Source organism: Erinaceus europaeus, chromosome 19, assembly GCF_950295315.1.
Source record: "Erinaceus europaeus chromosome 19, mEriEur2.1, whole genome shotgun sequence".
Taxonomy (NCBI): Eukaryota; Metazoa; Chordata; class Mammalia; order Eulipotyphla; family Erinaceidae; genus Erinaceus; species Erinaceus europaeus.
The window spans coordinates 16,907,246-17,195,603 of NC_080180.1; the positions used below are offsets into that span (position 1 = coordinate 16,907,246).

At 39.5% G+C, this 288,358-nt stretch overlaps 1 protein-coding gene and 1 long non-coding RNA gene across 6 annotated transcripts; both read left to right on the top strand.

The window, feature by feature from the left end:
- Positions 1-2,626: 2,626 nt before the first annotated feature.
- Positions 2,627-157,771, top strand: NEK7 (NIMA related kinase 7). Of its 5 annotated transcripts, XR_009546307.1 has the most exons (11): positions 2,629-2,939; positions 63,889-63,973; positions 84,728-84,868; positions 96,332-96,394; positions 96,920-97,030; positions 114,905-115,013; positions 116,079-116,186; positions 134,392-134,486; positions 138,436-138,549; positions 154,717-155,681; positions 155,717-157,771. XR_009546307.1 is itself a non-coding variant. In XM_007539731.3 (10 exons), exons 1-10 carry the CDS (start codon positions 2,656-2,658, stop codon positions 154,825-154,827), a joined length of 1,221 nt encoding a protein of 406 aa, XP_007539793.2. In that variant the 5' UTR covers positions 2,629-2,655; the 3' UTR covers positions 154,828-157,771. The 5 variants fall into 5 exon arrangements, 4 of the variants coding, with proteins under 4 accessions (XP_060034484.1, XP_060034486.1, XP_060034487.1 ...); XM_007539731.3 differs by having other exon boundaries at positions 154,717-157,771; XM_060178501.1 differs by lacking the exon at positions 138,436-138,549 and having other exon boundaries at positions 2,627-2,939; positions 154,717-157,771.
- A 63,613-nt stretch (positions 157,772-221,384) lies between these two features.
- On the top strand, positions 221,385-228,897 carry LOC132534717 (uncharacterized). Its single transcript, XR_009546429.1, has 3 exons — positions 221,385-221,555; positions 222,916-223,004; positions 228,614-228,897. It is a non-coding gene; the product is annotated as an uncharacterized LOC132534717 (long non-coding RNA).
- The last annotated feature ends 59,461 nt before the right edge of the window (positions 228,898-288,358 follow it).

The window sequence follows — 288,358 nt, forward strand, 5'->3', positions numbered from 1 at the left end:
CACTATGCTTAATTTTTCTAAAAATCACTACTAATCCCGTATGCATTTACTGGCTTTTTGTTTTTTGCCTTTTCTACGTTTTTACTATTTATTAAGGACAGATATTATTTTTTACTATCAAGAGCCGTTTTTCTCTTTTCTAATGTATGCTTCATGAGAGGCGGGACTTCCTATCTTTTAAAAAAATTTTTTTTTTCCCTCCAGGGTTATTGCTGGGCTCGTGCCTGCACCATGAATTCACCGCTCCTGGAGGCCATTTTTCCCCCTTTTTGTTGCCCTAGTTGTTGCAGCCTCCTTGCGGTTATTATTGCCATTGTTGGCGTTGCTTTGTTGTTGGATAGGACAGAGAGAAATGGAGAGAGGAGGGGAAGACAGAGAGAGATGGGAGAGAAAGATAGACACCTGCAGACCTGCTTCACCGCCCGTGAAGCGACTCCTCTGCAGGTGGGGAGCCGGGGGCTCGAACCAGGATCTTTACGCCGGTCCCTGCGCTTTGCGCCACGTGCGCTTAACCCACTGCGCCACCGCCCGACTCCGGGGACTTCCTATCTTGGTGAACTGCTGCATCTTTACATCTTAAAATCTTTTAAAGTGTACCGCACCAAAGTAAAAGACTCTGGGATGGGTGGTGGGGGGAGAGTTCAGGTCCTGGAACAGGATGGCAGAGGACCTAGTGGGGGTTATATTGTGTGGAAAACTGAGAAATGTATGTGAAAACTACTGTATTCACTGTCAACTGTAAAACATTAATCCCCTAATAAAGAAATTTAAAAAACTTTGAAAATAGTTTTTATTAGTAACTTCATGATTTTCAGGATCAATGGTTATATGAAAATTCGGTGTCTCTCTATGCTCTACAGCCACTATTATTCTCTCAGGTTTGACAGAGTTTGGCTATTCCTTTTTTCTCCCCAAGTTTATGCACTTTTTATGCACATATTCCACATATGAGCAAAATCATCCAGTAGTTGTATTTCACCTCCTTATTCACTTCACTAAGCATAATCACCTTCACCCATTTTGTCCTCATGTGTCACCATTTCTTAGTCCCTGTACTTCTTGAGTCACTGGAATGAACATCTTGAGATCTCATCCTATTTTCTTTCTTAAAAAAACAAAACTTTTTATATCATATTTCCTTAGCTATATATAAGATCCTAAGTATCTGAGTTATAATTAAATATTTGTGGCTTGAATTCTTTTGCCTGGCAAATAAAATTAGCAAAGAAAAAACAGAAACAAAACTCACTAGGAATAGCAACTGTTTCACAGGAATTTATAAATGTTAGGATCCTGAGCTTAGGCACTTTTCTTTATCTTATTTAATTCCAACTACAGTCCTAGAGATAGATAAGTACCATCACTCCTTTCTATATACCGACAAGGGTACAGAAACCTGAGAGGGATAAATAACTTAGCTTCAGTTTATACTATAGTCACTGTCTGAGATTGAAAACAAGGTGTATCTGACTTCAAACAGCCTCCTTGCTGGCCCCTTCAGAAACACGTGTCCACTTATAGACACAGTGAAACCTCTGAATTCAAAGCCTTTTCCAGTTCCATACACTTGGCTCCTGCAGTGTCCTCCCCTTGCCACCCCGCCCTAGCCTTTCTTCCTTGATCTGTGTCTCTTAAAGATGTCTGGTACCAAACCAAGTAGTTCACCTTTTAGAAACGTCACAAAAGTCACTGCACTCTCTGTGACTCTTAACTTTAACGCAAGTTTGCATTAGCTCAAAGCACCCCTTAGAGAGGTCCATACTCCCATAGGGGAAGAAATGTTAATGGGACTCTAAATTCCAATTCCACCAAGGTATGGGAAGAGAAAGAAAGGGGGGGGAAGACTCTCAGAAGTAATAGGTGTGACTTAGGAAGAAGAAAAGGAGGAAAGACCATAGAGGATAAAAAGGCATATATATATGGATAATAGTCAAGGGGCCGGGTGGTGGTGCACCTGGTTGAGAGCATATGTTACAATGCGCAAGGACCTGGGTTCAATCCCTGGGTCCCCACCTGTAGGGGGAAGGCTTCACAAATGGTGAAGCAATGCTACACGTGTCTCGCTGCCTCTCTACCTCCTCCTTCCTCTCAATTTCTGACGGTCTCTATCCAATAAATAAATAAAGATGATAAAGAAAAAAAAATTTTTTTAAAGAAAAATCTTAAAAAAAAAAGTCAACCCAAATCTGTGACCTTGGAGGGGAAGGTACTGCAGTTCCCAATGGGTGGTGGGAAGAGTGTTTATACCCCTGTTATTATTTCATTATTTTGTAAATCAGTATTAAAACATTAATAACAACAACAACAATAATAACAACTCTGAGCTCAAATGCAAAGATCCAGAAGAAAGGAGGCGTCATCCTTTCCAACCGCCCGCCAAAGCCAAGAAAAAAAGTTGTGCTAAAGCAGCCGGGCCCCGGCCCAGAGGGAAGCCGGCCCGAAGGTGGGGAGCGGGCTTAAGCGGCTGAATGGCGCGGCCGGGAGGGCCCCCCGGGAGCCAGGAGGGGTCCGGCGGGCGGCGGGCGGCCAGTCTCACCGCGCCGCCCCGGCTCCGGGCCGGGCCAGCCGGCAGCTGTGCTGGCTGCGCGGGGCGCGGGGCGCGGGGCGCGGGGAGGGGCCTGCGGCCGCCCCGCCCCTGTCCTCGGGGATGCCGGGATGTTTACACTCCTGACAGCGGCGGCCGCGGAGGAGGAGCGGCGGGCGCGGGAGGATGGGCCGCCGCTGAGCTCGCAGTTCGGCCGCGCGTCGCCGAGCGCAGGGTGGGTGCCCACGCCTGCAGCGACCGCGGGGGCTGCGCGGCGGGAGGTGGCGATCGGCGGCTCCGGGCCTCGCAGCCTCAGCCCCCTTCTCTGCCCCCTTCTCAGCGGGCCTTTCGGCGGCGCCGCCCGCCTGCCCCAGCTCCCTCGCGGGCTGGAGCACCGACAGCTCCCGACTGCCGAGTGAGTAGCTCCCGGGTCTCGGGCGCCGGGGGGCCGCGCCGGGAGGCCTGCGGGAGCCGGGCGGCGGGAGGGACGTGGGCTCCGCGCGGGGCGGCCTCCGGGGAGGTGGGGCGGGGCGCACGGCGCTGGGGCCGCCGAGGCAGCAGTCCTGGCGGTGGGCAGCGGCCGGCGCTTCCCGCCTGGCTCCCGCGCTGGTGGCCGGGGGTAACTAAGAAACTCCGCGGCGGCGGCGGCGGCGGCAACAGGTCTTTGGTTTCAGGACCCGGGGAACTTGGGCGAAGTCCCGCCTCTCGCCTCCCGGAGGTCGCTCATTGGCGGCGTCGGCTATTTATCCCACGCGGATTGGTTCGGCCTGGCTGTCAGGTTTCGGCAGCGGCCGGACTTGGGAGAGTGAAGTTCAAGAGGAGAGAATGGGTGGTGGGAGCCGCCGGGCAGGCCGAGGGGAATGTAAGGAGCCTGGAGGAATTACAGGAGGGTGACCTCTTTGTGAGACAATGAGCTATAGGGGGGCGCGGGGGGCTTGTCTATGATTATTAGGCAAGGTTCGAGAGAGGGACCGCAAGGGCCGAAGCAATCACTAATAGTGATGGTGGCAATGGAAAAGAAGTGACATTCAGAACCCGGCCAAAACCAGACAGAGACGCAGCCTAAAGGAAAAAGGAGGAAAGTGAGGCTTTGTCTTTGGATTGTGCCAGGATGCTGCAGCTAGCTAGAAGGCTTGGGGAGATGGTATGTCAGCCAGAGAACTAGTCTTCTCGCATTCCTGTCGCTCTTGTTTGACAAATATCCCAAGCACACGCTTATTTCACTGTATATATATATGTGTGTGTGTGTGTGTGTGTGTGTCTGTGTGTGTGTGTATACATATGTAATATATATAAATACATATACATATATACATATATATCCCTTGATGCACTCTACTGACGAAACCGAAAATCCGAAACCGATTACAGCAGTTAAGTGATTTCCTCCTTGAAATTACTCAAGAAGGATGGACCTAGCTGAACACATTAAAACCCACAGCTGGTAGAGCAGTGTGAGCTCGGCACAATTGGAACCACTGTTTCTAACTCCCCCTCCAAGGAATTTGCAGTGTCTAGAAGCAATGCACACTTTCTGCAGGCATCACCAGTGTCTGGCCAGGCTTCGTGCCCGAAAAAGTAGCAGAATATGTGTGCGATGAGCTTGCACGATACAGGACCTGGAGCTGCTGCGGGTGTGCTGGAGAACGATGTAGTAATTTCACTCAGAGTTTCTCCCACTCTTGAGAGGAACACTCACTGTGGTGAATAGCAAACCGACAGAAAGTTAACCCCGCCGTGCATGCCCTGGCACAGCTCTGAGCGTGTATTTGGTGAAGTCCAGCGCACCTAAAATGGTCAATAAATAATAAGTAAGCAATAGTTTTATTACAGAGGAAGGAATCTTTTAGAACCCTCGGGATACCAGTCCCTCACTTGCTCACTCCTAAAAGCGTAATATGTCTGATTTGGTTCTGGACTGGGGGTCTCATTGGGTTGGCGGAGAGAGGTAGAGATCTGAAAAACTGGCTTTTTGTGTGGGGGGTGGGTTACTAGGTATGGAAACTGAGGGGGCAGAAAGAGGAGGGCCAGCACTTTCCGAAGTCGTTAGGAAGCCCCCGAGATGGATTCTGCAGAGTGGGTAAACCTGGGACCCTCTAGCAAGAGGCCCCGCCCCCTGCTGGATTGACGGGCTCCGCAGCCAGTTCGCGGGCAGTTCCGCGCGGGGTAGGGCGGGTACTTCCTACTCCGCTACCGAGCTCGGGAGGGAGTGAAAGTTTCTGCTCTCAAGGATCTTGGAGGGTGGAGGATTGGAGAGTTAGTGGGGGGGTGGCGGGTTGAAAGCTGTATTTACAAAGAAAAGAGAAGAAGCTTCCGGTTTTTCGGATCTTGGGCGAGAACCTTGTTTTGTAGCTCGCTGCTCCAATTAATTCATAATCCCACCATTTCGGACTCAGCATTTTGAAATCTTGTAATTAATTAAGCTCATCATTATTATTATTGTTATTGTTATTATTATTATCAGTAACTGTCTGAAGTGATGGGGCTTTACTCTGAAATTCCCTGAAGACGAACACTAAGGAATGTCAGAATCAGTATCACTAAGCGTGTTCACGTGTTACTCAGGAGAACCTTGCCAGGACTGACAGATCTCTTACCAGTTTGAAAAGTAGATCTGGTAATCCGAGTGTAGCTTGGGGCGAGATGAGGATGACCTGCTGAGGTAATTCCTGTGCAGCCCTCTCTATTTTTCCCACCCGTGCACATTTCCCTGGTCGGACAGTTTGAAGAGCTCCTTCCCAGCCCAGTCAGACAGGACTGACTGCAAGAATGAGGAAAGCATGTCTGCTATGACAGCCACGTACTTGTTGCTGGAGGAGGGGGCTCCCAGGCCAGTGTAATTAACAACGAAAGCAATAAAAATCAGCACTGACCTTTTAAATGGTCATAAGTGCAGTTCCTGTAAATGAAAATTTAACCTTCTCCTCCCTAGCCCTTCATTTACCTGGTGCTTGGAATGGAGACTTTTGATATACTGCAAACTTTCATTTATTTTCTTTATTATTGTACACTAACCGAAATGCAGAGTTAAGGTTTTTTAAAAATCATTTTTTTATTAATTTGTTTTTATCTAGGTAGAATTACTTGTACTTAAAATGTATGTTTTTAGTTGCTTGGGAGGTAGCTCAAGGTGTAGAGTGCAGGACTGGCCTGGGCTCTAGGTTCCATCTCATATCTGGCCTAGATTTGAGCAGTAATCTGGCTCCTCCCCACTCCCGTTTAATATTTTAACAAATTTTTCTACAGTGTCATTTGAGACCTTTATGGTGTTTCCTGAAGCCAAAGCTCTTTCTTTAAGAAATATCAGACCTCTTAAAATGTGTCTTTCTTTATAGGTGGGTGAAATAGCTCACTTGGATAGTATGCTGTGTCCCACATCCACTGCATTAGAGGGGGTTTTGGAGCTGAGGTCTCTTTCACTTTATTTGGAAGGGGAAAAAAAAGGTGGGGGGAAGTATCTTTAAAGTATTCAGCGTATCAGAACAGGAAGAATAGTGACTAGTTGAGGCAGTTTTGGAAAGAAAGTTGTTTAACTAAGTTCCAAAATTCATTCCAAGCTGTTTCCATTGGTTTTTCAAAATGTAGACTTCAGGTATGTGCACTGGATCTGTCTGCATGCAGCGGCACCACACAGCCCTTCTGCCTGCATTTGGAGTTTCATTCAAATATTTGTCCCTTCAAATATTTGCTTACGAGGAATTTGTGGAGTATGTCATATGTACAGACGTGATAACAAACAGTATAATACTTGAAGGTATCTTAGAAATGACATGCCTTATTGCTATATCAAAGATTTGCCAGCATTTCTGTTTTAAGTTATGCTGTAGCATACTTCTGCATATTTTAAATGTAATTCTTCCACTCATGTTTATAGGGAATATGGGTGACAATTGATTATATAATTATTTTCAGAGAAACTTATTTGCAGGATAAATGATTAAGAATTAAAAAAACAGTTGATAGACCAGAAAGTCTAACCCTTCACTCCTTGTATTATAAAACTTAAAAAAAAATTTATTTTTTATGGTAAATGCAATGCTTTTTATAGTGATGCTGATTTACAGTGATAGACACCAGGAAACTATACAGCATTGTAGTGTAATAATACTTTCAGAAAAGTTAAATGTAATAAAATTTCAAAAGTTCTGAATAATGTCATAATCATGTTTACTAATGGATGGAGACAGTAAAATCTCAAATGATTAAAAATTTGTTTCACAAAGGGGAAGGGTCACTTGTTTTCTTTCTTGAACCATGGAGTATTCTTGAGTACTGTCCTCATGTTAAGAGATCTTAGAGAGATAATTGTAAATTTATCCATACACCTGGCTAAATCATTAAAGAAAATATATTACCTTTTAGACATGTAGAGTTAACACTTACTTTCTTTCCTAAGTAAAATTACACTTATAGAAATATGACGTAATTATTATTTTGCTTTGTTGAGCATAAAGTTTACTAAGAACTGGTATAAGGAGAACTTACAGAGTAAAATACATACCTATAAGATTTTAATATTTTTCCAGTCCATGAATGACATCAGTAGGTCAGAGAAAGGATCTATATTCATTTCATGCCATAAATTATTCTTCCATTCTTTTTTGGAGTAAGCAATCAGTGGGAGAAGGTGAATTTCCCATTTTTAATAGCTGAGTAGTATTCCATTGTGTATATATACCACAACTTGCTCAACCACTCATCTGTTGTTGGACACCAGGGTTGCTTCCAGGTTTGGGCTGTTAGAAATTGTGTTGCTATGAACATAGGTATACACAAATCTTTTTGGGTGGGTGTGTTTGGCTCCTTAAGATATATCCCCAGGAGAGGAATTGCAGGATCATAGGCTAGGTCCATTTCTAGCCTTCTGAGAGTTCTCTAGACTTCTCTCCAATAGGGGTTGGACCAATTTACATTCCACCAGCAATGCAGGAGGAATCTTTTGTCCCCACAACCTCTTCAGCATTTGCTGCTGCTACCTTTTCTAATGTATGACATTCTCACAGGAGTAAAGTGGTATCTCATTGTTTTTATTTGCATTTCTCTGCATTTCAGTGACTTGGATCATTTTTTCATATGTCTATTGGCCTTTTGGATCTCTTCTATGGAGAATATTCTGTTTATATCCTCTCCCCATTTTTGGCTGGGGTCATTTATTTTCTTGTTGCTGAGTTTGCTGAACTTCTGATTCCATTACACCCTCTCCCCCCCCAGCCCCACCGCCCAGTGATTTAGAGCTTGATTGTGTGTTCTATGAAGAAAATGCATAAAAGAATGTGTTTTAATGGTTTTAGTGAACACTGGGGATAAGAAGGACAGATTGCCAGGAAACATTCTTTAACTTATTTAAATAGGATATTTTCATTGGTAACCTTTGTCAAAATAACAGTTTTTGTCAAACTGTAATAAGCCTCTTTTAGGTTCAAGATTGCCCACCATTCTTTGCTTCTGGGTGATACCACACCCACCCTGCCATCAGATGAATGTCTACCAGCACACGTAAAATGGTTAATAAAATTAAATGGGGCTGGGTGGTGGTGCACTGCTTGAGCACACATGTTCGAATGCACAAGGACCCAGGATTGAATCCTCAGTCCCTGCCTGCGGGGGAAAGCTTTGTGAGTGGTGAAGGAGTGCTGCAGGTCTTTCTCTGTCTCTCCCTGTCACTTCTTCTCCTTTTGATTTTTGGCTGTCTCTATCCAATAAATAAATAAAGATACTAAAAAATAAACAAGCAGTTATTTTACTGTAGAGGAAGAAATCTTCTAGAACCTTCGGGATACATGTCCCCTACTTGCTCACTCCTAAAACTACAATATCCTTGATTTGGTTTTGGTTTGGGAAGCTCACATTAGGGTGGAGGAGAGAGGTAGAGATCTGAAAAATGTAGGCTTTCTTTCTTTCTTTCTTTCTTTCTTTCTTTCTTTCTTTCTTTTCTTTTCTTTCTTTCTTTCTCTTTTTTCATGGAGTACTAGGGATAAAAGCTGTGAGGGAACTGAGAATCCTTATGAATCCAAGATGAAATTTGATGTCACAATGTTTATCTCTGGTCGACTGAAAACACTTAATATGAACATGTTTTGAGGTTGCTCTTTAGTAGTTTTCATTTCTAGTCCACTGATTCCAGTGGAGTGACCGTTGCTTGAGGGAACACAAAGGACTAAACATGAAACAGAGCTAGTTTAAGGTTGTTCTTGGCATGTTTATTGAGAAGCCATAGAATGCAGTGGCAAATGGAACAGCTCTGCCTTTGCACTGTAGAATCCCTCAGTCCTAGCTTCTGTGTGTGTCAGAACCTTGGCTCCTGTGGCTGGTTTAGTGGCTGCTGGGAGCATCCAGATATTCCAGCTGGTTGCCACCAGTTAAAAGCAGATCTTTGCTTTTACTTGCCCCTGCTGCACAAATCTTATCTTTTTTTTTTGTGCTTGTCTGGATGTGAAAAAGACAGGCACACAGTCTCCTACTTTTATGACCTTGGCTGAATTGCTTGATTTGTTTGGACCTTAGTTTGCTTAGATAAGATTGCTTGGAGCAGGAAATGAAAGCATCTTTGTAAGTCTGCTCAGGAAGAGCTCGTTGCATTTCACTGACTGCTCTATTCATAGGCTCTTCCCAAGATGGGAACACATCTGTTCTCAGTTTCCTCTGATGACAGGCCGAGTTGCCTACTCTGTCCCAGCTGTGCTGGGACAGACTCCAGCTCAGCTCTGCTGTCATTCCTACCAGAAAGAATGTTTGAATGTTTTCTCCTCTCTTTGCCCTGGCTTCTCCATCTTCATTTCATAGCTCCCCTTTGCTGCAGGTAGGGGTAGGGTCTTGAACCCGGGTCTTTGTACATGGTAATGTGTAAACTGAACCAGGTGTGCCACTGCCTGACCCCTTGTTGTGATATGTGATATATTTTTATACTGTCACAGACACACCCTCTCCCCCCCAGAACTGGACGGTAGTTCTACTAAATTACTATATACTAGGTTAAATTATTTTAGTTAAATAGCATGTCATTATTCTATATAAATAGGATAAAATATGTACTTCTATAGTAGAAGCATACTCCTATAGTAGTAAGTATTTTCTCTTCACGACAACCTACCAATTTACTTTCTGTGTTTTCTTTACAGCCTTTGGTGTTAACACACACAATTAGAATAATATGTTGGCAGGTTAGGTATTCAGTGAGAACTGGCATTTTTTTTTTAATTTAAAAAGGACACATTACCAAAACCATAGGATAAGAGGGGTACAACTCCACACATTTCCAACCACCAGATCTCCGTATCCCATCCCCTCTCCAGATAGCTTTCCTATTCTTTATCCCTCTGGGAGTATGGACCCAAGGTCATTGTGGGAGGCAGAAGGTGGAAGGTCTGGCTTCTGTAATTGCTCCCCTGCTGAACATAGCCACTGACTGGTCAATCCATACTCCTAGCCTGTCACTCTCTTTCCCTATTGGGGTGGGGCTCTGGGGAAAGGAAGCTGAGAACTGGCATTTCTTAACATTTTCAGTGTACATCTAGAAGGTTTGGGATGTGTGTTTGCTTGGTGTGCTGCCTAGATTCAAGCTTTGGCACCATGGGAAACTCCAGTGCTGTGGTATATCTTCTCTCTCTTTTTTTTAATTTGAATTAAAAGGAATGAAAAGGTGTGCCCAGGGGTGTTGAACTCATGCACATGAATGAGACCCAGGTGTGACAAATAAATAAATAAATAAATCAAGTGCACCTACATTCGATAAATATTTTTGTTGTTTCACATCATGTCTTTTAATTTCACTTTATTGCTTGATGACTTAACATTCAAAACGTCAGCTGTGGATAAAGCACGTATTTGATGACGTAGTTTTCTTATTACTCCTCTGTTCATACGAGGAATTTATGATTGTGTACTTGATAGTATTTGATAGTGTGGAGGGAGTTTGAACTTCCAGGAGAGTTTCTCCTTACTGTACCACTAAGTGATCAGAAAGCACGCTCAGGTGTTGGTGACCATTCTTGATCTTTCTTGGCTTGTGGACACATCACTCAAGTCTGTGCCTTGGTGGTATTGTTTTCTTTTCATTTGTTTTATCCCCCTCTCTTTGAAGAACGCTAGTCATGGTGCCTTCTGAATTCATCTTTATCTCTAATTGTTCACACTTAATATTTTACTAAGAGGAGCTGGACATGTCTTCCTTGGTAAAAGTGCATCTTACTCTGAGCAAAGCCCTGGGTTTGAGTCTTAGCACCATATGGGAGCATTGTGCATAGCACCAGGGTTGCTCCATGAATAGTAGAATTATGTCTATTTAGAGGGAAGTGTCTCTCCCTCTAAAAAGTAATTACTTTTGGGGCTGGGCCATGGCTCACCAGGTAGAGTGCACACATTACCATGGACAAGAATCAGGTTCAACCCCCCAGTCCCCACCAACAGGGGGATGCTTCATGAGTGGTGAAGCAGTGCTGCAGGTGCCTCTCTCTTTCTCTCCCTATCTCCCCCTTCTCAATTTCTGTCTGTTTCCATTCAAAAAGGAAAGAAAGAAACTAAAGGGGAGTGAGGTGGGGGAGGGGCAGAAATGGCCACTGGGAGTGGTGTACTTGTCCTGCAGGCACCAAGCCCCAGCAATAACTCTGGAGTAAATTAAACAGGAGGATATATGTATGTATATGTGTATGTGTATCTCAACGATGAAAGTTGAAACTTTTGTATAGGTTCCTTACCACAAAAGATTTTTGATTTCTTTTTTCTTTTTTTTTTTTTTTTTTATTTAAATTTTTAATTTAAGAAAGGATTAGTGAACAAAGGCATAAGGTAGGAGGGGTACAACTCCACACAATTCCCACCACCCAATCCCCATAACCCACCCTCTCCCATGATAGCCTTCCCATTCTCTAGCCCTCTGGGAGCATGGACCCAGGGTCGTTGAGGGTTGCAGAAGGTAGAAGGTCTGGCTTCTGTAATTGCTTCCCTGCTGAACATGGGTGTTGACTGGTCGGTCCATACTCCCAGTCTGCCTCTCTCTTTCCCTAGTCAGGTGTGTCTCTGGGGAAGCTGAGCTCCAGGACACATTGGTGGGGTCCTCAATCCAGGGAAACCTAGCCAGCATCCTGGTGGCATCTGGAACCTGGTGATTGAAAAGAGAGTTAACATACGAAGCCAATCAATTTGTTGAGCAAACATGGATCCCAAGATTGGAATAGTGGAGAGGAAGTGTTGGGGAGGTACTCACTGCAAACTCTAGTGTAATCCTGCTTTCAGGTATATATTTTGCAGTAGTTTATGGATACGTGTGCACATACGCTCTCTCTCACAGAAACTGGTGTATGTCTAGGTTATGGGACTTTGTTAGAAAGTGAACTACCTGAGATGAAATTAGAGTGTACTATAAAAGGAAAGGTCTCACCCGAGTAATGAAGCTGAAGGGTTGTCATTCCACACGTGAAGTCTCTGGACACAGTCTGAGGTGAAGCATGTTGAGATGGCAATCGTTGCTTTGGTTAGGTTGTGATCGGCGGATGCAATATTATTTGGTATGGATTGGGAGAAGCATACGGGAAAGTGAGCCCTATCCAAGGGTGCCAGGACTGGGGGAAGTAGGGGCTCTATAGTGAAGATGTGAGGTTCCTGCTGTCTTAGGGTTCAAAAAGACAATCAATAGTTAATATTACCCACACATTATTTGTTAATTGGGTTAACTTTGAAAAGTCCTTTTGTTATGGTTTGCTGTACAGTACCCAGTATCTAAGATTTTTGATTTCTGACATTTTTGTTTTAAATAGAATATTCTAAGATTGTTTAGCCGTAATGCTTAGGAAATAAAGCAACCCAAGTTAGTCCACACATGTGCTTTCTGCTCTTAGTATTCATTCTATTGCTGCTTCACAACAGCTATTCCAAAGTCAAGTTTTCCACTTCCCATTATCATCTCGTAGCTTTCCTCAGTAGGGCCTAAGTGCATGATTCACCAAGTCAGACACTTTCAGAACCAGAAGCAAATGTCTAAATTGTCCCGGCTGGTCTTTTCCTTTAGTGTGGCCATAGACTGAGAATTTACCAAGGTAAATTCACCAACGTGTCGTCTGCTGGATTCTGTCACAGTTACCCTTGTAGAAGCCTTTCTGGAGGCTCAGCTGTTCAGTGCTGTAGCATTAGCAGACTCTCTGTGTTGGTGGCACATGCTCAGTAAAGACTTGCTGATAGAGCGATGACATGGCACTTCCGATTGCTCATATCAGGACCTAGATTCAAAACCAGCAAATGAATTTCATGTTATACTGGAAAGTAGTCAACTGTCTCTGTCCCCACCTGTGTGGGGAAAGCTTCATGAGTGGTGAAGCAGTGCTGCAGGTGTCTCTCTCCTTCTCTCTCATTTTCCTCTCAGTTTCCCTAAGTCTCTAAAAAAGAAAGTCTGGGTTAAAAAGTTATGGTGGCTAGGGCTGTCTGGACAGCACTGCATAAACACGCATTTCATGGAGCACCTTGACTCACCCCAGCCAGTTCACTGTTGTTTGTTGTGCAAATAACTCATGCCCCACTGCTTCTTGTTTTTGTCATTGAAGTGCTTGGCAATCCTACCCAACAGTTCCACACTAGGATTTCTTCTTGCTGTGACCTAGATTCCTGACTGGAGCCTTTCTCTGTAGGCATGTGCCTCACTTAGAAGTCCATTCTTATTCATTTCTTTATGTGAACTTTCCTTGTGAGTGAAAATCTTGCCTTACAAAGCAGAGTGCTTAGGCATTAGTCAGGTCAGTTCTGAAGGGTTTACTTCATGAGCCCATGAAATAGACCCATTTGTACATTAAAAATGACATCTACGGGGCCAGGGAGATAGCTCAGCAGTAGAGTACAGGAATTGCATGCTGGGGGCCCAGGTTCCATCCTTAGCACAGTCCTATGCCAACTGAGCAGTGCTCTGGTCTGTCATAAAAGTAAATCAATAGATAAGTCTTAAAAAATTAAAGTTCAGGAATATATAGGGAACTATATATTCCTGTTCAGAGCTGTTCAGGAATATATAGGGAACTCCCCCCCATTACCATGGTAAGCAATATTTTAAAGATATCTGTACATTGCTGTGCTTCTCAGACTATGATCCTTAAAGATTATGATTTGATAAGTATGCCTATTAGCACTTAAAAACAACCACCCGAATAATTTTCACATCCAGGCATGGAAAATCTCCTGTTACGTGGTTCTAATGTGGGCTTTTCTTAGGGGTAAGGTGGTGGCATACCCAGTTGCGCACACATGCTACCATGTTTAAGGACCCAGGTTCAAGCCCTGGTCTCCACCTGCAGGGGTGAAGCTTCATGAGCAGTGAAGCAGTGCTCTCCTTCTCACCCTCTCCCTCCTCTCTGTTTCTTTCTGTCCTATCAAATAAAAAGAAAGGGGGAAAATGGTGGCCAGAAGCAATGAATTAATTTTGCAGGTACAGAACTCTATCCATAACCCCCGTGGCAAATAAACAAACAAGCCCAGAAATAAAAACCATATTGTTGAGGGAGAGAAGAACCACCCAGAAATGGGAATGGTTGCAGGTATAGGTGGAGCCTTTGGTTTTAAAGGGGCTGAACCTTTGGGGGCACTCTCTCTCTCCCAGGACCACCATGTGAGCAGCATGTAAGTCATCTCTCAATTTCCTTTCTTTCTTCCTTTCTCTCTCCCTCTCTCTCTCTCTCTCTCTGTCTCTCTCTCTTTCCCTAACATGTTTTTGTGTCCAATAAAGTTTACCTTACCCGAATAATCATCCGTATCAGTTCCTTGTTGAGACTGGCATGACAAACTTTGGGGATGGGGGGAAGCAAGCGTCGGCCTTCCTGTCCCTCCGAGTTCCCCTAGAACAATATGGCAGATGAAAAGAAGACCTTTTCAATAAAAAGTTCATTTAAGAGAGTTTCTCACAACTGTGAGCATTTTCTATCACTCTTTTGGGTAGTTTATACCTTCTAGCTTAGTTAAAAAGGGTATCAGCTCACATGACAGGTAGGTAGGTGGTATGGACATCACTACTAGAAATCAACTAAAATAAATTTAAGGAAATGTCCATCCATATGTTAGAAGTTCCACTTCAAGCCAGTGAGAGGAAAGAATACTCTGGTATGTTAGTTTTACCATATCCCATCCAAACACCGGCCCATGGTCATGCAGGGCGTATACTCTGCTATTCTCACTTTTTTTTTTTTTTTTTTTTTTGGCATTTTGACTGCATTTCTCTCAGCTGGGTGTGAACGCTTAGCACTTCCCTTACCCCTGAGATAGTTTGCATTTTTGCTGCAGGCCGAAAGGCCTTTGCCTGGGGCTCCCGGCTCTGCCTGTAGGTGCCTCAGTTCAACCCAAGGTTCTTTACCTGGTTCCTAGGCTTGGCTGCACCAAGCCCTTTAGTTTTGCAATGTTATCTGGCCTTGCTGGAAAGTGTTCAAGAACAGCACGATGAGTAACCTGTTCCTTTTTCCATGACTGCCTTGTTTCCACTGATAACGAGTGGCTGAGACTTGAGTATCTCCTAACTCTCCTCCTAACAGGCCTTTGCATGTCACTCACGTTCTTTATTCAAGAAGGCTTCTTTGGTCATTTTCAGACTACTTTCTATCAGTGATGCCTCTCTGTTATGTGTGTCCTCAGTTTGAAATATATCAGCTCATTCCAGACTCTATTTGGTTATGGTCATTCCTATCCCTCACCATTTTTTTTTTAATATAGGAAGAGACAACATTATCGTGATATGAATCCTGCGTTAACTCCAGGTGCATTTTTCTGTCTTTTTCAGCACAGTGGCTGATACTTTGTATGAGTTGATTGAATTAAGAGTTGAGGATCTAGTTTAGGAGAGATTATTGATAGTATGATCTGATTCTGAGAATAAAGAAGGAACCTGTGTGGTGATAATGTCCTGAGGATATGGAGTCGGGAGATGTGGGGACCTTTGACCCTGTGTGGTTCCACCCAGGGCAGGGCCACTATTCCAAGGCACTTTGAGTCCTGTGCTGGGTTGGCATCCTCTGAATGTCACAAGCCAACCTCCCAGTGCTCATTTTTCTTCCTCGTGAACTGTGTGTGGGAGTATTTGCATATTCATTTGGAGACAGTTCAAAAACAGATCCAGTTGGCTGCACAGCATTTGATGTGAGACTTAGTCTCAAATGGAGGTGAGCTTTCTCTCAGCTGGGGGCCAGGGCTGCCTGAAGGAGAAGGACAGACAGACCATTTGAGCTCTGGAGCTCTCCGGCAACTGGGAGGTGACTGATTCTTGTGGTATTACTCTCTGAATCATTCTTTCTCCGTTTCTCCCTTTATCATTCTCCTCACTCCCCTACTAGGTCCCACCAGTCTGTAGGTTGAAGAAAGAAAAAAAAAATTAGGTTTTATGGATAAGTAGCTGAAAGTGATTAGAAATGGTTACTGTGAAAGAAGGAGCAATAGGGAAAGAGAGATAGAGATAGAGAGAATGAGAAACCTTAATAGCAGACACAATTTCAGGAGGCCTGATGGGATGATCAGGGTAACGTGGGAGGAGGCAAAGAAAATATTTAAAATAAAAGAATACTATCTAACTTTAAATGATTTAAAATAATAAAATAATGTGCTTATCTGTTGATTTATGAGAGGGGAAGACAGAGTTCTGCAGCATTTCCCTGGTAGGTGTGGTGCTGGGGATCAAACTTGGGACCTCAGGTCTGCAAATTGGGTGTTCTACCAACTATATACTCCTGATCTGCTGGTTTGTTTTTGAAACCAGACATAAGGACCAGAGAGGATACATGCAGGAGACATGAGAAATTCAGAAAGGGACGACAATACCTGTCTGTAATGCTCACTCATCTGAACACACTTTTCTGAAATTTCTTTATATTACGAAATTGTCAGGAAGGATATAGGATGGCTCTTATGCCTATTGTATTGTTGAAGAATAAGGGGGAGGTGTGTACATCACCCAGTTTTATATTTTCCACTTTTAAATCTACATGGTTTCTAGTGTTTGGTTCTTTTCCAATTCTGGGTGTAGCTACTGCTGCACAAAACTTCATCCAGTGTGAGGAGGCATCCTGGAAAATAGATTTATTTATTTATTTATTTTTCTTTTCAATCAATAGCTCTTCTCATTTGTCTTAGAAATGCTAAGATTATTAATTTGCCAACTTTTCACAAATAAAAAGAATTTAGGATCACCATTCAGCTAGTTTGCATCTGTAGCATTGTATTTCTATCATAACAACTATTTAGCTTTATACTTTAAAAAGCACTTGAGTTTTTATCGGTCACAGAGCATGAAAGCACAGGAGTTAGCACATACTGAGACACACTGCCTGGCCCACTCATTTTTGATGACTCAACTTCGGAACCTTTGATTTCCACTTGCTCTTTGTCATCCTTTCTGGGTTTATTTCTTTATCCTCTCTTCTGTTTTAGTCAGATTTGATAAAGTACCAGTTTTGATAAAATTTGTTTTGTTTTTTTCTTCTGGCTTCTCTGTCTTTATGTATTTGTCTCACTGCTTTGAAAGCCTGTATTTTCTACTTCAGAAGTCATTCTCATTTTCCTGTAAGGAAGGCTCTGCTCAGTTACTAAATGACAAATATAAAGACATCTTTCTTCTGCTTCTTTAGACCTTTAGTTCTTATTGTCTCTCACCACTGTTGCACTTGTCTTTGTTTCCTTCCTGGAATAGAAGCTTCTGGAAGGTGTGAATCATGTCGTATACATACTTGGCTTTCCTTCAGGTATTGGGACCATTCTTGTCAGAACCAGCCAGTCAGGGAATGGCAGATGACTGCATCCCAGCAGCTCTGTGGGGCCTAAGGTCTGGACAGATCGTAGCTGTGAGACACTGTCCACAGCAGTTGAGCAATTGTTTCGGGGAAGCCAGGCAGGACACCACAAGGCCCTCAGGACAAGGGCTGAGTAAGACCTTATATGATACACACAGAGAGGTCTACTTTTTGCTCATGGCCTCACTTGTAAATTCATAGATCCAGAGAGACTAGGGTTGATGTTTATATTACAGAGTTCCAGATCTGAAAAATCTCAAGATTTGGACAACGTGGGAATCAGGATGTGGACAATTAGAGATGCTAGACATGAACTTGGTTGGCATGGGAGTCAAGACAGGGGCCAGTTTGGTAATTAAATCTCAGTGAAAAGGCTGGGAAACAGATTAGGAACTGGGTTCTTGGGACATGAAATGAAAAGAGGACCAGTAGTTAGAAGAAATTGTTTTGAGGCAGACACTTTCATCTGTCCACTAAGCGTCTTTGGATTTCTCGTCCTTAAGGGCTTGCCTATTCTTGGTTTGAGTCGAGTGGTAGTTTTCTGTGAAGGGATTGGAACCTGTTTCTGCCCATAAAAGGTAATACTGTACGCTTGCCAAGTTGATTCCATTTTGACGTTCAAACAACCACCTCTTGAAGAAAACGCTGACCTGAGTCAGATATGGAAATAACTAACTCATTACTTGAAGTTACTCCCTTAATAATAATTATTAATTTGAATTTATGAAAGATAGTCATTTGCTTTGTCCTCATCAAATGTTGACTTAATGAATAGTTGTTTTGTTACAAAATAGATACATTTTATATCTTTACAGTTTTTTTTCCCATTGCTAGAAACAGAAGAATACTTATAAATCAGTGAATGTTTTTAAGACATTTGAAGTATGTATAGATGTCCTATGTGAATTGAACTAAATAAAGATGCTTTATGCTTTCATGAACTATTGAAGAAGCACTTAGGAAATTAACCTGGAAAAGTGGAGGTAACCTTAGGAGAGACCTTTGATGCTGTGTGAGGTGATCTTTTCCCCCTGTGATGTATATAGAGTCACTTGTACCTTTATATATCGTCAATTTTTATTTCTATGTGAATTCAAGCTTGAGATATCTTCATTTGGTTCTTAGGTAATGGCATATCAGGAACTAGCATCACAATAGAATCAAGATTATTATAAAGGGGACTACATTGATATTTCTGAAAAAGTGTATTAGATAAATTTGGTTATTGAGACATGTAAAGAAATAAAATTTAGATTTAAAAATCCAGACTTAAGCAATACTCTGTTGCACTTTAACATTACCAACAAATTGGACTTACTCTTTCATTCTTTTTCTTTGTCTTTTCTCCTTCTCCCCCTCCCCCTCCTTCCCCTCTTTCTCCTTCTATGAACAGATGTTCCCTTAAGTAAAATGTGGGATTCTAAGTTTGTGCATTTTTAAAAAATTTATTTATGAAAAAGAAACACTGATAAAAACCATAGGCTAAGAGGGATACAACTCCACACAATTCCCACCACCAGAACTCCGTATTCCACCCCCCCACCCCCCCATTAGCTTTCCTCTTCTTTAACCCCCTGGGACTATGGACCCAGGGTCATTGTGGGATGCAGAAGGCTGAAGGTCTGGCTTCTGTAACTGCTTTCCTGCTGAACGTGGGCGTTGACAGGTCGATCCATACTCCCAGCCTGTCTCTCTAGTAGGGCAGGGCTCTGGGGAAGCGGGGCTCCAGGACACATTGGTGGGGTTGTCTGCCCAGGTAAGTCCGGTTGGCATCATGGTAGCATCTGGAACCTGGTGGCCTCTCCTGAGAATCCCAGGTTGAAAGCTGCTGCTTTTTGGAGCTCACACCAGGTGTTGTCTCCAAGCCGCCATCTTGGCTCCACCAGTTTGTGCATTTTTTAAAAAAGAAACACACAATGCCTTCTACTAGATTCTACATTGTATCTCTCTCCCTTCTTTCTTTCCCTCCCTCCATACCTCTCTTCTTCTCGCCTTTCTTTCTTCTTCCTTTCCATTCTCCTTCCCTTTCTCCTTTCCTCTCTTCATTTTTTTTTTTTTTTTGTATTTTCAGCATCTGTGGTAGATGCACTGGTTATGCTAAAATAAAGTGATGCCCTAAATGAGTTGGAGAAGAGAGAGGCCTCTAGGAAAGCCCACAGTTTTGGCTGTAAATCCTAGTAGACTGAAGTGGTATCTATCTCCACTCCAGCATCCTTAACCGCTCCCCCTCCAGTTCTGACTCTATGTTGAAACAGGATGGGATAAAGAAATTAGACTTAACATTCTTGCAGGTTCTTAGGAAATTTTATTTTAATTAATTAATTTTTTCATGAACTTTATTTTATTTGATAGAACAGAGAGAAATGATGGGGCCATAGGGAGAGACACCTGCAGCACAACTTTACCACTCATGAAGCTTTCCTCCTGTAGGTGGGGGCCAGGGTTATGAACCTGTGTCTTTGTGCATGGTAATACATGCACTTAACTGGGTGCACCACTGCCCGGCCCTTGACATTTATTATTTGTTTTTGTCCTGGCATTTGTTGCCTCATTGAGGAAGGGGTGCAGATGTCTTTCACTAAGCAAAGAGATGTGTGATTTCTGTTTCTATTGGAATACTTGCTAACGCCTTTGAAGTTCTGACTCTTTGTAGTCTTTCATAAGCAGTGGGAAGGAATGCAGTCATGAAAGTTAGGACAAGGGAGTCGGGCTGTAGTGCAGCGGGTTAAGCGCAGGTGGCGCAAAGCACAAGGACCGGCATAAGGATCCCGGTTTGAACCCCGGCTCCCCACCTGCAGGGGAGTCGCTTCACAGGTGGTGAAGCAGGTCTGCAGGTGTCTATCTTTCTCTCCTCCTCTCTGTCTTCCCCTCCTCTCTCCATTTCTCTCTGTCCTATCCAACAACGACAACAACAATAATAACAGCAACAATAAAACAACAAGGGCAACAAAAGGGAATAAATAAATAAAATAAATATTAAAAAAAAAAAAAAAAGAAAGGACAAACAGAAGCAGACACTATCTCCATAGGGATTTAGAAGTCTTCTTACATTTTTAATCCAAACATCATATTGGTGGTAAGGTAGTCAGTGATCACACATAGCATCTGCAAATCAAATGAAGAATAAAATGACATCAGTTCTTACTGTTGGCTAGGGGAGATGAGAGTTGAAATATTCTTAAGATAAAAGGGGAGGCCTGGGGAGACAGCTCAGCCTGTTAGAGCATGGATGGAACTTGTATGCCTGAGGTCCCAGAGGCCACAGGCCCCTGGCACCACCTTATGACAGAGCCAAACAGTGCTCCAGCCTCTCTTCTCTCTCATAAGTAAATACATACATACATACATACATACATACATACATACATACATACATACATGCTTCTCAAAAGATATGAGGGTACAAGATTTACTTTAGTTGTAGATAAAGTTGTCAGTGTTTAATGCAGAAGCACAAAGGAGAAATATTAGCCAGATCAGCTGGGAGTTGAGTCTCACTGTTTAAACAGAATAGAGAATAACTTCCTCATTCTCCTTCAGTACTCATCCAAACCACCCAAGTTAAGAACAAATAAAGGCTTCTTTGTTTGCTAGGGACGGATGCCTCTTTTTTGTTGAGTTGGTGATGCTTGTGGAATATGCAGGTGACCAGTGTCACAGGCAGTTGGTTATATATAGCTTGAGCTCAGCATAGAAATCTGGCTTGGGAAGAGCTCCAGTGTCATCAATAATAAGATGGATTATGTCTGTGGCAGCTGATGAGTCTGCTTAAGGAAAGTGTGCCGGGATCTAGTTCATTCTTGCTCACTTAAAAGGGAAGTCTCCTTAAAAGGTAAATAAGTACTGGCTGAATAGTGGGAGAGACGAAAAAAGTTTGACTTGTGTGTTGCCTCTTGACTTTAGCTCAACTATATTACATAAGATATTTTCTGGTGAGGACCCAAATAATGCCATGTCCACCCTTAGTACATCCAGGCTTCTAAAATCTCTCTCTACACACCATTCCCAACCCCCCTTGCCCTTGGATTTTGTTATGCTTTAGAAGACATTTTGCAAAAGGTTCCTGAGAACACTAAGATATTAAATTCAGGGTTGGGGAGATAGCATAATGGTTACGCATAAAGACTTTCATGTCTGAGGCTCCAAAGTCCCAGGGTGAATCCCCAGCACCACTATAAGCCAGAACTGAGCAGTGCTTTAGTCTCTCTCTATATCTTTCTCTCATTAAAATAAATAATAAAGATATCAATTACATAATTACACTTTGAGTACAAGTCTGTAGTCACTTCTAGCTAGATTTCGAGTTTTTTTTTTTGTGTGTGAGGGTTTTATAAAGTCTTATGCAACATTCTAGATTGCTTCATGAGTGTAATGTTACATTTGCTATTCTTTTAAAAAATATTTATTTATTATTTTTTGTTGCCCTTGTTTTTTATTGTTGTAGTTATTATTGTTGTTGTTATTGATGTCGTTGTTGTTGGATAGGACAGAGAGAAATGGAGAGAGGAGGGGAAGACAGAAAGGGGGTGAGAAGGACAGACACCTGCAGACCTGCTTCACCACCTGTGAAGCGACTCCCCTGCAGGTGAGGAGCTGGGGGCTTGAACTGGGATTCTTACACAGGTCCTTGTGCTTTGCGCTTTAACCCGCTGCACTACTGCCAGACTCCCTACATTTGCTTTTCTTACTGTCAACTTAAGTAATAGCTGTACTCTTTGAGTAGATCCTCCATACAAATCATAGTTTCATGTAATAAATGTGCCAAGGAAGGTCTATTTGTTTCACAGCTCTATTTGTATATCAGAAACATAGATACAGCCTGGCATGATTTTATAGACTTCTCTCAAAAGAGCAAGAGAGGGATTGCAAGATGGTGCAGGTCAAGATTGAAATAGTTTGGCAGAGTTTGGTGAGAAAGTTTGCTTAGTAGCTGCCTTGGTTAACTTTGCATAATCCATTCAAAGCATTTATTTCTGCGACATAAGGAAGACTATAATTGTGATTGAATTTCATCTCTCAGACAGTAAAACCTGAAAAGAAAATAACCACTGTTTTCCTTGTTAGTAGTAAGTACATTGAGAAAGTTTTTATTCAAAGCTAGAGTTTTTTTTTTTTTATAACTATGAGTTAGTGTCTTTCACATACTTCCTCAAAACTTTTCTTAATTAAAAAAAGAAAAGTACATATTTGCATTGGAAAGCTGTGTACAGGAAAAAAAAAGTGAAATAAACCCAAAGGCAATTTTTTTTTTTTTTTTTGAGAGTAAGTGTTGGGTTGGGAAAATACATACTTCTCATAGAAGTAAAGTAACAAACTAGATTTGTCTTATAAAGCATTGATTATGTCCTACTAACAGAATTATCTGCTAAGTAGAGGCATATTCACTTAGATCACAAGACTGCTGGCAGGGCTGGGTAAGGGAGAGTGAAAAGGTTGACGAGAGGAAGCCAGAGGATCTGAATTTGGAGTCAGTCATTGCTGTTTACCTGTTAGTTCTAGCCCCAGTTTCCTTGACTACGTTTTTAAGGAGGATTGAGAAAAGTAGTTGGTAGGGCATCTTTTGAAACTGCTTGATGGTTTACTACCAGCTGTAGTATTAAAGTAAAGAGGGTTTTGAAATTTCAGGAATGATGAATGCATAGCAGAGGGCCAGTAATAGGAGGTAGGCAGAACAGATGAACATGAAGAGGGAACAAGCTTTTTAAAATAAGGATAAAATGGAAACTCTTGGGTTAATTCAGATTTTTCCTCTCTGGGTAGGGGAGATAGCATGATGGATATGCAAAAAGACTCTCATGCCTGAGGCTTTGAGGTCCCAGGTTCAGCTCCTGGTACTACCCTTAGCAAGAGCTGAGTTTGTTTAGCAGCACTCTGGTAAAAAAAAATAATAAAAACAAAAACAAAAACAGTAATCATAGTTCTTAAGTGAGAATGGTCTTTAAGATTTTTTGTTTGTTTTTAAATAATTTCATTTTTTTTCATTTTTTTTCTCATTTTATTGCCCTTGTTGTTGTGCTTGTAGTAGTTATTATTGTTTTCATAGCTGTTATTGTTGTTGGATAGGACAGATAGAAATGGAGACAGGAGGGAAAGACAGAGGGGGCTGAGAAAGATAGACACCTGCAAACCTGCTTCACCGCTTTTGAAGTGACCTCCTGTAGGTGGGGAGCCAGGGGCTCGAATTTAAATAACTTCTTAGGAGTACTTGTTGTGGACTAGAGGCTGTTAAAAGATCTTATAATATATAATTCACACTCATAAACGTACTTATAGGTCTTCCTCAGTGGCATATCAACTTTGCTAGGATAGAATTTACTACTTTGAATTTAGAAGGTATTTAAAAGAATATTTCCTTTTTTCTTCTTCCTCTTCCTGTTCTTCCTCACTTCCTCTTCCTCCACCTTACTATTATTATTTTTTTACCCCTTTTATTGCCCTTGTTGTAGCCTTGATATGGTTATTATTATTGTTGTTGATGTCGTTTGTTGTTGGATAGGACAGAGAGAAATGGAGAGAGGAGGGGAAGACAGAGAGGGGGAGAGAAAGATAGACACCTGCAGACCTGCTTCGCTGGCTGTGAAGTGACTCCCCTGCAGGTGGGGAGACGGGGGGCTCAAACTGGAATCCGTAAGTCGGGTCCACGTGCCACGTGCACTTAGCCCGCTGAGCTACCACCTGATCCCCCACTTATTTATTTATTTATTTATTTTTGCCAGGATTTTGATAATCATTAGAGCTTTTTAAGATAGAGAATAAGAGACAGAAAGGGAGAAAGAAAAGAGACATTAAAACACTGCTCCACCACTCTTATGCCTTCCTTTTTTTTTTTTTCTTTAAATTTACTTTTTTTAAAAAAAAATTACATGATAAGACAGCGAAAGACCTCACATGCGGTTAAATGTGCTTTACCATGGATTTATATCTTGGCCTCTAGTAGAGTTTTTTACTTCTCATTTTTTTTTTTTTTTAATATTTAGGTTAGAAAGATGGGCTCAAGCTATTTAATTTTGTGCTTTATATATGCCAGTCTTTTGCTCTGGATGGTTCTACTTGCTTGCCTTGACTTTGCTACTGTTACAGCTGAGTGGTTGGCTTTAGTCACCAGGTGAATTGCCAGATTTGTTGCTTTGTGAGTAGCAGCAATGGCATGGCAGAAATAGAAGGGAATTGAAGGTTTCTGTAACAGTATTCTGTGTCCACAAAATCTGAACAAAGAGACAATCAGAAGCTTTTTTAGACACACTTCTTAGAAATGGCTCCTTTGTCTTTCACATCCCCGTCCTCCTTCTAAAGATAAGCAGAAGAAATAGTACTGTTTCACCCTGGTGTGCTACATAACACCTCTGAGGAGTATTCACACCTTATTTTTCCAGCTGTTGGTCTACAGTAGAAATTGCCCTGCAAACACAGCTCTGAAATAATAATTTGAGGCTTTGCTCTCTCATCCCATGCGATGGGCTCATTTTGAACTTTCCTTTAGAGAATTTAATTGAGACAGCCAGGATAACTTGACCTTGAATCATTCAAAAGTAGAGGCCCATACAAATTTGTATTAATTAGGCCCTGATTGCTGGAACTGGCTTCTTTATGACTTCTTGCTTCCTACGTTTTGTTATTCAACATGTATTTATTGGACCTTAACATTCACTATAAGTAAAAAAACAAACTAGTAATAATAAAAAATAAATTCTGCCTCTTAAGTAGTGATCGCTAGAGTACTTAATGGCTAGGACCTCAAATGAATAGATAAAAGCTGATTCTTAAAATACACTGAGGCAGATATTTAAAAGAGGCATTTTACTAAGGGCACTTGAGCAAGATTGGCCAGCCAGACTTGCTGGAGGGGTTTCAGTACTATGGCCCAACCAGGATGAGAGGCACATGGGCCCAGCACCTGGAGGAACTGTAAATGGCTCCTTGAGGCTGGAGCACAGGTTTATTAGAAGGTGCCGGTAACTGTGGAGTCAAACCAAGAAAAGTGTGTCTCAGTCACTAAAGGGTTTTAGGCAGATTATCATTTCAGGTAGATAGCTGTATGTGGATCGTACAGCAAGTCAAAAAGAGCTCATAGTAGGTATGTGATATGATACATGAGAGGCTGGGAGAAACAGAGAGATTTTGGAAGTGGCATTAATAGGATTTTGTTTGTATGTGGAGGTGAGGTGGTGGAAAGGGCTCAGTTTCATCTAGGAGTGGTATGGAACGTGGTAGCAGTGCTAGTCTTCAAGAGTAGACCTGATTTGGGGTGTTCAAAATTTTAGACGTACTCTGGGATATGAGACAGACGGCTCCTGCAGGGGTGGGAGTAAGATTCTGGAGCTCCTTGTTTGTAAGTGATCAGTATGTGGGAGGGAGGTAGGTTATGTGCCAGCTGAAAATGCATGCTAATTGATTTAAATTTACATAATCAACGGGGATATAACACTAAAAATAAACCTAAGTAAGGGAATCAACAAATTGCCTATTGATCCTAGAGCAAAAGATGCATTTTGTGTGGGGATTAAAAAAAAAAAAGTAATTTCTTCATCATAGTCTTTATAGCACTCATTTACACTGCTGGCTTGATTTCTGCTATGCTAGATTAAGTAGTAGAAATATATACATATAATTAATCTCAGTAATTAATAAAAGTAAGTTCCTGGAGCTAAGATCGTCCAAGAAACTGGAATGAATTAAATGCTCTTTTTGCTATTACAGATTATAGAAATAACAGGACAATTCCTTCAGAGGCCTACAGAGGAACAAAACAAAAGGTTATGGCAAAAAAAATAGTATATACCATTAAATTATTATTCCTGTGTGATGAAAGTAGAATGACAGCTTTAGATTTCCTGAAGGCTAGGAAAAGGGTATTGCATCTGTGCCATTTATAAACAATTACTTGAAGATGTGTTATAGGGAAAAAAAAAAGTCTGAGGTAAGAGTTTGAAAAAAGGAAATGTCTGTGCGAAAGCACTGTCCATTGAAACAAATACAGAGGGAAGATTAAGCAGTTGTAATGCAAGATTGAAAATAGTGCTGAGTGGTAGAAATAGCTTAGAACAGTAGACTAGGGCTATAAATCCTATGCTCTCCAATGCTGGGGTGGTGTATCAGGGGGAGGGAAAGAAAGGAAAGGTCAGTCCTTGGCTCATCTGGGTTACTTTGTGTCATAAAATGCATCTTAACTTTTTTTTTTTGGCTAAACTTGAAAGTTGCCATTAGTAGAACTTAAAAATGGGAGAGAGGATATATGTTTTCCTAAGTGGCTGGGCAACATTAAAGCAATCAAACATATCCAAATGGCAAGAGATGGAAAAAAAAAAACCCCAGCAAGGAAACAAATTATAATTGACAGTGCCAATAAGACACTTTATGTATAGTGTATTAAATTTCCCTTTTAAAAGACTGACTCAGCTTGAGAAATAGTCCTCTCTAGTGAGCTGCTTTCAAAAAGAACAAATAAAGCTTGTGATGTCAAAGTCACAAGGTGGGTCAGGATTTATAAGGAAAACACAAAAGACACAAAAGAATAATATGAATTCCAAGGTAAAATTTATTGCAGAAATGCACTTAATAACATTAAAAAAATGACGCATGGTGTAATGATTAATGAACCTGTACCAGTGGAGGAATTAGTTACCTAAGATGCTTTCTCAATAGACTTTTAGATTTGGCATAATTTTTCCATATAGAATATAGAATCTTGCAGTAGTGCATTTGTGTTAGTATGTTCTTCTTAAATATTTTTATTTATTTATTTTATTTGATAGGACAGAGAGAGAAATTGAGAAGGGGAGAAAGAGGGAGAAATAAAGAGAGACACCTGCAGCACTGCTTCACCGCTTGTGAAGCTTCTCCCTGGTAGGTGGGACTGGGGGTTTGAACCCAAGTCCTTGCTCATGGGAATGTGTGTGCTCAGCTAAGTGCACCAATGCTCAGCCCCATGTTAGTATAAAAATTAGACCAAAGGAGAATATTTAGATGAGATATTGACCAAACTGTGTTGAAGAGATTGCCAGAGGTCACCAAGGTATTAGAAGAATTTCAATGGGAGAATTTTGCATGTAAACAGGCGTGGAAAAATCTGTTTGTATAGGGTTTTAGAAAGGCGCAGTGTACTTTTAGCATATTAAGAATTTCCAAGAAGTCTTATAGAAAGAAATCTCGTTTGTTTAATGCTTTGTTAAATGTTTTGCATATTCAGCTAACCACTGGCCTTTGCCTCTCTCTCATACTCTGTCTTCCCTCTGTAATGGAATACCAGAAGAATTAACAATTAATTCTGGTGTTTTAAAGAGCAGAGTTTGGACAATACTTCTTGGTGCACAAGTCTATAATAAAACTAAGGCTATTGAAAATAGTCATTAATCATAAATCAGGTGGAGCTGGGTAGGCACAAAGACCCAGCGATAACTCTGGTGGGAAAAAAAAAGTCCTGTAAAAAAAGTCATTAATCATAACCAAAGAAAGTATATCTGACCATAAAAAGACTTAGTAGAAAAAAAACTTACATTGTATGCAACATTACCTCATTCATTTCAGCAAAAACTTGTATGATAAGCTTAGAGTAGAAAAGCAGTTAATACCAATTCTCCTTTTTTTAAAAAAAAAACAACATATTTTTAAAAACATTTTATTATCTTTATTCATTTGATAGAGTCAGCCAGAAATTGTGTGAAGGAAGGGAGTGATAGAGAGGGAGAAAGACAGAGAGACCTGCAGCCCTGCTTCACTACTCATGAAGCTTTCTCCCTGCAGGTGGGGACTGGGGGCTCGAACCTGGGTCCTTGCACATTGTAACATGGGCACTCAGTCAGGTGCGCCACAACCTGGCCCCTCCAATTCTACTTCTTCAAACAAACAAAGCCTTAGACAGTTGAGGATATAATTTTATTTTTTATGGACTATAATCAGTATAATTTGCTGTATTCTATAGAAGTTTGTTGTTGTTATTATTTTAACAAGAGCACTGCTTAGCTTTGGCTTATGGTGGTACCTGGGATTGAACTTGGGACCTCTGAGTTTCAGGCGTGAAAGTCAGTTGCATAAACCTTCAAGGCTATCTCCCAGGTTCTGTCTTTACTACTTCTTTTCCACTATGTATTTAGCTCTTTGAAGGTAAGAAATAGGTTTTACATTTTGTCACCTGTTCTGATAAAGAGCTTTGCACTTTAGGCCAATATAGCTTTTTACAATATAGCTTTTTATTTAATGAAATCATTTGGAGGTCTATTTTATGTCATTTTTAAATTAAAAAGATTTTAGAAAATTTTTTTTTCTTTGTGGAAAATGTTTTTAAATGTAGGAGCTACTTGATTTTTTTCAAAATTGAGGCACTTTTCAGAAAAGACCTTTATGCTTGCCTCATTCATTTTTCAAGGACACCTTGGGTTATTAAGATGAATTTTAATTTAGTTGTTAAGTAACAGGGAACTTATAGTAATTTTGAACAGTAGTGGGTCACAGTTAGTGCTGTTTAAAAAAAGGACCATCCTGGTCAGAAGGATTTGCTTGATGCATAAGGAGTACTTCACATGAAAGGAGGAAAATCAAGGGATTTGGGGGCCCAAAACTGGCCTAGAACTCTCGAGAATGTGGTTAAGTTTTGAGCTAAACATAATTTTCTATGGTTTGAGGGAGTATGAAACTCCAGCCTTGAACTGTGGCTTACCAGACCTTGGGAAATTTTTGTTCACGTGTATATTTTTGCTGTTTTTAATCTACAGGAAGGAGCTTGGCATGTATGTGTGGGCAAAAGCACACAAGACAGGCAGACAGTGCTGATTTACAGAGTTGGGAAATCTGAGTTCTCTTATTTTCTTCTTGTGTAATCTTGAATAAACTGTCCAAAATTTTGTAAATTTTCTCATCTGTCACTGGAAATTTCCCACCTCCTCCACTGAGTTCACTGAGTTGTTTGGGACGATATCTCTGGGAACATACTTTTTTTTTTTTTGCCTCCAGGGTTATTTTTGGGGCTCGGTGCCTGCACTAGGAATCCACTGCTCCTGGAGGCCATTTTTTTCCCTTATGTTGCCCTTGTTACTATTATTGTTGTCATTTTTGTTGGATAGACAGAAATCGAGAGAGGAGGGGAAGACAAAGAGAGGGAGAGAAAGATAGACACCTGCAGGCCTGTGAAGCCTGCAGGCAGGGAGCCCGGAGCTCACACCGGGGGATCCACTGCCAGTCCTTGTGCTTTGCTTGGCCACTGAGCTACTGCCTGGCCCCCGGGAACATACATTTTAAATAGAAAACTTAGTAAAATCTTAATCAAAATCTAAAAAATCATGACATTAGAGAAGTATGAAGGTTTGATGTTTTTTTTTGTTTGTTTGTTTCTTTTTTCTTTTGGTGGAGTTGGATCTTCTTATGTGCATGATTTTGCTGACTGAGGCTGACTTTTTTTATTCGGGTAGAGAGAGCGAGGGAGCAACACTGTTACACTGGAGTTTCCCCTGATGCCATGATATTTCACGTGGTGCTGCGGTGCAGTCCATGTACATGGCAAAGCACATATCCTAGTGGGTGAATTATCCATTGGCCCAAGGAATATCATTTCCTTCTCTTCCTGGTTTACTTATTTATTTTGTTAAAGTCAAGTGTGCAGTTTTAACTGTTTACAGACCTGTCTGTTAGAGGAAATGAATAAATAATTCAGTGGAGTCAGGACTCAGAATCTGTGCTCATCTGTCTAATATTCTGTCACCGATTCTCGAGTAATTTCTTCAGAGTGTACACTGAAACCTGTTGTTTTAACTATGTAACTGGAGGAAAATATGACAAGAGGTTTAAAGGAGGCTTCTTTGCTTTGTAACAGTTTGCTTGAGGGATGGGCAGACTATCCTCACTTGACAGATGGCATATAGGGAGGGCATCGAGAAGGCAAATGGGTTTCTTAAGCTTGCATTTACTGAGTGCTGATGGAGGCAGGGCTAGAATTCATCATTTGTGTTGTTATTTAACACATTTCCCCTCCCCCTTTGGATACAGCATTTTCATGCTGATAATTATGACCTTGTAGTATGTATATGTATATTTACATATATTCATATGTATTTATATTTATTTATAATTATCAGTCTTTTAGGAAGATAGTCAAAATGTTGTATTGCTGTTGCTTATGGAAGAAGCACAAGGAGAATTCACATAATGTATTTCTAAGAAGGCAGCATATAATGGTTCTCTCCCCCTTTGGGAACACAAATTCATGAACTTATTACATCATGTTCTTATAGTCATTTACTAAAAATAAGTGTGAATTAGTAATAGGCTTCTAACTCACACATGTCCAACTCTGATTTATAGTAGGAAACAATGTGTATAAGGTACTTCAATAAATGATGCCCTAGGTATACATTCATATAGTGATTGATTTCTTCTTTAATTTAAGAGAGATACTTATATGGGAAAAATTAAAAGGTGATGAGTTACGAAACTGAGAATGTTACCTGCTTTATAAAGCTTTCCCATTAGCCTTAAACATGTGCTAGTTCCTGTACTAATTTGGCAAGATTGATAGTTATAAATTGGAATCGTAGAGCATCTCGTCATCTTTAAATAGTTCAGAAAACAACAGTATACTCAAGAACCATTAATTTAGTTTATTTTTTTAGGTCAACCATATCAAAATTTTATCCTTCTTGGTATTTTAAATTTCAAGTTAATTGATAATTGACTTTCAAAGTGTTCTCTTCCTTGAAGACTTTCATTAAGGGATCATTTAGAATTGCTCACGAATTACTAACGAGACTGCTCTGGTGTGATAACTAATCTATTAAAAGTTACTTGCTTGGAATTAATTCCACTTGGATCAAAATGTAAGTAAACTCTGATTTTATAAACCATGGCTTATTTGTTTCAGAAGATAAGAGGATGAAGTAAATTTTCAAGATTGGAAGGGAGTTTGAAGATCATGTAATCTCATATTTTCATTTGCTGTTTGTAGCACATAAAGCAAGTGCGGGTTAGTCAGACATCACAAACAGAGCTCTTGGTAAAATACTGATAGAATAGTTAAGACATAAGCAACAATAAAAACGAAGTTCTAAGCTACAGGGTTTTATGACTTAGGTTATGTTTAGTGTCATAACAGAAGGAACTATCGGTTGAAAAGTTTTACTAGGATAGTGAACTAATCCACAAATTGAATTTGAAGTGCATTTGGTTAGTATTTAATAGGGCAGAACAAACCTGTTGTCTGTAAAAGTCACATAGTCAAGTGCTTTGATTGAAGTAGAGCCCTGACAATGAGATAATCACATGTTAAAGACATTGGGTTTACATTTTAATAGAAAAAAGTAGTAAAGCATGTAATTTGACATATTAACAAGCCATGGAAGATGTTCTTCAGGTTTACCTCTGGTGATGGAAATAGTGAGGTAATTTAAACATAGGTAGCAAGGAGAAGTGATTAGCAGGGTACCAAAATAATCTGTTTCTAAGGAGTTGCTGCGGTGAACATATTTGACAACCAAATTTTAAAACTACAGATGGATTAGGTATAGGTGCACTCAGCTTTCAGTTGTGAAGGTGTTCTTGGTTACATCATTCTTAATTCTTAATTTCCATTCTTAATTTCTCTCTTCTTTAAAATCATGTGTTAAATGCTAGGTTAATTAAGACAAAAACTGTCTTAGTTAGTGTTTACACTGGAAAAGAACATAGATGTAAGAGAGAGGGAGGTATTCCAGCTTTTAGGTTCATGACTAGTCAACAGTTTGTTTGGCTTTGTATGTTAACTCTCTTTTCAGCCACCAGGTTCCAGATGCTAGCATGATGCCAACCAGACTTCCCTGGACAGACAACCCCACCAGTGTGTCCTTTAACTCTGATTCCTCAGAACCCCGCCCCACTAGGGAAAGAGAGGCAGGCTGGGAGTATGGATCAATCTGTCAATGTCCCTGTTCGGGACATTGCGGGGAAGCAATTGCAGAAGCCAGACCTTCCACCTTCTGCATTTTATGATGACCTTGGGTCCACACTCTTGGAGGGTTAAAGAGTAGGGAAGCTATCAAGGGAGGGGATGGGATACAAAGTTCTGGTGGTGGAAATTGTGTGGAGTTGTACTCCTCTTATCCTATGGTTTTGTCAGTGTTTCCTTTTTATAAATAAAATAAAAAAAGAGAGACGGAGGGAGAGGGAGGAAGACTGTGTGGTGGGGAAAGAGAGAGAGATAGAAATTGGTTTATTGATTTTTGAATCCCTACTTTCCTGTGACAGTGTAAGACTTGGACTGTCAGAATTGGGGTTTGAAGTTGATCTTCTGGTGTTTTTGCAGTCAGGCCTGTGGCATTGCTACCTATATGTATCACAAGTGGTTGAGTAATCTGGAAAAAAAAAACATGATTTTTTAAGGGTTATTTCAAAATATTACTTCTGTTTTCCAGATTTTCGGAAACTCTTTGTTCTTTGCTTCATGTTAGTTATCTACTCAGAGGCCTGCAAACACTTCAGTGATTCAGTAAAATATAATCCAGCTGGTAGTCAGCCTTGTAACTTGGGATGGCTTAGGGAGGAAGAGCTGTGCTAGTGACAGTGGCTGATTCAGAAGCGTCCGCCACAGTGCTGCCCTTAGTATCACTGGCAATATAAGGAGGCTGGTAGTGGCATGAAAGCGTCACACCAGCAGAAGAAGGAAGGCTCTTTTGGGTTGAATGTCCCACATGTAGGTCCTCTGGAAAGATAAGGAATGTTTGTTTGGCTTTGAGGGGAAACTGTTTCGGTATGCGAAATGAGGATCTCCAAGACTCAGAAATGGACTGTTTTGGCACAAATAGTGGGACATGAGACTCTGATTCATTTTCTTTCTAGCTGCCAAAGTGGTAATTTTACAAAGTGAAAAACCAACTGTAACTGTCTATCTGAGAAGCAGTCCTCAGTAGCTGCATTTGGGTAGCTTGAAGTTGGAGACTTTTCTTGGTTTTCTTTTGGTTGTGTCTCTGACGGATGCTTCTGGATACTTCAAGAGGTTGTGAGCCCTTTGGCGGAAGAGCTCATTTGTTGTTTGTCTTTTTGTCCTTAATATCTGTCTGCTTCAAACCAAAAAAGAAATTGAGTGTATTTTTATTGACTAATTAGGAATGGTATGTTTAAGCTAAGAAGATATTCTAACTTTATTTTAAAGTTGGTGGGGAATAATTCAAAAATTTTAAACGTAATAATAATATGTTAAATGATAAAGTCAAAAATATTCTAGTAATTACAGTGAACTGATAATCATCCATGCTAGACTGAACATTCTCTTCTAAATATCTCTGACTTAAATATTTGTTTATTAATGATGTGTTAAACAAATATGTAGTCAGTACTGTTATAATTCCACCCTGTTAGTATTTGATGGTAAGTTTTTTATGTAGTTTTTTTCCTTTTTCTTTTTTGCCTCCAGGGTTATTGCTAGGGCTTGGTCCAGTACTACAAATTCACTGCTCCTGGTGGCCTCCCCCTTTTTCTTTTCCTATATTTTTGGATATAAGAGAGAAATTGAGAGGGGGAAGGGAAAATAGAGGGGGAGAGAAAGACACCTGCCTGTGAAGTAACTCCCCCCTGCAAGTGGGGAGCTGGGGGCTTGAACCGGATCCCTGTGTGGGTTCTTGTGCTTTATACTATGTGTGCCACCGCCAGCCTTAGTTTTTTTTAACCACTGTCTTTTAAGTTCACTCAAACAAGATAGGACTAATTGATTTTTTTTTTTTTTTGGTTGTTAAACAGATTTTATTGATTTGCCATACCATAACATATTGGAAACACAGTTTTACAGCTCTCTGTGTGTATAAAACTCAACTTCAGGGAGTTGGGCAGTAGCGCAGCGAGTTAAGTGCAGGTTACGCAAAGCGCACGGACCTGCGTAAGGATCCCAGTTTGAGCCCCGGCTCCCCACCTGTGGGGGAGTCGCTTAACAAGTGGTGAAGCAGGTCTGCAGGTGTCTATCTTTCCCTGTCTCTGTCTTCCCCTCCTCTCTCGATTTCTCTCTGTCCTATCCAACAACGACGACATCAATAACAACAACAATAACTACAACAATAAAAAAACAAGGGCAACAAAAAGGAATAAATAAATATTAAACCCCCCAAAAAACTCAAGTTCAAATGTCATCTTACAAAAGCCCTCTAGCTACTCCCCAGTTCATTTTGATAACCATCTAGTTTCCATCAACTCTGTTTTGCTGTCTTTTAAGCGTTATTTCTTGATTCAGCTAACACTTGAATACCCACCACGTGTCTACATGGTTCTAAGCATTGAGGACACAGCAGTAGCAAAACAAACAGCTTATTTCAGGATGAAAGAAGCATATATGTATTTTTGTTGTTGTTCATTGCTGGTGACAAATGCTTTACAGCATTTTAAAATGAAATTTCAAATGAAATTTAGGCCAGGCAAAATAGCTCAGGGATTTGCAGTGCATGCTACCCAGGTTAGAACCTGGCTGTTAGCTTGTTGAAGGAAGCTTTGGTGTCATTCATGCTCTTTCTCTTTGTGTCTCTGACAACACAGTTTATCTTTATCAGCACCACTAAAATGATTAGATGTTGTAAGCTGAAATGGAACATTCCAGGTGGTTCTGGGAAAGTCTGGTGACAAGAAACCTTTGAAAGGTACCAGGAAAATTGTATTAGTGCCTCATCTGTTAAGTGAGCTTGGCAGTCACCATAGATGTCCATTTTCCCTCTCTGAGGTCCTCTTTCTACTCCATGTGTGTTGTTCACATTCTGTATTTTTCTTTTCAGAGGAAAAAAAAAACAATTTTGCTTGATGATTCAGAAACTTGTACTTTGCTGTCATGAGTGGGAATTGCGTCCGTCAGTTGTTATAAGCCCTGGTTGATGGCAGATACTTGGCATGTTAAAACAAGTGTTATCAGCGATTGTGTGCCCACCCCCCACCCCCCTTGTGGACCAGACCTGTGACATGGCGTCTGAGGGCTGCAACCTCATTCTTCATGCATGGTAACATATGTGCTCCACCAGCTACACCACAACCTGGTCCCTTTCTCATTGGGGCTTATTCTGCTGTTTCTGTTTCTGGAAAACTTTAATCTCCTCCATCCTCTTTGGGGGTCTAAACACTTAGGGTACTGTTCACTGCTTTGTATAAAATCTGAACTGTAGGCCTAGCTTTGATTCTGTAGCTGTAATGGGAACATAGCTCAGCTTTTTCTGTTTTTAAAATCTTTTTCCCCTTTTTTCTTAATTACGCCTAAACTGATTTAAACATTAAACAAAATATTGTACTGCAGTTTTTGTTTTTTTCTCACACTAACCAAAGTATTGCTCAGCCTATAGAAGCACATTCACCCACGTGTATATTTTCTTCTTGTATTTGTAGAAATAGGGACCAACACATTCAGGCTAACTGTGAAGTTCACCCAAGAAAGCCCCCTTAGAGAGTTGTGAAGTGCTGAATTTGATAAGGGAACAGATGCCTCCTTCACATCATCGAAGCTGAAATTGTCTTTTTTTATGCTGTATGGTAAAGCTTAGGCATTCAGTACACATTGGTGAGGGGATAAGATGAAAGAGAGAATTCAAGAGTTTACATGCAGATTATGAATAAAACTGGGTTTTCTTAAAAGACAGGACTTGTTCACTTTAATTTGCCTCTGGTTGCCATTTATCATTCGGATACGTTTTTTCTCCCTTCTTCCCTCCCTCCCTCCCTCCCTCCCTTCCTTCCTTCCTTCCTTCCTTCCTTCCTTCCTTCCTTTCTTTCTTTCTTTCTCTCTTTTTTTTTTTCCCTTCCAGGGTTATCACTGGGGCTCAGTGCTTGCACTATGAATCCACTGTTCCTGGAGGCCATTTTCCCCATTTTGTTGCCATTGTTGTTGTTGTTGTTACTGTTATTGCTGCTGTTGTTGCTGGATAGGACAGAGAGAAATAGAGAAAGGAGGGGAAGACAGAGGGGGAGAGAAAGACAGACACCTGCAGACCTGCCTCACCTCCTGTGAAGTGACCCCTGATTCACCGCCTGTGAAGTGCAGGTGGGGAACCGGGGGCTCGAACCGAGATCCTTACGTCAGTCCTTGTACTTCGTGCCATGTGCACTTAGCCCACTGCACTATCACCCAGCCCCCAAGTTGTTATTTTTTTTTTTAAAGATTTCTTGAGGCTAGGTCATTTGGTACTTACTGGAATATTGAAAACAAAACTCTATAGATTTCTTTGTTAGAATGCATATAGAGTCATGACCCTTCAAGACTTCACTCTTGTTAACTAGAGGTTTGGTGTTTACAGATCGAATGCTCATTTACTTATTTAAACATGTGGAAAGCATGTTTAGAACAGTAAAATGATTAATGGGGGCTATTTTTACTTGTGAAGGATGTATTTGAAATGAGTTCCACACCTACCGAAACATCAAAATCTGCTTCACTTTTCTGCTTAGTAATGAATTCAGTTGATGCCCAGGTATCTGTTTCAATATTTGGTGACACAGAACATCCAATGCACCCATGTAGATATTCTTGCTTGTTGAACTTTTTCTTACCTCCACCATTTCCCAGTAAGGGTTTGGGGTGTCAAGACTCCATCCCTAGAGCAAGTTGTTATTTCTGTGAACTGTTACTCTCCAGCTCTCATGGGGGGCTGACAGGTAGTACTCAGTAGGTGGCAACACTAGCAAGCAGGCTGTTTGCCACAACTCTCTAGGTGCTGAAAACAGGCAGTGAGACTCAGTGATCAGAGCAAAACAGTTTATGTAGCTCAGTGACTAGCAGGAACATTAACACGGTAGCGCTAGTTCTCCTGCACAGGAGTCCCATAGTGATAGAGGACAAGCTTGGGTGGAGGTTGTGTTTGCTGTTTGTAGCAGAGAGCTAGCTCAACACCTTTCCAAGTAAGTAGTAAGGAAACCTGTCCTCCTCCCTCCAGCTCCAGTGGGAAGCAAGGACTTTCACAGCTGTCATTCTGTGGTTGCGGTGATTTAGACGAGGAATATAGAAATGGCTCAAAAACAGAGGATGCCTGATGGGTACTTGGTGAGGACGTGCAGAAAGACTTGTGGGACCCAGATGGACAGCCTTTTCTAATAGCTTCCTCTCTGCCCATATACTGCTTGAGCCGAATTACCTTTTCTCAGGTGAATGCCATCCAATCAGCTGCTCGGATTAGATGTGCTTGTCAAATGCTGAAACCCAGTCCATCCAGTTTATTTCGTACAATACTTGCAAGAGGTATTTTATCAGCAGGGTGAGGCCAGAAACTTGCGGTAGTCTCCCCAGCCTCTCCATCAGGATTCTGGACTGAGCCAAATGAGCAAACCCCAGAGAGTACAGGCAGGACTTACTTCAGACCCTCTGTTAGAGCTTTCCTTTCTGTGGTGTATGTGGATTGTCCCATTTGGACACTGGTGTCAACCCACAAGTATCCTGTTCAGCTAGGACATAGTTGAGGGATAGAATGTTATTTGTTCTGGCTTGTGCAAGGTTGCGTATTCTAGAGTTTTCTATTCTCTTTAACTATTCTAGCAAGAGTTAAGAGGGGAGGGAGAGCCTACCCATTTTCTGTAGGAATGATGACTACTGCCAAGAAACAGTGCTTGCACTGCTGTATGGAACTAGATCCGTATTGCCTTGGCTAGGACAGCCTAGATGAGCACAAGTCTCAAACGTCTAAATAGTCTAGCTGTGTTGGCTGGGCCTTTTCTTTGGTAGCTGGGGCCTGGAGGATGAATGATTTTTTTCCCCTTGGCTGTAGCCCACATTGATCCCAGGAATCTCTCTTGAATGCTGCCCCTGTTGGAATCAGCCCCCACATCCCCCTCAGTGTGGCCCGGAGTTGTTTCCACCTGTTCCTTGGTTGAGTCTGTCAGTCAGCATGATGTCATCACCGCAGTGACACACTTGGTCATTCCAGATGGGAGCAGGGCTCTTTCCCCCTGGCGTCGGCACAGGCAGCACGAGAACGCAAGCTCCAGTGCGGCTGCTCAGTAAGCCTGTCCTGGAGCCTGCAGCCAGGTGAAGGGAATCCCGTCTTGATCTTCAAGTACCAGGGAGTTGAGAAAGAGATATTCGTAGGGGCCAGGATGGCATTCCAGATGTCCTCAGTTTAAGGTTGATTCAGTCACGATCAGACTGTGTGACCTTCCAGAGCAATAGGGTAAGAATTGTCTAGGTCTCCAGCTCCTGCTACTCTTTCTCAAGGGTCACCCAAGTCCATGGTTTATGGAGCTTCTCTCAGTAGTCATGGTTATAATCTTGACCTGTAGTCGGAGACTGTGGTTTCCTTCTTTGTTTCTCTTTGTTCCTTCAGGATCTCTGTTCTCTACCTGTGTATAGGTGGTCAGGTATACACTTGTCCTGTATTCATCTACAAGCTGAGCTTTCCAGTTGAGAAAATAATTTATATATATATATATTTTTTCTTGTTGGAGGGACTTAACTGCTTCAAGCTAAAACTCCCCCCCCCCCCCAGATAGAAGGAGAGAAACAGAAGCAGAGAAAGTAACACAGCAGATACAGGTCCTAGAAAAGAGTGACAGAGGACCTAGTGGGGGTTGTATTGTTATGTGGAAAACTGAGAAATGTTATGCATGTACAAACGGTTGTATTTACTGGTAAGACATTAATCCCCCAATAAAGGGAAAAAAGTAAAAGAAAAAAAAAGATACCACAATGCTAAAACTTACCCATAGGTTGGTGGGAGCCAAGCTCAAACCTGGGTTATGTGCATGACAAAGCAGACACACTATCCATCCAGTTTGCTGGCTCTGGCTTGTGAATTTAGTAAGCGTTCACAGTACACACATGTCAAGTATCAAAATTAAGACTCTGGTCAGCAGTGGGAGTAGCACTAGCAGTGCACAACTGGGGTCCAAATAGCTCCATGTGCATAATAAAAAATAACGCAAGCTACTTCTATTCTTTTTACTCCATTTCACATGCAGCTTATTGGATGAGTTGCCTTTGCCCTTTAAGCTGATAAAGCATATGAGCATCAGTATATAAAGAAACCCCTTCAAGTGTGTGTCTCCACCTGGTCCTTTCTTTTGCAGCCCTTTCTGGGGCTGGAGAGACTGTGACCCCCTTACTCTATGCCCCCCCCCAAGTTTATAAAGTCTGATAAACCAGTGTGAAGGGCACAGTGTTGATAAAGGGACTGGATTAGTTTGTTTTATGGTCACCCCTGGACTTCATTCTTCTCCAGCTGCAGGGATTTGATTTCCATGAAGGAATCTAGCTGGTTTTTTTTTTTTTTTTTGATCTTTGTTGTTGTGTCACCAGAGCACTGTTCAGCTCTGGTGGTGCGGGGGATTGAACCTGGGACTTTGGAGCTTCAGGCATGAGAATCCACTTGCATAACCATTATGCTATCTACCCTCTGCCCGGAATCTAGCTTTTAAAGATCACTTTTAGTCTCAAACACCTGCATGCTTTAGGACTCCTGTAGCTCAAGTTTGAAACCACACTTTTTTAGTGGTGACTCCAACCCTCTCTTATTAAGGGCCTGCAGTTATGCCATTCTTATTCATACTATCTTCTTTAGAGTCTTTTCTGAAGGGGTTTCAAAAAGCTGTCATCTTGAGGTACTGCTTGCCGTGCCTGTACTTTTAGGGGAAAACCCGAAGCCCAGAAAATGTGGGGAGTGACAGGAGTCCAAGGGAGATGAGTAAGAAAGCAAGCAGGTTGGTTCCCCACAGCTGCAGAGGTGACAGGAGCAGACAGTGAGACTTTGAGCAGGACAGTCTGAGGAAGACCAAGAAGTGTGAGCATCAGCATGGTAGTGCTGGTTCTCCTGCCCACAATACCAAGGTGAGAAGGGACATACCTAGATGGTGCCTCTACTTGTAGACAGTTGGGTTACTGCGGAGGAACCCAGGGTAAGGAGTCAGCAGTCAGCATCTTTTGTAGCAAGTCGCATGCAGACCTTACTCGTAGATCTCACTCAGCGAGCAGTGACAGAAGTTGCACTGTGGTCACCTTGACCACTAGCTATGGAAAGGGTGAGATTATGCTCAGGCCTTGTAACTTGGCAGACTTGGTGAGACCATACAGAAACAGTGAGGACCCTTGGAAGAACAGTTCTTGACTATATTTATGATGAGTATGAGGAATCTGAAACATGGCGGGAATTGATATTAAACATTGGAATGCAATACTACACACACACATATATATTTAAACATTTTATTGTGTTTGAGAGAGTATTATAGGAGATGGGGTGGTGAGAGAAGCCCCTGGTGCATGCAGTGTTGGGGATCAAACCAAGAACTCGTGGTGCATAAGTTGAGCTCCATGCCCCCCACCCCCTCCCAGTACTATAGTAATATATATTACAGTTGGAACCTGCTTTGAGTTAAAGTACATTTATAATTGATGTCACTGAGTCGTCGTGCTGACTTTGAAGTAAGTCAGGAAAGTGTCATCATCTTCATTTTGCAAAATGAAAGCTGATGCTCAAGGAGGTTAAATTACATGTAACAAGGAAGTGGTAGAACCAGACCTTGGACCCATGTCTGCTGACTCTGGACTTTTTTAAAAACATTTTTTTTGCCTCCAGTGTTATCACGGGGGCTTGGTGCATGCACTGTGATCCCAGTGCTCCTGTCATCCAGTTTTCCTATTTTGTTGTTGCTGTAGTTGTTGGATAAGACAGAGAGAAATCGAGAGAGGAGAGGAAGACAGAGAGGGAGAAAGACAGACACTTGCAGACCTGCTTCACTGCTTGTGAAGCGACTGCAGGTGGGGAGCCGGGGACTGGAACTGGGATCCTTGCGCTGGTCCTTGCACTTCACTCATGTGCGCTTAACCCTGTGTGCTACCGTCCGTTCCTGGCTCTAGACTTTTTATGATCTTGAACCCAGTGTGCTTGAAGAAGGAGAACACAGCGATGTGTAGGTGATCCACAGCTTGTATGCTCGTTGACATTTCAATGACATACTGCTCTCTTGAGGCTTTTATCAAAATCCCAGGTTAAAAATCTGCTTAGGAAATACATGAGTATTAAAAGTTAGCCCACTCCTTTTGTGGCTCATCCATATTTGAAATATGTCTGCATCAATATTTCATAGGTTATATGTCATCAAGAAAAAAATGGAGGAAGGATGCCATTTGAAGTAGAGACTTAAATTTTTGTTTTTGATAAAATCCTTGGTTGTATAAATCAACAAAATTGAAGTATAAATCCTTTTAAGTACAACTAAGAGAAAGTCTAGACCTTTACATCCTTTTAAGTTGAAAGAGGTAAGGATTCATTCTAACTCTGCACAGAATGAATAGTCATCGGATACTACTTACTAGAACATCATAGCAGCCAAGCTTTGTTACGTCAAACTTTCCATTATTAATCCTTCTTTTGGTATTTATAACTTTTGGTTGAAAATTCTTTCCAGGGAACAATTTGTATACAGATTTTCGGCCTGGGAACAAATATCTCACGACCTACTTACAGGCCTTTTTAAACATTCAGATTAATGTTAAGGATTTAAAGATGAAAGCAAATTTTATGTTTCCAAATATTTGTTCTTTTGGGATCAGTGACTTAAAATTATTTTATTCATTCCTTGTGGAGAAAATTTGTTTTGAGTGTAGAGTAGCTACTAGTTCAGGTAAGGTTGTAAAAGTTTGACCGAGGTGGACGAGATTAAGAAGTTTGTTAGATCTGAGTGAGGAATTTGTATATGAAATGATCTAAAAATTTAACTGATCATTAGGTTTCAATGATTAAAAAGGAAAAAAGGGCTCATTATTTTCTGGTTAATCAGTTTGTATTGCTATGTGAATATGTTAATTTAAGAGTGCTATATTTTTATTACATCAACAGTTCTCACAGAAACAGATCCCGTAAGACACATACAGAATACTCTTACTCAGAAACTTCCCCATGTGAGTTAATGGTAATGGACTTCTTACCCTCCAGTTGTTCTGAGAAGCAACATGTTAACTATTTTATCATAACTATCATGTTCTACTTTTTTTCTGGTGAGGAAAGCATGTATCAGTGTTACCATTAAAAATTCACCGTGAAATCTTTAGTTCGGTTTATTTCAGGGCTCTTGTTTGGGAACATTTACTGATTTTCTGTGAGAATACAAGAGATCATTCTCTTCCCCTGATTCTTAACATCCTTCCATCATCCTGTATCCATGCCCTGATATTTTCTTAGAAAATAAATAAAACTGCTACAACTAGTAGAGTGGCACAGTAATCATACCATTGGTTTTCTTGAATTCTTTTCGATGACTTTAGCTTTCAAACAATGAACATTTATTAAAAGTATGCTCTTGGGGTTGGGTGGTGGCACCCCTGGCTGAGCCTACATGCTACAGTGTGAGAGGACCTGACTTCAGGCCCTTGGTTCCCACCTGCACGAAGAAACTTCATGCGTGGTGAAGCAGTGCTACACATGCCCCTTTCTCTGTATCTTCCCCTCCCCTCTCAATTTCTCTCTGTCTCTATCCTAAATAAAAGTCAAATATAAAAATATTCAAAATGTGGGAGTCGGGTAGTGGCACAGTGGGTTAAGTGCACATGGAGCCAAGCGCAACGACGGGCAGAAGGATCCTGGTTTGAGCCCTGGCTCCCCACCTGCAGGGGAGTCACTTCACAGCTAAGCAGGTCTGCAGGTGTCTGTCTTTCTTCTCTCTGTCTTCTCCTCCTCTCTGCATTTCTCTCTGTCCTATCCAACAATAACAACAATAATAACTACAACAATAAAACAAGGGCAACAAAAGGAAATAAAAATTTTTAAAAACTTAAAAAAAATTCAAAATGTGCTATTTTATGGAGTACTACAATAAACAAGCTTAAAAATAATTACTATTTACATTATAGATATAGAGGTTTAGTATTTTGTTTCCCAAGAAATATGCGAGTTCTTTACCTACACCCTCTATTGGACTGATAATATGAGAAGGGTTGTAATTTCTGTCTTGTTCTATTTCCAGCAAAGGGAATTTGTTAGAATCTCGGCTTTTCTAAATCAGTAGAAGGATTTTGCTGATTTTCCTGTTAAACAGTAAAGGGTTGGCCCTAGGTTGTATATATCACTTTATTTGGTGCCTTCGATGTATTTCCTTTGAGTATATCTCATATTATCTGTCTTATGGTTTCAAAGTGTTCTAAAACAAGTGTAAAAGGGATCACTTTTATTTTTGACTCAGTGGATTAGGGTCCCAGGAACTGGGAAGCAAGCAAATGCAGCAATCCAAAGACACTACTGCCCCAAGGGGCCTGGCAGACATGAAATGCTCTTTCCACCATGTTGCTATTTTAAGCCATGCTGCTCTGCACATCCTTGTATATGTCACTCGCCACAGTATATTCCCAGCCACAGTATATAAATATCTGGGTTCTCTATCTGTTGGCTTAATTTTATCAGAATTTAAAGTCTTTTGCTTTATGAAGTGGTATCCTATTACATTTATTTTTTACTTCACTGACTTGTGCTAAGTTTATTTCTTTCAAGCGTTCTCCTAAAAATGACCTGTTCATGTCTATAGCTAGTTTTAAGAACTGCGTTCTCTTTTGCTCAATGAGATTTGTTTTTTGTTATTGTTGTTGTTTACAAATTGGCACTGATTCTGAGTTGTATGCACTATGCATTTTCTTAGTGTATGATTTCTCTTTTGTAATTTTTCCCATTGTCTTTCTTCGGGACTAGACTTATTTGAATAGTGGGAATCTTTTCTGCCCTCAGATTTGACACTACCATTACATTTTTCATTTAATTTAAAAAAAAAAAAGCAAAAAACACCTCAATCATTCCAGAGTACTGTGCATGTATTTGTAACAGTGGACATGCCAACATCTTTTAGCACTAGACTGAAAGACCAGGGAATTTTCCTACAATGGTCAAACATATGACACATATTTGTGGAATCAACCCTATTTTTTCTGTGAACATTCTTTCTTGGATGTTCTTTCTAGAGAAGTTTAGAAAAGCATCTACTTTAACCACTAAAACTAATACCCTAGTTGCCTTGAACTGCCCTTTTTAAGTGCAAAGCAAGGATAATGGTTAACCGTCTAAAATCAGATTTTCTTTTGATTCTGAAACTTAGCCTCATGCATTCATATTTTTTCATTTGGAGAATACATTTTTTTAAAATAATTTATTTCTTTATTGGGGAATTAATGCTTTACATTCAACAGTAAATACAATAGTTTGTACATGCATAACATTCCCCAGATTCCCATTTAACAATACAACCCCCCACTATGTCATTCATCATCTTTCATGGACCTGTATTCTCCCCACCCACCCACCCACCCCAGAGTCTTTTACTTTGGTGTAATACTCCAATTCCATTTCAGGTTCGACTTGTTGGAGAATACATTTATTAATCTATTACACTTAAGAGATAAAATTAAATTATCTTTAATTATCTGAGATATTTAAAAAAATATTTATTTATTCCCTTTTGTTGTTGTAGGAGATATTTCTTTTAATGAGAGGGTATGTATAATGACATCTTTTGTTACCTTCCTGCTTCCAGACAGCATTTATCTTCTCTGATTTATGCCTTAATATGGTGATTGAAAGCTTATAACTTGACAATTAAAATGACTCATATTCATATATTCCTATATTTTAGAGAAATTGGAAAGTTTAACCTTGTTCAAAACTTTAATGCATCTGATCATCTCAAAGGGCATTATTGTTCACTGAATAGTTTGTAAGAAGCTGTATTTAAAGGCCAGGAAAGAGCCACCACTAGGCTTAGCTGGTGCAGTAATCAAGTAAAAATGACACGAGAACAAAATTCTTGGATCATTTACCTTCTTGACTTTACTACAGATTAGAATAGTCTGGTTTCCGTGTAAGCTTTTGTATGTGGAAAATGCATGCATTCATACATTTTTGGAGTAAATTCTGATACAAAAGTGAGTTTGATGGTTTGAAGATCATGTTTCAGTTCACTGGCTTCTTAGTGGGAATACATTACAGTTATACTTAACACCAAAGAGATTTCTTTGTCCTACACAGTGAGAAATCTGGAAGTTGATAGCTGTTAACTTCATTGTAGTGCTCAGCCATGTCAGGGCTGGTATCATATAATTCTTTGGTCTTTTTCTCATGAAGAAACATGATTGCTTCTGCACAAGACATCACATCCATGTTTGTGGTGGGTGGGACAGAGGCAGCTTCAGAGACAGTAGTTTATGTCTTATGAGCCAGGCTAACTCACATAATCAGACTAACGTGAGTGGCAGGGATAATAAGTGATTTGCTCTTCAGTATCTTTGTTAAGAGGTAGGCAAGGGGAAGATCGGTAATGGGTTTGGGGTTGGTTGGTTGGTATGCTGAGCTAACCTGAATGAGCCTCAGTTTCCTTTGGGGGTGGGTATAAGAGATAAAACTACTACTCTAATCTGATCATTTGTGTTTCCAGTGGGAGCATATACTTACTTTTAATACCATCACCGATGTGTCTGGATTTAAGTCATCTTTCCGATTCTAAACTTTTAGCTATTCTTTGCCTTGATTTCGCTCCTGGTCTCGCTTTCGTAGTTATTCTAGTTGCTGTTGTTGTCGGTCCACCCCTGCTCTCTCAGTCTCGCTCCATATTCTCTCATAGCCCTTTGGGTGCAACTTTGAGCTCTTGAAGTCAACGTCAAGTTAAGACTTTCATCTGTCACAGGTAGCACCTATTACATTTTTCTGGTGAAGATCCTTCTTCCAGCTAAGCTATGGAGCAGATTGATCATCATTATTTTAAAATTTGTCTTTGATGGTTGTAAAATCTGCCTCGCCAGTGCAACTCTTTGTCTGCGTGACCACACACACCCGCTCTTAGGTCCCCTGCCTGGTGCCTTGGCCTGCTGGCGATTTTTTTTTCTTTTTCTGCTGCACACAGTGACTGTGTGGAGGCTCTGCTAGTTACAGAGGTGCCATTCCTTTATAGAGCACTTCCTTCCTTTCATCCTTCTCTCTTTCTTCTGGGCATACCGAATTTCATCTTGATTGAGTGGAGGATTGACTGTAAGACTTTTATTTTATATTTATTTATTTATTTATTTTAAAAAGGAGACATTGACAAAACCATAGGATAGGAGGGGTACAACTCCACACAATTCCCACCACCAGATCTCCGTATCCCATCCCCTCCCCTGATAGCTTTCCCATTCTCTATCCCTCTGGGAGCATGGACCCACAGTCATTGTGGGACGCAGAAGGTAGAAGGTAGAAGGTCTGGCTTCTGTAATTGCTTCCCCGCTGAACATGGGCGTTGACTGGTCGGTCCATACTCCCAGTCTGTCTCTCTCTTTCCCTAGTAGGGTGGGTCTCTGGGGAAGCTGAGCTCCAGGACACATTGGTGGGGTTGTCTGTCCATTTTGTTCGGCTTCGTATGTTAACTCTCTTTTCAGCCACCAGGTTCCAGATGCCAGCAGGATGCTGTCCATAAGACTTTTGCCCACATGCTGAGAGCATTTACCTAGACATCTGGCCCCTGGCCCTGTATGTGCTCAGTTTTGTCTCCCCAGCACCATGAATCTGGCAGGATCTCTGCTTGATTTCTGTCCTATCAGCAACAGCTTTCTCTTTGGCTTCTTGATACATCTATGATACCAGTTATATCAGATGCCTTCTATTTTGTACTACCATTCCATTTTGTACTACTCGTTCATAGAATTTTATTGATTCACTTCATGTTTTCTATTGTATATAATTTTCATTAATTGGTGAGCTGTCTAGCAGGACAGGCATGTGCTTGTGTCATGGTGTAATAGAAAGACGTAGAAGTATTCGTGAGTTCCACCGGAATTCATTCCAAAGATCATATCTAAGTTTATAATGTAGCTAGGAGGGGCTCAAAGCAGTCTGGTCTAATTTTAATATAAATTGAGCAGGTCTGTGGTCTGTTTTATCCAGCTGACTCATTCTATTCCATTTGAAAAGCCAGGAGTATGTAGTGGAAACGAGCAAGCCTGGAATTTAGTGGAGAGGGTTTCAGATAACAAGGACCAATCAGGTACTTCTCAGGTGCCAGATTTTCACTGGCTGAACTGTGACAAATGTTACATAGATCAAAGACTGGCAAACTATGGCCAGGGAGGCAAATGTGAGCTCACTCCTTGAGTGTGTAAATAAGGTTGGTAATCTAGTCTCCCCTCTTTCTTTACATATTGTCTGTGGCTGCTTGGCCACTAGAGTGGAGAGCATACAGTCTGTGAACATTAAAATGTTTAGAGCATGGTCCTTACAGAATATGAAAGTTTGCTGATCCTACTTTTGGCCAGCAAATTTAAGTGACTTGGTTCTTTTACTGGAATCCATATTAATATTCCAAGAAATTAATTACAGCTAAAAGCATGTTCTCTCTTTTAACTTGTTGTCCTTCATTGATCTTAAAATTGCTTTTCTGCTGCTACATTTTGTCTCTCTCTGGGACCTTCTCTTTCTTCTCACCCAACTGCTAGTCTGCTGGGAGAATGCAGGTGACATTGAATGCCATCCAGGATTTTGACACCAGAGATGTGGAAGGAAATTGTGAGGAGAGTAAGGTATGTCTTCCTACCTAGTCACCCTCAGTAAGAATCACTATGAGGTCATATTCAAGCTTTATTTTAAAATATAGCAATATAGAGAAGATGGGTTTGACACACAAACTCTGGCTCAATGCATCAGCACTGGGGAACCTTTTGCTCAGTACAGGCTTTTAATAAACCATGTAAAGCCACTCACAAAGAACACTATAGTTTAGATTTAGCACCAAGCTAACATTTCACATCAGAGGACAGCTTATTACAGTCATTCATCTCAGGGCATCCAGTCTGCTGACTCTTTTTGGCTGTACCTAAAAAGTCAGAGGTACTTCGGCCACGTCTGTTTCCAAACCCGAAATAACTTAGACGTGGCCTCAGCAGCATTAGAGTTCCACATTCGTTCCACTGGCTTAGGGTTTAAATGCACACAGGCATCAATCATCATATAAAAGGTGTAGTGTTGTTGTAGGTGTTGTCAGGAATATGAGAAAAATGTGTCCTGGTCTTCGTTCACTGGAGAGGGCTGGTTCGGTGCTCTCATCACTTTCTAGTCCCCTGTCAATCGTTGAATAACCTGCTGAAATCCACAGTGTGGAAACTCATTACTTTGGAAGGTGTTATTTTTGGGTTGGACGCAGAGGCCCGTCACACCTCTGTAATGCTGTGTATACACAGCCTCCCAGGCTCCCAAGTCTTCCTTCTTTTTCCATTGCAGAGTCTGACCAGAAGTCACTGCAGTGGCTGTGTTGGTTTCTGGTCTCCCCAAATCTCACCTTGTCCAGTATGACATGGGTCAGGGATGGGAAGGTTTAAGGAAAGAAAAAGGGGGAGAAAACAAACAAACAAATTTTACTGAGAAAAGACCTTCAGATTTTTGTTTAAAAAAAAATTAGGATTGATATACTTGAAGTACAAATGCCTTTCAAACAAAACCAAATATTTAATTTGAAGTTTTGTTCCTTCTCATAACCACTCCTCTATAACTTCTGCAGTCTGTTAATCCATGTGATCTGACTTATTATATTAGATGGGAAGAGGTTTGGAGAGTTGATCTGTTACAGCATTTTAGATTCTGAAATACTGAAGTTCACACTAAAGTCAGATTATTATAGTCCGTGTTCATATAGACCTTTCGAGTCTCCTGGAATATCAGTTCTACTTGAAGATTTTTAAAAATCTTTTAAGAGAGTGGGAGGAAGAGAGAAAACCGGAGCACGTGCCATATGCAGTGCTTAGGTAGAACCCAGTCCTGTGCCTTACTTGCTTAACTGCCTTCCAGTCCACCTTTTGAAGATTTTGTATAATGAAGTGGATAGTAAAGACTCCATATTTATTTAATTAGAGCTGGAGTCTTTGCGACCTCAGCTCTTCATTCATAGAGTGAGGGAGACATCCCACAACACTGGAGCTTGCGGCTGGTCCACATGCATGACATGTCACATAGCCTATCCGTTGAGCTCGCTCTTTGCCTCCAAACTCAAACCCTTTAGAAGAAAGTGTTGACTTTGAATGAATTTTTTACTTTGGTGAAGTCACTTCTAGTTTCAGCCCAAGGTTTCTGGCTCTCTTTTCTATCTCCTGGGGGGAAAAGTCTAGGAAGTAGACAAATACTTAGCTGTCGGGTTCAGGCAAAAATTAGTAAAGCCATGGGCCCCTTGAAATATACGTAAAGTAGACTTCCCAGCTTCTTCCAGTATGAAGACCCCAAATCTCATCTGCTGTACTCTTACTTTTAGGCTCTTGATTATTAAATAAGTTGCTCTGCTTTATTGTAATGCTTCTCAGACACCAAGTTGCACATGGTACCATGATGCCAACCTGACTTTCTTGGGCAGACGACCTCACCAATGTGTCCTGGAGCCCCAGCTCTCCAGACCCCTGCCCCACTAGGGAAAGATAGAAGCAGGCTGGGGGTATGGCTCAACCTGATAACACCCATTTCCAGTGGAGAAGTGGTCACAGAAGCCAGACATTCTACTTTCTACACCCCATAAAGATCTTTGGTCCATACTCCCAGACAGAGGGATAAAGAATAGGGAAGCTTCCAGTGGAGGGGAGGGGATATGGAACTCTGGTGGTGGGAATTGTACCCCTCTTTTATCCCACAATCTTGTCAATCATTATTAAATTACTAATAAAATAAAGAATAAAAATAAAAAGAATTCTGCTACTGTAGTGTCTAGGAAAAGCAAGAATTTCTGTCTGTGGAAACATCAATATTTCTGTCAAAGATGGGATGAGGAGTCTTGTTGATTCAGTCAATCTTACTGACTTGGGGAGGGTAGAACCCCTTTTCAAAGAATGGACATTGTGAAGACCAAGTGATATGTATATGAAAACATTGATCGTGAACCTGTCAGGAGAAGTAGTTTAGTTGCAAACATAACAGAAGAATGAACTTTCCCTGATTCCTGAACAAGTTCTGCAAACGATGAGAATTCAGAAAAAGAGGCATCTGCTAGACCTGTAACCTAGAGTGTGACAGAGGTTGAATTCATTGGGCTTTCTTTCTTTTCTTCTCTCCCTTAATATCTACTTTAAAACACCCCCCCCCCCCATAGGTCTTTTCCAGGAAGGCAGTAGTCACCTATTTCCTAACTTGGCAATATTAGGTAACTGCTTTTTTTTTTTTTTTTTTTTTAATGTTCAGTTGCTTAGATCTACATCTTTCTTATTTTAAAAACAAATGCAGATCTTTCATTTATAAATATTGTGTGAAATTACTGTTCCAAAATTTTCTGTTTAAGGAGTAAATCAGATGACATATGAGTCTGAAAGTAGTGACGACTCTGGATCTGTTACAGCAGAGGGGATGGGGAGATATTCAGAAGTGATTTGCATATGCCTGAGACATACTTGAGTTCCTTCCCAATTTAGTCTTTTGAAAATGTGAGAACTATAATAGTAACAATACAAGTCACCGAGGAGAATCCAGAGCTCCTCCTGCTAACCCTTCCTGCCTGCCTTCTCCCTTTCCATTAAGTTCCCAGTCAGGTCCTGGAATACAGACAACATTGCTTATTTCAGTTTGCAGTCAGTCAAGGCTCAGAAAGGAGTTGAGCATAAACTGCAGCTTTCATGTTCTTTGCTTGAGTCTAAAACAGCTTGTTTTGTAGGGGCCCAGCAAAAGTGGCTCTTTTCCCAGTCATTGCCAACATGCTCATCTTGTTCAGCTGCAGTAACACTCCAGGATGCAAAGAAAACAGAATGGACCCAACCCACTGCCTGTTTAACTCAAAGACTGTGTTGTTCTCAGACCTACTTGTGCATCATAATCCCCTGTGTACTTCTTTGTTGTTTTTTTTTTTAATAGGGACATTTAGGTCTCATGCCAGAACTGTCTATGCAGGCATCAAAGGGGCGGGAAATGTAGGTGGCTTAAGCAGCTATACTGAACAGACAAACAAACAAATGCCACAAGTGATCCCCATGGCCAGCCAGTACTGAGAACTACCGGCTCATTGTACACACTTTGATTAAACCCAGGACCACATACATACATACTCCACGTACATACTTACCTCCTTTGCCCTCTGGCTATGCTTCAAGAGGTTTTCCCCCTGAAGTTTCTATTTCTCTGTGTCTTATGGTTGTACCCTAGCTTTTCATTTCTTTCATGAGACATTTTAAAAGTATACTGTTTTATGTTATTGATAGGAAATACTAGAAGAATAAAGTGCTTCTTGTCTCTTAGTTTGTCATGAATTAAGGAGAAGGGATAAAAGTAATATTTTGAGGAATTAAAATGGGCCATGTACTGTTATCTTTTTCTAAAATGTATTTTATTTGTTTTATTTTAATGAAAGAGAGAGAATGACTGTAACAGACAGAAACAGAGACCAGGACACTGTTCAGCTCTGGAATATGGTGGCGTGGAGTATTGAACTAAGACTTTGGAGTCTCAAGCATGAAAGTCATTTTGCATAAGCATTATGCTATCTCCTCTGCTCACAGTTCACTTATAAGTATAGAATTTTGCTTTTGATAAATTACTTTGTGTGTGTGTGTTTTTTTTTTTTTTTTAAAGACCTCACACTTTTGGAGAGGGCATTTTTGAGTTCCAGTAGCATGACTCGTTGGCTTTTATATTTTAAGCTATAATGTAAATTTAGTCTCAGGATTAAGTTTCAGAAATAATAAGACAGAGTCAAAAATAATTAGGTCACAGAGAATTTGTATTAAGAAAATTGATTGGGAAATAAGTTACAGTAGAACTACAGCAGTGAATGCAGTAAATCAGCGAGCGTGGAAAGCGATGAGCTGGCTCAAGTTAGCCCATTTAATTTTGGAGTCTGTGGTCCCTTGATTCATAACAGGATTCTGTTTCATGCACTATAAATCTTTATATCTGAGACTCTTAAGGTATCATTGTATATTTAAAGAAAGAAGGAAGATAAAATTGAACCAGTAGGTGTCAGCACGAACCGTAATAAAGACATTAGTCCTTATTATCTCAACCTTTATTTTGTTTCTTTATGGTGATGCTGCATTGTAAAAACACCTTAATAGTACTGTTTCATTGGATACTTGTTTGCATTCTAACGTCAAATCCCCTTTCTGTATGTTTCCCTAGTGGGAAACGGTGAGATGTTTCAGAGAACATATCTGAAGCATAGCAACCATTCTAAAAAGATTCAGTTCAATGAAAACGATGCTTGCCAGATGCTAGGAACTTTTCATTGTCTTGAATAAAAAAAAAATTCCACACAAATCACACCATATCAAAATAGCTTATGCTTAACAGCTTTAATAGTTTTCTGACTATCTTATACACACACCCCCCCCCCAGTATTCTAGTCCTACTGACTTGTTAACCTTATGTGTTTTATGAGGTGAGGAATTCCCAAACAGTGGTCCTCATAATGTGCTTAATTTCCCCTTGAAAATACGGCGTTAACATGATTTCAGCATGCACTTCACTATTTTATTTTCAAATTATTCCAACTGAATGAATAATTAGGAAGATAATGTTAACTTTTATGGAACACCAAAAGGTCTATAGTATTTTCTCAATTTGCTATAACTTTATTGACAATCCTATTTGTTTCCTTCTCATTTGCTGATTTGATAAAAATATAAGACCAATAAGCATAAGATTTCTACTTTTTTGTGATAATTGTATTAGAATAGTAAGTAATTAAGGAATCAGTACACGGAGAGCATCAGGGAGCACAGGGATGGCATGTGGGATGCAGCAGGAGGATCTGAAGGAACTTCCATTTCTTTTGCCATGTCCCATCAGACCTATTTTCCACGGCCCTTTAATGCTTTAGAACCTACCGCTACCCATCACCTCCATTCTCAGATAGTTTCTCAACTGAAATGAAAACCTAGGTATGAAAATGCCTGCAGATGTTATGGTGGCCTCATTTGCAGTTGTCCCAAATTAAAAACATTGCAGATATACCTCAGTTGGAGGGGGAAAAAGTGGTTTGTCCATATAGCGAGGAACTACTCAGCAATAAGAATGAAGTGACTGCTTTTAGCATTAAGAAACTCATACGTGAGTCTCAGATGCATCATGCAGAATGAAGAGGCCCTATTTAAAAGGCTGTATTCCCCTGATTACTTTTCTATGAAGTCCAAGAGAAGTTAGCATCATGGGGGAAAGGATACAGGTTGCCAGCAGTTGGGTGAGAACTTGACATGAAAGTAATATGAAGGATTGTATGGGCTGGTGGAGAATTATTTTATATTTTGAATTTAATGGTATTTATATAACTACATTTAAAATAATTATAGAGGTTTTTATATGAAGTGTCAATTTTATTGTTATGTATGGCTTGATAAAGTATTGCTGGAGTACAAATTTAAAAGGACACATGGGCTAGAAAACCACTAAAATCCTTGTTAGTTTTTGTTTGTTTCTTTTCTCAGATATTCTACTATGAACCTTAGATTTATTTATTTTTATTTAACTAGAGCACTGTTCCGCTCTGTCTTATGGTGGTGTGGGGGATTGAACCTGAGACTTGGGAGCCTCAGGTATGAGAGTCTGTTTGCATAACCATTATGCTGTCTACCCTCTGACCCCTTTTTCTTTTTAATATTTAATTTATTATTGGATAGAGACAGAAATTGAGAGGGAGGGGGAAGGCAGAGAGAGAGATAGAGAGAGAGATAGCTGAGTACAGCTTCACCATTCGTGAAATTTTCCTCCTGCAGGGGGGACTCGGGGCTTGAAGCTAAGTCCTTGCTCATTATAACATATGCACTCTACCAGGTTCGCCACCACCTGGCCCTCTATCATCAGCGTTTTCTCTGGGGACTTATGCCTGCATAATTGCATCATTCCCAGTGGACTCTTTAGTTAAAAGGCAAGAGATAGATTGAAAGAGAAGTGTCTCAGCACTGCTTCACTGCTTGTGCAGCTAGCTCCCTTTTGCACAATGCTTCCACATGGTGACTAGACTGAAACGCTGGTTCTTGTGCCTGGTGGAGTGTGCACTGTACTAGATGAGCTACAACTCTCCTTACCTGGAACCTGGAGACTCCTGAACTTCATTGACCCCCTTTCTGTCTGTATTGATTTCCACGCATTCCAACTGCAGGTTTCTTTTCTTAACTCTGCAGTCACTCTTGCCTGTTATTTCATGCAGGATCGTATTGACTTAGAGTTTCCCTGTTGCTGTGCCCTTGGTGATTCATTCCTGTATCTTTAGCCTTATATCTGAGATCGTTTTCTTTCTGACTGTTCTCACCGCTGATCTTTATTCATGCTGTCTCACTTGCTTGAGTGCTGCTTTTTATTATGGGCTGGACATTACATGTGTAGAACTGTTTGCAGAAATAATTTGAAACCTGAGATATTTCTTTCTCTTGACGGCACTTTTATTTGTTTTTGCTACTTGCCTGTGGCAGTAGCTATCAGGAAATGTCTCGGTCCACTTTCAGACGATTTAACGCTGAGGTTTGTTTGTCTACTTGGGTTGAAACCTCCCAGGACTAAGGTTCAAGATAACTTGTAGGATGTTCACCACAGTCCATGTCTCTTTCTTGAGTCCCAAGTGACTGGAGAAGTACTGAACCACTTCTTTTTTTTTTTTTATATTTATTTTATTTATTTATTCCCTTTTGTTGCCCTTGTTGTTTTATTGTTGTTGTTGTTGGATAGGACAGAGAGAAGTGGAGAGAGGAGGGGAAGACAGAGAGGAGGAGAGAAAGATAGACACCTGCAGACCTGCTTCACCACCTGTGAAGCGACTCCCCTGCAGGTGGGGAGCCGGGGTTCAAACCGGGATCCTTATGCCGGTCCTTGTGCTTTGTGCCACCTGCACTTAACCTGCTGCGCTACAGCCCAACTCCCTGAACCACTTCTTAATACCATAACTGCCTTCCACAGTCATCACAAAACTTTTGGGGATATAAGTGATCAAATATTGAACTCAATTCTGTGTTTCCTCCTTCCTGAGATCCTGGCCTTTTATCCTTTACTACTTTGTTAATAACTCTGTATTGCATTAAAAACAGATTCGAATGTATTTGATGCAACTAATAAATAGCCCTTGAGAAGAGAGGGTTGGTCTGAATTATCACTTTCCCATTCTATGAGTCGAGGTTGTCTATACACTTTTTCATGACCACATTTATAAATGTGTTTCTTTTTTTTTTTTTTTTTCCTCCTCCAGGGTTATTGCTGGGCTCGGTGCCTGCACCATGAATCCACCGCTCCTGGAGGCCACTTTTCCCCCCCCCTTTTGTTGCCCTTGTTGTAGCTTCGCTGCGGTTATTATTATTGCCCTTGTTGACGTAATTCGTTGTTGGATAGGACAGAGAGAAATGGAGAGAGGAGGGGAAGACAGAGAAGGGGAGAGAAAGATAGACACCTGCAGACCTGCTTCACCACCTGTGAAGCGACTCCCCTGCAGGTGGGGAGCCGGGGGCTCGAACCGGGATCCTAACGCCAGTCCCTGCGCTCATGCGCTTAATCCACTGCGCCACCGCCCGACCCCCATAAATGTGTTTCTTAACGACTCTGTTAACATTATTTTACATGTTTTATTTTGCATCTTACTGATTTTATTTAATAGATGGCATATTAATTTCTTTATCCAAATTTTTATTTGCTCTATCTGGCACTGTGGGCGGCGGTGATGTATAAGATAATTTCCTACTATTGTAATATGTAAAATGAAATATTTGAGGTTCAATTGTAGGTATGATTTGTGACTTCTTAGTACTAGGACATACTATTACAAAACAATAGAACAAGTTAGAAAATTAGGAAGTTGACACTACTATAGGGTTGTTACCAGCACACAGTTCGTATTCAAATTGCATTACTCATTCAGATTATTCTTATAATTCCCTTTGTAGAGAAAAGAAACCACTCAATTGTGTCTTGCTTTTGCTCATATCTCCTTTGGCCTTAGTCCAGAACAATTTTTCAGTGTTTCTTTGTGTTTTAAGACAGTAATGATTTTGAAAAGTGTGGAGATCTTTCTAGCTTAGTAAACGTTTAGCTGGTATTTCCTCTTATTTAAATTCAGGGTTTGCATTATTGTCAGGAGTAGCACAGAAGTGTTGTTTTCTTCTTCGTGCCTCATAGTTGGAGTCAGATGGTATGCCTCCCATTACTGCCTAGACTCACTTTGATCATTGTTTCAGGTCACACCTGCTAATTTCTAGTGTAATGAAGGTACTCTTTTTCCCCTTTTGAATGGTGCGTTTCTGTGTGGTGGGATCGACTTCCAAGCACTCTGAGTAATGGGTTCCACTAGTTTACCATTCTTTGACGAGTCCTTCTTGAGTCAGTTATTTCCCTGATAATTAGCAAACGATAGTTGCTTTTAAAAAGGGTTCCTCATACATGGAGGACCTGTGCTATATCCCCAGCAAGTGGTAATTTTTAAAAATCCGTTTTATTAGGGAATTAGTGATTCATAAGCCAGTCGCCAGATGAATGTGTCTTCTCATCATATGATAGGCATCTGCATTCCGCTCCTACCCCAACCCAGGTCTCCCCCCACCACTGCGCCTTGGGCCCCATGCCTTCTCAGATGGCCCTCCCCCTCCCCATGGCCTTGACCTTGTTACAGTACAGGTAGTACCTTTTACTTTTCTTTTCCTTTGTTCCTTTTTAAATCTTTTATTTATTCGTTTATTTGTTGGCTAGAGACAGGGAAAAATTAAGAGAGGAGTAGAGGGAGAAAGATAGCCTACAGCCCTGCCTCACTGTCCTCAAAACTTCTTCTCCTCCCTGCAAGTGGGGACTGGGGCTTTGAGGCTGGGTCTTTGCACATGGTGACATGTGTGCTCAACCCAATGTGCCACCACCTGGCCCCTCCTCCTTGTTTCTTAAGTTCCACCTGTAAGGGAGAAAAATATAATGATTTTTTTTTTTTAAATTCCATTGCTCTTTCTCTACTAAGTACTGTCTCCTGAGGAGGAACAGCTTCTCCATTCCCCCCTACTTTTAGTTTATATCTTTACAGACTCATGAATTTTATATTGCATTTAATGGATTTAATGAGATACTATCTGGTAATCTTAAATTATTTCAATTGAAGTGGGTGGGAGTCTATGCAAACTGGCTTCTACATCCTTTTGACAAGCCTGGACTATTCTTTGAGCACTAGCAACATTTTCTGGCACAAAAAGGTGTTTCAAACTCAGTTTGTACTTTTCCAGCCTCAGCCTGGAAACAAACCATTTCTTCAGAGAACCCACATAGATTAAAGTTTAGTAAGCAATGGCGTATAGCAACCAAGGCTGGGCAGGGCTCTGTTAGTTTGATACCTTTAACTATTAATGTGGAGGTCGCAATATCTAGAAATGCATTCTTTGTTCTCTTTAAAGGTCTGATAGTTATCTCTGTAGCTCTTAAAAATTTACCTATAAGCACACAGAAATATAGGATTCAAATTTTGATGAGAAACTTCCACTTAATTTTCATGTGTTTTCTGATTGGGAAATGCCACTTTCTTGGCTATGGGAAGTACTAGATGACTCAAGTCATTTAAATGGATACCAGAGGGTGAGATCAGATGTATTCTGGATGAATGGTGACAGCAGGTCCAACAAAAAAATATTTACTTCTGGATTTGAGAGCTTAAACAAGGCCATGTATTAGATGCCCTAAAATTTCTGTGGTTCCTTTCATCTTTAGGTGCTACATATAGAAATAATTAAGTCGGGGACTTTCTTTTGGACAAGAGTAGTATTGTTATTTTAAAATGGTTGATCCTCTTATTATCCATAATTCATAGCTAAATGGGAATTATATTAACATCTTAATAGATTATTTAAGTGTCACACTTAAATAGAAGGAAATTTGGAGATCTTATGAACTATTTTGATGTTTCAAGAGAAGCTTTATTTCTGGAGCATACAGCTATTAATTAAATTTGAGCTAGAATGTTTCAATTCTTTATAATCCTTTAAAAATTCAAGAAAATGAAAACTTCTAAAGCGGCTTGTCCGAATTCGTTGCAGATTGGTATACACATGGTTTAATGTCTAATTTTCCTATGGTGTCAAGGTATATTGAAATGATCAAAATACAGGTTTAGAGTATTTTTCTTTTTTGTAAATAGACTCTAAACCTACTATTTATTAGACAAATTAGACTTATTTTAAGCTTTAAATAAACTTAGAAATTGAATTTGAATGAGTATGAGAAACAGGGAGAGCTAGACAGAGAAAAAGAGAGACACCACAACACTGCAGCAGCACTTAGGAAGCTTCCCCTTTGCATGGCGCCCCCTTGTGGTGGGTGGGGGCTCAGACCTGGGCTCTTGCACATTGTAAAAATGTGTGTTCAACTGGGTGAGCTATCTCCAGGGCTCTTTATAACAATGCTAAGATATCATTTGTAAAATTGATAATGCCTTAGTTTATTATTCCCTTTTAAAAGTTATTTATTCAACTATATGAGAGACAGAGATAGAAAGTGAACCCAAATATTACTCTGTTTTATGCACTGCCAAGGGTCAAACTCTGGACCTCATGCTTGAGGGTCCATCTCTTTATTCACTGACCTACCTCCTGCACCACACTTATGCCTTAGTTCAAATAGTGCTTGTTTTGTTTTACAAGTATACTAAAAGTTTTAAATTTTATTTAAAAACATTCTTTTATTCTTAGGAGAGAATGAGAAAGAGAGAGACCAGAGCATTACCCAACTGGAGTTGAACATGGGGCCTGTTGAGTCCCAGACGTGCTGTTCAAAATGTTCTTGATGAAGGAGAAAATTTTATATTACTTTGATTGAATCTCTGCCTTTGAATCAGCTTAGGTGATGAAATGGGGAATAGCCTTAAACTACCACCGTGGCTGGTCAGAGTTGTTGTGCCTGCTTGCTGAGCAATTTTGGGTAGCCTTGCTTTCATGGCTCATCATACTAACTTGAAAGACAGGACACAGTATGGTTGTTCAGGCTTGGATATTTTGCAGAACTTTCTTCCCTTCTTTCTTTCTTTTTTAGACGGATGGCAACTGAATCCCCTTTTCAAGGTGAGATGAAAGGTGGACAGTCACACAGTGCTGTCTGTGGCTCAGAACTCAGAGCTGATACCTGTGCTAGAGAGAGAGAGACTTGAGTTTTATCATTGACAAATGGCATTCAGAGCTGTGGGATGGGATGGAATGGCTTGAGAGTAACTGTAGGTTTTATTTTTATTTTTTTAAACTGTAGGTTTTTAAAAGATGAAAAAGATTCAGAAACACACACACATAAATTAGAAAAGGGAACTAAACAGTAAGTGTAATGCAGTAGAAATGCAAGAATGTATTTTCAGGATATTTCATGAAAATTTGGTAGTTTTCTTGAAAGCTGTTTGAAGTCAGGTAAGACACAGCGAAGAGCCCTTACCATCTCCTTGAGATTGTTGCAGGAGCATCCTAACTAACTGGTTCTTTATCTCATGGTTAGAATGACTGAGTTTCTAAAATGGTGAACTTCTACCTGCTAGAAGCCCACCATTAACTTTCTGATACCAGCTCTACAAAGCAGCTAGCATAAATTTTGGGGAGGAGCGGTTGTGAACTGTCTTTATCTTCAGCTTAACCTGCTGCTAAATGGCTCAACAGCTATCTGCCACCTTGTTATAATTTGAAACTGCTTACAAGTTGTTATGCTCTGCTTTGGACATTCATTCCTTTCTCTGAATTACTCTTTTTTTTAAAAAAAAATTTATTTATTTATTTATTTATTTATTTATTGCCTCCAGGGTTATTGCTGGGGCTTGGTGCCTGCACCGTGAATCCACTGCTCCTGGAGACCATTTTTCTTTTGTTGCCCTTGCTGTTGTAGCCTTGTTGTAGTTATTGTTGTTATTGTTGATGATGTCGTCGTTGCTGAATAGGACAGAGAGAAATCGAGAGAGGAGAGGAAGACAGAGAGGGGGAGAGAAAGATAGATACCTGCAGACCTTCACTCTGTAGGTGGGGAGTCAGGGGCTCGAACTGGGATCCTTCCGCCAGTCCTTGTGGTTTGTGCCACACGTGCTTAACCCGCTGCGCTACCTCCCGACCCCCTCTTTGAGTTACTCTTTTCCTTGCCTCAGCTAGGTTTTGCTGATTTCTCCTGGTACTATTTTAAAACTCAGTTTAGGCAGTCATCTGTGGGCAGCCCTTTGGGATTGAAGATTGTTTGCCAAATCTGTTGATTTTGATGTTCTCTCTTTTGTCACTATTGACAATAGACTTTCTAAAGGACAGCAATAAATATTTGATGTTTTACGACAGATATGCACACTTTCTTTCATTCATTAAATAATTATTTTGTGCCCCTGACTTAAGCACAGGGACATAGCCAACAGTATGTGTGTAGCTTTTTTTTTTTTTTTTTTTGCCAGCAGGGTTCTTGCTGGGGCTCAGTACCTTCACGATGACCTGCTCCCAGCAGCATTTTTCCCCCCTCTTCTTATTTTTGTTTTGCTTCTTCTTCCTCTCTTCTTTTTTACCTTTAGAGGGGGGTGGTGATAAAGACAATAGAGAGGGAGAAAGAAAGACACCTGCAGTATTGTTCTGCCTCTTCTGTAGTGTCCCCCTTGCAGCTGAGAGCTGGGAACTTGAATCCAGGTCTTTGTACATGGCGACACATATGCTTTAAGTGGCTATTGCCACTGCCGAACCCTGAGATAGGTTTTATGTACTTTTATTTTATTTATGAGATCAGTGGGGCAGGTAGCATAATGTTTATGCAAACAGACTGTCAAGCCTGAAGCTCTAAAGTCCCAGGTTCAATCCCGTGCACCACCATAAACCAGAGCTGATCAGTGCTCTGGTAAAAAAAAAAACAAAGAAAAGATCAGTGGATATAAAATATATGTTCAGCTTTTGGAAATATGATACATAATGATGTCAAATCAGTATATTAAATTGGCATATTCTATTTTGTTACAGCATTAAGAAATGCATTATTGAATTAGGTAAATGAATTATGTTAGCTATGTAGAGACACTTCTGTTGTATTTTATTTTATTTATTATATATGTTCAGCTTACCTGTAATATGAATATTTTATACTGACTTTCCAAGCAGTTCTTTGACCTCTGTCTAATATTCTTGAACGTTCTCTTTTTTTATTTATTATTGGATAGAGATAGAGAGAAACCAAGAAGGGGAAGATAGAGAGAGAGACAGCGACACCTGTAGCTCTCTTCACCACTCATGAAGCTTTCTCCCTGCTGGTGGGGACCAGGGGCTTGAACCTGGGTCTTTGCATATTGTTTTTTATTTTTTTATTGGGGGGACTAATGGTTTATAGTCGACAGTAAAATACAATGGTTTGTACATGTAAGAATGTTTGCATATTGTAATATGTGTGCTTAACCAGATACACCACCACCTGACCCTTCTGTCTGATATTCTGTAGAGAGGGTTTCCTTGTTATGCAGAATGCTAGGTTAATCACTCACAGAATTTCCTTGACTTTTTTTTTAAATGCTTTACTCCGATATCTTTCCTCTTAATTTTATAATTAAAATATGTCGCATAAGTGACATATTAAGTGTGAGTGAAATTTTTTAATCTGCAGAATTGCTTCTAGTATATTTATTTTGACTCTCCAAGAGAGATTTATATAGCATGTATCTCACAGTTTTGATGCAAAACCACCCCTCCCCCCTTTCCCCGCTTTCATTGTCTTGGGAAGCTGTTGGTTAGACACTAGATGTGCAAAGCTGTTTTTTATTATTTGAATTTCACATTGAATGACATTCTTTTCTTTCTCTATCCTTCTTTTTTGAATCTAACACTATATAATATTAAATCCAAAATATCTAAGTATCTTCATTATCATGATCAAATATCATTCATCCCATAAATAAATAGTGACTTAAATAATTAATAATGACTTAACATTAAAAAATAAGAATCATTGTACTTAGGGGGGCAGGTGGTGGCTTGCCTGTGTACTCATTACTATGTTTGAGGATCCAGGTTCAAGTTCCTGGTCCCCACCTACAGGGACGGGCTTCACGAATAATGGAGCAGTGCTGCATCTCTCTCTCTTTCTCCCTCCTCCTTGCTATTTCTCCCTGTCTTCATCAGGATTAAAATACAACAAAAAACAAAAACAAGGTCATCAAAACCAGTGGAGTTGTCCTGTTGGGACTGAGCCCCAGCAATAACCTTGGTGGCAAAAACAAATCAAAACAAACTGAAAAATGACCATACTTGAACATGATAGCAAACTAAAAAGCTATATAGTCATATTAGACACAATACAGCTTTTGACCAAAATCTAACATCTGTTTTTTATAAAATCTTTCAGCAAAATAAGAATGGAAAGGCGCCCTTTCAGCCTGATAAATTCTTTCATAGAAAGCGTATTTAACATTGTAATCAATGGTAAAAGCTCTATGCTTTCCTCATAAAAGGAACAAGAAAAAGAAAGTCTTTCTTTTTATAAAATTTTTAATAAGTTATCTTCATTTATTTATTACAGACAGCCAGAAATGAAGAGGGAAGTGGGGGAGAGAGAGAGAAAGAGAGAGAGAGAGGGAGGCAAGACACCTACAATTTCTTCGCCACTTGCAAAGCTTTGCCCCTGCAGGTGGGGGCTGGGAGCTTGAACCTGGGTCCTTATGCATTGTAACACATGCACTAAACCAGATGCACCACTGCCCTGCTCTGGGTGTCTACTTTCTACTTCTACTTTCTACTTGGAGTGGTGGTTCTAACCATTGCTAGAAGGTGAGACTCTACAAAGAAGTGCCTTGAGCTAATAAAAGAGTTGACCAGGTAGATAGTCTAGAGAGTTGGAATATAGAAATAAGATGTATTTCTGTGCATTAATAACAGTCGTCAGAAAGTAAAAGTGCGGGCCGGGTGGTGGCGCACCTGGTTAAGCGTACATAGTATGAAGTGCGGGGGCTGGCGCAAGGATCCGATTGGAGCCCCCGCTTCCCACCTGAAGGGATGTTAAGTGGGTAAGAATAAATACCATAAAAATAAGAAAATTTCAGCTTGTGACAATATATATGAACAGATTCAAAAAGAGGATGAGATAATGAAATAAGCTGGTGACATGCTTTCAATAGAATAATCAGGCAGTTGATCTGATGGGAGAGATGGTAGACACTGAAAAGAACTCACGCTTCTTCCCTGTCATTGTCAACTTACCCTTCTGTGACACTATCCACAGCTCTCTTCTCTCCATAGTTATTTCCTAACCTGCATACTTAGAGTTCCTTTTCTTGAAATCTTTCTATATTAAGTGGCAGTAGTAGATATCTTAGGTTATTTATTCTTGCCCTTGAGCAATAGGTAACTTCACTTTAAAGAACAACTTAAGTAAATGTTCTTGTGTGTGGAAAAAAAAAAAAGAAAAAAGGAAAGCATTGAGCATAATTATAGAAAACCTGTAGCATAATTATATTTTTATATTGGGGAGGGCCAGTGGGAAGACTCCCTGTTCTACAAGCCATAATGAAGAAGAGCTAGTAGGATTTTAAAGAATGTGTCGCTACTTTGACCGCTGACCTTCCAATGTCCTCAGCCACATGCCTATTTTTCCTCACTCTCACTGCCTGCTTTGGGGAATGGGAATGACTGACACTAGTGTGTGTGTGTTAGCTAGCAGAGCAACTGAAATTCAGCAAATTGCACATGTGAGAGTATGGGATATCTTAAGGGACACTTTATGGAGCATGGGGGTGAATTTCTAATATTTGAATGTAAGCGTCTGGCAGATGAGCAAGATGACTTGAGGTGACTGCACTATTTAAATCTCAATTTTTATTTTTCCTTTTTTTTGTTGTTGTTTTTTGTAGAGTCCTACATTTCCTGTTGCTTCAGACAATGGATGAACAATCACAAGGAATGCAAGGGCCACCTGTCCCTCAATTCCAGCCACAGGTAACTTGTTCTGGTAAACGCTGGCATCAGTACACGACCATCTCTGGGAATAGCATATCCAGAGTGATAATCACAATTTTCTAAGTTTGACTCAAAATGGTTTTTATTTCAAAATTATATTTAAAATACTAGTTCTGGTGTACAAATCTAGGGAGAAAAGTGAGAAGCTTTTCTTTTCTTTTCTTTTCTTTCCATTTCTTTTCTTTTCTCTTCTCTTCTTTTCTCTTCTTTTCTTTTAAGGTGGTGCTGGGGTAAAACCTAGGGCCTCATTCATATATTACATTATGGAACCACCTCTCCAACCTAATTTTTTTTTTTTTGGCTAAACGTTGGCTGTTCCCCCCCCCCTTTTTTCTTTCTCTCTGTCTCTGTCCTTCTCTATTTCTTTTACCCTTTATGTTAGTAATAGCAAAACATTTTAAGGTTGCAGGGTATTTAGTTTTATACCACAACCCCAAACCCAAATGTTCTACGTCCATATCTTCTCAAAGATAACCACGGAAGTTCTCACAAAGTCTGTTTGCTGCTATTTTTTCCCGTATGTATAAGTGAGACCTTCACGTAGGTAGGTGTCTTTCATCTTTTTACTTATTTCTGTAAGCATAATCACCTCCAGTTTCATCCATTTTGTCCCAAAGGGCACAATATTGCCTTGTATTTTGACTGCAGAGTAGTACTCCATGGAGTATATAGTTCATAACTTCTTTATCTAGTCACCTGCTGATGGGCATGTAGGCTGCTTCTACTCTTTGATCATTGTGAACAATGTCTAGCAATGTAAATATAGGGTGTATATGTCCCTTTTAATTAGTGTTTGTATGTCTTTTTATTTAAAATTCATTTATTATTTATTCCCTTTTGTTGCCCTTGTTTGTTGTTTTGCCAGGCTGGCTTCACGGGCGGGTAACAGACGACCAGGGACTCATGGTTGAACTGTAGGCAGTATCTCTTTATTCATGCAGGACGCAGCACAATCTAAGCCGAGCTAAGCTAAACTAAAAACTACAAACAATCTTGTCCTTATAAATATACTAGCCCAGTAGGGTGGGAACAGGATGCGACGCAGAGAGGGTGGAGAGAAAAGTGACTGGTGAAAATCAGGGTATGACAAGGAGACGGGGTGGAGCAGGCAAGAATTCTACCACTGAACCACCAATGCCCTGGAGGGAGGGTGGTGCTTGTTAACAGTGGTTATGTAAATAGAATGAAGTGGTTATGTAAATAGAATAGTGTTAAGCAGGGGGGATTAAACTAATGAAACAGAAGGGGTTTTTAGAGGCATACCAACACTTGTTGTTTTATTGTTGTGGTTATGATTAATGTCATTGTCGTTGGTTAGGACAGAGAGAAATGGAGAGAGGAGGGGAAGACAGAGGGGGAGAGATAGATACCTGCAGACCTGCTTCACCCCTTGTGAAGCGACTCCCCTGCAGGTGGGGAGCCAGGGGCTCGAACTGGGATCCTTATGCTGGTCCTTGAGCTTTGCGCCACCTGCGCTTAACTCGCTGTGCTACCGCCCGACTCCCCAGGGTTTGTATGTCTTTTGGGTGGTATTTATGGATCATAAAGTAATTCTTTTTTTATTTTTTGAAGGACTCTTCGTATAGTCTCCCAAAGGGACCAGTTTGCATTCCTGCCAGCAGTTTAGCAGAATTCCGTTTTTTTTTTTTTTTTTCTTTTTAACAGCACTGATCGATTCTGGTTTATGGTGGTGCAGGGGATTGAACCTGGGACTTCAGAGCCTCAGGCATGGCAGTCTGTTTGCATAACCATTATGCGATCACTATATTCTCCATGACAACACCAGCGCTCGTCATTTTATGTGGTGCCAGGATTGAACCCAGGACCTCATGTGCAGACAGCATGTGCTGTACTTGCTGTGCCACTTCCCTGATCTCCTCAACTTTGTACTTGAATTGGTTGTCCAGTAGGTTTTGAGTGTTAATATTGGGCAGAGGGAGGGAAACAGTATGTGTGACTGTAGCCGGGCTTGGAAGTGTCTGGTTATTTTATGTATCTTTGCTTTGGCCGCTGACCCTCAGCTGCCCTCCATTATGCTTACTTTTCTCACCCTCTCTTGACTTGTGTGTTAGTCCTGTTGGGCAGTTGCTCAAACTTTGTTGCAAAAATAAAACAATTGTTTTGGGTGGCTGGGCAGGTAGAATGTGGGTCACGCCTGGGTTTGAGTCCCTGCACTGCACACGCCATAAAGGTACTCTGATTCTCTGATCTCCTTCTCTCTCAGAAAAGAAATGTGTCTCTTAAAAATACAATCTTAAATGGTTTGGTAAAATAGGCATATATTATTAAAATTTTTTATTTAGTCCGCCCATAATTTTATTATATATACTTATACAAATTAATATATAATGATGCTCTTGAAAAGACTAACCCCCTCCCACTTTATTTTGTGGTTATGTATTGTGACTGGTAATTAGTTGGGTTTATCGTGGTGATGGCTTCCCAAGCATATACAAATATGGAATGATTGTGTTTTTCACGTGAAACTAGTATACTATTATATATCAGTTATGCTTCAATGAAATTATAACAGACACTCTTACACAGGGTCAGTATTCACTTTTGTTATTCACAAAGACCATACTTCTCATTTTGGCGGTGAAGGCAGTTCTATAACCTTAATTTTTTTCTGCTAGCCTTGTGTCAGTTTTGTTTCAATAGTAATCCTTAAATTGCTTAGGAAATGGATAGTTGTTCTTTCAGAAGAGTTCCGTAATCAGATGTGTTTGGGAGACTTGGGTTAAATAGCTACTTTGTGGTAGTCCTTCCTCAGAGCCTTCACTAGAATAACACCCAGTGTGAACGGCCAGGAAGAGACTGTAGGTCATGTATCCCTAAGCTTATACGACTGTGTGAACCTCCCCCTCCTCGTATCTTTTGTTGTTACAACAATTCACTCTTCCCAGAATCTGTGTCTTTCATAGACAGTTCAGAAAATGTGACTGTAAATCAATTTTCCCTGCCTCTGTGCCTGTTCGTTTTGTATCCTATTTTCTCCTCTTAATTTTTGAACTCCTGCCCACCCACCAAGGACCACCGAGAATGCTATCTATACCAGAAAGTTTCTTCAGGTTTTTTGAATGTGTTATCTCTTCCTGGAAACAGGAGGATACACTCTTTTATATGCCTCATGTTTCTCATGCCTCTGCATCATTTTATGTAGACATTTTCCCTCTCTCTTTTATTTGGCTAACCTCTCTGGAAGAACAGGACTGTATCTGACTTACCTGGAAGCCCCAAGAGACCACAGTACTTACTTGTAGCAAGGGCTGATTTGGAGTATGTAGTTAAGCACCTGAGAAAATAGCTCAGCAGGAAGAGCATTAGACTTGCATGTCTGAGGCTCCTGGTTCAGTCCCTGTGGGTCGTCCTGGACTTCACATACAGTGGACCCTTCCCCACAGGTCCCTAGCACCCAGTGTTATCAGAGTGCTGCTCTGGCTTCTCTCTGTCACATTTGAAACCCCGTCTTTCATATGTAATCATTGAAATCTTTTTTAAAAAGAAGAATATGTAATTAAAACCAACCAGAAATTCCTTCAAATAAGTGCTTAAATTCACTCTCTACCAAATTGAATTTTACATGGATTTTCTTTCTCATATAGGTCTGAATTCTGTCCCAGGAGACCCGTTGTCTTGGGGCAAGGCCAGTGTTTTATTTTCAAGATGATGCACCTTTTAAATCTGTCGTCTATGTTTTCTGTATGGTCAGAAACTGTGCTAACTATAAGAAACAGCTCCTCGTAGCCATAGACAGCACTTTGTGGCAGTTTTGTACACATAGGCAGGTGTTTCTGCTTTATATTGTTGCTAGCAAAGACAACAGAAGCAGCATCTCTAAAAATTAGGTAGCTTGCACTAGGATTTTGAGACTCACACAGTTTTAAACAGCTCTAAGTTTCAAAGGGGGAAACAAATGTACTTCCTTTTTGCCTCCTACTGACTCACCTGCTGGGAAAGGTCTGAGCAATGGCAGGAGGCAAAAAGGAAAGCCATTGTTTTCTTCAGAGAGATGAGGCTGCCACACAGCATACACGGCCGGATTATATACATGGTTCTGATCTCTCTCCTCACTGTTCCTTTCCTTTCTGCCACCCACTGCTGCACCTCTGTGGGTGGACCTCTTGCCCTGTTGCGGATGGGCAAATGCTTTCCCAGGTCCTAGCTGCCCCTCTGGCAGGTGGGGAGAAGGGAGAGAATGCTTTTCCTTCCCGGCATTCAGTGAGACAGTGAAAGAAAGATTGCCCCGACAAGAGCTTGTAGGCGTTATTGCTTATTAAGTCTTTGAAAAATGTTACTGCTTGCAGCGGCATTCTTTTAAAAGGCTGGGAACGGACAGTCTCTGCTCAGGTTGACAACCTTCTTTTGTTTTGTTCCACACCACTGGCCTGAATAACGGGATGATGTGGCAACATATGGTTAGCCCAGTGACTTCTCCCACTTTTGTAACGCTAGTACAAGTGTGGACATAAAAGAAAGCTAAAGGAGTCAGCTTACCGAGTGTCAAGCACCAATTCCCTGTTATAATGATGAGGGATGTATTTTCTTGGCATATCTTTCTTTTTCGTGTTCAGAGATGAATACTGTAAACCCATAATGTAGAATATCTGGACTCACTTTTAGTACAGTACGAATCCCTCCCTTCCAGTTTTAGAATGTCAAGTGTGTGTACGCATTACTGCCATTCCCCTGAACTTAGGGAACTTTTGTTCTTATCAGTTTCCTACTCTCCCTTCTACATCCCTCTTTTTCCCCTTCCTCTCTTTTCCTTCCTTTCTTTGATTCCTTCCTTTCCTGCTTTGAATACTTAGAAGGTATTTAGAGAATATTTTAACTTACTCTTCAAATTATATATGCATGTGTGTTTCTTGTATTTATTCTCATTGGTTTTAGACCCTAGCTCATGAAATAATGAATTAAAAGGTATAGAGATTGTATATAGGTTAATAGTGATAGAGAAGTAGTAAAATGAGTACTTTCTTTAATCCCAAACTAATTTTAGACAGTGAAAGTTTACAATTAACTTTGAGTATTTTGATTTATGGCCCTTGAATGAACAGGGTCATGGAGCATTTTTTTTAAAGTGAAGTTAAATCTGCAATAACTGTGTAATCAAAGCATAATTCTAAGAATTTCTGGAAGCATTTAGAGAAGACTATAATAACCATTAAGGCTATTGCTATTTTTTAAAAATAAATTTATTGATAGTGTTTTCTACCGACTACCTGCGAAAGAGAAAAGACATCCCAGTTTTGCAGCTAGAATAATATATAGTTCTTATTTTTACAACGTGGAACATATGAGAATCTGATCTGAAGAATCTCCCAGCTTAACTAGTAAGGTAAACTGACCATCTCCAGCAGCCCAAACTACAGTCTCTTGTGCTTGCCTATCTCTGTGAACTTGGAGAGATAAGATGGACTTTTCCTTGTAGTGTGTTCAGGGCAGTAAACAGGGCGCATTACATGTACCAGAGTGAAGTAGCCCCACTCAGCCTGGGTATATATATATATATGTATTTTTTTTTTGGCGGGGGGGAGTCGGGCATTAGGGCAGTGGGTTAAGTGCACGTGGTATGAAGTGCAAGGACTGGAGGAAGGATCTCAGTTTGAGCCCCAGGCTCCCCACATGAAGGGGAGTCGCGTTACAAGTGGTGAAGCAGTCTGCAGGTGTCTGTCTTCTCCTCCTCTCTCCATTTCTCTCTGTCCTATCCAACAACAACAATATCAATAACAATAATATTAATAACTACAACAACAATAAAACAACAAGGGCAACAAAAGGGAAAAACAAAACAACAACAAAATTTTTTTTTTATTAGATCAGACAGAAAAATTGAGAAAGGAGAAAGACAGAGAGAGAGAGAGAGAAAGCAGACTGCTTGTGATGCCTTCCCCCTGCAGGTGGGAACCAGGGGCTCGAACCTGGGTTCTTACACATGGTAATGTGTGTTCAACTGGGTGTACTACTACTTGCTACCTTACGCTGGTTATTCTTTAGCATTTATTTATTTACTTAATAAATTTATTTCCTATTTGATAGAGACAGAGAAATTGAGAGGGGAGGAGGAGATAGAGAGGGAGAAAAACAGAGAGACACCTGCAGCCCTGCTTCGCCACTTGTGAAGCTTTCCACCTGCAGGTGGGGACCAGGGCCTTGAACCTGGGTCCTTGTGCACTGTAGTGTGTGTGCTTAACCAGGTGCACCACCACCTGGCCCCCCTTCTTTAGCTTTTATAGAGAAAGGCCCTTGTGCACTTCCTAACCAGTCTGATCTCTGTTTCCCTGACTCTCGACATTTTTTTAAAAAGTACTTTTAAGAATTTAGTCTTTAAGTTGAAATTCTCATTCTACTTGATATTGTCCTTTCACTTGTGATTGCTACCACTAGCTGTCCAGTTACAAACAAGGGAATCTTGTTTATGTTAGAAGGTCTTGCGTTATATACTCTCCTTTTACTTCTCCCAATACGTTTTGTGTCTTTCTTTTCTGAACTGAAATTCAGCCATATTTTGGTTCTGCCATGTACTCTTCTTTCTGCAGATCTAAGATGGGGAGGTAGTGATTTCTAGTCCTATAATCTAAATCTCAGGGAGAATTAGTCACTAATTTGGAGCGTAATAAGAATAAAGATTCATTACAGTGTATATAATAACTGCATTTCATCAGAGACCCAAAGGAAAATGTGATGAGGGAGGGAATAGTATATTTTAGAAGACAGCAGATCAATTATCTATAGAAAAAAGATTATTAAAATTAACATAATTTTATAAAATGATAGAAATTGTTATTTCTATATTCCACAGACTGCTGTGCTTCCAGTTACTGAAAGTGTTCTATGTGAATAGTACAGTATCACTTTTGCTGGTCATGTTTTATATTGATGAGAAGCAATTAATGAATACTCAACAAATGCTTGCTGGGTCACTAAATTAAATTTTAAATGAAAGTGTATCTGTAGTTCTAATTTTTCAACAGCTAAATATTCATCAGTCTGTTATCTTAGAATTATGTAGAGTTTGGTTAAAGTTTTTTTGAGGAGAGACTGAATGTGAAATTCTAAAAGTTCTTATATATTTATGTTCATATATTTATGGTTTTGTCAGTTCTGGACTTTAGGTTATTTATACTTACATGTCTAGGGTATTGGTTTTTAAATTGTAAGGGAAATACCTGAAGACATATAGATTCAGAATGAGAATACAATAAGAACTTTCATGTCTGCTCTCTTGGAAATTTGTTTTAAGAAGATTTATTTATTAGCAGAAAGGAGAGAGTGAGAGTGAGAGGAAGAAAGTGCCTGAAGCTCAGCCTGACACTGTGATGCTGGGGATTAAACTCAAGACCTCATGCTCCCGTGTCCAGTGCTTTATTGTCTGTGACACCTCTGGCCCACTCTAGGAAAGTTTTATTTGAACAGTGTGTTCCATGTGATGTGGGCAGTGTTGAAACTAATATTGACCAACACAATTTTCCAACTGAGCTGTGTTCTGAGTCTGAAATATAATTGTAATCATAACAATGATGGAAATAGTTCTAATCTCTGAGGGTGAACTGGGTACCAAAATCCACTAGAGTCAGATATTGGTGAATTCAGTTAACAGTCTCGGTTGCATTCTTTTCACCAAAATGAGCTGTTTTCTCATGTAGACCAGTGATTTTCATGCTATCTGAGCCATAAATATGAAAAAATAGAATCCTGCTATAATTTTAGAGGGAGCATTTCAGACATATTTTAAGTATTGGTAGACTTCCTGGAGTAAGCTTATAGTAGCTGATTTGAAGAGCAACACTGAATTCATGACTTCTCATATGTTATTGAGAAATTGGTCAAGTTACTTTACACTTAGGATCTCCTTCTCTTTATATGAATCTCACAGCTTTTTACATGACATAGTTATATTTGGTAGAACTTTCTGGATAGTCATAAAACATTTATCCCGGGGCCAAGTGGTGACATAGTATGAAGTGCAAGGACCCGGGTTCAAGCCCCTGCACCCCACCTGCAGGGCGGATGCTTTACAACAGGGAAGCAGATTTACAGGTATCTGTCTTTCTCTCTCGCTCTCTATCTCCCCTTCCACTCTCAATTTCTCTGTCTCTATCAGATAAATAAATAAGACGTAAAAGAAAAAAAAAAACATTTATCCCGACTTTAGATCAATGTTTCTACTCTAGCCACATTTACATGGAGTAAGTTTAATTATGCTTCTTTTCTTATTCTTTTTTTTTTTTTCTTTTCCTTGGCTGCATCTCATGTAGTGTAGGGAAGCAAAGAGACAGGGGAAGCATTTCTGGAAGACTTATTATCCTGTGTCTGATGGATGCTGAGGAAACTGACTTCCTGGAGTCAGTTTAATTTAGCAGTGATTTATAGAAACAGTGCATGGGGGAGATTGAAGGATGGATTAGATTGCTCACAGTGACTGAACAAGTGGGAAGAGGAGATTGAGGATCAAACTCAAGTAATTTGTAGAGAAGGTGGGAGGGAACAGAAAGACTAGTTGTCTAGGATGGTGTTTAGCACTGTGTTCTGGGACGTCTGATTGCCTGGGGTGAATGCCTGAATCACTGCTTCCAGCCATGCCATGTGATGCAAAGCAAGTTATTTACATCTAAAAGCCTCCTTATGTTTCTTAATAATAAAGAGAGCAACAGTACTAGCTCTTAGTATGGTGCTTGGCACTTAGTACTCATTAGTTGTCATGATGATCATGACTAAGTAACAGTAACAGTGAGCACTCTTTCAATAACTGTCTTCCTTGGCTCACAGAATTTCCCCCCCCCCCCAGTATCCCCTTTATTCTCCATACTCCAGCCGCAGAATCCTTTTATGGGTCCTTGAGCACACAAAGCCCATTCCTTCCTCAAGACATCATCTCCAATTGTTCTTTCTGCCATGACTACTCTTTCTTTTCCTTCTGATGTTTTAATTTCAGAAAAATGTTGCCTCCTCAGCAAGGTCAACCTTAAATAACCCAATCAAAAGTAACCATCTGCTCATTTTCTATGGAATCACTCTATTGTATTTCTTTGCAGAGTATTTAAATTTAAAAAATTTTTAAAAATATTTTTAATTGTTGTAGTTATTGTTACTGTTATTGATGTTGCCGTTGTTCATGTTGCTGTTAGGACAGAGAAGAATGGAGAGAGGAGGGAAAGATGGGGGGGAGAGAAAGATAGACACCTGCAGACCTGCTTCACCACCTGTGAAGTAACTTCCCTGAAGGTGGACAGCCGGGGGCTTGAACCGGGATCCTTATGCCAGTCCTTGCGCTTTGTGCCACATGTGCTTAACCCACTGCGCTACCACCTGACTCCTGAGTATTTAAATTTTAAAGAATAAAATGCCCTATATACATTTATATTTATGTATTTATGTATTTATAAATAAATACATCTTCTGTATTTATTTAGTCTTCATTGTTATTACCACTATCAGCATTATGAACTTGTCACTGAGGTTTTGTGGTTCCTGGTCAACTTCGAGATAGTAGGGAGAGGAAGACAACATAGCATCAAAGCTCCCCCCCCTGCCATGTGGTCAGGGATTAAAACCTGGGTCAAGTGCATGTTAAAACAGGTATACACTGTACATGTGAGTACCAGAGCACCTGTGTCTCCCCTTACAGTTTTTTTGGTCAGTGTTTGTGCATACTACATATTTCTTTGTTTAACCTTTCTACTCCATTAATATTTGTGGAATAAATTTTTACCTCTTCCCTCATTCTGTCTGTCTCTTCTAGTAAGAGACTTTGTTTTCCACATAGGTTGGGGTTTGAGGAACGTCATGACATAATTTTCTATGTAAAAATGTCTCATGACTTTTCTGACAACTCAATAATTATGCCAGGTGTAGCCAGTGTTGATCATAGGGGGTGTAAGAAGATGCAAGAGTCCTTGCCACTAATGATAAACTGGTACCATACTCAGTATTTTTCATTATATAATTTGGATATAGTAATCATTATGCTGGGCAACATATCTAAAGATAAAATGCTGCAATACCTTGGGTCTTATGAACACTCAAGTCAGGTAATTGATAGCATTTGACAACTCATTTTTCTAATTTTTTTAATTTGCTTCCCCCCTCTTTTTGTTGCCCTTGTTCTTTTTTTAATTGTTGTTGTTATTGTTATTGATGTCGTCGTTGTTGGATAGGAGAGAGAGAAATCGAGAGAGGAGGGGAAGACAGATAGGAGGAGAGAAAGATAGACACCTATAGACCTGCTTCACCACCTGTGAAGCGACTCTCCTGCAGGTCTCAAACCCAGATGTTTACGGCCTGGTCCTTGCACTTCGCGCCACATGTACTTAACCTGCTGTGCTACTGCCTGAGCCCCGATAACTCATTTTCCTTATGCTATGGTGAATCTCTTCCTTTGTTTGATAAGAAGTCATACATGTGCTTACAGATGCATATCTGTATGAAGCTGTTCACACACATTTGTATCCGTGTATCCATGCATGTATGCATGCATGTACATCTCTGACACTTCAAGAAATTTTAGGGAAGTATTATTTTTTTCAAACGATGTGAAGTACAGATAATTAGATTTTCTTGACACATGGTATTTTTTGTTTGATTTCTTGATTCCCAGTGAGATTTGTTGACAATAATACATGACAGAGTTGTATTAGATGTTGTCGTAAAGGGCATTCTGGCTAGTATAGTTTGCAGATGATTAGCATGCTTTTCAAGACCATAGCTTGAGCCTTATTGCTAAATTAAATTGAAGGATACTCTGAAGTTTTATTTTAGCATTTTGGAGTAATTCAACAATATTAATATAAATTACAAGGAAGTGGGTTGACTTATGGAATTAATAACGCAGAAATCACTAGTATGAGCTAAATTTATAGTAGCAACAAAAACCTTATTAGTGATGGTAAATATTGTAATTAATGCTAACTTGTATATTAGATCATTTGATATCAATACCTGTAGGAATTTTTAGGACATAATTTTTTCTCTGGGGAGTATTTCGAGTCCATGCTTTGACTCTTCTAATTTCCCTAGAGAGAATTATCATCATAATACTATCCAGAATTATCTTATTGCTTATTAACTATCCCCACTTTCAAATTTTAAGCAAATTAAATACATTAATTTAGTTCTAGGAAACTATTAATTGTTTAAAGAGTCTATTCCTGTGAGAATAAGATGCAGTGGCACCTTTCGATGAATTTTATTTGAAAATGAAATTTATTTATGTGAAGGAAGCAGAAAACACAGATTAAGTTGTAGAAATCAATCCCAGTTAGCAAGATCTGTTGCATGTGATTAGAGTCGATTCTGATCAGTAAGTGATTAATTTATAAGAACTCAGAACATTAAAAGTTTTGTTTGCATAAAGCCTCATTCATAGTAGGGTTTGATTTGTTGGTTGGCTTATATAATTTTGAGTTTCTGCTTTATCTTTCTGAAACTTCACATTTGTGTTAAGTAGTAACCTGTTAGTATATTGATTCAGACAACTCTAACAATTAGGCATGATCATGTGCAACACAGTGAGCACACCCACAGATTTCCAAGATCTCTCAATTTATTCTGTTACATGTACACTCTCAGAAACATATGTAATACTTTTCAATAAAATTTATGCTTTAAAAATAATGGACAACAGAAATGTAGTATTTCCAAGGTCAGCTTTAACTATGTCCTTCCAGTAAGGGATTGGGCATGTCCTATAGTTAGTAATTTTGGAAGATTTCTGAGTTAGTCATGTTCTCTTGGTCATGGAGAGCATATGCAGCTTCAAACTCAGAATTTATGGGCCTTGAGTCAGTTGTTCTCCTCTTCAGTTTGACACAAATTTTAACTTATTTTTTTTATTCAAGTGGCATTAGATTACAATATTTTGTAAGTTTCAAGTGTAGTTAGTTATATTTTAATATTTATTTAGATTACTTTATAATCACCACCAAAATTTCAGTTTTAATCTTCACCATAATGCAGTTTTTAAAAAATATTTATTTATTTATCTATTTCTTTTTTGTTGCCCTTGTTTTTATAGTTGTTGTAGTTAGTATTGTTGTTGATGTCATCGTTGTTGATAGGACAGAGAGAAATAGAGAGAGGAGGGGAAGACAGGGGGAGAGAAAGATAGACACCTGCAGACCTGCTTCACCGCCTGTGAAGTGACTCCCCTACAGGTGGGGATCTGGGGGCTCGAACCGGGAGCCTTACTCTGGTCCTTTCACTTTGCGCCATGTGCACTTAACCCGTTGCGCTACCACCTGACTCCCCATAATGCAGTTTTTAACTTTATGTGTGTTCAGTCAGACAACTTTATTTTCACTAAACATACGTTTATGTTTAAATACCCTGCATTCAAATAATTGTACTTTGGTCAGAATAAAACCAGCTATATATGCTGTGTGCCACCTATGTTGCCTACTCCCCCCCCATTAATGGTCTTTTTTAAAATTAATTTTATTATATTTTTTAATTTATTTCCCCTTTTGTTGCCCTTGTTGTTTTTTTTTATTGTTGTAGTTATTATTGTTGTTGTTGTTAGATAGGACAGAGAGAAATGGAGAGAGGAGGGGAAGACAGAGAGAAAGACAGACACCTGCAGATCTGCTTCACCGCCTGTGAAGCGACTCCCCTGCAGGTGGGGAGCCGGGGGCTCGAACCGAGATCCTCACACCGGTCCTTGTGCTTTGCGCCACGTGTGCTTAACCCGCTGCACTACCGCCCGACTCCCATTAATGGTCATTTTTACCCAGGAAGACAGTCACCATGATATATTTACTGAGGGAAGTGTAATAGGAAGTAGGTGAAGAGGGTATCTAAGTCTAAGTAGACACTATTTCATTAGGAAGTTTATGGTGTCTTTTTAGGTTTCTCTACTTGCTGCAATAGTCACTCAGAAGACACGGGGACAAGCAAATGCTTTGCATAGGGCTGTCAAAGGTCACAGTGCATCCATGAAACAAATGGTCTGGCAGGTAGATGTGGCCCATGGCTAGATATGAATGTTGACTTTAAGAGGTGAGGCACCATTATTTGGGAGAAGCAGAATGGGTATTTACTTTCATGAAAGTTGAAGGGACTCACCTCCAGCTTATGCCCAGAAGTAATTTGGGGCAACTGAGAAAAATATCCCTGCTTATTAAGTGTCTGTAGGAGACTGAGATTGAGGTCATGGATCAAATTGAGAATAGGAACCTTAACTGGAAGTGATGTTAATTTGGATTATATCTCACACTAATTTTATTGTCATTACCTTGCTTATTTTTTTTTTCCTATTCTAGTGTGACTGAAATGCTAAACTAAAAAATATGAGGAATTGGACATTATTGGGGCAGCTGGGGTATGGGTGTGTGTGTGGTAGATATCAATAACTTTTCCTAAAAAGAGTTCTTTATCTGAGCAGCTACTGAGACACTCCTTTGGCTCGCTCCTTCCTTCCTTCCTTCCTTCCTTCCTTCCTTCCTTCCTCTCTCTTCTTTGTTCTTTCTTTTATTAAAGCACCTTGTACAGTGCTAACTACAATGAGATGAAGTTCATCAAAATGAAGCATGGCTCTGTGTAGGGTATAATAGAATCTTTACTGAGGTCTGTCTGTATATTACCTGTTCAGTGATCTCTTTCAGGAGACCTGTTCCTATACAAACTTGTTTTTATACAAATTGCAGTATGGCAGAGAGACCCAAGGGGAGCTGGAGATGTGCAGTTATGTTCCTTCTCATGTCAGCTCTCCAGGTCTACACTGGGTGACAGGACATGGGAGCAGATGAGACAAGCTGTCACTCAACCACACTGCCCTTTGAAGAAAGGCCATGGGGGGAAAAAGGTGCCGCAAATGGGCTGTGAAGTTTACATACACTGCCCACTGTTAAGCAGATTACGTCTAATGAAGTGTCTAATGCTCAGGCCATATCAACCTAATCCTAGGTGGCAGTTCATCCCTCAACTGCCAAAAAACACCGCCCTCTGGCCTTCTCTCGCCACTCTGTCCGCCAAACACAGGGAGGTGCCCAGTCTTAATAAACCAAGACAGTGTGTGATCTGACATGCAAATGTAGGTCATTGCATATGTAAATGTGTGATTACAAACCTGCATGCCAAAACACATTAGTGAGACTTTGCTCTCAGCATGCGGTTGTCACACTGCCTTAGCGGTTCACGCTAATGTTTGTCAGTTATTGTGCAGACAGAAGATGGACTTCCCAGTCAAACTGAGAAGGTTTGGATTGTATGATAGTGCTTATCATGATGAAGCTGTATTTTACTGTTGAGATTGACAAGTTTTTGTCAACAAAAAGAATACTTGTAGATAGGTGGGGAAGAAGAGTTTTCTTATATGTCATGTACTCTTGGAATCTAACTATTAAAAAAAATGGAGTAAATAAATCATAGGCAATAAAAAATATCTCGGGTCATCCTCAGAACAGTGCATGAGAAGGAGAGGCCTGCATAGCAAACACAGGACGAAATGGAAACAAGACCTGAAGATGTCAGAACACACTGTGCTGGGAAGTGTGTGTGGCCAGGCTTCCTAGGTTGTCACAGTGTCTTTAAAATTATTCACTGTATGGTGTATTGCACCAACACAAAGAATTCTGGGGAGAGAGGATAGGAAGAGAACTCTGGGGACCTATTGTATAATGAAATTATATGTATATGTCAGTGATTGCACTGTAAAACACTAACCCCCTCAATAAAAAATAAATAGAAAAAATACATATGTATGTAAAACAGATCCCTGCTGCTAGTCCCCATTGAATTTACCCAAGACATGGCATGTTATAAGTTTCTGTTTTGTCACAGTGACATCTAATTGTATTTTAATCTCAGTGACTACAAAGAGAAATTCCATTATAGCATAGCAAATTGTCTCCCTTTATTTGATAATTTCATTTTTCTATTTATGTACCCTTCCTTCCCTCCTTCCTTCCTTCCTTCCTTCCTTCCTTCCTTCCTTCCTTCCTTCCTTCCTTCCTTCCTTTCTCTCTTTCGTTCTTTCCAGAAAGTGTTTTCTATCTCTATTCTTTTTCAGAATTTGAATTTGGACATATTTGTGGGTCAACATGGGGTCTCATAGCATTGGGCCATATTGTAGTTGACTTTGTAAAGTGCCCACAGCATAGTGGGTACTTGAGCTTCAGCTAGCCTTGGGGTTGGCTTGATCACATCTTCAGTATAGAATTGTCATAAGATTGAATTATGTCAAACATAAAACCAGTGATACTAGCAAAATTTTACCTTTTTTTTTTTTTGCTAGCTTGATGGCTGTGTTGAAATTAAGACTGAAATATATTTAAGGTTGATGTAAAATATCACTTTCTATCAAGTAGCCTTTTGTATCAGTCATCAGCCTTTACAAAGGCTTATTTGAAGACCTATAATTTCAAGTCGAATATAGTGTATTTATTTTGTGTTTTCTTTTAGTTTTTTATCAGAGCACTGCTTAGCTCTGGCTCATGGTGGTACAGGGAACTGAACCTGGGATTTTGGAACCTCAGAAATGAATCTCTTTGAATAACCATTAAGCTTTCCTCCCCTGCCCTTAGGTTGAATGTAGTGTGTTTAGTAAGTAGCCAGTTGGTTGAATTCATAGGATTTAATGTTCAGTCTTCCTTCTTTCTTTCTTTCTTTCTTTCTTTCTTTCTTTCTTTCTTTCTTTCTTTCTTTCTTTCTTTCCTTCTTTCTTTCTTTCTTTCTTTCTTTCCTTCTTTCTTTCTTTCTTTCTTTCTTTTAAATGTTTATTTATTTATTAGATAGTAATAGCCAGAAATAGATAAGGTAGGGGGGATACAGAGGTAGAGAGACACCTGCACCTCTGTTTCACTACTTGCAAAGCTTCCCCACAATAACCTGGCAGGCATTATTTTTATTAGTGATTTAATAATGATTGACGAGATTGTGAGATAAGAGGGGTACAATTCCATACATTTCCTACCACCAGAGTTCTGTATCCCATCCCCTCCCTTGGAAGCTTCGTTTTCTTTATCCCTCTGAGTATACGGACCAAAGATCCTTTTTTTTCTTTTCTTTTTTTATTTAAGAAAGGATTAATGAACAAAACCATAGGGTAAGAGGGGTATAATTCCACACAATTCCCACCACCCAATCTCCATATCCCACCCCCTCCCCTGATAGCTTTCCCATTCTCTATCCCTCTGGGATCATGGACCCAGGGTCCTTGTGGGTTGCAGAAGGTAGAAGGTCTGGCTTCTGTAATTACTTCCCCGCTGAACATGGGCGTTGACTGGTCGGTCCATACTTCCAGTCTGCCTCTCTCTTTCCCTACTAGGGTGGGTCTCTGGGGAAGCAGAGCTCCAGGACACATTGGTGGGGTCTTCAGTCCAGGGAAGCCTGGCCGGCATCCTGATGACATCTGGAACCTGGTGACTGAAAAGAGAGTTAACATACAAAGCCAAACAAATTGTTGAGCAATCATGGACCCAAAGCTTGGAATAGTGGAGAGGAAGTGTTAGGGGGGTACTCACTGCAAACTCTAGTGTACTTCTGCTTTCAGGTATATATTTTGCAGTAGTTTATGGATACGTGTGAACATATGCACTCTCTCACCGAAACTGGTGTATATCTAGGTTTGGGGACTTTGTTAGAAAGTGAACCACCTGAGATGGAATTAGAGTCTACTATGAAAGGAAAGGTCTCACCCGAGTAATGAAGCTGAAGGGTTGTCATTCCACACGTGAAGTCTTTGGACACAGTCTGAAGTGAAGCATGTTGAGGTGGCAATCGTTGCGTTGATTAGGTTGCGATCGGCAGATGCAATATTATTTGATATAGATTGGGAGAGGCATACGGGAAAGTGGGCCCTATCCAAGGGTTCCAGGACTGGGGGAAGTAGAGGCTCTATAGTGGAGATGTGAGGTTCCTGCTGTCTTAGGGTTCCAAAAGACAATCGATAGTTAATGTTATCATCCCATTAATTGGTAATTGGGTTAACTTTGAAAAGTCCTTTTGTTAGGGTTTGCTGTACAGTACCCAGTATCTTGTATATAGCTGTGCTATTGGTTGCTTCTGATCTACTTGGTCTAGGCTTTTGAGAGAGTCTGCATATCAGTTACACAGCCTATATATTAAAAAGATTCAGTTTGTGTTTTGAAAAACTTCGAGACATACAATTAATTTTCCCCCTCTCATATTAATTAACTAGTGATTTATATGACTACATTTTACTAGGAGTGTACATAAACACCATTCCCACCACCAAAAGACTGTGACCCATCGCTCCCACCCACTCCCACCCCCCACTGTCCCAGGAAGCTACATGTCTACCCCTCACCACAGGGTTTTTACTTTGGTGCCCTTCTTACAATTTGGTCAGGTCCTGCTTTTAGTTTCCCTTTCAGATCTTCTTCCTCAACTTCTGTTGATGAGTGGGATCATCTCATACTCATCTTTATCTTTCTGACTTAGCTCACTTAACATAATTCCTTCTAGCTCTGTCCAAGATGGATCAGAGAAGGTGGGTTCATTGTTCTTGATAGCTGCATAGTATTCCATTGTGTATATATACCACACCTTTCTCAGCCACTCATCTGTTGTTGGGCACCTGGGTTGCTTCCAGGTTTTAGCTATTATGAATTGTGCTGCTATGAACATAGGAGTACACACCTCTTTTTGGTTGGGTGTTATGGAGTCCTTGGGGTATAACCCCAGGAGAGGAATTACTGGATCATATGGAAGGTCCATGTCTAGCCTTCTGAGAGTTTTCCAGACTGCTCTCCACAGAGGCTGTACCAATTTACATTCGTTTAGTCTTCTTAAAGACGACACCAATTAAGACCCCATAAGTGTTTAATGTTCACTCCAAGTTGACTCCAAATGTAATGAAGATGTTGAAGTCAGTGCTAGGGGGGAGAAGGGTTGAAAGTGTGTGGGTATTAGTAATCCGGTGAATAGACTCATTCGTGTTTAACTGAGAAAGGGAAGATTTAAGGTATTTTGATAGCTAAAATTGATTACTTTGCTATGTTGTATATAGGTAGGGATGCTAAAAATGCTAAAAACAGATCAGTGTCAGGAGAGACCCAAAAGGCAGTTTTCTTAGAATTTCTATTGGGCCTCACCAATATAGAAAGTGTGTATGGATCTTTAATCAGGGTTAACCCTGTGTTAGACAGACAGACAGCAACAACCAGCAGAAATAAGACAATAGGTAACACTTATAGGAGCTGGATTTTGTGTGAAGATGGAGTTGCCCACTGTGGCTTCTGATTTCTTCTTCTTTTTTCTTATCTACTTATTTGTTTTTTAAATCTTATTATTGACTTACTAATGATTTACAAAATTATAAGTTAACATGAGTATGATTTCACGTTGCTCCCACCCCCAGAATTCTGTATCTGCTGTATCTGTTTTTCTTTTTGTTTTGACTCCAGGGCTATCTCTGGGGCTCGGTGTCGGCACTACAAATCCACTGCTCTTGGTGGCCATCCCCCCCCCCCTTCCCATTTTTATTGGATAGGACAGAGAGAAATTGAGAAAAGGAAGAAGGTAGAGAGGGAGAAAGATAGACACCTGCAGACCTGCTTCACTTCTCATGAAATGCTCCCCCATAGGTGGGGAGCCATTGTATCTGTTTCCCATAGTTACGTTTTTTTTGCAGCATAGTGAAGGGCCTCTTCCATGAAACTAACTAAGCTCTTTGAGAGTAGAAAGTATTTTTAGATTCATCTTTATTTTTCTAGTAGCTAGCACAGAACCTGGCATACAATAAGTACTTTCAAATGTTAGCTAAAAAAAGTGGGGGCTCCTCCTCCCCGACAGTGAACATAGATTGTTAAAAACGAGAGATTATGTTCTCAGTGAAAAGACACCAATCTGAAAAGACTACATACCGTATGATTCCAACTCTATTACATTCTGGAAAAGGCCAAACTCTGGGGGCAGAAGAAAGAACAGTAACTTCCAGGGATGAGGAAGTAATGAACTGAAGGAACACGGAGGATTTTGAGGGCGGGGGGAAATGGCATTCATGTTGATTATACTTTTGTCAGACTCATACAACACCAAGTGAGAACCCAGTGTAAGCTGGAGACTTCGTCTGATAATAATGTGTCTGTGGATTCAGGAATCTTAGTGGATATGCCGGTGTGGTAGAGAATGTGCTGCTTGAGGGGTGGGGGGACGGGGCAGAGAGGATGCAGGAGGACTTTCTGTGGTAAACCTGAAACATCCCTGGAAAAGGATTCAAAGGAACAGACTGTGTTGAGCTAGTGGTAAACTCTCTGTCACTAGAGGTATTCATTGTGACAATAAAATAATCCTAAATTTCAGAAAAGTTTTTTGGAATATTTTTTTATCATCTTTATTGGATAGAGGCAGCCAGAAATTGAGAGGAAGGGGAAGACGGGGGTGGGGTGGAGAGACACCTGCAGACCCGCTTTGCCACTTGTGAAGTTTTCTGCTTGCAGGTGGGGACTGGAGGCTTGAACCCCTGTTCCTTGCACATTGTAGCATGTGCACTCAGCCACCACCTGGCCCCAATTTCAGAAAAATGTAAGGATTTATTTATTATGAGGGAATGGAAGGGGGCTGGGGAGAGAACCAGAGCACTTCTCAGCTCTGTGTTAAGGTGATGCCTGCCCTAGAACCTGGGACCTCCTTCTGGGGCTTCAGGCATACAAGTTAGTGCTCTGATAGGCTGAGCTATTTTCCTAGGTGCTTTTTAATTTTTTTTAATTTTATTTTTTAATGTGTTTCTGGGGAATGAACCTAAGGCTTTGTGCATGTATGATACTGTTGGTCTACCCTGGATCAATCTTTCTTTTCTTTTTTTCCTTCTTTTTTTTTTTACGCTCCTAGTTAGTTTTTCTTTAATTTAATTTTTATTATTGTATAGAGATAGAGAGGCATTGAGAGGGGAGAGGGAGATAGAGAGGGAGAGAGTGGGGACAAACCTGCAGTCTTGCTTCACCACTTGCAAAGCTTTCCTCCTGCAGGCAGCAACCAGGCTTGAACCTAGGTCCTAGCACCCTGTAATGTGAGCACTTAACCAGATGTGCCACTGCCTACCCCCCTGTAGATCAATTTATTTATACATTTTTATCAAAGAGAAGGTAGGGAAAACACAGAGAGAACCACAGCACTGCCTCCCCATCTGTGGAGTTCTACCTGTCTCCATTCTTGAGACTCCCACATGGTGTCTGGGATTGAAAATGGGAACCCGTGTTTTACCTGCTAAGTGAGCCACCTCCCAGTCCTGTGGATCTGTGTGTGTGTGTGTGTGTGTGTGTGTGTGTGTGTGTGTGTGCATTCGTTGGCTAGTTGGATTAAGTTAATGTCTCTCCTGTCTCTACAGACAGACATATTTCATCTCTGAAAAAGAGATATATCAAGAATGTAGTAGATTGAGTGGGACAAGTAGATCTGTGTGAACTGAGGACAGCTTGTAGAGTGTTCCAATCTAAAAGTTCAAAATCCTTATTCTACATTCCTTCTCTCCCTGATGGATTGAGCCTCACCCTGCATACTTTATTTTCTCATGTTATACATGTTATATTAGCGTGTTAATTTTCTTCTTTGCTAGAATGTAAGTTCTCTGGGTACAGGAATTATTTTCTGTCTAGCTGATTCCCATGTACCCAAAAGTAGAACAGCACTTGGCTTGACAAGGAGGAAGTGGATAAATACTTGTTGACTATCAGCAAGGTTATCACTAAGTATTATCTCCTGATGTGAAAACAGTCAAAAACTGTACATATATTGTGTAATTGAAACCCTTCTCTGACTTTTTTTGATTTGCAGAAGGCCTTACGACCGGATATGGGCTATAATACATTGGCCAACTTTCGAATAGAAAAGAAAATTGGTCGTGGGCAATTCAGCGAAGTATATAGAGCAGCCTGTCTCTTGAATGGAGTATCAGTCGCTTTAAAAAAAGTGCAGGTAAGCTGGTTTTAATTCTCTTAAGTCAATGTGAAATTATATTTTGTAAATAATAGTTCAAGAAGTATGTCCTGAATGGTTCTCATTTGTGTGTGTGTGTGTGTTTGTGTGTGTGTGTGTGTGTAACTTTCTTTAAACATTTGCTCTCATTACAAATGGAGAAGTCTGGGGAAACTGCCTTTCTCCTATCTATAGAATATATCATCAATGTTCAGGAAAGCACTTTCATTTGAAAAAGAGAATCATTAAAAAGACAAAACCTGACGTTAATAGGGAGTAGTCCAACTCGAAGAGGTAGTACAATCCTCAGATATTAAAGGCATCAAAGTCAGTCAATTGCCTTACCCTCTGGATTTAAAAACTCAATTTCTTCACTTAAGAGAAAAAAAGTCAAAGAGTCCTATAGTTTGACAGGTGGAGACATGGCGTTTCTGTCCCCAAATGGCGCTCCTCCGTGGGCTTGCAGACTTCCTCCTTTAGACGATGCTGATGACCCCACCCCCCAGCTTCTGACCCTTCATGCTCAAACATGCTTCTCACCACAGTTTTGCTTTCCTATGTCTACATGAATCCAAAGTCTCCATGAACAACACAGAATACTGGCAGGATGCCGGTGCTCACTGAATGTGCTGGTTCATATGTGCATGAACTGGAAATGAGTGTGCCCTCTAACAGTCGCCATCTTAGCATCACAGGCAAAAACTATGTAATGGAACTTAGGAAGAATGGTTGTTAGAGGACAGTTATGCCTAGATGTAGCTCAGTTACGTTGAGTTGACTATAGAGATTAACAGCATTGGTCTGACAGTGACTTGGAGCCAGTGCTCAGAATTGAGCATGCTGATGTGTGTGTGTGTGTGCGCGCGCACACACACACACTCACATGCACACATACACACACACACACACACATGCACACCCCATGAGAAGCCCTCCTCAAATGTCAGAGATCTGCTTTGTTTCCTCTTTCCATCCAAGAAATCTCAGGAAACAGGAAGTTGAATGTCACCCTTGAGTTGATAATGACAGGATAATAAAATTGTGCTTTAGAAGCTTGAATTATAGTAGTACATATAACAATTAATACATAGTGTTAATACTGTTTCCAGACTTTAAACTTTTAGCTGGGGTTGTTTGTTTAAATTTGGCAGTGACTAGAATGATACTAGAAAACCTTCCTTAACTCCAGACTTTTTCACAGATTATTTTTGTTCATGCCAAGGTTTTACTGCTCCAGAGATGCTCCCCACCCACTATCTTCCCAGGGATTCTAAATTTGGAGAAAAAGAGGCAGGGCTTAATTCCACCTCAGCTGATTAGTCTCTATATCACAGAACCATGACAATTAAAAATTCTTAGGGAGAGAGAAAGAACAGAAGCTGTGTCTTCTAGTATCATTTAATTGTTTCTTCTTGCTTTTGTTGTTCTTCCTTTTGACGGAGAATTTGAATGAAGACTTAATTTGCACAGTGGTATTTCCATTAAGTCTATTTCCCTGCTCTTCCTCCTCCTGCCCTCTTTCTACTCTGAGAGACAGCTGTCTGGTGTTTTGTGGAGTTAAAAGTGTGTCTTCTGAGTTTATGCCTTAATCTCACTCTGGTCTGTTAAGTGTAATGTTTTAACATCTTCTGGTTGAAATATAACTTCTTTGTGGAAGAGAGAAATGTTGTGAAGATAGTCTCAGCTAATTTAATGAGGAGAAAACAGTGTCTTTTATCTTTACAAGGAGAAATGTATTTGCATTTCAGACATGTTATCAATTTTTGTGATGTATTATACTTGTGCTGAACTGTTACCCCCATTGTTCTCCTTTTTGAAAAACTATCTTTGTGGGTTAAAGTAAAATGTTTTAAAATATTACGAACTAGAATTTTACCCTTTGTGAAGAATCCTAGATGTTCTTCAAAAATTTTGAAGAATCAAATACTAGATTTCTTCATGCAATTTACTTGGTAAAAATGACATCGTTTATCTCAAAAGATACTACTTTTCCCAGCTCTCCCGGTTTCTTGCCTCATCACTGTGGTTGAATTAAAGTGCAGAAGTTTTGCATTTACAATGCCTTTCTCTGCTTTCAAGTCTTTCATGAGACATGTTAGAACCACCATCCAGGTCCTTCAACTTGGTTTTCTACGCACTTTGTCCACTACAATCAGCTTCATATTATCAGGGCCTTTAAGTACTAAATGCTGGTAGGTTTGCATGTTGCCTGTATGTAGGAAGTCAAGTGTGTATGGAACACATGCTACTGTGAAATCATAAAGGAATCTGAGAGGCTGCAGTTTAAAGCAACATTCGCCAGCCTTTTTGTTTATTTAACTAAGAAACTTTACTTACATTTCATCATGATTCATTTTCCAAGACTGAGGTGTTGCCTTAACTCATAGAACATTTTGAAATTCTGCATTCCCACGTTGCTTGCCTTTCTCCTTGGTTCCTCTCTTCTTTGCTACTCCCCGCTATTCATTCAGTTTATCCTGGCAGTGTTATCGATTACCTGGTGTTCAGTGGGTCAGTGGGTAAGCTTTAGGGCTACTGAGAAAAAATAACGGGGCTCCTGGGATTCCAGCAGAAATGCAACAAAGATTCTTCCACAGTCTTGATAGGTACGGTAGAGCGAGAAGCCCAGGGATGGGCGAGAGGAACGTGAGAGGGGGTCTCAAGTTCAGCTTTTATTTTGGAAGGTTATCAAAGAATCGATTGGGCCTGGTACTATAATCCCATTATATTTAATCAATTAATTAGAGCTATGTAATTGGAATTGACTCACTTAATCAAGCTAATGACATGACATTATAGTAGAGTGAATTTGGGGTCTCTTAGTTCTTTGGCCTTTGTCACAGTAATACTCTGTTAATAGTACCTGAGGGATTTTGATCCTGAGTTCATTAATGCTTAATTACTCTCTGCTTGTCTGAAGTTGTATGTACAAATAAATAACACCCTTTTACTGTGGGACAGTTACTGTCAGGAAGTGACATTTATTGCATGCTTAAAAGCCAAAATCAAGTCAAATTACATTTTGTTTAGGCTCACTTTTCTGACTGAAATGTTCTCAATAAATCCAGATGTTAGGTGAAATTTGTCATTTCCTCACATCCATATTCAGCTCATACAGTGGACGTCAATGAGATATTTAGTCCTTTCTTCTTTTTTTTTTAAATATTTATTTTATTTATTTATTCCCCTTTGTTGCCCTTGTTGTTTTATTGTTGTAGTTATTATTATTATTATTATTGTTGTTGTTGTTGTTGGATAGGACAGAGAGAAATGGAGAGAGGAGGGGAAGACAGAGAGGAGGAGAGAAAGATAGACACCTGCAGACCTGCTTCACCGCCTCTGAAGCGACGCCTCTGCAGGTGGGGAGCCGGGATTCAAACCGGGATCCTTATGCCCGTCCTTGTGCTTTGCACCACCTGCGCTTAACCCGCTGCGCTACAGCCCGACTCCCTAGTCCTTTCTTCTTTCTTGGATGTTTCAGTTTTTTTATTATCCTTTATAATAATGTCCAATTGCACATTATTATAATGTAAGCTATGATTATATGAGTTTATCTTAAAATTTTAAATTATGAATTTTTTCAGGGGCCAGACTTAATGAATAAGTATAGCTAAGGCTACTACTTATACTACTGAAAAATTAATGTTTGTTTAATATTTACTGAAGACCTGCTGTGTGACAGACACTGCACTTGACATTAGGCATGTAGTAACTGAGTTTCAGATATTTGACAATAAATCAATCATAGCCCGGAAAGAAAAGGCCCTCGCTGGGGGAATGGAGATCTTCTAGATGAAGTGTTTAGCAGATGTAAAAGTGAATCCTAGGCAGAGAGGGTGAGGAGCCAGTTATCTGAACAAGGAAGAAGAGGCTTCCAGGTAAAGGGTACAGCAAATGCAATCTTCCCAAAGCAAGGAAAGGAGAGACTTAAGCTGTACCAAAACCAGATAATTGTTTCAGTGTAAAAGAAAAGAGAGGGAGAAATAGACTAAGGTACAGAGCCAGGAAGCATCCAGACATGGAAAGTTTTGCTTGTAAACTAAGGAGGAAGAGAATATGGTTTTCGTGTTTATATAATTATGAGTGACCAGTAGCCATTGAAGGAAGTCAAGCAGGTAAATGATAAAATCTGGTGTATATATATTTAAAGATTAGAGAGATGGTGTAGAAAATGGATTTACTGTCTTCACTACAAAGTAATAGTAAACATTTCAGAATGTGCTCAGCTATTATGTAAATCATATTGGCATTATGGAAGATAATGACAAAGTGGGATTTTGTATGGTGAGATTATACATTTGTTGACCCTTAGAGTCAAAAGAATGTAGTGAAACAAATAAAGTGACTTCATATTTTTCTTGCAAGAGGTAGTGCCTCTCCACTTTTCCCTATCAATTACTGTCTCTACCCAAAAATAATTGAATAAAATAAGTAACATTAAAATATTTAGAAAATGGGAAAATAGAATCCTACATCAACAGATATATGATTAGAAAATTACTTTCAGTGGACTTTAAAAACTACTGCTCCTAGCTTCAGCCATAGCTGTTATAGATGAACACTCAGCAGGAAGAGCCATTTATTTTATGCTAAGGTCAGTCTTTGCTATTGGGTGGGTGGATTAAGCACTACACAACTGTCCCAACTCATCTTCTGTTGACTTATGTCTTGAATGAAATCCTTTTCTTGTACCTCCTGTGGGCCTTTTCACTAGCTGCCCCATTTCTCCCACATCAGCATCCTCCTTTTGCCCATGGACATCACCAGTTCCCCTTCTTGCTGACAGCTCTCTAAGCTGTTGTATCCACACCGGCAGCTTCCTAAAATTTGCTTCCCCTTTTGTCTGTGGAAATACAGTCTGCTTCTGCTTTCTTATGCAAACCTCCTTTCTGCTCTCTCCTCTCTCTCTTCCCTTCCCTTCTCTTCTTCTCCTTCTCTCCCTCCCTTTCTTCCTTCCTTTCTAATTTTAGTTATTTAATATAAGGGGGGGGGGAGAGAAAGTGAGAAGAGAGAGAGAGAGAGACAGAGAGACAGAGAGAAGCTAAAACCCCACTTTGGTACATTTGGTGTCAGAGATCAAACCAGAAGTTACAGATGTGCAATTCTAGTTTTCTACCAGCTGTGCTATCTCCCCAGCTATCAAGGAGCCTCTCTCTCCTCTTCTGTTTGATGGCTTCTCTTTACCCCACATCTTTGGAGGACATTTTCCATAGCTGTGATCCTGGGATTCTTGTTTCCCTTATTATTCATGTTCTCACTCTTGGCTTCCAATCTGGTAGGGTGACTTCATATTCGAAGCACTGACAGCCTTGCTGAGCTTCAGGACCTCTTAACACCTCAACAATAGATTGATCTATGACAACATTTCAGAGAAACTATTAATATTAAGAAAACCTACTAGTTAGTATAGTACTTTGGGACTGTACTGTCCTATCCTGTTTAGTTGAAAGAGAGTCCCTTGGAAACAAAGACCTTTCAACAATGATGAGATGATTAATGATACAAACAAGTATCTAGTTCCATACCACACATTTGCCAGAATGTTACGGGAATCCAGGAGACGGAAATTGAGGCCTACCTTTTAATTTGCAGTTTGGACATGCTGATACATTTGGTTGAGAGGAAACTTGAACAGTAGCTCGATTATAGGCCTGGTTGTTAGAAGGAGCAAGGCAAGGCTGCTTCCATCCCCACCCTGCCCCACCCCTCTGAAGCTTCTCCACCCTTTAGAATTCTTGTATATTTAGTTAGGAAAAGATCATATATTTGGAGATTCTCTTGTTCACTATTGATAATTTTTATCTCAGTAGTTATTAATATTTATGTATCTTTGAATGGTGGTGCTGGGGTGGGACCCAGGGCCACAGAGGTGCAAAGCATGCACTCTACCTGCTGAACCATCTCCTTGACTGCTCACTGATCATAACTTTGGTCTAAAGAGGTGACAGTGAAACCTTCTGCTGTGGTTTTTCTAAGTCCCTCACCCATCTTCTTTCTCTTCAAATGAGAGAGAGAGGCTCTGTAAGGGAAAGTCTTAGCTTACTAGCCAGCAAGAGAAAACCAGAAACAAGTAAGCTGATAGGGAACATTTTCCTTGTGGTAGAGGAAAGTTAGGCTCCCTTTCTCTACCCCCAACAACAGGGTGTGTGTGTGTGTGTCTGTGTGTGTGTGTGTGTCTGTGTCTGTGTGTGTGTGTGTGTGTGTGTATGTATGTGTTTTCCTTGCCTGCTAGCCTCAGGTACTTGGCTAGAAGATTGGGGTATCTTTATGGCACCAGGGTTAAAAGGGGCTAGTGAGATCCTAAAAGGAAGAATTGCTACCCTGCCTCATGGCTATTCATTTCAGATCGAACTACACAGTTCATTTAATTAGGCTCTATAAAGCTGGAGATCTAGCAGAGATTCGGTTAAGCTTTCCATATATGTAAGATTTATTTAAGGTGAGAAATATCTCTTTTGTCAAACTCTCTTGGTATATGTTTTTAAATACTCTCTTTACTGCAACTTTAGTGTATTTATTTATTTATTTTTCCTAACAACTTGATGTTCATGGGGGCCAGGCAGTGGCACACATGGTACGAAGTTTAAGGACCCCAGTTTGAGTCCCCAGATCCCCATATGTAGAAACAGGTCTGCTGGTGGATATCTTTCTGTCTCCCTCTCTATCTTCCCCATCTCTCTTGATTTCTCTCTGTCCTATCCAAAAAAAAAAAAAAAAAAAAAAAAAGGCCTCCAGGAGCAGTAGATTCCTAGTGCAAGCCGTAGCGATAACCTTAGAGGCAAAATAAAAGAAGAAAACAACAACTCGATGTTTATCTTTTTATCATTTTATTGGGGGAAATGTTAATGGTTTACAGTATAGTAATTGACACATGGGGAAGGACATACCATCTTTCTAAGGACATTTCTGTCAAGTTACTTAATGGAGTCCCACCTCTTAAATTAAGATACCTAGTATGAACATTTTCAGTTTCATTAGTTATGAATGATTTTTGGCAAAATTTGAAGACGACAAAAGAAAAGTTTTTCAATGATTCAGAGCCTACTAAGATTTATCAGCTAGCACTTGCCTAAGCACTGCTAACAACTTTGCTCTTACCAAGTATAGACTAAATATAAAACCCCCAACCAACTCTGATAGAATCAAAAAGATATCTTCCAAAGATCAGCTTATAAATATTTTATAAAAATATTTTTGATGAAATTTGAATGTTTCCCTACACATGTTGCCTTTTCTTGCTCATGAAATCACACAGCTTTGAATTTTTGTCAGAAATGATTTAATCTAAAGATTAAGTATTTCTTTTTTGTCTTGATCTGCTGGCTAAGTGAAAAAAGTAGTTTTTTAATTGAATGTATTTGGCTAGGAAATTAGTTTCATGTTAAATGTGCCAGTTGTATTTCCTTCATGTTTGAGGAGTTGCATATAATATTATTTAAAATTGATTAGAAAATAAAAGTTATTTTGTAATTAAAAAATAGATTCATTATAAATTGAATTAAAGACTCACAATTTCTTTGTAGCATCCCTGCTTCCATATTGCATGCATAGGCAGGGTTTTTTAAAATCTTCATGTCTACTTTATTCTCATCTCACTTTTTATAAATAATTTTATTGAATAAAATGGAAATATTGACAAGACCATAGGATAAGAAGGGTACAATTCCACACAGCTTCCACCACCAGAACTCTGTATCCCATCCCCTCCCTTGAAAGCTTTCCTATTCTGTATCCCTCTAGGAGTAGGGACCCAGGGTCATTATGAGGAGCAAAAAGTGGAAGGTCTGGCTTCTATAACTGCTTCCCCACTGATCATGGGCATTGACAGGTGGATCCATACTCCCAGCCTGTCTCTCTCTTTCCCTAGTGGGGCAGGGCTCTGGGGGAAGCGGGCCTCCAGAACACATTGGTGGGGTGGTCTGCCTAGGGAAGTCTGGCTGACAGCATGGTACAGGAACCTGATGGCTAAAAAAAGAGTTAAGATATAAAGCAGAACAGGTTGTTGACTGATCATGAACCTAAAGGCAAGAATATTGCAGATGAAGATTTGGGCTCTTCATTTTGGAAAAAGCTAGTAGGTTTATTTTAGGTATATTCCAAGGGGCCCGTGACATTACTAGTTTGTGCCTGAGCCTGCCGTTTCACTTTTTATTTTTTGGGCATTATCTCTATTTATTTATTAGACAGAGACAGCCAGAAATCAAGAGGGAAGTGGGTGATAAGGGAGAGACAGAGAGATACCTGTAACACTGCTTCGCCGCTCATGAAGCTTCCCCCTGCAGGTGGGGGCTGGGGGTTCGAACCCACGTCCTTATGCACTGTAACATGTGCTCAACCAGGTACACCACCACCCACACTTCTCATCTCTCTTAAAAACAAAAACAAACAACTTTTCCCATCTACAGAGACATAGATTTTGGGGAGATTACATTTGTACATATCTCTTAGTTTATAGTTATCTTCATTTTAATGACATGTGCCAGAATCATCTTTTCTCTAGCTTCTTCAGTTTTTTTTCTTCAGAAATTTCATTCAAGCCTTTGAAAATGTTGCCCTTCCCAGCATCTTTTCAATGGGTTACCTCCAGACATTTGTGATGAGCAGTTCCTGAGAGCAGTGCCTGCATTTGTCATCTGGCAGGAGTCGATGTCTTCTGTTGCCATTTGGTCCTCCAGTATAAGCACTCTCTCTGAATATTTCATACCCATAACTGCATCAAGGCAAGACTTTTATTTAACTTGTTTATATTGGATAGAGACAGAGAGAAATTGAGAGGGGAAATGGACAGGAAGAGGGACACCCGTAGCCCTGCTTCACTGCTTGTGAAGCCTTTCCCCCTGCAGGCAGGGACCAGGGGTTTGAACCTGGGTCTTTGAACACTTTAAGTGAGCACTTAACCAGATATACCACCACCTGGCCCCCACACTTTTCTGTTTACATTAATATTTGATCTTATGGCTTACTACTAGGTTAACCACCTTCTTAAATGGCATTTTGAGGGATGATAGACTTTTCTATATTTAAATTGCTGAATGTAAAGCTTACCCCAGTCACCAATGAATTAACTTATTTTTATAGAATTATTTCTAACGTGTGTCTCCTTTTCCTGGATAAGTAGCAGAACCCTGCCAGCCATGTACAAATCTCCTTGAAGTATGCATTTATTTACATGCCCCGTATCATTTATTACAGTGTATGTTCATTTTCTGTGCTATGGTCTAGATTTTGCGTCCTCTAGGGTGTGCTTTGCTTTTGAAAGGGCTGCAAGCTTGTATCTTCATTTAATTTGTACCTTTAATAGAATCTAGTAGTACATTCAAGCCAGCACTGATTTTTCCGAGAGGTAGAAAGCATTAACATAAACACTTGAAGCTTGCCTGCTCACTGCTACATGGTTATTCATTTCAGATTGAACTACACAGCTCATTTATTTAGGCTCTGGAAGGCTGAAGACCTAGCGGAGATTTGGCCAAGCTTTCCAGGATCCGTTATTTACATTACTCATCTGTATGGCGTGAAGCTGTGATGTTCACGAAGACTGGGATAGCAGGGATTTTCTTTCCTTCAGACTCCTTTAAGTTTTTGGTACTACACGTTACCTAGAAGACATTGACTCTGGAGCTGAAATAATGATTGGAAGTCCTGATTCTGTCATTTACCTCACTCTTCCTTTCTACAATGCAACTATTCCCATTTTACCCTATAGGATTATGGTGAGGATTCAACAACCTATATAAAGAGTCCACACCCTTTGAAAAGCACTCTATAGTCTTCCCATATTAAAAAAAAAAAAAATGGATCTTGCCCTCCATTTAAGTTTCACACCTACTTTTCCTGGAACTGATTTACAGTCTTGAGTCAGGAAGACTTGATCAAGGTCATGATTAGAAATGTCACTGGACTGTTTTGTTTTGGGAAGAGGGCTTTAATCAACTTACAGTATCACCATATTCAGGTTTCCCTTGGAAGTTGACATTGCTTTTTAATGTATTGTTTTCTACAGATGAATCTTGAGAGGCGTTTTATTTTCAGAGACAGGGAAAATAACCCTTTGATTGTATTCATTTGTTGTTTTTTACCTTAGGCCAATATTTCTCAGCCCTTCTTATCTCTCTCCTCCCCTCCCACATCACTGAGGAAACTTTTCTTTTCTTTTTTCTTTTTAACATTTATCCTAACTACTCTTTGTCCCATGGCATTTTAATCTTAAGTGAAGTTCTGACTCATTTGTTAGTTAGCTTTGTGGATTTAAAAAAATATTTATTTATTTATTTATTTATTTATTCCCTTTTGTTGCCCTTGTTATTTTATTGTTGTAGTTATTATTGTTGTCATTGTTGTTGGATAGGACAGAGAGAAATGGAGGGAGGAGGGAAGACAGAGGAGGAGAGAAAGATAGACACCTGCAGACCTGCTTCACTGCTTGTGAAGCGACTCCTCTGCAGGTGGGTTTGAACGGGGTTAGGCCTGTCCTTGTGCTTTGCGCCACTTACACTTAACCTGCTGCGCTACAACCCGACTCTGTGGATTTTTTTTTTTTTTGTCAGTGTCTCCTTCCCTCGTTCCTTCATTCCTTCCTTCCCCCCTCTTTCTTTTTACCTTCCTTCCTCCCTCCCTCTTTCTCTCTTTCTTTTTTCTTTCTTTCTCTCTTTCTCTTCCTCCCTCCCTCCCTCTGTCTCTTGTCTCTTACTCCTTCCTTCCTTCCTTTCTTCCTTCCTTCCTTCCTTCCTTCCTTCCTTCCTTCCTTCCTTCCTCCCTCCCTCCCTCCCTCCCTCCCTCCTCTTTCTTTCTTTCTTTCTTTCTTTCTTTCTTTCTTTCTTTCTTTCTTTCTTTCTGTCTGTCTGTCTGTCTGTCTGTCTGTCTGTCTGTCTGTCTGTCTGCCTGCCTGCCTGCCTGCCTGCCTGCCTGCCTGCCTGCCTTTCTCTCTTTCACCAGAGTACTATTCAGCTCTGACATATGCTAGTGTGGAAGTCTGAGTCTGGTGAGCTCTGAGCTTCATATCTGAGAGTCTGTTGCATAAAGTACTGTGCTGTCACTCTGGTCTTTACCTTAAACTTATTTAAGTCTCTTTTCCTTGTCTGTAAAATGGTAATACTAGTATTATTTTTCCTATTAAAGTAAATGCAATAGCTCATATACTGAGTTCAACTAGCATATGTCAATTTTTCAATATACACTATTGTTTTATAATCTTAATCAAAATTTTATTGTGTTTTATTTGAACTTAAAACCTGAAATAATTAGCAGTTTTCTTTTTGCCATTTTTTAATACTGCCTGAGGAAGAGAAAATATAAGCTGTAGTGGCAAAATGAGACAAAACACTCAGAGATCTCCACAGTTACTTAAATAGCAAAGAAGAAAATTCATATATGTGTAGTTATATGCAAAACTTTGTATCTTTTACATGGTAGCATGGACCACAGATTATTATTTTACAACTTCATTCTGCGCTTCGTTTTTAGATATTTGATTTAATGGATGCCAAGGCACGTGCTGATTGCATCAAGGAAATAGATCTTCTGAAGGTAAGTAACAAATGGACCTACTGGTTATTTTGAACACACATGAATATGCTGATAAAAGTAATTTCCTAAAATGACATGCTCATAAGCAAAAAAGACTCTTAAAGCCCAACCTAGGCTAAACTGGTAAGTTTGCATCATAGTATATTAAAGAATATAGTTTCCTTTGAGTCACTGTAAAATAATTGAATTGCAAGACTTGGTAGGATTGAATTTCCCCTCTCCTCCTTCAAAGTAGGGAATAGGAAGCCACCAAAATAGCTCATCTGGGAAAGTCTCTGCTTTGCCATGTGTATGACCCAGGTGTTTTTTTCTATTTATAATAAAATAGAATTGATAACTAGTTTTACTTACATTATGATGCTTGATTCAAAATTCACTAAATCATGGCAAATACAGTCATTATAAGACTTCTGTACTTTGAAAATGAATCACAGTTGTCTAAGTTTATTGTTACATTATGAAATTATAAGTGACCCTTGGGAATCTACAATAAAAAACTTTTGATGCCTTATTTTTTTTTCTCAGCAACTCAATCATCCAAATGTAATTAAATATTATGCATCATTCATTGAAGACAATGAACTAAATATAGTTTTGGAATTAGCTGATGCTGGTGACCTATCTAGAATGATAAAGGTAAGCTTTTTTTTTTTTTTTTTTTTAAAGATGAAATAGAACATACAGTGAAATAAACATAGACATATAAGATAATTTTAAGGAAACAAACATATGGGTATAACAGATAATTTAAAGATCTCAGAAAAATGCTTAACAGTCCTGGTCCTGGTCTGATTGGTTCTCAGTGGAAGCTGTCAGTTGTTAATCAAGCCTTGCTAATTTGGAGCTAACTGTTGTATGTGGTTTAGCCTAATCACTGGAGTTAGTAACCTAGCTTTTTCTACACATCTGTCTTAGTGCACAGTGACCTCCTGGGTGTTTTTTTTCACAGATAAACAGCTAGGTTCCTGGTCAAATTGCTACTGCCCATATGTTTAGGTCATCTCAGCAGATACCTGGGCACAATTTGAAATCTCATCTATGTGGAGTGACTGTAAAACACTATGATGTAAGACATTAGCTTCAAAAACAATACTAGGAGTGTTGTATATATTATATTTTCTCTTCACAAGAATTCCGAGAGATAATTGATACCTAGAGAAGATAAGTATCATTACTGGCAAATAGAAAGACTGGCATTTGAAATTAGGTTGTTTTTTTTTTTTATTTAAGAAAGGATAAATTAACAACTCCATAGGGTAGGAGAGGTACAACTCCACACAATTCAACCCAGGTGCCCAACAACAGATGAGTGACTGAGAAAGCTGTGGTATATATACATAATGGAATACTATGCAGCTATCAAGAACAATGAACCCACCTTCTCTGACCCATCTTGGACAGAGCTAGAAGGAATTATGTTAAGTGAGCTAAGTCAGAAAGATAAAGATGAGTATGGGATGATCCCACTCATCAACAGAAGTTGAGGAAGAAGATCTGAAAGGGAAACTAAAAGCAGGACCTGACTAAATTGTAAGTAGGGCACCAAAGTAAAAACCCTGTGGTGAGGGGTAGACATGCAGCTTCCTGGGCCAGTGGGGGGTAGGAGTGGGTGGGAGGGATGGGTCACAGTCTTTTGGTGGTGGGAATGGTGTTTATGTACACTCCTAGTAAAATGTAGTCATATAAATCAGTAGTTAACTAATATGAGAGGGGGAAACTTAATTGTATGTCTTGGAAGTTTTTAAAACACAGAGTGAGTCTTTTTAATATATAGGCTGTGTATTTGATATGCGGACTCTCTCAAAAGCCTAGACCAAGTAGATCAGAAGCAACCAATAGCACAACTATATACAAGATACTGGGTATTGTACAGCAAACCCTAACAAAAGGACTTTTCAAAGTTAACCCAATTACCAAATAATGTGATGATAACATTAACTATCCATTGTCTTTTTGAACCCTAAGACAGCAGGAACCTCACATCTCCACTATAGAGCCTCTACTTGAAATTAGTTTTATCTGATCCAGAAGCCAACATGCTTTTTAATATCAAAATTTTGATATTAAAAACCTTTGAAGGATCTGATTGGAAAGCCTTGTTCTTCTCCCCAGGAAAAATGCTGATGTATACACAATTTGATTCCATTTTAGAACAGGCATAGATTTTCTGATCAAGGTGTTTACAAATTTTTTTTTTAATTTTTATTTATTGTTGGATAGAGACAGACATTGAGTACAGGGGGTGAGATAGAGAGGGAAAGAGGCAGAGAGACACCTGCAGCCCTGCTTCACCCCTTGTGAAGCTTTCCCCCTACCGGTGGGGATGAGGGGCTTAAACCCGGGTCCTTGTGCAGCGTAATGTGTGCGCTTAACCAGGTGCACCACTGCCTGGACCCTACAAAGTCCTCAGCAGCAGATAGTTAGGACCCTGCTATCAAGTATGGTTTCCTTAAAATCTACTAAAGCCCACATGTCACGTAACTTTCCTTAGACTTATCTTTCTCATCTGGAAGATGGAGACAGTTTAGGAGAATGCCTTGCTAGAAAAAGAAAATGGAAAAAAAAAAAAAAAAAACCAAAAAGACAAAAACAAAAAACCTACTTAAAAGGAATGTAATATCATATTATCACAGAATGCTATCAAGCTGACTGTTTTAGTCCCATGGGCAAAGTGACTCACGATAGGTTATTTGATTTTTTTAATTAGGGACTTTCCACCAATCACACATGTAGCTAACAAACAAAACATGGCTTGGAGCAGTAAAGTCTTAATTTCAGAAAAATACAAATACACACGTGCAAAATTCTATAACTAACTGTCAAAATGAGACATTACTTAAACCTTTAGGTCCTTATTATGGGGAGGAAAGAGCAGCACCTTCTTGGACAAACTCCTGCTAGAGGCAGGTGAAAGAAACATCTTGCCCCTGATTGAGAGATTGGTCATTTGGAGTTTTGATTGTGTTCTAGAGTTTGTTTTTTTTTTTTTGGTTTGGGTCAGTATAGTTTTCTTTCTTTTTTTTTTAATTTTTTTAAAAAATTATACTCTTTATTGGATAGAGACAGCCAGAAATCGAGAGGGTAGGAGAAGGGAGGGAGAAGGAAACAGAAACACCTGCACCGCTGCTTCGCCACTCACAGAGCTTTCCCCCTGCAGTTGGGGACTGGGGGGCTCAAACCCCAATGTTTGTGCACAGTAACGTGTGTGCTCAACCAGGTCCCCACCACCCGGCCTCATCCCATGTAGTTTTCTTCCTTTGCTGCTTCTGACAATTTGCAAAAACGTGCCCGGGCATATTGTTTTATTCACACACATGCACATATATACCCAGTATGTAACATATGCACTTTTTATTAGTATCTTCTACTTGATAAAACTATCTCAAGACCTGAGGGCCTTCTAGAAGCCCTGTGAGCTCTGCCAGTGAAGAAGGAAACATTTATCAGTGTGATCTTACGTTTACTATAGTGATGAACTCAGTTCCCACATTTAAATAGATCCTGCCATCAGCTGATGTTATCAAAGAACTTTTTTTTTTTTTTCAAATCAGATTACCCAGTGGATATAGTAAGATAAATCCAGAAGAACAAATTCTATGTGTGGTCATTAAAATTAACTTTCTGTTACAGTACTGTAACAGTACTGTAACAATCTCTTGAAATACCTTTGGGGACTTCTGACTAAAATTTGAAGATATCTCTCATGGGAAGGAGTATTTAGGAAACTTGTTAAGTAAAAGATATCAACTGGTTTACCCACCCCTCCTTTTTTTTTTACATTTCTCTCTCTCTGCCCCTCCCCCTCCCTCCTTACCCCTCCCCCAAACCAGAGTTATCTCTGTGCCATGAATCTGAATTATCTGTATACCATGAATCTACTTCAAGTGACCATTTCTTTCCTCCCTCCCTCCCTTCCTTTCTCTCTACCTTTCTCTTCCTTTCCCTTCCCCTTCCCCTCCCCTTCCCTCCCAGTCTGTCTCTTCCCCTCCCCTCCCCTCCTCTTCCTCCTTTTTTTCCTTAATAGACATATAAATTGAGATCAAGTGGGAGATATGGAAAGAGACACCTGCAGCGCTGCTTCACTGTTTGTGAAGCTTCTCCCCTGCTGGTGGGGCCTTAAGCCTTGGTCCTTGCTCACCGTAATGTATGTGCCTTACTGGGTATGCCACTGCCTGGCTCCCCAACTGATTTCTGTTTGTTTTTTTATATTGATTTATTTATTCCCTTTTGTTGCCCTTGTTGTTGCTATTGTTGTAGTTATTATTGATGCCATTGTTGTTGGATAGGACAGAGAGAAATGGAGAGAGGAGGGGAAGACAGAGAGGGGAAGAGAAAGACAGACACCTGCAGACCTGCTTCACCACCTGTGAAGCGACTCCCCTGCAGGTGAGGAGCTCCTTGCACTTTGTGCCACCTGAGCTTAACCCGCTGCACTACCACCCAACTCCCCTCAACTGATTTCTAAGAAGCAATAGGCCTTCATATCAACTTGATGAACTTTGATGGAAGACTGAAGTGGTTCTTCCTTAAACGACCAGTGTTGCCCATTCTCTCTGCTTTCTAGCAGATACTTTGTGCTAAAACTCCCTGGGTCAGTTTTCTCACATTTTCTTGGAACTTTTGAAAGTGATATTGCCAAATCTGTGTAACTTCTACCCATCTTGGAATAATGGACGTCACAGAAGTTTGACCAAACAGAACCAGGTCATCCATAGTTACATATCTGTTTTACAGTGTGATATTTTAGATGTGTCCCCAAACCTATGAAAGAATAATTTAATAACTTGGGGAGATCTGATCTGTGAAATCGTATCTCTGTCTTTTCATCAAGTACAGTTCATCTCATTATGAGTCTATGCATTTTGTGGGCAGTTTAAAATTTTTCTTAATACACAATCAGAAAGCAGGGAGCTCTCCTAAATCTGACAGATTTCCTTTACATCATTTTGCTAGTAACATGCATTTTATTACTTGTTTACTTAGTGAAACCAACACCTCATATATATGATTTCATGGCTCCAGGGCTGACTTTTTTCATTCAGATAGAATGATAAGGGGGGTGGGATGGGGAGAGACCCACAGCACTGGAGCTTTCCAAGCTGTGCGGCATTCCCAAATGGTGCTGGGGCTTAATCTGCCCTCTGCACTTGCCCTGCCCCGTAAGTTTCTCTACTCCAGCAGTGCGTTTGGAATCATGCTACACACTGCCAAATCAGTCCAATGAGTAGCCTTAACTCTATAGTTGTTTTTTTTAAATAAAGACTACTTATTTATTTTTAGATAGAGACAGGCAGAGAGAGAGAGAGAGAGATTACAGCACTGAATATTCCTTAAGTGCCATGAGGCCAAGCTTGAATTTGGGTTTCACACCTGGGAAAAACAGGGCATTATCCAAGCAAGCTACTTGACTGATCCAACTCTAGAGTTCTTTAACATATTCATTTCTGTGTGCTAAAGTCATGTTTGCTTTTTCCTTCTGCTATGGAACTCATTTTTTTGTGGGAAAGATAAGACTTTTAATACTCATGGAAATCCATTTAACTGAAGTTGTAATAAATTTTATAAAGAAACAGTGTAAGGGGGCCAGGTGGTGGCACACCTGGTTGAGTGCACATGTCACAGTGCACAAGGATCTGGGTTCGAGTTCCTGGTCGCCACCTGCAGGGGGAAAACTTTGCTAGTGGTGAAGCAGGTCTGCAGGTGTCTCTCTGTCTCTCTCCCTTTCTATCTCCCCTCCTCCTCTCAATTTCTGGCTGTCTCTATACAGTAAATACATATATATATAAAGAAACAGTGTAAGGGGCCCAGGAGGTGGCGCACCTGGTTAAGCGCACAAATTACAGTATGCCAGAACCCAGGTTCAAGTCCCTGGGTCCCACCTGCAGGGGGCAAACTCTACAGGTGGTGAAGCAGGGCTGCAAGTGTCTCTCTGTCTCTTTGCCTCTCTAACTCCTCCTTGCCTTTCAAATTCTTTCTGTCTCTATCCAATAATATGCAAATAAATAAAATATAATTAAAATTAAAAAAGAAAGTGTAGGTAATTATAGAAGTTTGTAATAGCACAGCCAATTTTTGACTAGGAGCTAATAATAATAATATCATTATTATTATTATTATTATTATTATGGAGTTGCTCTGTGACCTTGATCCTAGTGACTTAATCTTCATGAACTACAGTTTCCTCCTCTATGAAACTGATAATTAATATCTTGTTACAATGTTATTATGGTGCTAATTAATACAAATGCATGTATGTCTGGGATGTTTTATGTGTGAGAGAGGTAACTTTTATTAAGATAGTTCTTTAAGCCATAGTAAAACTTTTGAATGTAAAACCATAATGGTTACCAGAGGAAAAGGGAGTGATCAGTGGATGGGATGGGGAAACATATAATGGCAGGATGAAAAGAACATTTACTTTCCATAGTGAACATCTGAAGCTTATGTAATGTTATAATGTAATGTATTCCAAAAATAATAATAAACAAAAAAGATAAACTTCTGATATTTGGATATGTTGTTTGGAGTTCATTGCTGTAAGCAAAAATTGATACCAAATTTACCAGAGAAGAACCACCTACACTACACTACAAAGAAAGAAATCCCTAAAGAGACAATCCTTAGTTTTTAGAGATGATATCATACCTCAGTTTCACAGAGTAAATAGAATTCATCAGACAGGAATGCTCTTCCCGTTCCATGACCAAACTTGCTCGACCAACTTATATCTCTTACTCTCCTTCTTCCTTCCCCTTACTGTGATGAAGACAGGACAGATATGTGTCCCTCCACATGGCTTCTCTCTCATTTTCCTACCCAGAGTCTCAGAAATCTGAAGGCTATCATTATCTCTTCTCTGTTCTGTATCCACAGCCATTAGACTTCCCTTTTCATGCTTGAGCACCCCGGCCTCTCAGATCTAGCCTTCTTCTTCAGCAGGACGTCCGTGCTCACACTTCCATCTGTTCTTCTCCCCCATTCTTGGCTGTGCTTATGTCTATTTATCTCTCAGTTTTCTACTTAACCTCACTTTCTCAAGGACACTTCCTTTGTATGCATAAACTGTGTTATGAAATTAATACCTTCAGAATACTCTTTCATGACACAGAGTAATCTGACCATGTGGTTATTTGATTGATGTCTCTGTTTCTCGCTTAGGGTCTGTTGTCTGCTTTGCATACCAGGCTACCTTCAGTTTCTAGGAAGGTTCTTGACTCTATATGTGTCAAGATGGGTTCTTTGGCTTCTGTTACACTTCTCTGCCCTACGAGCCAGTAGGTGGCATGGTGGTTGTATAAAAACCACACAGTTATCTCATATTTCATACTCTGGTCTCCTGGAGAATTGCTAAGAGAATGAGTTATACTGATATATGATGGCATGGGAGAAGGCATTGTAATACAGGAAGGGGTTTTATTTTATCTTATTTTTGGCCAAAGAAATCCTAAAACTATTTGTTATAACCTTTTCTTTCTGGTATAGTCAGTTCTTTATGAGAGAGACTACTTTAAGAAAGAAATCATAGAAACTTCTTTTCTGAAGGGACATTGCAGTGACTTAGTGCTTTGCTTTATGAAGGACAGCAGTAGATACTTGAATTGTAAAAGGAACTGGTTAATTTCTTTACAGTGAGGAATACTGTAAATCATTCTGATCCTCACAATGCATTTCACTCTCTCAAGTCTTCAGCTTAATTGGCATAGAAGAGGAAATATAGCTTCTGGTCTGTGTTCCAGAAATGAACCTCTGGATAGCATTGCATCAAAGATTTTTTACATGTAAATAATTAATTGGTGTAGAGCAGGCTGACAAATATAATTAAGCAATTTATAGTTGAAATATTCAGTATTTCTCTAATTAGTGACAAAGGAATACCTGCGGCTGTGGTCAGATAAAATACTTCCCAGATGAGTTTTAGGATAAAAGGAAATTAAAAAAAATATATTCATCATGTATTGCTTTATTATTAGTGTTCAAAACTTTAGAGGAAAATACTCTTACGAAGCAGATAGATTTCCCTTTATTAAGTTGTGATACATATGCCATACACTTTCTTTGTCACACTCTAAACTGGACCATGCATGCTTCATTTTTTTTGTAGTATACCTTATTATTAATACTCTTTTACTCTTCCAATGTTAAGAAACATATTTGCTGATGGAAACAGTGTAGAGGAGATAAGAGACAAATTTCAACAATGCACACAAGGACTATGCTTATTTCAATTTGTCAGTAGAAATACTGCCAAATGGGAGTCGGGTGGTAGTGCAGCAGGTTAAGAGCACAAGGTCAAAGTGTAAGGATCCCGGTTCGAGCCCCCGATCCCCACCTGCAGGGGAGTTGCTTCATAAGCGCTGAAGCAGGTCTGCAGGTGTCTTTCTTTCCCCCTCTCTGTCTTCCCCTCCTCTCTCTATTTCTCTCTGTCCTATCCAACAACGACGACATCAATAACAACAACAATAATAACAACAAAAATAATAAAAAATAAGGGCAACAAAAGGGAAAATAAATAAATATAAAAAAATTAAAAAGAAATATTGCCAAAGTAAATTTAAATTTGATACCTTATTTTACCCAAATCCCCAAAAACAGTTTATTCATTGCATTATTCATAGGTTCCTATGTTAATAGTCACCTATTAGGAAATCACTTAGAGACAGAAGTGTGTGCGTGTGTGTGTGTGTGTGTGTGTGTGTGGTGTGTGTGTGTGTGTATGCATGTCTAGTGTTACATTGTTTAAAGCCTCATTTTGCTAAATATGATTAAAATATAACCCAGTGTAAGAACTTTTCTTGAGGGAAAAATCTCTGGAGCTTGTTATTGACAAATAAAGTTTCTACCACACCACTGTGACTAAAAAGCAAGTGAATATTCTTACAGTTCTTTTGGAGATTATGCAGTGTAAATAATTTAGTGATATCTATTTTGTCCCAAGAATTTGACCGTAATTTCAAATAGTTAAGGCTATTTCCCCTTATTCATAATACATTTAGATATAGACTCTTTATAGTCTCTGTATTGTTATCACTTCAATGCCATTCATTTTAAATTCAGTAGGAGCCTTAAGACTTTATAACAGACATAACATTAATTTTATGTATTGGTGTTTGCTGTGTTTAGAAATACATTTTGTGGGGGGTCCGTGGTAGTGCAGCGGGATAAGTGTACGTGGCGCAAAGCACAAGGACCTGCGTAAGGATCCAGGTTCGGCTCCCCATCTGCTGGGGAGTCACTTCACAGGTGGTGAAGCAGGTCTGCAGGTGTCTTGTCTTTCTCTCCCCCTCTCTGTCTTCCCCTCCTCTCTCCATTTCTCTCTGTCCTATCCAACAACGAAGGGCATCATCAACAACAATAATAATAACCACAACAAGGCTACAACAACCAGGGCAACAAAAGGGGGAAAGAATGGCCTTCAGGAGCGGTGGATTCATGGTGCAGGTACTGAATCCCAGCAATAACCCCGGAGGCAAAAAAAACAAACCAACATTTTGTGTTAGCTTTTTAGTATTGCTTAGCAGATCACCAAAGACAGAAGTAAACACAGCTTGGAACAATAAAAATGTATCATTTCACAATTGTTAGGGCTTGGTTCCCTACCCAGACTCTTAGAAGAGTGAACTCAGTATATCAGCCAATAGTATGACCACATCTGAGCTTCAGGGTCTTCTTCCTGACACCTTGTTTTTTGGGAGAATTTGGGTGTTTGACTAGAAACCCAGCTATCTTTCTCATTGTCATCTGGTATCCATCTTGAGGCCCCAGAAGCCACCTGCTATTTCCTACCTCTCCTGATAGTTTGTTCCCATAAAGCCAACTGGGAATTTCTCTCTGACTTTGAATCTGCCATCTTGAAGGACTTACAATCTGCCATCTTGAAGGACTTACGTGGCTATGCTGGGTGGGCCAGGGTTAATTTAAAAGCAGTTGATTTGGAGTCTTAATTACACCTGCAAGATCTTTTTTGCCTTAAGGTAACATAGTATGGGAATGATATCATAGTCATTCCCAGTTAATATTTACAAGGAAAGAATAGGACAGGAACAAAGACATGGGTATTTGTGGGGATGTGATGTATCTTAGAATTCATCATAGACTTCGATAAATTAACTAGAATATTAGCAGTATCTTAAAGACAATTATTATCTTCAAACATTGTAACTTGCAAATCTCACCATCTTGGTATGATTGTTTCTTACTTTGCAGATTCATTTTTATATATCTACATTTCGAGGTTATACTAGAAATAAAATCACTTTGAAATTTCTTTTATGCTCTTGACCTTTGGCTGTTTAAAGCAATAAAAACTTGCCAGCTGTATCACCTATCTTCAACAACTTTGATGTATGACTTTCCAGGATACCTACACTTTTTATTCTAGCACCTGGCATAAAGCATTTAATCCAAACCAGATTTCTAGTGATTCCAACGTGTAATCTATATCCTGTCGAGCCTTTTACATAAGATTGTTTATCACCTTAGAATTATGTGGAAGTCTCAAGGTTATACATCAGTGGCAGTTCCCGGAAATAATGATAGAGAGGTAGATATTATATATGAAAATATGTAGACATAGGTACCTACCCATAAGGCTTGTGTGTATCTGTATAGGTTTGTATTTATATGTGGCACCTATCTGTATGTAGTAAAGAATTGTGTCTATACAAATAGTATCATTGACGAGATGTAAGTTGAGTTTTCCTTGTCACTTAATTGGTTTGATAGTGAAGCCCAGCATAGAACTTGGGGGCTTTAGTGAACTGAAAATTGTAAACTATAATACCATTATGAAAGTCTGCGCACTTAACTAAAAGGCGACATGCAGGTTTTGAATTATGTTTATTGAGGACAAATCAGACAGTCATTCTCAAGCAACTTGTGCTTTTACTGTTTGGAAGTAATGCTGATTTAAAACTCCGTTTAAAACCATGTAGTTCCGTTGCAGACAATTAAGAGAAGAGATGCACATTCCTGCCCCATTTCTTTCATTTAGATTTCTACAGAGAGACATTTACTGTCTCATTATTGTTTTGTTGGGGTTTCTATCATCATTAGAAATATTGAAATATCTTTTCAACAATCTTATTACTGTCAAGTGTACCATAACCCAGAAGAATTCATTAAAGAGGCAAATGTTTCCCTTTATATTTGTGGTCTTCTGTGTCTTCTTAAGATTGACTTTCTACCTTTTTGTCTCAGTCTTTGTATCCAAAGCACTCTGCTACAATACAGAAAACATCTTGGCTGCAATGCAAGTTATTCCTATTTTAATCCTAATGCATATGTAAGGTTCACATACTGCCCTTTAATTTTTTTTTCTTTTTTTTGGATTTTTTTTCTTTTTTCTTTCTTTATTTCCTTTTGTTGCCCTTGTTTTATTATTGTAGTTATTATTGATGTTGTTATTGTTGGATAGGACAGAGAGAAATGGAGAGAGGAAGGGAAGACAAGGGGAAAGAAAGACAGACACCTGCTTCACCGCTTGTGAAGTGACTCCCCTGCAGTTGGGGAGCCGGGGGCTTGAACTGGGATCTTTATGCTGGTCCTTGCGCTTAGCGCCGTCTGTGCTTAACCCACTGCGCTACTGCCTGACTCCCACATACTGCCCTTTAATATCTTAAGTTTCCCAGGTGTTGTGGCACTGCCTAGAGAGCGGTTGCACCTCCCTCCCTCCCTCCCTCCCTCCCTCCCTCCCTCCCTCCTCTCTCTCTCTCTCTGCCTGCCTGCCTGCCTTCCTTCCTTCCTTCCTTCCTTCCTTCCTTCCTTCCTTCCTTTCTTTCTTTCTTTCTTTCTTTCTTTCTTTCTTTCTTTCTTTCTTTCTTTCTTTCTTTCTTTCGCACTTACCAGCTCTGCTTTATGTTGGTGTGGGGGATTGAACCTGGGACTTCAGAGCCTCAGGCATGAGACTCTATTTGCATAACCATTATGCTATCTACCCCCACACAGAACTTTTCTTTATTTGTTAAATAATTTGAAATTTTTTTACATCTAGTTTTTCAGAAAAAACTCTACTTGCTTTCCTTTTTCTACCATAACATAAAATATATTTTTACTTTGCATTAAGAACTTAGGCGGTTTTGACTTTGGGAATAAACAGATCTTATTGAAAGTCTCCTAAAAGTACAAATTAGAAACTGCTGAATGATCTTAATGAGTTTTCCAGCATTATAGGAAAAAAAAACAAAGATAGCACTTAGAAGGGAAATGTTTTTTAATCACAATAGATGAAATAAGATGCCATTCATTCTATTTTGTTCTTTTTAAAGCAACTTAAGATATCTGAATTTCTTCAGAATGCCAAGAGTATAGTATCTGCATACTGGAAATTAGTATTAATTTTTTTGGGGGGTGGGGTGGGGAGTTTGGTGGTTACCAGAGCTTCACCACTCCAAGCTGACTTTTCCAAGCAGAATGAAGGAGGGAGAGGGAGAGGGAGAGGGAGAGGGAGAGGGAGAGGGAGAGGGAGAGGGAGAGGGAGAGGGAGAAGGAGAGGGAGAAGGAGAGGGAGAAGGAGAGGGAGAAGGAGAGGGAGAAGGAGAGGGAGAAGGAGAGAGAGAGAGAGACAGAGAAAGAGAAGATATCCTTGCACTGTGGCTTCCTCCAGTGTAGTGGGGACCTAGCTGGGACCTTGGTCACACACATGATGAGGCAGGCACATTGCTCAGGTGAGCTTTGCTGCCTACCCTACCTACCAAAATTTTAATTGAGATTATACTATTTTATAGATTCACCTATTTCCTAGAATTGTATATATCAAGTGTTCGTGCAATTTTCTAGAAGACAACTATTTCCATAATTTGTAACAGAAGTCACACTTAGGACTCTTACACTTTCAGAAGTACTCTCTCCTTTAGATCACCCAGCCTCTGCACTTGGGGGTTTTAATTCTACATTGTGCCACGTGGTCTTAAAAAACCAAGAGTATCTGGGATCTAGCATCTCTTCTGATTGTAAATATTTGATTTAACTCTAACTTTATAGCAATGAACTCTTAACTATTTTCCATCTTAAATATCAACCATTTACAATGTTAATTAGACCTGTGGGAATTGAACCTATTAACTGGGTATTTTAAAGGCAGGACATGCTAGTAAGGTCCAGCACTATTTGATGTGAGAATGTGCCGAATGAGCATTTATTGTTTTATTTTATAACTGAAATTGTAGAATCATAAATTATATTTTTGTTGTGGTGGGGACCACATAAGGTCATCCCCAAACTGTTCTAGTAGTGAGGAAGCTGGAGCATCCAGTAAGGCTAAGCGACTTGTCCAAGTCACACAACTGGGTATTGTCAAGCCTCATAATGAGGCCTATTCTTTTTATTCATTAACTAAGTTATTTTTATTATTTATTGACTAGAAATAGAAATCTAGAGGACAGGGAGAGATAGCGAGGGGGGAGAGAAAGGGAGACACATCACTTGCACCCCTGCTTTTCTGCTCATGAAGATTTCCCCCTTTAGGAAAGGGGACAAGGGGCTTGAACCCACGTCCTTATACATTGTAACATGTACACTCAATTGGGTGCCACTGCCAGCCCCCCCCCCAGATGTCTAGTCTTAAAAGGTGATATGTATTTTGTTAGTGGCGCATTAAATTCATGGCAACACTCTGAAATAAATATTTTCCTTATGTCTAACATAAATTGCTCATATCCTCTTGTTAGATAATTAGAAGAGATAAGCAGCAGCTGGTGCCTGCAATTCTTCTTCTTCTTCTTCTTCTTCTTCTTCTTCCTCCTCCTCCTCCTCCTCCTCCTCCTCTTCCTCCTCCTCTTCCTCCTCCTCTTCCTCCTCCTCCCCTTCCTCCTCCTCCTCCTCTTCCTCCTCCTCCTCTTCCTCCTCCTCCTCCCCTTCCTCCTCCTCCTCTTCCTCCTCCTCCTCTTTCTCCTCCTCCTCATCCTCCTCCTCCTCTTCCTCCTCTTCCTCCTCTTCCTCCTCCTCTTCCTCCTCCTCCTCTTCCTCTACTTCCTCCTCCTCCTCTTCCTCCTCCTCCTCCTCTTCCTCCTCCTCTTGCTCCTCCTCTTCCTCTTTCTCCTCCTCTTCATCTTCCACCTCTTCCTCCTCCTCATCTTTCTCCTCTTCCTCCTCTTCCTCTTCCTCCTCCTCTTCCTCCTCCTCTTCCTCCTCTTCTTCCTCTTCTTCCTCTTCCTCCTCCTCTTCCTCCTCCTTTTTCTTTTTTCTTTTTCCTCCAGGGTTATTGCTGGGGCTCAGTTCCTGCACTAGGAATCTACTGCTCCTTGAAGCTATTTTTTCCTTTTTGTTGCCCTTGTTGTTTATCATTGTTATTGTTGTTGTTGTTGGATAGGACAGAGACAAATTGAGAGAGGAGTGGAGGCAGAGAGGAGGAGAGAAAGACAGATACTTGCAGACCTGCTTCACCGCTTGTGAAGCAACCCCTATGCAGGTGGGGAGCCAGGATCCTTGTGCTTTGTGCCATGTGTACTTAACCCACTGTGCTACCACCCACCCCCCGTGCCATTCTATTTCTATTATAATTTCATTCATTCTTTTTTTAATATTTATTTTATTGATTTATTCCCTTTTGTTGCCCTTGTTGTTTTATTGTTGTAGCTATTAATGTCGTTGTTGGATAGGACAGAGAGAAATGGAGAGAGGAGAGGAAGACAGAGGGGGAGAGAAAGATAGACACCTGCAGACCTGCTTCACTACCTGTGAAGTGACTCCCCTGCAGGTGGGGAGCCGGGGGCTCGTACCGGGATCCTTACTCTAGTCTTTGTGCTTTGCACCACGTGCGTGTAACCCGCCGCCCTACCGCCTGACTCCCTCATTATTTCTCATTATTTAATTACAACCCCTACTCCTCAAGAATACTTAGATTACTCAATCACACTTGTTGTGGTTGTTTTGTTTTAATTAGAGCAGTATATATCCAAAGGATGCTTGGTATATGGTTCTATTACCAGGTACATAATTGTAGGTTTTTTGTGTTTGTATGTGTAAACAATTAAGAATTTTAAGATGGTAACCAACTAAACTAAATGCAGCCCCTTGTTCTGATGGTTCTGGATGTATCCTTCTTTTAAAAGTGACTATCAGATAAGATTGGGCCTATGCATGGTGGTCTGGCCATAGACTAAAAATGAACATAACAAAATGTGCACTTCAATATTTTGACATGCCAGATTACCTTTTTGCTAATAAACAGGAAGATAATTTTCTGTTTTTTTCTCTCCCGATGCCTGTAATAGCATTAAAGCTTTCCCTAAGATTTCTTGCCAAGGAAAACTGTTATTGCAAAAAACACAGTAATTAGCCATTTATATTGTATTATCTAGAATTCAGGAACCAAGTGATCTAGTTAAGCTCAAAAAATGGTATTATATATTCAGTGTCCATTACACAATTGGATTTGCTCTTGGCATTGAATTTTAGAATGATAATCATTGATACATTTTTTTCTTTAAGAAAGTTGTGACTATTTTTCAAAAATCACTGAATGGAAACAGCGTATATTAACCACCTTCTTTTATATTAACACACAACACTGAAGTGGCAGTATAATGTGATTTAATGTATGCTCATTTCACCCAAGTGATATTTTTTTCACATTTAAATGAGACTATAATATCTGGTGTTTGTATTTATGCTTTATATATGCATTGAAGTATATATACATAGTAGACATATACATGCTTTACATACATTAGTGACACACAAAATTACTATGTACAGTAATTAATATTGCTTTGAATAATGTTCAGTATTTATTTGACCATTTTTGGTGAAGGTATAATATAAACAGTATTTGAAGTTGTTCATAAAGGAAATACCAGCCTTATTGAAATATAGAAAAAGTTGAAAATTGCTTATAACTCATTTGGTATAAGTGAGTGCTAACTTTTGCCTCTGCATGCATTTTTTAGACATTTTTAGGCATAAAAAGTACAATTATAATCTACAAAATATTGTAAAAGTGTCATATTACACAACTCTCTTTTTCACCTACACATTTTCACTGCTATTATGCTAGAATATTTTTGGTTGCATTAAACTCAAAAACTTAACACATAAATACATGTATATTTAAGATTCCTACATGTCAACATTAGATTTATTTTTTTCCTAACCCTAGCCCTGAATATTTGTCTAAGGCTGGTTTTGTTTTCTGGAGAAAAATGGAATTTCTGAACAACAATGTTGTTTGACAGAGAACTTTTACAATATGTATATGTTTAAAAATTAGCTTCAAGAAAAGACTGCTTTTTTCCCTAATATTTTGGCTTTATGGTAGTTGTTGCTTTGTAGTACTAAGATCAGTTTTACTGATAGCAAAAAAGAATTCTAATTTTATTGCCTTTTTTTGTTGTTGTTCATCTTCTTTGTAAGATATAGCCAACAGTGCCACCATCAGAACAAACAGGCATTTTTTTTATCATAAGTATTAGTTTTCTTAGAAAAAAACTACACTTAGGAATCATTGGGAAGCTGTATATGCTTAAGCAGACACATAAAAATCATTGAGAACTATCAGTGACAGAATAAAGAATAAAGCTACTTTCAACTTACTTTATGATCAAATTAGATTTTACAATTATTCTTAAAAACTGCTACTTATTTAGACACTAACATTCTCATTCTGTATAGGTAGCAGTATATTGATGTCAGCTTATTGTCATCATCTTTACTTTGTTTTTGAAAGAGACAGTCCTAATAAAAGAAGATAAAAATATAACAATAATCAGACCTTCTAAAATATGCATTTTGAAGGTGTTTTGTGTGTGTGTGTGTGTGTGTGTGTGTGTGTGTGTATGTGTATGTGTGTACATTTCCCTTAATATATAGATTGCTTTTTAAGAATGGGACTTTTAAAATCAACTGCCAAATTAATTATAATTATGATGAGTGCAGAATCTATATTAAAGCATAACATTTTTCTTTCATGGTCTGATACTTACATGACATGGTATATTTATTTTTGAATGAAAAGAAACGTGGTCCCCATCTTCCTGTTGACATCAAACAGCCTTCTGATATGCTAATTCTGCATCAGGGAGAGCACATAGACAGGCTTTATTTGGACTCATTCCAAGTCTAAAAGAAAATGTATGTGTATGGAACGGATTCTGCGGTCTTGCCCCCTTAGAATGGAAGCTGATGTTGACGGAGTTTGCAGTTAGAAAGACTTAATATTGAAACATGATATGGGAGGTTGTCAACATTTTAGTTATGCCCTGATTTACTTTTTTAATTGCCTGGTCATCTAATTGTTACTTATTGTTTGTTACTGATGTAATAGCCATTGAAAAAGCTAATTTCAAAGCCAATGAAATGGCTATGTTCATTTTCTTCATACATGTTATTATATTGATTAACCCCATGTAATTAGCCTTTCCTCAAAGATTTATCCTTTGGTGTGTTGAGAGTTTATGGACAGTTACTACACTTTTGTGCTCAATAATAAGTAAGGATATGAATAGAACTCTCTCCTGTAGTGTTTTTACTTTCAGCCTGCCCTCAACTGGTCATAGGGACAAAAACTGACACAGATAGTTTTTGAGGAATTCACTGAAGTGCAATTTCTCTTTATTCAATAATAAGAAACCAGATTGGTTGAACTTTTGGCAACATCATCTTTCCAGATATACGGCATGAAAGTACATATTTAATTATTGTGTGTTAATAAAAATGCCTTCTTCCTAAGTGAAAATTATCACAAACATGCATGACAGTTTGTTTCAATGTAGTACTTCATACTGGTCATTTGTAAATATTGTTAATTAGGAAACCAATTGCATTTTACTGCCATAGCTAATGTAACAACTCTTTACATGAAGTTAAGTTTTTAGATGAACATGTTATGAGCATATTCTAACTAAATTCATATTGAAAAATGGGCATTCATTTATATATATGCCTCCTGATTTTTGAATTACGGCAGTCCTTACCCCTCCCCAGTGTGATGCTTGCTCGCTCCTAACATTGTTATTGGTTGGTGCTCAGGTTTTGGGTAGGTCTCCTTTCGTTTCTTTTTTCTTGTGGAGTTTACTTTCATGTATTCGAAACAAAGTGCAAGTTTGACTTGTTACACATGATAGAAATACTGAAGGAAAACTTTTGCTGACTTAATTTTTTGCAAATCAAATAATATTTTGAATAACCATAGTGGTTTAATGTTTAAAATGAATTCTGTAGTGAGACCAGTCAGGGAAATGACCTTTTAATGAGCATAGTCACCTTCAGGTTTCTTTTATTCTCCTGAAAAGTAAATTTGACAACTTCCTAAATTGTTATATATGTGTTAATTTGGGGAAATGGTTGAATAACACAAAGATAGAGCTTTCTATGTCCTTTTTGATCAGATGGGGAGAAAATTAAGCCATTATATCAGGTGGAATTCATGGAATCCTGTCACTATGGAAAGTCATTTGGTTTTGAGTTGGTGATTGGTACATCAGTGGAGGTGTTCTTCTGACTGAGACTCTTTGCATGTCAGAATCTAGTCTGAAAATATTTTAGTTCTTATAATTTGTGTTCTTTTACTTCTTAAAGCATTTTAAGAAACAGAAGAGGCTAATTCCTGAAAGAACTGTTTGGAAGTACTTTGTCCAACTTTGCAGTGCATTGGACCATATGCATTCTCGACGAGTCATGCATCGAGGTAAGATAAAATCACGAATAATATTAAATGCTTTAAATGATGCAAGTTACTTGACAATTTAAGAATAAATGCCCTCCAGTCATAGGACGGGAGATTTTTTTTTCTAGGTGACTTATTAAGATTAAATAAGACTCTACTTGATTATAAATAACTCAGTATCTGTGTGCCTAACTCTTCTGAGCATCTTACTGATTTCTTGGTAATACTGACAGAACAGATGCAAACAAGCAGCTGAATCTGCACAAGGAAGCGGTGAATTTTTGCTATAAGTGGAGAATGTTCACGTGCCCATTTAAATACTTGGTTTTACATACAAGCTCTTCATTTATTTTTGATCATCAGTCCAGTGATTGAGCAGAGTTTGTGAGAACTTTATTACTGAGGAATTGACTCGCTGATTTAGAATGTGAAAACTTTCAGTGCTATTTATTTCAGTTCTCCTAAATAATTAAATATAGATATAGTAACATCATTTTGTATTTTATGTAACTATTGATATAGTAGGATATTTTTATAAGTAAGTAATATTTTATTTGGAATCGATGTGAAGAGGGCACTTACATTTCATGCCTTGAATCTCACAAAAAGTAATGTGGAAAGTAAAACTCATTTGAGATGAAATTCAGTGGTGATCTTCATCATGCTTGCTGATATTGTAAAATATCAAGCCCAGAAATAATAGGATATTATTATTTAAAGTGACAGGTGCAAGATTCAAACTGCTTCTCATTTAAAAAATATTTAACATGTACCATGAATGGCCAGATGGTGGCGCACCTGGTTGAGCGCACATATCACAATGTGCAAGGACCCAGGTTTGAGCCCCCCAACCCCCACCTTCAGGGGGAGAGCTTTGCGAGTGGTAAATCAAGGCTGCAGGTGTCTCTCTGTCTCTCTCCCTACCACCCCCAACCCCCCTCAACCTCTGGTTGTCTCTACTCAATAAATACAGATAATAAGAAAAAAGTTATTCTGAAAAAAGTTTGTAGCATCCAAGCAGTTATTGGTACTCTGGCAATACCTAAGCTGAATCACCTTGCACCTGTGCCCTTTCTTTATTCATAGATATAAAACCAGCAAATGTGTTCATCACCGCCACTGGTGTGGTGAAACTTGGAGATCTTGGGCTTGGTCGGTTTTTCAGTTCCAAAACCACTGCTGCACATTCTTTAGGTAAGAGGCACAATATAGTGTCAGTGTGTGTGTGTGTGTGTGCGTGTGCGTGTGCGTGTGTGTGTGTGCGCATGCGCGCGCGCATATGGTTGAAAACACAAGGGATGTTCCAATTACATATTGACACTTGGGTTCTGCTATTTAAAAACTCATCAAATCATGAACAGATACATTCACCACTCTGCTAGGTATATTATGTTCATTCCCAGGGGCAGTTACTTTGTTATTTTGACTTTAAGCAGGCAGTTGGTAAGAGGAATGCTAGAGAATAAGCATGTTTATTCCACATTTAATACTCTTAAATGAATACATTGGAAGAATTATGACAGTTTTAAAATCTTTAGTAGTAATTTTGTGACTGTTTATTAAAATAAGATATGTAGGGAGTCTGGCGGTAGTAAGCGCATGTGGCGCAAAGTGCAAGGACCGGCTATAAGGTTTGAGCCCCAGGCTCCCCACCTGCAGGGGAGTCACTTCACAGGTGGTGAAGCAGGGCTGCAGATCTCTCTTTCTCTCCCCCTTTCTGTCTTCCCCTCCTCTCTCCATTTCTCTCTGTCCTATCCAACAACGACAACATCAATAACAACAGCAGTAAAAATAAATAAATAAATAAATAAGATATGTAGCTGTGATTACTGCAGAGATGAAAGCCTAAAGAAATCTGTGGTTGGGGGCTGGGTGGTAGCGCAGCAGGTTAAGTGCACATGGCACAAAGCGCAAGGACCATGGTTCAAGCCCCCGGCTCCCCACCTGCAGGAGGTTGCTTCACAGGCAGTGAAGCAGGTCTACAGGTGTCTATCTTTCTTTCCCCCTCTCTGTCTTCCCCATCTCTCTCGATTTCTCTGTCCTATCCAACAACAATGATAATAGTAATAATAGCAACAACAATGATAAACAACAAGGGCAACAGAATGGGAAATATGGTCTCCAGGAGCAGTGGATTCATAGTGCGGGCACCGAGCCCCAGCAATAAGCCTTGAGGCAATACATATATATATATATATATATATATATATATATATATATATATATATATATATATCAGTGCGTAATGAAGAGCAAGTCTTCCCCAGCAGATGCAGTCTGTTCACTCTCTCTAAACTGGTAGTCTACAGCAGCAGCATTGTTTAGACTTGAACTAAATGTAGCTATTGCAACATTGCATTACCAAGGGGAAGGGTTATTGCTTAGAAACAAGAGAAATTAATAGGAAGAAACACTCCTTTCAATTGAAGGGAATGACAGCTTGTGTCACAATCCTTGAAATGCTATTTTGTTTGCTGTTAGATTTAGCCAAAATGATGACAACCAAATCAAAATAAGAATTCAGTGAAAAGTAAGTTGACATTAGTTCAATAGTTTCCTATTATTAGCTCTCTCATCATTGAGAACAATCTTTTAAATAACGTTTTTTTTAAAAAATATGGAAAACAAAGAAGCACTTAAGGAAAAAAAAAGGTGCATTTACTTTTATGAGAAAGACAGGAGATCTGATGGCCAGAGCACTGCTTCCTCTGGCGTGTGGTATTGTCAGGAATTGAATGTAGGATCTGTGGGGCCTCAGACATTCAAATTCTATGCTGTTGACACACTGAGGCTCAAAAAAGAATCTCAGTGGTGAGAAATAAGTGAATTAATTGACAAGACAGTCTATCATTGTTACTAAGGTTCAGGTAGCCTTGAATCTGTTATCTTTTTTTTTTTTTAATATCTAGAATACTGTGGCGCACATGACTAGCTGAATTCACTGACTAGCATACATTGAATCCCATTTAAAGAGAAACGAAAAGATAATACTTTACCCTTTTCAGAATTTCAATTTTTAAGTATTACAACAAAACAGAATTTCATTTGTGGCTGAGAAATAGTGTAGTTTTGCTTTTAAATTTAGTTTTGCAGAGCATTAATTTTTTTTTTTTCTTGAGAGGAAATTTGATTCTATAAAAATTTCTAGGGGCCAGTTGAGTTCACACACTCCCATGCTCAAGGATCTGGGTTCCTCATATCCAGCTTGCAGGGGGGAAGCTTCATGAGTGGTGAAGCAGGTCTGCAGCTGTCTGTCCCTTTTCCTCTTTACCTCCCCATTCCCTTTCAGATTCTCTCTGTTCCTATCAAATAAACAGAAAAAGAGAAAGGTGGGAGAGGAGGAAAACATAGCCACTGGGAGCAGTGGATTTGTACTTCTAACACTGAGCCCCAGCTATAACCCCGGTGGCAATATAAAAAACAATAAAATAAAGTAAAAAAAAAATCCTATAGTTACATAGCATATATATATAAAGTATCATTTGGTAGTTACAATCCCACAATGCACATAATGAGAAGTCTTGTGAAAAAAAAGCAAACCAAAAAAATTTTAGACTGTCTGAAGTCAGTACCATTTGTCACTAGAAAAAATAGCATGTTTATACTTGTTACTCACTGAAATGTAATGTCTTTGTAGCATCCTGCCGTAATTTACCTAGAAATGCCAAGTACTGTTGCATGTGCGCGCGCACACACACACACGCACACACACTGTGCACAGCCATGTTTTACTGTACAGTTGTGTATTGTGTACATGCTGCTTTCTTTGCAGGATGTCATTCTGAGCATGGAGTAGTCACCTGACTATAACGTCAGTATTTACTTAGAACAATTTACAAAGTGAATTTCATCTTAATTTCCCTACCATTTCCTTTAAGAAAATGTTGTTCACAGGGTTTACAAACATATAGGCACCTCCAACTTAGAAGATACATTAGTCCAATTTATGTGAGACAGGAATTGCATAGACTATGTAGATTTAATCATTCATTAATAACTTTTTTATTGAACTAATAATGATCGACAAGACCATAGGATAAGAGGGGTATAATTCCACACAATTCCCACCATTAGAATTCCGCATCCCATCCCCTCCATGGGAAGCTTTCCTGTTCTTTATCCCCCCGGGAGCATAGACCCAGGATCACTATGAGGTGCAGAAGGTGGAAGGTCTGGCTTCTGTACTGGATGGAGATGGGCTCTGGAGAGTTGGGGGTCCAGGACACATTGGTGAGGTCTTCTGCCTAGCAAGTCAGGTTGGCGTGTTTATAATATCAACTTGTGGCTAAACCAGTTCCCTTAGGGCATGCACATAATTAGGAAACATTCTAAGACACAATAAAAGTACACCCAGTGAGAGCATAGCAATGAGACAGTTTCTTTGTTAAGGGAATTAATAGAAAAATTCATTTCTTAGGGGAGTCCAGCGGTAGCGCAGCGGGTTAAGTGCATGTGTCACAAAGCACAAGGACCAGCTTAAGGATCTCGGTTCGAGCCCGCCGCTCCCCATCTGCAGGGGAGTCGCTTCACAGGTGGTGAAGCAGGTCTGTAGGTGTCTCTTTCTCTCCCCCTCTCTGTCTCCTCATCTCTCTCCATTTCTCTCTGTACTATCCAACAATGATGACATCAATAACTACAACAATAAATCAACAAGGGCAACAAAAGAGAATAAACAAATAAATATTAAAAAATGATTTCTTATACAACAAGTTCTTTCTGTTGCATATTATTTTGATTAAAATATTCTATCGAGGGAGGGGATGGGATACAGAGATCTGGTGGTGGGAATTGTGTGGAGTTGTACCCCTCTTATCCTGTGGTTTTTGTCAGTGTTTATTTTTTTATAAATAATAAATAAATAATTCTAAGAACAAGATTTTATTTCTTGCCAAGTAAGAATGTGATGATGTGGAACTAATGTTCATTAAGCAAAGTGGATCACAAATCAAGAATTCAAGTTTAAACTCAAACCTTCTTAGGCTATTTGGACCAATAAAATTTTTATTTAGAAAAAAAGCATTTAGAAGGATTTGACAAAATTTCTCAGCCAACAAGTAATACCTTTTTTTTTCTATATGTGGAAGCAGAAATTTGGAGAAAATTCCTGGCCTAAGTTTATATTTACTGACCTGTTGACCTTAGTTTTTACTTAAAAAAATTTTTTTCTTTACTGGGGGATTAATGGTTTACAGTAAAATACAGTAATTTGTACATGTGTAACATTTCCACAAAACAATGCAACCCCCACTAGGTCCTCCTCTGCCATCCTGTTCCGGGACCTGAGCCCTCTCTCCAACCCAACAGTCTTTTACTTTGGTGCAGTACTAGTTATTACTTTTAAAAACTGAGAACTGTATACCAGAGTTCAGCTCACCTGGGAGGTGGTTGCCTCCTTGCCATCTGTGTCACCTTGGTTCAAGCTCTGACACTGCGTGGGAGGTCCCCTGGCACTGGAGAAAGCCCTGGTGCTGTGGTCTTTCTCTTGAGTGAAAAAGTTGACCTTTAGCACAAAGTGCAAGGACTGGCATCAGGATCCCGGTTTGAGCTCCCGGCTCCCCACCTGCAGGGGTTCGCTTCACAGGCGGTGAATCAAGTCTGCAGGTGTCTTTCTCTCCTCTTCTCTGTCTTTCCCTCCTCTCTCAGATTCTCTCTGTCCTACCCAATGATGACGATAAATAGCAAGGGCAACAAAAGGGGAAAAAAAAAGCTGACTTTTGAGCAGTGACATCATGAAGCACAAAAAAGTCTCAAAATATACTAAATGAGTCAAAAATGCATTGTCATGTATTCATGTTTTTATTTATATTTTTATTGCTTCCAGAAGCACAGGATGTAGCGTAGTAGAGAAAGTGCTGGACTTGCAGGCAAGATGTGCTGAGTTAGATTCCCTAATACCACACATGCCAGAGTGATACTCTGGTGTTCTCGTTCATTCCCCCCCCCCTGCAAATAACTAAATAAATTTTGGGGGATAGGGTGGGGTGGTGATACACCTGTTTGAGCACACACATTACCATGCTCCAGGGACCGAGTTGGAACTTCTGCTCCCCACCTATGGGGGGGGGAGCCTCATAAGCATTGAAGTGCATCTGTAGGTGTCTGTCTTTCTCCCTCCTTCTCTATCTCTTCTTCTGCTTTAAAATTCTCTCTATCCTTTCAGGTAAAATAGAAAGGGCTGGGGGGAGGGGGAAACAATGGCCACCAAGAGTGGCTGATTCATAGTGCTGGCACTAAGCCCCAGTAATAATCCTGGTAGCATTAAAAAATGAAAAACAACTATAATTTTTACTGTATCTTGATTTGCTTTCTGGGTGAGGGAGATAGCATAATAGTTATGCAAAGAGACTCTCGTGCCTGAGGCTTTAAAGTCCCAGGTTCAATCCCCTGCACTACCATAACCCAGAGCTGATCAGTGCTCTGATTTAAAAAAAAAAAAAAAAAAAGGTTTGAGTTCTGAGTTTACCTAGGATAAAACCTTAGGGAAAGAAAATCTAAATTTTAGTGAAATTACAAGTAAAACAAACAATACACACACAACAAACAAAAAACAGTGAGCATATTCTGAATTAAATCTGTCCTGGAGAAAGACATCGCTTATCTTTATAAACAATGTTTTCAGGAATTGGCTGAAAAAAGCAAGAAAAAGGATTTTCTGAAACGCGACTGCGTCTTAAATATTGCAGTAGGCAAAATGAATGTTAAGTTGCTTATGTTAGCATGGCAACCTCAGTGGCAAAAATGCAGAAAAAGAAGCGGGAAAGAGAAAAAAGAATTAATGTTTTTTTTTTTTCTGTTGAAATACCTGAATTGATCAGTTCCTTTAAGAAAATCATTTTAGGAGTCGATGGTAGCGCAGTAGGTTAAAGCGCAGGGACCGGCATAAGGATCCTGGTTCAAGTCCCTGGCTCCCCACCTGCAGGGGAGTCGCTTCACAAGTGGTGAAGCCGGTCTGCAGGTGTTTATCTTTCTCTCCCCCTCTCTGTCTTCCCCTCCTCTCTCCATTTCTCTTTGCCGTATCCAACAACAATGATGTCAATAGCTGCAACAATAGAAACAACAAGGGCAACAAAAGGGAATAAATAAATAAGTAAATATTTTTTAAAAAGGACAATCATTTTAACACCTGCTTCATGTTTGTGTTTTTTCAGGGACTGGGAATGCTGTCTGAACAAGACAGGTTCTTGTTATCATGGATTTTGCCTTGCGGGAGATAATAGATAATGAAAAGAGAAAACCAAAGAAATAAATGATTTGTTAGTCATGATGAGTAAGGAATGTGTTTTCAGCTTCTATGAGGAGATGATACTTGGGCTAAGATGAGAAGGATACAAAAGGGCCAGCAGTGAAAGGAACAGAAAGGGAAAACAAAGTGAAACTTGGGACTGAGTGAGGTATATTGCACTAAAGCAAAGGCCTCTGGGAAGGGGGGAGGGAGAGGCTAGAGAGGGCATTGTAGTCCTGGTGCATGGATGTAAATTGGGGTGAGTGTTCTGCAGACACCTTTCACGGGGAGATGAGAAATTGTAGCCACGTGAAAACAACTGTACTATGAGCTAGAAACTCCCAATAAAATGACAAGAAATGGTGGGGGTGGGGTGTGCAGTGTGAAAGGGTTCTGGAGAAGAACTCCTTGTCTGACTGAAGAGCAGTCACACCGAGGGGTAGATGCAGAATGAAAGAAGAATGTTGGCCAGGGCTTGGGAAGAGTAGCACAGTGGACTACTGTGTATAGTTTTAATGCTTGAAGCTCTGAGGTCCCCGTTTCAGTCCCAGCACAAGCACCAGCACCAGCACAAGCCAGTGAAACAAACAAAATGAATCTTGGGTAGATATGGGTAGAGTTCACATCTGACTCCAAGTGCAGTGTCATGTTTTTGCAAGGTTCTAATGAGAAGAGTGGCATGGTTGAATTTGGAGACAGCCGCTTTGAACCTCCTCCATTCTCAGGCTAATCACTCTCACAGTTGTGTGCTGTGTTCTCACATTCTATGTCCAGATAACTCTCTTCTTTTGCTTTTGGAGTGCCTCTTACTCAGTGCTGCCCAGGGCTGAGCAAAGGCACTACCTTTGAGTTCATCAGTCCCCAGAACCGAAAGGTTAGGACAGCCTGCCATCTTGTTAGCCAATAAATACCTCAATGGTTTTTTTGTCCCCTTCTTCCTTTTGTTTTGTACCTGAAGTTATCTTAAGTCGGATCTTCGGGGCTTTTGTATTAATTTGGACTGGAGTGTGGCTAGAGAAAAGACATTGAGGCTTCAACATAACCCAATGAATTTTGCTTTTTTTATCTCCTAATTGTCAGCCATGTAAATATATTAGAAAATGTGGGCATGACTCCATCTTTAAAACATTTCAGGAGAACATATCTCTCTCTAGAATAACAAATTTTGATTGTCTAGTGAAGTGACTTCCACATGTCAAGGCAATGCCCCCATCAGTGCTGTCTTCCTCAAGAGAAAATAGCCGGGCATAGCAGGAGCCAACGTTTCCTATAGCATCCCGTGGCAGTTTTTGCCCTTTCAGCTGCTGTGCATTCTGATACCACCTATTCTACTTTATTTTCCTGGAAAAGAATATCAGGCTCAACCCACTATATTTATTTCACAGCTCTTTAATGGGTGATGACCTGCCCTCTGAAAAACACTGGTTTATGTTTACAGTGCTTTTATGCTGTTCCATTTACTTATAGGCAGATTCCCATCCTACCCCCATCCCTGCTTTTTAAACACTCTCCTTCCTAACTTGCTCTCTGATCAGTTGGTCAAATGTAAACTAGTCATGTTACAGTGCTGTTGGTTCTTGTGGAGGTGGGTGATGTTATGCATGGTCGTTCTGCAGCTTGCAAATCATTCAACTCCCTCAGTTTCTCATGAACTTTCCATTCTAGAGTGGAGGAAGTTGGAAGCACAGACAAGACATGGGCTATGCAGCTAGAAGTCGTGGCCTGACCTGGGTGTGTCTTCCTCTTCCTCCTCCTTCTCTCCTCTTCTTCCCCCCCCCCACACTTTTCACTTTGTCAGTACCTGTAGTATTTCTCTTACCCTTTTCCTCTTTTATGATATGTTATTCGCTTCCGTTTAGATATGTTGTTCTGCACTTCTTGGCGCCTACATAAGTAATCATGATTTACTTTCTCTCCTGACTGCTTTTGCTGCTTGAAATGTCAGAAATAAACCAGAAGGAGGCTTTTAGGATAGTGAAGACTTCCTTTACAACCATACTAGCAACTTTGATACTCCCAACTGAAAACATTGCCAGAACCTATGAAATTGGAGCATGACAATCAAGGTTTAACTTTTGACCTGTCAGCAGAGGCAGAATATAATTTTGGTGCGAGTCTGTCTTATAACTTAGTCTAAAATACCCTTTCAGAAAATGTAAATAGCCTAGCCCTGAGGCAGTTTATCTAAGGGATAAAGTCTCTTTGCTTTTGTGTGTCAAATATATACTGATCTATTTGAATTACATTTGACTGTGAAATTATAGTCAAACTCACAGAAGAATGTTTGTGTGGTTCAGGTATATGATTTTTAACCAAATCATAAAACTACTCTTTTTTTTCTATAATAATGACCCAGAGGTCATTATTATTTGGGGGTGAGAGTGTGTTGCATACAACTTACTTGGAGAAATTGTACCCAGGTGCCAACACCTATATTTTAAATCATTAACCTCACAATAAAAAAATAAAGGAAAAGGCTTCCTGACAGATAGACCAAAGTCCCTGACATTTCAGCATCTGATGGAAAACTACATAAGCACATTATTGATATTATACTAGGGAAAGAGAGAGATAGGCTGAGAGTATGGATCGATCTGTCAGTGCCCATGTTCAGCGGGGAAGCAGTTACAGAAGCCAGACCTTCCACCTTCTGCATCCCACAATGACCCTGGGTCCATACTCCCAGAGGGATAAAGAATAGGGAAGCTATCAAGACAGGGGATGGGATACGGAGTTCTGGTGGTAGAGAGGGAGGCAGAAATACTGATTGTGAGCTTTGTTTATGACCTTGTGATAAAGGGGTAAAAAGACATTGCACTTGTTTTTATCCTGTCTCTACTTGTTTACTTTGTAGATATTGCAGTTAAAGAGTAATTAACTCTTCTTACGGGACCATGTGGTCTAGTGAGTGAAGAGAGCATCCATTGTACCTGAGGGAACCTCACTCTAAAGTAGGAAATTCTGAACTGAGAGATTATTTTTGTTCTTTTTCTTCCCTGTAGGCTATGGGAGCCTGAGGGCTTTTAAACTCTAATTAGGCTTCTTAGCTTAGTCACTGACTCCTGACCAAGAGATAAGGCAGGGTGGGGCAGAGATAATCCAGTGTTTATGCAAAGAGCCTCTCACAGCCCCACCACTAGGCCACCGAGGTATAGATCTTCTCCTGAGTTTCCTCCTTAGTTCCCTGCCCCCTGGTGTCAGCACAGGGTCTCCCTGTCACTGCCCCAGATTCTGAGGGCAGTAGCAGTGGAGACTCACAGTTGCATTTGGTGAGTCTCAGGGGAGTCCTCTCCTCCCTTCAGCTGTCCCCTTGTTAGTGAAACAGACTGGAGGTGGTGTCTCAACTGCTAAACCACCGGACTGGACTGTTACCAGCCACTTAATGTCTGCCTAGGCTCCTCTCTGTCCACAAGCCACACGTGTGTTGCACTCACCAGTGATCTGGTGGGTTCCTGAAGTCGTTCTAGCCCTGTCTTGTTGCGGTCCCAGGTGGTCTCCTTTGGTATTCTCTGAACTGAGAGATTGTTTTTAAACCAAGAATCACTCATGAAATTCAGTGGAGTACTGATATCTCGTGGATTTTTCTCTTGATGTATGACTCTGTAGTTATCTCTGTTGGATATGCTTGTGATAGGGATCTTGTTTTATTGAATTTAAAACACTGATTAAAGAAATTACTGGGGACTGGGTGGTGGCTCATCTGGGAGAGCATACATATTACAGTGCACAAGGACCCCAGTTCAAACTCCCAGTCCCCACCTACAGGAGGACAACTTCACGAGTGGTGAAGCAGTGCTGCAGTTGTCTCTCTTTCTCTCTCCCTCTCTATGTCCCCCTTCTGTCTCAATTTTCCTCTGTCTATGCAAAATAAAATTTAAAAATAAATTTAAAATTACTTATCATGCCAGAGAGAATGCTCACCTAGTAGGTTGCCTGCCCTGCCTTCAGTGTTTACTGACCAGGCCTACTCCCTGGCAAGAACAATAGGAAAATTATTTTAAGTACAACTAAATTATTTTTTAAATAAGAAGATAAAGTCTAGGAGACACTGGTTTCTTCATGAAATGCTTCTGGAGCCTCCCCTGTCCTTTACCCAGTGGCTTCCTCTATTCTTCCTTATGGTTGATTTCTCAGCCTTGTTTGGCTCTGCTTTTCATACCCTTCTTTTGTATTTTTTATGATAATAATTATCTATTGCCTTTTTATTTATTTATTTTATTTTTTATTTATAAAAAGGAAACATTGACTAAACCATAGGATAAGGGCTACAACTCCACAAAATTCCTACCACCAGAACTCCGTATCCCATCCCCTCCCCTGATAGCTTTCCTATTCTTTGACCCTCTGGGAGCATGGACCCAAGGTTATTGTGGGATGCAGAAGGTGGAAGGCCTGGCTTCTGTAATTGCTTTCCCACTGAACATGGGTGTTGACAGGTCGATCCATACTCCCAGCCTGTCTCTCTTTCCTTAGTGGGGAAGGGCTCTGGGGAAGCGGAGCTCCAGGACACATTGTTGGGGTTGTCTGTCCATGGAAGTCTGGTTGGCATCATGCTAGCATCTGGAACCTGGTGGTTGACAAGAGAGTTAACATATAAAGCCAAACAAATTATTGACTAATCATGGACCTAAAGGCTAGAATACTGCAGATGAAGAGTTGGGGGGTGGGGCTCTCCGTTTTGTAGACAGCTAGTAGGCATATTTTAGTCATACCCTTCTTAAAGTACTCTCCATGACCTAGGCCCACATTACCTTGGTTTTTCTGCTTCCCTTTCTGGAGCCATAGGAATCAGTATACTAGTCAGTGCTCACTGTAGTCATTGTTTTATCGTCAACATCATCATTACCCCTCCCCTGCTCTTCTTCCTCCTTTTCCCCCTTTTATATTGTATTTATTTATTTATTTGCATAGGGACAAACAAGATGGAACGAGAAGAGAGAGAAGGGGGAGGTAGGATGAGAGCGACAGAGACAAACCTGCAGCCCTGTTTCACCACTCATGAACTTAACCTCTGTAGGTGGGGACTGGGGCTTGAACCCAGGTCCTCAACCAGATACACCACCACCATGTCCCTATTCAATTCTCCTTAAAGCAAAAGTATTGACTTTTTTTCATTCTCCTTCTCTCCCCACCCCAAAGGAAAAAGAAACATACTTCATCTCAAGGCAAAACAAAAACATAGTCTTATTTCTCTGTAACCCCTTCGCTACCTATTAAAGTTCTTGGTATGTAGTTAACTCTCAGCCTATTGACTTGAATGTTTTCCTGTGCCATGCAGTGCATGAATTGTTAACACATTTGTATTGTTTGCTACTGCTACTCTAACAAATCATCACAAGTTCAGTGACTTCAAGCAGAACTATATTATTCTCCAGTTCAGCAGGGCAGAATCTGAAAACTAAGGTGTCTCCAGAGTGACTTTCCTTCCTGGAACCTCCGGGGGATAATCCCTTCCTGCTTATCCAGATATTGGCAGAATCTGACTCTTAGGTATTACAGTGATTGGGGTATTACAGTGATTGCTTTCACCTGAGGTTCTCTGTTCACCTGCCAGAGGCTGCCCTCACACCTGGCTCTATCTTCAAAGCCAGCAAAGGCAGAACCACTCCCTTTCACTCTTTACATGTGTTCTGTCTCTTCTATTGAATCTCTCGATAATGATCTAGGGTGATCTCCCTGTTTTCAGGGCTATAATATTCTTTCTGCAAAACTCCCCCCCCCCTTTTTTTCCCTGCCCACCACTGTGTATTAGTAGACTTGACAGAAAGAGTCAGCATCCTTTAAATCTGGATAAAGTGGAATTGTTTAAAAGTCAGAAGTTTGAATGGAAATTTACATTATTGAAATTAAGTACATTCTTTTTTTTTTTGGACAGATGTTTTGACGTTTAGTTTAAATTTCACATTTTTACAATAGACCTTTTAGGTGTTTGATTGCTTTGCAGTTTACATTTACTTTTCAGGGGAGAAAATGCCACACTTGGCATTTCACAAGCAAGGTTTTTTTTTTTTTTTTTTTACCCCTCATCTTTCTTGTTGGTTTATTGTCAGTTTTATTTTAAAACTTATTTGCCGGTTTGTTTATCCTCAAGAGGCTTCTCTCCTTAGAACCAGTTCTACTTTTGTGTGACTTCCTCTATCGAACTGGATAAAGGAGGAAGCGAAAAGTGGTTTAACAAGGGGGGGAATCAGAAAAAAATTATCCTGCTGGAATGTAAATAATCTAACCGCTCTGTGTACATCACAGATGCATATAATTAACAGGAGGGTGTTTATTTACTACTTAAGTAAATCTATTTGCCCCAGAATTGCTTTTCACTCTCTACAGTGAGATGTTGTTTTCTGTCTGACTGGTTACTCTTGAGGAAGGAATAAAATAAAATCAGTTGGATTAATGGCAAACGCTAGAAGAAGAAGTTGGATTAATAATGTTTCAGTATGACTTGTAACTTGTTGTTGTAAAGTCCTCCAGAAGCAGTGCATGCTGCACACGAGTGGATTTGTCTATTTGTTATACATCCTGCAAATGGAATTGACATTTTTTAAGCTAAGTAGGACTTTGATACCAGTCCTTGTGCTAGACAAATATTTGAAACCCCTTGGGGGTGGGGAGGGGAGGATATTATGTTTTGTTGTGGTGGTGGTTGTTAGAGGACTGTTTGAACTCCTCCTTACCTTCCACAGTGAGGCAAATGGCTCTCTGCTTTTGTGAGATTGCCAGCAGAGTAGAAGCATGGTCATCACTCACACTAGATATCAGAATTTTCGCACTGGAGTCTCTTGAGTGTACGATTCATGTCCCCCACACTATTTCCAAGTGTGATATATCCTCTTATTTCAACTCAGAAAATTAGCGTTCTTGAAGCAGGCATTCAAACAGTTTCACGTTTAGTGCCAAGTGCCACCTGTGGTCACATATTTGTTTTTCCCACACCTTTCCCTAGCACCTCTCTGTGGATTTTTCTTTGCCTTATACCCCTTCCTCCGTCAGTGGGGCTTGAAGTCAGAAGGCTAGCATATGTTCAGTCAGTGTGATGGGCTACTTTCACTGTTTTATTCCTAACTTCTGGTTCTTTCTTGACTTACATAAATGCTCTAGGAAGAAGCCTTTATCTCATTTTAAACTGTGCCATTTAACCTGCTAACCACCACACGAGGCTTTTAAATTTTTTTTTAATTTTATTTATTCATTCATTCATTTATTTATTTATTTATTTTAAGAAATTTTAAGAAAAACAATCATAAGAGCTGGGGAGCAACAGGGTTTTCTCATGTGGCCCCTTGAGCCCAAATCTTTATTCCTGGTTTTTCGGATGTCTGTGCCAGGACTTGTAGATTCCCTGCTTCTTAGTTTAGAAAGAGAGTTTCTTTTGTTGTGGTTGCTTTTTGTTTTACAGTTGCATTTCACAGTGGTCCATTTTAATGAAATAACTGCTTAAATATAAGGAAGGGAACTGCCTGGTTTGAGGCCCAGTTCCACACCTCACTCACCTGCTTAAGTTTTGTAATCTTCAGCAATCACCGGAACTTCCTCTGCTTAATTGCTCAGGCCCATTGATAGAAGTAACATCTCATGGAGCTGCCTGCCTCATGGTCACCCATGGGTCCTGTGAGGTCACATACTCTCCTGTTTACTTCTGTCTGCTTTCACCTAGAACATTATGTGCCATAAACATTTGTCCAAAGTTTGTCAAGATAACACATGTTATGCATTTAACACAGGATCTGTAGCAGAGAAGTGATAATTTTTTCCTCCTGGGCTTTTCCCTTAGTTTTTATGAGTGTTCTTAAATACTGTCGCCTACCTATTAAAGATGTCAAATTTCATTTCATAATTGCCTTTTGCAGAAGAAGTATTGATCTGTCACTCAGCCATTCTGACTGACCTCAGATAATACTTCTCTTATGATTAAGTACAAGTCTGTCAACATACTTTGTGGACTGACTGAAGAGTATGAAGCAAAGAATGAAAATTAATTCCCAGCGGCTAAAGTTGTATGTGTCTCTGTTTTTGTCTTTTTTTTTTTTTTAATAGAACCGAGGTATAAGATGACTTCTTTCTCTCTCATTTTCTCAACATAAAATGCTCACAACTTTCTTTTCCACAGTTAGCTGTAATTAAGAGGAAAAAGTGACATTTCTAAACTGAATTTACTTATTGGACTCTGACTTTATTCAATTATACTTGGCAAAAAATTTTAAAGGATTCTATGTCTCCATTTCACTTTCCATATGAGGGCTGTAGAAACCTCTAAAATGTATCTTATCTCATCCTCCTCATTGCTATGTCCTCCAAATGAGAAAAGTGAGTTAAACTAGAAGGGGCTCTGGCTAATAGGTGTGGCATCAGTCAGATATCAGACAGACTTCTTGGCCTTTAACTGACTTGAAACTGCTTCCCTTGTTTCAAAAACAGAAAAGTAGCAACCCTAATTCTAATTCTTTAAAAAGATGTTTCAGTGGCTGTGTTTTTATCCCCTTTCAAGTTTTGCAGAATTTGTAGTATTGAACTTTTAGCTGAACTGTTGGGAAAAATGCCTATGTAATCTGTCCTGAGAAAACACAATGTTTTGTTGAATTTAGTCATACCTCCCATCATCACAGCATGTTAGAATTTTTTTTTTTCCTCTAGGGTTATTGCTGGGCTCGGTGCCTGCACCATGAGTCCACCGCTCCTGGAGGCCATTTCCCCCCCCCCCTTTTTGTTGCCCTTGTTGTTGTAGCCTTGTTGTGGTTATTATTATTGCCATTGTTGATGTTGTTCATTATTGGATAGGACAGAGAGAAAATGGAGAGAGGAGGGGAAGACAGAGAAGGGGAGAGAAAGACACCTGCAGACCTGCTTCACCACCTGTGAAGCTACTCCCTTGCAGGTGGGGAGCCAGGGGCTCGAACCGGGATCCTTATGCCGGTCCCTGTGCTTTGCGCCACATGTGCTTAACCCTTACGCCGGTCCCTGTGCTTTGCGCCACATGCGCTTAACCCACTAGCGCCACTGCCCGACCCCCACGTTAGAATTTTAAACACGTTTTGTGACTTCTGAAAAGTCTGCCTTCGTTTTTCTTAGGGTAAGTTGTAGAATGTATTGTTAATGACATGGATGTGAGCAAAACTTTCCTCACTATAGTTAGCATGAGTCAGTTTCTGTAATGACAGTGTTCTTATGTTTGAATGACTACCATAGCTCATGTCAATGTAATATTCATGTAGATTGAAGAAAGGTGAGATAGCACTTTTTGGTGTTAACTGTTTTCACTTGATAACAGCCTTTCTTTGTATTTCTTTCCTTAATAATGTCATCACTCATTTCTTTGTTTCATGCCAAGAGGTTAAAAATGACATAAATATCTACTATTGTAAAATGTATTCCCATATTACCTACAACCACAAATTCTCTACAGACTGGTAAAATTGGACATCGTGCAGTCTTCAAGCCCCCTCCACATGTAGTGATTTGCATGAGCACGTTAGCGTCTATTATCACTACACAACTCTTTCTCATGCAGAGTTATTAAGAGGAATCATAGCATTCTTAAAGGCAACAGCAAGAATAGACACAGTTGTCAGTGGAGTTTTTAAAGGCAGGATTTTAGGAACTAATTCCAGCTCACTAAGCCTGAAATGTGAAAAACATCAGGCTCAGCTGAAAGGTACCTAAGATTTTCCCGAGCAGTTAAGACTCTTCAGCCTCTGCTAAGACACAAGGTGAGGATGAGTCAGTTCATGTGATGGTGCTCAACCTCTCTGCTTTCCCGGTCAGCAGCAGAGTCCCTGTCCAGATTGGAGGCATATGAGAGACCCTGAGAGACTGAGAGAAGAACCCCCTTTTATGTCTGGGTTCAATAGTTCAGTAGTACAGAATACAAACTTTTGCTTCCACTTGTGTGATGACTCTCTTGGAAATGCCAATCAAAGAGGTGAGTAGCATACTTAGACTTCATTTGACTACATGTTCAGAGATGTGTGGTTTAAATGCTAAACTAAAACATGCATTTTTTTAGTTGCAAGGATGTTTGTACTTATCATATGTAAAGAGTCAGTGTCTTAAGTTTAAGAAATCAGTGTAAATTCAGGGTGTAAGTTTTTATAATTACTTCCAGTAGCTTCATGGGAGCTCAAGGCTTTATGGGAGAAAAAAAATTACCTTCTAAGTTTAGGAGAATGGCTAATTATTCTTTTTCTCTAGTTTCTTTACTTGCAGGATCGTCAGTAAGTTAAGTTTGTGTTTCAGTTAAGGTATGATGCTGGGACTAATCTCTGTAAAATGCTGGCATTTGTTCTTCTTTTTCCCTATCATCAATCTTTCACACTCCTATCAAACCCCTAATGTATCAGCAGGTTTCCCAGAGCTGCTAGTTAAAATTACCTTTTCTTTGGGTAAACTCTGAACCTTGAAGCCTGAGTGTTTTCAGCTGCCCCCTGTGGATTCCGTGAAGCCTTTCTGCACATTCCTCATTGCCAGTCACTTGCTTTATGTCCTGAAACCAGGAGCCTGTGCATAGCCTGTTTATTATTCCAACTCTACCTGCCACCCTCCCTTGAATGGAGAAAGAGTGTAAATATTTCCAATCACCATCGCCGTTTATGCAAACTGTAGGTGAAAGTGTTTGGAACTCCCAAGGCTGGATAGCATATGTTTCTTTTACCCAGTAATAATATAAATTCTGCAAAAAGCTATTTCCAAAAGTTTCTGAGCTTTTCCACAGCTGAGCCAAATGGACAAATTCACTTGTCTTCAGAGTGAATGCTGCAGTTCTACTACTGTTCATTTAAGTTGTCCTCACGGATTTTTCTATCAGAGTAGGTCCTATTTACTAAATATTTTTGTCCTTCTGTTCACAAGCTGTTTTTTTGGTTTTCTTTTTCACTTCCATCTGTGATGACGGGGAGTATTAGAGGTAAAGATGAACTCAATTATGGGTGGGATTTCTTCTTAACATGTGGTTCTGGAATGTTGTTCTCATCTTCCACACACAGCTGTGAAGTTCTAACTTTATTCTTTCAGAGTGCTGACTCCTTGCCTGAAAGCATTATGTCTTGATTGTTGTTGAAACTCCTCTTAGTCCCCGTGATTAAACACCCCGTTTCAGATGTGAATTATGGTTTCACTAATGTGTATAGTAAATAACCCGGGGAGTTTTAATATATCAATAGAAAACAGAGGGCATCCTTTATCAGTACCAGCATAGTTGTGAGTTTTGTTTTCCTCAGTCAAGTAAAATCCTCAATGCTGTTCTCAGTATTTGATTTTCCATTTTGAAAAGAGAGAGAAGTCTTTGATTGGCAATGGTGAAATAATAATCATCTAAATTTGAAATTTAATTTAAGGCACTCAGTTTCAGAGGCACTTAAATGTTCTTCTACTTTAGAATACATGTCTTTATTTTCATTTTTTTCTGTGTATGTCTATATACATTTATCATATTTGTATTTTTTGCAATGGTCATAAAAGAGAAAGAAAAAGTATCGACACATAAAAATGACCAAAACCAGAACTTATAGAGTATCTGATATTACTCATATTTCCCATGAGATGCCGTTGACCCTCAGAAATGTTGTTATATGACACTGAGGTGTAGAAAAGTTAATTCTGCTCTCTCTAGAGAAGGAGTGAGTAAGGCACTGGAAATCAATAGTTACATCATTTGTAATTTTAATAATCATAACAACCTTGTAGGAAATGCGCTGTATGGTTTACTTATATATACTGCTAAATTGTTCTGTATTACTATTTACACACACATACACACACACACACACACATCTATATATATTTCACATTTTAGTATTTGGGGTATGCAGTTCGTATTTGAAAAATTTAAAAAAATGGAAGCATATGTGAATCATTTAAGTAGTTTTTCTTGTTAGGATTCTCTTCCTTCCCCCCCCCCCCCCACACACACACTCTGCGTCTTTTACTTAAGGTTCCTAGAATCTCCCGAACTAATGAAAAGTACAGAAGGTCTACCCACCACACTGTCTGACTTGGGGTAGGTGTTAGTGTGCTACGCAAGGTCAAGAGTGCAGGGGAAATGTAACTTGAGTTTTCTCAAAAACAGTTTTCTGCTCCTGGTGAATTATTTTGGTTACATTTTCTAATCTAGAGTTTTGTGTAATTTCTTACCACAGTTATATCTTCATTTTTAGACTCCTTGCTTCGTTTTGTTTGTTTTTGCAGTGGGTACACCTTATTACATGTCTCCAGAGAGAATACATGAAAATGGATACAACTTCAAATCTGACATCTGGTCTCTCGGCTGTCTACTGTATGAAGTGGGTAATGTTGATAAATTCTCAATATTGATGTATTTTTACTTATTGTAATGTTTCTTCTCTCCTTATTATATATAGTTATCTCCTGGCTGACATTTAATAATTATTTCCATTATAAAAAGTTAAATCATTGGCTTACTAAAGTTGTTTTCTTTTTATGAGAATTTAGCATTTGAAAATAAATTCATGCTTTTTTTTTTTTTTAGCATGTCTTATAAAACATACATTTCGACATCATGGGGGGGGGGAATCTTGCTTATTCATGCAATGCAGGTGAGATACAATACAGTACAATGGGTTTAAAATATGAAAGGATAGAACATACTTTTATCACTTTAAAATAGTTTTACAAAGAGTAATTTGTCTTTAAGGACAATATGCAGACAGATACTTGCTTTAGGTTATCACTTAATTCACTTTCCATGAGTTGGAATTTGTACTGATAAAGCTGACTGAGAGACTATCTTCTCATCTACTGGTGATAGTTTACCAAAGGAAGATGGAATCATGTAAGAAGGTCATTTTAGAAATGTAGTGGAATCATTTGGATAAATAGAATAATATAGACAAATGGGATTTCTCAAATCACTGACTCCATGGTTTTTCTTAATTTAATGGTAACTTTCTTTGAAATAAAGACACTTGATTCAGAACTTAAAAATTCTCAACATCTAAGCAAATTCTTTTCATAAAGCAAATTGAAGAAAAATAATTTGTGCAATACTTTTCATAAGTTTGATGCATACAGAAGAAATGTAGAGTGAATAAAGAAGTGTTTCTAGTCCTCTTGAATTAAGATGATGAGGTTAACTATTTCAGTTGCTCACCCAGCCATACTTAGAAGTTGATCATCAGAAGAGTTTTTTTGTCACAATCTTCAGTTGTTAGGTACTGATTACAGGCTCAAATTACCTTAGTTTAAGGAACCTGGAATTAATTATTTTCTCTTTCCTACCAAAGTAATTAATGATAGTTTTATAAGAAAGGATTTTTTTGTTTTATTAGATAATTTTCCCTGGATAATTTTTGTTAGGAAAATGCATATATTGGTGGTATAATATTTACATTTATGCACTTGAGAACAAAAGATATTTATACTCACTATATTTTTACACTCAATAATTTGATGCAACATTAAGAACTGATTCAACTCTAAGTTACTATAATGCTGAGAAGTCACTTGTACATTTAAAAATATCTTATACCTGTTAGATACCTTTATATTTCTTGAGGGGATCAGCTAACATTATCCAGGTATTGCTTTTCTCTGAAACATCTAAAAGTAAACAACAAGCTGGTTTCTGCTAATGGAATTAAATTTAGCAATGAAAATGAGAAAGTTCAGATGAGGGAATAAGTATTTTGGGGGGAAGGTTGCATAATTCTTTTGGGACCAGCAAGCTCTTATGCCAAAATTGAAATAATTCTTCACATTCTGAATTTGCCTTTGAGAGGAAGTGCCCTTTTTATGTATACTTAAGAAGACTGTGAAAATAAAGTTTACTTTTCTGGACACCCTTAAACTCATGAGTTTTGTATGTTTGGGGTGATTGGAAGTTAAAAGTATCTCACATGTTAATTTGTTTTTCATTTCACTACATTTTTGCAATTCTTCTGTGCTAAATTGTTTTAAAATTTAACTTACCTTTATAATATATCTTCCTCCAGTTATGTTTCAATATAATGTCAATAAAAATATCCAGTTATTTAGAGTTTAAACAATTGGGCCATCTCAGCGATATTTTATATTGTATCCCTCTAAGAATTTATTACTAACAATGAAGGAGTAGGAAGCCTTTTCTTTCTTTCTTTCCTTCTTTTTTTTTTTTATGAAAACATATTTTAAAAGCAGCAAATTAGACTTTCAAATATTCCTTGAAAGCTCAAAAAAAAAAAAAAAAAACTAGCCATACAGTTTTAATTGATATGCAACAAAGTAGACTTTACTAATTAAAATCAAGATGCTGAGCTTTTGCTACACGGACCTTTACATGGAAAAGTAGGTTTTACACATTTCCTTTATTGTTCAGTGCAGCAATCGCATCCTTACAGGGTTGTAGGTTGGTGGCTTACAGTTCAAAAAAAGAGAGAGCTGCCACCAGCCCCGAAGACAGACAGTGGGCTTTCGTCCCTCCAACACCCCCAGAATACTAATCAGGAAAGTCAGACCCTGGAGGTCAGGGAGCAAGTCAATCATTCTAGCGATCGTCTCAGTGTGGAGGATCAAATTAGCCTGAAAAATTCAGCTGCTGGGAGGAGAGGGCGAGCAGCTGTCAGGGGCAGCATCGAGATGCACTAATGAACCAGATGAATAGTGCAAAAGCTTGAAAATAAAAACAGGACAGTTGACATTTTTCATCTGTCAAAGCAGGAGATGCATGAAAATATACTATTCCTGTTTAACTCCTTAGGGGACGTTCAGTGGTGTTTTTTTTTTTTTTTTTTTAACACTGCCGTATTGAGACAAAAGTATTGTAATGAACTCCTAGCATATGATAATGAATATATGTACATTTACTTAGGGCTGTTTTCAACATTGAAGAGACTATAGTTGATTTACACAGTGTGTTTTTTAAGTGTGCTATTTTATCACAAAGTGCCCTTGCATTTTAAGCAGGAATGTGATGATTACTGTAGTCCCCCTTTCGGAAATTTCTCTCTAATGGAATTGTTTTAGAGGTTTAGGGGGGCATTTGAATTGTCATTTTACTTTTCTGTCTCTTCTTCTAGAAAAACTACTGCTGAGATTGTTTTGTATAGGCTTGTGCAGATTTTCTCTCTAAATTGCGGACTAAGTGAAAAATAGGTCAAGCTACTTGGTGGGTCTACTTTTTCAATCCCATCTTCTCACTAAGGTTCTGAAGGAGTTAAAGTATGTGGAGCAGCTGAAGACAGATGAGAGCCATTTTCAGCTTGTCCTGTCCCCACTGACGCTCACTGAGTAGCACAGCATGGACTAGCGTGTTTCACACACACTCTGCCTGTCTGGGGAATGTACACATTGTCCTTCCAAAATCAAGCTTATTAGCACATATAGAAAAGGGTGACTGACTCTGGGGCAGACTCGCACTCCACGTTGTATTCTGGTTGCTGCGGTTCAAAGATTTAGAAGGTTTTGAACAGGATGCGCACGTTTTAAATTGAATTTTTCGTGTGTAACCCTGCTTACCACCGTCCTTGCTTGTACATTAGATGTCAAGTGAGAGCCTTGTCTTAAGATTAATTTAAATTCAGTAATGTCTTTTCCATAGCTGTGCGTTCTTCCTGCCTAACAATCTCATTTGGATACTCTGAAGTGGGAACTTTGACTTGCAAAGCTTTTGAACATATTTAGTGTTTTTGAGACAATACTGACAGAAGTCCTAAGTCATTGTGCACTATTTGAGGATCAGTTTACTAACATTTATATTGAAAAGTCCTCTCCCCCCCCCCAAAGTCACCTTTCCCTACAGTAACTGTTATGCAAGATAAAATGCTATGTCTTCTGTTCCTTAGACTATTGCTCGGCTGTGATTCAATTGTAACTTTGATTTCATTCTTTGCTATATTTTTGACTACTGTTAAGTTGATATGTGCCTGTTTAGCCATAAAATATACTTACCACTTGTCTTACACATTTTATCAAGTATATTAGTGTTCTTTTAAAAATATTTTATCACATGCGCACACACACACACACACACATATTTGATGAGCTGTTTTAACATATTTTTTAACCATTTCTTCTTTCTAGGAAATTGTAATTGTTGAAAAAATAATAACCAAGTTTGAAAGTATTCTTCAGAACTTACTAGATCTCAGAAAGGGAAACTAATAAAAATCAAAATGTCCAGATAACTTTATTTAAAATACTTGTGATTGCTCCCTGCCTCAGTTTAATATACTCGATGAAATCACCTTTTAAGTTGCCATGCCACTTACGTCGGTTTCATTGGGAACATTTTTACAGATGGCAGCATTACAGAGTCCTTTCTACGGTGACAAAATGAATTTATACTCACTGTGTAAGAAGATAGAACAGTGTGACTACCCACCTCTCCCTTCAGATCACTATTCAGAGGAAGTAAGTAGTTTTTCAGTCCATGTTTTTGCCTACCATTCAGTTTGCTCATGTTTTGCATTTTGTTGAATAAATTGTCCTTTATCCAGAAGCATCAGCATTGAGTATATGTGGCAGAATTAGCACTTTTTATTGTGGGTCCCTTATCTTGGAGATTTGCTGCCTAGAACATTGACTCTGTAATTCATAGCATGGAGTGGAACACAACACAGCATGTGGTACAGAATTGACCACTTCCGAGGTGTTCTAAGATCAGTTGCTGATTTTATACCATACTAAGCATGGCCAGGGCCGGTTGGTGCTCCTTCTGAGGTTCTAGTTTATCACCATGACCCAAGGCCCTTCCTCAGTGGCATAACTCGTCATCCTCACAGCCTCAGACTAACTTTGTTGGCAGAAGTTTCTTCCATGTATTCCAAAAAATGGAACATACGTCTCTTAGCTTCTGTGTCCCTCAGCCTCATTCTCTCAGCTTTCCTCTCCTTCCTTTAATAGTACTTGTCCCATCACCACCTCACTGCTGTAGTCAAATTCCTGTGAAGCAATGTTGTGAGGTTATCACTGTGACGTGCTTAGAAGTCTGTTGGCTAGTAGTGTACATTTTAAACAATTTCATCTTACCAAGATAGGAATGTCTGCTTGTTTTTGTAACCCATTGACATGGAATTGTTTTGACTCTCTATTCAACCTACGGTTTGTTTTTTTTTTATCAAAACATCTCCCATTTCATCTAATTAACCATGATTTTGACCAGGAACTGAAGATATCCTTTCTCTGGCTGACTAAACATCTTCTTAATTCTTTTTTGGAAAGCTCGTCAGTGACCTACCCAGAGGAAAACCTAACTTGAGTTAGGACATCTTATTGCATGAGCAACAGTTTTTTTTTTTTTTCTTTTCTTTTCTCTTCTTTTCTTTTGCCCAAGGAAAAGGGATAGAAGTAAAGGAAGAACAGAAAATAATCACAATGTTTACTTATTAGGCAGTCTTACCACTCTATTTTGTAATAGGTAGCTATCCATTTGAGTGTTACTTAAGGAAAACTGAGCCAATGTAACATGAATAATAAATACCCCTAAAGAACTCTTTTCCACATATAAAGCTTGTGGTCCTAGAATGTTAACACTACCCTTTCCCTAATTAATATATATAATATTGATAATCAATTGTTTTTTTGTTTCTTTTTTTTTTTTTTTTTGGTTTGTTTCATAGCATTAGTATGCAGGTGATTAGTATAAACTCTTGCAAGGCAACGATGGTAATTTAGAAGTATTAGCTTTATTTGATGTTAATGCTATTATGTTAGCCGTTTTTAATTACTATTTTGGGTATAGAATATAAATATGGCATTTCACAAAACCAACTTCAGAACTCTAGGCCTGGGAGATACAGTGGGGTGTGAACAACAATGCAAAATGACAGCAAGAATGTCAGGGGCCGTCTTTGTTGTGTCATTCATGCTGTCTTCTTTTTTCCATGAAGCACATGAATATTTCACATATCTGCATCCTCATCCCCTATTCTTCTTGACTAATTTTCAGACTGTCTGAATTTGCATTTCACATGGTAGCTGATTAGGAGATGCGGAGTGCAGCAGTGAAGCCTCAGCAGGCGGTTACCATGGTGACCTTCAGCAGGATTTTAATGATGATACCACTAGTGGTTCGTTGAAGTCGGCCTGCCTGCAGGGCTACTTCACTACAGCTAAGTGTGAAGTTGGAGATGCGGATTCTCAGCCAAGGGGCAAATATCAAAGTCTGGCCCAGATAGAAGGTCTTAAGAGTTGGGGAAGGAAAATAGATTCTTTTTTTTTTTTTTCACTTCACTCTATAGAGTTCCGAGTTCCGAAAAGAGATATAAAGCAAAACCTGTGGTGTTCTTCCTCAGAAAACAGCAATGCAGTGCCTCCTATTTGTAAAAATATGTTGTTGGGCTATGGTAAAATAGAAAGTTTTATTATCTAGGTGAACATGGAAGCTAGCTCTTAATAAAGAAATGAAATGTGAAAAATGTAGATGAATAGTGCTACTTTTAATATGTTCACTTATGTAGGAAAGTTCTCAGAACAAGAGTTTTGAAATGCAGATGTGCTAATAAATATTTTCTCCCCTTAAGTAGGAGCTCAGTTTGTTTGTAAAATCATTATTCAGAATTTACCAAAGAATCTGAATAGATTTGATACTATTGCATGTTATTGGCATGTTAAATAGCTCTTTACATTTTAGGCTTTACTTTTCCAAGTTCAAATTGCCATTTAATATTTCAGCATGACAAAAACATAGGAAACAATAAAAATGTGAAGTATAAAGTTTCAGACAGTGAACTTGTAATGAAAAGATGAATTGTCAACTGATAGCTAGAACAGTAACATACCTTTTAGCTGAAAAAGTATAATTTTAAGCAAATTAATTTCCTACCAAATACTGATGTCAGTACTTATTCAATTGATCTTATACCTAAATTTTGAGGTTATTGCTTACAGAGGATTTGAAGGGAACATACCATGAGAATAGAAGCTCATCATCTGGTCTCCAGTTGGAAGGAAACCAAAGAAACTGTGTAAAATGTATTTCTAGATAAAGTCAATCCATTTGAAAGAACTTAGACTTTAAAAATTTGAGATTACTTAAAAAATTATTATTCTATTCTGGGAGTCGAGTGGTAGCACAGCGGGTTAAGCGCACGTGGCACCAAGTGCAAGGACTGGCGTAAGGATCCCAGTTCAAGCCGCTGGCTCCAAATCTGCAGGGGAGTCACTTCACAGGCAGTGAAGCAGGTCTTAGGTGTCTTTCTCTCCCCCTCTCTGTCTTCCCCTTCTCTCTCCTTTTCTCTCTGTCCTGTTCAACAATGGCATCAGTGACAACAACAATAATAACTACAACAACAATAAAAAACAAGGGCAGCAAAAGGGAAAATAAATAAATAAAAATATATTAAAAATTATTCTATTCTAAAACATAGATACACTGCAGAATTAAAATGAGAAGTACCCTTTGGAAAAATAAAACCGTCTCTCAAATTTTCCTTTTGAATTAAGCAGATGTTATAATGTGTGAATATTTAATATTAATAGATTTTTTTTTTTACAAAAGTCCCTGCTCTTATGACTCTAAAATGAATATTTTTGTAGCTGCTAAAATAAGTTTTATTTGCCAATGAGCACCAGTTTTTGACTTATTTTCTCTCTCTTTTTTTTTCTTTTCTACCCTTCAAAAGGCAGTTATTTTATTTAATGATAAAAATCTTCAGTGGAAAAGACACATTTTCCCTAAAATCTCTCTTGAAGCTTTAAATATGGTATTCTTGATGATGGTAGAACTTAACCACAGTGAAGTGATCAGTCATTGAACTTTTACTGGGGACAAAGAATTGTGCTTCCAAAAGGCCTCTCATAATCTGGTCTGAAGTTACCACACAAGACTATCCAGTCATGGGACACTCTCCTCTTTCTTTCTCCAACTCTTCACAAACTCTATAGGTCTTGCTCAGCATCTGAGGGATTTTCATGAAATGCCCCTTCCCCTACTCATTACCAAGCAAAAACAAACACATTCTCAGTAAAACTCACCTTGGGCATCATCTCCTGGGTATATTTTCTGTGGTGTCTTTGCTCTTTATGCCCCTCTCTCCACCCCCAACCTGGTCATCACACTATTTCTTTGCATGTGACACTCGCTCCAGTCTACCTTGTTCCTCCTGCACCTGAGAATCAGTAGCTGCTTTTGACCTTGGTATTTCTAAGGTTTGGCACATTTTCCAAAAGTTTAATGATTAAGTAATTGAAGGAAAGAAGGAAATGAAGGAATAGAGATAAAGAAAGGAATAATTGAAGAGCAGAATGAATTAGCCAATACAAAAAAACCAATAAAAGGTAGAAATTTCTCCAAAGAACTGGCTGGTTAGTAAACCAGAAAATTACTTCAAGAGATGCCAGAATATATGATTGTTTTCCTTTGTTTGATGTTATTTGCTATATGTGTTTATCATTCTTATGAGCAGGCAGCAGCATCACTGGGATGCTTACTGTCCATTCATTGGAAAATAAGACAAGAGGGTTTTAATCCTCTCAGTTACAGTATTTAGTGTCTGTGAGAGACACAGGCAAGGTCATCAAAAAGTGCCTTTGCACTATTCACTAAATTATCTCATGATACTCCTAAGCTTAAGAACGTTACTGACAATTATTTGGAAAGTATAATATTTAATGACACTATTCATTTTTTACTTTCTTTTAAAAATCTTTTTATTTTTTATTTTATTATCTTTATTTATTTATTGGATAGAGACAGCCAGAAATTAAGAGGAAGGGGGAGATAGAGAGGAAGAGACAGACACCTGCAGCACTGCTTCACCACTCATAAAGCCCTTCCCCTGCAGGTGGGGACTGGAGGCTTGCACCCAGGTCCTTGCACACTGTAACTTGTACGCTCAGACAGGTGTACCACCACCTGGCCCCCATTCATTTTTCTAGATTAGATTTTATTGAAATTCTTGAGTGTTAACATCAAGCAGAATACCATCTTTATCTTTTTTAAATGCATCTTATGTATTATTGAAAACTCTTGGTTTAATAGAAAGGAAATAAAAAGGTTGGACAGTTGTGTCTCAGTTGTTGTGTTTAATAGATTTGTCTTAGTTTTGAGCAGATTCAGAAGGAAGTTCTAAAAAGTTAAATAAACTGGTATCAGTAGGATAAGTAAAGGTGCATCTTGGTTTGAGAAAATAAAATAAAGGGGAATTAAGTTGAAAATATGAAAAAACATTTTGTGGGTCAAAGAAAATTTTGTACTTGTAAAACATTAATGTTATTGCTTAAAACATTTTTAATAAAAAATCAAAGTACATTATTATAGCTGTGCTTGTTGATCAGCGCTGATTGCTAAGCAGCCATTTACCTATCAGTCATTTAAAATATTTTACTTATTTGTTTTAATGAGAGAGAGAGAGAAAGAGAGAGGGAGGGAATGAGAGGAGAGAGAGACAGACAGACAGAGACGACTAAGAAATGGGTGAGGGGAACTAAAGCACTGCTGAACTCTGGCTTATGGTGGTGCTGGGGATTGAACCTGGGACCTCAGCCTCAGGCATGAAAGTCTTAATGTATATTCATTATGCTGTCTCCTTAGCCCTATTAGTCATTTTAAATTTATTATAAGTAAGAGAGGGTTTTTTTTTTTTGTGGGATACAGTTTGTAGTTACCTTCTAATTATATTTTAGGTCTTACTACTCCTTTTTATGGGTGAAAAATACAGTTATAGATTTAGAATCATTAAATCAGTAATTTGTTTTTACATTGCTTAAATATCTCATTGTATATTAAAAATCATTGAATGAAACAACTTCTTAAGTATACAACTATCATCTAAAGTAACCCAAAAGGTTATGTGCATTTAATGAGTCAGTGGAGAACCATGAAATCTTAGACTTTCACATCATAAATGACAATAGGACCTTTTTTTTTTTTTTACCTTCACCCTCCTTTCATTACTTTTATCTTCTATCTTCCTTTCTTAAGAGAGTATGACAATATGACCTCTTTTTCTTCCCCCCCGGCATTCCTACAAACAGTTTATGATAGAGCTTGACTGTCTTTTCTGCTGTCCCACTGAGATGCATAAGCATTTTCAGCACCCATCTTTTGCTGTTCCCAAGATGAGAAAAATATTGATTTTTTCCCAGAAAACTTAATATATAAGGTTTTAACAGTACAGTGCCTTTTCTAAGCTTGACTACAAAGATGAATCACCAAATCATAAACTTTGGTTGCTCTCGACCAATTTCTGATATTTGTAGGTTTCATAATAACAGCACATTTACATGACTTTTAAGGAGAAATGGCAGAGTGAATTCATTGACCTTTTGAGGTCACCATTTTCTTTAGTCCATAGACCATCTGCCTTGCCAAAGGAACATGGCCTGTGTCATCACTCCCATTTTGCATACAAGCAGGAAGAGATACAGATGGTGTCAGAGCAAATACTAGTGTCCAGACAGCCCCCACCCCACACACACACCTAGTTCACACTAAGTTCTCTAGAATTGTACAAGGGAACGAAAGTTTCCTGTTCCTCTTTGTACTTGCCCTCCACCAAGCATGTTGATGTAGAGTCTCCTTCCATGCAGGGACACTGTATTCCTGAGCAGAGATGTGATCCTATGTTTGATTAGAACACCTGACTTGCCTTGTGCTAAAATTCAGTAGCTATGTAACGTTGGAATGAAATAGCATTTGCAGAGGGTTGCGACTGATTTTTGTACATTAAAATATGCAGAAACTACAATGTCTATTTCACATAAAATGTCAGATGTGTGTTGATCTATAATACATTAGACAAAAAATGTTACAGTTCGTCATGATTTCACTACATTGTTTTCCATTTGTTACCCTTAGGAAAGGAAACTAATTGACAACTTTAAAAATTCGAACAGTTTCCTGCTTAACATTTATAAGTAATTTCAGTTTATATTCAGAATATGTTTTAAGAAGGTTTTTTAAGAACATTGAATCAGAAACAAACATGATCTTTGTTTTAGCTTACAGGAGCTATTTATGCAAATAAGAAAGTAAAACACAAGATGAAAGTGTCACATACAGATTATTTTTGCATTGCCTTTTTAATAAAATTTTTATTATTTTTATTTGATAGAGACAGCCAGAAATTGACAGGAAAGGAGAGAGAGAGAGAAGGAGAGAGACAGAGACACCTGCAGATCTGCTTCACCACTCATTAAGTTTCCCCCTGCAGCTGGGGTCTGGGGGCTTGAACCAGATCCTTGAGCATTGAACATGTGCCCTCAGCCAGGTGCACCACACCTGCCCCCCCTTTATTGAGGGGGTTAATGCTTTACAATGTGGTCATTGGCATATGCATATAATTTCATTATATAATAGCCCCCCCAAGTTTTCTTCCTATCCACTCTCTTATTTTTGCATTTCTAAAAGTAAAACCAAGTTTATAAACCTTTTTTAGTCACTTGAGTCATATGAATATCTTTGTTTTATAGTTGCTAGGTTCACCAATTTCAATAAAACTATATAAATTCCCTGGACTTGGGGGGGGGCGGGCAGGAGCTCAGTGGGTTAAGCGCACGCACATGGTGCAAAGTGCAGGGACCAGCGTAGGGATCGTGGTTCAAGCCCTCAGCTCCCCACCTACGGGGGGGTCACTTCACAAGAGATGAAGCCGGTCTGCAGTGTCTTTCTTTCTCTCTTTCTCTCCCTCTCTCTCTCTCTCCCTCTCTCTTTCTTTCTCTACTCTTGATTTCTCTGTCCTATCCAACAACAAAAGACAATATTAACAACAACAATAATAACAACAACAACAAAGGGCAACAAAAGGGGAAAAAGTAGACTCCAGGAAGAGTGGATTTGTAGTGCAGGCACTGAGACCCAGCGATAACTCTGGAGTCAATAAATAAATAAATAAATTCCCTGGATTTGTTGCTGGGAATTAAAAAGTGTTATATTCTTCCTAATATGCTATCCCAAGGATATCTGAATGACACAAATAATCTTTAGAGGTAAATTTATTTTCAAATATAGTCCTTAAAATTATGTAATCCAGTGCTAAGTGAGATGAGAATATTTTACTTTAAAGTGGAGAGATGTGAGATAATTTTACACTTAATTATAGCTGCTCCATTATGTATTAAAATTAACATTGAGTGTTACCACAAATTCTATTAGTAACATTTAGTTTTCCTTCCTAAAATTACGTAGCTATTGCCATCATTCATAATAGTAATTGACCACCTTATTTGGTGTCTCCATATAAAATGAGAAGTTTCAGCTCTGAATGTTCAAATTTTTGTTTAAAGTATATACTTGAGGAGACCCTTTTGTTCACTTCTGCTTCTGAAGTGACACTGGAGACCTGCTCCTTAAAGGCATAAATCCAAAATGGGACCCTGTGTTTTAGCACATCCTATGAGATCGTATAAAACTATTTAACTTTCTGTAAGACTCTCACGATTTTCAGAAGCCACGGTGAATGCTCTTCACTTGTAAAATATAGACATGACATGACTTTACCTGTGTCTGCTGTTTCTTTTCCTCTCTCCTCTGTCCCTAAGTCAGCCCTTCATAGTACTATGGTGTACAACTTGAATATGCCTTACCATTTTGTATAACTACCTAGAGCTCTGAAATATAGTATACTTTATTGTATTAGACCCACTTTGGGGTGCTAAAATGTGTCCTTAGATAGATGGACATTGGGTGTATCTGGAAGGCTGACATAGCATAATTGGTCTCAGAGGGATGGGGGGGGACAGTGCCAATAGCACCAGTCTTTATTAAGCTATTGAGAATTGAATTAGTGACCAAAAAATATAATGTACAAAGAGTCCTATTGTTATTACCTATATGTGACTGAACTTGATAGGTAATGGGGCTATTGCTCTGACAACAATGAGTGTTAATACTTTCTTCTTTTAAATATTCCTGGACTCAGCCTACATGCTGATAATTATTTAGAAATAGATCAGAATCTTTTAGTACTTTCGCCACTCTTGAAACACAAATTTTATAATATTTTATAAAGATTAAAAATTCAGTTTATTTTTTATTTTCTGTGCTTTTCTTTCAATGTCTTTGTTGTTTTTAAATTTTCTCTTAAGTATACAAATCAAATGGTTTTTCTTCTGACTTCAAGGTACTTGTGTTTCCAGACTTCTGCCTTATTTTTAACCTTGTTTTTAGATTCTTGCCTTTTTAACTTTCACCTTACCTGTATTTTTAAACAATAAATTACATGCTTTACAAGCATATGTAAATTCCTACAAACTATGATTTTTTTGTACTGGGTGGTAACCTAAGCCATGAAATGTTTACTTACTCCTGTTGATCTGTATTCATTTGTTACAGACACAGATTTTGGAATTATCTCTGTTAATTAAAGCAACAACTGAGAATTTAATTATCTCAATTTAAACAACAAGTTTTGAGTAATAATTATCTAATATTAGAATTTATCATGTAATAATAAAATAGAATATCACTTTGAATTGAAGCTTAGGGTATGGGAATATTATATCTACAGTTCTTAAAGTGTTATGTAAATATCTTCCTTGAACATGCTTAAAAATGCAGTACTTAGAATCATCTCAATTTTTGAATAAATGTTAAGAGATTTTTAAAGTAAGTTCCTTTCTCCTAGAGATTTTCAGCAACTTTTTTAAAACTCAAAGACTGATATTAAAGGAGGGCTCAGAGAAAAATTATTTTATTATGTAACGTCTGACTTTCTGATATAAAACTTAGGAGGCATTTTTTGGTGATTCATCAAATCACTGTGTCACTTTATAATGTTACATAAATAAATTGTCCTATGTTAAAATTAAGTTTTATTTGATCGAAGGGAGTTATCGCTTTATGAATGAGGCAGGTGAGAAATATCATTTAAATGGTCACTCTTGTCATAATGCCAAGTATATGGACATTTTAGTGCCATCCTTGGATTATATCTTTCCTTGACAAAGAAGGGTGTATATCATTGTGAGTTTTGTAGAGCCCTAGAGACAAATCTTTTTTTTTTTTTATCAGAGTTGTTCTGTGAGATATGAGAGCAGATCTAGTAATTTTATAAACCAGATAGCCAGCGTTAGAGCTAGCATTCTTTTGAGAATCCCGTAGAGTAGATGATCTTTGCTTAGGTGAAGGTCACCTCACCTCTGTGCAGAGGTGGCCCTGAGGGAACCTACAAACCACATTAGGATTTTCCTAGGGCAGTGTAGCATGGCAACTTTAAAGACCTGAGCACTGGCACCAGACAGCTTCCAGTCAAACCCATGCTACACCTCTCTCTACCTTATGTGCTTAGGGAGGTTGCTTCTCTGTAAAATTGACTAATAGGACCCATGCCAGTGAGCTGTTGTGAAAATTGAACAAGTTTTTTTTTTTCTTTATAAATTAAAAAAAAAAACTTTATTTATTTATTGGTAGAGACAGCCAGAAATTGAGAGGGAAGGGGACTAGGAAGAGAAACAGAGAGACACCTGCAGTACTGGTTCACCACTCCTGAAGCTTTCCCCTTGCAGGTGGGGACTGGGGACTCCAACCTGGGTCCTTGCACCTTGTAACATGTACTCTACTAGGTGCGCCACCACCTGGCCCCAAAATTGAGTAAGTTCAGTCATGTAAAAATGCATACAACAGTGTATGATTCACAGTAAGTTCAACAAACTTCAACTTTGAGGAAAGGGCTTTCTTTCTACTCTGGCATTGGAATTAACATTTAGATGAAATTTCAGAGTTGCATCTTAAAGCATAAAGAGATGTTTTCTTGATGATTCAGAGGGACTATTTTCCAGTTGTCTGCTGGCAATTTAGGAAAACTGACTGCTCGTTCATGGAGCATCAGAATCTTAAATCATTTGGCCTCTAGTTGTGTCCACAGCTTCAGAAGAGTGCTCCTGAGTATCTAGACAAGCCAACCAGTAGGTGAAGTTAGTTACCAACCAACTTAAATAGTAGAGGCCTTCTGGCATAGGTAGAACAAGAGAATGCTGTGATTCTAATTAATAACTTTTTCTCACTAACACATACAAACCCTTTTTACTCTCTTTATATTAATCCTAGTTTCTAAAATATAGATGACTATTTTGTCCTCTTCCTTAAGTCAAGGACACATGTAGTCTATCATTTTAATATGAACTTCTTGTGTATATTGAAAGAAGGGACGAGCTGTAATTTCTTTTATGTAACAAATTGTTAGCTGACAGAACAAGAGACTACAGATTAATATAAATTTATATTTTAACCAGATTGTTAAAATTAAAGGCATAAAGCTTATCTCATCAATAATTACAAGACAAATACTCATTACTTGGTGAAACTCCCTTAGTCCGCCAGAAGGCTATTGCAGTTGACTTTATTTTTTCGACTAAGTTAACAGTTCTGTTTAAGTGTATCCTTAGAATGATCAGCAGCTATTTCATGTAGATGTCAGAAAAAAACTTGGTTCATCTTCCATTCTGTATTGCCAGTCTCCTTTTATTTCCTAATAGGGTTTGAGATAATTTACAACAGAAGATATGACTTATATGTTATTGATATAGTAATAGAAGTATAAATTCAGAACCTGGGATAGGATTGGATATAAATATTCCTGGTGATTGAAAAAGATCTAATTTGTGAGTGAGAATGTTCTGCAGAGATTTCACAGAGAGATGAGATATTGTACCGCTGTGTCAACAACTGCACAGTAAACCCTTAACCCACCCACCCAATAAAAATTATTTTAAAAGCAAACAAGCTAACATATGCTGCTATCCTAATAACTAACACAGTTGCTGTACTTGGACTTCTTATGTGACTTGGCTTCCATTCTGTGATGGCACAAAGAAAAACAATAAGCAAATCATTTCTTCTTTTAAGGACTACACTTATCCTAAAGAAAAGACCAAGTTTTCTCCTAATAAATTAAGAAGTAGCTCACTCTAAGGATTTATGAGTAATAGACAAGCAGTTTCAGTGGCATCAAGTGCCTTAGCGATGTTTGATGAAAGTCAAAACCAAACAAACATGAAAGCATGGCTTTGGGAAGGTGTGTTGGCAGTAGGCTAAATCAGTGTGCCCCTGGGAGGCAGCCTTCTGGTAACCTACTTTATTCCCTGATAGAATTTAGATGATCTAAACTATAAAGTTGAATCCCCCCCCATAGTAGACTGTGTAAATCACATTATAGTGACAAACTTTTTTGTACTCTTTGTTTACTTCAAATGTTTGAATGTGGCGTACACCATTATATGCTCTTTGTCAGGGAGCTGGAGTGATAGATTGAAGGGGAAACAGCAAATCTGGTTGAAACCCTGGATCAAAGTTGAGGCTTATCATCACTCTTTCTGTTAGATCTAAGTCAGACCAACCTCTGAATGGAATAAAGTGTTTGAGACACCACTCTGTCCATCCTGACCATCTTACGTCTAGTATTTTGTGTTAGTCTCTAGTATCTCATTTCTCCTATTTGAAATTCAGTTGGCACTTTAAACTAGGTGACATCCTTTTATAGCACTAATGACTTCAACTAGTTATTGATACTGAATAATCCCTATCAGGCATCTTTTGAACCAAAAGACCAAGTATGTAAATATTAGCAAGGTCTCAACAGTAGGAAGTGGGAAAACAAACAAACAAAACCCTGTCATAAAAATTGAATGACTTGGATTCAAGTTCTACTTTTTTTTTTTTTTTTTTGCCTCCAGGATTATCACTGGGCTTGGCTGCCTGTGCTTATGACCCTACTTTTACTGTCCCTGGTGGCCTTTTTTTTTTTTCCCCTCTCTTTTTTGATAGACACAAAGAGAAAGCAGAGAAGAAGAGAGAAAGAGACTCCTGTCACACTGGCCATGAAACTTACCCCCTGTGAGGGTAGAGGGAAGGGAGGCTTGAACCAGGGTCCTTGTTAATGTATGCACTCTACCAGGTGTTCTACTACCTGACCTCCATTGAATTTTAAATTGGATCTTAGTTTCATCTGTAAAATCAGATTACTGGGTAGTGGCAATAATAACTCCATAGATAATGAGGAATTTTTAGAATCCAGAATGACAACCTAACTTTTAAGTAAGACCAAATTAACACATAAGTGAATCACTGAAAATGATGTTCAATATAAATGGATGTCTTTTTCCTTAAGCTGTCTCCCTCATCTTTATCAGTTAGAGAAACTTGCTGAAACTGTGCAGTTCTATATTCTAGGTATAGATATGAAATTAAACCTAAAATTCAGGAATGCATGGTTCTAGCCACATCTTTTTTTTTTTCTTATGAACATGGTTTGAAAATTAATTTATTCAGCACTTCAGACTTTTAATGAGTGATTTAGTAACGGTTTACAAGATTTTAAGATTACAGAGCACTACACTGCACCCAACACAAGTTCTGTGCCAGCCCCTTTCTCCTCCCTCCCCAGTCCCCCACCCCCACCCCAGGTAACCACCATGGTTCTCACAAAGTCTTAGAGACAGTTTGCTTACTTCTCCTCCCCCTGCTTATTTTCTGCAAGTTTCTATGTTTCAGTATCTATCTTCCACCTATAAGTAAAACCACTGAGTAGTTGTTTTTCACCTCTTTACTTATTTCACTAAATATAACCTGTCACACTGTTAGTAGGAATTCAAACTGGTGTGGCCTGTAGGGAAAAGAGTGTGGAGATTCTTTGAACAGATAAAATGCAATACCATATGATTCGACAGTATCTTCCCTATGCATATATTCAAAAGACATGAAAACATTTATCAGGGCTGGGTGGTGAGACACCCTGTTGAATGCCACACATCACCGCTTGCAAGGACCATTTGTAAGGGTTCAAGCCTACCTGAAGGGAGGAAGCTTCATAAGTAATGAAGACTGCAAGTGTTGTTTTTTTTTAAATAAAAATTTTTATTTATTATTGGATAGAGACAGAAATTGAGAGGAGAGAAGGAGAGAGACAGGGAGATACCTACAGCCCTTCTTCACCAGGGGTGGGGCCCAGGGGCTTGAGCCTGGAACCTTGTGCACTGTGATGTGCACTCTTGACTAGGTGTGCCACAGACTTGGCTTGAACCCGGCATGCATTCAACCAGGTGCACCACCAGCTGGCCCCCAAATCAGCACTTTTTAATGGAAACAACTTGACCAGAAATTTGTCGCAGAATTGTGACGCTCATTGAAACAAAGTTTAATGAGAAAGAAAAACAGAAAACCAGGGGTTGTGGGGCAGCTTGACAGATGTGGCAAGTTTTTAGTCAAAGAAATATTATTGTAACTGTTTGCATTTTGATTAAATACAATGAAACAAGGTCCTCTCTTCCTGTCATAATCTTAGTTTTTTTTTAAAAAAGTACATCTTTGCATATTCCTATCTGTGCAAATGATCTGAAATGTTATATAGCACATTATCTCTTTAAATGTATCATTAGAATGCTTTTCCTACTTATCTGCACAGTGCAAACTGAATATGTTTTCATTGTAGTGGTGCTAGTCTCATTCTGGTTTAACTTTGTCTTAGATCCTGAGAATGAATATCGCTTGTGTATTGCTGTACCCCTTCAGGGTTTTTAATGCTATCCTCTGCACTGTTTCAAGAAACTGAAATGTTCAGACCCTGTCAGCCAGGGGTAACGTTACCATCTACACTGTCAGAGTTCCAAATGTGGCATTAAATCATTAAACTAAATTCTGCTAAAATCACCTGGATTATGGGATTAGAGGTAGACAATCCCTTCGAGGTGAGGCCATCTCTTCCAACCTCCTTATATAATACATGAAGAAATAAGCCTCCAGAGACCGTAACTTAGTTAAGGGTAGGAGAGCTAGTCAGGTGCTTTCAACAACCCTGGTTTGTGCCCCAGACACTGTCTCCTTCCCACATCCCCAATCTGGCGAGCCTCCCAGTGCCTGTCTTCTTTCCCAATGCCATTTCTCACTAACATTACCTTCTACACGGCACTGTGAATAGATTTAGTCTGCAGGTATTACCATCCCTTCCATTTCCTTTAGATGAAAAGCTTCAAGAAAAGATCCATTTTATTCCAGGGTTAATGGCTTACAGTACAGTTGCTGACCCACAGTTACAACTTCTCATGCCGCCATGATAGGTGTGTAGGTATTTGTGAGACACTCGCTCCTCCAGCCAGGGTCCTTTTCCCCCATCATGCACTATGACCCCAGCACCTCTCCTTTCCCATAGTCCTTCACTTTGGTGCAATACACCACACCCAGTCCAAGTTTCACCTTATGTTTTCCCTTACCGTCTGTGTTTCTTAAGTTCCCCCTATGATTGAGATCATATTGGTCCTTCTCTTTTTTGGCTTATGGTGGGAGTGGCAACTTTCTGTGTAGTTAACTACATAAATGTAGTTTGAACATTTACAAACTGGCAACTTTACTGACCACTAAGTGTCAGTGCAGTTTTGCAAAATATTTGTGTGATTCCCTAAAGACATAACTTTATGTGCCAAAGAATCTCTCTTCATCTTAATTTGACTTATTACTTACAAAAATACCATGTAGATAGTATTGTGAAGACAGGGTCTCATAAACTGATGACAGTTAGAAATGAGAATAGATATCCCATAATTCTCTACAGTGCAGGTCAAGGACCAGGCGTCTGGTATTTTCTTAATTTATTGAAATGTGTTAGCTTTTTCTGCATTATAAATAAATAAACCTCAGCTCTTTCATTATAAATTGAGGGTTTTATTATATATTAGTTATAACTTGTTTTGCTTGTAATTTTTCATTCATAGTTTATAGAATGTTTTTATATAAAATTAATTAGAACTATATACACATATAGATTGATGGTAAATATATATGATTACGTCTGTAATAGACATATATGAATTTAGATTGAGTTGTTGGGAAAGCGATGGAAAAATATGGGAAAGCATATTTGCATAGAAAAAATATTAAGACTTTTCCATCAACCCAATAGTAAACTTAATTCTGAATATATAAACTTACTATCAGAGCTAATGTAGATTAAATAATGTATGTATACAGTTGACTTAGTGACTTAACAGACTTTTTATATTTATTTTCCCTTTTGTTGCCTCTGTTGTTTTGTTGTTGTAGTTATTATGTTGTTGTTATTGATGCCATTGTTGTTGGATAGGACAGAGAGAAATGGAGAGAGGTGGGAAAACAGAGGGGGAGAGAAAGACAGACACCTACAGACCTGCTTCACCGCCTATGAAGTGACTCCCCTGCAGGTGGGGAGCCAGGGGCTCGAACCGGTATCCTTACACCGGTCCTTGCACTTTGTGCCACGTATGCTTAACCCGCTGCGCTACTGTGGGACTCCCTTAACAGATTTTTTTTAAAGACCAGTGTCTTTAGTAAATTATCTGCTGATTAATTTCTCTCTTAAAAATAATATGATCACATAACACCTGTCATTGTGGAAAATACTTCTTGCTTGACATTAATACTCATTAACGAATATATGTCCTGGAATATCCAACTAAGTAAAACCCTTGACAGCAGTCATAATTTTCTTGTCAAGTGATTCAGAAAGCAAGTAAGAAAGTGTACTTCCCTTGTAAGTCTTTATCTGTTTGGAATTCCTTCCTTCTTTCCTTCCTTCCTTCCTTCCTTCCTTCCTTCCTTCCTTCCTTCCTTCCTTCCTTCGTAAACTACCTGAAATGGGTTTTTTAAGCATGTTACATCTTCTTTCTCTAAAGCTCCGACAACTGGTGAACGTGTGCATCAACCCAGATCCTGAGAAGCGACCAGACATTGCCTACGTTTACGACATGGCAAAGAGAATGCACTCGTGCACTGCAAGCAGCTAAACACGTGGAAGATAGTGAAGAAGAGAACCAAAATAACTTCAAAGTATTTGTGCAGATCATACCTCCCTATTGTTTGTCTGGGTATTAAGATTCATACTTTAGAGCTAATGTACTTTGAATCCTTAACCAGTTTTCATATAAGTTCCATTTTGTACCGTCCAAGTTCCCTTACCAACCCCAGATGACTTTGAAATAAGCAGATTGCATGTTAGGAAAATAAGTGAAGCATGCTGGCTTGTCATGGCTAAAGGCTTTGGAGGTTACTTGACATCCTCTACTGGTAAATTGTGTTCAGATAGATGCTCAGTGCCAAAATATTGTAGGTGCACCCCAGCACACATCAAGATCAACTCAAAACCAGAGGAAAAAAGTATCTGGACACTTGACTTGTTTGCTTTGTAGTCACTTGTGGACATTTGAGTTGAAGACAATTTGTGAATTTTTTTGTGATTACTTTTAGAAGTTTGAAGTATGTACTTTAGGTTTTTTTTTTTTTTTTTTTTTTTTAGCAGTGTAACTTTCAAATATAATTCTTAGGTTAAGCATAGGCAGACTATCTGAGCGACAGTTAAAGTTCTTAGCTTATACATTCAGAATGCAACTATTAAATGTGAAAAGATTTGGGGACAAAGTATGAGTCAGACACTGAAGAGGTTTATTTTTTATTTCTTGCTTCGTTTTGTTATGAATGTGTGTGAGATTCTTTTTCATTAAAATGGTATAAATGAACCCATTTAAAAAGTGGTTAAGGATTTGTTTGACCGGTGTGATAGCATTTTTGAAGCTTGCACATTGCCCAAGGCTGTGTGTGTGTGTGTGTGTGTGTTTGTGTGTGTGTGTGTGTGTGTGTGTATGTGCTTTTATTATTGTTTGTACATTGGAAAAATAGTCTTTGCATAATCTTGCAGTACTATGCTTCAATTTCCTTAAAAATCTAGATGCAGTACTCATAATTGTACACTATAATATATGCATATGTTTTTATTCATAGATTTTATTGAAGTTCTGTTATTGGTTCCCTTCAGAAATTTTTTTATGTTCTTTAATTTGCTTTTCTATTTATATTGTATGTTCTCTTTATCCATTAATGTTTCCAATTTACTGAAAACATAATACCATTTTAAAAACATTTGGCATACTGATATTTTTTTCCTGACTCTGAAAGAGATTTTTTAAGCTCTTAACAATTTCCCCCTCCCCCTTCATATGCCTATATTCTGTCTTGTTTGAGAGAAAGAATGTGTGTTTCATTGTACCTGTGAATGTTGAGACGGTTTCAATTTATTTGACAAGGTTGTGATTTTACAAGTTTAAAGACATGAGGACTGGCCACTACAAAGCCAGAATTTCTATGAACCTTCGTGTTGAGAAGCTTCTAAGCAAAGTACTACATTCATGAATGAAGTCGACAGTGACAGGAATGCTTCGTCTAGTTTAAGGAAATGGGCAGAGTTTCCTTAGAACTGTTGTGGAGATGGGCGTTTTCCTGAATGCTTTCATGTGAGGGATGACCAGTTCCTCACAGAATTGTGAAGCCAAGAGGCCCAGTGGCAGTCATCACTAAAGGACTCTGTGCCACCATCCACCCGTGAAAAGCCTCATGTTCAGCGAATACCTACCTTTAGCCAATATAACTGCTGGCTCTTATTTTTTTTTCCTTGCAATCATTTGAATACTTCAAGTCATTTGTAAACTCTGAAAACATATAAAGGGCAATATATATATATACTCTTCATGAGAATTTAGTTCGTTTTGGAATCTTCATCTGTTTGTGGTTTCTGAAGGAAAATTCTGTCTTGGGATAGACAAAGGAAAAACATGGTTGGTCTTCCACGGTCTTACAGTTGCATTGTATTTCCCAGATTCTAGTGATTTAAAGACAATTACACTGAACACCCACAGACTTATCAGAAATATAAGAAGAATGATATCAGTTGACCATTAGTGTCACCTTAATTTTAATGCAATACTGATTAAGATGAGGAAATGTTCTGTGGTTGAAACAGATCATTTTTTTTTAAGCTCTCAAAATATATTGGCTCTACAACTCATTTTGTTTTGTCCCTCACAGTGATTTTCTTTTAAGAAAAGATTTAAACTTTTCAGTGTATTTATCTGCTAGAAGGAAGAATGTAATGATCAAGGAAATGCATTATCTTCTATATCTAGAAGCCTTTTTTTTCTTCCAGATATTGTATCATTTTTTAAATCTGAGTGCACATATTTTTTGAAGAAAACCACTGTTATTTTTTAAAAATTTTTGAGTGGGATCATTTCAGAGAATTATGAAGATGACTAGAAGTTTTGATTTTTTTTGTAATCCTAAAATTGTCTCTTTATATTTCTGTTTGACAAATAAATTTTTTGTTGATTAAGTAAACACTTCAAGCTGAACTGAGAAACAGTAAAGTGAAAGGTACATGTGATTCTAAACCTTATTTATACTTTAGTACCCCTGGGAGGAGATGTGGGGTAAGTTTATTTCGTATGCTGAGGTTTAGGAATGGTGAATGAAGGGTATCTCATAGAAATAAAGTGCTCAACAATGTGCAATGATTGTAAATGTAGTAAGATATTGCAGCCATTTCATGAATGCTTCCCCATTCTGCATACCATCTATTACAAAGCACCTTTCTTGTATACCTACACTTCAGGTGTTGCAATTAACATTGACATATTTATTTTAGCCCAAATGTTACTCCTAGTAAATGCATTTTCTTTGAAATGAATGTATTATGTTCATAACCCACAAATGCCTAATTCTCCTATGCCTTATATTTCAATAGTACTGTAATATGAACTTCTTTTGTGAAATACTTTTATTTTGTTATGCTTCAAATACACATACTAGAAGATTCTGTTATTAGCTTTGAAAATTGTATAGTACAACTAAATAAAAATATAAAATTTAAAATGAGTATAATAAAATGTTTATGGATCTCTGCTTTTCTTTTTCTCTTTCTCCTCACTTAAACTCTACCACCACTGATTTCACTTAACACTTAACCTATAGGAATAGTTCTTTTTGGCTTCTGTGACTTTACCTTTTTAAGGAAGCCTAAGGATTAAAGCATCCAGAGTGAAGATAAAAAGAACTTTGAGCGATCCTGAGCAGTTTTTACAACGGCACTAATTATGGCCTGCTCAGGCCCCAGGCTGTCTTGTGGTTTGGAGTTGCTGTCTACCTCATAAAGCAAAGAGGAGGATTTGTCATATGGAAAGACAGAGCTGTTTTCTCTGTGAACAAGGCTCCCTATGTAGTAGTTTTGGCATCTTCAGTAACAGGGCAGGCATTAAGGCATCATGAATCTGGGCTTAAAATTAAAGTAGAGAAGACAATGATTATAACCAGGACATCACCCTTAATCCAGCCTGGGCTTCATGACAGCCATCAAACTGGACTCCTTAATGATAAAAGTTTCCCCAAATTGTATTAAGTGGATTAATAAGGTATATTGTTGCATGTTCCCATTCTCTGCATACATGGTTTTCTGTCTTTGAGTTTGAAAGGTTTATTTTTAAAAATTTTTTAATATTTACTTATTTTCCCTTTTGCTGCCCTTTTTTATTGTTGTAGTTATTGTTATTGATGTCGTCATTGTTAGGACAGAGAGAAATGGAGAGAGGAGGGGAAGACAGAGAGGGGGAAAGAAAGATAGACACCTGCAGACCTGCTTCACTGCCTGTGAAGTGACTCCTTACAGGTGGGAAACCGGAGGCTCGAACCAGGATCCTTACGCGGGTCCTTGTGCTTTGCGCCACGTGCGCTTAACCTTAACTTTGCCCTGCTGCCCAACTCCCAAAAAGTTTATTTTTAAAATGTATCATCACCTTCCTTCTTTGGAACTTTACAGAATCTAAATCTCACATAACAGATCCAGTCCCTGTCACTATATAAGGTGCAATAATTTTTTAAATCAAGTTGAAGAGGTTATTGACAGAGACCACTGCAATAAACTCTTACCAAAAAAGCTTTCATGCAGTGACTACACTGTGGATTTTTTTTTTATTTTCTAATTTTATTAGTGGTTTTATTTTTTCATTATGATTGAGGCAGAAATAGGGAAAGAGAGACTCCTGCAGCACTGCTCCACTGTTCATGATGTTTCCCCACTGCAGGTGGAGACTGGGGGCCTGAACCTGCATTTTCTTTTCTTTTTTTTTTTTTCCTTTTTTTCTTTTTTTTGCCTCCAGGGTTATTGCTGGGGCTTGATGCCTGCACTATGAATCCACTGCTCCTGGAGGCTATTTTTCCCATATTTCTTGCCCTTGTTGTGCTTGTTGTAGTTGTTATTGTTGTCAAAGCTGTTGTTGGATAGGTCAGAAAGAAATAGAGAGAGGAGGAGAGAAAGATAGACACCTGCAGACCTGCTTCACTGCTTGTGAAGCGACCTCCTGCAGGTGGGGAGCCGGGGACTTGAACCGGGATCCTTACGCTGGCCCTTGTGCTTTGTGCTACGTGTGGTGAGCTCAACCCCGCTGCGCTACTGCCCAACTCCCTGAACCTGCGTTTTCAAGCTTGGTAACTTGTGCTCTTTACTGGTTGTGCTACCACTCATCCCACCATCTTAGTTTTAATTAGACCGAAATTCTAGTGTTTTCATTTTTTGCTAGACTCAGTCATAGACAAAGCCTTATGCATTCATAGCATTTGTGCTTTGTACCAGACCTGGGTTTGTCATGAGCTCTATTTGAAAGATTTCTTTCTGATGTTACACACCCCACATCATTGTTCACTTTACTCTCAAAATTTAAATGTTGAGAGAGAGAGAGAGGACTTTAAAGTTAGGATTTGTAAACAGGGTTTTAAAGTAAATATCCTTTTCACTGTGAGTGTTAAATGTATAGGAAGTTTTTTTTTTTTTCCATTCCTTTCTTGAAGCTTAATCCTATGGATAAACTAGTTACTTAATTCCTCTAATCTTCACTTTCTCAAGTGTAACATATGGATATAAATTCTTAAATAAAGGCGAATGAAATTACAACCATTTTTACAGAGAATTGAATGCAATGTCAGTGCCAAGTGAGTGTCTGCTCAACACAGCTCATACTCCAGGTGTAGGAAAGAATGCATGCCTTCTGTATTTACAGCTTGCTGTCCATTTGAGTCCCACTGAACTGGTTTTTCAGTGGCTGCAAGCTCTCTCTTACCTTGGAGCCAGCAAGACCTAAATGACTAACTTTTTTGGCTAAAAAAAGTCATGCTCATGATTCCTTCATGGCTGATACTAGTTTCACTTATTTTTCACCAGTCACCCTGACTATACCATTTACTTCTCCTTCTGGTAGTTAACTCCAGCTGTGGCCAAATGATTTATTTCTGTAATTTTTGGTTGCTTTCAGTCTTTGCTAGATTCTAAACTCTAGGGGAATGGGAACTTTCTGTACTGGATAGTGTGGGATTAAACATTTAACACAGTATTGTGTAAGTCTGAGTTTGTGCTTGTTGAATTGATGTCTGGGATTCTAACACTGAGGCTGAACATTCCAAGGGATTGTGCATCAATGCAAAAGCACATTAAGTCAGGAGAGGTAAAGATAAGTAAAGGGGTAAAAAAAAACCAAACAGGCATATACTAAATCAAAAGAATGGAATTCAGCTACCAAGAGTTGCAAAAAGAGCTAAGAATTGAGACTAGGCCTGTAGACTTTATGAAGTCATTGGTGATGTTTGGAATGGACATTTCTGTTGGAGACTGCAGTAAGGAAATATATGTAGCATAGCAACGATGGTATATGGAATAAAATATGATAGCGACCAAAAGTAGTAGTTGCTCCATTGCTTAAAGACTGATTGATTGATTTTGCCTTCTGGCTTGCGGTGCATAGAATTAGACTTCAAACATGGGAGCCTCAGTCTCTTGCAGAACCATTGTGCTATCTACCCAGCCCTTGTTCTAAATTGTTGTTTGTTTTAATTTTTAATGTGGGAGAAACCAGAACACTGTTCAGAACTCTGGTTTAACATGGTGTTGGGTTTTAAACCTGGGGTATGTGGGACATCTGGGGACTCAAGTTTGTGTCTTATCTTGTTCAGCTATCTTCTCAACCTAGGAGCTCGATTTTATTTATGTCATGAAAATGTTTTGCAAGACTGTTGTGAGATATATCTTCTAATCTCTTCTGTTTGTTTGTTTTAAGGACAAAAACTACCTCAGAATTTTACTTGCTAGTCTAAAGACAGTCAAGAAAACCCATGAATGTTGAACTATGGTGTGGAGATTCTGAGTAGACTGAGTCAATTCTTTTTTTTTTTTTTTTTTTTCCCAGCTCTAAGGACAAGCTAGATATTGCATTGGAGACAAGTCCCCTGCTGAAGTTCTCCCATAATAAGACAACAATAATGAGGTAAATTAGGTGTAAATCACATCAGTGGAGCTTTTTTTTCCTTCCCCCTGCTCCTATTCATTTGCCATAACATTTTATCCTGGAAAAGCATAAACACAAACAACTATTTCCTCTCTGTAACAGAGACAGCAGCAGGCTTTGGGTTGGGTGTTAGCAGAGGGAGCAGGAGAGTCCCCTGACTGGAAAGCCTTGTGCCACATTCCTGGAGCCCTGTCTGTGAGCCTGGTTGCCTGCACAGACTCTCTGTCATGTTTCACTCTGTGTTCTGTGCAAGGCTCTCTTCCAGTTAAGGATTTAAAGTCAGCTCTTATGTACACAAAAATCAGATTTATATCTTTGTACCACAAAATGGAGCAATTATGTGGTCTTCCAAGAGATCCCGCTTCCTCTGCCACGGTACCAGCGCTACCCACTGTTCTTGGCGAGGGGTGACTCCCGTGTAAGCTTCATTAAATAGAGCCCCGCTGCTCCTGGCCATTGATCGGCAGCTATCCCAGGTGCAATTGGCCACAATATTTTCTTCCTCCGCTCTTTACTTCTCTCCAGGGAGAACCAATCAGAAGAAACGACCCTCATGCCTAGTGTTTTGAGAAGCAGAGACCAGTTTGATTTCAATTGCCAACCTGTCCACTGGCTTGGAAATCAAATTTCAACCTCCTAAGGGCAAAAAAGAAAGAACATGTACTGTGTGTGTATGTGTGTGCATACCCCTTTGTGTACACACACACACACACACACACACACACACACACACTCCTCTAAGGTTCAGACTTTAACTAGGTTAAAACACAAGAATTCACCTGGCAACTAACAAATGAGGAATTCAAAATGTAGCCAGTCACTTCTTAGGAGAAGGATGAGTATTTATTCCCAGAAACCTAGGGTTACACACCTAGTGCGGGCCTCTGTGAAACCAAGTTCAGCCTGAAGACTGAGAGAGATAAATCCCCTTGCTTGTGTACGTTTGCCAATATCTGAGTGCAGGGGATGCTTTCATTTGTGTCTCTGCTAAGTCACTTATCTAGGTGCTTAATTCTTTTTAAATGTTTTATTCATTCATTTATTGGATAGACACAGAAACTGAAATGAAAGGAGATAGAGAGGGTGGGAGAAAGACTAAGTGCAGCACTGTTTCACCCCTTAAGCTTCTTCCTCCCCTGCAAGTGGGGGACCAGTGGCTTGAACCCTAGTCCTTGTGCCCTGTAACATGCACTCAACCAAATGTGCCACTACCAACCCCAGGTGCTTATTTCTTCCAATACAAGTTCAGATTAGAACCACTTTATTTAACATTTTGCTAACTTATAAGTCTCCAGAAATGGTTACAAATCTAGATACTAAACTTAGTGCTGTACATCCAAAGGTTGCTTTACTTGAGTTTCATCCACTTTATTCTTTCTCTGAAATACATTGTCTGCTCAAAGAAGCCAGCGCTGTTTTCTTCTTAATGATTCTTAAACTGTATCATGATTCATCATGATACAGTTTAAGTACAGAAGTATGTCAGTTTATAAGGTGACTCACTGGCATGTGTCCTTAGAACTTTGAACTATTTCCTAACTTTACATGATGACAATCCTACCTCCCTCTTTTATTTTTTTGCTCTTCTCTTCTTTTTCATTATTATTTATTTATAAAAAGGAAACACTGACAAAACCATAGGATAAGAGGGGTACAACTCCACATAATTCCCACCACCAAAACTCCCTATCCCATCTCCTCCCCTGATAGTTTTCCTATTCATTAACCCTCTGGGAGTATGGACCCAGGGTCATTGTGGAATGCAGAAGGTGGAAAGTCTGGCTTCTGTAATTGCTTCCCCGCTGAACATGGGTGGTGTTGGCAGATTGATCCATACTTCCAGACTGCCTCTTTCTTTCCCTAGTGAGGCGGGGTTCTAGGGAATCAGAGCTCTAGGACACATTGGTAGGGTTGTCTGTCCAGGGAAGTCTGGTTGGCATCATGCTGGCATCCGGAACCTGGTGACTGAAAAGAGAGTTAACATATAAAGGCAAACAAATTGTTCATTAATCATGAACCTAAACGCTGGAGTAGTGCAGATGAAGAGTTGGGGGGGGCTCCGTTTTGTAGATAGCTAGTAGGCATATTTTAGTTATATTCCAAAGGGCCTGTGGCTATACTAGTTGTTGTGTTTTTTTTTTTGTTTATTTGCTTCTTTTGCCTGATCCTGAAATCTAATATGCAGTTGGATCCTAGTTATTGTCTGGGGAGATGATACTATGATTGGAAAAAGGACCAGTAGCTGGATCAAGGAAGAGAGTAGCTCCCAAATATGGGAAAGGTGTTTCAATACAGTTGACTGTAAACCCCACCGATTTGATGTGATCTGGGGCCCATATTCAGCGTAGGAGCCTATGTGACCTCTGCATCCCTATAGATCTGAGCTCACATTCTGTGGTCATGAGTAGGAACATTCCAAGCTGCCCCAATATCAGGACCTATCTTCCTCAGGTGTAGCATAGATAGAGTATGTTGTCCAGCCTCCCTTCAGAGGATGGAACATTCTCTACCGTTGTTGATCCAAGTTGAAGGGAAGGTCCTGTGGGGGTCCACAAAGGGGTCTGTTTTGTTGTTCCTGATAGAGATGGAGAGAAGGATTTATTCAAGTTCTAGGCCCATCATGTCTGTTTGGGAATCTCAGGATTCCCCGATTAGGACCCCAACTGATGGGGTGGCCTGATAATGACTAAAGAGTCATCATTAAAATATGCCAGTCTCTTGCCCTTATTCAGCTTTTGCAGTCCTTGTTCTCCCCCCCACACACTTTTTTTTTTTCAGGACAATTATCCAACTTGTAAGGAACCTAAAGACTCCTTTGTCATACTCTTTCTTAAGACACTAAATACAAGTCACTATTCAAAGCCTTCTTATGTGTTGGAAATAAACCTGAAAGTTATCTAGTGATTAAGATAGTTCTGGGGATAGAACCTGGAACCTCATATCTGTAAGTCCTGTGTTCTACCTACTAAATCAACTCCATGGCTACAATTTGATTTTGAAATTAGTTGTTTGCATTGCCAGGGATTCACCATGCTTGATCGACATCTCTAGATAGAAAGATAGACAAAAGAGGAGATACCACAGCCTCTTGGTCTCCTCCAGTATGGTGGGAACCAGGCTGAAATATGGGTCACCTGTATGGCAAAGCAGGCCTCCTCCCGGGTGAGCAGACAATAGCCTCAGATCAGTCTTGAGGACTACCAGGTTTCTGGGCCTGGGCAGCACATATGGCATGGCACACACTTAAAAAGGTGAGCTAGCTACTAATTCCAGAAATTTCTCTTTTTCACAACTTTAAAAAAAAAAATCTTTCCCCCCCCCCCCATTTTTCTTTTCTCCAGAGTACTTCCTAGTTCTGGCTTATGGTGGTACAAGGGACTGAACTTGGGACCTGGGAGCCTCAGGCATAAGTGTCTGTTGCATGACTATTATGCTATTTCCCCTGCCCTCATAACTTTGAATATTTACTTTGTTATTCAAAATATATTTATGAAAAATATATAAATCTCTTAAATACAAGGGGCCAGGCGGCACAGTGGGTTAAGTGTACATGGCGTGAAGTGCAATGACCGGCTCAAGGATCCCAGTTCGAGTCCCTGGCTCCCCACTTACAGAGGAGTCACTTCACAAGCAGTGAAGCAGGTCTGCAGGTGTCTTTCTCCCCCTTGTCTTTCTCTCCTCTCTCCATTTCTCTCCTATCCAACAACAATGGAAAAAAGATGGCCACCAGGACCAGTGGATTCAGAGTGCAGACACCAAGCCCCAGGAATAACCCTGGGGGCAAAAAAAATCTCTTAACTACAGAATATGAAGATTTGGCATATGTTAAAAGATTATACATCAAATTTATGGAGAAATATATACCACCTCCCCCCCCACACACACAAAGAATGGGGGAAGGATTTGAACAACTTAGTAATAATGAAGTTGTTTCAATTCTCACCTAGTACTGTGGGACTCATTTACAAATATTCAGAATGAAGCAGTCAACACATTTAGTTAGTGTCACCTTTTGATTCTATAGAAGTCTCCCAGTTCATTCTCACAGGGTTAAGACTTGGCAATTCTATATAAGAATCCCCTCACACACACACACACACACACACACACACACACTCCATTAAAGGTCAAAGAACCTAAAACCATCCTCCTTAACTCCTACCCCCTTGATCAGAAACATGTCCTCCCACTCCACCATTTAAACTCAAAAGTCCTAATGAAGTTCTCTGCTTTAAACATTCTTAAATTTACCTCAGGATGCTATTTCCTCCTCTATTTATGACCATTGTGCTTAAAGAACTTAGTCAAATGGAGAAAGATAGTCACAGTGTGATTTTACTCATTTGAGATTTTTAGAGAAAACAAACAGATTAACTAAATAAAACAATTTAGATCCTAAGATCAGTGAGTGGCTAGCCAAGAGAATGGGATAGCTGAGAGTTGAGGAAGAGTCCGTCTGGACAGAAGGGTACATACATGTTGACTTTCAACAATGCACACCTGAAACCCTCTACCCATCATGTTATAACTTAATGACACCTCAATAAAAAATACAGGCTTTAAAAGAAGTCCTTTTCCAAGAGGTTAAGATTGAGTTCAGGGAGATTTTTAGGTGCTGATTTAAGCATTGGGAATAATATATTTACTAATTATAAGTGATTAGTGTGAATTATGATAAACTGGGAGTCTCTTTTGTATTCCTCCTACAGAGACAGGTGTTGAACAAGTTATCCTCAGGCCAACCAGCAACTTGGTTGCTGGGTCATGGCCTCTGCATCATTACCTAGCTGCAAAGAACTTCTAGAACAGAAGGATACTGCAAGGTAGAGTCTAGAAAACCAAACATCTAGAGACGTAGTCAATGTAACCAGTTTTTTCCTCTTCAGTTGCTGTGAAGACATAGTTTCATTGTGTCTTAGTTCTTTTACTGTGTGATTGCTCTGATTCATCCTTATTATTATTTACTTTTGTGTTTCCTTTTTTCCCAATGATGTGTTTTCAGAGTGAGAGGAAAGAGAGAACCAAAGCCTTGCTCTAGTATATGTAGTGACAGGGATCAATCCTGGAAGTTCCCTCTCTAAAATTAAGTCACCTCCCAAGCCACAGTTATATGTATTTCTTTTTATTATTTTTATTTATTTCCTTTTGTTGCCCTTATTGTTGTTGTTATTATTGTTATTATTGATGTTGTTGTTGGATAGGACAGAGAGAAATGGAGAGAGGAGGGGAAGACAGAGAGGGGGAGAGAAAGACACCTGCAGACCTGCTTCACCGCCTGTGAAGCAACTCCCCTGCAGGTGGGGAGCCGGAGGCTCGAACCGGGATCCTTATGCTGGTCCTTGTGCTCTGCGCCACGTGCGTTTAACCCGCTGCACTACCGCCTGACTCCCAGTTACGTGTATTTCTGAATTCTATTCTAACGCATTTTTATCACTGGTATTTTTTCTTTCTCCTTCAACTAGCTAATTTTCTGTTTGGATGTGACTCCTTTTTGCAGTGAGGTAACTCTTTTCCATCATTTGACCTAAATCTTTGAGGGGCAGCTGTCACCACTAGTCCTGGAAAAGAGCCATATAGGACGGTAAAGTGTCTCTTCCTAATGTTCCTGTGTCAGGCTTCAAGTCCTGACATCAAACTGAAATGAAAATCAAGACTCACACACACAGTACTGTAACAAGGGTTCCTGCAGAGGCTGCTTCCAGCAAAGCTTCCCATAAACAGGGACATCCCAAAATGCAGCTCCAAACCCAATCCGGGCATCTTTTATTGGTGCTTAGTACAGTTACATCAGAAAAAGAAGAGGTTGGGGGCTATACACTACAGTGCACAAGGACACAAGTTTGAGCCCTCCAGTCCCCACTTGAGGAGGAATGCTTCACATGTGGTGAAGCAGGGCTGCAGGGGTCTTCTCTATCTCCCCCTCCTTCTCAACTTCTCTCTGTCTCTAGTGAATTAAATAAAGTTAAAAAAATTTTAAGAGAGAGAAAAGAGGTTCAAAGCAAGTTACCAGTATAATATATTCAAGGAGAATGTACGTTCTACGTGATTCATGGGGGATGTTGCCCATGACTCTCACCCCATACCAGGTCCTGGCTGTGCAGACATTATGTCATCAGTCCCACAGACTTATTGTCCACCCAGCTATCATGACCATTTACTTAGCAAGGTATGGTTATCATCAGAAGGAATAGGTCAGAATCTTGCCTTTGGGGGCTTTTGTTCCCAAACCTCCTTTCTGTGGCAAACAACATTCACCTACCTTGTTCCAGGCCACAAGAATTAGAGGGAAGTTCACATCTCACATACACATTCAAGCACAAGCCAGCATTCTCTGTACACAGTGATTTCTAGGGTCCTTTCATTTCTTGCACCCAGGATCTCTGGATTGACATTAAACTGTTTAGTTCCTGTTTATATGTATGTCTCTAACCAAGAGCAAGAGTAACTACCATTTCGTGGAAGGATTATGCCTTTACTAAGTTCTTCTGTGCTGAGAGATGAAATAAAAAGAGAATCAGTGTACATTTGCCTGCTAACACTGAACGTGAAAAAAAATTTTTTTGGTGAGGGCATGGAAGTGAGGGGTCAGTTCCCTGTCTCTGTACCCAAGAAGAACATCTTTGTTTTTCTTTGCCTTCCTAATATAGAACAATGGTTTACCTTCCTCCCTGCTATTTTTAGGACAACAAATAGTTTGAGGTTAAACTCAAATATATCTACATCATCTGTCTCCCCCTTTTCTTTCCCTCACATTGCTTGTTTTGCTTTTGGTTATGGAATCAAATCTAGGGCTTCATACATGCAAGGTGTATAGTCTTCCACTGAGCTAGCCCCAACCTATTTATTTGCAATGAAGTAACATTTCAGTGGATGATATTTTTACCCTTATTGTTGTTTTTTAAAGACTTGTCATTATGTGAGAGAGAGCTAGCTAGGGAGAGAAAGAGAGAGGGGAAGGGGAGAGAATGAGAGAAACCAGAGCACTGCTTAACTCTTGACATGAATGGTGCTGGAGATTGAATCTGAGATCTCTGGGGTCTTAGGGGTACAACTTGATGCTCTAACAGGTTCAGATATTTCCCTAGTCCTGCCCCCTCCACCCCTCTTCCAAAATCAAAATGAGAAGTGAGATTATGACTTAAAAACACAATTCTTCAGAAAAAAGAAAGGGCAGTTGTATAAGCAGCACCCTTTCACTTTGGTGGTTGGCTGTATTTAAAAATGTCCCTGAACTGCAGGCTGGCATAGTATCAGCAAGAGTCAAAATGATTGCCCATCTGGTTGCATAAGCTGACAAACATATAGAAATAAGAAACATCACTGCCAGAGAAATGTGTTTTCCAAATCCAAAAGAGAGCCAAAGATCTGCTGGCAAGCAGGTCGAGTTGTCGGGAAGCTTGCAACGCGCTCTCCCCTGTGAGCTCAGAAATCACCACGATGCTGGCCTCTGCCTTCATCCCAGGCAGGCAATGTCAGAGCCCATCATAACATCCCCCTCGCTGAGCTGTGTTGCTAAATCATCCTGTACTCAGCCGCAGGGAATAGGGAAAGAAAGCACTAAGCTGGGGAAGAAAGAAATGCTTTGCTCCCCGCCCATTCTCCCCTGGCTGTTACAGCCAGTGTGGAAAGGGGGTTTTGAAGTGACTCTCTACCAAATTGCAATAAACAAACAGAAGCAACTTTATTGATTTCCTTATTCTTTGAAGGGCTAAGAAGCAGGATAGGAAATTGTGAAACAGCAGTATCACAGGGCTCAATAAGATGGCTTTTAGAGCAGAACCAAACAGAAGAGGGAATGTACAGATAGATCACCTGCTGCCCAGAGACTACTGAGCTTTGTGTAGGTGTTTCTGAATACAGAAAAGTTGAGAAAACAGGCATTCATCATTTGCCTTGCCACACAGGAGGCTGAAATGCACCTTATTTCTTCTTTGATTCTTTCACCCAGTTATATCTGGATGCCATGCTGGCAACTGGCATTATGAAGAATGTCTCACGAACCAGAGTCAACCTCCTTAATCTAATCACATTAAAAAAAAAAATATGTGCTTCTAAAGAATCCTTTCATTTAAAGATGAGATCAGGTGGTTCCCCCCATAAAAATACTCTACTACAGATTATAATCTTTTATTCTGAAGCACATAAAATTTTGTAGTGATGAAACTTTGAATTCACCAATGCGATCTGATTGCTTGGGCCACCCTCTGAAGGATCTGAATGAGAGTACTCTCAGGGTCTAAATAATTGCAAAAAAAAAAAGCCTCTAAAATTATAATTTTATGAATTGCATTTTACAGGATTCTCAATTACTGTCTTTTTATCTGCTTCAAAAAGCCTATGAAGTTGAAATGCAATATTTCACTTCTGACACTTAATCTATGAACGTGTCCTTGGAGATCTATTATGCCTTTAAAATAATTTACAGGAGTCGGGCTGTAGTACAGCGGGCTAAGCGCAGGTGGCGCAAAGCACAAAGACCGGCATAAGGATTCCGGTTCGAGCCCCGGCTCCCCACCTGCAGGGGAGTCGCTTCACAGGCGGTGAAGCAGGTCTGCAGGTGTCTATCTTTCTCTCCTCCTCTCTGTCTTCCCCTCCCTCTCTCCATTTCTCTCTGTCCTATCCAACAACAACAATAATAACTACAACAATAAAAAAAAAAAAACAAGGGCAACAAAAGGGAATAAATAAATAAAATAAAAATATTTAAAAAAAAAAAACTTTAAAAAAAAAAAATAAATAAAAAAATAAAATAAAATAATTTACATACATTGTCTAAAGACAGTGCCATGCTGAAGGTGCTATCAAAAGGCTTCAGGTTTTAGCAATAGGCTCATGGGCAAAGTCAGAGGAAAACTTTTATGATTAGGAGTGACTGTTGAAATAGAGTTAATCAGGAAACAAAATCAGTTACTTGAAATTGATCATAACACTCTCAAAGTATTCCTAACAAATGGATTCTACCTCCTTCTTGTCATTAGTTAAGTATGTAATGGAAAGAGCATGAGTTCTGTAAGTAGAAAACTTGGATTTCTTTTCTCTCTCTCTCTCTCTCTCTCTCTCTCTCTCTCTCCATCAATTAGGAAGATTTTCCTTGGGTTGGCTCTCTGAGTCTCAATTTCATTACATCTAAGATAGGCATAAAAATCTACTTCATGAAGGAAAGGAGAATAGAAGAGAGTAGAGAAGAGAGGAGAGGAGAAGGGAGGGAAGGGGAGGGGAGGGAAGGAAAAGGGAGTGTAGGAAAAGGAAGGGAAGGGAAGGGGTTAAGGGAAGGGAAAGGAAGAAAAACACATAGTGAAACTTGGACTAAGCATGGTCAGTTACAGCAAATCCAAAGACTTTGGGGGAGGAGAAAATGAGAGTATGCTCAAAGGGCATTGGGACCCCAGTGCGTGATGATTTAGGAGGACATATGTTGGTAGTAGTAGGACATATGTGGTGTGCAGAAACCTATCACAAGGAGAAAAGAAACTCTGCTCAATTGACACCTGCTGTCTTGTTTCCCCTATACTATGATAAAAAAGAAATTGTGTTTCACGGTTTGATTGTAAGGGCCAGATAACCTACACAGTGCTTGCTCTATTGCTGGGAATACCAGACATTTGTTGTCAAAACAGGTCATGCAGATCCAAGTCAACATGCCCTCCCCCCCAGATTTCTTTTTGTTTTAGATTTTTTTTATCTTTATTTATTTACTGGATAGGGACAGCCAGAAATCGAGAGGGAAGGGAGTAATAGGAAAGGAGAGAGACAGAGAGACGCTTGAAGCCCTGCTTCACCACTCGAAAAGCTTTCCCCTGCAGGCGGGGACTGGGGGTTTGAACCTGGGTCCTTGTGCATTGTAACATGTGCGCACAACCAGGAGTGCCACCAGCTGGCCCCCTCCTCTCAGATTCTTTACCGTGTTTATTTTGGGGACCAGCTCTAGATGAAGTTCCTGCTCTGGTCTCATTAGGGACAACCTCTGCAGTTGTTTTGCCCCCGAGGATGGTCTGGTTTGGTAGTATTTAAGTAGGAGAATACACAAACATGGAGCAAACATGAGGTTTCTAGCAATAGCTAAAATATCTTTATCATCCATTACTAGGGGATGACAATTACAGGAATCTACAAAGCACCACACTAACAACTCAGATGAGACTTGGTGAAACTTAACTCCTCTTAGAGCAACCAGTCAGTGGTTATGGGTCACACCGTCTACACTCCGCTCTCCAATATATATAGATGTCATGCATGAGCCACTGAAGATGTGTTCAGGGAACAAAGATTAGTGATAAGGAATGGCATAGGGCCAAGGATTTGGAAAATATGAGAAAAGCAACAAGTGGAAATGAGTTGACAGGGAAGAAAATCGCCAAGTGTACACTCATTATTCTTATTTCCAAATTGAGTTTTTATTTTAGTAATGCTTCTCTAGTCTTCTTAGGTATAATTTTCTTTGTCTTCAATTCTCCTCTTCTCCCACGTTATTTAATGTTCCATTTTCATTCAGAAACATCTCCCTGACCTTTTCAGTCTCACTGTGTCCTTGCTGTGGCTGAGGGCAGAATCTTCACTTAGAACGGCTGCCAACTGGATTCCCTACTGTCCAGTTTCCCATGCCAGCTTATCTGCACTAACTCAACAACAACAACAACAACAATGACATTTACTGGCCAAATACCAGGCTCTATTTCAGGTCATAAAATCTTCTGTGTCTATCAGTAGGCCAAGAAACAACAAAATGCTTCTAAATCAATGAGATAAATACTATGCCAAAAATATATAACAAGGCACCATAATGTGACAAAACAGGCCTTGAGTCGACTGAGGGGGCAGGAGTCTCTGAAGACTATTCAGAGGCAATGACTCACTTCAGCTGAGTGAAGAAAGACAAGTATGTGAAGCAATAAGTGGGAAAAAGCTAAGAAATAAATATTATTCTATTCAAAAGGCATAAAACATGGAAAGGGCCTATCAGTTAACCCAGTGCAGTGACAGCAGCAATATCTAAGAGAGGACACAGTCGATCATACTTCAGAACAGGATGGGCTCTGGTCAAGTAGGACTTAATATGCTGAATTGTTCTGCTTTCAGGGCCGGTGGTGGTTCATCTGGTAGAATGCTTCTGTCGCCATGCACATGGAGCCGGGTTCAAGCTCCCAGTCCCTACTTGGAGGATGTTTCATAAGTGCTGGAGTCGAGCTACATGTCTCTCCCCTCCTCCCATTCTCTCTCCCCATTTGTCTACCTTACTTTGTCTCTATCCAAAATAAATTAAAAATAAATAATATATATTTTAAATGTTTGACTTTACCATTTGGTCCATATTCCCAGAGGGATAAAAAATAGGGAAACTCTGATGGAGAGCAGGGTGGTGGGAAGTATACTCCTCTTATACCACAATCTTGTCAATCACTATTAAAATCACTAATAAAAATTATACAAAAAGAAAATGCCCAAAATAAATATGGTTATATGATATGCAAAAAAATGTTCAGCTTTATTTTACAAGGAAAGGGAGACCACTGAATAATTTTAACAGAGGGACTTGGTTTGGAATGTATTTTGGAAAGACCTCTTTAGTTGGATATCAAAAATGGACTGGTGGGAGACTCATAAGTTTTAAGACTCATACTTGTTTAAGTTCAATACTTAAACAAATAACAAGTGTGTTATTTACTGACCACAGTTCTCTGACTTACACTTGCTTAGTACTTTACTGTTGCCCTTACCTCTACTTCCAATCTGGTGTGTTCCTATTTTGTGTAGACTTAACCTGATGGGAGTATAAACACTACATGGTTCTAATCATTGCCACTCATTGTTTCCAAATGTACTCCAAGAAATTGTCTTTTGTTGAGTAGGTAAGGAAGGGGTCCCTTAAAAATACTGGGCAGAGATTAATATTTTTCTGATATGTTTTTGTATTTAAAGGTCAAATCTCACTCAGTTATAGTTATACATTCATATTTGACTTAATGTTTTATAATTTTTAACTTTACCAAGGAACTTGACTGTGATAAATTATACTCAAAGAAGGTGTGGAGACTGTTTTTTCTTTTTCTTTCTTGCTATTTTATTTTATTTTATTTTTTAACCAAAGCACTGATCAGCTCTGGCTTATGGTGGTATCGGAGAATTGAACCTGGGACATTGAAGCCTCAGGCATGAGAGTGTCTTTGCATAACCATTATGCTATCCACCCCCGCCCTAGACTATTTTTTCTATACTTTTTTCTCTCCTATTTCTTGAAGTAGAAAATGTGGGTTCATGGTCTTCTTTGAGGGTATAATTTCCTCCTCAGAGCCTGATTCTTCTGATTCTCATTCTCCCTTTTCCCTTCCCTTCCCTTCCCTTCCCTTCCCTTCCCTTCCCTTCCCTTCCCTTCCCTTCCTTCCCTTTCCTTTCTTTTCCTCTCCTTTCCTCTCCATAGAGGTGAAAGACAGATAACAGTGGGAGAAAGAGAATGAGAAAGTGAGGAGACATCTGCCCCTACCCCCACCACACACCTATACTTTCTGTTTTCCCCTTTTAAAAAAAATTTTAATTTATTTATAAAAAGGAAACACTGACAAAACCATAGGATAAGAGGGGTACAACTCCACACAATTCCCACCACCAGAACTCTGTATCTCATCCCTTCCTCTGATAGCTTTCCTATTCTTTAACCTTCTGGGAGTATGGACACAAGGTCATTGTGGGATGCAGAAGGTGGAAGGTCTGGCTTCTGTAATTGCTTCCCTGCTGAACATGGGCATTGGCAGGTTGATCCATACTCCCTGCCTGTCTCTCTCTTTCCCTAGTGGGGTGGGGTTCTGGGGAAGCAGAGCTCCAGGACACATTGGTGGGGTTGTCTGTCCAAGGAGGTCTGGTTGGCATCATGCTGGCATCCGGAACCTGGTGACTGAAAAGAGAGTTAACATATAAAGGCAAACAAATTGTTGACTAATCATGAACCTAAAGGCTGGAATAGTGCAGATGAAGAGTTGGGGGGGGGGGTGTCCTCTGTTTTGTAGATAACTAGTAGGCATATTTTAGTTATATTCCAAAGGGCCTATGGCTATGATAGGGCTTTTTTTTTTTTTTTTTTTTGCCTGAGCCTGAAATCTGATATGAAGGTGGATCCAAGTTATTGTCTGGGGAGATGATGTCATGGCTGGAAAAAGGACCAGAAAGCTGGATCAGGGAAGAGAGTAGTTCCCTAATATGGGGGAGGGGTATAAATATTGTTGACTGTAAACCCCATTGATTTGATGTGATCTGGGGCCCATCTTCAGCTTAGGAGCCAATGTGACCCCTGCATCCCTGTAGATCTGAGCTCACATTCTGTGGCCATCAGTAGGAACATTCCAAGCTGCCCCAATATTGAGACCCATCTTCCTCAGGTGTAGCATAGAGTATGTTGTCCAGCCTCCCTTTGGAGGATGGAACATTCTCTAACATTGTTTCAACCTCACTCTGCTGCCTACTAATCACGGTTCTCTTTGCCTGCTGGAAGTCCTCCATGCAGGGATCCTAAAGACAGAAGGGCTTTCTTTATTGCTCACCTGAGCCATATTTATTTCATCTCATGATTCTGTACATGTGCAGTTTGCTGTCCTGCTTCCCTGCTGCTTCCTCCCCATTCACTCAATCTCTCTCTAATTTTCAGCTTTTTCTTATTTTCCTTTTTACAAATAGGTTCACGGGATGGATGAACAAAACCATCACAAAGAAACAGCCAAGTAGCAAAGAGATGCCAATCTCTTCTTAATTTTTAAAATTATTTTATGAAAGAGAAAGGTGAGAGCACTACTCTACTCCACCATCAGCAATGTAGGCGTCTGAATGCAGGGCCTCATGCATGGAAGTCCTGTGCTCTACCACTAAGCTATCTCCTCAGCTGTATTCTCTCTTGTGGGGATTCTAATCTTTCCCAGTCATCTCTGGGGTTGAGCTTTGGGAGAGGGGCACAGAACACCTGTCTGCATCAGAACTCTGGGCCAGCCTGGCATTTGCAACTCTGATGTTCTTCCCTTCTTCTTCCCTCAGTCCAGCACTTAATGAATATAAGAGATCTGTATAGCGGTGGGGGTAAGCCTGACTGATGAGTCAGCACTGAAGTTCTTAGTACTTTCTTAAAGCAGCATCTGCCTTTGATTCCTCATATTTATCTGGAACTAAGTCCTTCATTTTGGGGGGTTAGGTTACCAATTACAGGATAATAAATAATTTATACGTTGGGGCCGGGTTGGGTGCACCTGGTTGAGTGCACATGTTGCAATGTGCAAGGACCCAGGTTCAAGCCGCCAGTCCCCACCTGTAGGGAGAAAGCTCTGAGTGGTGATGCGTGCAGCAGGTATCTCTTTCTCTCACTCTCCATTTCTATCACCCTGTTTCCTCTTGACTTCTGGATGTCTCTATCCAATAAATAAATAAATAAATATAATAAAAAACATTTATAAGTTGACGATGTTTATCAACCAGATTTAGTATATTAATGAGGAATTTATAGATCCATCTATCAATGTCCATAATTTCAAATTATATCTCTCTCTTCTACTTTTCTGTCCTCTTTTTCTTTTCTCCTCTCTCTCTGTAACTCTGTCTCTCTTGCTCTTTCTCCTGCTCTCTCTTGCTCTTTCCCTCTCCCTCTCCCTCTCGGTCTGGCTGTTTCTCTCTCTCACTATCTCTTTAGCTTTCCTTTCTTTAAGTTAGGTCATATTACATTCCAAGAAACTCCTCAATTTAAAAATGATAGGTATGGTAAATATCATGTGTATTAAACATTCACAGATCCTCTTCAAGCCAGACAAACACCTTTAGAAGACCTCTTTCTTCGTGTAATATGCTGACAGATCTCTTGATTCCAGCCTGTCTTCACCTGCCTAAACAAGTGGTTTACATTCTCATTCTGTCTCAGAGATTTTTCAGATTTTTAATAAAAGAAATAGAGAAAGGAGAGATATGTTGATAGATAGATAAATAGATCAGAGCTGTCTCTGTCCAGTTAATAAAGAGAAATAATAAAAAATATTTATAAGTTGATGATGTTTACCAATCAGATTTAGTATACTAATGAGGAATTTATAGATTCATCTATCAATGTCCATAATTTGAAAGTATATCTCTCTCTTCTACTTTTCTTGGAACTTCAGAGCTTTGGGCATCAAAGTCTTTTGCTTAACCATTATGCTAGCCTCCTGTTCTTTAATTAAAAACATTTTAATAAGGTATTCACATTTAATGTGAAAGCATAACACAGTGACATACAAAACTAAATTCACAGATGCCATTAAAAAGTTCTTATTATTATTGTCCTAGGAACCAGGAGATGGCTCACCAAAAATTATTTTAATTAGTGAGAGAGAGAAATACAGAGGGAAAGACACAGACAGAGGGACCAGACCACTGCTCAGCCCTTACTGGATGACTCCAGCCCTGCAGGAGATTCAACCTGGGGCCTTGGAGCCTCAGGCAGGAGAGTCTTTTGCATAACCATTATGCTGTCTTTCCAGCCACTCAAAGCTTTTTTAAAATACCTTCACTTTCTTGTTTTACCTTGACCTGCCTACTGCTACACAAGGATGCTAGTTATTATATTCATTGTCCCTCTGGTTGATTGTTGGACATACACAAACTAAACATTTCTAAGTTAATTGTATATTAAACCACATTTTACTAGGAGAGATGAGGCCACGCTTTAATAAGTAGTAGCCTTTGTAGGGAGAAGATGTTTACAGACAACTATAAAGTGAGTTTGACTTGGTAAAGTCTCACATTTGGCTGAAATATTTGCTTCAAATCAAACTTCTAAAGAAAACAAATGCATAATAACCCTCTCTGAAACCTCAACACACAGACATACACAGACACACACACACACACACACACACACACACACACACACTGTACATCATAAGGCCACAACAACATTTATGCTGTGAGTGTATAATGAAACTATAATACCTATTGGGAGAAATGGATTATTCAGAAAAAATACATATTTTTAGATTTAAGAATCCTGTGTGTTACAGAATCCCAGTGGAGCAGGAACAGTAGAGACAATTCCCAAAAGAATATCTATCTTACTGATTGACAGACTGAATCAATGGCAAATGGATTCTTTAAACTTCTAAGGTTTCCCAGTCAAAGATGAAAATTAAGTACAAAGAGTCTAATTTGTAAAATTCTTAGATTTCAAGACACAACAAAAATGAGTTTTAAAGGCTCCAGTATCTTTCATTTGGACGATAATGTTTTTGGGGCTTGAAATCAGACTTTTTTTCTTTGCCTCCAGGGTTATCTCTGGGACTTGGTGCCTGCACTATGCTCCTGGAGGCCATTTTTTCCCCATTTTGTTGCCCTTGTTGTTGTCATTATTGTTATTGTTGTCATTGATATTGTTGTTGGATAAGACAGAGAGAAATTGAGAGAGGAGGGAAAGAAATAGAGGGGGAGAGAAAGACACCTGCAGACCTGCTTTATCGCTTATGAAGCAATCCCCCCCCCCAGGTGGGAAGTCAGGGACTCGAACCTGGAACCTTATTCCAGTCCTTGAGCTTTACGGAAATGGACTTTTTAGGCTAACCTGTCAAGTGTTGCATGTCAACAAAACTATATCCAACATGTGGGTATCTTAAGCAATTAAAATAATGGAGCTTCATGTGGGGGAAATAGCATAATTGTTATGCAAAGAAACTTCCATGTCTGAGGTTCCAAAGTCTCAAGTTCAATCCCCCATAAGACCATATGCCAGAGCTTTGCAGTGCTCTGCTCTCTCTCTCTCTCCCTTCCTCCCTCTTTCTCTATTTTCTCTTTTTGAAGTAAAAGAAAGTATATTAAAAGCAGGCAAGTTAAAATTAATTAGTTAAAATAGAACAATGAAGTACCTTGTATTAATTTTTAGGTAAAATAATAACAGATCAAGCAACCACATTTTGGCTTTTCAGTTAAGGATGTTATTTAAGCCTATTTAGCTATTCAGAGTATTGATAGTTTTGATCCTGTGTCTACTTACTATTCTTAAAGCTTTCAGCTCTACCTTAAGTTGTAACCTCCAAATCATTTCTACTGCTTGTCAGCTTTGGTTTAACTTGTCTCTTCTTCCAGTACTACTCCAGTAATAATAATAATAATAATAATAATAATAATAATAATAATAATACCATTCTTAAGTGTATTCATTACTTAATAGGATGATCCAGTCATTTTTAGCATCTGAAAAGACTGGGTTTCTAACCGGCATAACTACTAACTGTAATTCTATTTGTGTACATGTACACACATACACACACACACACACACACACACACACACAACATTTGTTTATAGCCAATAGGTTCAAACTGATATCACAAATGACATATTCTCAAGTATTCTGTAACCATCTTCAGTGCGTATTTTGATACCCATCACTAGAGTTTAACATATCAGTTCTTTGCTAAGAGTTGTACTAATTGATCAAGAAGAATGTCATTAGACCCTCCTTGAGGATACAATCCACTGCTGCCATAGGTGTCTCCTCTTGCAAGGTTTTCCAGGATGACACCATGCCCAGCTCCAGCTTGGTTTGCTGGTTAGGCTTAGATAATTAAGCTGACTCCTAAATTCTAGGTTAGAGCTCTCTTGGTATTGAAAGAGCCCGGCATGATCACTAGCCTATGTAAACCCCTTTGTCTAAATCAGAAAAGAGAATCTCTGTTTTCAAGACTTTTTACTTCCATCCACCAGAAATCCTTCTCATCTACTAGTAGATTTAGAACAAGACTCTTTACTGCCACCTGCTGAAAGAAATTATAGTAAGTGTGCGAATCTATAAATGGCACGTGTCCCTGGGGAACTCAACAATTTTCTAGTTTATATTTTAATAAAACTTGTTTCCTTTTAAAGAACCATTACACTGTATAAGAAATTTTTCTATCATAAATTCAGTGAGTACCGAGTTTTTTGTTTTTGTGTTGGGTTCAAAGCAGGATACAGGCATTGTTGCTGGAACATTGTACTTCCTCAATAACTAGAAGTCTTAGAGTTTGAGGGTGTTGTTCAGTGGTAGAGGTCCTGTCTTGCACTCCTGAAGCCCTGGCTTTGTTTCTTTATTTCCTGGTACAACATGAGACTAAAGAAGATAGAATGAGTAGAATTCTGTGGATAGTGGATCAATACTTTGTTCTTTTCCCATCTCTCTATCGTTCATAAAAAATTAAAATAATTATGTCTTAGATTTACTTTTAGTCTTTTAGGATTGTTTTCAAAAGTAGGAGTCTCTTAATCATATATAAGTATATGAGTAATGCTTAATTTTAAACATGTGAGTACTAAGATATCAAATTTACTAGGCAAATTAAAAGACCAGTCTTTGCATGTTTCACTTATACAGGAGTGTCTTTAAGTTTAAGTGAACTTGAATCTCATGTGCTTTTGGAAAACTTAAATAGAAATGTACAAATGTTATTAATGTTAGGCAAGTTACACAAAGCACGCATATTGGGACTGAGGGGTGGCGCACCTGCTAGAACACACATTACAGTGTGCAAGGACACAGATTCAAGCCCTGGTCCCCACCTGCAGGGGAAAGCTTTGTGAGTGGTTAAGCAGTGTAGCAGGTGTCTCTCTCTCTCTCTCTCCCTATCACCCCCTTCCATCTTGATTTCTGCCTGTCTCCAACAAATAAATATGTGAAAAGATTAAAAAGACATGGTATATCAACACAAACACACTCATACTGTGAAGTCATGCTATAGAGTTGTGTCCCACAAACATGAATTAATAATTACAAATTTTTTTCTTTTATTTGATAGGACAGAGAGAGATTAAAAGGGGGAAGGGAGATTGAAAGAGAGGGAAGGAGAGAGCGACAGAGGCAGAGACACCTGCAATGTTGTTTCACCGATCATGAAGCTTTCTATCTAGGTGGGGAGCAGGGGCTTGAACCCCGGTCCTTGCACATGGTAATTTTTGTGCTCAATCAAGTGCACCACCACCCAGCCCCCCAATAGCAATTCTTATTGATTCCTATCAAGAAAAAAACAATGTATGATGCTTCATATATGCTTTCAGATCTAATGGTAAAGAGAACATCCATTTTGACTAAGTATTTATTAAAACTGAATTCTCAGTACCAAGTTATCATGAACCTGGTTGTAATGCTCAAGGACCTGGGATCAAGCCCTGGCCCACCCCCCTCCCTGTGGACAGGAAACTTCTCTAGACCACTAGAAGCATACTAGTATACTAGGTGTCTTTCTTCCTCTCTATCTCCCCCTTCCCTCTTGATTCCTCTCTGTCTCTATAAAATATATAAAATTAAAAATGCATTAAAATTGAATTATCTTCCCACAGATGTAATATTTGATGACTAAGTCATTGCCACAGGTTAGCTTCTGTTTTTTTTTTTAAATACTTATTTACTTATTTATTCTCTTTTGTTACCCTTATTGTTTTATTGTTATGGTTATTATTGTTCTTATTGATGTCATCGTTGTTGGATAGGACAGAGAGAAATGGAGAGAGCAGGGGAAGACAGAGAGGGGGAGAGAAAGGTAGACACCTGCAGACCTGCTTCACCACCTGTGAAGTGATTCCCCTGCAGGTGGGGAGTCGGGGGCTCGAACTGGGATCCTTACACGGGTCTTTGTGCTTTGCACCATGTGCAACTTAACCTAGCTTCCGTTTTTTTGTTTGTTTTTTAATTTTTGTATTTCGCACCTGCTTTCTCTGTCATTTTCACCTCTTGATCACTTTTCATCTATACATCTATGTGTTACAGTGTTTAGTAAATAGGTACCATGAGTCCTGAGTGTCTTCTCTACACAAGAACAATTGGCAATAACTCAACCACACATGGACTATGGATGTTTCTGAAAACACACCCACAGATAGGTATCTAGATGGTTCACAAAACATAACCTGTCCTACATGCATGACATTATGTAGGTTGAATTTCACAAGCAGGAAGTGGTAGTTTAATTATGCCTTCTTCTTCTTCTTCTAGCGTTTGCCCTTCTTCCTTAGCCAGTCAACAGCGTCAGGTTGAGCCTGATGTAAAGTTTCGAGACCTCCTTTGAATCTGGAGAGGTGGCAGTCGTTGACTATGTGGGTCATAGTCTGTCTGGAGCCGCAGGGGCAGTTCAGGTCGTCTCTGGCTCCCCAGCGGTGGAACATAGCAGCGCACCGGCCATGGCCTGTTCGATAGCGATTGAGGAGGGCCCAATCATAACGTGCTAGGTCAAAGCCGGGTTGATGCTTGCAGGGGTCTGTGATGAGGTGTTTGTTCTTTACCTCAGCTGACTGCCAACTCTGTTTCCAAGAGACTGGAACAGAGAAGTTCAGTGTAGGCGTAGGGGACCAGATTGGGTGACCAGACGTCAAGCGTTGGACAGGGTGGGCAAAGATATCCGCGTATATTGGCAGGTCCGGTCGAGCGTAGACGTGGGAAATGAACTTAGATGATGCCGCATCCCAACGAATATCTGGCGGGGCGATGTTGCTAAGAACTGGCAGCCATGGAACCGGGGTGGAACGGATGGTTCCAGAAATTATCCTCATGGAGGAATATAATTTGGAATTGACCAAGTGGACATGGGGGCTACGGAACCATACTGGGGCACAGTATTCTGCAGTGGAATAGCATAATGCCAGAGATGATGATCGTAGTGTGGAAGCGCTCGCGCCCCATGAGGAGCCGGCCAGTCTTGCAATGATGTTATTCCTCGCGCCCACCTTTGCTGCAGTTTTTATGAGATGTTCGTGAAATGACAGAGTGCGATCGAGAGTAACGCCAAGATAGACTGGCTGGGCTTCATGCCGGATTCTCGTATCGCCAAGCTGCACATTAAGCTCACGCGAGGCTGAGGCATGGTGTAGATGGAAGACAGATGATACCGTTTTTGCAGTGCTAGGGATTAGTCGCCATTTTTTACAGTAATCAGATATGCCTTAGTAACATGCAAATGAGCGGTTGGGCCTCCACAGAAATTGAGCATGAAGAAGTTGATGGTCTTGTATTTGCCTAGATGTCCTCTCCTCAGTGAGAGGTTGTTGTATGTTACCACCAATGACAAAGAGTTTTTTTGGTTTGGGGAGGCAAGCTGCCTGACTTTTAATATTCTGTCTCAGAAGAGTCATCTTGTCTCTTATTTATAAATTGGTAATCTAAAGAGTTATTAATGCTATTGTCAGATTTGAATGGATGTTGAAAAAAGGCCTTGATCTTTATTGAATCTTTAGTCGTTAAGACAAAAGTGTTCCCATGACTGGACATGGTTACTCTGTCTCAGAGTTGGAAGATGAAACTAACACATGGGTCACTTTGAGCTCCTTATGTACCCAATGGGTGTGTGTGTGTGTGTGTGTGTGTGTGTGTGTATGTGTGTGGTGGGGGGACTAATCTTCTAACTCAAGTTATTACAGCTGATCACAAAGGACAGCGTGGGTTGCTGTAACAAAACAGGGGCAAGGACGTTAAATCTGAACCCCGTAGGGTTCTTGGCGGCATCAGCACCTTCATGTCTAATAGTATGGAGTAATGGAAAACTACAGCAGCATGAGAGAAGCAGAACAAAGACTCTGATCCTTACAGTATAAAGGTTTTTATTTTATATGTTAATTTCATTAGTGATTTAATATTGACTTACAAAATTATAAAACAACAGGGATATAGATCTGCTCTGTTCCCACCACCAGAGTTCTATATCCCCATTCCTACCATTGGAAGCTACAAGAGATCTCCCAAGATTGCAGATATGGGTTAACTATCATTTCTACAACTATCTGTCTATATTTTCCAATTTTTTTTTCATGGTCCTGTCTTGTCTTTCTTTCCAAGTCACACCTACACCTGTAACTACTTCTGAATGTTCTTCCTTTTTTTCTCTTCTCCTGGTCCTGATGGAATTGGAGTTCAGAACCTTCTGGTCACCTTCCCCCTATCATTTCTCCCCACTCTGGACAAAAATTCTTTTTGGGGTGCAGAAGGTGGGAATTCTGGCTTCTGTAATTGCTTCCCAGTTGGACATGGGCATTGGCAGAAGGAAGGTTTAGATCATTCCACCAGATAAAGAACTCAAATCTGCTCAGGTTCAGGCTGATGGCGAAGGAAACAGAACTTGCACACTGAGTAAAGAAATAAAAGACAGTAATTAGATGCCACGAGGAATTACAGAAACAAGGCCTATTTGGGTTCTTTACACATGAATATTTATTTGCATGTACTTGCCATTATATTTTTTCTACCTTTTTAATTTTATATATGAACTTTTCAGGCATTCACTTTATCGTTTAATCTCTAGGTCACAGAGTTTTCCCTGGGGCTGAATCTTAGGAATAATTAAATGGACAACAAAGCTTGGGGCAAAGCTACCCCATTCACATCTCTCTGTTCTCTTACAGAAACAGTCAAGATCCTTATTCTCTTTTTAGAAAAAAAATATATATATACTTTACTCTTATTTTGAATGTGGAAGTAGATAGTTGTTTACAGTTCAAATTGTTCAACTACAAAAGTGTGCCGAGACAGAGGAGTTTAAAGGACTGACAGTCCTAATCAGTAATTTGTTGCCTCTCACTCCAGATTCATTGTCTGCTTTATGAGAGTGGGTGGGGTGGGGCAGGAGGGCGGTGGAGCAAGCACCGGGTTAATCGCACACATTACCATGTGCAAGGGTTCAGTTTTGAGCTCCTGCTTTCCACCTGCAGTGGGGATGCTTCATAAGTGGTGAAGTACTTCTGGAGCTGTCTCTCCCTCCCTTCTTTCCTTCTTTCTTTCCTTCCTTCCTTCTTCCATTCTCTCTCTCTCTCTCTTTTTCTCTCACTCTCTTTCTTTTCGCCTCCAGATTTATCGCTGGGACTCAGTGCCTGCCCTACAAATCCACTGCTCCTGGAGGCCATTTCCCCCCCATTTTGTTGCCCTTGTTGTCGTCGTTATTGTCATTGTAGCCACTGGTGTTGTTGTTGGATAGGACAGAGAGAAATCAAGAGGAGAGGGGAGACAGAGGGGGGAGAGAAAGACACTGCAGACCTGCTTCATTGCTTGTGAAGTGACACCCCTACAGGTGGGGAGCTGGGGTCTCAAACCAGGATCCAACTAGGATTCTTAAACTAGTCCTTCAGCTTAGCACCACATGTGCTTAACCTGCTGCACTCTCTTTCTATCCCTCTCTTCCCTCTCAATTCCTCTAGGTCCTGTTGTGACCCTAACAGGAGTTTGGGACTATTAGCATACGAATGACACCAGCCTGAGGCAGGACACACAGAGAAGGGAATGTATAAAAGGAGGGACTTGGAGAAGTTCTCTCTTTTGGGCTGCTGCTTCATCTTGGAGGAGATGCTTCAGGTATCCGCCATGGCTACTTCTCCTGGGAACTGAACATGTGTGACTCTGCTAGCTGGTAAACTTTTAAGACCCCTCTACAGCCATGAGCAATCTATACCTCAGCTAATAATCATTTATCTTACGGGACTAAACTTTTGATAACTATACTCAGACTTTATGGACCTAGCGCACTCTTAACCCCCGATGATAATTCTTATTTGGCAGCATACCTAAATATACGTCCCATGCTTTTGTTATACCCTAATAAACCTTGTATACTTTAAACCCATTCCCTACTCCCCACTGTGAATCCTTTTACACGCAGCAGCAGCAGCCCCAACAAACCCTTTTTAAGTTAAATTACAACACTGTCCTATCAAAACAAAATGAGAGGGAAAAAAAGAAAAAAGAAAGGCTGCTAAGAGCAGTGGATTCACAGTGTTGACATCGAGCCCCAGTGATAAACCTGGTGGGAATAAAACAATAAGCTCCTATGTGCCCTCTATATTCTTCCATTGCCTGCTGACACAGTGTGGAACTCTGTCAAGAGAGGGCGTTGTAGAGACATTCCAGGAGGGAAGGGCTTTGCTTCCTGTCCTTGGGCAGCTTCCTTATTGTCAAGTTCCAGATGTGCTGACCTGTCTCCACACAAGGTTCCTGTAATTCTCACAATGTCTTCATCAGTAGTCTTCTTCAGACAAAGTGGCCAGCAATACCTAGAAGTTAGTGGTTATTCTCCACAAGACCTTCAGTTGCCTTTTAGTACAATGTTTGCAGCAAACAAATAAAAACAAGCAAAAGAAAAAAAACAAAACAAACCCAACCAAATCCTTCCCATAAGCAACCTTCCTTGGCACGCCAGATGATTGATCTCTTGCAAATGCTATACCTTTCCAGCTAAGCCCAGGTCTCAGTTACGGCAGAATTTTCATTGGGCACAGTAATTCAGAGGTAAGTGTAATGACTCTGGGTCCCAGTCACTGTGAGCATGGATATAAGTGTATAAATGTGCCCTGTGAGGAAGGAAGTGGTGTCCTGCCCAGGGCTAGGTCCTGACTTGTACACTGATATGCTGGATAAAGCTCTGGCCCTCTTTGATCCTGAGTCACAATAACCCAGGTTGGAAGGTGAATGAATGAATGAATCAGTCAATACAAGTCTTTTTTTCTTTTTTTTTCCTGTTAGAATGGTTTTTATTTAGAAGTCTGAGGATGATTTTGTGACAGGAAATATCTCATAGAAATTTAATTCTTGTTTATACCGATGAGCCTAGGGTAAAGTTAGTTTCATTATACAACTTTTGTTTCAGGTCTAAGTTTCCAAAGATCTGTTGATGACTGAGGACTTTCTGTTTATAAACTGTCTTTATTAGCAGATTGCCTCTAAAAAGCATGTATTTCTAATTTTCCTAAACACTTCACCTCTAACTCATTTGTATTCTTTTAATTTTTACTCCATTTGGGTATCTAGCTGTCATCTCTCTTATCTATCTATCTACCTAGTCTATGTGTATCTCTTTTTCTTTTTCTTTTTTATTCCCTTCTGTTGCTCTTGTTGTTTTATTGTTGTAGTTATATTGTTGTTGCTATTGGTGTCGTTGTTGGATAGGACAGAGAGAAATGGAGAGAGGAGGGGAAGACAGGGAGGGGGAGAGAAAGACACCTACAAGGCCTGATTCACCACTTGTGAGGAGAACCCCCTGCAGGTGGGGAGCCAGGGGCTCAAGCCAGGATCCTTCCTGCAGTCCTTGCGCTTTGTGCCATGGGCTTAACACGCTGCGCTACCACCCGACTCTATTTTTCATTAGAGCACTGCTCATCTCTGGCTTAGGATGGTGCTAGGGATTGAACTTGAAACCTTGGAGCCTTGGCATGAAAGTCTTTTGCATAATTATTATGCTATTTCTTTGCCTTCCCTCTTCATTTGGGGTTTTTCTTCTTTAGAACCAATTTAAAAGTGATAGCTGACTGTAAGAAGGTGCTGAGTGGTGTCCTTACTAACTGACAGCACAGACCCAGCGTGTAAATCCTAGCGGAAACTCAGGAATCAGTGTAGCATTTGACTAGATCTCATTTAAAGAAAACATGAAAAAAGCAAAACTTACCTTTCCTAAAGGTAAATTTACTATTCCCTATTCCCATTTGTCCATTTCTTCCCCTCTCCCCCCAGATATCTTCCAATAATGAAAATGGGATAATTTTCATTTGAAAATTATCATTTTTTTCTTTCCTTAAGAAAAATGCCTCCTTACTCTTGAGTTTTGTATGTTTTGGGGAATATTTTTGCTAGGGAAATATTCTGTTCGCCTCTGCAAATCAGTTGTCATGTATCAACAAATTTCTCTTGGGTTAGAAAACACACCAGTTACGTATTTAGAATTAGATGATGACTAATGGCCTACATGTTTTCTTTGGCCAACGAAGGGCATTATTACTATTAACAAATAACATTTACTTTGGACATTAATATATTAAAATAAATCTCTGCCTAAAAGATCTTAAGAGTAGAGGAATTTATTAATTTAATATGGGACTCTTAGGGGGAATTGCTAGTGTTACTTGCTGAAATCTGTGGTTCTCTCTATACTTTTAATTTCTACCTTACCCCAATTACCCTTACTATATTTATTCCTCTTTTAACAGAATGGTCCTGAACACATTCTCTCACATTTCATCAGACTTTGTCTGAATTCAGCCCTTTTCTTTCTCCACCCACTTGGACAAGTTCATACACTGTCCTGACTTAAATCTTTTATCCTCTAAACTTGACACCAGCAAATGAAAATAGAAATTTCTTTAGGTAGTGTTTGTTAGTTACCAGAAATTCCCAGGTGTTGACAGTAGTGCTTATGAAAAGCACTGCCTTAATTGTGTTCACATAATAATTCAATGCTGTGAAAATATCCAAATATAGTAAAATATGAAGTACTGGTGTTTTGAGTTTTTTTTGCTAGATGAACTATATAAACTGATTTGAGTGTTTACTTTTAAAGAAACACAGACACTGTTTTCTTGTCTCTGTGTTGTAAGCCTTAGGTAATTAGATGAAACCCCAAAGTGAATATAGTTGGAAAACAGATTTGTGCTTGGTTTGGTTGCTAAAATGTTTTCCTGCCTTCCTCCCAGACTAATTTCAAGAGGCTTTGCTGTCAGAAATTTCAGAAATTGAGGACAGATCAGTGGTGAGAAACCAGAAATGTCACCTCCTTATATGGTGGAGCCATTTCAGATGTATGGGACAGGAACTGAACAGAAGGGAAAATGATTTATTTTATTGCATAATGTTTAGGGTCTGGTTCTTGTTACCTTGCAGTTTAGAAGGGACTGCATTGATCTGACTGAAGTAAATACATCAATGAAATTTTGAAAGGGAAATGAAGGGGATGGCTCCTTTTTAATTATACTCTCTCTCTTTCCTGCCATTTTGCCCTTACTTTAAAAAAAAAGAAGAAGGAAGTTGTCACATACATAGCAGAGGTGATACTGAAGCAGTAGCTTCTAAAATGTGTCCTAGAAGATGGCGTACTGGGTATGCAAAGAGATTCTCATGCCTGAGCCTCCAAAGTCCCAGGTTCAATCCCAACACACTAAAGTTGAGCAGTGCTCTGTTAAAAATAAATACATAAATAAATATAAATAAAATGTGCACTGTAAATCACTCTCCTGCAGTTGATAGATGTCTGAGTTCTTAACTAGCCTCATCTTGAAGATCAAATAAATGTGGAAAAGAATCTTTTCCTAAAATCCTCTTCTTAAAGGTTCCTGACACTAACATGGTAATATTGTAGCTCTGGGGAACTATACTATAGTATAGGAAACTTACTGACCAGTTAAAGCGTCACATTGCTTGCTTGGGATTTATCTCTCTCTCTCTTTCATTAAAATAAAATAAATAAAATATTAAAACATGTATATATTTAAAATATTTATTTTCTTTTGTTGCCCTTGTTATTTTATTGTTGTAGTTATTATTGTTGTCGGTGTTGGATAAAACAGAGAGAAATGGAGAGAGGAGGGGAAGACAGAGGGGGAGAGAAAAATAGACACCTGCAGACCTGCTTCACTGCTTGTGAAGTGACTCCCCTGCAGGTGGGGAGCGGGGGGGGGGGGGGGGGCTTGAACCGGGATCCTTCTGCTGGTCCTTGTGCTTCGCGCCATGTGTGCTTAACCTGCTAAGCTATTCTAGACTGAGCTCAACCCTTATTAGTTATTTAATAACTGAGTCCTACCCCAGGAGGCATATACTTTTAATTTTCTCCTGTTATTCATGCAAGTAATGTACAAAGAGGTTACAGTACTCGCTGAATGTGACACATTTATTGAGCTAGCTCAGAACTGAAATGAGAACTCTACCATGTTCTGTTCTCTTCCTGGAAGACGAGGTCATTGGCATGGGACCAGAGAAGCATAGTGATTTTGTACCTTTCCAGCATAAAGTGTGTTTTCTCATCCCCTCCCCCTCTGCTCAAGGTTGGAAATACAAACATTTTTCTAGCTCATAGAGAAGTCAGTGAGTGAAGTTGCACTCTTAGTGGATAAGCAAGTGAGGGATTTGTCATTATAGGTCTCTGTCTCTGATGTTGATAAAGCCTTTGCCTCTAGTCAGCTTTCTCATTTCTAGAATGACATTCTGAAGGCCATTTAGCTTTATCTGTTTCCAGTCTCTACCTTAGTGACCTGAATTCTTGGGGCGTTGCATTTTCTAATGATTACCTATAGTGCATGTATGACTTCAACTGCAAACTTGTAAGATTTTCATATCTTGTGCATTTAACTTGCATTTTTGATTGCAGAATGTAAGATCATGAGGGTACATGTGCATTTTGGTCTCTATTTAATAGGAAAATGCCAGGCATTTTTCTCCAGAAGGAGTTGTCCTAATTACAGAGTCTGAAAAGACATCTAGATGAGTGGAGTGGGCTGAAGAGACAGCTCACTGATTTCAAACCCTGGCATCACACGGGAGGTGCTATGGCATTAGAAGAAGCTCTGGTGATGTGGTGTCTCTCCCTCTCTCTCTTTGTGTCTCTTTGTCTGAATGAAAATGTGACCCAGAGTTGTGAGATTGTGCCCATGCTACATAAAACATGTCACGAGTTATATTAATCCCTAGTGATTTCAGAGGCATATCTTAGACTGAAGAAGTGTTGATTTTGCATTCACATTACATTTTGTCCATCATTTTGTGTGCACGGCTTCAGTCGTAAATGCAACCACATCACACAGTACCTACACTCATAACCTGCAATGAGGAGCCAGACTTTTTTTTTCCCCTTTGTGGCTGTGAGACCTGGGGCAAATTATTATGATTTTTCAACTTCCATTTGCTTTAGAATTGTGAGTGTTCAACAAGATAACGCATGAGAAGCACTTAGCATGTGCCACAGGCAAATTATGTGACTTTACTAACAATAAGACAAGCATATTATTTGAATACAGGACTCACTTGTCTAAGATACTTCTGTTACAAGTGAACATTGCATAGAATGTTTGGGAGACGGTAACATTTTTTTCTTTAACTGAGATGTTTAATGATATTTTTGCTTTTGAAAAGGTGCTAATTCTCTTTCCGACCTCTAACTTAGTTCTGTAACACCACAGACAAATCCGATTTAGCCAGAACCTTTTTATCAGAACATTTACTGGCCATGACCCTCCTTGTCCTTGGAGAAGCAATTTGTACTTCCAAGTTCTTGTTGAATAATTTATTAGTACACAGAATTTATTAGTACTGTGGAAAACTGATTAGACAAATGTCTCTCTTTAATGTTATAAAGCTATGTCAAAAATAAACTGTGTTCAAATGGTGGGAGTTTCTAGCATCTTTCTGCTTTAAATCATGAAGCTGAAATGTCAAGGTAGTTCCTGTCCACATAAATGTTATACAGCGCCCCCTACAGGAACATCAAGACTAGCAGCTTATAATCAGCCTTTAGCACACTCTACAAGTTGCTTTTTATATATGGATTCATTTCACTTTTTTCTTTTTCTTTTAATTTTTTATATTTATTTATTTTCTCTTTTGTTGCCCTTGTTTTATTTGTTGTTGTTGTAGTTATTTTTTTTTGTTGTTGTTATTGATGTCGTTGTTGGATAGGACAGAGAGAAATGGAGAGAGCAGGGGAAGACAGAGAAGGGGAAAGACAGGCGGGGGGAGAGAAAAACAGACACCTGCAGACCTGATTAATGCTTGTGAAGCGACTCCCCTTCAGGTGGGGAGCCAGGGGCTCGAACCGGGATCCTTCCGCTGGTCCTTGAGCTTTGTGCCACGTGCGCTTAACCCACTGCTCTACCGCCTGACTCCCCATTCTCTCTTTTTCTTTCTGTTTTAAATATATTTTATGGTGGGGCTGTGGTGTGGAACTGTATATTGTAATATTAAAATACTGTAACCTATTATTAATTGCAAATAAAAATGTAAATAACAATATTTTATTTTAATGAGAGAAAAAATCACACACACACACTCACAGAGAGAGAGAGAGAGAGAGAGCAGAACATACTCAGCTATGGTGTTCAGGATTGAACCTGGAACTCTGGTGTCGCAGGCATGGAAGTCTCTTTGTATAACTATTATGCTGTCTCCCCACCTTTATTTCACTTATTTCCTCAGTTGTACAGATGAGAACACGGAGCTCTGAGAGGTTAAAGAACTTGAGCAAGTCTCCAGACCACACAAGGACCAAGAACCAGATGCCACCTCCTGATTCTTAGGCCCACAGCCTGGAATCTCTTCCCTACACCACTCCTTGACCATGTCTGCTGGAATTTTTCTGCTAAGTCAGAATGGATGCACCACTGAACACTTCTTTTTTTTTAAATTTCTTTATTGGGGAATTAATGTTGTACATTCAACAGTAAATACAATAGTTTGTACATGCATAACATTTCCCAGTTTTCCATATAACAATACAATCCCCACTAGGTCCTCTGTCCTCCTTCTTGTACCTGTACTCTCCCCCCCACCCAACCCAGAGTCTTTTACTTGGGCGCAATACGCCAATTCCAGTTCAGGTTCTACTTGTGCTTTCTTTCTTTCTTTTTTTAATTTTAATTTTAATTTTATTTTTTAATTTTTATTTATTCCTTTTTGTTGCCCTTGTTTCATTGTTGTAGTTATTATTGTTATTGATGTCATTGTTGTTGAATAGGACAGAGAAATGGAGAGAGATGGGGAAGACAGAGAGGGGGAAAGAAAGATAGATATCTGCAGACCTGTTTCACCGCCTGTGAAGACTCCCCTGCAGGTGGGGAGCCGGGGCTTGAACTGGGATCCTTAAGCAGGTCCTTGACCTTTATTTAGCACCACCTGCGGTTAACCAGTGCGCTACCACCTGACTCCCCTCTACTTGTGTTTTTCTACTACTCAGCTATAAAAAAATGGTGAGTTCACTTTCAGCTGATCTTGGATGAACCTTGAAAAATTCATGTTAAGTGAAATAAGTCAGAAACAGAAGGATGAATATGGGATGATCTCACTCTCAGGCAGAAGTTGAAAAACAAGATCAGAAGAGAAAACACTGAACACTTCTTGCCTTGTGTCCCACTCTGTTTCCTTATCGAAAATTCACTAGTGGCGTTTACTATATTAGACTTTTGAATATCACACAGTAATACAAGTGTGGGTTGTTTTAAAATCCAAACCAAAGTATGATTCAATGGAATCCAATAAAAGACGGATATAACTGATAAAAATAAGAAGGATAGTGCAAAGGACTGGTGTGAGGATCCCGGTTCAAGCCCCCGGCTCCCCACCTGCAGGGGAGTCGCTTCACAAGTGGTGAAGCAGGTCTGCAGGTGTCTATTTTTCTCTCCCTCTCTGTCTTCCCCTTCTCTCTCCATTTCTCTCTGTCCTATCCAACAATGACAACAACAATAATAACTACAACAATAAAACAACAAAGGAAACAAAAGGGAATAAATACATTAAAAAATAAGAATGATAAAAGTGGTTCTAATGAGGTGGCAGTACGTGTAAAGTCTTTTGCCAACAAAAAATATTCAAATGACAGCAAAGCTCACTATGCATTAGTGCAGTATTAGGGAACACTTACACCCCATTCTTTGCTATTAAGTTCTCTCGAAATTAATTCCTAGAGAAATTACTGGCAAATAGCACCTTCCCCACAGCGCTTTTTTTAAATGCTGTAAGATAAGGATTAAGAAACCCTGTGGCCTAGTAAGAAACCTATTTTGTAGTCTCTTTGTACTGATAAAATTTCTTCTGGCACTGAACTCCCACTGTCAAAAATACTATAACATTTTACTAGTTTGCAAAAGATGAAAATATTACCAGATGTTAAATTCAAGGAGCAAGTTAACTTCTGTTTTCAAATGGGTAGGCTTCAATCTTAAAAACGAAAGGGGAGAAAAGAAAAAAAAAAGAGAGAGAAAGAAAGGGGAGAATGTGGGGGCCAGGGGGCCAACCAGCCACAGTATATATGTAAAATGTCAAGCCATTTCAGACTTGAATTTTATAATTATTTTGTCTCCCACAATTGAGCTTTTTGAATAATGATCCTTGCTAATTACCTTAATTGACAGTAGGCTTTCTAAATACCTCCTTTTTGAACCTAAAAAGGCTTGGACGTCCAGGACAAAGTAATTAAATAACTTCCACCCAGTGACACTGTGGTCACAGACAGGACGTGCCTTAATGCAGGTAATCTTGTCATTGTTCACATGTTACGTATCTTTTGGCCTGCCAAGATGATGTCTCTCCCACCCTGGCCTGTTTCCTTAGCATAAAAGGTTTATTGAAATGAAAGCATTTCAGAGGTCATTTCCTCACCTGACTCATTAATCAAGGGCTGGCATTTTTTTACCCAGTCCTGCTCTACTCCACGTGAGTAAGATGAGTAGAACAGCAGCCACACAGAAAATGCGAGAAAAGAATAGGAGAAATGAATACGTGTGTCCAGTGAGTGTGCCTGTGTTTTTATTAGTCTTTTGATGGATTGCACCAGATACGTGGGGGAATCACGCATGTGGCATTTTTCATCTGTATCCCAGAAGGATTTTTTTCAATATCTCACCTTAGGTCCTACAAAGAATAATTCTTTGGTTCAGTAATAGCTATAGAAATCTTCTCCTTTGATATCCAAGGGTGGCAAGGAACTCTTCTTTTGATAAAGAAATGCTCAGGCGATTGAAGAACATGACAATAGATGAAACAGGGAGATGGTGTCAATCATCTTACATTAAGTCAGGCATATATTAAAGACAAAATTGAGTTAAGTGTAAAAGAAATTTATTTGCCTCTACATATTAAAATGTGGTTGGTTTTTTTTTGTTTTGTTTTGTTTTTAACCACCGAGTGTAATTTTTCCTTCTCTATTTTTCTTCTATGGTAGGTTAACGGTTTTAATCCTTCCCTAAACATTCCTGGTGAAGATAGTCTCAAAATGCTCAGAGATGGGCTTAGTACTAGAACATCAGATTGGCAAATTGGTGGTGATTGCTGGAACACAGCTGTGGTGCGTTTGTTGCAAACTCTGAAAACTGGTTGCAGACATTCATTTCTAGAATTTTCTGAGTACGGGAGCCTTATTGTTGGAACAAGACAGTGAAGATACATTAGTAAAGCCTTTTAGGAGATTCCTTAAGGGAATGCACACCACATGTCTTTAAAGAAAAACATTTCCACTTTAGATACTACCTTAAATTTCATCATGTGAATGGCAGCATCACTGGAAGTATACTTTAGGACCATGCAAAAAAAAAAAAAAAAAAAAAAAAAAAAAGCCCTTCAGCCTGGAAGCAGTTTGTTGCTGTTTAAAGTCTTCATTGGAATGGTGGAGTTCAAGTTGCATTTATGCATCACTGACTCATGCTTTCAAGTCAAGTTTAAGTTTGGTATGAATGATTCGATTTACACATCTGTACCCTTCTCCCCTAAACTGGATTTATTTCTCCTCACTGTCTCTTGACTTGCTCCTGTTTCCTCTCCTTTTTCACTACTTTTCTTTCATCACAAAACGAAAACCACGTTTCTTACTCTGTGTCATCAAATCTTACAGGCTACAAGACACGTGGAATTTAAAACTGAAAGGGGAAGATATACTAATGATAAAGTTTTATAAATTATAATAGTGATGATTTCACCACAGAAACTAGATCCCTCTGTTATGCCATCGATTTAAACAGGTAAAAGTGTAATCCAGGAGTTCTAGTGTCTTTCCTCTTGCTTTAACTAACCTAACCTCTAAACTAGTCAGGTTGATCACATCCCCTTAACACATGTTGCGCCAGTTCCTCTGGTTAATTGTTCCTGTTCCTGCCCATAGGATGTCAATGTTGCTCTCATGCGTATTTCATCCCTTGTAAAATTAGTCTTTGTTCTCCATGCCTCTTCCCTCCAGCACAAGATTTCTACTTATTTCCTATTTTCAAATATACACTAAGAATAGTGCTAGACTCTATGCTAGAATGATCATTGTCAGCACATTTATATCAAGATGTCTTCCTTTTCTCTAGGATTATACAATTCTGATGGGTTGTCACAATCTCTGGAATAAATGGAAGATTCCTTAGAATATATATAATATTTTTTAGATCAAGTCCAACATTTTATTTTTCTTCTTGCCCTCCCTCTCTCCTACTCTCCCTTCCTTCTGGTTTTATTTTTATATTTTATCTATTTCCTTTTGTTGCCCTTGTTGTTTTATTGTTGTAGTTATTATTATTGTTGTTATTGATGGCATTGTTGTTGGATAGGACAGAGAGAAATAGAGAGAGATGGGGAAGACAGAGAGGGGGAGAGAAAGACACCTGCAGACCTGCTTCACCACTTGTGAAGTGACTCCCCTGCAGGTGGGGAGCCGGGGTCTCAAACTGGGAACCTTAGGCTGGTCCTTGAGCTTAACCTGCTGCACTACTGCCAGATTTCCCTTCCGTCTCTTCTCCTTCTCCTTCTCCTTCTCCTTCTCCTTCTCCTTCTCCTTCTCCTTCTCCTTCTCCTCCTCCTCCTCCTCCTCCTCCTCCTCCTCCGCCTCCTTCATCTTCATCTTCATCTTCATTTTCATCTTCATCTTCATCTTCTTCTCTGTTACCAGTCCTCCACCGCTATTGCTTGCCTTACCAGACCTTTTCATTACTCTCTGCGTATTTTCAGATGATGGTCTCTCTGCTTTTTACCTATTCTCCAATTGAATAATTCTTGTTTACTCTGTAAGATGTAAAGCTGATGCCTGTGTTTGGCACTCTCATATTATATTTGCATTATGCCACACTAGACACAGCTCTTTGAGATCTGAGCCCATATCTTATTTATTTTTGCCTCCCATTTTTCTATCTCAGTATCTATATAAACAGATATTCTTCTACCAAACTGTTATGGTTTTTTTAAAAAAAAATAATAATAAGAGCTTCCTAGCAGTGGTGGTTGTATTATTGCTGATGTTAAGATAACCATCCAATGGAAATGGAAATGTTGAGCCAGTGTCTCAAACATACCCCAAGACTGTGGAGGTTCATTTGGGGAAGTGTCCCCCATACTTTCCTGTCCTGACTGGAAGCAGGACAACAAGTGAGCATCTGATGCTTCTTGGAGATGGGGGTGGCAGGTGTGGTGAAGAGCAGCTACAGGTCGGCACTTTTACTTTCAGGACTCAGTGAGGAGAAGATGTTGCTGAGCAAGCAAATCCTTGAGCCCACACAGTCTTCCCTGCTTGAATCCATCCCCCCCAAATCTCTTTCTCCTCTAACTTTTGACACTATTGGGTTTACTATGATGGGCTCCAGATGCAATTACTCTGTTGTGCAGTTTTCTGCTATGACTCTGTTAAAGCATCGAGTTGGTGTTTTATCATTGTCACTTCTCAATGTGACTCCTCAGTGTTACTCTCCGGATGTTGTTATGTGCTGAGTGCCTGAGCACGTGCTCCTGCTACAAACCTGGGGAACATCGATGTCTCCCCCACCCCAGCCTTCTTCTTTGAGCTATAAAACTGAGACCAAGTCCTGGGGCTGGGAAGGGTAGGTTCACCTTGTTTCCTAAACAACCCTTACTGAACCGTCTCTGTAGACTTTCCATTTGGCAGTTGAAAACTACCATTCTTTTAAATGATCGGAATGAAAGGCATATTTAGATTTCATTAAATAATAAATGCAGGGAGTGTAGAGTGACTTTATTATTGCTTAGAGCACACCTGCACGGCCTAGTTGGTATGTCGTATGCATCAGGCTTTCTCGAAGCAAGGTGATTGGCAGGGAGTCAGGGTTAAGTCTGTGGCTGAAGCACCGATACTCAGGCCAGGAATAACTCCTTTGTCCTACAGGATGGCTCTGTAAGGTCAATATCGCATTTGAAGGCTGGCTAGCTTTGAATATGACAGATAGGTTATGTAGAAGACCACAGGGAATCAGTTGGTTTCTGGAATAAGTAATAAGAATGGGAGCAGTAATCTTTTCCTCCATTGCACATTTGACAACTGAGCTATGTCTGCCTAATATCGAACAACCATATCGACCTGTTGAGGTCAACAGTGGGCTTAGTTATGCTTTGTATTGACCGCTTACATTTTCTAAATGAGAACGAAATGGTCAAGTGGGAAAATCTAAGTGCACCTGGAGAAAGGTTTTTTTTTTTTTTTTAAATATGCAATTTAGTTCTATGGCAAAGGAAGTCTCCTTTAAAAATCTGTCCTGAGTTTTATTTTGTTTCCATGGACCAATGTGTTTTTAGAAGGATTAAGAAATCACTATTTTCATACGGCAACAAATCTTGACCTAAGCTTTTTTTTTCTTTTCTTTTTTTTATAAGCCCCTAGAGAATGTGGCATGCTGGAAGGATGACTGGTCTTGAATTTGTAGATTTTTGTGACTGAATGTTGTCTCCGTGTATGACAGATGACATTTTGGACATGTGCATTAAATTGTTAGATTCTCATTTTCTTAATGAATAGTAGCACAAGGACAAGTCTTCTCATCTAATCCAATACAATGATAACTGACTGTTAAGCAGTGAAAAAAAAATTAAAAGAAGAAAAAAAAACTTGTCTGTATAACATAAAACTTTTAATTTTACTAAAATGTCAAAAGTATATTTGTCCAACAATCTTTTGATGCCAGGTCAATCTCCTATCTCTGGGGAGGTTTTGATTTTTGGTGTGAAATTTCTTACCAAAGTCATACCTGTAATGCATAATAAAACTCGCTGTTATCTATGTAAAGTAAAAGTAATTTGCAAATAGACTTGCAAAAGAAACCTCATACAGTAGGCCTTTGGAATGTTTGACAATTTGTCTCCATATTTTACATAGGTCCCATCTACACCTAACTTAATAATAATCTGTTTTAACACATGTCCTTATCAACACAAAACAAGCCTCTTTTTTGTTCTTATATTAAGGTTGTATAGTGACAATTAGCAAGTATAATGGACCAATAATTACTAATGGATTAGGCAGACATATATGAGAAGCACAACTGATTCCTGCTAAGCTCATATCATCTCAGCTAGGAGCAGATGGGTATCTTTTTAGACCAGCGCTGCAACTGTGAGTCTCATATATAATTTTAATTTTCTGGAAGCCATCTTGAAAAAGGAGAGCTAGAAAGATAAAATCAATTATATGTATATGTATATGATGTATATGTAGATTTTATTGATATGTATGAGAGATCAGAGAAACACTGTGATTTATGATTTTGATGTCTTTTTCTTAATTAGATTTTTTATTTCCTTTTCTCTCTCTCTCTTTTATTTTTTGCTTTTTATTTCTGTGCATTGTTGGGGAGTAAGGGAACAAACTCCAGGTCTTATGAAGACAAGATACTGCTGAGAAGCCTCCCTGGATAATTTTCATGTTTGATTTTTATTTCTTTTGAGAGAGAGAGGAGTGATATCACAGCACTGCTCTACCAATGAAGTTCCTTTCAGTGAAACTTTTCCATTGCAAATCATGCTTCTCCCATATGGTACTGGGCAGAGTGAAATGTGCCCTCTACTTCCACCATGTGAGCAGTTTCTAGGCCCTTGTTGTCCTATTTTTTTTAAAAAAAATTTTTATTTATAAAAAGGAAACACCGACAAAAAACAGAGGATAAGAGGGGTAACAACTCCACATAATTCCCACTACCAGAACTCCGTATCCTACCTCCTCCTGATAGCTTTCCTATTCTTTATCCCTCTCGGAGTATGGACACAGGGTCATTATGGGATGCATAAGGTGGAAGGTCTGGCTTCTGTAATTGCTTCCCTGCTGAACATGGGTGTTGACAGGTCAGTTCATACTCCCAGCCTGCCTCTTTCTTTGCCTAGTGGGGTGGGGTTCTGGGGAATCGGAGCTCCAGGACACATTGATGGGGTTGTCTGTCCAGGGCAGTCCAGTTGGCATCATGCTAGCATCTGGAACTTGGTGGCTGAAAGAAGAGTAAACATATAAAGCCAAACAAGTTGTTGACTAATCATGAACCTAAAGGCTGGAGTAGTGCAGATGAAGATTTGGGGGTCTCCGTTTTGTAGATAGCTAGTAGCCCTATTTTAGTTGTATTCCAAAGGGCCCATGACTATACTAGTTTTTTTTTTTTTTTCCTGAGCCTGATATACAGGTGGATCCAAGTTATTGTCTGGGGAGATGATGTCATGGCTGGAAAAAGGACCAGAAAGCTGGATCAGGGAAGAGAGTAGCTCCCAAATAAGGGAAAGGTGCATAAATATTGTTGACTGTAAAACCCATTGATTTGATCTGATGTGAGGCCCAGATTAAGTCTTTCTTTGTTAAGATATGTTCCTGAGATTAAACCAGGCATGTTCTTCTTGCAGAATCAACTACCAGGTCTCAACTTTAATAACATATTAAATTCAACCTATCATTTCAATAAGCACTTGACATAAACGTGATAGAGATAATTAGACTCCTTTAGATATGAAATCTAAATTCGGTGTGCATTTTAGGCCTGCAGCATATTATCCTTGAAGCTGGTCACTCTCCAAGTGTCCAATAGCCATTGGTGGTGGGAGTTCATCACTGGCCTGAGATTCACACATGAACTATATGCTATAGGTTCGGTCCTAACTTGTACTAGGGGAATGCACAACTGTGTGTGTTTAATCTAGTGAATCCCATGAGGAAATAAGATACAAAGTCAAGCACTTCCATTTCCTGAGGCCCTAGTCAATGAATCCCAGGATTCCCACACAGACAAGATAGGTCTAGACCTCTAATAGATCCCTCTTGCCACTGTCACTGGTCATCTCCATCAGGAACAACATAATGGATCCCTCTATGGGGCCCTACAGGACCTTGCGCTCAATGTAGATCAATGGTAAGGACTGCCACATTCTTGGAAGAGAGGTTGGGCCAAAATCCTCTACCCCTTGAGGAAGATGGGTCTAGGATACAATGCGTGCAGCCTAGAAAATTCCTAGCTATGACCACAGAATGCGAGTTCAGACCTTTCAGGGATGCAGAGGTTACACAGACTCCTGCACTGAATATAGACCCTAGATCAGATTGATGGGGTTTATAATGAATAATATTTATATACTTTTCCTGTATTTGGGAGCTACTCTCTTTACTGATCCAGCTTTCTAGTCCTATTTCCAACCCTGACATCACCTCCCCAGATAATACCTTGGCCCACCTGCATGTTAGCTGTCAGACTCAGACAAAAACTAGTAAAGTCATGGACTCCTTGGAATATACCTAAAATAGACCTACTTTTTCCAAAATGGAAACCTCAAATTTCATCTGCTGTGTTCTTGCCTTTAGGTTCCAGATTATTAAACAATTTGTGTTACTTTATATCTTAATGCTTTTTCAGACACCAAGTTGCAGAGGCTACCATGATACCAACCTGACTTCCCCGGGCAGATGACCTCACCAATGTACCCGGGAATTCCATCCTTCCGAAGTCCTGCCCCACTAGGAAAAGACAGAAACAGGCTGAGGGTATGGATTGACCTGTAAGCCTCTATGTTCAGCTGGGAAGCAATACCAGAAGCTAGGCCTCCCCCCTTCTGTACCCCATAATGACCCTGGGTCCATCCATGTTCCCAGAAGCCTAAAGAATAGGAAGCTTCCAGTGAAGGGGATGGGATATGGAACGCTGGTGGTGGGAAATGTGTGGAATTTTATTCCTTTTATCTTATGGTTTTATCAGTATTCTCTGTTTTTTATTTTATAAATTAAATAAAAATGTCACTCTGCTAAATTTGGACTTATGCTCTTAATCTTCCCCTTATACTTCTAGTTAGTCAGTGATTGTGAGATAAGCATGTTCTGTGATACAGGCATGGACCTTGCATTAATGAGTGGATTTAAGGCTGGCTTTGAGAAAACACCAGTGGTAAAAATGGGTAAACATTTCATAAATGGGGAGTTTTAAATGTCACTACAATGATATATAAGCTTATTCACAAGTTTCTTTTCTTTTTGTTCTTATGTGTAAATAAACTGTATAATGAATATAGTATATATAAGGATTTTTTTTTTTTTTTACCAGAGCACTACTCAACTCTGGCTTATAGTGGTGGGGGGATTGATTTTGGAGCCTCAGGCAGGAGAATCTCTTTGCATAACCATTATACTACCTACCGCCCAGGGAAAATCATTTTTTAAATAATTAAGCAAATATATGGAAATACAGTTCATTCTAGCTAAGCATACATCACCTGAGGGGCATCTCTCTACATCAACGTTGGTCCGGAAATACTAGAAATCAGCAAAGTCTGTTCTAGCCCAGGGAGGCCAAGGATGCTATGTGTACATGGATGTTTCATCTTATTTTCTATGCTCCCCATTATATTAATTGCTCTACACTTCACACAGATTCCCTAGACACATCCAATGCCTTAGTTCATGTCTCTACCCCATTGCTCTGTGTGATGAAACTTCAAGATTAAGTCCAGATATCAATGAAGAGATCCGAGACATCAGCATGAAGGAGCGGGTAGAGGTCTGCCTGCAAACAACTGTGAGGTTTCTAGAGAGGAGGATTCTAGGTAGAATCAACAGCGGCCAACACTACCTGAACACAGAGAAAATCTGCTAAGACAAGGGGGTCAGCTGGCAATATTGCAGATGAGATTGACCTTTACGTCTTTTGACTTAGAGTTTAGCAGAGAAGAAAACATACCCACTGAATTCATGATGGGCAACTGAACAATTATATATCCATGTCACATAGTGTGCTTTGCTGTTGATATTTCTGGATCTGTCCCCACAGTCCCAGAAAGTGTGGACAATAAAATCACTTGTCTATGTCACCCGGAGAAAACCAACTTTGTAAAGAATCAGCCACAGTCTGGTGAAACCGCTGCACGTGGTGCTTGCTCTCTGATTCCTCAGACAGGAACTCGTGAAGTTGCAGTAGCTGCCCACCCCCCTTTAACACGGTGTAATCAGAAAGCTGCATGTCCTTGTTAAGCGAGGTTTCTGGGCGACAGAAATTCTTTTTGTCACCTTCTTTTTCCACTTAGCTGCATTTTCTCTTTCAATTGGCACCAACATCTATATACAAATTCCAGCAAATAAATAAATAAGTAAATAAATACAGGTAGAAAGAAAGAAAGGCAGAATATGTACTATGTATTCGGGGGTTGATTTTGATTTGTTTCTAGCCAGGAAGTAGCTGACTTCCTTGAGTACTCCAGTAGCTGGAGCACATGAAAAACTGGCTTTGAAAATGTTCCTTATAGGAACTGCAGAGATACAGTGAAATTGCTTCAGAAGAGGAGGGCTCTCTTCAGAAAGAATAAGAAAGGTAAAAGGCGAGGTGATCAAAATAAAAGAGATGAGAAACGCATTATCATAAAAAGCTCATATGTTAAGGAATGTCATCTGGGCTTAGGGGATGGAATGTGGGTGGAATGGAGATGAAATAGAGAAACACTGAAGCCCATAAAAACAAAGACTTTTGAGGAAGAAACTGGTTCCCTCAAGAGCAGTAGGCTGTTTGCTTAACAAGGAGGATCTGTTTGTGATGGATGTGAGTTCACACCTGATGGAACTGGAATAGTGTAACAGTTAACTTCTACTATGTTTAGCCCATAGCCTCTTAAGTTTTTAACTCTTACTTCTCCGGGGGCTAGGTGGTGGCATACCTAGTTGAGTGCACATGTTAACAGTATGCAAGGACCTGGGTTCGAGTCCCCGTCCCCACCTGCAGGGAGGAAGCTTCATGAGTGGTGAAGCAGGGATGCTTCAGGTGTCTCTCTGTCTCTCTCCCTCTCTATCACCCCCTTCCCTCTGAATTTCTGGCTGTCTCTATCCAATAAATGAATAAAGATTAAAAATAAACAAAACAAAACAAAAAGACTTAACTCTTACTTCTCCGTATTCTTACCAGGCAGAAAAGGCTTGACCTTGAACTAATTGAAGAGGTGGAATGGATCATCGCATTGAAGTCAAATTCTAGAACGCTCTTTCTGAGAGAAAGACTCTTAGGCAAACTGCATGGCAGGTTGCTCATTCGAATTGGCTGCAAAGCGGCACTTGCCCCTAATATGAACATTCACAACTGACTCTGAGGAAAATGGGAGAAATTTGTAGATAGTTTGTAAATGCAAATTGGGGAATACTTTTTTTAAGTTTTATTTTGCATTATCTTTATTTATTTATTGGATAGAGACAGCCAGAAATTGAGAGGGAAGGGAATGATAAAGAGGGAGAGAAACAGAGAGACACCTGCACTGCTTCACCACTTGCAAAGATTTCCCCCTGCAGTTGGGGAACGGGGGCTCAAACCTGGATCCTTGAGCACTGTAACATGTATGCTCAACCAGGTGTGCCACCACCCGGCAATATGCCCGGTTTTAATACTGTAAAGATCAATAAGCAATGTGGGAATGAATGTTTGAGGTAATGACGAGGGAATTCAGATTGCACATCTACTATGAGTACAGCTTAGACAAAGAGGAAATCATTAAGATGATAAAGACCAATTTTTCTTCATATTACTTAAATTTTTTCTTGAAAGAGCTCTAAAAAGGAAAACTTGTTTGTATTTTTAACTACATTTTATATTTTTGTACATATTGTTTGAGCTCAGTTGTTTTCCAAGATCTCTAGTGACTGACCAGAATTATATTCTGCCTTTACCTATGGTGTGACCATGTTCATTATAACCTCAAGGAGAGAGAGAGAGAAAGAGAGAGAGAGAGAGAGAGATCCAGCCCTTGGTTTGATCATCATATGTGATGGGGGTAGGGATTACTTAGAGAGAGAGAGAGAGAGAGAGAGAGAGAGAGGGCTCCAGCCCTTGGTTTGATCATCATATGTGATGGGGGTAGAAATTATTTAGAGAGAGAGAGGGAGATAGATAGAGAGATCCAGTCCTTGGTTTGATCATCATATGTGATAGGGGTAGAGATTACAGAGAGAGAGAGAGAGAGAGAGAGATCCAGCCCTTGGTTTGATCATCATATGTGAGATTGGGGTAGGGATTACTTAGAGGGGAAACTTGGGCCAAAGTTTTATTTGCCCATTCTCTACTAATAGTCTCTCCATTCCCAAGTTCTGTGCAGACAATCCAGATGACACACAGGAGAACCCTAAGGAGGATGTTTTCTGTATTTCCAGGAGGAGGACAATATCTCCTCAATTTAACCATGAATGAAGCACTTTATTTATTTATTTATTTTCTGTTTGTTTGTTTGTTTGTTGTTGTTGTTTTGCCTCCAGGGTTATGGCTGGGCCTTGGTGCCTGCACTACGAAGCCACTGCTCCTGGAGGCTATTTTTTCCCTTTTGTTGCTCTTGTTTATTGTCACTGTTTTTGCTATTATTATTGTTATTGCTGTCAGATAGGACAGAGAGAAATCAAGAGAGGAGGGGAAGACAGAGAGGGGGAGAGAAAGATAGACACCTGCAGACCTGCTTCACCGATTGTGAAGTGACCCCACCTGCAGGTGGGGAGCCAGGGCTTGAACAGGGATCCTTGCGCTGGTCCTTGCACTTCAAGCCATGTGTGCTTAACCTGCTGTGCTACTGCCCAGCCCCTATCTTCTGTTTTAAGAAAATCATTTTTCTTTCTTTTGTTGGTAAGGGGAGACCATATGAATCAGTAATTTTGTTGCTTTGGGATAACTTCTTGTCGGGGAGAGAGAGAGAGGAGAGAAAGAGAGAGAAAGAGAGAGAGGGAGAGAGAGATCACAGAACCAGAGCTTCCTCTGTGCCCTAGACCTTCGATGCAGTGCTGAGGTTGGAACCTGGACTACATGCATGGGAAGGCACACACCCTGCTTGGTTAGCTATTTCTCTGGTCCAAGAAATCCTTTCTTATAAATCTTTTTTGAAACCATAAATAATCCTGAAAGTGGCAATGTGGCACATTATTAAACCTTCAGCATGAATTAAGCGTTTGTTCTGAAGTTGAGAACACTCTGCTTCTTGCTATTTTCATTCCTCTTGCCCAGAGCACTTGACTGAAATCCCTAAGCAGACTTCCTCACTGGGCCTCTGGTTCTTTTACTTTTCGAACCATCTTCTAGTTTTCTTTTTAAACACTGTTGCAACGCATCATTCACATGCTAAAATCTATTGCCAGGAGCAAGCTTTCTTTCAAATTGAGGTCACAGTCTGTTTGTGGGGCCTCAAACCAAATGAAGTAGAACAAAATTAAGTAGGGTAGAAATTGCAGTGCTTCACAGATTAAAAGGGTCCGTTTTCTTATGTGAAATATTTATTTTAGTGAGTATTTGAGCGGGACTTTGTTGGTTAGAATTTTAAAAGACAGAGACCACTGACAGAGCTTTTGGAAAAAGGTCCCCCTCTCAACTTTCCCAGCCTTATCATCCATGCTCTCTACCTAGAAAAACATACCATCTAATAGTTTTGCCCCCCCCCCCCACAGATTAAGTAGTCTATATTAAGAACCTTTGTTCATGCCTCTGCCCAGTTCTCTACCCAACAAACCTTCAAGGCCTAGTTCAGGCATCTCGTCCTCTGTGTTCCTCCCAAGCTGAATGGAACACTTCTGGTTGCATTTCAAGGCTCTTTTCAAGCACTGGTCACCTCCTGTTATAGCTAGTGTGTCATGTCTTCCTAAGGAGAAACTCCTCAGAGAACAGCCTAGAACAATGACAGTCTTTCAATGGGAACTTGGCAAATGAAGCAGAGATCCAAAGGAAATAACTTTTATCTGTATAGTGTAGACAATTCTAGTACAGATAAGAGTGACGCCTTCTTAATTATGGGATTAAAGGAAGCAACATAACAAAGACTGTAGACTGAGAAGATGCTTCTAGCCAGCACTAAAAATCTTATTTCTTATGGAAATTTCGATCTCTGTTTGTTGGGTAGAATTACTAGTGCTGAGGGGGAACCACTTTGACATAAACTACTCACATTAAAGATTGATGTCAAGAACTCATGTTACTTTTTTAGATATTTTTCACTGAGCAGTAATAGAAAATACATGGCATGAACTAATTGGTTACAATTCTTTAGAGGCTCTTAGCCTTAGCACCAACTTCCTAGAATCCTCTGCATGATGAAAGCCAAGTGGAGGAAGAAACAAACACACAGGCTGAGGTGCACAAGAAGAAAAATGAGGCCCAAGTGGTCCCATGGAAGCCATAAGAGCAGAAATAAGAAAGGCCAGAGGCCAGAGGCGCTGGTACAGGTTGGACTTGTGTGCTGTAGCCTAGAACTTGTTTCAGCTGATCCTACACGACCATCTTGAGAGACCAGCATTGCTCATACCAAAACACAGTCCCTTTTGCTCCTTTGCCTTGGACTTGACATTCTGGGCTGGTTCTGTTCTTCTTGTGGTTGAGTGTAACCCATGTACAGTAAGTAACCTCTTCTGTTATCTTAGCTGAAGGGAGAAAAAAAATCATTCAGAGGCTGCCCACTTCTTCTTCTAGCGTTTGCCCTTCTTCCGTAGCCAGTCAACAGCGTCAGGTTGAGCTTGATGTCTGCTTGTTGCTGGCTTTGAAAGTGACTGGGATCCATGTGGATTCAGTCGGCTAGGAAGGATCGTCAGTTTCCCCAATGAATGGGGACTCACGGGATGCACCACGAGAAGGTCGATCCAGTGCATCCCAGGCTGCTCACTGTATCTTCAGATCTCAGATATTCTGTCAATTTCATTCTCAGTAATTTCTTTGTTTCTTGAACTTTTCCCCTTTAACTTAAAAATACCACTTTCTTTCCAATTTTGAACATCTTTGGTCTAAGCCATTATTTTTATTTCAAAAATGTAAAAAAAAAATTCTACAAGAAAGGAAACTATTAACATGGAGTTAACCAATAGTCATTTCTCTACCTGACAAAGTGAATTCAAATCAGAGCTTTAGTTCACTAATATCTGCATTTATGCTCATTAACACAATTCACTGGAGACTTGTGTGTTTAGGTGTTTTCGCTTCTGTCACTGAAATGTGTTACTCTTCCCATTCCTTACATATTGATAATCATCAGACCTATGGTTTATCTAATTTGAGTTGAATGAAGCAGAACTAGATTAATTCCAGAGGGACTTGGAATTCATTAGGACAAAACCTTGTGTTCAAATTTTCTTTTAATAAAGGTTCGACACTAATTAGAATATAGATGCGGCTTGTTGCTCAATTCAGACTATTTTAAGGGCAGAAAACAGCGTTGGATCTTTGATAGAGAAACAGACCTCTTCCTTTTTCTTGCCATGGTGCATGCCTAATGCCATTATAAAATATGGCTGAACTTTGACCTTTCATTTTCTTGCGTAATCTCCATTCACTTTAGTGACATCTCATTTGTTGTGTGACTCAAATTTCTCACACTTCTTTCTCCATTTTCAGTTATTTCTACTTTTCTCTTTTCCTGTTTCTCCATTTTTTCTCTTGCTTTCCTTTTTCTTTTCCTCTTTCCACTATGCAGTTGTTTAAGCATGCTGTAAAATTATTCATTCCCCAAAGACAAAAACAACTATCTGAACAACACTTTGTCAGCATAATACATTTACAGAATGCATATTTATGAACCTTTGAGCTTTTATTGTTCCACAGGGCAAATAAAAAACATGAAAAGTAGCAATATAGTGTTTCAAAGGTCCCATAAGGAAAACAAAAGTAGCTGGAAATAAATTTGAAAAAAGGTTCTTCTGTAAGAACAAAACCTTGAATTTGTACATGCAAAAGATTGACTAGTCCAAACCAATTTTGCTCTTCCTTCTAAACTAAGACTTAGGAAATTTTAAAAAATTTTAATAGGTCTAGCCTCTTAAAGTTTGGAAAAGAAAATAATTTTAAAAGAGGATTGAACATAAATGTTTATAATCCAGAGAATCTTAAAACAGCATGTTGCATTTGACTGTAATAAAAATACGGGGGAAGTGGGGGAGGGCCTTAAATTGAAAAATCCATTTTGCTTCCAAAGTACAAGTTTGGCTTCCAGCATGGAGTCTTACACTAAATTAGCTAAATTAAAATGTTTGGAGGTCAAAATGAAAATGTTATAAAATGTTTACTGATTGTCTTATTTTTACTAACTTTTAGCAATCAAGTTAGCTTCTCACTGTGTTCCTCAAACTCTCTACAATGAATTACAAGTCTTTATTTCAATAGCAAGGGGATTCTTTTGAGGATTGTCTCTGTTCTTCAATACATTTCACCTGGTTTATAAATTTAAGCTTTCAAAGTAAATGGCATACCTTCAAGATCTGTAATAGCTCACTGTGCAGGGCATGTTCCTCTCCATGCACATAACCCTGGTATCATATGGAAAGTGTGGCATTGGAGGAGGCTCTGGTGCTGTGATGCATCTCTCTCTCTCTCTCTCTCTCTCTCTCTCTCTCTCAAAATGAAAAGGCAGCCTGGAATGATGAAATCACACATACATGAAGTCCTATCTCAAAAATATTAAAATGTAGTCTTTGATTTTGAATCATGCAATTTGAACTGTTAAGAATGGAAGATCCTTTCTGTCACAATTGCCCTAAGTAAGTCTTCATTTTTAAAGAAAGTTTTATTTTTTTTTCGTTTTATTTAATTTTATATTATAGGACAGGGAGAAAATGAGAAGGGGAGGGAGAGATAGAAAGGGAGAGAGGCAGCGAGACACCTGTAGCACTGCTTCATCACTTGTGAACCTACCCCCTTATAGGTGAGGACGTGGGGCTTGAACTGGAGCCCTGGTGCACTGCAACATACCACCCAACCTGTGGCAGGGAACTTCATGAGCAGTGAAGCAGTGCAGCAAATATCTTTCTATTCCCCTTTCTATATTCCCTTTCCTTCTCAAATCTCTCAATCTCGATTTAAAATAAATAGAATAGTGCAGATGAAGTGTTGGGAGGTCCTCCATTTTGTAGATAGCTAGTAGGCATATTTTAGTTATATCCCATTGTTCCTGGTCATTTCTATCAGGAACAACAAAATAGACCCCTTTGTGGGCCCCCATAGGACCTTACCATCAACTTGGATCAACAACGGCAGAGAATGTTCCATCCTCTGAAGGAAGGCTGGACAACATACTCTCTGCTACACCTGAGGAAGGTCAATATTGGGGCAACATGGAATGTTCCTACTCATGACCACAGAAAGTGAGCTCAGATCTACAGGGATGCAGAGGTCACACCAGATCCTAAGCTAATTATGGGCCCCAGATCACATCAAATCGATGGGGTTTATAGTCAACAATATTTATACCCCTTCCCCATATTTGGGAGCTACTCTCTTCCCTGATTCAGCTTTCTGGTCCTTTTTCCAGCTATGACATCATCTTCCCAGACAATAACTTGGATCCACCTGCATATCAGATTTCAGGTTCATGCAAAAAACAAAAACAAAAACAAAAAACACTAGTATAGCTACAGGCCCTTTGAAATATAACTAAAATATGCCTACTAGCTATTTACATAAAATCTTTTTAAAAGCATTTTATTGGAGGTTAATTATTTGTACTACAGTTGTTGATACATGGGTTCAATGTCTTATCTCCCTGTGATAAGTGTCTAAAAAACAATCTCACTTCCAATACAAATCACTCATTAGGCAGAAAAAAAATTGGTTTGGATTCCAATTAATGTCAAACATTAAGCATATTACATTTCTTTCTTCTCTCTTTTTCTTTTTGTTACTTATCACCCATGCAATGACTAGCCTACTATGAATAACTAGCCATAATGTTCTTATCACCCTCCAAATGAAAATATTTAAAACAAACTTCTTATTGGGAGGCTAATGTTTTACAGCACAGTTGTTGACACACAAGAAAAGTTTCTTGTCTCACCATGACTGATGTCTGCAAAACACAGACTGTCTGTGAACTCCATCCTAGGTCCTGCTCAATCATTATGCACCAGGACCTCAAAATTTCCTGTGCACCCTCCCCCTCTTTCCCCTTTTTAGAGTCCTTTGCTTTGGTGCTATACATTGAACCTAATCCAAATTCTACTTTGTGTATCCTTTTTATGTTCTTGTAAGAAAACAAACACACCCATCCAAAGAGATCTACATACACCCATGTTCATGGCACAGTTTGTAATAGGCCCAAATTGGAAGCAACCTAGGTATCCAACAACAGATGAATGGCTAAGAAAGTGGTGGTATATATACATATGGAATACTACTTAGCTATTACGAATGATGAATTCACTTCCTTCACCTCTTCTTGGGTGGAGCTTCAAGGTATCATGTTAAGTGAGATAAAGCAGGAAGAGAAGGATGAGTATAGGGTGATATCACTAATGAACAGAAATGAAAAGATTTTAAAGAGCAGTATATAAACGACACTGATTAGCAGCAAGAGCTGTGCTGCACAGCATTAGTCATTGGAAAGACACAATGGTTGGTGGGACTCAAAAGAAAGAGACCATGATACCTTGAGAAATGTGTTGTTTTGAAGTGCCTCTTCTGTTCAGTATTTCCTTATCTACACTAGTTAAGAAACAGTCTCCAAGACTGAAGTTTTGTTCTTAACTCTGGTGTTATCATCCATTTATTTCCTATGTTCCTTCTTCATACTGACCTACTCTCAATTTTCTGGGCTTTCAAAGTATTTCTTCCCTTCCTAATTTAGTGTCCTACATTTCTACTCATCTCTTAAGGCCAATTCATAGTCTTGCTAAGCATCTAATCTAGTACCATATTCCTACAGAAGCTGAGCTAGCATCTCTTTTTGATTCTGTCCCATTATTCTTCACTTTCATCATAATACAGTATTCTGACTTTCTTGAAGGAATTGACAGTGCATTGTTTATTTTATATCACCGGAGTTTAGCCCAATATCACTGGAATTTCACTTAGCAGGAATTTAAAAATGTGTCTTTTATTACTAAGGATCTGAAGTCCCAAGTTCAATGCCCAGCAGCATCATAAGACAGAACTGAGCAGTGCTCTGGCATTTATTATCTGTCTGTGTACCTGTCTATAATCTTCCAGTTTGTCTGTCTGTCTATCTGTACATCACCTTTATCTCTGTTTCTTTCTCATTAAAATAAGTAAATGAAATATTTTATATTTATTTATTTATTGTATAGAGACAGAAAATAATTGGGAGGGGACGGGGAGATAGAGAGGAACAGAGACAGACTTGCAGAACTGCTTCACCACTCATGAAATTTTCCCCCTAAGGTGGGGTCTGGAGGCTTGAATCCAGGTACTTGTGCACTGTATCAATGGTTTTCTATAAGTGATGCTACCACCTGGCTCTACAAATGAAATATTTAGAAAAAAAATGTGTGTTGAATAAATGGATAGTTTGGTGGAAGATAGATCAATCAAAGATGAAAGGCCTCATGGAACATTGTTACTTGGATGATAGAGGTTGTAATATTGATTATGATGTACAAAAAGGAAGCAGAGTTGGATGTAGTTATGCCTACTAGCTATCTACAAAATGGAGGACCCCCAACTCTTCATCTGCAGTATTCCAGCCTTTAGGTCCATGATTGGTCAACAATTTGGCTTTGTATGTTAACTCTCTTTTTCTAGGCCTCACAATACTGTCACCATCTCTTTGTTTGAAGTCTCTTATTTTTAGTATTACTAAGTTGATTTTTTTGAGATTTTGAGATCATCAACTAGTCAGCATTTCAGAGGGAGGATTGACCTATATCTATGCTAATGATGTCTAGAAATGACAAGGGGCACTACTTAAAATCTCCTGTGATGAATTAAGGGTGACTAAGTTATTTATAGTTTATCTCCTCTAGAAGTAAATTTTCCTTTCCATCCTCTGGAGTCTGGGTTGGCATTATGGCTAGACATGACTAATAGAATGTGGTGAACATGAGAATGCTTCAGTTCTGTGTCTCAGCTTTCAGACACCTACTAGCTTTCATATGGGTTCTCTTGGAACCCACATAAGATTTCTGGGTACTTGGTATGAGAGATTATTGGGATGAGGTGAGATGAAATGGCCACCATGTTCCTTGATTCTCTATCATCCCCATCAAGAAGCCATCTTGAGTTTTAGCTAATCAGTGACCTCAAATGTCCATAGCCACATAAGCAAACTCCTATTAGACTAGGAGAACCACTCATTTGAAGTCAACAAAATTGCAGAATTAAGATAAAATAAATGGTTGTGTTCTAAACCACTAAGTTTTATTTATTTATTTTTAAAATTTTGGTAGATACTATTGTTGTTATTGATGTTGTCATTGTTGGATAGGACAGAGAGAAATGGAGAGAGGAGGTGGGGAGAGAAAGATAGACACCTGCAGACCTGCTTTACTGCTTGTGAAGTGACTCCCCTGCAGATGGGGGCTCGAACCAGGATCCTTACGCTAGTCCTTTCACTGCACTACGTGTGCTTATCCCACTGTGCTACTGCCTGACTCCCAAACCAATAAGTTTTAAACCACAGTGCTACTGTGGTACTGTGCTACTGCCTGACTCCCAAACCAATAAGTTTTAAACCACAGCAGCAAAAGCTGAATTCTGAAGGACCCACTCATTTCTTAAATCACTCTTAAGACAATGTCTCAAATGATGTATTCTTTACAGTGAATCTGCCAATTCCTGATGCCTGTAAAATGGTTACTGCAATTTTAACAAGTCTGTGTCAGACACATCGCAGAGTTTGCGCTTGCATACCTTTGGGTGGGTTCTTTATTTTCCCACTGCTCTTCTCAGCAGTTCTCTTTTTAAGCTTGTGTCAATGCTTCAAGAATAATGCTTTTCTGAAATTTATAACATCCATAAGACTTTGACCTAGGCTGAATGTTGGTATCTACAGGGGCATTTTTATGTTCATCTTATAATCGGCCCAGAGAAGCATACTGGAACATCTGGGTTTTATAGCATCATAAGTTCATTTGCCTCTTCACTTTTTTTTAAATTCCTTTGCCTCTCAGCTAAAATTCTATTGGGCTCCTTACATAGGACTTTTTTGGGACAATGAAACAACTTACAATTAATACAATTTTCTTTCTTTAAATGAATTTATTGATTCATTTATGTACTGTGTGTGTGAGAGAGACTCTGAGCACCGCTGACACATGTGGTACTAGGAGCGACTTAAGACCTTCTGCCTGCAAGTTCTGTGCTCTTATCACTGAGCCACCTCCCGTTAAGATTTTTCTTAAGTAAGTCTGCAATTTCTTCCAAGGAACTGATTTAAGAATGGTTTCATAGTTCTTAGTCCATATGCACTCCAGAGGAATAAAAATATTTTGGTTGATGAATATTTTATAAAGGATCATAGAAGAAACTAAGCTGTGAGGACTTCTGATCAAGGAAAAGGATAGAAGACATTTTCTATATGTACCAGACATGGTGCGGGAACTTCAGTGGACAAGTTAGAGACTTTGGGTGTACTCCATGCAGTCATGGGAGAACCATAGTGCCTGAGTCCAGTCAAAGTCTTATAATCCCAGGGTAAGCTGTCTTTGGGAGCCCTAAAATGACTTTCCAGTGGCAAGTCAAATGGGATAAAACATCAGGGACTTGGTGGGAAACTCTTCATCTGATTACTGGGCCTTTTTAAGGGAAGCTTGCTCAGCAGGACAGGTGTTGGGGGCTCCAGGAAGGGTGAGTGTTAGGACCAGCCAATCCTAAGAGTCAGTCCATGCACTGAGCCCTGATGTTCCAGATATTTTTTTTTACTACAGTAGCAGTCCAGACAACAAAGGACTACCAATGCCAGTCAGTGGGGTTTTCAAAGCTGCTTCCTACATATGCCACTCCCCCATCTCTTCCCCACCCAGATTGGATTAGAAACAGCTTCTAGGAGGAATGAGGCGGGAGAGGGAGAAGTCATATCTCTATCTCCTGTAAGAGTGACAACTCACAGGAGATCCCAGCTGGAGAAAGGAAAGCCTTCCTCTAAATAGAGTATGGATATTTGATTATTGCTAGATCACAGACAATTTAATTTGAAACTGTGCTTTTGACTTGTAGCAACTATAGTATATCTTTTTACCTAAGATGCACCAGAAAATAACCACAGGACTACAAGAAGCAAAAGGCAGTTTCCAGTGAATATATTTTCAGGGAAAGGAAGACAAAATAAACCTGCATGGAAATTTCAATCCATGTGGTCAGAAATATTTTCATTCTGTATATTGGTTATATTATCCAAGAGAATCTCTAAAAATAAACACTAGCTTAATGCATCTAAACTGAAATGTATTCACAAATATTCTTGTATCCTTTAATAGTAATACAATGTCATTCATTCCTTACAGTTTCACTTTTCCAAAAAAAATGTAATGAACACTGGGAATGGAAATTTCAGAATTATTTGAAAAATGAAGAGATATAGATATAGATATATAAGGATATTAACTTTTAGTGGCAGGGAAAATGACTCACAATTTGAGAAACTGAATGCCCAGGTCATCGTCTTGCATCTCCACATTCCATATCTCAGCAGTGCTCTGTGGTCTCTCTTTTTCATAAACATCAATAAATCTTTAAGGTCAGAGAGCTAACACAGCTAATTGTAGCACAGAAATTGTACCCAAGAGGTCCCAAGTTTGCTCGTATCACCAAGGGAGTCAGAAAGAGCTAAATGATGCTTTGGACAAAACAAATAATAAAGCAAAGTATTGTTCATGAATATTAAAATAAATGTCAATATTTTCCAGGACTTAGTAAAATATTGCTCATACTTTCACATGTTTATTTTTTTAATATTTATTTTATTTATTTATTTTCCCTTTTGTTACCCTTGTTGTTTTTTATTGTTGTTGTAGTTATTGTTGTTGCTATTGATGTCGTTGTTGTTAGATAGGACAGAGAGAAATGAAGAGAGGCGGGGAAGACAGAGAGGGGGAGAGAAAGATAGACACCTGCAGACCTGCTTCACCAGCTGTGAAACCACTCCTCTGCAGGTGGGGAGCCGGGGGTTCGAACCAGGATCCTTAAGCCAGCCCTTATGCTTCGGGCCACATGCGCTTAACCCACTGCACTACTGCCTGACTCCCAATTTCACATATTTCTTTCTTTCTGTGATTTGCTTTCTTTCTTCCTCTTTATTCTATTATTCTTTCTTTTGTTATTGCTGGCCCCTTGTACACATGCAGTGCTACCACTCTGAATCGACTTTTTTTTTCAGATAAATAGATAAGACAGGTAAAAAGAGACACAAAGGAGAGAGAGAGAGAGACAGACTCCATAGTACTGAATACTTCCATATACTCTTCAGGTGAGTAGAAATTAGGTCACAGCATAGCGTGGCTGGCATCCTGTTAGGTGATCTACCTTTTCAGCCCCCAAAATACATGCTTGATATAATTTATTGTTATAATCATATCAGTAATAAATTCTTCTTTTATGAATTATGTGCCTGAAGTGTTAAGTAGTGTATAGAACACAGACAAGCTCTTTGTTATTTTTCAAAAAAAAATTTAGTAGGCACTGTTTTGCACTTAAATGTGATTATACCATTAGTAAAAGTTCATTAATATATATGTTTTCTGCACAGATGTGGTCTAATGTGCTAATGTACAAGAGTGCCTATCTGATTGAGTATTATTTAATAATAATTTTTCTACCCAACTTGCTAAATTTTTCCCAAGAAACATTATTTACACATATGAAAACAAGGATAATTGACTTGTTGATTAAGTGGGATAAAAAAAATGCATTTGACACACACACACACACTTAACCAGAACAATGCTCAAATCAGCAACAATTCTTAATTTTGGGAATAATCTATTTTTTCTCTATTCTATTAATAATCACTTTTTTATGAAATGTCGATTTACAAAATTTTTGTTGTCATAAAAGTATATATACACATTTCTCCAAGGTAGATATCACTACATTTCCCCATCAACCAAACTATTATCTTAAGATATAGTCTTCCCTGGCCCCTTCCAATTGCCCGAATTTGTTGTGATAGATTTGTCCATTGATATTGTCCTTTGCTTTGTTACTTAGAGTCCACTTCTGAGTGAGATCATCTTCAGATGTTCTAGCTTACCTCGTTTGATACGAGAGAAAAAATGTATTTCTAAAAATATTAAACAACTTGTCCAAGACAACTTGATTGTCCAAGACAACTCTATTATTAATACTGCTCTAACACAAATGTCTTATTCTCTCAATGAGGGTGAGGGATTATATACAGAAATATATGCATGGGTTTTAGGAATAAAATAGCACTCATGTTTTGTGTATTGTTAAGAGAATTACAGAAAATAAGGAGCAAAAATAATTAGTAGAGGACTCAGATGTGGGGAGGAAATTCTGACGGTTTATCCTCCTTTTTCTTTTTCTTTTTTAAAACTTTTGTATCTTTTGCCAGTGGTTTTTATTTCTTTCTTTACAAAAACATTTTTTCCATCACTCCCATCAGCACCTTTTCTTTTCTTTTCTTTTCTTTTCTTTTCTTTTCTTTTCTTTTCTTTTCTTTTCTTCTTTTCTTTCCTCCCTCCCTCCCTCCCTTCCTCCTTCCTTCCTTCCTCCCTCCCTCCCTCCCTCCCTCCCTTCCTTCCTTCCTCCTTCCTTCCTCCCTCCCTCCCTTCCTTCCTTCCTCCTTCCTTCCTTCCACCCTCCTTCCTTCCTCCCTCCCTCCCTTCCTTCCTTCCTCCTTCCTTCCTCCCTCCCTCCCTCCCTTCCTTCCTCCTTCCTTCCTTCCTCCCTCCCTCCCTCCCTCCCTTCCTTCCCTTCTCTAGCACTGCTCAACTTTGGCTTATAAAGATGAGTGGGGTGGGGGTGGGGCTGGTGGAGAGTGTTGTTGAACCTGGGACCATGGAGCCACAGTATAACCATTATGCTGTCTCCCCCACCCTTTTTCTTTTTTCTTTCTCTCTTTCTTTCTCTCTTTCTTTCTTTCTTTCTTTCTCTCTTTTTTCTAGAGGGGACAGGTAGAAACTGAGAGGGGAGGAGGAGATAGACAGGGAGAAAACTTGCAGCCCAGCTTCACTACTCCTGAAACTTCCCGCCTAAGGTGGGGAGAGGAGGTTTGAACCTGGGTTCTTGAATATGGAAAGTGTATCTTTCACTGGATGCAACAAGGTTGGCCCATAAAGACAGAGTAATCAAGGGGGATGAGGGAAGGGGCTGGTGAAGGGACCAAGGGCTTGAACCTGGGTCCTTGCACACTAGTTTTCATTGCTTTGGTCCCCCCCCCCCACTTCCACAGTAGAAGTCCATTTTTTAGAGTAATCAGATATCAGAGACATGTCTTTCGTGAGTGTTTCCTCAAGGATATCAAACTTGGATGCCTGAGTTGCACAGCAGATGTCATCGGCGTAGATGAACTTCCTTGAAGAAGTTTCTGGGAGGTCATTGATGTAAATATTAAATAGCATAGGAGCCAGAACAGAGCCCTGGGGGAGGCCACTTGAGACAAGTCTCCATCTGCTAGACTTGTCACCCAGATGCACCCGGAATCTTCTGTTTTGGAGAAGAAACGATATAGTGTTGGACACCCATGGAGGCAGGCATCTTGAGATCTTGACTAGGAGACCATGGTGCCAGACCGTGTCATAGGCTATGGCTGTTTTCTCTCATCCTTTCTATCTCTGCTCCCAGCGTCTACCACTCTGCTTTTCAGTACCTTGACCTTCAATGCCTTCCCTCTCTATGCTATGTATCCTGGTCTCAGCCTATCTTCAATAACACTTCTGTGACCCACTATCTCAAGGTTTTACTCTCAAATTATTGATAATGGCTTAAAGCAATGGTTACATATATATATATATATTATATATATATATATATATTATATATTTTGCATCCAGGTGTTTGGATGTGTTACTAATGGGACTATAGGCAGATAGTTTCCTTTCTGTGGTGTAAATGAGGCAGGAATAGTTCATTTGCAGTGTTCGTGATATCTTAGTCCCCTACTTTAAAGAGTTCCCAGGCTTCCCTGGATTGAAGACCCCACCAATGTGTTCTGGAGCTCAGCTTCCCCAGAGACACACCTTACTAGGGAAAGAGAGAGGCAGACTGGGAGTATGGACCGACCAGTCAACGCACATGTTCAGCGGGGAAGCAATTACAGAAGCCAGACCTTCTACCTTCTGCAACCCTCAATGACCCTGGGTCCTTGCTCCCAGAGGGCTAGAGAATGGGAAAGCTATCATGGGAGGGGGTGGGTTATGGAGATTGGGTGGTGGGAAATGTGTGGAGTTGTACCCCTCCTACCTTATGTTTTTGTTCATTAATCCTTTCTTAAATAAAAAATTTAAAAAAAAAGAGTTCCCATAAGTATCAATAAACACTTAAAGTTTAAATGCCCTTTTACTCAGAAATTCTAAAGAAGTTATCTTTCAGAAATGCTTCCACATGTCCCAAGGGTATATATGCTGGGATATTAATTGCCACTATTTTTTGAGCACTGAAATGTCCATCAACAAGGCTCTTTTTAAATAAAGATCTAATTACCAATCTAAATTCAGAGGGAAAAAATCGTGGGTGGCTGAGTTTCAATCTGTGAGTCACAATTACCTCTGCAAATGTCTGTGGGTTTGGGATAAAGGGAAGGCAAAGGGAGACATTCATGTTTTACTCCATAATCATATGTTTGAGTTTTCCCAGGGGTGTACACTACTCTTATATATTAGAGATCAGTAAGAGACCCTGCTGCTCCCTCCCAATGGTAGTATTCCAGGCAGTGAGGCAAAGTCCGAGAGGTGTTTTGGAGGAAAGACACAAACAAGCATACCTTGTATGATAGGCAAGTAATACTTCATCGTGTGGTGTGGGGGTGGGGTAGGGAGAAGATAGAAGTGCTGAAGTAATGGCTGCCTGGACAAATTACTATTGGCCTTGTTCGTGCTTCCAGATAGAGGGGGGGGGGAAAGGACTATGTTTCCACATGGTTTATCACTGAAAAAGGGACTGGCAAGACTTAAGGTTCATCCGTCTAATGAATTGCATGAAATTTGGTCCAGGAAAAGGGTTTGCATAGAAGCTGCCTTGGTTACTGGTGCAGGCCTAGCTCTAGGCAGGTTGGCTCATCCTTAACCTTTTCTTGAAAAAGAAGAATTTCTAGTAAAACAAACATAGTTTCTATTGACTATAAGTGGGCCCATGTCAATTAGCTTCAGGAATATCAGTAAGTCTCTCCTGAAACCCCAGGTGGTAGATCCTAAATTTTGCTTTGGTTTCTGGTTCTTTTATTTAGGGTAGTTTCTTAAAAAGAGAAGCCATTTTACTCTTCTGTCTGCCTCTAGCCTGGAGCCTGACAAAAGACAATATGCATCCAGAGGGAAGTGTTTTGAGTGAATGGCGGGAACCACTCTAACTTAGCTTGGTGCAGACTGTGAATAGAAGCCAAACAACTTTCAGTCATGTAACCAAAGTTGAATGTTGGTGTCCTATGATATTTAGTGGTTTCGTGTTCTCGGTCAAATCAAACAGTGAGGATCCATTTTCTCACTTGTTGGTGGGGCATATTATTATCAACTTTCGGACTGGGGTAGCTATCAGAGATAGTTAGATAGGAATCTATAGGAGGACCAAGGAGTGGCAACTGTCATGCTGCATGGGTTGTAGTACTGAGAGACATCACCAGTCATTGCAATATTATAAATAACTATAATAAATCATCTATACCTGGGTTCAAGCTTCTGGTCCCCACCTGCAGGTGATGAAGCTATATTGAAGGTGTTTCTCAAAATTTTTCCCCTCTGTATCTTCCCCCTCACTTTTCAAATTACAAAAAATGTCCTTGTGAGAGGTGGATTGATTATGTAAGCAATGAGCCCTAGCAATAACCATGGTGGTTTAAAATAAAAAAATGTTTACAAGTTCTATTAAATATTGTTCCTAAGCTTTCAGCAAAGCCACATTCCCTTGTCCTTTGTTCCTGTTATCTGGGAGAGCTCTGTTTTCTTTTCTTTAAAGAAATAGTTTTTATTTTGATTTACGTTTATTATTATTTTATTTGATAGGGCAAAAAAAATAAGAGAGAAGGGGGGGTAGAGAGGAAAGGAGAGGGACCAGGTGGTGGCACACCTGGTTAAGTGCTCACATTGCCGTACTCAAGGATCCAGGTTCTAGCCCCTGGTTCCCACCTACAGGGGCAAAGCTTCACAAGTGGTGAAGCAGGGCTGCAGGTGTCTCTGTCTTTTATCTCCCCCTCACCTCTCCATTTTTCTCTGTCTCTATCCAATAATAAGTAAATAAAAAATATTTTAATTGATTATTTAAAAAAATATTTATTTATTTTCCCTTTTGCTGCCCTTGTTGTTTTATTGTTGTAGTTATTATTGTTGTTCTTGATGTCATCGTTGTTGGATAGGACAGAAAGAAATGGAGAGAGGAGGGGAAGACAGAGAAGGGGAGAGAAAGGTAAACACCTACAGACCTGCTTCGCTGCAGGTGGGATTCTAGGGGCTTGAACCAGGATCCTTCTGCTGGTCCTTGCGCTTTGTGCCATGTGCGCTTAACCCGCTGCGCCAGTGCCCGACTCCCAGAATAAAAATATTTAAAAAAAATTTAAAAAGAGAGGAAGACATCTGCATGGTTTCATCACCACTTATGAAGCTTTTTCCTTGCAGGTAGGGACAGGGGCTTGGACTTGGGTCCTTGCACTTGGTTTTGTGTGCTGCCGCTTGGCCCAACTTTGCTTTATTTCAAATTGTCATAACCTGCTACTGCACTTGTGGTTTGTAGTGAGATGTACATAGTTGGATGGGAAGCAGTAGAGCTGGTGTGATAGCAAGACTGCTTGACTTTGTTCTTCCGGTTAGACCACTACTCCGTTCTGGCCATTGGCGGTGTTTTAAGGATAGACAAGGGGACCGTTTGCAAGCAAGTTCCATGCAGTCTCTCTCCAGCCTGCTGCACAATTACTAAAACCTAAGTGTTGATGACAGACCTAAGGTGTGCACTCCACTCCAGGCCTCCTCCTGTCTACTACAGCTTCAGACCTCCAGTGGGCCTCAGACTAATGTCAGCTTTATGAACATCTGCATTGAGAGTGACCTTTTGTTGCAACAGAAACATTAAAGGAGATTACAGGACCAAATCCTCAGAGCAGCTAAGCTCCATAGCTTCTATTCTTGCAAATGGCGAAGTGGCTGGAATTTTGCCAGAAGAACCCCACCGAAGCAAGGGTCATGAATAAATAATAATCATGGGTATCACTCCTTCCTTTGTTTGAGCTCTTTGGAGTCAAAACAGCACCGCTGATCACAACAGATTTTACATTTCATATGAAACCTGCACCACTGATTATAATAGCTCAGACATTTCTTTTCACTTTTCCAGAATTAATTGTGTTCCTTCCTGCCCACATCTGTTCAACTCCTTTCCTTCCGCCTTTTCATTTTATTTTCATTCTTATCTGCCTTTTCATTTGCCTGGCACTGCTGATTTTACTGTCTTCAGTTTCATCTCTGTTATTGTTCAATTTTCTCCTGAGCAAATTTTCATCTCGTTTAAGAGGGTAATCATTGGTCTGCCTAAGTCATTATCTTCCTTCATGTTCGTTTTGTCACAAAATGCTCCTTCTGCTTAGGAGTTCCCTTTATTCACCTGCAAATTTCTCTCCTTGCCCACCGATTTGCTTTTCCTTTTCATGTGAACAGATATGTTGGGGGTGCAATTTATTGAGTCAAATAAAGTGACCTTAACATGTGAACAAAGTTCTTGGCAACCTGTATTCATTATGAGATGAGCCCCTGCTTGCTTTGAAGTTGTCTCTAGAACTCAGAGTGAAGTAGTGATTCTGTCCCCAGAAGAGTCCCACATTCTTGCATATTTAAGGGTGGAACAAGTCTCAGGAGCAAGGGATCCCTATAAAGGTCAGAATATAAAGCACTTCGGGGTGGTCTGGCTGGGCTGTGTGGGGTTCCATATTCTCATGATTGTAAATATTGGAAAAACAGGCGGTCTTCCACCTGACTTCCTGTGTGTTTTCATTAAGATTAAAAAAAAAAAAAAAAACCAGCATATTCTGATTTTCTTAAAATCTTGGCAAATTTGACCTTGCTTTTCCTCATGTTTGCGGGTCTTTGTCCTTGGATGGCATCTAAAAACGCCTTGCCCTGGGAGAAGCTGGAGTTTACTGCCTTGTTCCCAATTAACCTTGGGATTTTGTAGCGTCCCCTATGTCGGCCAAGCAGATTATGGCTTAGTGGTGGCAGGAAACTCTGCCAATGTCAGTATTTTGCATAACAAGCTTGTGTTGGCTCAGTGGGAGAACCCTATCCAGCACACTACATGTTTCAGCAGAGCTTGTGGACCTGAGTACACACACACACACACACATACACACACACACACACACACACACACACACACACACACACACACACACACACACACACACATACCTCCCTTTGCTCAAGCATCTCAAAATTATCAGTTAGGTGGAATTTAGTCACATGCTGAGGTTTAACTGAGTGAAAAAAGAGACATTTTTTGTTAGTTTAGTTAAGCATTAAAAAAAAAATCCATCTAGAAACACAGAGATCTGAATAAGAAGAACATAAATTAGTCAGCCAGAACAACAGAGCTCATTCAAACCCAGGATCCCAGAACTGAAAAGAGGCTTGAAGGTAACCCTGGGGAGACACTGCTGAGCCCCTTCCACTCTGCCAGGTCCCCAGGAAGCACTCCTTCTGATGCTGTGAAGCTTGACAACCACTGAGCTCCCTGCAGGGCACTGTGAAAAGAATTTCAATTCACTGGCTGGTCCCTCAACTTTTCTTGGTGCATCTCCTTTTGAAATCTGGGTCTTTCTCAGGAAAGAAAAGATGGGCTTGAAGGTCTGTCTCTAGACACAGTGTATTGCCTCTCCTTTGTGTCACTCCAGATTCTTGTGTGCAGATAACCAGATGCCTCTATCAGTTTAGTGCATTGGTTAAGGAAGGATATCTCTTTGGGGGAATCACAAAGGTTCCTCACAAGGAGATGTTTCCCCCTTGGCTTGGTGGAGGTACTATCCTCCCATTCTAGTTCTCTGTTTCTCTGGAGAGTCACAGAAAACTTCTCAGCAGGTAATCCTTAGCTCAGCTCTTGATTTGGACATCCCCTTCACGGTATATTTAGATATGGTCTTTTTTTTTTTTAAATAAAAGATTTGGGGTCAGGCAGTAGTGCACTGGGTGAAGCGCACATAGCATGAAGCGTAAATAAAATATTTATTTATTTTGATGACAGAATGAAAGAGTGAGAGACCAGAGGACCAGTCAACTTTGGAATATGGCTGTGCCTGGGACTGCACCTGCAGCCTCTAAGAAGTCAAGCATGTAAGTCCAGTGCTCCAACACACTGAATTATCTCAGTGTCCTTGATGATGTCCCTTTGGAAGGTTGTCTTCCAAAGAGATGTAGAGAGGTAAAGATACTAAATATTTTTTGTCATAAAGTTGACATGCAAAAATCCCTTCTCAGAAAGATTTTCTGCACAGTATTCCTGAGATCTGGGTTGAGAGATCACAATGTGTAATATGAAGTTACAATTTGGGAAGAGAGGCAACAGTGGTAAGATGGGGTTTCCCTCATAGTCACAATCCAAGTCTGTCTACTTGCATCGCCAGCTGAAAGATCATTCTTATATTATCTGAAATTTATTTCTATAAATTGGACAACATCTCTGGGTTTATACAGAGTGACTTTAATCTCACATAGCCCTCTGAAAGAACTAAAGACAATGGACATGCTTCTTATTTATTTTCTTCAAGCAAAACCACCTAAGTTCCTTTCACCTACATTTGGCTGACATAATTTTGAATCACTCTGCCTGTATGGGGCCCTTTCTCTACACAAAGGCTTGTCTGCCCACATCCCTCCTTGTAAAGTGTGGTCCACAGCCAAGTTCGTATTATAGCGTATCACCTGTACGACATACTGGATTGAGATTAAGAAAAGTTATAACGGTTCATACTAAACAAGGTATTATGGAGGACATATTCCTCTTGTCTACACTGTAGAATTGTTTTGAGGTGTGTTCAAACTCAGTATCTATTTCATCTTGGAGTTTTTACTTTCCTGGATACAGGTGCTTATTTCAGCTTCAGAAGTTCCTTTTGGAACTCAACCTAATCATTCAAGGACTTATTATTATTAACCACAAATTAGTCAGTAAGCCCACTAGATCTTCCCTCAGTTATTAAGGAAGCTGCTGAATGAAGCAGAGACAAGCTCACTCTGATGCTGGAATCTACCTTAAGATTGACATCGGGAGTAGGGCGGTAGCGCAATGAGTTAAGCGCACATGGCACAAAACCCAAGGACCAGAGGCAGGATGCTGCCTGGTTCGAGCCCCTGGCTCCCCACCTGCAGGGGAGTCGCTTCACAGGCAGTGAAGCAGGTCTTAAGGTGTCTATTTTTCTCTCCCTCTCTCTGTCTCCCTTCTTTCTCCATTTCTCTGTCCTATCCAACAACAACAACAACAACAACAACAATAATAACTATAACAATCAAACAACAAGGTCAACCAAAGGAAATAAATAAATAAATTTTTTAAAAAAGATTGACATCAACACATGTGACTAGTCAATACCCTTTGCATATACTAGTTTAACTTGCTGGTGATGTGATTTAGTTAATATTTTATGCATCTGGACCATAGCACCCCATCTTTTCCTCATGGATACCACCTAACCCATAACAGATGCACTGCTCCTAATGTTAAATAGCTACCTGGATGTGAGGTCCTTGAGGACAGCGAATGTGTGCTGACCATCCTTGTATAAATCAAGATGAACGCATTGTTTAAGAGGGTACTTTGTGAGTTATTCTTCAGTAAATTATGAAGAAGATTGGGCCTATGAGGCATTCAAATAAATATGTGATACAATGTCTGTCTTGAGAAAGATGCTTTATTCATGAATATTGTATCCACTCTACCATTTAAATATCAGATAAGTGGAATGAACAATAGAATTAGGGAGGGAGGGACGGAGGGGGTGGGAGGTGAATGGGGCAGGGCTGTGTGGTGTTGTGTGGAGTGCCAGACAAGCTTGCACAGAAAAGGAATTTGAAGAAATTAAACTTGACTCACTCAGAACTCCTAGCTCTAAAACTTAAAAATTAAGTTATAAAAAAATATCAAAGAACAAAAGATGGAAGGAAGTATAGAATCTGTTGGGTGAACATGGGAAGTTAAGGCATAGAGATAACTGAGAGGCAAGCAGTGTTTTCAAGCTGATGGGAACTGATTTGACTTGATCACTTTCGTGTCTCTTTCTTGATACTAAGGACAGTGAAAGATCTTCTGGGAGCCACTTTTAAAACATAATTTTGGCTCTTCTTTCTTCTCATAGTTGTAACAGTAGCAGGGATTCAAATATTCTGAGTTTCTCAATGTCTTACAGTTCTACTATGGGCAAGCTTTAAAATAGTACCTCTTCCCTTGTAGACAATTATTAAGTAATTAATAGAAATAAATAATAAAAATACTTCCTCCCACATTTTACAGATGGGTCAACTGGGAATCACAGAGGTAATTAGATGCTTCATATAACTCTACACCTATGGAATCTGAGATGAACTCAGGCTGCTAAAAAAATAATCTTGTCACCCGAAGAGGAATAGATCACAGCATTTCTTAGGAGCTGTATAATATCAGGCTACCACTGGAGCATTAATAAAGGAAAGAAAGGTCAGGGTAGATAGCATAATGGTTATGCAAAGAGACTTCATGCCTGAGGCTACAAAGTCTCAGGTTCAGTCCCCTGCCCCACCATAATCCAGAGCTAAGCAGTGCTCTGGTTAAAAAATAAATAAATAAATAGATAAATAAATAAAGGAAAGAAAAACTTCCATGTTGCTATTATCCCCCCCCATTGATTGTCAAGATTCTTGAGTGTCCATTCATCTAGGAAGAGACAATATCCTAAAAAAATAAAAAATAAAAAAAAATTGCTCACTTTGACAGTGTGCTGCTCTCCCATTTGTGCAGCCCAAGTTTGGGCTGGGTCCTGACTGAAGGAGCTTTGGTGCTGTGGTATCTTTCACTCTCTCTCCCTCTCTTTCCTGATTGAAAAGAAAAATAATAATAAAAAAATAAAGGTGGAAGAAGGGATGGAAGAAAGGACAGTAGGAAGAAAATTAGCATAGCCCTGAAAAAAATTTTTTAAAGTATGGATTTGGGGAGTCGGGCTGTAGCGCAGCGGGTTAAGCACAGGTGCTGCAAAGCACAAGGACCGGCATAAGGATCCCGGTTCAAACCCTGGCTCCCCACCTGCAGGGGAGTCGCTTCACAGGTGGTGAAGCAGGTCTGCAGGTGTCTATCTTTCTCTCCTCCTCTCTGTCTTCCCCTCCTCTCTCCATTTCTCTCTGTCCTATCCAACAACAACGACAACAACAATAATAACTACAAAAATAAAACAACAAGGGCAACAAAAGGGAATAAATAAATTTTAAAAAGTATGGATTTAGAAAATTTTCAAAGAGTGGAACTGAATTGATGGGAGCTGGAAAGCAAATCTCTTGAAAGACAAACCAACATGTGTTCCTTGAAACATAGCCTTTGAAATCTAGGAATAGATTCAAATGGAAAACCAGGGTACACAGACTGTTATATATGTTGACCAAACAATGTATTCTTGAGAAAGATTTTTGGATGGACATTTTTTTTTTCAGTGAAACTTGAGAACTTGTGGAAGAACATAGTTGGACGGTCCTGAGAGCATTCCCAATATGGCAGCGTGGAGATGGTATCAGCTCTGGGGCTGAATCTGCCCAAAGGGCTATTATTGTTTTTCTCAGAACACAGTTTCAGAGAGTGATTTCTGTTTAACTGTATCTGAGACACATTGTGCTCAGACCACTTTCTACTCACCAGTTTTCTTAAAATTTCCTTCCTTGGGGGTCAGGCGGTGGCGCAGTGGGTTAAGCGCACGTGGCGCAAAGCGCAGGGACCGGCGTAAGGATCCCGGTTCTAGCCCCCGGCTCCCCACCTGCAGGGGAGTCGCTTCACAGGCGGTTAGCAGGTCTGCAGGTGTCTATATTTCTCTCCCCCTCTCTCTGTCTTCCCCTCCTCTCTCCATTTCTCTCTGTCCTATCCAACAACAAAGCAACATCAACAATGGCAATAATAACCACAACGAGGCTGCAACAACTAGGGCAACAAAAGGGGGAAAAAAAATTTCCTTCCTTTCGGTTCATGTGTTCTTGAGACTCACAGGAGCATATCATTCACAGATGGAAAAGTGGCAGGAGTCATTTCTCCATACCTTAGATATCTATTCTGAAAGACACTTGTATTTGATATTAGACTTTTTTTTTTTAAACCGGGCTGATAATTCTACTTTACACAGTTGCTTCCAAGTGATAGCAACATAGTTGATTGACATTAAATGGTCTAATTTTTTTTCCCTGAAATTTGTTTTGTCTCTTTTTACCAGTGAAGACACACAGCTCCATCCCTGGTTCTGTATTACCACCCACAGGCTAAAACTCAGACTGTGAAGCTTGGCTCTGTAATTAAAGGCGAGCTGCTCTGCAGTCAGATTCAGCTGAGGCCGGATGGGGCAGGCCCACCAGCTGCTAACCCCAAGACCGACTGTGACTGTGGTGCATGGAGTTTCTCCCAGTCATTCCCATCTTATTAATGCTTTGGTGTAGCATAAAGCTTCATTCATTATTCATAATAATCCAGTCAGAGGGCACCCGGAGACCTGATAAATTCTCACCTAAGTGACAACGGCTGACAGGGCCTAGGGTTTTATAGCCCTTCTTCTGCCATAGCAAGGTGCTGTGGGCAAAGGTCCAGAATGATCCTCCACTAATGACCAGTGTGATATACGAGCAGCTGCTGATTTCCTGACACCAAGGCTCCTCAGCTGAGGCTCCCACCTGCAAGCTGTGAGCCGAAGATGAATATCTGTCAGACTAGAAAATGCAGGAACAGGCCACAGTATGGTGTATTCTTGGGCATTAACGGGTTAACTCTGAGAGCAGGAGCAGAAGCCTTAAGCTGGAGAAGAATAGAAGCAAAACCACCAGTCCAACCACCCCCCTCACCAATGTTGAGTTGGGGTGTACTTGAAGTTGTGCCAAGGGGCAAATTCCACTTTGTGGCTTGCAGAGATCCCAGTAACTCTGATTTGTAAGATCTCATAAACTGATTTATCAAAAGCAAACAAGAACCAGCAAATGCTAAAAAAGAATTAATCATAATCTTTATAAAAGGTAAAACTTTGGAATACTCTGTTTGCTTTTGAAGCATTCTGTGTGATGGTAGGATGTGAGGGGAAAGCTATTTCCTTTTGTTCAGACCAGGCCTACTTGCTTAAAAGCACACACACCTTCCTTTCAGGGGTGCAAATTCCAAGTAGGTGTAAATACAGTTGTTAGCATTTTCTTTAAGGTTAAGAGTGCTGACTACTGTGAAGATTTTATTAATCTATTTTTTTCCTTTTAATTTGTAAGCATTATGTGTGAGTGGTTCTGTCTCTAAGTCATTTGGAAGTTGTTTTTAATTTAGAAAAGTGAGGGACAAAAGTGAGGCCTGGGAAGTAGGCATGTCTGGAAGCATCTATTTTGTTCTAGCTGGTTAAATGCATACATGTTTCTAAAGATTCTGGAAACAGACTTAACATTTGAAGGTAACACAGCTTTCACATTATAATAGGCCTCACTAATGGAAAATCCTTTATTTCTCCACCTGATTTCTTTCTTTTTTAGGTAGTGGCCTAATGTTCATTGTTCTGCAAGAGGCTAAATAATTTTTCACTATAAGAAAATAGGGTATATGATATGTATGTCTCTTGACCAGCAGAATTGAATAGATGTCTTCTGGAATCTAATAAACATATACTTGAAAGAAATTTTTCACAGAGATAATACATTTCCTCAGAATTCTTTAAGAAGGGAGTTTTCACCCTGACCTCTGTCTCCCTTCTCCCTAGAGAATTGTCTGGTGAATTTGGGAGGTGAAAGCAGACTTGCATCACTCAGCCCTGCAGTCTTCTCTCCTTCCACGAATCTGTCTTTCTCAGCCAGATGCTCTTTGGTCTGATTTTCCATGAAGACTTTTCTGTAGGGACCAGCCCTGCACCCCAAGGAGGATGAGCCCAAGCAAGAAAATGTTGTATTGAGAAGCTCACAGTAGCTGTTGAGTTAAGCTATATTTCTTCCAGTCAGTTTCTATCTGTGGCAAAGTGTTTACTTTCATTTCTTTGAGCATTATTTTTTGTCAGGTAGTGAGTTCATTTCAAACTCAAATAAAGGAATATGGTGACGCTATTATTGGTTTACCTCAAATTCCCATTAGCATCTATATTTATAATGACTGTTTACAGAGAATTGGTGAGGTACAGGGCAGAATAATTCTGCAAATGTAGTTGGCAATCTAGAGTTGTTGCCAAAGAAGTGTTTTCATTATAATTGGTATGTGCATGCCCTCAGTCTTAAATGCTACTTAAACTAGGGTAACTGGAACTCATCAGGAAAGTAGCTGAATTTCAAAGAAAAATTCCCACCCAAGAAAAGTAGAACCTTCCTGAGATCTATTTCTCATCCTCCCTGCAGCTTTCAGAATGCCACTGCTTTCTCTACTTGTCTGCAATTTTGTGTCAGACACAGTTTTCATTATATTCTTGACTCTTGTTCAATAGCAAAGGCTGATTTTTCTTGTCATTCTTGTCCTAAATTATATTTGGAAATGAGAACTGATGTGAAAAACACCCCTCTCCAGCCCTCACAACAACAATAATGGAAAGCTCTTTGAGTTCTAACATCAATCGATTCTCTTCTGTGTGGTTAACACACTCCTAGGCCCACAGAAAGCTGACTTGCTGAAATAAAATCAGTTCTTGTTTCCAGAACTCAGTTTATCAGAGAGGGTCTATTCTGTCTTCTCTCTCTAACACTTTTACTCACCAACAGTCTCCATAACTGGCCGTTTCCTTCTCTAGTTTTTCTAGTAAAGAAGAGAGTTCAATTCCTCCCTCTAGAAATCTGAGACAGCCTTGTGACTTTCTTTGACCATAATGTGTAGCAAAACTAAGGCTGTACCAGATCCAGGGTCATCATATAAACAGACTGGCAATTTCTTCCAACTGCCTCTTGGAGCCATTCATGTAAGCACCATGTAAAGTCTGAGAACATCATGCTGAAAGGAAGTCCATCAATAAAATAAAGACAATTGTTAGAATAATTCATGGCTGTGGGTATATTGGCTTTATTGGGAAGGTACCTGTGTTCCACACAATATCAGCTGAAGTCACTCAGTTGCATGTATCTGGCCAGTGGATTGGGTTGGAAAGTCCAGATTTCTTACACCGCTAATGTCTCAGCGCTCCCTCTCCAGCTCGCAGCTCATGGTTACAGGTAGTAGACAGCATTCTTTTCTCATCAATGCCCATACTGCAAATACATTTTGTTTAACATTACTTGACACAAAGGTCAGCTACTTTTCTCTGTATACAAGTTTTACAACAATAACTAGAGTAAATGTTTGTTGAAAACTAGGTCACTGTTTTTTCCACTGTGTGCACATTTATAATCAAACCGAGAGTTTATGTATTGTAGGCAATTGTAGGCAATTGGTAAAATTGTAGGCAATTGGTAAAATTTTCCTATTGATTACTGACTGTATTGATTAATGACTAAATTTTTCATCTAAAAAAAGATAATGGTGATATTTGAGAACCAATATTTAACCACTGCATGTCTTTGTCCAATAATCTAAGCTTCCCAGATATTAACACAATTCAAATCTTAGTTTCATCACCCGATTTATCTTAGCCATTTTCGGGAGATGTGTGTCTGACACTTTTTGTTTCTGTTTCTGTTTATACAAAGTGGGGACTAAACCATGTACTCTAGAAAGAAAAGATGATTTAAAGTATAAGGGAATGTCCTTATAGGGATGTTGTACAGGTTTTGAGAAAAGGTGGACAAATACTGATACCTGATAGTGAAGAAATTACTGACTTCTAGTAGTTTCTCCACAGGTTAAGATTTTAAAAATGTATTTCTGGAGGCTTCTGGTCTTTTGGTAGAAGAAGGAAGCACAGCATTGGTGCACATGTGTTTTAATTCCCTTAAGAATTTTTATAGACTCTCTGTCCCTGCATGCCTAAACAGACACATTAAACAGGGATCATTTTCTTTCTCGTTTCTATCCTCCCCCCTCATTTATTAGGTTAACTAATTTATTTTAATAAGCAATACTGCACTCCCTTTCAGTTGGGGCCCCAGGCCCCTCTTGACAGAGAATTCATGTGTTCAGCTGTTTCTCTGAGATTTGCTGACTGGGCAGCAGCTCCTTTGGTCTCTTTCAGAGCAGGAAGAAAAAATATTTGGTATGAGGATTTTTTAAAAATAATTTTTATTTATAAAAAGGAAACACTGACAAGAACCATAGGATCAGAGGGGTACAACTCCACACAATTCCCACCACCAGAACTCCATATCCCATCCCCTATATAGCTTTCTTTTCTTTATCCCTCTGGGAGTGTGGACCCAAGATCATTGTGGGATGAAGAAGGTGGAAGGTCTGGCTTCTGTAAATACTTACACACTGAATATGGGTGTTGGCAGGCCGATCCATACTCCCAGTCTGTCTCTCTCTTTCCCTAATGAGGAAGGGCACTGGGTAAGCAGGGCTCCAGGACACATTGGTGGGGTCTTCTGCCCAGGGAAGTCCAGTTGACATCATGGTAGTATCTGGAACCTGGTGGCTGAATGTTGATATATAAAGCCAAACAAATTGTTGACTAATCTTGGACCTAAAAGCTATATTAGTGCAGATGAAGGTTTGAGGGTCTCTGTTTTATAGATAGTTAATAGGCCTATTTTAGCTATATTCCAAAGGGCCCATGACTACATTAGTGTTTGTTTGTTTGTTTGTTTTCAGAGCCTGAAATCTAATATGCAGGTGGACCCAAGTTATTGTCTGGGGAGATAATGTCATGGCTGGAAAAAGGACAGAAAGCTGGATAAGGGAAGAGAGTAGCTCCCAAATATGGGAAAGGTATATAAATATTGTAGACTGTAAACCCCATCGACTTGATGTGATCTGGGGCCCATATTCAGCTTAGGAGCCTATGTGACCTCTGCATCACTGTAGATCTGAGCTCATGCTCTGTGGTCATGAGTAGGAACGTTCCAAGCTGCCCCAATTTCAGAACCCATCTTCCTCAGGTGGAAGATAGAGTATGTTGTCCAGCCTCCCTTCGGAGGAGGGAACATTCTCTACTGTGGTTGATCCAGGTTGAGGGCAAGGTCCTATGGGGACCCACAGAGGGTTCTATTGTGTTGTTCCTGATAGAAATGACCAGCAACAATAGAGAGAGGGATTTATTCGAGGTCTAGGCCCATCATGTCTGTTTGGGAATCTCAGAACTCCCCGACTAGGGCCCCAACTGATGTGGTGGTCTGATAGTTACTAAAGAGTCATCATTAAAGTATGCCAGTCTCTTGTTCTTATGCAGCTTTTGCAGTCCTTACTTTGTTAAGGTTAGCTTTGGAGTGAGTGAGGGAAGTGTAATAGGATGTAGGTGAGGAGGTTATCTACTTCTAAGTAGATACTATTACATTAGGAACTTTATGGTGTCTTTTTAGGTCTTTCTACTTGCTTGCTGCATATACTGACTCACTGTAGGCTATTGTGCATTTTTGCTTTCAGGTATATATTTTGCCTTAAATTATGGATATCTGTGAACATATGCCCTATCTCATGGTACCTGGTCTATATCTAGGTTTTGGGACTTTGTTAGGAAGTGAACCACCTGAAATGGAATTAGAGAATCCTATGAAAGGAAAGATCTCACGCGAGTAATGAGGCTGAAGGGTTGACATTCCATGCCTGATGTCGCTATGAGGAAATTTGATCTCCACACAAAGTAGGAAAAAAAATGCCCATGCTCTTGAAAAATCAGTTACAAATATTGTTGTATGGATTTTTACAGGAAATTTTCTTGAGAGACAATGCTGCCCTTCTTGGTTCAGAGCTATCACAGTGCATATGCATACGCAGTGACTACCGTTTGGAGAGGACCTTTGAGATGGAACTAAAATTCTGAAGCATGGCCATTCTTGTCTCCCCAAACTCTATGCACAATAATGCATATGAGGATTCCAATCACCTAACCAACCAATTCAACCCTCCAACCACTTGGTGTTTCATGAATTGCTTTCTAGACAGCTGCCCATGACAGGAAGTTGCTTCATCGGCCTTTACCCTTGATGCAGGGTGGAAAACTTTCATGAGCATCTTGTGAGACTTAGCTTAGCTTCATCATCAAGCACTTTTGCTTCTCTGGCTTTCTTTTCCTTGTCTTATTTATTAGACCCAGGCTTCCCAGTTCATCACTGATGGCAGGAGCTAGTCATTTGTGGGTACCGAGTGGGCACAGACTATAATACAGAAAGACAAAGATCATAGAGATCTTTCTTTTTGAAAGTCTTGAGCCAGCCTGCAGGTGCAAGCCATGCTGGTTTCATTTTACTTTATCAAATCAACTGTGGCGCCTGAACATAAATCCAAGCTTGCGTTCCTTTCATGACCCATCATAAGTACAGTTGTTCACACTTTGTGTTGGGGTGTGGAGGTCACTTTCTCAACAAATTCTCATTTTCCCAGTCCCTGCCTTGGGCTAAGAGTTAGTTACAAAGCTCAATCTCAAAAATGTCAAACCTAATGAAAAGAAGGAGAAATCGTAAAAGAGAAAGATGGCTGCACTTACCACCTTGGCTCTCTAGCACTCAGGTATCGTAGATCCATCAGCCAGTGAGAAGGGCAGGCTACTGCCTCTGCCGCTCTGGCTACCACCACCTCCTCCCTATCACTGGGGAACTATTCATCAAAGAACACTTCAGGAAGAACAATAGAGCAAGACCTGGCTGCTGGGTAGCAAAAAAATCGAACCAGGTTTCCACATTCTTCAGTCCATTTGCGGCGGCATTTATATCCATCACAAGAGTTAAAAGCTATGAACTTTTAATTTATGGAGCAGATGGCCTTTTCTGGCTCTTTGCCTCACATGAGAGATACCATGATTTTAAAAGGCCCAATGCAATAACATTGGGAGAAGGATTCTGATAACCTGTTTGCATTTTAGGCAAATATTCAACTCCTATAGGAGACCAAATCCTGCTGTTTCAAGGGAGCTGAGACCCAGAAAAAGAATCCAGTGGTGAAGATTTCTGGAACTTAAAGGCAGTTAGCTCCCATCTCTTACAAGAAGACAAAAAATTTGAAAGAAAACCTTCCTTCCTTCCTTCCTTCCTTCCTTCCTCCCTCCCTCGCTCCCTCCCTCCCTTCCTTCCTTCCTTCCTTCCTTCCTCCCTTCCTCCCTTCCTTCCTCCCTTTCTTCCTCCATTCCTCCCTTTCTTCCTCCCTTCCTTCTTCCTTGCCATGTATAGTTTCTGAATATCTAGTATATACAATGTACAGCACTATCTATTTGGTCTGTAGTAGTCAGCAAACTAGAGACAGTCTTTGTCTTTATGGGACTTACATTTTACTTGTGGAGACACATTTTAAGAAAACATTCACAGGGAGTCGGGAGGTAGTGCAGTGGGTTAAGCAAAGGTGGTACAAAGTACAAGGGCCTGCTCAAGGATCCCAGTTCGAGCCTCTGGCTCCCCACCTACAGGGGAGTCACTTCGCAGGCGGTGAAGCAGATCTGCAGGTATCTATCTTTCTCTCCCCCTCTCTGTCTTCCCCTGTTCTCTCCATTTCTCTCTGTCCTATCCAACAACAACATCAATAACAACAACAGTAACTACAACTATAAAACAAGGGCAACAAAAGGGAATAAATATTTTTAAAAAAGAAAACATTCACAAGTAAATATAAGACTGTTAACAGTAGAAATGCCATGAAGAGAGGAATGTAACAGTGTGCAAATATATAGCAAACTAGGGTAAACCCACATATGACTCTGAGAACAGATGTCAGGACCTGTTTATTGATGGTCCAATTCTTTTTTTTTTTTTAACTGTATTTACTTTTATTTAATAGGAAAAAGAAATTTAGAGGGAAGAGGGAAATAGAGAGAAAGAGAGACAAAGAGATATCTGCAGACCTACTTCACTGCTTGTGAAGCTTTCCCCCTTAGAAGTGGGGACTGGAGGCTTGAACCTAGGTCCTTGAACACTGTAATGTGTGCACTTACCCACCACTGGGGCCAGATGTTTCAATCCTTTAGATCCTCAAAGTCTGGAAGTGAGTTTAAAAGAGAGCATGTGTTTACTGATAAAATTCACAATAGAGTGACATTTACTGGAAGGTGCCCTGTTGCTCTCCTGGAATGTTGGCTTGCTTTCTGACTTGGATTAGATCTCTCATCTCTGTCTGTTTCAAAACAACTATCATTAAAAAAAAAAAATCCTGGGGGGCTAGGCAGCAGTGCAGCGGATTAAGCTCACATGACATGAAACGTAAGGATCCCTGGAAGGATCCTGGTTTGAGACCCCGGCTCCCCACCTGCAGGGTGGGGTCATTTCACAGGCGGTGAAGCAGGTCTGCAGATGTCTTTCTCTCCTCCTCTCTGTCTTCCCCATCTCTCTCGATTTTTCTCTGTCCTATCCAACAACAACAATAACAATAATAATAACAAGGGCAACAAAATTGGGAAAAAATGATCTCCAGAAGCAGTGGATTTGAAATTCAGGCACAGAGCCCCAGCAATAACCCTGGGGGGCAAAACAAACAAACAAAAATATCTTACTTTGGCCCATACTCCCAGAGGGGAGAAGTGTTAGGGGGAGACAGCCAGAGGGTTCTGAACTTCAATTCCATCAGGATGCAAAGAGAGAAGAGGAAAAAAGAAAGGACATTTGGAAGTAGTAGCAGGTATAGGTGTGTGTTAGTAAGGAAAAGAAGGCAGAACCACAGAAAAATGGACAAAATATATAAATATAGGTAGTATAGAAATAATAGTCAACCTCTATCTGTGACCTCAGGAGAACTACTGCAGTTTCCAATGGAAGGAATAGGGACACAGCAACTTTGGTGGTGGGAACAGTGTGGAACTATATCCTTCTTATCTTGTAATTTTGTAAATTAACATTAAATCACTAATAAAAATAAATTTTACAAACTCATCCTTGGAAACCATATCTTCCCAAACAATATAATCAGAAAATAACAGGTATCTGGTAAATATAATTAATAGTAAGATTAAGACATCAATCATATCAGTAATTTTAAACTATGGATTTGAGACCAAATTTATACAGCTAATCTCAATTATCTTCTATATTTCTACTTAAAGAATCACAATTCCAAAAGCACATTGATGGCTTTTTTTTTTTTTAGAGTGATGACTATATTCAGGCACAATTTCTTCACTTCTTGGTTGAGTCATTTCTCACATTCAGAATGAAACTTTGAGACAGAGAGGGAGAGAGACACCACAGAGCCAGAGCTTCCCCTGGTACTGTTGTGTTACTTCACGTGGTGCTGGGAGGTATGTACCTCACCTGGTCAACTGTCTCCCCAGACCCTGTTTGTGACTTTAGGGGGATATTTTAACCCTTCATCAGTACTCGGGTTCAGCAAGGATAGAGATGAGAAAAGGCCTCCTCACAGGACAGTTGGGTCCACACCTGAATACACTGCATCTGGCTGCTCTCCCCTGATGCGCTATGTGGACAGGAGGCAGCACCAAAGGACTTGCCGACTCATGGTTCAATCTCAGGAGACTCTCTCTCCTCTCTGAAGCTGAGTACAAATTGAGCCAACTGATAGCAAATCAAATATTTAGTTGAATGGAGGTAGAGGTTGAGGTGTATTCTGAAGGAATTCATAGCTTCATGAGAGGAGATTTCAGAGCACAGCCAGGTGAATGTGGAAACATTCAGAATCTGCTATTCAAGAAGCCTTATTTAGAGAATGGCTACAACATCTTTTCTAAATTATTATTTTGTAAGGTGTTAAATACTGTATTTTTCATTTCCATTTGAGAGAAATAGGTTAACCTTCCACAAGACACAGACATATGTGGGAAATAGAAGGTGTGAAATGTCAGAAATGAAATAATTTAAACCCAGATTTAGCGAAAACTCTTGGGGGCAGCAGCAGGTATAGATTCATTTTAATTCAGATGCGACTGCTTAGCAGCGACTCAGGCACTGTGCTAGACACAGAGAAATCAAACGTGAATGGTGCTTAGCTTTTGATTTTAAAGAGCCTGCTTTCCTTTTTTAAAAATTTTTTTATATTTATTTATTCCCTTTTGTTGCCCTTGTTGTTTTATTGTTGTAGTTATTGTTGTTGTTATTGATGTTGGATAGGACAAAGAGAAATAGAGAAAAGAGGGAAAGACAGAGAGGGGGAGAGAAAGACAGACACCTGCAGACCTGCTTCACCACCTGTGAAGCAACTCCCCTGAAGCTAGGGAGCTGGGGGCTCGAACCGGAATCCTTGAGCTGGCCCTTGCACTTTGTGCCACATGTGCTTAACACGCTGAGCTGCTGCCCGACTCCCAAGAGCCTGCTTTCTTAAATGGAGAGATATATGTAAGCAAATAAATGATTTCACTTCCTTGCACATACAATTAGAAGTGGGATTGCTTGATCAGTTCTACTTTTAATATTTAAAAGACTAGAATGTTTTCACAGTGGCTTTCTATGCCCAAAATTTGGCGTCGTGCGAAGATAATAGCAGTTTTGAAACCAAAGAAAGACCCAACACTGGCCGCCAGCTATAGACCAATTTCTCTCCTCTCCGTGTGTTACAAACTCCTTGAGAGGCTGCTTCTGTCACGTATTTCTCCTCTTACAGAGAAATTCCTATCACCCGCCCAAGCTGGTTTCCGCCCAGGAAGATCTATCTGCGAACAAGCCCTGGCCCTCTCAACTTACATTGAAAATGGATTCCAGAAGAATTTAAAGACGGGTGCTGTCTTTGTTGATCTCACAGCAGCCTATGACACGGTCTGGCACCATGGTCTCCTAGTCAAGATCTCAAGATGCCTGCCTCCATGGGTGGCCAACACTATATCGTTTCTTCTCCAAAACAGAAGATTCCGGGTGCATCTGGGTGACAAGTCTAGCAGATGGAGACTTGTCTCAAGTGGCCTCCCCCAGGGCTCTGTTCTGGCTCCTACGCTATTTAATATTTACATCAACGACCTCCCAGAAACTTCTTCAAGGAAGTTCATCTACGCCGATGACATCTGCTGTGCAACTCAGGCATCCAAGTTTGATATCCTCGAGGAAACACTCATGAAAGACATGTCTCTGATATCTGATTACTGTAAAAAATGGCGACTAATCCCTAGCACTGCAAAAACGGTATCATCTGTTTTCCATCTATACCATGCCTCAGCCTCGCGTGAGCTTAATGTGCAGCTTGGCGATACAAGAATCCGGCATGAAGCCCAGCCAGTCTATCTTGGCGTTACTCTCGATCGCACTCTGTCATTTCATGAACATCTCATAAAAACTGCAGCAAAGGTGGGCGCGAGGAATAACATCATTGCAAGACTGGCCAGCTCCTCATGGGGCGCGAGCGCTTCCACACTACGATCATCATCTCTGGCATTATGCTATTCCACTGCAGAATACTGTGCCCCAGTATGGTTCCGTAGCCCCCATGTCCACTTGGTCGATTCCAAATTATATTCCTCCATGAGGATCATTTCTGGAACCATCCGTTCCACCCCGGTTCCATGGCTGCCAGTTCTTAGCAACATCGCCCCGCCAGATATTCGTCGGGATGCGGCATCATCTAAGTTCATTTCCCACGTCTATGCTCGACCAGACCTGCCAATATATGCGGATATCTTCGCCCACCCTGTTCAACGCTTGACGTCTCGTCACCCAATCTGGTCCCCTACGCCTACACTGAACTTCTCTGTTCTCGACTCTTGGAAACAAGAGTTGGCAGTCAGCTGAGGTGAAGAACAAACACCTCATCACAGACCCCTGCAAGCGTCAACCGGCTTTGACCTAGCACGTTATGATTGGGCCCTCCTCAATCGCTATCGAACAGGCCATGGCCGGTGCGCCGCTATGTTCCATCGCTGGGGAGCCAGAGATGACCCGAACTGCCCCTGTGGCTATAGACAGACTATGACCCACATAGTCAACGACTGCCACCTCTCCAGATTCAAAGGAGGTCTCGAAACTTTACATCAGGCTCAACCTGACGCTGTTGACTGGCTATGGAAGAAGGGCAAACGCTAGAAGAAGTGGCTTTTGAAATTTCAGTACTGTTGTTGTATCCTTGAAATTTGCCAGGAGAGTAGGTCTTTAAAGTTTTCACTACACAACAAAGTTGGGAAGAAAATGTGGCCAATTAATTTCAGTTGTGTGGAAAGTATGTTAGTAGTATATGGGTTATAGTCTTTGCTCTGAAGATGTTTATGATCTATCTGGAGTGATTAATTCTAAAGACACAGGAAAACTCCCAAAATGACACCTTTCAAACTATTTTACTACATACCAAGTATAGTAATAAACAGATTGTAATACTTAAAATATTTATTTATTTATTTATTTGTTTATGAAAGAATCAGAGCATCACTCTGGTTATACTGAGCACTTAGGTACTGAACTCAGAACCTCATGCCTGTGAATATACTTACTATGATACTTCCTGAGCTGCATTCCTTTTTAGCTATTTGAACATGGAACCACTGAGTGTTATGGGGAGTTTCAATAAAATAAAATAATACCAAAGAATGTCCTTCTATCCAAAAAAAAAAAAATCCATTGAAACACACAAATCTAATTCTGAATCAAGTTACTATAATAACTCCATAGAGAATGTTTCAAGTTACTTTAAAGTGTAATATTTTGACTGTACAATTCTGACACAGAAAGGAAAGAACCCAAACAAACTGAAGGGATATTCAACTAGACTCAAAGGACATTTTGTTGATGTATGAGAGAGAGAGAGCTAGAGTACCATTCTGGCATATGTGATACCGGATATTGAACTCGGACGTCATGATCATGAATTCTGACCTCATGCTTGAGAGTCCAAAACCTATGTGCTGGGCACCACCTCCTGGGATCAGAGGAGTGTTGACATTATCTTTGAACACATTTTGGAAAAACTCAGATGGTTAAACAAATAAATAATTGCATAAACATTTTTAGGGATTATGGTTTTCAGATTAAGAGAAAAATAACCAAATATAGAATACAATGTTTTGATGGTAGAGGACTCAGTGGGGGTTGTATTGTTATGTGGAAAACTGGGAAATGTTATATGCACATACAAACTATTGTATTTACTGTCAGCTGTAAAACATTGATCCCCCAATAAAACATACAATATTTAAATAATCTTAAATATAAATTAGAAGTTTTGAATGAACTCAGGTATACTTTTGTCTTTATCAAGCATATGTAACCATTATTTCTGACCATTCAAAATTTCTAGAATTGGTAACAAACTCACAGCAATAGGTTTATCTAATGAAGGTTTTATGGCACCATAATGTAATTTCACATAAAAAGATTAGGGATTCCTGGAGATATGACTAATTTTTGGAACTATGTTAGTTTCAGAAACACAATGTGCACACAATTGTACTGTTCAATATCAAGGAAATGATCACAGACCATAGGAATGATAAAAATAAAATAAAATAAGGAACACACAAATCAGTTACAGGGCTTCTTACTTGGTCTAAGATGAGTGATTTCATCAATAGAAGGTAAATACCTCTAAACTATTGGTCATATCCATTGTATACAAGTTTATGAATAATTTTCAAAAAGCAAAATAAGAATTTAATTGGTCAAGTTTAATGCTTGCTCAGTGGGAGGTAGAGTGAGGGACTTGAATGACCTAAAGTTCCAAGTTTGATCCCAGGCACTGAAAATGCCTGAGTGCTATGGTTTCTCCATAAAATAATAATAATAATAACTGATTATTTACCAATCCAATACTTAAAACTTTAACACCACAGTAAGTTGGTTCATTCTTTACTTGTTGGAGCAAATATATGAAACTCAGATTTTATTATTATTTCTGTTTTATATCTTTTCAAACATACTGTAATACACCACTGGAATCAATTTTCAAAATTTAAGAAAAAAATGCCAGAGAAGAGATGGCTATATTGCATGCATTTCCCGGGTGGCAATAGGAAGTGATGGCTCTGCTCCGTAGCATTGTTAAGAGACTTCTTGCCACTCTCAAACTACAGTGACATAAATAGGCAATTTTATTTGTTTTGCATTGTGAATTGAATTCTATATCATCACTGTATTCAAAGGTTCTTTATCACAGTTGTATTCTGGGTGTCTTTCTTCTGTCTCTATCCCGTTTGTCTTTTCTTGTTGCTCCTTCTTTATCTTATACCTCCCTTGGTGGTGGCAGGGGACTGTTCCCTGGGGAGAGAAGTTATTCTGTTCATTAAGCAACCTCAAGCAAACAAGAGTTGACTTTATGTTTCAGGCAAGAGAATTTCATTCTGCTTTGGGTAAATAAAAACGGAATCCCACAACCTCATATTGTGTTTTAAATTTGAAGCTATGAATTATTTTCTAACTAAAGGACTCATTGCTCTAATTTTTAAGAGCTGCAGAAATGGGTGAAAATAACTGTTTCTAGTACCCAGGATATTCTTAATAAGCAACCAAGAATGGAGAATTCTTGTAGGTTCCATGTGTCATGCTCCTACTTTTTGATGTTTTTTTTTTCTTTTTTTTCTCCAGGGTTACTGCTGGGCTCGGTGCACCTGCACCATAAATCCACCGCTCCTGGAGGCCATTTTCCCCCCTTTTGTTGCCCTTGTTGTTGTAGCCTTGTTATGGTTATAATTATTACCATTGTTGATGTTGTTCGTTGTTGGATAGGACAGAGAGAAATGAAGAGAGGAGGGGAAGACAGAGAAGGGGAGAGAAAGATAGACACCCGCAGACCTGCTTCACTGCCTGTGAAGCGACTCACCTGCAGGTGGGGAGCCAGGGGCTCGAACTGGGATCCTTACGCCGGTCCTTGCGATGTGCGCCATGTGCGCTTAACCCACTGCCACCGCTTTTAAGGGCATTATGAGAAGGTAACAGAGTATTCAGACTGCAGCTACTCTAGAGAGAGCTTTTCTGTAGGAAGGAAAACATTTCTTTTTCTTAAGACTCAGAAACAGCATTAAACTTGGATTATGCTCCAGTGGAGGTCTGAGTAATGAAATGGAAGGCAGGTCACCACTGTAGTGACATCCCACTAGAAATGTCACCACATTTTGTTGAGATACACAGCAAAGACTTCAGGTTTGCATGCTTAATTCACTTGCCTCCTGTGGGCACTGTGAACTTCTGGGGGACTTTTTGCATCTGTTTTTTCTTCATTTTTCTCCCTCAGCATCCTTTTTGGAAATGAAGCCTGGAGGAAGTAAATTTCAGAGATTGACTGTGTGAAAAGTCACTAGAGCCAGGAGAGAAGCAAACTGGTTCTAAAATCCCAGTCACAAGAAGTTGTGGGAAGCCTCATCAATCCATAGGTCAGGCTTTCGATCTTTTGCTTTTGGGCCTTCAGGCAAACTTGGAAATGGGACTCTGAGGAATGCTGTTTTAGCATTTCTCACAACTCCAAATTTTGAAAAAGAAAAAAAAAATGATACAAAGTGCTATCTATCTCCTATGCCTCTTCACTTCCTAATAAAACTCCCCAGTTCTCAGCTCATAGAGTTTCCTACTCAAACTTCTGTCCCGACAACCCTGACCTTCTGTTCAGTTCACTCTTTGCCCACTGTTACTGTTTTTTTGTTTGTTTGTTTTTATTTTGTTTTATAATAGGATAGACCAGTCCTCTTTAGTCTATCAAAACAAGGTCAGTCATGCAAAGCATGTTTACTCTTTTAATAGGATTATTACATTCAAGAAGAGGGGATTATTTTGTTTCAGTGTTTAGATAATATATACAAAAGCTTCAATAAATTGGAGGAAAGCAGATTACAGGACATAGTAGTCACATCAATTTACAATTTGTTGAGAACTGGCCTGGAAAGATTGTTAACAAAGATATTTATACCAGGTTGGGAGAGTTTTTCTAACCATCACTCCAACTCTGTATTCATCTGATCCTTGTCAGTATATTAACTAATACTTGAATTCAAAGGTAGACTTACGGAAACAGAATATTTTAGTAACTGGTATGTTTTGATCTTATTCTAATCACTTGACATCTATTCACTTATTTAATCCTCCTTTAATTCTAAGAGTTAGTTAGGTATTATTCTATCCATTTGTAGATGTATTTAACCTTCTAGAACATCCTTTGGAAGTCACAATTCTTGGTCATAAGGAAGATGAACAAACCCATGTAAGCATGGCTGGTTTATGTGTATAAGGGGAACTTAGTTGCCAAATTTCCTTTCTGCCTGATTATTCAAAAATATTTAGTTCTCCTGGCTACTTAGGCTTGTGGGTGTTTTCTTTCTCTTTATCCCACCTGTGTCATTAGAAGCTACGCTTACAAGTGAAATGTCGAATGCTGTCTGGGCAAAATGTCACCAATACAATCTGTGATGAGACAAAGCTGAGTTTATTCTTACCTTAATAATAGAGAACATTATCTGGATAGAGTAGAGCATCAGGAATGTCTGTGGTGAATGGGCCTGGTGATGGCCAACTGGTTGAATGCACACAGTAGGATCTGGGTTCAGGCTTCTGGTTCGTGTGTGTGTGTGTGTGTGTGTGCGTGTGCGTGTGCGTGCGCGTGCCTGTGCGTGTGTGCATGTGTATGTGTAGGTGAGTATGTAGGAGTTCAAAACCAGTAACGTAGTACTTTGGTGTCTCTTGTTTTTTTTCCCTGGTTTTCTCTTCAACTCTCCCTTTTCATATCCCCCCTTCCTTCTCAATATCTCTCTGACCTCTATCGGGAAAGGAAAAAAGCCTCTGAGAGCAGCACTGCATAATAGATTTTCAGCCAATGTTTACTTCAAGTCTGTTCTATGCACCATGCAGTCTTCCTTTAGACCACACTATATAGCACTGTCAGTAACAGACATTTCTCTCCCAATAAAATACATAATATTCAGGGTTATGCTCAGTTTCATGAAGTTAAAGCCATCACAGGTTCATACTATGAGGCCCAACAAAGCACTTGTATATAATGTGCTTCATTTCAGCCTCTTAGTAAAGCTTCCGATTTTAACTTCTACCCCAGACATTCTTTTATTTTTTATTTTATTGCCACCACAGTTGTTACCGAGTCTTGGGCCCTGGTGACCTTCCCATCCCTTGCCCCTAACATTATTTTAATAGTGACAGAGAGATACTGAGAGGGAAGGGTGAGATAGAAAGGAAAAGAGAGAGACCTGCAGCACTGCTTCGCTGCTCCTGAAACTTCCCGCCTGACCCTGTTGTGTTCTTCCTACAGCCTCCCGTGGCTCTGCTTCTCATACTGTCTGAGAAGTCTGCCACCTGATGCCCTCCCCATAACTCACTTTTCTTCCAGCTTAGCTAGCTGTTACTCCATCTAAAAATGATGGATAGATGAATATAGATATGAACATCTCTATGTGTATGTGAAGCAAATGGCATAAATATTGAACCACATTATGAGGATATATTTATTTCATGATGTTCTGTATCATGAAATAAATCAGCTATCTTGGTTTTACTTATAGCGGTGATCTCCTTCTTGTTAAAAAAAAACTATAAAAGAATAGATCGTTTCCTAGATGAGCAAAAAGAAGTGAGATTTGTTATTCTTTGTTAAGTGTTTTTAAAATTATCTTTATTTATTGGGTAGAGACAGCCAGAAATAAAGAGGGAAGGGGGTGATAGAGAGGGATAGAAATGAGAGACACCTGCAGCACTGCTTCACCACATGCAAAGCTGTCCCCCTGCAGGTGGGATGGGGGCTCGAACCTGAGTCCTTGTGCATTGTAACATGTGTTCTCAACCAGGTGAGCCACCACCCACACCCCCACCCCCTTTTTCAAGTCAAGGGCCATGCTTTATATTATTCTGGCTATTAAACCTCAGTGCTTGTCCTGCATCATTATACTACAAACAGAATACGAAGGATAATAATAGTAACTATCAGCACTGACAGTACATGTAACTTTTCATGAAAGTCCCATGAATTAATCCTATTGTTATTCTCAGTTTCCAGAAGAAGCACTGGGCTGATTTTGTAGAAAGGTTTTCTGTTTCAGGTGTAACAGGGAGCTGTTGGCTGCCCTGTGATGACATCCTGGCAATTGGAGGTGCATTGGCTGAAGCTGATTGTGTCAAGAGAGAATGTCTCTGGGTCCTCTTTCTTATTGGACAGTCACATACTTCTTAGAGTAACTTTTGGAGCAAACTGCAGTTAAGACACTAGGAATTACACGATGTTTTCCAGCAGATGTCCAGATTTAATCTTGACAGTGTTGTTGCTGATGTTTTTTTCTAAAAATTACACATTTTGAAATCCTTGACTAAACTCCCTCCTCAACTTGTCCCCCACTGGCCCAGTTAATTCTTCAGTCACAGTTTCCTTACACAAGTCATTACTACTTCCCATACCTTCCATTCTTCTGAAGTACCTTAAAGTGATTCACTCATTGTCACAATTTATGATAAACATTTTCACTAAGCTATAGGGTAATGTTTACCAAGAAGGGACTATGGCTGGAAACTTTAAGAACCATTCATGGCCAATTAATGTCCTGGGTTTTTATTAACTTCCTACAGCAAGAGGAACAATCTATTGAATTATTTAATTTTCATCTTGCAGAAAAAGAAAGAAGTGCAATAAAGTTTGTGAAAACGGTTCTTTTCCTCTTTGGCCTAAGTATCTCCCCAGTAGAAGAAAGACATTAGACAAGATCATCTGTTAGTTTCTTTCTTATCCTACACTTTTTAAATCTTAGACAACAATACAAAGAAACTATTAAACAAACAGAGAGACCCCTCACCGAATGGGAGAAGATCTTCACATGCCAGACATAAGACAAGAAACTAATCACCAAAATATATAAAGAGCTCAGCAAACTTAGCACCAAAAAAGCAAATGACCCCATCCAAAAATGGGCAGAGGAAATGAACAAAACATTCACCTCAGAGGAGATCCAAAAGGCTAACAAACATATGAAAAACTGCTCTAGGTCACTGATTGTCAGAGAAATGCAAATTAAGACAACACTAAGATACCACCTCACTCCTGTAAGAATGGCATACATCAAAAAGGACAGCAGCAACAAATGCTGGAGAGGATGTGGGGACAGAGGAACCCTTTTACATTGCTGGTGGGAATGTAAACTGGTACAGCCTCTGTGGAGAGCAGTCTGGAAAACTCTCAGAAGGCTAGACATGGACCTTCCATATGATCCAGTAATTCCTCTCCTGGGGTTATACCCCAAGGACTCCATAACACCCAACCAAAAAGAGGTGTGTACTCCTATGTTCATAGCAGCACAATTCATAATAGCTAAAACCTGGAAGCAACCCAGGTGCCCGAAAACAGATGAGTGGCTGAGAAAGCTGTGGTATATATACACAATGGAATACTATGCAGCTATCAAGAACAATGAACCCACCTTCTCTGACCCATCTTGGACAGAGCTAGAAGGAATTATGTTAAGTGAACTAAGTCAGAAAGATAAAGATGAATATGGGATGATCCCACTCATCAACAGAAGCTGACTAAGAAGATCTGAAAGGGAAACTAAAAGCAGGACCTGATCAAATTGTAAGTAGGGCACCAAAGTAAAAACCCAGTGGTGAGGGGTAGACATGCAGCTTCCTGGGCCAGTGGGGGGTGGAAGTGGGCGGGAGGGATGGGTCACAGTCCTTTGGTGGTGGGAATGGTGTTTATGTACACTCCTAGCAAAATGTAGACATATAAATCTATAGTTAATTAATATGAGAGGGTGAAAATCAATTGTATGTCTCAAAGTTTCTCAAAAGACGAACTGAATCTTTTTAATATATAGGCTATGTATTTGATATGCGGACTCTCTCAAAAGCCTAGACCAAGTAGATTAGAAGCATCCAATAGCACAGCTATATACAAGATACTGGATACTGTACAGCAAACCATAACAAAGGGACTTTTCAAAGTTAATCCAATTAACAAATAATGTGATGATAATATTAACTATCGATTGTCTTTTTGAACCCTAAGACAGCAGGAACCTCACATCTCCACTATAGAGCCCCTACTTCCCCCAGTCCTGGAACCCTTGGATAGGGCCCACTTTCCCGTATGCATCTCCCAATCCAAACCAAATAATATTGCATCCGCCGATCACAACCTAAGCAACGCAATGATTACCACCCCAACATGCTTCACCTCAGACTGTATCCAGAGACTTCACGTGTGGAATGACAACCCTTCAGCTTCATTACTCGGGTGAGACCTTTCCTTTTATAGTACACTCTAATTTCGTCTCAGGTGGTTCACTCTCTAACAAAGTCCCATAACCTAGATATACACCAGTTTCTGTGAGAGAGAGCTTATGTTCACACGTATCCATAAATTACTGCAAAATATATACCTGAAAGCAGAAGTACACTAGAGTTTGCAGTGAGTACCTCCCTAACACTTCCTCTCCACTATTCCAAGCTTGGGATCCATGATTGCTCAACAAATTGTTTGGCTTCATATGTTAACTCTCTTTTCAATCACCAGGTTCCAGATGCCACCAGGATGCTGGCCAGGCTTCCCTGGATTGAAGACCCCACCAATGTGTCCCGGAGCTCAGCTTCCCCAGAGACACACCTCACTAGGGAAAGAGAGAGGCTGACTGGGAGTATGGACCGACCAGTCAATGCCCATGTTCAGCGGGGAAGCAATTACAAAAGCCAGACCTTCTACCTTCTGCAACCCTCAACGACCCTGGGTCCATGCTCCCAGAGGGCTAGAGAATGGGAAAGCTATCATGGGAGGGGGTGGGTTATGGGGATTGGGTGGTGGGAATTGTGTGGAGTTGTACCCCTCCTACCTTATGTTTTTGTTCATTAATCCTTTCTTAAATAAAAAAATTTTAAAAAAAATCTTAAACAACAATAATCCAAAAGTATCAAGAAAAATCATCTCTGATGTAACCATCTGGAAAGCTTCTGAACAGGGAAGGAGGAAACTCTATTTCCTGAAGGAATAACAGAAGCCAGCTCATATGCTTTGAGCTTTTATTATTTCTAAATTAGTACAGGGTTAAGATATCACATATAAATGATGAAAGGTGATTTTAATAAATTCTACCAACACTTTCGTGACAAGCAATGATTATTTTTAACATAACCAGTAGTTTGACTAATTAAAAAAAGATGGGTTATACACACTTCATTTATAGATGGATTTTTATGCAATTATTATTTTTTTTAATTTATTTTTTATTTAAGAAATGATAAATTAACAAAACCATAGGGTAGGAGGGGTACAACTCCACACAATTATGGAAGGCAGAGTTTCTATATAGTAATGAAAGGAGATGTGATAGCCAGCAATAAAACATTCTTTTTCTACATTTGTTTTCCCTGATCACTTTCTCTCAAGAATTTCTGCCTTCAGCAACTTTTCAGCCAATGTTTATTTCAAGTCTGCTGTTAGTCAAGTCCTGAACCTACCGCAGAAAGGGCTCCCAGATCCATATTCGAGACTCTCACCCTGACCTCTTTCTGGTTCCCAAGCAAAGCTTATAGCGATTTGTAGGGTATCTCCACTCATTTGTACTGCTCTCATTGAAAATTCCACATACCCTCAACTGAGTGCTTTCTAATTCTTCTGAAATGTGCTCTCCTATCCTTGTTTTCTTTCTTTTTTTTTAAATTCACTGTTTTTTTAAAAAATATTTTTATTATATTTATTTATTGGATAGAGACAGCCAGAAATCAAGAGAGAAGGGGTGGTAGAGAGGGAGACAGACAGAGAGACACCTGCAGCCCTGCTTCACCACTCATGAAGCTTTCCCTCTGCAGGTGGGGACTGGGGGCTCGAACCCGGGTCCTTGCACGTTGTAATACGTGCGCTCAACCAAGCGTGCCACCACCCGGCCCCCTATTCTTGTTTACTATCATAGTCAATCCATTCATTTATTTAACACATGTGTATTTAGCTCTTTCTTCATGAGGGATACTTGGCCAGGTGGTAAGGATAGGGCAGTGAGTAAGAGTGGCAAGGTTCCTGTTGGCATGTAACCTTCAGACAAGGAACAAACAAGTAAATGTATAAAAAAAAAGACCTAAAGTATTTTCAACATGGTACATGACTTGGGCAGGCCCCTTTAGTGCTGTCTGAGACTACCTCTCTAAAACCTAAACATTGATGATGTACTTCTATTCTTTGAGCATCTTTGAGTCCTGAAATCATTCTTACTGCCACATTCACTTATTTGTTCACTTCTTCATTTACTAATATTAATTTCTTTGAAAAACTAGTAGTGGTTTGGTAATGGTGTATAAGATTATACGGACTGATTTAAATTCAGACACATTTGAATATCAGCTAAATACCTGGAACTGTGGGAAAGTTCGTGATGCAAAGATGAATGAAACGCACCTTGTGATCTCACTGTGAATTTTAGTCTAATGAGATAGCAGACCAATAAACAAATAATGTCAATTAAAGGATTTTTTCATAGTTATTTTGCTAGATTAGTGATGGAACTTGATAGGGTAAGCAGGACAAAGGTGCTTACCAGAGTATAAACTTAAGATTAGAAAACATCTTTTATTCTCCTTAATATTCCCAGTGCAAAAACTGGAAATAGAAACCCAAGGAAACAAGATAAATGAAAATGAACATGGTAGCAAGTGCTACTTATGCTGCAAAGAGAATAGAGCTGAGTCCTATTGATTTGCTTTATTCATATATGGCTCTGTATTGTCCCAGACACAGAATGGGGCAACACATTAATATACCATATCAGTCCTTAAGTATCCCCTCATTCATAATCACATGCTTGAAATTTTAAAGCCTTTTCTTTTTCTGGAGGCTTCTTTCACCATTTTAATATTTATTTATTTATTTTTGCCACCAGGGTTATGATTGTGGATCAGTGCCTGCGTGATGAATCTACCACATCTACCACTTTCCTTTCTTCTCCCATATTCCTTCCCTTCCCTTCCCTTCCCTTCCCTTCCCTTCCCTTCCCTTCCCTTCCCTTCCCTTCCCTTCCCTTCCCTTCCCTTCCCTTCCCTTCCCTTCCTTCTTCCTTTCCCTTCCTCATCCTGCCCCGACCTGCTATCCCTCCCCTCCCCTCCCCTCCCCTCCCCTCCCCTCCCCTCTCCTCTCCTCTCCTCTCCTCTCCTCTCCTCTCCTCTCCTCTCCTCTCCTCTCCTCTCCTCTCCTCTCCTCTCCTCTCCTCCCCCCTCCCCTCCCCTCTCCTCTCCTCCCCTCCCCCCTTCCCTCCCCTCTCCTCCCCTCCCCTCCCCTTCCCTCCCCTCCTCTCCCCTCTCTTCTCTTCTCCTCTCCTTTTACTTCCTTTTTCTCCCTTTTCTTTTTTATTAGGACAAAAATAAATTGAGTGGGAAGGTGAGGCATGGAGAGAGAAAGAGACACACTTGCAGCATTGCTTCACCATTCATGAAGCTTTCCCCCTGCAGCTGGGAGCCGGGGTCTTGAACCAGGGGTCTTGTGCATGGTAACATGTACACTCTACTGGGTGTGCCACAGCCCGGCCCTCTCATTTCACCTTAATACTATATATTTCTCACCATCAGCAAGTTTGTAATTTTTTTTTAAATTTTGTCCCTTATTACTAAGTATAACTAGAAATGGTTTCATCTTTTCCTGGATTCATGTCATGGAAGAATACCAGGTTTCATTTGTAAGAACTTTTCAGAGGTGGAAAGATGAATCTGTCTTTCAGATGTTTCTTAATTCAATGAAGTAATCCCTTTTTTATGTTTTAGTTCCTTTTAAGCTGTTTTTAGCTTAAAGAAGGTTAGTTGTATCTTATGGAAACAAAGAAATTCTACTTAAACCTATCAATATGATTTCAAACAGAAAAAAGGTCTGTGTATATTTCCATTTAACATGTATACATTTGAAATGAATCAGTTATGTAGTTCACTGGAATATCATTACTGATAATATTCATATTTTTTGATTGATGGATTCTATAATGTCCTGGAGAGTCAAATTCAGACTAGTGAAAATGGCAGTTTTATATAATCCATACTCATCTGCCACTACTTATATAAATATTGTTAGCATGCACCATGTTATTATATTTTGTTTTCTAGAACAGCAATCTAATATAGAAATTGATAGTTTTTTAAATCTAGTTCTTAAAAGTTCAAGCATCTGCCCAATCTCGATCATATAAATCTGATGGCCAGTTTAGGATGAAGAAAAAAAAAAGTCCCAGATGTGACAATACTTCTGTAAATAAAAATTATTTTAATAATGTTTTTAAAAAGAACATGTGTCTGGTTAGCCAGCAATTTTGTGGGCTACTGATAATTGCTATTAGAAACCTTGATTTCTTAAATACAGCCGTTGAACACAACTCTATAATAGGACAGGTACTTAGCCTGCCATCTTTAAACTCAGATGCCCATCAAACCAGATTTCCGAGCGGCAAAAAGACACTCTTTTCAAAGCCAAGACTAAAAACTAAAGCAGAATTCATTCTTTTCTTTGTATTTCCCTGAAACATCGTGTATGAAGACTGAGATCAGAATCAGAATGCTGCTTCTACAACTGTGAAGAGAGCACTGCTAAGAGAGGGAAGAAGATGCCAAATTGGATATGAAGACAGAGGAAAAAGGTCTAGTGAGAGAATCCCAAGAATGGAAATCAGAAAGCTAACTGGAAGGACCCCAGTCAGTAGCCTGCTCAGAGCACCTTAGGAATGAGGGCCTCTGGAATAAATCTTTGGTGATAGCAACACAGTCCACAACAGCAATACTTTCATATTTATAGTTTATGCTTCATTCTTGCCAGAGGCCTCAAATTCCACATAGTCAAAAAAATCTTCATTCACTGCTGCCTGCTGGGCATTTAACAAGGGCTCTTGTAACAGGACCCAGAACAAGTCTGAACATGAATACAAAGTGCAGGGGCCAGCCAGGCACCACAAGCTGAGAGGTAGGCAGGCAAGTGGAGGCATTGGAGAGAAACAGAAAGCACACAATGCCTCCAGTGCCTCAAGGCATGGCTTCAAAAGGTGTCAACACCAATTAAATTGTAAAGGCCCTGGCAGCTTCTGAGAAGTCATCTGGACAAGGACAAGACAGCGAGTAATCAAAGGCTTGGGCCCTTGTATTCTTCTATGGTCCATGCTAGACCCCTACGCACAGGCGTGCCTGACAATTTTGTGACCCATATGTGAACTTTCAAGTTTGCGTTGTCCTTAGAGGTATAAATACTCTTTTCGGTGGGGGGGTGGGGGGGGAGTTCCGTAGGCTTCCCAAGGGGGGACTTTTGACAACCTTTATTAACAGGTAATTCTTGATGGGTCCCATTGACCTATTAGTTCCCCAAATAGAACTCTTGACTAAAGCATGTACTGTTGATCCTCCCATACATATACTGGAGGATAATTATCTAGTTTCTTGGCTTGAGTTAAACAGTGAAAGCTGTCCGTAACAACACTGTGGAGAAATTTGTCAGCAAAAAACTCAGTGGAAACTGCTCCTTCAGGCAGCAAGGTCTATAATGACTTTGGGGGAGAGGAGATGGGTTGGGGAAAAACTTGCTTCTTTAAAAAAATTTTTTTTTAATTTATTTTAAAAAGGAGACATTAATAAAACCATAGGATAAGAGGGGTACAACTCGACACAATCCCCACCACCAGATCTCCATATCCCCTCCCCTCCCCTGATAGCTTTCCTATTCTTTATCCCTCTGGAAGTATGGACCCAGGGTCATTGTGGGATGCAGAAGGTGGAAGGTCTGGCTTCTGTAATTGCTTCCCCATTGAACATGGGTGTTGACAGGTCGATCCCTAGTGGGGAAGGGCTCTGGGGAAGTGGAGCTCCAGGACACATTGGTGGGGTTGTCTGTCCAGGGAAGTCTGGTCAGCATTATGCTGGCATCTGGAACCTGGTGACTGAAAAGAGAGTTAACATACAAAGCCAAACAAATTGTTGACCAATCATGGACGCAAAGGGTGGAGTAGTGCAGATGAAGTGTGTGTGTGTGGGGGTCCTCCATTTTCTAGATAGCTAGTAGGCATATTTTAGTTATATTTCAAAGGGCCTGTAGAAATACTAGGTTTTTTTTTTCTCTGAGCCTGAAATTTATCATGCAGGTGGATCCAAGTTATTGTCTGGGGAGGTGATGTCATGGCTAGAAAAGGGACAGAAAGCTGGATAGGGAAAAGAGTAGCTCCCTAATATGGGGAAGAGGTATAAATATTGTTGATTGTAAACCCCATTGATTGATTTGCTCTGGGGCCCATATTCATCTTAGGAGCCTGTGTGACCTTTGCATCCCTCTAGATCTGAGCTCACATTCTGTGGCCATGAGCAGGAACATTCCCAGCTGCCCCAATATCAGGCCCCATCTTCCTCAGGTGTAGCATAGAGTATGTTGTCCAGCCTCCCTTCAGAGAATGGAACATTCTCTACCATTGTTGATCCAAGTGGAGGGGTCTACTGTGTTGTTCCTGATAGAAATGACTGGTAACAATGGAGAGAAGGATTTATTCGAGGTCTAGGCCCATCAAGTCTGTTTGGGAATCTCAGGACTCCCCGACTAGGGCCCCAGCTGATGGGGTGGCCTGATAGTGACTAGAGTCATTGTTAAAGTATGCCAGTCTCTAGCCCTTTTTCAGCTTTTCAGTCCTTGCTTTGATGAGGTTAGCTTTGGAGTGAGTGAGAGAACTGTAATAGGAAGTAGGTGAGGAGGGTATCTAAGTCTAAGTAGACACTATTTCATTATGAACTTTATACTGACTCACTACAGACTATTGTGTATTTTTGCTTTCAGTTATATATTTTGCCCTGCTTTATGGATATGTGTGAACATATGCTCTGGAATGGAATTAGAGTATACTATGAAAGGAAAGGTCTCACCCAGGTAATGAAGCTGAAGGGTTGTCATTCCATGCCTGATGTCTCTGGACACAGTGTGAAGTGAAGCATGCTGAGGTGGTACTCATTGCATTGATTAGGTTGGGATCGGTGGATGCAATATTATTTTGTATGAATTGAGAGAAGCGTGCAGGAAAGTGAGCACCACCCTAAGGTCCCAGGACTGGGGGAAATACAGGCTCTATATTGGAAATGTGAGGTACCTGCTGTCTTAGGGCTCAAGAAGACAATAGATAGTTATTGTTATTATCACATTATTTGGTAATTGGGTTAAATTTGAAAAATCTCTTTGTTAGGATTTTCTGTATAATACCCAACATCACCATAATTTATGTCCTTTGACATTATTTGTATGTAGCTGTGCCACCAGTTACTTCTATTCTCCCTGGTCTAGACTTTTGAGAAAGTCAACATATCAAAGACTCAGCCTATGTACTAAAAAGACTCAGTCTGTGATTTAGAAAGTTTGAGACATACAATCAATATCAATTTTCCCCTTGCATATTAATTAAATAGTAATTTATATGACTACAAGTTAGTAGGAGTGTACATAAACACCATTCCCATGACCAAAAGACTGGTTCCCATCCCACCTTCCCACCCCCCACATTTCACCACCCGGGAAGCTGAATATCCACCTCACCCTCATTCCAGGGTTTTTTACTTTGGTGCCCTACTCCAGATTTAGTCAAATCCTGCTTTTAGTTTCCCTTTCTTTTATTCTTTCTCAACTTCTGTTGATGAGTGGGATCATCCCATACTCATCTTTATCTTTCTGACTTAGCTCACTTAACATAATTCCTTCTATCTCTGTCCAAGATGGGTCAGAGAAAGTAGGTTCATTGTTCTTAATAGCTGCATAGTATTCCATTGTGTATATATACCACAGCTTTCTCAGCCACTCTTCTTTTGTTGGGCATCTGGATTGCTCCGGGTTTTAGCTATTAGGAATTGTGCTGCTATGAACATAGGTGTACGCATATCTAGAGGAATTACTGGGCCATATGGAAGGTACATACCTAGCCTTGTGAGAGTTCTCCAGACTACTCTCCACAGAAATTGGACCAATTTGCATTCCCTCTAGCAGTGCAGAAGGGTTCCTCTGTCCCCACAGCCACTCCAGCATTTGTTGCTGCTGTCCTTTTTTATGTATGCCATTCTCACAGGGGTGAGGTGGTATCTCAATGTTGTCTTTATTTTCATTTCTCTGACAATCAGCGAAAACGCGTAAGAGTGAAACTGAACCACCTTATCTCACTAGAAACAAAAATCAACTCCAAATGGGTCAAGGACATGGATGTTAAACCAGAAACTATCAAATACTTAGAGGAAAACATTGGTGGAACACTTTTCCACCTAAACCTCAATAACATCTTTGGTGATACAAAGCCAATTTCAAGGAAGAGTAAAAACAGAAACAAATCAATGGGACAACATCAAATTGAAAAGCTTCTGCACAGTCAAAGAAACTACCACACAAACAAGGACACCCCTCACAGAATGGGAGAAGATCTTCACATGCCATATATCAAACAAGAGACTAATCACCAAAATATACAAAGAGCTCAGCAAAATTAGCAACAAAAAAGCAAATGACCCCACCCAAAAAATGGGCAGAGGATATGAACAGAACATTCACTATAGAAAAGATCCAAAAGGCTAACAAACACATGAAAAATTGCTCCAGGTCGCTGATTGTCAGAGAAAACTTGCTTCTGTTGCATCAGTAAGATGACTCTGCATTTCCTGTTTGGCATTGCAGAAAATTAACATGGCTTTTAAGAACTGATTGGTTGGTTCTTGGCAAGGGTACACCAATCTCCATTCAGGAAATGATGTCTCGCTTTTTCTCCCCCTTCTCAAATGTTTTCCCTTTTCCTTTGCCTAAGGGTAACAATAATAGGTACAATCAATTTACTGGATGACTTTCAAAGTGACAGCACAGTCTAGAAGGAGAAGGAATGCATTTTGTAGCTAGAGGAGAAAAGATAGGGAGAACTGTCAAAGTATTTCTCACATATTTCATTGCTAGATAATTTTCTGGGTCTATAGAACTTTTTCACTCACCAGATCAAGTAAAATGCCTGGGGTGTGAGGCATTGTGAAAAAGTAAACTCTAATGTCACTAAAGTTCCAAACCTGGTCATTTAAGAACAAATGGAAATACTGTCTCTCTGTCTCTCTCACTCACTATCTCCCCTCCTCTCTCAATTTCTCTCTGTCCCTATCCAATAAATAAATAAAAGAAAAATGAGAATACAATTCATTATATTTGAATCAAACTGTTTGAATTCTCTTTTTGTAGCTGAAATTACTTTTATTTTGAAAAATAATAACCAGAAGTAAAAAATAATATGACATATCATTAAGTATCAGTTTGAAGCTGTCATTTATTAGGTGGCTTTGTTCAATTTTTTTTTCCTTTTAAAATCTTGCAGCTATTAGGAAATCCAATCTAATAGCTCCAAGAAGATTGAAAATTGAGAAAATGTTCAGATTTTATTATTGATCCTGGGTTTGTCATGATGAGATCTGTTATGCTGCAAAGAAAGAAATAGGATCCTAAGACAAAAATGATTTCTCAATTAGATACATTTTCTGCAGGTCTATATACTTTTAGTATGGTGGCTCTTTACCAATATGTGCTTCCATAATTGTTATGGCAAGGAATAGGAGCTAGAGAGTCAAGTATCTGAAATTAAATGCTTCTAATCAAGACAGGACACACACCAATTCAGTTCATATTTAATTAGCTAAAGTAAATCACAGGGTCAGATTGGGCTTCTGGGGAGTTAATCCAATGATCTGTGAATCTGAAAAGGGAAAGAACTGGTCATAGTAAATAATTATAAAGACAGCTATCAGTCAGTCTTTCAGTAAGCAAATATTACTTATTCTCTTCTCCCCCAATCCTATGCATACTGTCTCTGGAAGAGAGACAAATCAGAAGTTCTTCTTCCAACACAGAACTCACATTTATAGACAGCATGTGCCAGTTCACACATGCATGACCTTAAAAGACATTTTCTCCCTCAACAGTCCATACATTTTGAGGGGCGGGGAAGGCAGGTGGTGGAACACCTCGTAGAGTGCACATGTTATAATGCACAAGGACCAGGGTTCAAGCCTCCATTGTGGTGGTCTACATCTTTAGGGAAGGAAGCTTCACAACTTCCCTGAACAGACAACCCCACCAATGTGTCCTGGAGCTCCACTTCCCCAGTACCCCACCCCACTAGGGAAAGAGAGAGGCAGGCTGGGAGTATAGATCGACCTACCAATACTCATGTTTAGTGGGGAAGCAATTATAGAAGCCAGATCTTCCTCCTTCTGCATCCCATGATGACCTTGGGTCCATACTCCCAGAGGGTTAAAGAATAGAAAAACTATCAGAGGAGGGGCTGGGATACGGAGTTCTGGTTGTGGGAACTGTGTGGAGTTGTACCCCTCTTATCCTATGGTTTTGTCAATGTTTCCTTTTTTATAAATAAAATTAAAAATTATATATATATATTTCTGTTTTCTAAAAAAAATGAAAGCATCACGAATGATATCTCTCTTTATCTTTCCCTATTTCCCCCTTCCCTCTTGGTTTCTCTTTGTCTCTATCCAATATATAAATAAATTAAATACATATTTTTAAAAAGGTTACATGAACTTTAAAGGAATAAGAATGATTCCACAACTCATAACCACTGGAGTGTGGTAACAGACAATTTATCACGATGCTCTAGACCAGAGAACCAAGGAACATTGTTCTTAGATGAAACCTCACCTCCCTGACATGAAGTTCCCATTCTATTGTTCATAATTTTTCCTTGCTCCATACTCTGAAATGCCCCTGTATGGGCTGAGGAAACAGAACAATGGTTATGCAAACAGCCTTTCGTGCAAGAGCCACCAGAGATCCCAGGTTTAGTCCCCAGTACCACCATAAACCAAAGCTGAGCACTGCTCTTGGGGAGAAAAAATGCTCCTTTATTCTCTTCTGTCACTTCTATAATGGGTATTGGGGAAAAATTCTTGAGGAATGGGCAACAGTTAGGTACCAAGTGTAGTTTTAAGTTACAAATAGATTTGGTCTCTTTTGGTCCAGTCATGGGCAATGAAATTGACTCAGGGCTTTTTATGAACTTCATAGCTCTTTATTTTTGTACAACTCTATGTTCCTATTTCACACCCACACAGTTTTTTAAGATTCTGTTCTGGACATACTAACTTTCTCACTTTCATTCTTCTCTCCTCCTTTTTTTTTTTTTTTTTAACATTTGCAATTGCTTTATAAAGTCTACTGAGGTTCAGTGGATCAACACTGAGCCATTTTTATATAGCTGTTTTGTCCAATTGAAAAGACAGTCTCCTTATTCTGAGATACCTTAATCCATTTCCAGATCTCTGCATGGCATGGTAGCCATCACCTAAGTTTGTCCCCCACCTTAACACTTAGGTTTCAAGTGATTTTAAAAATAAAAAGGATAGTGGGGGACAAAACTGTGTATTATTATGTGGAAAACTGAGAACTGTTATGCATATACAAACTATTATATTTACTGTCGAATGTACAACATTAATCCTCCAACAAAGGAAAAAGAAATAAAAAGGAAACATGATACTCACACATAAAATCCTTGGTCTTCACTTTCTTCTTTTACACAAAGTACTGTGTGAGAAGAAGTTAATTGCCTAATCTAGCCATAGGAACCCCTCAATTTCTAGAATCTTCTGTTTACTTACTTCAGATTACAAATTAGTTTTTCTTCCTGAGGTCATCTTTCTTTTTTTTTTTTTTTGATACCTTGCCAATTGTAGCTGATATCAATCATCAGTCTAATTTCCCACTAATCTTTCTTTTAGAGCAGCAAATTTAGTTTGCATAACATCTGCCTTATAAATTATCACAGTTACCAAATGATTTGCTAACACACATGATTGACTGCTATCTTCTCACCTCCTCAGGAGGTGACCATCCCTAAAACCACCTCCTGAAGGTTCAACATTTACCCTATACCTCACACTTTAGGATTTTTTTTTGTCATGGCAACATCTAATCCTAATATAAATAACTATTTCAGTCACTGTGATTAAGTTGGACTCTACTAGCAGTAAACAACCCAAGATTTCAGTAGCTTACAGAATAAAGATTTATGTCTCTCTCATAAAGATTTCACTCTGAGCCTAGAAAACACCAGTAAAGTTATACAGTCCTCCATGTGATGACTTGGTAAGCTGCTTTTCTCACAACAAGATTTTTCTCTGACATATACAGCAGAAAAAGTAGTGGGGTACAAAGTTGAGCAACATTAATTTAAATGATCATCTATATAAGCTACATGTAAACTTCCTGCCATTCTTTTTTATCTTAAAATTAAAAAAAATTTATTTATAAAAAGGAAACTGACAAAACCATAGAATAAGAGGGGTACAACTTTGCACAATTCCCACCATCAGACCTCTGTATCCCATCCCTTCCCCTGATAGCTTTCCTATTCTTTAACCCTCTGGGAGTATGGATCCAAGGTCATTAAGGGGTGCAGAAAGTGGAAGGTCTGGCTTCTATAATTGCTTCCCTGATGAACATGGGCATTGACAGGTCGATTCATACTCCCAGTCTGTCTCTCTCTTTCCCTAGTGGGGGAAGGGCTCTGGGGAAGCAGAGCTCCAAGGCACATTGGTGGGGTCATCTGTCCAGGGGAGTCTGGTCGCATCCTGCTAGCATCTGGAACCTGGTGGCTGAAAAGAGAGTTAACATACAAAGCCAAACAAATTGTTGAACCATCATGTACCTAAAGGCTGGAGTAGTGCAGATGAAGTGTTGGGGGGGGGGGTCCTCTTTTTTGTAGATAGCTAGTAGGCATATTTTAGTTATATCTTAAAGGGCCTGTAGCTATACTAATGTTTTTTAAGTTTCTGCCATCCTAACTCCTAGGAGACAGAGATATATACTTGTTCTTTTTGTGTGTCCAGGAAGTAAGGAGAATCAAAAATTTAGGGAAGAGATCATGTCTACCAAATATCCTGGTATGCTTTCAGATAATTTGAATGACAGTTCAACTTTGAAAATGATTATATCTCTAAACCATTAGAAAAGAATCAGTTCCCTCACTTATTGAAGGTTGCTTTCTATAAATCCTGTTCATCTGGGGATTCCTCTATGAATCAGACAACATTATTGATGTCAACTGTCTTGATGTAAATGTATGTATCAGATAAAATTTTTAATTATGATTATTAAGGAATGAAATGGAGTATGCATTAGGCAAACAAGACCTTTGTTCTTTTTCAGAAAAAGCATACTCACTTCAGTTTTCTAATTGGTGATTAAGTATGATGAAATGAAAAAAGCTCAAAAGTTTGGTTGAAGATTTCTTGCTACCTTTTTTAAAAAAAATTTTTTTATTTATAAAAAGGAAACATTGACTAAACCATAGGATAAGAGGGTTACAACTCCACACAATTCCCACCACCAGAACTCTGTATCCCATCCCCTTTCCTGATAGCTTTCCTATTCTTTAACCCTCTGGGAGTATGGACCCAGGGTCATTGTGGGATGCAGAAGGTGGAAAGTCTGGCTTCTATAATTGCTTCCCTGATTAACATGGGCATTGTCAGGTCGATCCATACTCCCAGCCTGTCTTTCTTTTTCCCTATTGGGAAGGGCTCTGGGTAAGTGGAGCTCTAGGACACATTGGTGGTGTTCTCTGTCCAGGGAAGTCTGGTTGGTATCCTGCTAGCATCTGGAACCTGGTGGCTGAAAATAGAGTTAACATACAAAACCAAACAAATTGTTGACCAATCATGGACCTGAAGGGTGGAGTCATGCAGGTGAAGAGTTGGGGGGGGGGGAGGATGTCTGTTTTATAGATAGCTCATAGGCATATTTTAGTTATATTCCAAAGGGCCTGTGGCTATACTAGTTTTTTTTGTTGTTTTGCCTGAGCCTGAAATCTGATATGTAGGTGGATCCTAGTTATTGTCTGGGGAGATGATGATGATATCATGGCTGGCAGAAGGACCAGAAAGCTGAATCAGGGAAGAAAGTAGCTCCCAAATATGGGAAAGGTATATAAATATTTTTGATTGTGATCAGGGGCCCATATTCAGCTTAGGAGCCTATGTGACCTCTGCATCCCTGTAGATAGGAGCTCACATTCTGTGGTCATGAGTAGGAATGTTACAAACTGCCCCAATATCAGGACCCATCTTCCTCAGGTGTAGCATAGAGTATGTTGTCCAGCCTCCTTTCAGAGTATGGAACATTCTCTACAATTGTTGATCCAAGTTGAGGGCAAGGTCCTATGGGGGCCCACAAAGGGGTCTATTGTGTTGTTCCTGAGAGAGATGACCAGTAACAATGAGAGAGGGGTTTATTGGAGTTCTAGGCCCATCATGTCTGTTTGGGAATCTCAGGACTCCCCCACTAGGGTCCCAGCTGATGGGGTGGCCTGATAGTGACTAAAGAGTCATTGTTAAAGTATGCCAGTCTCTTGCCCTTTTTCAGCTTTTCAGTCCTTGCTTTGATGAGGTTAGCTTTGGAGTGAGTGAGAGAACTGTAATAGGAAGTAGGTGAGGAGGGTATCTAAGTCTAAGTAGACACTATTTCATTATGAACTTTATACTGACTCACTACAGACTATTGTGTATTTTTGCTTTCAGGTATATATTTTGCCCTAATTTATGGATACATGTGAACATATGCTCTATCTCATGGAACCTGGTGTATATCTAGGTTTTGGGACTTTGTTAGGAAGTGAACCTCCTGGAATGGAATTAGAGAATCCTATGAAAGGAAAGGTCTCACTGAGTAATGAGGCTGAGGGTTAACATTCCATGCCTGATGTCTCTGGACACAGTTTGAAGTGAAGCATGCTGAGGTGGTACTCATTGATTTTGATTAAGTTGGGATCAGCAGATACAATATCATTTGGTTTGACTTTTGAGAAGCATGCAGGAAAATGAGCCCCACTCTAGTGGTTCCAGGACTGGGGGAAATATAGGCTCTATAGAGGAAGCGGGAGGTTTCTGCTTTCTTGCTACCTTTCAACTCATACAAATAATTTCTAAATGTTTACCATTCTTATGCAATAACTATATTCTGGAAATAATACTCTTAAATCCTAGGTTTCTTTTCAGCAACTGATTCCTAAGGTACTAATACAGATGCACTCAAATAATCTGTACTTCACAGGTATTGTTTCCATCTTACAGATAACTCTATAAAGGGCATCATGAATTACAGATGCAACTGAGAACATAACTTTATTGCACACTTTGGACCTCATGGTGGCAGTGTGTGTGTGTATCTTATAGAGAATTTTGCTTTTTTTGTTGTTATATACAAAAGACTGAAAATAAATAATGATGGAATAAAAGTCTTGAAGGCAGAAGTTTTTTTGTTTGTTTGTTTTCCTTCCAGTTGCTCCTTGATTACTGGTCATTGACAGTTGAGGTCATTACAAGTATTTAGCTTGGAGGGCCGAGTCATACATATAAGCTCTGAGCAAAGATTTTTGCTTATCTTCCTACCAGGGGGCTTGTGCCACTGTTATAAATCAAAAACTTTACTTATATGATCCTGTTATGAAATATCCCTTCATCCCTGTGTTGAAAATTTTGCATTGGTGGATTTGAAACCTTTGCCATGGGATGAGTAAATGTTCAGCAGTTAGGGCACACACCTCAGCCCCACATGCGAGTCTCACAACACCAGGGTCAGAGCCAGTGCTTTGGCATTTCTCACTCTCTGTCACTCTATCTGAATGAAAATGCCTACTCAGGAGCAGGTGAAATTATGCATATACAAGGCCACAACTTAGCCAAACACAGTCAAGAAAAAAACAAGCAAAAAAAGACCTGTATTGTTATCTTCTTGTGTTAATGTTAAGCCAATTTTTTCATGTGGATGCTGCCATCTAAGTTTTCAAGAACTCTAGATGCCTTTCAAGAAGATAAAGGTGATTGATTACTAGAAATCATCTCTTAATGATTTGATAGCATTAAAAATCTATGTTAGACACACTAATTACAATAAACCTGTTTAAAGGGGTCGGGTGGCAGTACACATACAATAAAAAGCAAGGACCTACCCAAGGATCCTGGTTGAGCCCCCTGCTCCCCACCTGCAGGGAGGATGCTTCACAAGTGTTTTTCTCTCGGTGCTCTTTCAATTTTTCTGTCTTATACAATAAAATGAAGAAGGATAAAGAGGAGGAGAAGGAGAAGAAAAAAAAGGGGGGAAGGGAAGGGAAGGGGAGCAGTGGATTCATAGGAACAGTGGATTCATAGTGCAGGCACAGAACCCCAGCGATAACCCTGGAGGCAAAACAAAAAACAAACAACAACAAAAACAGTTAAGAAAGAAGATTGTCGGGAGTCGGGCAGTAGGTAGCACGTGGAGCAAAGCGCAAGGATTGGCATAAGGATCCTGGTTGGAGCCCTGGCTCCCCACTTACAGGGGAGTCGCTTCAAACGAGGTGAAGCAGGTCTGCAGGTGTCTGTCTTTCTCTTCCCCTCTCTGTCTTCCACTCCTCTCTCCATTTCTTTCTGTCCTGTCTAAAAATGATGACATCAATAACAACAACAATAATAACTACAACAATGAGACAACAAGGGCAACAAAAGAGAAAATAAATAAATATTTAAAAAATTGAAAAAAGAAAAAAAAGATTGTCACTCTAAGATGCTTGTGTCCATAGCAATTAAGTTCTAATGAGCAGTTAGACATTTATTCTGTTAGACTAGCTGTTTGCAAAGCCTTATCTACTGAGTCACCTTCATGATCTTCCTCTGTTGGGAGTGTACTGTGTTTCCTATCTTAGTGGTAAATGTTGATCCATCACAACTGGGTTGTTCCTTTTCACTGAAACTCTCAGCTCTGCCCCAATATAATCATTGCCTCAATTTTTCACCCCCCTCTCCCAAAACTTCTCTGTCCCCAATTTTAGGATTAGCAAACATATCAACCTCTTTTCTTGAATATTTCCTTTACTGATTCCCTGAAAATGGCAGCTCTCTGAACATATTCCTGAAAGATCTAGCAATGGGAGGCTAGACTTCTTCTCCATCACCTTATTGGTTGAGTGAAGAGTTAGAAGAGAATTTAGGTCCCCATTTCTTTTTCAAAGGTATCGCTTTGAAATATATTGCTTCTTTCTTTCTTTCTTTCTTTCTTTCTTTCTTTCTTTCTTTCTTTCTTTCTTTCTTTCTTTCTTTCTTTCTTCCTTTTTTTCTTTTTACATTTGATTTTATTTTATTGGATAGAGGCAGCCAGAAATTGAGAGGGAAGGGGGAATTTGAGAGGGAGAGAGACAGAAAGACATCTGCAGCCCTGCTTCACCATTCACAAAGCTTTCCCCCTGCAGGTGGGGACTGGAGACTTGAACCCAGGTGCTTGTGTATTGTAATGCATGCTCTCAGCCATTTTTCTTCTAGCGTTTGCCCTTCTTCCGTAGCCAGTCAACAGCGTCAGGTCTGATGTAAAATTTCGAGACCTCCTTTGAATCTGGAGAGGTGGCAGTCGTTGACTATGTGGGTCATAGTCTGTCTGGAGCCGCAGGGGCAGTTCGGGTCGTCTCTGGCTCCCCGGCGATGGAACATAGCGGCGCACCGGCCATGGCCTGTTCGATAACAATTGAGGAGGGCCCAATCATAACGTGCTAGGTCAAAGCTGGGTTGACGCTTGCAGGGGTCTGTGATGAGGTGTTTGTTCTTTACCTCAGCTGACTGCCAACTCTGTTTCCAAGAGTCTGGAACAGAGAAGTTCAGTGTAGGCGTAGGGGACCAGACTGGGTGACGAGACATCAAGCTTTGGACAGGGTGGGCGAAGATATCCGCGTATATTGGCAGGTCCGGTCGAGCGTAGACGTGGGAAATGAACTTAGATGATGCCGCATCCCGACGAATATCTGGTGGGGCGATGTTGCTAAGAACTGGCAGCCATGGAACCGGGGTGGAACGGATGGTTCCAGAAATGATCCTCATGGAGGAATATAATTTGGAATCGACCAAATGGACATGGGGGCTACAGAACCATACTGGGGCACAGTATTCTGCAGTGGAATAGCATAATGCCAGAGATGATGATCGTAGTGTGGAAGCGCTCGCGCCCCAAGAGGAGCTGGCCAGTCTTGCAATGATGTTATTCCTCGTGCCCACCTTTGCTGCAGTTTTTATGAGATGTTCGTGAAATGACAGAGTGCGATCGAGAGTAACGCCAAGATAGACTGGCTGGGCTTCATGCCGGATTCTCATATCGTCAAGCTGCACATTAAGCTCACGCGAGGCCGAGGCATGGTGTAGATGGAAAACAGATTACACCGTTTTTGCAGTGCTAGGGATTAGTTGCCATTTTTTACAGCAATCAGATATCAGAGACATGTCTTTCGTGAGTGTTTCCTCGAGGATGTTGAACTTTGATGCCTGAGTTGCACAGCAGATGTCATGGGCATAGATGAACTTCACCCAGCCCTTCTCTTTGTCTTCCAAACCCTACTTTTTGCCTCCAGGGTTATCTGGGGCTCTGGTGCCTGCATTACAAAACCACTGCTCCTGGAGGCCATTTTTCCCATTTTTGTTGACCTTGTTGTTATTGAATAGGACAGAGAGAAATCAAAGAAGGGGGTGGAGATGGGGAGAGAAAGATGGATGGACATCTGCAGACCTGCTTCACTGCTTATGAAGTGAGCCTCCTGCAAGTGGGGAGCCAGGGGCTTGAGCAGGGATTCTTACTCTGGTTCTTGCACTTCGCAACATGTACAGCTTAATCGGCTGGGCTACCACCCAGGCCCCTACTCTACTTTTTTGAAGTTCACATCATTCCTCTCTACGGACTTTTCACATTGTGTCCACTCAACAAGACCTCCACCTCTCACAACTTGAACCTCTCATTCCCTTTCCTTATCCCTAGTCACATTCATTTGGAACATTATCATAATCCTCTCTGTGGCCTTCTTCAGGATCATACCCTCACTATGAACTTGCAGTAGTAGAAACTGCTCTGCTTCCCAAAGGGAGACTGTGTCACCCTACTCTACCACTTGAGGAAGACTGGTTCTGAAGTGAGTGCAGCCTAAAATGTTCCCAGCTGTGATCATGGAATGTGAGCTCTATGTGACAGGGACTCAGAGGCTGTACAGGCTCTGGTGCTAAATATGAATAGACATGGGCCCTGGGTTAGACTGACATGGTAAACAGCTAATTGCATTTATATATTTTCTTCAAGTTTGTGAGCAACTCTCTGTCCTAATCCTGCTTCCTATTTCTATTCTCAACTCTGACACCATCTTCCCAGACAATATTTCTAGTCCACCCCCATGTGAGCTATCAAGTTCAAAGATTACTAAAACATAGGTTCTTAGGAGCATATCTAAAACAGACTTCTTAGCTTCTTTCCACCCAAAGGTTCTTACTTTCATCAGCTCTATTCCTACTTTATGGTTTCTGTTTATTAAACATTTTTGTTCTACTTTCAATCTGACTGCCTTTCAGCAACAACATTCCAGATGCTACCATGATTCTATCTTGACTTCCCTGGGCAGATGACGTAGCCAATGCTTCCTGAAACTCCACCTTTCTAGAACCCTACCCAACCAGGGAAAGACAGTAATGGGCTAGAGGGTATGGATCAACCTGCCAAATGCCCATGTCTAGCATAGAAGCAATTAAAGAAGCCAGAACTCTCGCCTTCTGCTCCTCACCAAAATTTTGGTCCATACTCTCAGAGGGGTAAATATTAAATCACTAATAAAAATACATTAAAAATATGAGTATAATGTGCTCTTATTTTAACTTGCAGATAATTGAGTCAAGACTCCTGTGTTTTGCATCGACTGAATTAATTTTTAAAAAAATTTTCTAACTCAATTCTGACATAAATCAGTATAAATGCATACAACTTTATGATGTTATGAAATAATCCCAAATCATCCACAAAAGTTTTATGTGACACCATCTAAAATCTGACTTGGCTAATGCTCTCATAAATCTACTAAATATACTCCTTTCTTTATGACTTTTCATGTAATTAAGTCTAGAAGACATAAGCATCTGTCAGAGTTAGTCTATTTTGCTCATTAACTTAAGTGCAGAATTATTTTGTCTCTTATTTCTTGTATTTGGATGCAAAGGTCTTTTTTACAGTTGCAGTTGGTGACAATCCAATTCAGAACCTTATTTGCAGAAAAATTTTTATAGTTGAAGAATTCAAGATTCAGGTATGTCTACTTTTTCTTTTCTTTCCTCCTTTCTTTCCTCCTCCTCCTCTCTTTCTTTCTTCTTCCACCCCCTTTGCACATACTCCCCCTCCCTTTATCAATCCTTTGTTTTCCTTTTAGTACTTTGACAGTTGTTTCATGACTGCAGACATTTTAAAGGTTTAAGTTTATTTTATCTCAAGCATGGGGTTCTGATGACAAACTTTAATTAGTTTTTCAAAAAGTTAATAGAAGTTTTAAGGCTTATCTCAGTCATAGGATCTGGGTCCCATATTTATAGATGAACCATCCAACATGGCCAGGAAGCAGAACATTACTAGGTTTAAGGTAACAGATTTCCCTTTAGAGCCTGGGGCTGGGTTCAAATTATTCTTAAGTCATATGGAGTCACAAATAGAAGGTAGAAATTTTCTGATAACAAGTCTGAAAGCAATTGTTAAAAAGGAAAAGTTAGGACAGGCAAGGAATAACCTTGTATACTAGATAATTTGTTTGCATTACACAATAAAGTTGGTGAATCTTCATAGTGATACACCCTTTTGTATGCCAATAATATTTATTGACTCCATTTTCCTGGGCTCTGAAGAGTTGAAGACAACACAAAATTGCTTAATACATTCTATTCAAGTCATCATCAGTTTTGTTTTTTTAAAAAAATTCAATTTCTGGGAGTCGGGCTGTAGTGCAGCGGGTTAAGCGCAGGTGGCGCAAAGCACAAGGACCGGCATAAGGATCCCGGTTCGAACCCCGGCTCCCCACCTGCAGGGGAGTCGCTTCACAGGTGGTGAAGTAGGTCTGCAGGTGTCTATCTTTCTCTCCTCCTCTCTGTCTTCCCCTCCTCTCTCCATTTCTCTCTGTCCTATCCAACAACGACAACAACAATAATAACTACAACAATAAAACAACAAGGGCAACAAAAGGGAATAAAAAAATAAAATGAATATTTTTAAAAAATTAATAAAATATTTTTAAAAATTGGGTCAAGGTTGAGGGAGAATTATTTATTTATTTATTTATTTTTTATTGGGGAATTAATGTTTTACATTCAACAGTAAGTACAATAGTTTGTACATGTATAATATTCCCCAGTTTCCCATATAACAATACAACCCCCACTAGGTCCTCTGAATCCTTCTTGGACCTGTATTCTCCCCACCCACCCACCCCAGAGTCTTTTACTTTGGTGTGATATGCCAATTCCAGTTCAAGTTCTACTTGTGTTTTCTTTCTGATCTTGTTTTTCAACTTCGACCTGAGAGTGAGATCATCCCATATTCATCCTTCTGTTTCTGACTTATTTCACTCAACATGATTTTTTTCAAGGTCCATCCAAGATCGGCTGAAAACGGTGAAGTCACCATTTTTTATAGCTGAGTAGTATTCCATTGTGTATATATACCACAACTTGCTCAGCCACTCATCTGTTGTTGGACACCTGGGTTGCTTCCAGGTTTTGGCTATTACAAATTGTGCTGCCAAGAACATATGTGTACACAGATCTTTTTGGATGGATATGTTGGGTTCCTTAGGATATATCCCCAGGAGAGGAATTGCAGGGTCATAGGGTAGGTCCATTTCTAGCCTTCTGAGAGTTCTCCAGACTGTTCTCCACAGAGGTTGGATCAATTGACATTCTCACCAGCAGTGTAGGAGGGTTCCTTTGACCCCACACCCTCTCCAGCATTTGCTGCTGTTACCTTTTCTGATGTATGACATTCTCATAGGAGTGAAGTGTTATCTCGTTGTCTTTATTTGCATTTCTCTGACAATCAGAGACTTGGAGCATTTTTTCATGTGTTTCTCAGCCTTTTGGATCTCTTCTGTGGTGAATATTCTGTCCAAGTCCTCCCCCCATTTTTGGCTGGGGTTATTTGTTGTCTTGTTGTTGAGTTTGGTGAGCTCTTTATATATGTTGGTTATTAAACTCTTGTCTGATGTATGGCATGTAAAGATCTTCTCCCATTCTGTGAGGGGTCTCTTGATTTGGGTAGTGGTTTCTTTTGCTGTGAAGAAGCTTTTTAATTTGATGTAGTCCCATAGGTTTATACTTGCCTTAGTCTTCTTTGTAATTGGATTCGTTTCATTGAAGATGTCTTTAAAGTTTATGCGGAAAAGAGTTCTGCCAATATTTTCTTCTAAGTATCTGATAGTTTGTGGTCTAACATCCAAGTCCTTGATCCACTTGGAATTTACTTTTGTATTTGGTGAAATACAGTGGTTCAGTTTCATTCTTCTGCATGTTTCAACCCATTGTTTCCAACACCATTTGTTGAAGAGACTCTGCTTTCCCCATGTAATAGTCTGAGCCCCTTTGTCAAAGATTAGATGTCCATAGGTGTGGGGGCTCACTTCTGGGCTCTCAATTCTATTCCACTGGTCAGTGTGTCTATTCATGTTCCAGTACCAAGCAGTTTTGATGACAATGGCCCTATAATACAATTTGAGATCTGGGAGTGTGATGCCTCTGGTTCTGTTCTTTTTTCTCAAGATTGTTTTGGCAATTCTAGGTCTTTTCTGGTTCCAGATAAACATTTGTAGAATTTGTTCTATTCTCCTAAAAAATGTGCTTGGAATCTTGATAGCATTAAAGGGGATAATGCTATCATTATAAAAGTCCTGGACCAGATGGTTTTACAAATGAATTCTACAAAACCTTCAAAGAAGAACTAATACCTCTACTTCTAAAAGTTTTCCAGAAGATTGAAGACACTGGAATACTCCCTGCCAGCTTCTATGAAGCCAACATCACCCTGATACCAAAAGCAGACAGGGACACAACCAAAAAAGAAAACTACAGACCAATATCTCTGATGAATATAGATGCTAAAAATACTGAACAAAATTCTAGCCAACCAGATACAGCAGTATATTAAAAAGATTGTTCATCATGGGGGGATAGCATTAAATTTGTAGATGGCTCTGGGTAGTATATTTATTTTGATGATGTTAATTCTTCCTACCCATGAACATGGAATATCTTTCCACTTCTTTGTGTCTTTGTCAATTTCCTTGAGTAGTGACTCATAATTTTCAGTATACAAGTCTTTCACTTCTTCGGTTACGTTTACTCCTAGATATTTTATTGTTTTTGTTGCTATAGTAAAAGGAATTGATTTCTGGATTTCAATTTCTTCTAGCTTAGTGTTTGCATAGAGGAATGCCACTGACTTTTGAATGTTAATTTTATAGCCTGACACCTTACTTTATTGCCTGATGATTTCCAAAAGCTTCTTGCTGGATTCCTTAGGTTTTTCTGTGTATACTATCATGTCATCGGCAAATAAGGAGAGTTTGACTTCTTCTCTTCCAATCTGTATCCCTTTAATTCCTTGCTCCTGCCTGATTGCTATGGCAAGAACTTCCAACACTATGTTGAATAGTAATGGTGATAGTGGGCAGCCCTGTCTAGTACCTGATCTGAGTGGAAATGCTTCCAGTTTTTCACCATTGAGTATGATGTTGGCTGTAGGTTTGCTATATAAAGACTCCACCATCTTCAGGAATTTTCCATCTATTCCCATTTTTTGTAGTGTTTTGATCATAAAGTGATGTTGGATTTTGTCAAAGGCTTTATCTGCATCTATTGATATGATCATGTGGCTTTTGGTCTTGCTTTTGTTGATGTGGTGGATCACATTGATTGACTTACATAGATTAAACCAACCTTGCATGCCTGGGATAAACCCCACTTGGTCATGATGAACAATCTTTTTAATATACTGCTGTATCTGGTTGGCTAGAATTTTGTTCCGTATTTTAGCATCTATATTCATCAGAGATATTGGTCTGTAGTTTTCTTTTTTGGTTGTGTCCCTGTCTGCTTTTGGTATCAGGGTGATGTTGGCTTCATAGAAGCTGGCAGGGAGTATTCCAGTGTCTTCAATCTTCTGGAAAACTTTTAAAAGTAGAGGTATTAGTTCTTCTTTGAAGGTTTTGTAGAATTCATTTGTAAAACCATCTGGTCCAGGACTTTTATTTTTGGGGAGGTTTTTGATAACTGTTTCAATTTCATTGGCTGTGATGGGCCTGTTCATGTTATCCACTTGCTGTTTACTTAGTTTTGGAAGTTGGTAGGTATCTAGGAAATCGTCCATTTCTTCCAGGTTCTCTAGCTTGGTGGCATATAGTTGTTCATAGAAGCCTCGCATGATATGTTTAATTTCTGTGGTGTCTGTTGTGATATCTCCTCTTTCATTTACTATCCAATTTATTTGGGTCTTCTCCCTTTTTTGTTTTGTGAGTCTGGCTAAAGGTTTGTCAAGTTTGTTTACTCTTTTGAAGAACCAACATTTACTTTCATTGATCTTTTGTATGATTTTCTTATTCTCAATGTTATTGATTTCTGCCCTAACTTTAGTGATTTCTGTCCTTCTGGTTGCTTTAGGGTTTCTTTGTTGTTCTTCTTCTAGGTCTTTAAGATGTGCGATCAGGCTGTTTATTTGTGCTTTTTCTTGTTTCCTAATGTGTGCTTGTATAGCTATGAACTTCCCTCTCAGTACTGCCTTAGCTGTGTCCCAAATATTTTGATAGCTTGTGTCTTCATTTTCATTGAAGTCTCGAAACATTATGATTTCTTCCTTGATTTCCTCTTTGATCCAGAGGTTGTTAAGAAGTGTACTGTTGAGCTTCCACATTTTGGGACTATTACTAATCTTTTGTTGATTGTTAAGTGTTAGTTTAATTCCACTGTGGTCTGAGAAGATGCTTGGGATGATTTCAATGCTCTTGAATTGGCTGATGCTATCTTTGTGGCCTAACATATGGTCTATCCTTGAGAATGACCCAGGTGGATTTGAGTAAAATGTGTATTCCAGTTTCTTGGGATGAATGACTCTGAAAATGTCCAATAGTTCTAGTTTATCTATCTCTTCATTTAGCTCCCTTATGTCTTTATTGATTTTCTGCCTGGATGATCTGTCAGGTTGAGAGAGTGAGGTGTTGAAGTCCCCTACTATGATTGTGTTACTGTTAATATATTGCTGTAGCTCTTTCAGTAGAAGTTTGATGTATTTAGATGGCTTCTCATTGGGTGCATAGATGTTAATAATTGTTAAGTCCTCTTGATTGACTGATCCTCTGAGCATTAAGTAGTATCCATTCCTATCTTTTTTAAACTTATCTATTTTAAAGTCTATCATGTCAGATATGAGAATAGCTGTTCCTGCCCTTTTGTGTGGGCCATTGGCTTGTATGATAGTTTTCCATCCTTTCACTTTAAGTCTGTGTTTGTCTTGTTGAGTTAGGTGGGTTTCCTGTAGACAACATATTGTTGGGTTGTATTTTCTGATCCATCTTCCTACTCTGTGTCTTTTAATAGGTGAATTCAGGCCATTGACATTTATTGATATCAAAGATTGAAGATATCTTAATGCCATTCTTGTAGAGTTTTAGAGTGTTCTGATATATGTCCTATTTATGATGGTCTGACTGTTTATAGAAGACCTTTCAGAACTTCTTTCAGGGCAGGCTTGGTGATAGTTGATTCCTTCAACTGTTGCTTGTCTGAGAAGGTTTTGATGCCTCCGTCTAGTCTGAATGACAGTCTAGCAGGATATAGTATTCTTGGTTGAAAGCCTTTCTCATTGAGCACTCAATAGATATCTTGCCATTCTCTTCTGGCCTGTAGTGTTTGTGTGGAGAAGTCTGCTGCTAATCTTATGGGTTTTCCTCTGTAGGTGACTTTGGTTTTCTTTTGCAGCCTTCAGGATCCTTTCTTTATCCTTATTCCTTTCCATTCTAAATATGATGTCTCTTGATGTCTTTAAGTCTGGGTTAATTCTGTTTGGGACCCTCTGGGCTTCTTGAATCTTTATGTCTTTGATGTTGTCTAGACTAGAGAAGTTTTCAGCTATTATGGCCTGAAGAATGCTTTCTTCTTCTCCCTCTCTTTCTTCCTCTGGTAAGCCAATAATGCGTATATTGTTTCTTTTGAAGTCATCCCATAGGTCTCTGTTGTTGTTTTTAGCATCTCTTAATCTCTTCTTGAGATCTCTTACTTCTTTTTTAGTTGTCTCTAATTCATCCTCAATCTTGCTAATTCTGTCTTCAGCCTCATAGATTCTATTCTCTCTGCCCTCTACTGTTTTCTGGAGTTCATCTATTTTGTTTCCCTGTTCTGATACTGTTTTAGCTTGTTCAGCTAGTTGTGTTCTTAGCTCAGCTATTTCAGCTTTCAGCTCTCTAATAACCTTGAGATAGTTAGTGTTTTCTTCCAGAGTCTCATTTGTTGTTCCTGTATTTCTGATTACAATACTTTCAAACTCTTTCCTCACTCCTGTGATTATTTCCTTAGCTAATGTTTGGATGTTGACCTGGTTATTTTGTGCTTCACCCTTTGGGGGTCTTTTAGCTGGACTGTTGTCCTGGTTAGTTTCTCCAATATTTCTTCTTGTTGGTTTACCCATTTTATATATTCTGTTATGAGTTCCCTCTCTTAGTAATTTTCAAATTACTGATCACTATTTCCTGGATTGACTTGTGTCAATCCAGTAATGTAATTAAAGGGTTCACAGTGGTGGAAGTTGACAGTTGTTTCAATAGTATTTTAATCCCTGAGTTGGACCTCAGTGATTTCAAAGCCTCTTTTATTTTTTCTTCTCTGTAGGCTATGGGAGCCTGAGGGCTTCTAACTTAATCACTGACTCCTAACTAAGAGATAAGGCAGGGTGTGGCAGAGATAGTCTGGTGGTTATGCAAAGAGACTTTCACAGCCCCACAGCTATGCCTCGGAGGTATAGGTCTTCTCCTGAATTTGCTGGTTAGATCTCTGTCCCCCTGTGCCCCTCTCTGCTGCTGCTCTAGATTCTGAGGGCAGTAGCAATGGAGACTCAGAGTTGCACTTGGTGAGTCTCCAGGGAGTCCTCTCCTCCCTTGAGCTGTCCCCTTGTTGGTGGGACAGACTGGTGGTGGTATCTCAACTGATAGAGCGTCAGACTGCTACCAGCCACTTAGTCTCTCCCTAGGCTCCTCTCTGTCACCAGCCACGTCTTTGCACTCACGGGTGATTTGGTGGGTTCCTGTAGTCGTTCTAGTCCTGTCTTGTTTTAGTCCCAGGTGGTCTCCTTTGGTATTCCTAGTTGATCCGGGAGAGGAGAGGAGAGGAGAGCTGTTTTTGTTTTTACAAACTTGGAGTACCTAGTCATTGCCTCCCACCCCATTTTGAAATCCTTGAGAACTTTCTGTAGACAGTCTTTCTCCACAAACACCTAATAAAAAAAGGGAATAGAAAGGTGAGGCAGGGGATTTTAAATAGACTTCTGAGTTGTCGTGCCACCTGGTTTTTATCAAACTCACACTCTCATAGTTGTTAGCCTGCCTTGATGTCTTTTAGTTGTAATGACCATGAGATAATGCTCATTTTAATGACTGCTGAAGACAGGATTGTTTTGAAAGCCAGTAATAGTTTTGATTCATTTAAGTTGAATCTCACAGCATCTGTGAAACAAGTAAGACTTTGCTGAGTTCAGTTGCCTACTGGTGGCTTATGTGAACCTGAAGGCTACAAAAAAACTTCAAAATAACGAACTGAAATTGAATACTTTCTAGATGTGACATATCCCTCAGTCCACACCAGTGAATAGCCTTAATAATTCAGCATCAAGTGTACATCTTTTGGAGTCTAATAACTTATTTTATAAATCATTGAATGATAAGTTCTGTGGTAAACATCCTAGGTATATTTGATTTTTAATGGGAGAAAATAACAGTAATCTTAAAATGTGTCTAAATCTTTTACAAAGAGATTTAGTCTCATCTGTTTGCAAATCACTTTAGTTTATATAAGCAATTTAAAAATAAAGTCTAAGACTTTAAAATTAATCACAGACACTGTTATTTAATTGAGACATTACATATATTAATAGTTAGGATACATCTGCTGAACTAACATGCCTATAGTAGAGTTCGAGTGCTACCATAGGGTTACTTTCAAGGAGTGATCAAAGTGGTAAAATGAGAGAGAGAGACAAACAGACAGAGATATAGAGAGATATCCAATCAGGGAGTTCTTGAAGACTACCTGTGTGTAAATTGTCTCTACAGCAAGAATGGAAAAAAGTGTCTGAATAAGAAGAAGCTTCTACCCACCTGTATTGTATGTCTAAGAGCACGTTATGTCTCTGAAGTCACTGTTTCTCTAACAAAGCTTTCTTTCCTTTCCTTTTCTTTCTTTCTTTCTTTCTTTCTTTCTTTCTTTCTTTCTTTCTTTCTTTCTTCCTTCTTCCTTTCTTTCTTTCTTGTTGTTCTTTCTATTATGTCCTCTTCTTCATTTTTAGCTAGGAAATTATTTTTATTTTATTTTATTTTATTTTATTTTATTTTATTTTATTTGCTATCAAAGTTATTGCTGACACTAGATGCCTGCACCATGAATCTACTACTCACCACTCCTGGTGGCCTTTTTCTTTTATGTTAGGGACAGGGAGAAATTGAGAGAGAAAAGGAGATAAAAAGAGAAGCAGAGACACCTTGCAGTACTGCTTCACTACTTGTGAAGATCCCCTCTTGCAGGTGGGGCCCGTGAGCTTGAACCCAGGTCCTTGATCATAGTAATGTGTGAACTCTACCTGGTGTGCCACTGTACTGCTTCACCCATGTCTATTTTTTTATATCTATTTATTTATTTTCCCTTTTGTTGCCCTTGTTGTTTTTTAGTTGTTACTGTTGTTGTTATTGATGTCGTTGTTATTGGATAGGACAGAGAGAAATGGAGAGAGGAAGGGAAGACAGAGAGGGGGAGAGAAAGATAGACATCTGCAGACCTGCTTCACCACCTGTGAAGTGACTCCCCTACAGGTGCGCCATGTGCACTTAACCTGCTGCGCTACCACCAGACTCCCGTCTATTATTTTTCCTTCTTCTTCCTTCCAAGATTATAGCTGGGGCTTGGTGCTGGCACTACCACTCCTCTGCTCCTGGTGGCCAATTTTTCCCCATTTTATTTGATAGGACAGAGAGAAATAGAGAGGGGAGGGTGAGATAGAGAGGGAGAGAGAAAGAGAGACAGCTGTAGACCTGCTTCACCGCTTGTGAAGTGTCCTTGCTACAGGTGGGGAGTGGGGCTAGAACCTGGGGTCCTTGCGCATAGTACTACATGCACTTAGCCATGTGCACCATAGCCCACCCCAGATCTAATTTTAAAGATGACTTAAATGCCACCTTTTCCATAAAGGTTCCAAGTACTTATCTTTTTCTCAGTCACAGTTATAAGCACAATGTCTTACCTACCTTCTCTCATATCATTTTTAATTCTCTTGACTTTTAAATATTATATACACATATATTTACTTATAATATATAACATTAATAGTATATGGGCATATAGATGTGTCAAGTAAAGTCTATTAACTATATTTTAAGATCCTAGACCAAACAGATGATGTATTTGTATATTTTATTAATTTTCTTAAATAATATCAACCGTAGTGCTTTTTTACTTAGCTAAATAGCTGTGAGATGAGATGCAAGAGGAGTCCTAAATCATTCTGAGTGTGTAGACAGATACTCTCTGAAACTATATTTTTTCAGGGAGATTTCCAATGGGAAAAAAATTACTTTGGGCTTTTTAGAACTACAGCTAATATGTTAGTTAGTGTGACAATTTTCAAGTTATTAGTTAAAAAAGGTTCAGGATAAAACACAGCAATTTCAGAAACTTTCAAATTTCAGTAGTTATTAAAAAGAATTTTTTTAAAAGGTCAAAGGTCAGCATTACTTTCTTGAGGTTTGTTGATTTACAGGATTGTTGTTGTCATGAGGGTAAATTTCCACATTTCCCCAAGACAGATGTCAGTACGTTTCACCCGCCACCAAACCATCATTCTTGCTGTTCCACATCTGGGACTTAGCTTCCCACTTTCTCTTGAGAGCTCCCTCCTCCCCTCTCTGAGTCCCCAAATTTGCAGTGGTAGACTATGGTAAGAAAGGTCTTCACCTAGCTACTGGCTTGACCAAATGCAGTATGGAGAATTCCTACAATTAATTTAATCATTTTCAGGAAACAGTACCTCACCTTTGAGCACCTTGACAAATCAAATGCAACTGTTTCTGGACCTTTCATAAAGTCCCATCTACTCAAATGTGCCTACATCTCAAATTTTACTAGACACTGGGCACATAGTCTTGGGTTACTGAAGTTCATCTCATACTTTCTTTTTTTTTGTTTCAAATCTATAGGTATATTTTAATCTCTAGACTGGTGCCAGCAGAAAAACTGCCTTGGCAGTAACAATTACTGGCCAATCTACTTTTATGCCAGAATGCAGCAGACACACTGGGCACATGTGAATTGAACAGAGTTAGTGGGCTGTTCAGAGACAGGGAAATTAAGAAGCTGAACTCAGTAGTTTCATGTGAAGCAGGTCTGCAGGTGTCTTTCTCTCCCCCTCTCTGTCTTCCCCTCCTCTCCCAATTTCTCTCTGTCCTGTTCAACAACAACAACAATAACGACAACAACAATAAACAACAAGGGCAAAAAAAAGGGAAAAAAAATAGCCTCCAGGAATAGTGGATTCAGAGTCTCAGCAATAACCCCAAAGGCAAAAAAAAAAAAAAAAGAGGCATTGCATATGTTAAAAGTCTTCTCTCCTTTTAACCATGTATGGTAGGTAATGTGAATACTTTGTTTCAGTAGTTTCCTAGTCCTAACCATATTCTCTGAATATGTAGAAAACTTTAACAGGAGGTAAAAAAAAAAAAAAATCCAGTATGTTTCTTTGTAACCTTATAAAGCAATGTAATAAACGGAAAGTTTATTACAGTCTGAAAAGGAGTGAAGCATTTATTATTTTATTTGTTAAAATATTGATTTTTTAAACTAATTTCTGGAAATAAATATTTTGGGACAACTCATAGAAACAATTTACCACAGTTGTATGTTATCTATAAGAGATTAATTTTCTGCTAATTGAAAGTGTGTGCTTTGTATTTCTTCTTTCTCTGCTTCCTGATGAATGATTCTTCCTTTTTCTTATTCTCTTCTTCTCTTTCTCATTTAACTCATTCTCCTCTTTCACTTTCTCTTTTTTTATTTATTTAAATTAAAAAATAATGATCTTTATGTTTTATTATACTTTGTTTTTATTGCCATTAAGGTTGTTGATGGGGCTAAGTACTCAGCACTGCTAAATCCCTGCTCAAAGCAGCCATTTTCTTTCTACTGTTTTTATTTGATAGGACAGGGAGAAATTGATAGGAAAGGGGAAATAGAGAGGGAGAGAGAAAGAATGACACCTGCAGACCTGCTTCACTGCTCATGAGTCATCATCCCTGCAGGTGGGGAGAGGGGTTTGAACCAGGATCCTTGTGCATGAAGATATCTGCACTTAACTGAGTGCACCATTGCCCGGCCCCCTTTATTATCTTTATCTATTTGCTAGAGACAGCCAGACATTGAGAGTGAAAGGGGAGACATAAAGGAAGAGCGACAGAGAGACACCTGCAGACCTGCTTCACCATTTGTGAAGCTTTCTACTTGCAAGTGGGCTCTGGGGGCATGAACCTGAGCACTCAACCAGGTACGCCACCACCCTGCCCCTCTTTCACTTTTTCTATTCTGGCCTGAATCAGTAGCATGTATTACTTCATATCTGTTCTGGCCTGCTGAGATTTCAATATTCTGTTTTCCTTTATCCTGTGCTCTCCAGTCTGCTTTTTGTTTCTTTCACTTCTTCATTTCTACCTTCCTTTCCTTTCTCTTCTCTTTCAAAGGCAATTGGTGGCTTTTTATAGTTTTATTTCTTTGATTTTCAGATAATTTTTTTTTGTTGCCTCCAGGGTTATTGCTGGGCGCGGTGCCTGCACCATGAATCCACTGCTCCTGGAGACCATTTTTCCCCTTCTGTTGCCCTTGTTGTTCCATCATTGTTGTGGTTATTATTATTGTTGTTGTTGCTGCTGTCATTGTATAGGACAGAGAGAAATAGAGAGAGGAGGGGAAGGCAGAGAGGGAGAGAAAGATAAACACCTGCAGACCTGCTTCACCACTTGTGAAGCGACTCCCCTGCAGGTGGGGAGTCGGGGGCTTGAACTGGGATCCTCATGCCGGTCACTGCGCTTTGCGCCGCCACATGCAGTTAACCTGCTGCGCTATCGCCGGACTCCCGATAATTTATTTATTAAGAGCATTTGATTTCAATTTATATGACACTTTTGTTTTAGACCTGATAGAAATCACTTGAGATGTCAAGGACATTAATGGTGGTTTCAATGTTTAAATTCCTCTGTACAAGATTTCCTCCTTCCCCCTACCTGGTTGATAATCCAACCTACTCTTGAGTATCTCCAGGCTGATGGGAAGTTACTACTCTCTCTGCCTAGGACATTTCCTACTTAGATGAAGGCACAGTTTATATTTGTGTTTGTTATCACCACAGCCTACCTTTCCCCTTGTAATCACTTAGATAAGGCAATAAGGAAAAAAAAAAGAAAGAAAGAAAGAAAAAGAAAAGAAAACTTGAAGGGACTTCAGAGTTTTAAACAGTTTCACAAAATACTCTGAAAGGTTCCTCTCTCTCTCTCTCTCTCTCAGTAATAACTTTTGTGAAGAAATGGGAGGTAAAGGGAATTTAGAAATTAAGATTCACTGGATCCAAAGCATACACATTTTTTATATTAACCTAGTTTGAGACTTGCAATGACAGTTGCCACTTTTGAATGCTTAAATATTTAACTTTCAACTTTTTCTTAGATAATCCTTATTAGTTTTTAAAGGGAGGGAGCCGGGGGACTTTGGTGTCCGGGTGTGTGAGCCTGGGGCCTTGTGCATGGTAGTGTGGGGTAGCACCTACCTCCCTTATAATAGTTATTTTTAGCCCCCGTTTATTAGAAATACTTCTCGCTTATGCTTCTATTGTTACTTTCTTTTAAATGGTAGTTGAGTGGGGCAGACAGAATGAGGCCAAAATGATGCATTTATTTAGTGATAATTTAGTTATAGCTATGTTTATAGAACTCTCTAAATTTGCTCACTTGTTTAAATTATATAACATTTCATATACAATCTCTTATGTAGCAGAATATAGTTATTCGACATAAATAAATTTAGAAAAGAAATGATGACAGATACTAAAGTTGAAGAAAAATGAACAAACAAACAAAAAAACCTAACTAGCAATACACTACTGTCTGTACAAACCAGAAATGATCAATCTTGATTTTTTGTATCATGGGTGTTCTTACCTGATTATCTTTACTGAGGGTAGAAAAAAAAGTTTAACATGGTAGTCTTCTAAGATGAACAGAACAAAAAAATATACATTTATGGAGATTTTTTAAAAAAAATACATGGTTGCTTAATAACAAGCTTAAAATAATAAAACCTTTTATTAAGATACATCTTATTTATTTTAATTTGAATAATTAAAACTATTTTCTTCAGTGACACCATACTGTCTAAAATAGTATCATCCTGTAGGGGATCAAGACAGTACTTTGTTTTCCTCCTCCCTCTCAAAAGATCAATACTTTATGATGAAGGTAGAGAATTTATCAAAGCAACAGGAAACTGTCATGGCTTTCACAAAGAGGAAGTCTATCTCACATGCCAGCTCAGGTTAAGAATTCAGCATCTTCTGCCCATCAGACTTCCCTGGACAGACAATCCCATCAGTGTGTCCTGCAGCTCCACTTCCCCAGAAGCCTTCCCCACTAGGGAAATAGAGAGACGGGCTGGGAGTATGGATCAACCTGCCAATGCCCATGTTCAGCGGGGAAGCAGTTACAGAAGCCAGACCTTCCACCTTCTGCATCCCATGATGACCTTGGGTCCATTCTCCCAGAGTGTTAAAGAATAGGAAAGCTGTCAGGGGAAGGGAAGGGATATGGAGATCTGGTGGTGGGAATTGTGGAAAGTTGTACCCCTCTTATCCTATGGTTTTGCCAGTGTCTCCTTTTTATAAATAATAAATAGATAAATAAATAAATTAAAAGTCAGCATCTTCATAAGCTAATGGCATCCAGTGAGCAAGTTCTTGAAACTGGCAAAAAGATTTAGGGCAGCATGTTGCAATACCTGGCTTCAGTGCTATATGTTGATTCTGTGAGTCAGTTGGATGAGTCAGTTCATGACAATTCTACGTGGAATCTTCTGAGAAAGTTTAATGGAATGAGATTAGCCTTGGAGAAGTTTGCTGGTGAGGGAGTTTGGAATCTTGGGAGTTTCAGTTCCAATTATCATACTGAAACCACTTAGCTGAGTGTCAGTTAACCTCTCCGTACACATCTCCTCATGTGTGCAATGAGAAAGACTAGACAAAGTTTTGTAGGAGGCTTTATTCTTCTGGCTCTTTGAAGTGCTGTGAAAAATCTGACACAGGACATTCTGAAAAAACAAAAACAAAAAACGGGGCCAGGTGGTGGCGCACCTGGTTAAGCATACACATAACAAGAACAACAACAACAACAACAACAACGTATTTCATGATGGCACACTAAAAATCTTCTGGATGGTCTTTGTTTTCTCAATTATATTAATTGCTCTTGTTACTGGTTGATTTCTTCTTTCTCATAGTAGGGAAGCTATATAAAGCAATTAAATTAGAATCAGTTATACTAGTAATTCAGAACACCTTGCTTCCTTTTTTTCTTTGTTTTTGTTTTTAACTACTAACAATATGTAATACAAAGGGGTTCATACATGCTGAATTTCTCCCTTCTTTCAGTATCTGCAGAAAAATGTAGACAGAAATACTAAAAATGGGGTGGGGGGATAACATACTGTTTACGCACAAAAGACTTTTGTGCTTGAGGTTCCAAAGTCCCAGGTTCAATCTCTTGCACCATCGTAAACCAAGGTGAGCAGTGCTCTAGCCTCTCATGACAACAACAAAAAATAAATAAATAAAACACACACACAAAGAAATACTAAAAGTGACCAAGATGTAATTATGCATGACTGGAAGTAAATGAAATCAGTTTAAACAATCTAATAATTCAAATAATTCTTTAAATACCTGAAATTGTTATAAAACTTGGTGTCCCACATTCATGCAGCTTTATAGACACTAATTTTTTTGGTGGGGTGATTCTTAATGGTCCTATTTTAAATATGCTTTGCTATCTCTTCAGCTGACCACTTCTGAAAGTTTGTTTTCACCACCAGGAAGAACTGCTATAAATTTTGCACGGAGGAGTAAAAACATCACAGACGTATCATCTGGAACCAACAGCTGCCTCTGTCCACTGTGATTCAAATAATATATTCCAAATGAGCTAATTTGCAGAAGGACTCTCCATTGAATGAGAAAACATCTTACTGGTATAGCAGAATTGGTACTGCATGTAGAAAAACTTCAGACAGAAAGTATATGGGGACATACTTTTTCTTTGTACCTTTTTTTAAACACTCTTTTTTATATTTAGTTAGTTAGTTATCCCCTTTTGTTGTTTTATTCTTGTAGTTATTATTGTCGTTGTTATTGATGTCGTTGTTGGATAGGACAGAAAGCAATGGAGAGAGGAGGGGAAGACAGGGGGTGGGGTGGGGGGGGGAGACAGACACCTGCAGACCTGCTTAACTCCCCTGCAAGTGGGGAGCTGGGGGCTCAAACTGGGATCTTTAAACTGGTCCTTGTGCTTTGTGCCACCTGCGCTTAACCCGCTGCTACCGCCCAACTCCCTTTCTTTGTACTTTTAAGGTAAAATCAGTACCAGTATGATAGATCACCAGGGAAGGTCATGCTTTGCCACAGATGTGACCCAAGTTCAAGCCTGACCCCCACAGTACTGAGAGAAGCGTTGGAGCTATGGAGTCTTTCCGTCTTTTTCTGTCCCTGTCTCTCTCTGTAAAGAATGGTAAGATCTCAGTATTGACCAAAAAACTATGGCAACAATTAAACTAAATTTATTGTGTTTCTATTTATGAAAATTGAGAGCAGAACGACAGTTTATGGAAAATTTAACAGTTACGTATCCATGTTATTAAGAAAGAACGTTCAAATAAATGGACAATTGAACGAGTGATCTGATAATCATTGTTCCTTTATTATGGGTGTTTTTGTTTTTTAATTAAAATGTGTCCTGGGGACCTACTTGCCCTCAATATGGATCAACAATGGTAGAGATGGGCTTAGGGGTGGGGGGAGGGTGAGTTCAGAAATAGCCAAGCCAAAGATGCTGTTTCTTTTGTCCTTTATGTCTTTTGTTTGCCAGCCCAGGAGTGGGTTATAGGACTCTTCTTTTGCGTCACCCTGACTACCCCTTGCTCTCCCTCTCCACTGTTGGTCTAAAAATCCTACCCTTTTTGAGAATCCCAGGTTCAAAGCTGTTTCTTTGCCGAGCTCACACCAGGTGTTGTCTCTAAGTCGCCTGCTGGGAAATTGTGCAGAGCCCGCGCACAACAACAGTCGCCATCTTGGCTCCATTCCTTAAAATCTATTTTTATAGCAAAAATTTTATATTAGCTCTAGTTGCATTAAAACCTAACCAACTTTGTACACTGACAGTCTTTTTTTTTTTTTTTTTTTTTTTTTTTTTAGTAATTTAGTGGGTAGCATCTCATTATCATGTGGTGTCTAATCAAGGATTATTTATATTTTTATTGGATATTTGTGTTTTATCTCATGTGAAATATTTTTCCAAGTCATTATTTCCACTGAAATATTTGTCTTTAAAAACACACAGTAATTACATTGTCTGGCTCTTTATCTCTTGTCTTTGTATGTATTGCAAATGTCTTCTGTTTCTGACTTGTTACATTCAAGAAAGATATATTTCATAATAAAAAAAAATCTCCTTTTAATGTCACAAAAGTTTTCAGTCCTTTTATGTATGGCTGGTATTTAAAAAATTCAGCATCTTAGGTTCCATGAAAAATATTATTGAGATTTTTATTGACGTGATAAACTAGGAAGTAATTTATGCAATTAAAAAATTAAGGATATTTTCTAAATGAATAAAATAAATCTCCCAATGTCATGGATTTCCCCCCAAAAACAAGTGTCCTAGGGGATGAGCAGTGGTGCTGCCAATTGGGTGCACATATACATATGCTCTAGGACCAGGTTCAAGCCCTTGTCCCTCACCTGCAGAGAGAAATCTTCACAAGTGATGAAGCAGTGTTGCTGGTGTCTCTCTTTCTCTGTTCTTCTTTATTGTTCTTTGCCTCTATCTAGTGATTTAAAAAATATATTTTAAAAAATAAGATGTGATTTTAAAAAATGTGCCTTTTTCAACCTCGACCTTTGGGGCAAAACCCTAAATTGAGGCAGGTGAATGAGACAAAAGCTGGACTACAAAATAATACAGTAGGCTTTCTCATTCTGATTTTCTGGTGAATTCTTCTCTGAGGAGGAATGCCTCTACTGCTCACAGTTCTCTGTGACTTGCTCTGTATCCTTCCTCATGCTCAGGCTTGAAATCAAAATGTGGAACTCCTGAGATCAGGCACTCCCATATGACTGTTAGAGCTTCCTGGGTTTATGCTGGCCAGAAATAACAGCACAGAGTGTTTTTACAATAATCCTACTTTTGGGTAAAAACAGGAAAGGGAGAGGCATGTTAAAATTAAATATTTTATAAGGTGAATGGAGCCAAATAGCAGCTGAAGAAAATAGAACAGTTTCCTTTCAGTTTGAGAAGAATTAGAATGGACTCTGATTATCTAATATATTTACTCATCTATTTCCGAATGGGAAAATTATTTCAAAATGTTCTTAAAGTATTATAAAATTTCTACTCATTCTCTATGTCTCTCTTTTTGCTCTGAAACTAGGCTACAAGTAAAAATGACAGTATTTAATTTGCCATTTTGCTCTACCTAAAATATTTGCTAAGTTGGACAGGCAGGCCAGTGTAGACTGATAATAATTCTCAAGACTGAATCCAGTATTTATATACTTGTGGCAGTTTCCCAATGGTTCTTGGGGTTGACATCCTAAGAGATACTATCATCTTTTTATTTTCTTATAACTATGCCTCACTGTTAGCAATCAACTGCACCAGATATGTATTATTCAACACGAACTGCATATGTGATCCCGAAGTCTAAATTTTAATGGTTTCTAAGTGACATAAATTTCTATTGTTAATAAATGCAGTATTATTTCTCAAATTTTGAAGGAGGGTATTATCAACGAAAGGAACTGGTAGGGAGCACAGCAGATGATCTTTTGCCTTTTTGTGTTTTCCTTTTAGGTATCTGTTCTTAGGAGAGGACAATAAACACATTTCCTGTAGCTATCATGGTATTTTCCTCTATTCTTTTTGAAATCACACGAGTTTTTCTTCTGACACCACTGCTATTCTTTCCAGCTCGGCAACCTTGAGCTAACTGTATACATCAGTAAATGCTATGCTTTTTTATTTCTTTTTTTTTAAGGCTTTTCTAATTTTTAATTAAAAAGGAAAGCTAGACTCTTGCTGATCACCTACAGGAGTGTGACTCTCCATGGTTACCTGTCACTCAAAGAGCTCCAGCTCTGAGGAATGCTAATTAGCCCCACTAAAGCACCATAATTGAACTGGAGAGACGCCTGCGGAAGGTGCGGGACTGCCTCCATTCAGAACAGTCTTGCTGTCTGAATGGAGGGAGCCATCCGAACAATGTGAGGCAAGAAAGGGAGCTGGAGAGAGAAAGGGAAAACAACAACATTCCATCTGCCATTTTTCACTCTGCTCTAAAGTGATTATCAAGATGTAACCTGGATACCATGTCTATACTAAAAAATAAATGTGTGTGTGTGTGTGTGTGTGTGTGTGTGTGTGTGTGTGTGTTAGTTATAAGAGAATGAGCTGCAGCATCTGCTTGACAATGAGCTCTAAGATAGCTAGTAGTACACTCAAATTGTAGATAAATGAGTCATCTGGGCTACCATCAAGGCAGATAGATACATCATAAAGATGGAAGCAGGTATGTATTTTGAGGAAAATAGGATTTTTTTCTTTAAATGAGGGTGATATTTGAACCCAGAGAGCTAACTGTTCCAGAATGCACACAGGTGATTTTATTTTTTTTAATCTAAGAAAGTTTTTGCTACTATAGTCTCTCCTAAATATAGACAAGCATGCATATCAGTATTTCCATAACATAAAGGGAGAATATAAGGTTTAATAGAAAAAGGAAGACAATTGTGTTCTAAACAGATCCCGCCTTCCCTTTGATTCAGCTTCAGATATTAGTGTGGGAATATATAGATGTAGAAAGATAAAGTACTTGGCTGGGGAAATAGCTCAATTAATCAAGTATTGGACTTAACAAGTTTGAAGTTTTCAGTTCAACCCCTTGTGTTGCATATACTAGAATTGGTGCTCTGTGTTTTGTTTGTTTGTTTGTTTTTGTTTCTTTCTCTTTTTGTTGTACTCTGTCTCATGTGAACTACTCTCTCATATGTAATAAATAAAATAAATCTTAAAATAGATGAAATGATATCATAACTACATATAGATATATAACAAAGTGTCGGACTAGCTTCGCGAGTGGGAGACAGACGACCCGGGACTCATGGCTGGGTTGTACGCAGTATCTCTTTATTCATGCAGGACGCAGCACAATATGAGCCGAGCTAAGCTAAACTAAAAACTAAACTAAAACGAACAATGTTGTCTTTATATATACTTCCCAAGTAGGGTGTGAACAGGATGTGACATAGAGAGGGTGGAGAGAAAAGTGACTGGTGGAAATGCAGGGTGTGACAAGGAGAGGGGGCGGAGCAGGTGAGAATTCTACCACTGAACCACCAATGCCCTGGAGGGAAGGTGGTGCTTTATGTAAATATAAAAGTGATTTATGTAAATAGACCGCAGCTTTGAGTGGGATCAAACTAATCTCATACAGACATACTGGTGTTTAAGGGGGGGGGGGGGAAGGGGGGGGCAGAGCTGGCATACTATCCAACAACAAAGTATAAACTACTCTAAATTAAGGGGTGAAGTTGTTCTTAACTGCAAAGATTCTACATTCAGATTTACCAGGGATAACATTGCAAGCACTCATGGAATCATAGTCTTATGGAGCTGCTAGAACATGTTCTACTGGAAACAAGCCTCAGAGAAGTGTTATTATCTCCACACAACACAGTAAATGATGGATAGATCTGAGAATAAAACCCAAGTCCCCTGAGCCCAAGCTTATCATTTGAAGTAGCAGAGGCAAGAGCAAGGCAAGAGATGAAATCTCATTTGACTTTAGAAGGAGGTGGTGAACTGGGCAAGATGCACAGGTCAGATGATTTTGTCCTGGCCACTGCTGACTTGAAGTACTTGCAGAGTCTGAAGCAATGCCCAGTGCCTCACAGAGATTTGCTAAACAGACAAATGAATGACCATATGTTATACAATTTGACTATTTCAAATGACATCCAAATACCTAAATTTTGCTCTGCTTTCTATCTTAACTCTTTTTGCAGCCACCAGGTTCCAGGTGCTACCATGATGCCAACCAGACTTCCCAGGGCAGATGACCCCACCAATATGTCCTGGAGCCCAGCCTCCCCAGAGCCCTGCCCCACTAGGGAAAGAGAGAGACAAGCTGGGAGTATGGATCGACCTGCCAACGCCAGGTTCAGCAGGGAAGCAATTAACTACAGAAGCCGACCTCCCACCTTCTGCACCCCATAATGACTCTGGGTCCATGCTCCCAGAGGGTTAAATAGTAGGAAAACTATCGGGAGGGGATGGGATATGGAGTTCCAGTGCCAGGAATTGTACTGAATTGTACTTGCTTATCCTATGGTTTTGTCAGTGTTTCCATTTTATAAATAAAAACTTAAAAAGCAAGCAAGCAAACAAACAAATACCTAAAGTGCTAGTCCACCCAACAAGATACATTTGCACCCTTGTCTTCTGTGTTCATTTTGAGTGTGCATTTGTCTACATGTTAAGCTGGATATGGTGACTTAGATAAATGAGAATAACAGAAGCAAATGCCAACAGAAATCTAGTTCTATTGTGTAGATACTGTCATTTAGATACACATGTTAGTTAATTCTCACAGCCAATGCACATAAAATGATAAGTTTTATAAATGAGGAAATAAGTTTTGGAATGTGTCAAGTAATTTTCTTTTAAGGTTATAAATTAGCAAGTGAAAAACCTCGGAGTTTGTGACACAGGTAGAGCACAGGATTTACAAGCATGAGGTCCTAGATTTGATTCCCAACACTGCATATACCAGACCAAAGTTCTGAATCTCTTACTCTCTCCTTGACATATAAATAATTAAATATTTTAAAACAAAAAATACTTCTAATGGGGGTTGAATTGTTATGTGGAAAACTGAGAAATGTTACACATGTACAAACTATTGCATTTTGCTGTTGACTGTAAACCATTCATCCCCCAATAAAATCTAAAAAATAAAAAATTAAAACTCTTCTAATCACAATATCCCAGTTGGTTTCTTTAACCTGTAAGTCCACATGACTAAAAAAAGGATTCTCTTGGGTGGGAGTAGATGGCATAATGGTTATACAAACAGACTGTTATGCCTCAGGCTCTGAATTTCCAGGTTTAAGTCTCCCACACCACTGTAAGCCAGAGCTGAACAGTGCTCTGATAAATACTAACATGAATACTAATACTAATACTAATGCTAATACTTTTTTTGATCCTAGGCAACAA

What these genes read in the sequence shown, in the direction of transcription:
- NEK7 (XM_007539731.3), top strand. Translation starts at nt 2,656, where the DNA reads ATGTTTACACTCCTGACAGCGGCGGCCGCGGAGGAGGAGCGGCGGGCG. An exon ending in TCGCTTTAAAAAAAGTGCAG is followed by an intron (nt 84,869 to 96,331) that starts GTAAGCTGGTTT and finishes CTTCGTTTTTAG; the next exon opens with ATATTTGATTTAATGGATGC. An exon ending in TCGACGAGTCATGCATCGAG is followed by an intron (nt 115,014 to 116,078) that starts GTAAGATAAAAT and finishes CTTTATTCATAG; the next exon opens with ATATAAAACCAGCAAATGTG.